The sequence below is a fragment of the Zonotrichia leucophrys genome, chromosome 4, assembly GCF_028769735.1.
Source record: "Zonotrichia leucophrys gambelii isolate GWCS_2022_RI chromosome 4, RI_Zleu_2.0, whole genome shotgun sequence".
Classification (NCBI taxonomy): Eukaryota; Metazoa; Chordata; class Aves; order Passeriformes; family Passerellidae; genus Zonotrichia; species Zonotrichia leucophrys.
In genome coordinates, this window is record NC_088173.1 from 8,282,183 (window position 1) to 8,556,223 (window position 274,041).

Consider the following 274,041-nt stretch of genomic DNA (forward strand, 5'->3'; position numbering starts at 1 on the left):
TCCCTTTCTTTGTGCTATTCTAGCACCAATCTGTTATTTTAACCTTAGGGCATATAGCTTCATGATGCTAGAAAAATATGTAAGTTAATGCCCTTCTTGACTATTTGATTTGAAAAATGAACACTAAGAAAGAATGGGGGATAATTAAAACTGGGCCCCTGAGTTTATAAACAAGTAGAATTATCCGTCTCTCAGACTGAATTACCTCAGAGATTATGTATCTCTGAGTTTTTGCTTTATGGTTGAGTGCCACAGACAAAATCTAGACAAATTATGGCTTGCCCAACAATTTAAAAGGGGTTATTTACCTTTAAAACCATTAAAGAAAAGGGGTGGAGGGGCTGACCTCTTTTAAAAGGTTGAAAGGGTTTTTTTCAGATATTATTGTCAAAACATCAGATGCTTTTTAAAGAAAGCTAATAGTTTTTTACTTTATTAATACTGTATAGATTACAACTAGCCAGTGTTGAAAAAACCAAAAATTACTTGCTGGAAGACAAAATGAAGTTAATCAGTTTAAAGTACAATGGTTAAATTACAGAACAAAATTATCTAAGTAGTTTTTACAGCTTATTTTGTCCCTTGTGCAAGGTGACAACTACTGCGTCAGAAGTACTACTCAAGGGTTCCCATAAATTTGGTATTATTTGTGGGTTTCTGGGGTGTAACATGTGAGTGAAGATGGTGATGCAGCTTGCAAAGATGAGTTCTGTCTTCAACCTTTCAGCTACTCAAAGCCTTAGAAGAAACAGCTTTTACAGGCCACAACTGTTCAAACTGGGTTTTCCATCACCACCAGCTCTCTGTGATTTCTCTTTAAAGGTCTCTACAAGGAAAACTGCTTGGATGATCTGCATCAAAGTATTTGAAAATATTTTTTGTTCTTAGCCTACTCTTCTTGTGGTTTTCTTTCTTTCTTCCTTCCTTCCTTCTGTGTCTGCAGCCAAAGGAAACTATGTGAATTCAGCTGCGTCATTTAATGCCAGCCAGAATTGTGTTAAATGGCAAAGTAAACAAAACAGGAATAAAAATTCAGACACTGATGTCTATGAAGAGGTACTACTTATACACATTTGTCTTATGAGAAACAAGTGACTCAATGGTGGAAAATCATTTGCTGACTCCACAACTATTTGCATAAAAAATAGGAAATAGCAAGATGAAAACCTACCCAATTACACCACTAATTCATTACCTGTACACAATACTCAGACATTTAATTTTAGGTGAAAAAAAATTTTGGTGGTTGGTTGTTCATGTGAAATGTCATGCCGTATATGAAACTTTCTAACAAGCTTCTCTAAGCAGGCAATTCAAATAAGCTCTCCTCACTGAGAGCTGTGTTTATGTTACAGTCAAGGCCTCCAGTCTGATTTTTCCCAAACTGACCTGCTGTGAAAAATCAGGTCCCTGTTTTAGTTTTCACATACATCCTGAAACACCACAAGCTCCATTTGTACACACAACTGGTTGAAACTTATTTGGACAGTTGTTGGTACTTAACCTTTCTAATGCATCTTGCGGTTGTCTAGCATTCACAGATGTAAAGTGAGCAAATTACCAGGAAAAATGGCTCACTACTCCCCATCGCTTTTAAAATAGAATTAATGAAATTTATAGAAACACTTCGAACATAGAAACACGTTGTGACACTCACGGCACACTACAAATATTAAATCCTTATTGTACCTAAAAACAAAGTCAGGAAATTTATGGAGGAAAAAAATATCTATGAAGAGTTGTTAAACCTAAAATCCCACGTCCAGCTGGGACAGTCGCTGAGGCCAGGGACAGTCCTAGCAGAGGCACGGCGTGTTTACCCCGCGGTTACGCGCCCTCAGCAGCTGCCATCAGCCGCCAGCAGATGCACGGCACTGGAGTGTACGTGTGTTTAGCCAAGTCCTGCTTCTGGAGATAGGCAGGGATGTTCTCGAGGAGCTCGCCATGCTGCCGGTGATCCCTGCAGAGGGGACGGACGGCCGTCCAGGGAGGCGGGAGAGAACAAGGACCGCCGAGAGCAAACGGCAGCGAGAGGAAGGGAAGGCGGCTCTCGCAGCGCGCCTCGGGAGAGCGGCGAAAGCACAGGCGCGGTGAGTGGCCGCGCACGGACGGTGCCCGGGCGGCTCGGCGGGGAGGGCAGTGCCGGGGCCGGGCCGACCGGGCCGCCCCCCGCAGCCTGTGCCCGGGGCGCCGCGGGGCCGGGCCGGGCCCGCTTCCTGTGCGTGTCACTCACGCGGGGGGAGGGGAAGCGCCGGGCGGCGGCGGCGGCGGATCCTCCGCGAGAGGCCGGGTTGGGCGTTCGCAGCCGCCCGCCCGTGCAGCGCCTGGCCGCGGTCCGAGGCGCCGGGGGAGCCCGGGGGCGGCGCGGCGGGGCGGCCGGCGGAGGGAGGCGCTGCCGGGGCCGGGCCCGCGCGTCCCGCGGGAGGCGGCCATGTCTACCGGCGAGGCGGAGCGGCTGTCGGCGGACGCCGATGGGGCCGCCGGGGACGAGGAGGAGGAGTGGCTCTATGGCGGTACGGACCTTCCCCGACCCCCGTGCCCAGCCCGCCTCCCCAGCGGGCCGGCCCGGCGCCGCCGCGGCGGGGGGGCCGTGCGGGGGTGCGCAGGCCGCGCCGTGAGCCGCCTCGCCGGGCCGCTAAACAAGGTCCCCCGGTCCCGCCGTCCCCGTGGCTGCTCAGCCCCCTCTCTCCTCCCGGCCAGCCCCTCGGGGGCGACGGCTCCCGGCCCCTTCCCTTCCCCGGTCTCCGGTGCCGGTGCCGCGGGCCCTCAGCCCGGGCCGCGCAGGCCGAGGCGTGCTGGGCCTCAGCGGCGGGAGCCCCGCGTGGTGTCCCTGCCCCACAGGCACCCTGGGGCCGCCGAGCTCTCCCTGCTGCTCTCCTGCCCGAGTTCCCGGCGTTGAAATACTGAAAGAAGCTTAACCTTTTTTGTATTAACTTTTTATACAACTTTAGGGACTATCTTTATGTTCAGATGTTAATGAATCATATAAACTATACCCTGCCCATGTGGTGGACCTGTCAGTGTGGAGCACTGTAATTGCTTAGGGGTCTGCTCGACTGATTTCACAACTGAAATGTTAAGCATATGTCTCAATAGTCAATATGTCTCTAAAGACTTGCCTAATATTCTACATCCCAAGGTAATCTGTCACAGTTGATACCCTAGGGATTTTATTAAATATTGTGTTTCTTTTTTCTTATGGTAGATGAAAATGAAGCAGAGAGACCAGAGGAAGAAAAATCTAGGTGAGTATCCTGACAACTGGAAGCCCTGTAGCCTGGCTGCACAAAACCTGTGTTCACTACGTTCTTCTTTCCAGCTCCTACCAACTTTCAAAGCTGGTAGGACCTGAACCCACTCTGGTGTCTTTGAAAGTGTCCTTAAGATAGTATATTTGGACTTTGCTGTTCTTTGAAATGGCTGTACCTGTGAAATTGGGTCACTTAAGTATGAGAGTTAGTTTAACTGTATGGACAGCAATAACCACTCACAGAATGCCAGCAGGTCTTTTATTTTTGTAATTGTTGTGCTTTGTGGTCTTAATGATGGATCAGGACTTGCTTGGGATAATTTAGCGACAGAAAAACATCCTGTCTCCCAAAGAGTTTGCAGTGCAGTTGCAAAAGCAGCAATACAAGGAAGCAGTGGAAGATTACCAGGTAGTCTGATGTACAGATCACATGTGCTTAGGCTTGCAGGGTTAGCATGGTTAGGTTTTTTTTAACCAGTAAGACAGTATTTCAAAGAAACTTAGAGAAACTTAGGAAAGCTTTGGAAGTATCTGAGGGGAACCTGCTTGAGTTACGAAGAGCTGTATGAGGGCACAAAGATGCTCCCTTGGAAATCTAACAAAGTTAATGGAGATTAGTAATTAGAAATGACTGGAAAAGGGAATCAGTCACTTGTGCTAAATGAAGGAAATCTCATAATTGGTAAAATATGGAAATTATTGATTGTCAAGGTATATTAAACAAATAAAGTGAAAATCAATTTGTGAAAACATACATTGTTGTTTTCTGTAGTTGTTTCCATTTTTTCAGTGAGAGCTCTTGCATTTGGCTACCCTTGGTGGACTGCTTGTTCGTAAGCTTGCTCAGTTGCTCCTTTGAACTCATGTCAGCTTTGACAAGCACAGAGTGACAAAGCAGTAATTACCTCCACCACATGACTATAAATGATATCATTGTGAAGCAGCTAGAGGTGTGATTATTTGATTCCCATTATTTCTGAAGTATAAGAAACAGAGTTGTTTTCTTTGACTTTTTCCATGTCATTTAGCTGGTTTTTAGGGCTCTCTTGCATTTGTCTTGAATCTTGTCTCTTCCAGGACAAAGAGTTCTAGTTATTTATTTGCTCTTTATTTAGAAGCTATTCCATATCAGTTGATTCCTTATGTTCAGTTACCTTCTCTTGACCTGGCATGTTTGTCACTACTATTGTTACTTAGGAAAATTACTTGCATGGAGGCTAAAATGATTTTTAGAAAGTGTACTCCAGTTTCTGGTCAATGGTGTCTAGCTTGGCATTTGGCTGTCACCATGCAGTTTTGGACAAAAAGCATAACAAATACTAACTTACCCATCTTAAAATTTTGTTGGGAGCTGTGAAAGTATGGGGACAGTTCAGCTGTTAAAAGTTTTGGTCTCTGGCCTCTCAGATTTGGCGTTGTTTGTATATACAGAAATTGTGATGTGTTATTCAGGTTCTGTACCTAGTCTGTCATTTTACCAGGTGATGAAGTGAAATGATCAGGCTTGAACCCTGAGGCAAAAGCTGGGCTGTGTTGGGTGCAGCACTCACGGGTGTGTTGCCAACAGAGTATGGGGTTAGATTCATTCTATTCAATGAAAATTGCCAGTTGTACACTGTTTCACAAATACCTTTTCAGTGAAAGAATATTGTTTCTAGATGGCTCCCTACTTACTCTGCTATTTGTGGTGCAGCATCCTAACAGCTAATGGGACTGTGGAAGTTAAAATATCACTGTGTAGGAAACAGCCCTGTGTAGGCTCAGTGAGACAGCTCATGTGCCTGGATGTCACAGTACTCATTCTTTCAGGTGGACCAGTAGTTTTAAAATTTTTACAGTTCTCAGTCTACAGTTAGATATAATTGAATTAGTCATTGCATTGTAACTATTCCATATGGGAGAAGGAAATTTCACAATGCTGATATGGGAATTCTGTTTAGTGACACATTACCTGTGGGTGTTTAAATGCTTTTTTTTCCATTATGTCTTTGAAAAGTGTCAGTCTGCAGGGAAAAAAAAATCAAACAGCTTATTCTCCATTCATAAGTTACAAAGTATTTCAGTTTGATTTCAAAGAAAGATCCAAGTGTAATGCCTCATTGCATCCAACTATTCTATGAACATCCAGTTAGTATGATTTATAATAGCAAAATATTGCTAATATAAAGTTATATTCACCTTGTTTTTTTTAAGAAGTCAGCTTTGTTTTTTAATCAATGCTGAAGACAACTGGAGTTTTGGCTTTTCATCTGGAATGAGGAAGCAAAGCTTTTTTTCATCATTAGCTGATACCTGTGAAATAGCATGTGCATAAATACCTAGTTTCACCTTTTCCTGTTTGTTTTTGTTTAAGCGTTCCACCCCCACCTGGAAGTGAAGAGGAAGCTGCAGAAAATGGCGTTGTGAAAACGGTAGTTTTAAACGTGTTTTTGAAATACTGTTTTAAAATGTTGTGATGTAATGACTTTCTGGGAATCCATAATTTGACTAGGACTTATATTTAAATGAATTAATGCCTAAGTGTGCACTTTTTTTTTCTAAAATGTGTTTGTGAGCTGCAGAAACTGTAGAAATTACTAAATTAGGAAATCAATTTTCCAGTTAAGTCCAATTCTTAAATCTAATTTACAGAAAATAAATAAATAGTACTTGTAGGTTTTTTTGGGGGGGACAGAAAGACGGTGCTTGAAGACACCTCTCTTTTCTCAGAGACATCCTTTTCAAAATGGTGGTTTGTTTTTTCTCAGTGATGTGAAAATAAAGTCCTCTGATGATTTTTCTTATTTTGGATATGATAGACAAGGAGGATTTGCAAAACTATGTGAAAGTGTGAACCAAGAGATGAATTACACATGCCTTTCAGAGGCAATGTAACACTTATTTGGAGTGGTCTTCAATGTTTGGTATGTCTGATAACATCAGTGTTAGTATGATGATGGAAAGGACCAAGAAATTGAATTTGCAGTTGCTGTGTTGGTTAAAGGATTCAGGTTACTGTGAATGGGAAAAATTTAACTATGAGAACTTCTATGTGAAGATTGTAGTTTTACTTCAGTGGGACTTTTTGACTTATGTACTCCAAGAAATAACTTTAAATTATGTAGAAACCATTATTGAGATATTTGTGCAAGTTTCAAGGACTGGCCTCTTAGGGAAGTACTTTTTTTACAGTAACTCTAACACTTTATTTATGAAAGGCATTACAGTTTATTTAAAATTGGGGAAGAAGTTATTAAAATCTTAAAACTTACTTCAGTTGTTTAAACTGAAAAGCTACATAAAGTGCATCAAAAGTGTTTGTATTTCTGGAAATCCTTACAGGCTCCCATTTTCTTCTACTTGCATGTTTTAAATTTTTTAAATCTATATATAGCCTGGCATTGTTAGGTTATCATTAGAATATCTCCACAAAATTGAGGACTTAATGATAAATGGTGTCCATGAATGTTTAGCAGCAGCTTAGAAAAATGGATGTTGTTCAAGGTGATGGAATAGGAGCAGGTGAATATTTCTGTGCAGAGGGAACTAAAAAATCATTGCTTATAAGTGAAGTGGGTTTTGGTTGAAAAGGTACATTGTCCAAACAAAATTTTATTTCCTGTTTGATGCCTTTGTAGTGGCATCTGTGTGGGTTGCCTGATGAGTGGTGAATTTGCACTTTTCAGCCATGTGGAATTGAAAGACTGTCTTCAGCTGTCATTTACAGAATACCCATGCTGATCTAGACTTGCCCCATCTTCCCTACCCCAAGAATAGACGCCTCATTATTATGAAATTATATTAATGTTGTGTAGTGAGGATGAACAGCCCTCCAATATCTTACTTTCTAAGGAGCTGTTGATTTTTGTTGATTTTTTTTTTTTTAATGTACAGGCAACTTGATAGATGGTATAGTAGACAAGGGCTGGAACCCAGCTGTGCATGGATAACTGAAGGCTGCTAGGGCAGAATCAGCTTGGCTTCCACGAGTTCAGCCTTTTGCTGAAGAATTCCAATATGTGAATAAGGGTGATTTGGTTGAAAAGTTCATTTGGATTCCACAAAGTTTTAGAAGAAGTTCCTCGCCAAAGGATTTTTAAAATTTCTCTGTGCAGTTACAGAATGATCCCTATGTGGATAACTGATTTTAGCTGGTTTGTAATAGATAGAAAACACAGGGTAGAGGTCAAGGTTCTATTTTCACAGTAAAGAAAAGCCACTTCCAGGGAGGATTCTCTGGAATTTTATGCTTAACTGGTGCTGTTTAATGTATTTTCTTGGAGAAGAGCTAAGTTGTGAAATTAGGAGTTTTCTGATGATACAAAGTTAATCAAGATAGTGAGATCAAGGTCTAACTGTGAAGAACTGACTGGTTAATATGTGGTTATTGAATTCTGCATAGAAAAAAGAGAGTGATGTTCATTGGGAGAAAAAAAACAGATCTAAAAAAAAAAAAAAAAAAAAAAGTAATGAGTTGCTCATTGCTATGTAGTAGGGACATGTTTAGTGCTTGTCTGGAGCCTAAAACGCTCCGTGTGTCATACAGCATACAGCGTGCTCTCGCATCTGATTTTTCAGTCCGTTTGCTGAAATGTCTCAAGTATTTTATGTAGTGTACTTACATAAGGAACTAAATAGATTTCTCCAATGTTCATCATCAGCTGGGGAAACATTTACTTGAGTTATGCTGAGTATATAATTGATGATGGCAAGAAGCTAGTCTTCCATATCTTTTAGTCCTGTCCTGAATGACAATGTAAGAATAGAACCAGTGTGTATGAGCTAGATAGAGGGAAGGAGGATATTAGATAGTGGAAACTCTTTTATGCTTGAGAAACTGAACCTAGTATTAAAGACACTTCTCTATTTTGATCCAGATGTTTCAGATACTTGTAACCTCCTGAATTTGCTGTTAATGCTACTCAGTTCTAATGTCTAGGAAGAGGAGAATTTTCTTCTTTCAAAGCTTTCTAGAATGGATGGTTTTGTCTGGATTGTATTTCCATTGTGAAGGTAAGTGACTGCTTTTTGTCTAAGAAATGACTTTTTCTTTTATAGAAGGTGGCAGAGGCTGAGGATGACAGTGATAGTGATAGTGATGATGATGAAGATGATGTTCAAGTCACCATAGGGGATATTAAGACAGGAGCTCCACAGTTTAGGTAAGTTATTTGCAAACATTAACTGAGGAAACATTTGAGATGATATTTAATTATAAATGCAGTCTCTTTAATGCTTGTAATTTATTTGCCTTTTTAATATTGATATTTTTAATATTTTTTTAATTCTTTTCCAAATATTTGCCATTTAATACTTGCCAAAAATGGCAGATTGTGTGCACAATTACTGTCAATTAAGAACTTTGTTAGTTCTTTAACAATGTTTTTAATGATACAATGGCTTGAAAACAAGTGAAATGAAACTAGTGGAGTGCAAGGAAGAATTCTATATAAGTTTAAATTGTGTTTTCAGATTTTGAGAAATAATTGTATTAAATTTTTAAATGCGTGAGTTGTTTCTTATTAGGGAATGGCTATGTTATCTAGCATTTTTGGGGTCGTTACTGTGACAGTGACATTTTGGTTGCAAAGGATAGAATGGCAAGAACATGAGAAGTGTTTGTTCCTCATCCTGTTTGTAATGGATACAGTTCTAATTAGACCTTTGTAGTTTCAATCCCAATTGATGTTCTCAAATAAGATTTTAATCTACTTAAGGATGAAACTGTGAGTCTCTGGAGATTATTTCTCAAGATCATTGTTTGTGCATTTATACTGATCTTGCAAAAGGGCTTATTTTTACTGAACACTTTCGTACAGTGCTAATTTTACCCAAAATTATGAAATAATATTTTTCATTGAATGGAAATTTGCTGAGGGACATGGTTTGCTTGTTTTTCTTGGCAATGCCAATATTTTTATGCCTATTAAAACCAGAGTTGCTAGGGTGCCATTTCTTAAATTATGACAGGTCTGCAGGTGGGTCTGACTCATGTGTATCGTGTTTTTAACTTTAGAATGAAGGTGGTATACTCCTGTTTGAAACATAGTTTTTTTAAACTTTCAGTGTTTCATGTTCTAAAATAATGTGCAAATGAATGTAATAGAAGAAGCGCCAATTCTTTCAGTTCTTTATTTTTCTGCTTTCAGTAACTTGCAGTGTTCTTGTGGTCTAGGCAGTGGCTTCCAGCTTTGTGGTACTAAAGCAAAACTAGATTTATATTCTCAGTGATTTGCTGATGCTCTTTCCATGTATGCAGGAACAATGAGCAGGTGATCCTAAGTCTAATTAGAGCAGAAAGTTTTACATAGAAATGCCTGTCTTCTGAAAAATCTTCTTTTCTGGGTGAATTAGACACAAAGTTCACAGAAGAGCAGAAATCTAAAACAAATGGAACATTGTACATTTCAACTGTAGTAGAACAAGTCTGTTTTATAGGATTAAACAGTTTTCCATATAGTAGTCAACTGCAGTTTAAAAATCCTAAGAGATTTGTTTCAGAAAATCATGCACAAATACAGTGTGGCAGATCAGAAGGTTAAATTGTTTTGTGTTGGTTTTTATGCTGTTGTAGCACTTGAAAGAAAACTAGCACTGCATGGAAGTGGATACTGTAAACCATACCCTGACCTTCTGATTATATGCAAATCTCATGATGTATATGGGTCACCTGTGAGGATAAGTTACATTACACACAAATGGTAGGGAGAGCTAGCTCTTAATGTTACAAATGAACAGTACTGTGATTCCTAAGGTAGTTAGATCTATTCAGTAGTTAGGTTTCCAAGTTTTTTTTGAAGAAAGATCTCAAGTATTTTAGAAAGTGAAAAATTGCATACTTTTCTGTTGTTTACAAGGATAGATGATTACTAGAAGTACATTGAAACAGCACTTCAGTCATTTTAGATAAATGCTTGTATTTTTCACTTCTGTACAGATTAAATGGAATGATTATGAAAAGATAAAATGATCCATCTAAACCCTTCCTTTTTTTTAATTTATTTTGTTTTTACTCTAATCCCCAGACTGTCATCTGTATCCCTAAATGAACTGCATTTTTCCTTTCTCTCTCTTCTTCTGGTTCTGTCCATTCTTGTTTCTATCAAGGTCTTTATCCTTTCAACTCAGGAAGAGTGACTGGAACTTGCTTCACTACTGTTTATTAGTTGGAGAAGTTGCTACTGAGCATAGAAAGGTACTCTCTCTTCCTCCTAGGCTGATCTCTTTACCTTTACAGTTACCAGCTTGGAAAGCTAGAGATTCAGGATGGTGATTGAGCCTGGGTCCAATATGTTTCTGGATCTAGCTATCTCTTGTTTTGTGTTTTCTTCTGGTTTAAAACTTTTCTTTGTCTAATTCCGGTTTTTGTTAATTTCTTGAAGTTATGGAGCAGCACCTGTGAATCTCAATATTAAGGCAGGAGGACGAGCTTATGGATCTTCTGGTAAGAAAATTTGCTCAGTAATATTAGTAAAAAAAACCAAAACATATTGGATATTGTTTTGGATTAAGAAAATAATTGTTTCTTTTAAAACTTATTGATAATTTTTTCTAGCTTTTAATTTATTTTTTATTATTCTAAGTGTAATGGTCCTGATAAAATTCCATTTGGTAGAGACAGAAGGCTCTAATTAACTTTTCTTCACAGGTGCAAAAGTTAAGGGACTGGATCTAGATGCACCAGGGAGTATTAATGGTGTGCCACTTCTGGAAGTAGATTTAGATTCCTTTGAAGATAAACCTTGGAGAAAGCCAGGTAATGTCTGGTTTATGTTCACTGATACATAGGTGTTCAGTAGGTTATTTTAATAGCTGTTTCTGTTGAGTGCATGTAGTTGTCATCTTACCTATCCCTCAGAGGTACTGTACAGCATAATTTGGAAAAAGCAACTATGTTACTTGTTGCCTTCCTGCTGTGCCACAGAGTGCATGAGTGTGCCATGTTTGTTAGTATACATCTCCATCACATGTCAAGAGAGATAGGCCATTTTTTAAATACATGTGTATCCTGAGCTCTCCTTGGAAATCTGTGTTCCTGTGGAGATTTCTGCCTTTGCTCTGTGCCATGGAACACTAGACAAAGCAAAATGTACAAAATAGTTCTGGCTGGTTTAAGGATGAAGAATGGTGAAATGTAACTTCCTGTGCTATGTTGTGTTCATGCATAGACATCCATAAGCTTTGAATAAGAAACTGGGACTTGCTGCAAAGACTTTCCATGAGTCTCCTCTGTTTTGTCTCATTGGCTCAAGTGGTTTGTCCAGGCTTGTCTAATTTTACCAGCGTTGATTTGGTTTTTTAGTACCAGTACATCTTGCTGCTGCATATAGTTTTTTTCTTGTGTTTGTGCATTGCTATGGTAGTACAAATAGTGTCTGCAAAATGGAAAATAGAGAAGCCTTTGATGATTATCTGGTGTTTGAAATGTTAGCTGTATTAAATATATTCTATATATTTGAGTTACAACTGTTCTCTCTTACCCTAAAAATACTTCATGGCATCACATGAAACTAGGAGCCAAAACAAAGTGAGAAGTCAAATACAGAACTAGCAAAACAAAAGGGAGTGGTTCTTCACTGAACATAAAGCAAATCTATAGATCTTATATTTATCTTGTTGTAAAGATGTGGGAGATTATAATATCCCATGATATTCTCTACCCTTGGTCCCCACTTCATGATGCTAGGCAAGTTCATGTTTCTGACTAAATTTTAATGGGTTTACAATCTTAGCAATGAGTACTCTGTCTATTGATGAATTGTACATTTCAGTTGTGCTTTTTAGATCAATACCTGATCAGTTTTGATGCTCTAAGTAGAGGTGTGTATATATGTTTAGTGGAGGAAGGATGAACTTTGTAGTGTCCTAAAAAACCTATGCTTCTCTGTTTAAAGGGGCTGATCTCTCAGATTATTTTAACTATGGCTTCAATGAAGATACCTGGAAAGCTTACTGTGAAAAACAAAAGAGAATACGAATGGGTCTTGAAATTTTGCCAGTTACTTCAACCACAAATAAAATCACGGTAAATAGTGATTTTTTTGTATTGTACATGTTTTTTTCCCTGTAAAGCTGCTTGTGAGTCATAAGCTTGTTCTGCCCAGTTCGGTAGATTTGTTAGAGTTTGCGCCTGACTCCCTTCCCTGAACCTTGAGTGTTACTGTGTTGCTTCACTGGCAGTTTGTGTGGATAGTGTGACAGACAGCTACAGCTAGATTGCATCTGTACCTTTATTGAGACTGTGGCCCATCATTTCAGAATTGTATGGTATCTTAATGGGCAATGTGTTATTTAACTTAGGCTGAAGACAAAGCTATGGAACTAAGACCAAGTGCAGAGATTCTCGATGGCAGATACCATCTTTTAAAGGTGAATTTTAGTAAAATTTTGTTGGTTGCTCTCATTTTTCTTGGGTATTGCTTCCCATGCCAGCACAGACTGATAGAAGAACAACTGATATGGACGCAGCCATTATTTCATACTCTCATGCTACATCAGTGACTTTCTGTGTGTGTCACAAAATGTGGATTAAAAAGTGTTGCTTTGTTCATCACTCTTCTGCAAGCATGTGAGTTAGTGGCCTGGTGAACTAACTAATTTCCCAGTGAAATTAATTTTTCTTGATGTGATGGTTTATTTGTAGTTGTAGTATGTTCATTTGTGCAGATTAAAGGATTTGCGCAGATGTGGTGGGGAAGCTTTTGTAGATTATGGCATGTTTTTTTTTTTCCTGTGGCATTGTAGCTCTTACTACAATGTTTGTAACAGTTATCCTTGACAGTTCTGATAAGAAAATCAATCTTCCATATTTTTGTGTTGCTCTTCTGGGGTTAGCTAACAATTAATTGAGTTATGTATAATAATTTTTCCATTCAGAAATCCTGGTTTTCAGAGAAGAGAAAGGCATGACAGCATTTATCTTAAGGATTCAACTTTATTTTTATTTTCTCAGTTTCTCATTTATGTCTTTGATACTAAACTTAAAATTATACCACAAAGGTTATATATTTTACCTATTCTTAATATATAGTCATTTTTGTTCTTGAACTGTCTTTGAAGTGACTTGGAACGGTTTCTTTCTCCTGTGTACTCCTGTCAATTGCAGATACAGAACTGTCAATTGCAGACAGGTGTTTTTCTCTTACTTGCTACTTGAGGATATTAAATTATTTTGATTTTATTCTAGCAAGAATGGATCAGAAGGTTTCTGGGGCTTTATACCTTTCTCAGGTATCATTATAATAGTACTGTGGGACAGTAGAAATAGTGGACAGTAGGAGTTACACTTTGCAACTGACTGTAATCTCAAACTTTTCTGAAATGTTCTGAAGGAAAAAGGATAAGTAGTCCAACCCAAAACTTCCCCTATTTCCAGCTCAGTACTGACTCTGGTGATCAAACAGTACTGGTAATAATGGTGTTGTAAGAGTTTGTCGTGTTTTAAAAGGAGTTTACGTGTAATTATTCATTTCATTAACTTTTTTCCTTCTCTTCTGAAACAGTCTCATGTAATTCCCATTATATTTCCATGTATTTTATATTACTCTCTTGTAACTAGCAAGAATGTCTCCTACATTTTCCAATTGCTCATTAATTTGTAGAAGTCTTTTTCAGATAAATACTTTGACCTTTTCCACTCATATTTCTGGATAGGAAACATTAATTCAATTTTTAATGAATTTTAACTATTTATGCACATTTTTATGGGTTTGGAAAAGATGTGCCCATGTTTAGAAGTGAGGTTTTGCAGAAACATAATAGTTCAATTGCCTACAAGCTGTGAGATCACAGCTTATACAAGGCATGAGTGAACTAGCTACACAGAGTGGTGTAGCTGCTACAGTGGGAGGGACTTTAAAAATTGAATCACTGTATATTTGTCTTTAATACTAACCCATACAGGTTTTTCTTTCACGTGTAGCTGCTGCTGAACAAAACAATACTTGATGTACTTCCACCAAAGGTTTTGTATAGCTTTAATGGTGTCTTGAATAAAAGAAGTGTCTGGAATTTTGCAGTACTTCAGCAACAGCAGGGTGTTTCTGAAGTATTCAGTCTGAACTAATGAAAAGTCTTTTGCAGTTAGCACAACCCAGATATGAGATGACTTCCTGGTATGACTAAGAAATTAAGTGGTTACTAGATCTCACAATCAGTGAGGGAGATGGAGAATCCATTCAAGTTTCTTGTCTCATGGTTTGCTGGTAGTGGATAGCAGGCTTGTTAGATATCTTTGTTTTGATTATGAAAAGTTTTTTTTCAATAAGTGTCTTTCTTTTAAAAATCAAGGTGTAATTTGGTTCATACAGGAAATTCTTCAGGAAGATTAGTTTGGTCTGTTCATGTACAAATGAAGTGCTTGGAAAATAAATATTTATGCTGTCTAATCTTCTATAACAATTCATTCTCTGGCATATTGATTTATATATATATATATATATATCAAACATAGTACTTAAGTAATATCTCACGAAAAGATACATTATTTTGCTTGTTGTGCAGAGGTGAGAGTTTTTGAAATTCTGAATAAAGTTGGACTTACTTTCTTTTGGTATTGACTGTGTTTTTGTTGAATGTTGGAGCTACTGTACTTGCAAGATTAAACTAATGATGAAACATTATTTTGAAGGTACAGCAAGGCAGAACTGGAAATTTGGAGAAAGAGTTGGCAGTGCAGTCGACCAAACCTGATTTCACATCTCCTCCTGCCTTATTTAAATCAGGAATTCCTTCAAACAGGTCAGTTAGCTGTAACTCATGACCAAAAAACTCTTTGTACTGTTACCTCTATGTCTTTGAAGTTTACAATTTTTGTAGAAAAAAAAGGAAAATATATTTCTGTAACAGGTAAAATGAAGGGTAGAGATATCCTTATCACATTTACCATAATCATACAGGAATCCTATACTACCTTCTTGGCTCTTTGGGAGAAAGTAGAAGAAAAGGCGAGAAAAAACAGCAGGACCAAGTAACAAGACAGTTACAAAAATCTACTTATTGATTTATGACACTGTGTTTTCTGTGTGTAATTAAATTTGCCATCATAATACTTCTGGTTAGGGTCCTTATGAGTATTTTAACTAACTTATTTTTTCAGTTCAACAAGATGGAATCTGACAGCTATGACTTTAACAAGTGGAGGAATTCCTGGAACCTAGTCTCTTTCCTGCAAGGCAGCTTTGGTTTCTCCATATTTGAATATTTTATTGTACTTTCTTCGAAAATTAGAGAAAGTATTTCCTTACTGAGTTCCTTCTCCCAGCCCCAGGCTTTAATGAGTTCTGTCTTCTGTATCTAAGCCACTGCTGTTTGTTATCTGGCACTTGGCTTAGGATGACTCCATGCTTCTGCTTTACTTGAGTTATTTAGTGATCCTGTTCAGTTGTTTTAGTTCTGTGCAAATTAAAAGCCCTTATATTACATCATATTACAAACAATGGTAAGAAAGGTAGAACAGGTTGTTCATTGGACACTTTGGTTGTCAGCCATTAAAGATGAGGAGCTATGACCCATCTTTAGCACTGCATCCATAAGTGACTGATTTAGAGGCACTTGTGTTCAGTTATTCCATGCTGTAAGAGTCAGTTCAACACCCAGATGTATTTGTCTTGGAGGGGAGAGTTGGGGGGTGGGGGGCAGGAGGAAGTCAATCATAGCCTTGCTTGCACTTTTTTTTCACTTCTAGAATATTCCTTCTGGTAGCCTAAATTTTTCTCTGAGCTATCAGGTTATGCTGCTCTGTGTTTAGTAGATTTTAGTTCTGTTTATCTGTTTTTCTTAGTCAAAAGAAATTAGTTTTCCAAACTTTGTGCTAACTTTGTAGCTATTTTTAAAATGTTCTTTTCTGAATTGCTTCTAATGTATGATATTCTTGTAACAGAGTTCTCAAACTGGAATGTATTGTTCACAGGGTAAGGATTCCAAATCTATATCTAGCATAGGTTTTGTTACAAGATTTCAATTCTTTGTTCATCTCAGTGGTGGACAGAAAACCTCTAAACTACTTTGGGAAGTAATTGACAACCAGGATATTAAAATGTAGTTAAGTTGAAAGTTGTAGAAAAAATGCATTGTGTAGATTATTTGGTTGTGTGAAATTTGCAGGTGTGATGACTGTGTCACTTCCTGACATTTATTTTGAGGTATCACTTTGTGGCATATCACTTTGACAGTTGTATCACTTGTGCATTCCATTGGTAGAATAGATTGTGTTGTATGTATTTAGTGTGAATACTGTAATTGTAAGTTGTTACAATGACAATACCTGCTATGGATACACTTGCTTAAAATATATTATTCTGTAAAGAAAGGTATTTCTAGCAAGTGGTCAGAAGAGATTTTGAAGGAAAACTGTATGCTCAGAAGTCTGAGTAGGTTAATGAGAATATATATTAGCTGTGTGGATTATATATATTTCTACTTAAATGACTTACCCATAATGCATCTACTATTTTCTGTTTTTAAGTGCCTGTATTATTAACTTCTGTATAACCAGATAGTGTTTTATGGGGTTGGACTAATTTCTTTCTTTAGGTAAGAGTTTATTTTAGATAGACAGAAAATTTTCAGCAATGTAGCCCCTTCAGTAATTTAAAATAATTGCCTTTATGCTGTGTGGCATTTGCAATAGCCTTGTTGAGAAATTGCTGGAAGCATTTCCAGAGAAGTTGCAGAGAAATTAGCTTATCAGTGTAGTGGGATATTTATCAGCTTTATCTGTGCTTATGGCTTTCTGTAAAAAGATATTTTAAAGAAAATGGATTTCTGATCTTTTATTTCCATGAAAAATACCAGTTCAGCCTTGCAAGACTAAGTGATGGAAACTCAGGTGTTATTTTGAAAAAAAGTGTGTTTTCATACAAATTGTTTCTTTAGTAAATCTATTAGGTTCTTATTCATATCAGTAAGTGGTGAGCTCAGCAAAGTTGAGGCTGTCCTCAAGAGGAGGAAAATAAACCATGAAATACATAAGCAAAACAAGAAAGAAGAAATATTGAAGCATATTATAATTCCATACATATTAGACTATACTATGTATAAAGTCTACTGAACAAATGTGGCATCCCGTAGTTAGTCTGATTCTGAACAGTCATATGGGGGTGTTCCAAAAAGCAGCTTATTTATTTTATCTGTGGTAAGGATAGGGATTTTTGAAGCTATGAACTTGGAAAATAACTGGGTTTGCCTTCTTTTTTTCTTCTTTTTTCCCTCTCTTTCTCTTTGCTCTGTAGAATCTAAGCTGAGCTTGCCAAATGAGATTGAGTTATCTTTCTGAATTAATCTCCATGGAAGTGGTATTCTCAGTGCAAATAGCTCATAAATAACCATTCTCTAATTAGAGTGAGATAACTCAGAGTTGCTGGAATGTTCCTTTCAAGCTACACTTTGTATGAACTCTGCTGTGGGTTCATGTGCATCCCACACGTGTGGCTTGCCTTTTTATGTTTCAGAGGATCCTTTGGGAATGCATCTGTATCCCAGGTGCCTCGATCACGTAAGGGACAGACCAAGCCCTTCCCTTTCTTTGCTTACAGCACTGAGACAGAAACTGAGTCTTGCCTGCTACTTATCACAACTCTGTGCAATGTCTAGGGAGTTGTAGAAGTTTCTCCTTGTGCCATCTTGCTGTGACTTAATGTGTGTGTCACTTAGCATGTGGTTGGAGGTGTCATCTGCTGCTTCGTTTGCAACTGAATCTATGCTTTCTCCTGTTCAATTTCAAACTCTTTTAGTGAAATTCTCAATGAAATTGTTATTGCAATCTTGGAAATAGAGAATTTGTCAAGTTCAAGGTATGATGGCAAAATCCATCATTATGAAAAATATCTTGGCAGTTGTTGGGAAGAACAGTGGACAAAACATTATACAGCATTATTTAAATAATAAATATAAAGTATAATCTCATTGAGATTGAGTGAACACAGGTATATGCTTCAGAATCTAAAAAAATTAAGTGAAACTGTTTATTTCAGGAAAATTGATGCATAGGAACCAACTAATTGGTAGTCTGGGTTTGCTTCATTTGATGTTGCAGTGGTGTGTTTGGGCTGCTTCCCAAACCAGAATTAACATTATTGTAATATGATTGAGGCATATATTGCTTTAATGCCCCATACTCTTGCATTGGTGACATTGTGTGTATTTTCAGTGCTGATTCTAAGAGTTGCTGCCAGTGTGCAAACAGGACAAAAGAGGAAGAGTCTTAATTCTGCTGTGTACATCACTCCCAGTGGAAGCCCTGTAAATCAGGCAGGGACTTTGTGCTGTATGAGTGTCATTTGTTATACACAAGGACTGAAGCTAGGTAAAATGAGTTTTCTAGGATATGGTTTAGATAATTAAGAGAAGATAGCAGTGATGGAAGAGAACAAGTATCTTAGAACTCTCAAAACAAATGCACTGTCAGTGAAGACTAAGATGGTGAGAACATAGGTTTTAACAACTGTTTTATAATACCTATGTTCTCAATTCAGTTACTTAAAGCAAAATAATAGTCCAGTGTAGCAGTGCTGGAAGGCCATGCAAGACCACTGGGGAAGTTTAGAAAAGCAGATGTTGATTATTGGAACAATCTCACTTCCAGCATGGGGTATCATAAGTCCAGAGAGTTTCTGACACTTCTGTTATTGTTGTATAGAATATATTGCTGTGACGTATACACTCTTTAATTGAAGGTTTGTTCTCGGACTCTTGTACCATCACACTGGTTTTGTTTGGTTTTTTTAAACTCTCAACTGTTGTGCTTAATAAGCTTACTTTAACATCTAGGAGGGAACTCTAAACCCAGATACTAAAAAGCTCAGAGGACAGGCATTTGTATCATCCTCAGTATGCAATCTGCTATGAAAATTCAGATAATCTCTGAGAGATCTGACTGTTACTTCATGCTCTAGTGTCTGCTGTGTCTTTTTCAGTTGCATTGCAGTCTGGGTATCTGAGCAATTGGAGTCCAAGTTATCAGTCTGGCAGAACTCTGAGCCTATAATTCCAATTTACAGTTGTTCTCCCTAATATTTGTATTTGTGTGGTTAGTAGTACACTAGATGCAAAAAAGACAAGAACTCCTGAAACTAGAAATATTTTTTTCTTTCTATGGATTTGTTTTCTGTGGAAATTTCAGGAGGGTTCTTTCCAGTCTTTTACTGTTCTGTATCATGCTCTTGGTAAAAATTATCAGTTTTATCTACAGTGGTTTCCCTTATAGGTGAAACCACAAATGAAAATCTGAAAAATCCTACAGCTGAGACATGGATTTTGTACCTTTGTTTCTCTCAGCCATGAGCACTGTTGTTTTATTGCTCATTTTCTAACAAAGTTGACCCAGGTGAATCCTACTTTTTAACCTCTTTTAGAAGTCAACAGTGGCCTGCAGAGCAGGTAGAATCATAGAATGTTAAGGGGTTGGAATGGACCTAAAGGATCATTTAGCTCAACCTCCCCTGCCATGTGCAGGGACATCTCCCCCTAGACCAGGTTGCTCAAGGCCTTAGTCCAACCTGGTTTTTATAACTCTTATGCTGACAGATTTTGTTATATCTGCATAAAAATTATACAATTTCTATAAACCTTGGTTTCTGGCATTTTAGGGCTGCAAACAGAAATGGTCACTATACTTTACATTGTTACTCTCTTCAAAACAGTGATTCAAAATAGTGATTCAAAATAGTTGTCACAAACATCAGGCTTTAGTTTTAGTAGATGACATTCATATTTTGTCATATTTTGTCATATTGTCTGGTCTGATACCTGGAGTACTTCATTTGTGTCAGTGTATTCCTCTAAGGTTAATTTACTGAAGATTTTGAGAGATTGATTATACTTCGAATTTTCGTGGTTTTGGTTTATGCTAATGTTTTTTCTTCTGCCTTATCTTTCTTTGATCTTCCATGGAATCCTTCATTATGGTTTCATGCAATTTAGAAATTACTTCTAATTAATAGTTTGTAGCTGGTTTATGTTAGATTTTTGAGAAAGTTCTGCTTGATTTATTCTTTTCTTACTGAAGTTTTGTGATCTTTGTTTGGGGTTTTCTTGTAACAGCAAAGCAGAAGTACTGTCTTTTATGGGGGGGAAGGAGACTGCTGTAGAGTCAGCTTTTGTCTTTGCTTATCAAAGTCTTTTTTGCTGCATTGTTTAGTTCTGTACATAGTTCAGCAAATACATCACCTTTAATGTTCTTCAGAAATAGTCTTTTGTGTTTTCTACAAAAGAAAGAAGAACTTTTGCCATTTAGAATGAGAGAAGTCCATAAGGCTTTTTCTCTCACCTTTTCTTTTTCTTCCCCCTTTTCTGATTCTGTTTGTCCTGTGTTGCAGGCGGATATCTGGCACAATAGATGTGATTGGACAGAGCATCACTATCAGCAGGGTGGAAGGACGACGGCGCGCTAATGAGAACAGCAACATACAGGTTTTACATTGCAGTTTTGCATTCTGTTTTTGACTAAAAGACATTTTTGCTTTCCCCATAGCTTCTGACTAAAGCACCACTGTATGTGAATGAGTAACACATAAGTAACTTTGCATCCAGAAATAAAGTTTTGGCAGTTACCAAAATATATTAAGATGAAGTAATTGATAGATTTCAAAAATGTTTTGGTATACCTCTTACTGAAAAGAAATGAGTGATATTGCAGACTTACAATCCAGGAGACAGCACTGGCTCTGCTAGATCTGTGTGGGATTGTGTTTTGTTTATGGAGTGAAAAGATAAATATTTGAACTCCCCATTTGTCCCCCTATTACTGTCAGACACTAATGCTGGAAGTGAAAGCCTCCTTGTATGCAGTTTGAGAAATGCAGTCTTTTAAAAATAAGGTGTGAAGGAATAAATAGTTGGTAGTAGCTTGTTTTTAATTATATTGTAGTACTTTACCAAAAATTGCAAGATTAGTCTTTATGGTTTTAGTCTAGACTTTTATTATCCTCAGAAAGCATCTAAATCTATACAGACAAAATACACTTCTGAAGAATTAGAGAGAAGGATCAGGGTTGCTTGGTGCTCCATTTGCATTTCCATGCCAACTTAGGTTGAGGTTAAACAGTGAAAATAGTAAAGGATTGTAGTGCTGATATTGAAAACATTACCATGTGTTTTTCATCTGACCTCAGAGTATTTAAGTAATTTATGATCTTGGGTTGTTTTCATGCTTTTCAGATTGATTTTTAAATATTTTCCATTATACAAATTTAAGGTGCTCTTAGACCTTTAAAGGTACTTGGCAAATAAGGGACACTGAACATACGTGTATGCAGGTAGAACTTAACACCATCTGAATATGGGTCTTTAGATGTGAAGTGATACTTTCCTATTTTAGTAACTGAAGGACAGGAAACCTGTCTTGCACTCTTTTCACAAAGCAATTGTAACTAGAGTTTGATATTTTACAGGTTCTTTCAGAACGCTCTAATCCTGAAGTAGACAGTTTTACCAAGCCACCTCCATTTTTCCCTCCAGGAGCTCCACCTACTCACCTTCCACCACCTCCTTTCCTCCCACCCCCTCCAACTGTCAGTACTGCTCCACCTCTGATTCCCCCACCAGGTAAATATCCTGCACTATATAGGATGTGGATAATGAGAGATTTGTTAACATCAAATTCTTGAGGTGCATTGTGCAGAATTTCAGAATTCCATGTTTGCTCTTTTCTTAAGTGTATCTGCAAAGCAAACCCAGAAACTTTTGTTTTTACTTTCTCAGTAAGCATAATCCCAAGTAGTAAATAATTACTTAAGACTAACTGCTGGTTCTTGTGTTCTTGAAAATGTTTGAAGTGAGAAGTTGTTTTCTGTAATTCAGTAACTGTTAATGCCATTGAGAGGTACATGTTAACACATTATTCTACAAAATTTAGAACTACAAGTATGGCATACCATGAATTTGTGTCACAAGTTGGATTCTCTGATGTCTAAGGTCAAGGCAGCAAGAGAAGTTCTAATTACCCTTTTCTCTCACAGCATGTATAAATTCCCACAGGTCTGGTAGTATTGCATTTGCTCCATATCCCTTCTTCCACTTAGAAGTTTTATTAGTCCCTGATGTTTTTTTCCAGTGTTCTGTGTCTGTTCTCAAAGCTCTTTGAGAACTCATCCCATTGTTAATCTGTTTTGAAATTTACTGATATTTACTGAACATTTATTGAAATTTGGCATATATGGAAATTTACTGGGCATTTGCACAAGTGGTACAGTGACCTGTACTTCTCATTTGAAGACAGTAAGTTCAAAAGGATTTGGCAAGATACTAAGAACTGTCAGTGAGAAGTTAAAATAGATGGAGAATCTTTGTGGTGTATTTGAGTAGGAAAGGGAAGCATTTGTCTACAGAAGAGACTGATTTAAGGTGGAACTGCTTTCCTTATTTTCTCCTGGTCCTTGAATTCTTTAGCTTGACTTGTTCTGAAGATCATGCGGGGCAGTTTCTTTGCTATTCTGCTTGCAGAGGAAATATTTTAAAAGTTTCTCTGTTAATATTCTTATGTAGAAGCAAAGAAGTCACATTATTTAAATGCAACTAGTATGAGCTTTTATAGGGTTTAAATCCTTGTAGAAGTTGCTTCTTCAGTTGCCCCTCCTAATTTTAAAACTTAACTCATTTTGCCTGGCAAGCTCTTGCTTTCCTCCATGATGGTCATACACAAAAATCACAGCACAGAGAAAACTGAGGAGTAGAGATTTAAAAATGAAATAATTCTCTGCCCTTTTTTTTCTTTCTTAAAATAAATATAAAAAATAGAGTCTCTGAAGTGAGATTATGGTAATGCTCTGGTGATTTTGTTTCCCCGCTGGGGAGGGGAAAGGACAGAAAGGGGATGGATGTGACAATAATACTTGCTGTGGTTTTAAGCTTCATTTAAACCTTTATGATAAAACAATATATGTAATGCATTGCAACTTTTTAGAAAGTAATTATTTTAATTGTAATTGGTTTCAGAAAAGGTGTTCCAAGTTGTATATTATGAAAAACATGAGAACCCCTCTCACAGACACAGATGCACTTGGTGCAGGGGTGTCACAGGTACTGGGCTGTTCTTATGAAACCCCTCACCTGTTGAGATTTTAAAGGTGAAAGAAATCCACATGTGTTGCTGATCAAGCCAGCAGGTTTGGCTTTAGTCTCATGGTTTACAGGCAGGTTTATGACACAGGCTTGTTCAGAAGGTCTTCTGGAACATCCTTCAGTACTTCAAGTAGATTCGAAAATAATGATTAAGAGCTGTGGATTTAGTTTCCTCAGGCCTGTGTTTTAATTGTGCTGTTGCCAGCTCTTTATCATCAAAGCTGTTCCAAAAATAGGTTCTACCATCCCTCCTTGGTTCACTGGAGTAGGAGTAAAAAAACTACACTTACCCAATATTAAACTGGAACTACTTGCCAGAAAATTTAAGTATTCCAAATATAAAACATCCTCCAAAAGCGCCTTTGAAAAAGGATCTTGCTTTGAAGTTATGTCTCTTGTTCTGTATTCATTCACTCTTGTGATTCAAATCTTTTTGAGGAGCAAGTGCTGGAACAATTTAGAGCACCAAATGTAGAAAATTCTCAAATAGTCCTAGGAGATGAGTGGCTATAGCAAAATATGTGTTAGTTTCTGTTTGCTAGGTTTATTGCTATGTTGGTGTAATTTTCATCTAAAGCAAAATATGTATGCTTGTTAGCAAGGCTTTAAAAGTTTGTTTATGTGTATTGGTTTGTCTGTAGTTAAAAATGTGACATGCATTTGTGATTTAAGAAAAAAGAAATTTCTCTGAAATACTGAACTTCTGTTGCATAACTTTGCAATGTGTGCCAGGCTTTGGTATGACTGCTCAGGCTTGGCCTCCTAAGTGTGTGCTTCTAATCTTTTGATACAGAAAATTTGACCTAATTTAGCCTATGGCAAGAGAACTAAGTTGAAATATATTACATTTCTGAGGGCTAGTGCACAGTTCAGCTAATTTACAGTATGTTGTTAAACTCTGGCTGTGTTGTTCATGTTTGATTCCTTGCTCCACAAGCAGAGCACGTGTGGCATTGCTTTCCTTTAGTAAAACATACTTGATTTTCTGTAAATACTCACCAGCCCTGACCTAGTAGGATGGTATACAATGTTCTGAAGGCAGTTTTGAGCATGGTAGGTAAAATGGTGCACTGATGACATTTGAGTTGCTTTTGGCACACAACTCTGAGTATTTAGGTTTATGCTGGATGTGTCTTTATGGCAGCACAATGATGTTGTAGGGACATGACAAAGTTGATACTAAGCCACATTGTTGCATTTGTACAGTGCAGTCTCTTCATTGCAAGAAATGACAAAATATTTCAGTGTCTTTTCTCAGAAGTAGTAATTGGCTGGTGACACTGCAGGTACATATTCATGCACTTAGAAGGCAAAGGAGTGAAGAGTTAAGAAATTATTTCTTTTCCGTTAACTGAAGCTTATGATGCTTTTCTTGTTTTGTGTCGTATTTGTGTATTAGTGAGGAAAAACATTTATTTAGATATTTTTTTAGATTTTTTGTCAATTTGGCACATAGAATCTTTCATCCTTTTTGATACCATAGAGTAAAATAGCTTCTGTTTTAAAATTATATAAGCATTAATCATGATTCTTTAAGAGTTCTTAAAGGTTTTTGTGGGAAAGTATGCTTATGGGTTTTTTTGTGTAATACCCTAGATTCACCAGTTCATTAAAATTATTTGGACATTTGGTCTCTGGATATTAGGTGAATTCAGTCTGTCTTAATTTTGTTTGAATGCTTGTTAAATGAAATTTTTCATTTGTCTTTTAGTCTTGTGATATTTTTACTTTTAATTCTCTACAAGATAACATTCTTGTAAGTGAGGAATACATTAATTGTTTAATACAAACTTTTTCCTTTTTGTAGAGAGGAGTTAGCTGATGGATTTCCAGGCAGTTGTCTGGATAGTGCTGAGTGCTATTTGCAGTGCTAACAATATACTGTTTTAGGGCAGCAGTTGAAATCTTTTGTGGTGTAAGGTGGAGCTAATAAGTCACTTTGAGAGAATTTCTGGTATTTTTCTAGCTTATGTTCTTATAGCAATTATATATTATTATTTATTATATAATATATACATGCTTAACATTTATTTATTATATATATTTTTTCTATGTGTTAGGCTTATGAAGGATCTATTAATTAGAACAATTAACCAAAAAGATTAATAGTAAACACTTTGGCAACAGTTTGAGTTCTTAATCTTGACTTTCTTTCAGGAATTTTCATCAGGACTGTTTGGTCTTTTAAATGTTACACTGTCAAAAATTTTGTGGTGTGGTACCCATTGTTCTTAACAACTGTAGTGCACATTAGAAAGCTTGCATGCTGGTGGAGAGAAAATGGCTCATGTAGTTCAGAAATTTGGCTGTTGGAGTTCACTGATTTGCATTTTGGCTAAGAGATCTGATTTTAAATCTTCCAGATCGGACAGAAGCCTCAATTATATTCCACCATGTGTTTAATCCTATAGGATTAATGCTGTTAGGAATTACTGTCAGAGAAATTGCCAACAATTAGTGAACTTTGATATTGATCTCTGTTCCTCTGCTTGCATATTCCTTCATTCTGTCCTTCTTTCAAGTCAGTCTGGGAGCAGTTGGCATTTCTAGACATTATTAATACATAGATTTAGTAAAATGTTGCTGCCATACAATAATCTTTTAATTTTAATGTTGAACTAATGAGATATATGTAAATTTTGTCATGTGGCCAGTACTATTCTGTGTGAATGTTTATGCAGTTATGTCAACGCTGATGAAAGCACTTGCCAGAGTTTTCTGTTCACTCCCTTCCCAAAGTTTTGCCATGAGCTGTTAGATTGAACATACATACTTTTTAATGGAAGCAGAATTGTTGATAACTGAAAGTGCTTTGTTCCTGGTGAAGTAGTCTATTTTCTGCCAGTATTGTTTTAGCCCAGTTTATTATATAGCAGTGTAATGTGTTTAGTTCAGGTAAAGCTAGTTCTTTGCAAAGCATGGGAAGATAAGAACCTTTAAAGTTACAAATTATTTTTACCTTGTAATCTTCCTTTCATAATCAGTAAGGTATGGTTATGTGTTGATGCAGTTTATTTTGTTAAGTCAGCTAATTTGGTTGGAAACAATTTTCTCAGCTTTTAGTTAGATTCATAACAGCTTAGCTAGATCTGAAAATCAGGTTAGAGTAATTCTTGCACATGTTTCTGTTAAAGGCTACTCCTTTCTCAGATAGCTACAAGAAAATAGAGAAAAAACCAATCTTTTTCCCTCCACGTAGCAAATGAATGATGAACTGCAGTGTCATAGCATTGACTCAGACATCTGTATTGCTTACTGCTGCCTGAATTCTTTGTTCATGTGGACCTACTGTTTCCTGTGCCAAGCTATTGAAGGTCGGAGGCCAATTGCATTTCCTTCCATGGAATGTAAAACAAAGCAAATGTAGTCTATGGGATGTTGCTTTCCTTCTCTATATTAAGCTTTTTAGAATTATTAATTTAATTTTAACCTTGAGGCCCAGAGTCACTCTACACTGGTTTTGCCTCTTAATAAATAAGATCTTAAAGAATAGGAATTTAAACCAAAAGCTGGATTTCACAAGGCTTGTATAAAATTTTATCAGTATTAATGTGACATCTTGACCTGAGGACACAGAAAATATTTTGACATTCTTCTTGATCATGTATGCAGTGAAAGTTCAGTCTGGTTTCAGATCTACAGATAAGAAACTATTACTATAACTGATATTTGTTGTCTTTTTAGGTATACCAATAACAGTGCCACCACCAGGTAAATTTGCTTAGATTTTTTTTCCACGTTTGGTTAAGAGATGAAAACTTAACTGATGTGCAACTTACCAGCTTTGTTCAACTTTACAGATAAAGAGTTGTGCATACTAAACTATATGTGCATATTTAGGCTCAGTTATTTTGATGCTGAGCAGGAGAGAAATTGTATGAAAATACTGTTGACTAGTGGACCTAATCAGACAGTTTTCTAGATGTATATTTCCTTCTTTTCTTTAAAGTATTTTTTTCTCAGCTATGCAGTAAATAGTTTGGATTGTTGTTTATTATTAAGTGTTGTTAGAATTTGCCCATGCTTTTATATCACCGTATTTTTAAGAATGATAAAGTTTTAACTTGAAGCACTGATAATATATGGTTCATATTTTGCCTTTGTCAAGCTGAAAAGTAGTTCTTAGTCTTACAAAATAAAACCCATTTATGTGGAAACAGTTTTTCATTGTTCTCTCTGGGATTTGTTTGCCATGGTATGCTTAGCCTAGTTCTTTTATGTGTTTATGGGTGATAGATTTTTACTTTTTCCCCTCCTTATCTAATTTATTGTTACAGGTTTTCCACCACCACCTGGCGGTCCTCCACCTTCCCTCATACCCACAATAGACAGGTGATTATCTCTGTGAAACCTTACTAAGCAATCTATCAGTATTCTGTAAATGAAATAAATGAATAATACTCTTGCATTGCCCATTGTTTTATGGATTTACATCTGGGAAAGGGGAGACAGCTTCAGATTTTTGCAGTAATTTCACAGAAATGTTACTAGTCTCACCTTTCAGCATATTCTGAGTAGGTTACTTAGCCACTTATTAGTTTAGTTATGACACAGTATCAAAATACCAAATTCATTACAGTTTTGATAGTAAATCAATGCCAAGACCTAAGGGAATGATAAATAAAGTATTCTTTAGTAGTCTGAAGGCTTGTTTATGTGATCTGTATACTTTTCAGTTATCATAGCCTTTTTAATAGATGTTACACAAAAATTTGAGCACAGATTTAGGCCCTCTTAAACTATAAGAAATGCCAGAGTTCCACAGAATCCAAATTTGTATTTATATTCTGTTCTAAGTGTTCGGTTGTAACAGGCCTAACCTGTTAGGCTAGGGATTTTTCAATACCATATTTATATGCACATATCTGTTATTTTGAAGTTGAAAATTCTGTTAAAATACGTGATACAGGAGGATGATGGAAAATCTCTGAGAAAATCTTTGTATGATTTAATTGAGAACAAATCCTAACTTAATACATCATATGTGCATTTAAGTAAATTTATTACTTTGTACTGACAGTTGCTGTGGATGAGTGATGCTTCTGATTGTATATATTGTATATAATATGTATTATATGTATGTAGCTGTTTATTGAAGGAGGTAGCTTTGTTGCTAAAGCTGAGGTTTAACATGCATCTTTAACATGCTGAAACTGGTTTTGCACATACATTCCACAGTGGGCATTCTTCTGGCTATGATGGTCGTCCTGTTCGTGCATTTTCATATGGCAGTGGTAAGTAAGCAAGCTTGCTGGCTTTGGAAATTTTGACCAGTGTGATACCAAATTGTTTGATACACTTATGAGGATTTTAGCTAGACAACTAAACAGGTCCTATCACTATTTCATTATTAAACCTCATTACTGACCATTGTAAATAGATACATGCTGTTGCAAATTTAAGTACTATTAGTAAATACTATTGTTTTGCTTATTAATTTATACACTGGATATCTTTTCCTGCTGCTTTTGCAGAACTGTGATTTTGAAGCATTATATACCATAATATGGACTGCAAATCAGGGAGAATTTTTCAAGGCTTTAAAACAGGAGAACAAGTACTGTTGACATATCATCAGAATTTTAATTACTAAGAGCAGTCATTCAGAAATCATGATGATGTACATCTTGTTTGAAAAACCATTTGTCCAAGACACTATAACTTTCAGCTATACTATTATAAAGTCTGTCTTTTTTTTTTTTTGTCTTTTTTTTTTAATTACTGTTATTGGGGGGAAATATCTGATGCTGGATTTGACTTCATGTTTTTTTCCATAAAAGTGATACAAGAGTGAACTAAAATGAAAGCTTCATCATGTGCCACCAAATGGGCATCCACAGAATGTATGCTGAGTTTAGAGCTGTTACCTAGCTTCTTGACTCAGAGGAGAAAATAAGAAGATGAAGTAGATAGAATTATGAAATTATTTGGGTTAGAAGAAATCATCAGAGATTATCTATCTCAAGCCTCCCTGCCATGGGCAAGAATACCTTTCACTAGATGAGTTTGCTCAAAGTCCTGTCCAACCTGGCCTTGAACACTTCTTTCTAATGGTTGGGCATCCACAACTTCTCTGGGCAACCCGTGCCCCACCACCATCATCATAAAGAATGTCTCTCTCATGTCCAATCTAAACCTTCCATTTCTCTGAGTAAAACCTTGGCCCCTTGTCCTGTCACTACAGGCCCTGGCCAAAGGTCTCTCTCCATCTTTATTTCTTGTAAGTCCCTTTGCAGTATTGAAAAGCTGCAGTAAGGTGTGCCTGGAGCCTTTCCTCCTCCAGGATGAACAACCTGAACAACCTGAACAACACAGCTCTCTGATAATTTTTCATGGCCCTCCTCTGGACCTGCTATAACATATCTTTGTTGTACTGGGGTCCCAAGAGCTGGATGCAATACTCCAGATGGAACCTCATGAGAGCACACAAAGAACCACCTCCCACCAACCTGCTGGCCACTCCTCCTTTTGATGCAGCTAGGATACAAGTGGCTTCCTGGGCTGCAAACTCACACTGCTGGCTCGTGTGAGTTTTAATTTTTGCCCACCAGTATCCCCAGGCCCTTCCCTGCAGGATTGCTTTGAATCAGTTCATCACCAGTTTGTACCGACATTGAGGACTGCCCTCACCCTAATGCAGGACCTTGCATGTTGACAGTCACTACCTCTGCCTTCAGTACATCTGCCATCCTGCCCCATGCCTGGTGCCTTTTCTTTCAGCTAAATTCTGTTGCCTTGCTCCTTGTTCCCTTGAACCCTAGCTGGTGAGAGGAGAAATTGGAGGGGAAGTTTTGTCTGTTTCTGGGATCTGTGATGTTCAGCACAGATCAAATATTCAGCAAATCTCTTTCCCAAATGTTCTGAAGTTTTAAGCATGGATATACAAAATGACATTTTGTAATGGCTCACAATTTCTTGCAGTTGTAGCAGTTCATGGAGTAACAAGCAGTACTTTTGGCATTGTAAGGATCCTCATCAGTTACCAAATGTTTGCTTTCATGCATTGGAAGCTTGTTGTGTTTTCAAGAATTCTTGGAAAAGAATTCATAAACATCGGCTTTACACACACTTCTTTTTTAGCAGTAATTTAATTGTGTTTTAGCAAAAAGGTAAAACCTGAGATGTACTACTAAAGCCATACAGAGTATCATAAGGAAGGCAGTCTACTAACACATACTAATGTATGTATGTGGCATCTATTACATAGTCTCCAGAGTAGAGTGTTTTTCACTTTGGTGTCTCTTTTGTTAGAATTTTCTATTCTGTCAGATATTGTCAGGGACATAAGAATATTTCCAAGTTTCATGTTGACCTTTAGAGCAGATGGATGGCATGCATGTGTTGTTTCAGCACCAGTCCTAAAGGATGACTGTTACCTTGATCTTGCCAACATTGAATTTTAACTTCATCAGCAGGATTAAAATATTGTTTTCCTTTATATGATTATGGAGACCAAGGAGCACAGTCCACTGCTATCTTCCCAGTGTGCTTCCAGTGTGTCTTGTATCCCTGTTGCAGGAAAAGCTTTCATATTTGCTGCACAAAGCAATTATCTGTCTCAAAGCTGTCTGTGTCATAGGGATTTTTGAATCTGTAGAGACTCAGTGGCATTTTATCACTGTTGCTCATCTCTTAGTGAGAAATGTTTTCCTAGTCAGCATCATCCTGTCACAGTCCCTGTAGTGCAGTGTGATCACTGGTCAGTGTTCAGCAGTGCTCTCTGTGAATCAGAACCTGGGGACATTGAAGCTCCACAGCGCAGCTGGGTGCAGATATCACTGCAATTTACAATCACTAGGTATATTTATTTAATAGTTGCTTTGGATGATAGCACTGAATCTCCAACCTGTTGTCTTCTTGGACAGTCTGTGCATTTCCTAGCTTTGTCAAAATTGCAGGGGAAGATGTGCAAATGGAACACATTGCAAAAAGTAGCAGTCTTGATTAAGATGCTAGCCCTTCTTCTGCCTATCCAAATTCCTCAGCTCAGACTTTGATGTATTTGATGTCTTGCTGTCAGTTGGGTTTCCCATTGCAGACCCTTTAGGAAGGTTACATGGTAAAGTAATAACTTATAACTTCAAGAATGTCTGTTTTGTTTTTGTGCTCTTCCACCATATCAATGTGGTTTAGTCCACTTGCACTTAAATCCTTTCACAATTCAGTGCTACGTCTGCCATCATATCTTTGGCTTTGCTTGAGCTGCCTTTGATCAGCCATGGAAGTGCCTTCTAAGCTTGTTTGCTTTTTCCTCAAGTAGTTCTCTGGTCTGTGCTCTAAATGTTTTTTAAATCTTAGACTTGCAAGACATTTAGCATTACAGAAACAGTTTAAGAGTCAGTATTTTTTGAGGCACAAGCAAGAAGTATTAAATAGTTTGCTTTATGCCGTGAAGCTTTAAGTTTTTAAAGTAGCTCCAAAACTGGGCTCATGTCTCCAAAACTAGTAATTATTCAAAGCTCTCCTTCTGTTTGAAAAATAAAATCAGAGTTAAAATCAGAGTTTTTGAAATGTCTTCCTTCTTGTAGAAGTTATTGGAATAATCCATGTAGAAATAACAGATGTGACAAATTATTTTATTCAATGTAGTAAAAGCAGAACACCAGTTCATACTAGAAAGTAAACTTCTTGTGTGTTGTGAATAATTCCTGGTGAAAATCTAGATATAAAAATGTGTAGTGTGTCAAATAAGTCTTTTATCTCATGTTACTGGGGAGAAATACTTCTGTCTGATGAGAGTTACTCAAGATGTGATGGAGTATCCCAAAATTTACTGTAAAAGTTTGTACTACCATTAATAATTGGTTTGTAGTATACATTTAAAGTCAAGTTTAAGTTTAAACTTTAGATCAGAATACACTGACAGCCAGTGTCTCGTACCATACGTGTGTTGTTGACATAGTGGCAAGTCAAGGAAATTAGCAGTCTTTTAAGTCCAGCTGGATTTTTTGCTATTTCTGGCTGCTTTCCTTCAATGAATTTCAGGTCTTGGCAGCATAATGAGCAGCATAATATTATAATAGGACATTTTTATCTGTTAACCCTTCATTTTGCTTGTAGACCTGAAGTTAAACAGTGTCAAGCATTTTATTAGAGGCAAAACCTTGTATAAATGTTTTTTTTAAGGAATTGTAATACTTTTAATTGTAAATGTATTTTAACAATGAAGTGTTTTTTTCGTGCTACACTGCCTGCTCTAAAGGTCTTTTGTATTCCTCCTCTGGACGCTTGGCAAACTGCTCTCTTAAGCTTCTGCCAAAGCTTTCTGGGGCAGGCATACCCAGACATTACAGGCAAGGCAGTCTGAACTTAGCTGTCAGCAGAAGCCACTGGTTTTATAACCCTACAGTATTAAATACAGCACCAGTAACACATTTTACATTGTTCAGTAGATATTTATGTTAATTGTACTGTTAATCTCTTTGTGACACCATGAAGTCAAGTAAATATTGTTCTCGTGTTATAGATGATGAAGTGGAGCTCAAAACAAACGATTTATTGAAAGTTAGGAAAGCTAGCAAGGCAGATAAGCAGAAAGGGAGAAGTCCTCAGTACTGTAAGTCCGCTAGAGAGTGCTGTTTCCAGCTAAATACTCAGCCCTTGTTTTTCCTTTACAGGGTGCGTTCACGGGACTTCTGGCGAGGGAGGGCAGGACAGAACAATTGGGGCATTAAATACAGCAGTTCTGTATTACACTGACGTTGGCAAAAAGCAGTGGAGAAGCATTCCTTCTCCCCATTGCTAGCTATCTAAAAAAGGTTGGGAGACAGTGTTAAGACTTCCTTCTTAACATCTTAACATGTCACTTCTAGATTAAGACTATGCTTGATTTTCTTAAACTGTACATTTTAGTGGTATTAGTGTTTGTGCTGAGTATTCATAAATGTTATCTTACAGAGCACCAGTGGGAGCATTATTTCTTCTCCCCAGAGTGAATTTATTTCTTAAGCTCCTTTTACATCCATAATCAGAAAAGTATGACAAAGCATAGTATAGAATATAAATTACTGAACGACAACTTCATAGCTAACATTGTATTTTAAATACAATGATTTTAAAGTACAAGAGATAAAAATAATAGCATTTAACTACAAGGCTGGAAGTGTCCTTTTTCTGAACTATATTTTCAGAGCACTTGAATTTCAAAGGCAGTTTTGTTTTCCAGTTGTTTTTGTTTTGTTGTTCCCCAAAAATAAAGCCATTTGACTACATAGAATCAGATTCTTTGAGCAAGTATTTGCACAATTTTTTTCCCCCCCAAAAGTGTTTAGACAGTCTTTGGGGTATGGCTTTGTATATCCTCATAAGAAGTATTTAAATGAGTGCCAGAAGCTTTTGTAATAATCATGGAAAAAATGCAGTGTTTGCTTAGCATTAAGTGAAAGGGGAAGATTAAAAAATGTAATTGGAGGAAACTGACAAATGTGTTTTCATGCATTAGTTTCCATATGATATTTGATTTTACTCTTTCTAATAACTACATCTCTTTCTTTAGTCACCTTTCCACACCCTGCAGGTTCTGCACCCTCGTGGTCCAGTCTTCTGGACACCAGCAAACAGTGGGATTACTATGCACGAAGAGAGAAGGATAGGGAACGTGAGAGAGAGAGATCCCGAGATCGGGATCGCGACCGGGACCGGGACCGAGATAGAGATCGGGACCGTACCAGAGACAGGGAGAGGGACCGAGATCACAGTCCGTCTTCAAGTGCGTTCAACAGGTCAGTGCAGTGTCCTCAGCGTGCTGGAACTCTGTGCAAAACACTTGTCTCTCTTAAGCAGGGTACTTCAACATTCAACTTTAGTGTTCTGCTGCATGCTCCAAAGAGCTGGGTGCTGTGGCTTCCTCACCTTCGCCCTTTTCTCTTGGAAACCCTAATTCTAAATTTCCACATGTAAAACAGAAGCAGGAAAAAAAGGACAGTATACATCCAAATTGGTGATAGTGCTTTACATGTTACAGGTGATTTAAGTCTTGAGAATATCTGAAAAATTAATCTCTTTTTGACATCAGTAGCTTTAGAAAAAATCTACAGAAAAATATATAGAAGTACTAAATTAATTTTAGTTGCCAGTTTGGTACTAAGAGCAATGTGTTGCAACATTTGACCTTAATTAATGGTAATAAATACCTGCTAAAATTATTAATATGGTTGTTAAAAATGGTTGGATAATAATCTCTCCTCTCTTATTTAAAACTATTATTTCAAGGTCAAGAACTTTAATTTTAATTTAGATGATGAAAGTCATGTCAGATAAATTTATTCAGCTTTCTAATTGCTTTTTTAAAAAAGCTGCAACTGTTCTGTGGTTCATGTGCTCAAGCACAAAGCATTTAATGCTGAGCTCACTATGGCTCCATAGAACAGAGGTCTATTGGTTAGCCAGATTTTTCTAAATTTCCTCTGTTTGTTATCTGCTAAGCTTTTTGGGGTAAATGTCTGACGCTTTTTTCTCAGTGTTCATTGTTAAGTTTAAATTTTTGCAGAATATATATGTTAGCTATTAGGCAGATTGTTTTTACTAATGGTTTTAAGCCAAAGGGAGAGCACTGAGAGTCAACATTTCTGCGGTTGAGAGATGACATTTTTGCATGATGACTGTCAGCTGAAGACCCAAACTGGGTGCAGGCTGGGGGATTTTCCATGTATGCTGGTGTGGTGATGTCCTCTCCTGTGGGCATGTGCTTCGTTCCAGGGTCAGTTTCTGAGGGCTGAAGACCTATCTAAACATCTGTTTCTCAGACAGCTTGATTGAAGGCCAGAAAGAGCCCTGGTCATTCAAGGGTGCTTGAAATGAACCTTAATAGCTTCCAGGCCTCAAGAAATCTCTGTGCTGCTGCCAGAGTTATCTGTGAAGGAGGGGGAAGAGCAGGCCTCGACTTTTTTATGTGACTAAATTATCCACCATCTGTAGCAAAGCTGTTGCCACATGGCTGTATAAGAAAATGGGAGGCCCTTAACTGGGATAAGTTAGTTTGGGAATCACAGAAGAGGTGTGAGAGGCTTAAGAAAGAACATGCAGATATAATATTTCTTAAGAAGGTTTATTTTCAATTCTGTGCACTTATGAAAATAAAATTAATGGAACTGTGAGGAAGAGAAGGTGAACTGTTTTAAAGACTGCACAGATTTATATCTTTTATTTATATTGCCTTTGTTTAAACTTTGATCAAGTGGTATTTTGGTGGAGTTTGTAGTAAGCATCAGGTTTATCATTTTACTGCTCAGAAATTACGGCTTTCAATACTTTTAGCAGTTATTTTCCAGAAAAATAGTGTGTGGTTTTGTTACAACATTTCTTAAAATTATTGGAAAATAGGATTATTTTTATTCTATTATAACCAAAATGTGGTTTAAAAATGAACTTTCAGCTGTCTTTATATTCTGTTCTGCTTTTACCCTGCTATCCTCAGAGAAAAGTGTGCATTTTTACAGTGCATCTCACTCTGCCCCCTTGAGAAGATGCCATTATTTTTGGACTGTTTCCCTTCTGCAAAAGTTGGGACTTTGTTTGTTTGGGTTTTTTGTTTTGTTTTTATTTTGGTAGTTTCAAGTCAATTAGTTACCACTAAAAATGTAGACATTGGAATTTGATTGATCTGTTACTGTATTGTGGTTCTTCCTCAACAATTTGAAAAATTAAAAAAAAAAAAAAAAAAACAAAACAGAAAAACCCCAGCAACTGTGTTTCTAAAGTCCTGGAACTTAATAATCTCATGGAGAAGAGCAGATGAGGGTCTGCCTGGCTGAATTGCAGCTTTACAGGATTTGGTGTCCTGGTTGTCAACAAACTGAACAAGACTCCACGATCAGTGTGCAATAAAGGTCAAAAGCATTGAGCAGCATTAGAGTGTTCCTGAAAGCTCCCACTGCACTGGTCTTGGCAAACTGATTTTTTGCTTTACTTAGAGAATTTGTTTATTTTCATCAGACACACTTACAAGCTGTCATGGTTCTTTAGTAATTTGCCAAAATAAGGTTTAAAAGGGAGTGTCAGTAATATTTTTAACCTTTTCTAGAGTGTTTTAAAATAACTGGGTAATGGAACAAATGCAGAGTGTGAGTTACCATTAAGGGCTTTGGATCTCTTTGAAACCAGGCTGTAAGTCTACAAGTAGCCATCCTATTTCTCATGGGAAGCTTATCAGAAGTTAGTGGTAGGCATTCAGATTTTAACTTTTTAATTAGATACTGATCATCAAAATATTAGTTTTGTGAAGCAATATGAGATATGGGAGGGAGCTGCAGTTGCACGGAGAGGTTGGGGAGTCTCCATCTATGGAGATAGCCTGAAGCTGTCTGGACATGGTACTGGTCAGCTGGTCCTGCTGGCCCTGCTTCAGCTGGGGTTTGGTCCTGCTGACCTCCACTCATGCCTTCCGACTTCAGTTTTTGTGCTATTTGAGCACAAATGTGCTTTTCATGATTCGATTAGATTACTCTCCGATCTGTGGTTATAAATGCATTATAAAGTCAGTGAAGTTGTATTACTCAGTGGCAAATCATAATTTTGAGTTCAGTAGTTGTAGCTGTAGTTTTCTTTGTTTTGATGTGTGACTATTTTTCATGTCCCTCAAAAAAGCAGAATTCTCTATTGAGTGGCTAGTGTTTCTCTACAGTGTCTTAAATTACTAATTTCTGACATTTGCTTAATGATGTAATCATACAAGTTTTCATAAAAAGACTAGTGCTGTTGCTTCAGGTGTTCCCCCTTCTCACTGAGTTTTCATGCATAGCTGTAATAATCATTAATGTTATGTCCTCACTTGGGAAATAGCCAGAGGATCCAAGTTGTGGCAGATAAAATGGGGTTGATCTCAGTTCTCAGTGCTCCAGGACATGAGAAATCTCAGTAGGCTTGAGCTGTTGTCTCTATGTCATCTGTCTGATCCCTTCTGCTGCTGCAGGGACCTCAGGAAGATAATTTCTTTCATGGTGTGTGTTGGCAGAGACAGAAACACTTGCCTGTCTTTAGGTCAACAGTATCTAAATTGTTACTGATTTTACTGCTTTAGAAAGACTGGTTACATTGTGCCTTTTTTTAGGACTTGGTGGGGATCTCCCAAACTATGGTTAAAGACTTCATGTGATGTATAAATAATTACACTGAGGTTATTTGTATTGAAGTTGTACTCTTAAATGATGCTGGGTAGGATTTTCTTATAGAAATGATGAAATGATCATACCTTTTTAAGCTATGCTAATGTACCATATGAGTTGTGTTGGCTAACAATGGACTTTGGAGTTTTCTTGGTTTTTTGTTTTTTTTTTTTTAGATTTCAGTAAACTCTTAGAACTGCCCTTTTCATCAAGTCAAAATACAAAAATATGTTTTTAAGTAAAGCCTTTGAATTCTTGTCTAACCTGTGATATTTACGGGTTTTTACCAACATTGTGGCAGGGCAGCATTTCATGGCAATCCTAGAGAGAAGTAGAGACAGCACTAGTGAAAAATTAATTTCAAAAGCAACCCAAGCATTTAATATATTTTACTCTTTGTGCTTAGTGTTTCCTTTTCTTGAAGTGAGTGTAAGGAAGTAGATAACTGTACCAAAATCTAATTTTAATTTACCCAAACTGTGTAATAGTCCAAAAGTGTGCTGATAAGTGTTGAATGTTTCAAAGACTGATCCAAAAAAATTACTGACGTTTATGTAGGATTGTATTTCCTTCACAGTTAGATACAGGTTCAAGCTAACAGCTTGATAACTCCTATATAAACTTAATGGGGCACTGTTGTATTCTTTTTTCTTTCATTTTTAATGAAAAATTTCCTTTCAAAACTGCATTAACTACACAAGTCTAGTGTATAACATTAAGAACTTTATTGTCCTTTAAGCACTGGAACTCATGTAGACACCCAGAAGCAATATTAAGATTTTCCAATATTAAGATTTTTTCCTGATTTAGCTTGTTATTGTTATACTCCTTGGTCTTACTGTCCTGAAAATCTCTTCTTTCTGAATCAGTGATGAAGAACGCTACAGATACAGAGACTATGCAGAGAGGGGCTACGACCGCCATAGGACAAGCAGAGAGAAAGAAGACAGACACAGAGACAGGAGGCACAGAGAGAAAGAAGAGACTCGACACAAGTCATCTCGAAGGTTTGATTTCTCTTTTTTTAATAGGATATGAAAGACTTGTCCAGTTAAAAAAAAAAAAGAAAAAAAAAAGAAGTAAACTTCTAAAATAACCCCAAACAAACAGGAGTTTTGTGGAAAGACTGTAAACACTTGAATGTGCTACTTGGAACAAGTCTGCCGTGTGAAACATGGACAGACAAGAAGCAATACTGACCCTGGGTAACCTCGTATTGAGTGACAGAAAGTAGTGAACAGAAAGTAGGACACTGGGGAAAGAAGGGTAAAAATGGTGAGTCAGAAAGGGGTGGAATGAAGCTGACATTCAGCAGCATGAACAGAACAACTCAATAGTCATTCTCAGTAAGTAAATTAATCCTCGCAGTCACTTGAGAGAAATTGTTCTACCTGACCCATTTTAAGTTAAAAATAAAAGTTAAGTCCAGAAAATGGGGTCAACAAGAATGTCAAATTTTTAAGGAATGCCAATAGGTGCATGATGTTGTTAAAAGTCTTGCTATTAGAATATGGGTTACAAATGGGAAAAATCATTCTATTTTTCCCCCAAAAATTACAGGATGGATAGATGTATGTTCCATTCCAGGAAAAATTCAGTTCTGCACTGACATCCAAAAACTCTGAGTTGGGATCAGATGCAGAAGCTGTTTTTGTGGTACTTTATAATGAAATAGGGCCTGAAGTGTCAAGTGCTTGAGGCATGTTTTCTCTCTATTTAGTAACAGCCGACGTCGTCACGACAGTGAAGAAGGGGATAGCCACAGAAGGCACAAACACAAGAAGTCCAAAAGAAGCAAAGAAGGAAAAGAAGCCAGTGGTGAACCTGCTCCTGAACAGGAAAACACTGAAGCTGCCCCTGTGGAATAGGCTTGTGTGATTTTTTTTGCCTACTTGCATATATATTAGTGCCAGAAATAGATTACTATAAATCTTGTTATTTTTCTGGGAATTATAATAATTTGCTCTTAATCTTGTTCTGTTAGTTTGAAATCAAAGGTTACTTTGGTTTTTTTTTTGAAAATAAAAGAACGAATTTTTCATGTTAAGATTCTTGGACTGACTTTGTCTTTTAAGAAACAGTAAAACAGTGAGAAAACATCTTACATCTAGAGGCTTATGCTCTTACAATATAAGTAGGGCTTAAATTCTTTGTATTAAATTGTCTCCTTTTTTCATAAGCCAATGGGAAGGTCATTCTTTTACTGACTTTATAAACAGTGTGCATTCATTTTATTATATACCCAACATCTGGAACAGTGTGGGTTTAGCATAGCTTTTGGAGACTTATTTTGAAAGGTCATCCCTTACTACAGGGACACACAAGAACTGCAGGCTCTTCAAAAGCCTTGTAATAATGTGAAGCAAAAAAAAAAAAACCAGGGAAAGTGGGAAAGGTGCCGATTGTTCTTAGTTGAATGGAACACTGAGCATGGTGATGATACACGTGGTAATTATGTCTGGTTTGTGTGGGTGCATAAGGATGAATTAAGCTGGATAATCGTCCCTGCTGCCTTTCAGTGGCTTAAGAGAGAGTTCATTTTAGTCTTTGTTCTAGGGGAACAGCTGCCCTTAACATGATAAAGATTAACAAACATATCCTCTTCCCAGTGTAGGCTTGTGAGATAAAAACAAGGCTGTGGAACATGAGTAATTTGCAGAGAAAGACAAAGGACTATTTTAAAAGACATATAGGACCATCATCACTTTCAGATTTACTTCATGCAGAACAGTATCAAGTATGATTGATAAGGCAGTCCCACAAAAATTTTACTGCTATTCAAAAGACTTACTTGATGGCATTAGCAGGGTGCAGTGTATTTCCTTAAAAGTAATAGTCTATATAAAAATCCCAGATTTAATAGAATTAATCAGAACAAACCAGGGAAACGAGGTAATTTGGTTTTGGATGAAAATAATGTCTGTACAAGTACACAGTTACAATTATTTTTAATTATTTTAGAAATTTCATTCACAGTTTTACAGACTAACAAACAGTACTTGAAAGTCTTGAAAATACCAGCTTCATGCTTACCATGAAAAGGTACACATAATCAAAGTGCTATTAATGTGTTGGATAAAAACCTTCACCTGATTATTGCAACTAGAAAAATTGCAAGAAATATTTCCATTAGTTATTCAAGGTTTTCTTTTTGTAAATCAAAATATAGTGGGTGAGCAGAAGCTGCTGCTCCTTAAATTCCATTATTATTATTATAATGCATTAAATAGATATATAGGTATGTATAAAAAAACAACAAAAAACCCTTAAGAACACAGGGAAGGAAGGACTTAAGTCTGTAGCTTGGATCACTCTGAAGTGATTTTCTGACAGGTGTCACTGCTTTGCCTAAACTTGACTTTTCTTGACATGCAGGTTGAAATTTCACAAACCTTTTCTTTATAAATACATACTTTACTCCCCAAAAAAGCAAAGACTGGTGTTCCTTTTTTTTAAAACGTTTTCCCCATGTTAAGATACTTGTCACACTCTCCATGAAGACTTGTTTTATAAAAATGTGCCAGGCCAGGACACAATTGTGAGAGTAATTTTTCCTTTTAGTTCTTTGAGCATCCTTGCCAAGCAGGCATGCATCATTCCTGATGTGTTCCTGCCATTGACAGCAAGGAGGATGTCACCGCATCTGAAAAAATAAATGCAAGACAACAATTAAATCTTAAATGTTTTCAAATGCCAAAGCACATCCTTAAGCTGGGGGAAGGGGTAGAAATGAGTATTATGGCTCCTTCTCTGGCTAACTGCTGTTCATGACTAAGGGGATAAAGCAGGTGAAAATATTTCACTTGTTTGGGTTTCTTACAAATTTATAATTAATTCAACATATTTGAAAGAAAACATGATATAGTTCTTCTGACACCCATTCTGGTAATTCATCATCACAGAATCATAGAAGGGCTCCAGTTGAAAGGAATTCAAAGATAATCCAGTTCCAATCCTTGCTCTGGCCAGGGGCACCTTCTACTAGACCAGGTTGCCCAAAGACCCAGCCAGCCTGTCACTGAATCAGGAGGAGGCATCCACAACTCTGGGCAACCTGTTCCAGTGCCTCACCACCCTCATATTAAATAATTTCTTTTTAATATCTGGTCTAAATCTACTGTATTTCAGTTTAAAGCCATTGTCCCTTGTCCTAGCACTGCATACCCTTGTAAAAAGTCCCTTTCCAGCTTTCTTGTAGGCCCTCTTTAGGTACTAGAATGATCTGTGTTCTGAACAACTGTACCTTTTAAGCCTTGTTAATTGATGTAAGTTTGTGCCATGATTGTGCATTTACTCTCCTCAAGTGTATTGGTGTTTGCAGGGAAGGTGTTTGGTTGGGGTGTTTAGAATGTCTGTGCTGGCATGCTTTGTACCACCCCAGAGATCAAATTGACTCTTCTTTTAACTTAACTTACTCACATACTAGTAGATTGCTAGACATCTGAAAACATTCTGCTATGAAAGCAGATCTGTTAAACTTCAGGATACTTGTGTCCTGTTTCCTTGTCTCCCAGAGTTACTTCTATATCAGTGAGTCCTTCCCCTGTCCCTGCCACTGCCTTAATGAAAACATGTTTTTTAAAACTCCCACAGGTTAACCAGAAGAACTTACATAAATGCTACTTTTTTTAGATATTAATCATTACCTAATTCTGCCATCGTTATATGCTGGTGTTCCCCCAACAATGGATTTGATAAAGAATGGTTTGTTCCCAGTATGTTCTTCATAACCTCCTACGATGCTGAAGCCAAGACTTCCAGATGTATTTCTTCGTAGTACAATTTCTTTGCAGCTGTACAAATATCTGAAATAAACCAGTTTAATTAAATGTTTATAGTTAACTTGAGATTCTGATGAACCACTAATAATGAATCTGTCTTTTCATGGACCCATACACTGTTCTTAAGAGTTAAAGTAGTGCCATATTTCCACTGCATTAAGCACCTACACTTCTCTTCTGTTCCTGTAGTACTGCTTTCCTGTTACAACCAGATAAGCAGTTATCCCAAAAGTAAAATTAGTCTTGGTCTTAAGTATTAAATTAGTTTTTTTTTATAGGGTAGGAATCTATGCAAATGCTCTGGTTGCTGTGATGGAGAAAAGCACTTAAGCCTGGATTTAATGTTTGGAAATCAGCAATTCAAAAAGCTGTATTTCTTCTACCTTGTACACCCCAATGACTTATCTTCCACATATGAGCCCGTATGTGATTAATTAGGTCAAAGTGCCCAGACACTTAATACTGTGGTGCATGTCAAAGTGAAATAATTTTAGGGCCAATGGAATGAACTATAAAAATAACAGATTACACAAAGACAGGTATTGGTGGAATTAGGGATCCTGAGCTTGTTGAGTAATCTGATAAGTCACAGCATGGAAGATGAGAGAAACTTATCCATCTGAGTCAGTGCTTTGGAGTTCTGAGTCTGCTCTCAAGAAGATAGCTTGTCCTTACTGTAATGATTAACACAAGATTTTGTTGTAAGAGAACTGAAATCTGCTTCTCCCTCCATTTGTCTTTTGAACGTATTTTATGATACTGTATGTTATGTTCATCAAAGCTTAGGTTCCAAAAGTAGGAATAGGGGAAAACTAAGAATAGTGTTATTAGACTCTTAAATGTTCCCTAATGCTCTGAGTACATTAATTTGCTTCCTTTTTTTTTTTAACCAAATTAATTCCATTTGTTAGAGAATGAGTGATAAAACTTTCTGTCCATAGTACTTTACCATCTTATCATTAGTGGTGTCCCCAGGAATGACTGAAATTTCCGAATGTCTAAAAATATATTTGCTACTCCAAATCTTAAAATATAGGCTGACCTACAGCAGGCAACTGTTACAAGCTCTATTCAGAGACATTTTAGGTTTCTTAGAAGCACCTGACACTTCTATAGGAAGATAAATAGCCTTTATCTTAAGGACTGATATGCCTAGTGTTTTAAAAATTGTGTTTTAAATAGTGCATTTGCTGTCTTTCACAGCATAATACTAGATTAGTCCCCCAGGGCCTACAAATATTCACCTGCTGCCAGGATGGTAGGTATGCAATATTTGCACAAGAGTTCACTGGTCACTAATGTAAGAAACAGGTGACACTTGCTTCTTGCTGAGCAGCCAGGCATTATTACTTTACCGTCTGTGGACTTCTTCAATGTGCAAAATCACTTAAACCCTCTATGTTTAATGGTACTTATCAAGGTCATGACCAAGCAGTGCCAGGATTCAGCCATTAGTGCTATAATTCAGTGTTGATTTTGGGGCAGAGGTGTCTGCTGCCCAGTGCTACACTCACTAATCTGCAGCTGGTCTGAGGAGAACCATCTCCTTGGAAGAGAGCAGCTCATAGTCTTCAGCCTTTATCACTAAATACTCCAGAAGATGAGGATAAGAAGTAATTTATGTGTGAACCTGCCTCAGATTCAAGATTTGGGACATACAGTATTTACCCACAGGGTCCTATCCTGAGCAATACTACAACAAAGCATCGGTCACTGATACATGAGGACAGTGCCTGTTGTCAAGCAGTTAAATGTACAATTCCCTGCTGATTTTCATAAAGCACAAGTAGCCTTATGCTCTAGGAATGAAAAACAGCCCAACTGCAGGAGGATTTCGGCACTAACAGCTATGAAAAGGGTAACTCCCTCCTCCCTCCCCATTACAGTACACAAATGGCAGCCAAGTAAGTAATATTTGAGAATTGTTTCCACCAGTGTCATACAGGCCAGGTAGAGTTACTTTGGAGGTGTTTCTGTCCTAATTTCACGTTTTACATCTTGTTGTACCCCAGGTTTGCAGAATGACTTTGGCCACCTTGTCTCTTTCTCATCTCACTTTACAGATTAAGAAAAGCACTTGTGTGAAGTACTAATGTTTGTAAATGTTATGACAGGATGATCTAAAAAGTATTCTAAGTACTAGCTGAGGGAAGGAAATGTGAGGAGAGCAAAGAAAGGAGAGCAGGAAAACAAGCAAGGATAGAAGCAGCATCACAGAGCTGGAGAAATGCTCTTTGCCAGCTGTTCCCTGTTATTTCCTTTGTGTATGCTTCACAACAACAAGTCCCTCTACCAATAAAGGAGTTCTGTCTTCCTAAACAACAAACAATTAAATTAGCTACCCTGAAATAAGTCTTGGGGCGAGAATGCTTGAGGTCCTGCATCACTGTTTCCTCCCGCCGCCCAGCCCGCAGCCCCTCCGCTTGCGTGCAGGCCAAGTTTTGACAGATGTCAGATGCACATGTGCACGTATTTTATAACCACCACATATTGGATCGTACTACAGAAAGAACAGAGGAGCTGTTTATGTATTATTAAGCCATACAAAAGTGGGAGAACCCAATTCTAAGAACTCACAAGAAAAGGACAAACTAAGTGAGATCCATAAATGTTAAATTAACAAGATGGCTTTTCCAAGTCTTTGAGTTTTGGTGCAAGGGATCAGATAACTTGTCTGATTCTGCTGATACCAACTTCATCCAGAAAAATGATATCATTCCCTAATTCTCAATATTTGTGTCTCTTGACTGTACCCATCTCTGTAATATGCATGCAGTCCCTGGGAAATGAAGAGTTCTGTTCTAGTATTGAAAATCAGACATTTACAGTTATCTACCTTGAATCTTGTAACTATTATTAATGCTAGCCTGTTTTCTACTTCATTGGACATGGGCAGAAGTTTGTAGGCATGCTCTAGTGTTTAGTTCAACTCAGCACATTTTATGGTACCATTCACGGGATTTTCCTCAAAATTTCATGGATTTGGACAAAGAAGGAAAGATTCTCCCGGCCCCTCAGTTTCTTAAGCCTGAACATCCCACTCGAAATTGTGAGGTCAAGCTGCCTCTGAACACCCCACCTTGCTTGCTTGCTGAACAAATACACACACTGCACTGCCATGGCTTGTCTTGAGCCACATATTTCCCTTCTCAAAAGAATTTAAATAATCTACTATCCAGCTTCCTCTTTTTTAAACCATGCCTGTTCCTGGCCTACCAGTTTTACTGCCTTTTCTATTTTGTTCAATTTGTCTTACATAGGGTTGTCCCTTCTGGCCCATCTTCCCAAGTACTTTGCATGATCCTGCATAATAATGATTTTGACATTTCTACTTTTCCATTAGCTGTACCAAACATTCTTAGACTCAGACATCTTGGAACAGTCCTTCTAGTAAATTGTTTTAATTAAAGTAGGTGATTCTTCAACATTTTACCCCATAACTGCACTTCAGGCACTTTTTTCAAGGTGGACCTGTCAGACATCTATTTAGACAGAGCATAATTTTCTCTAACAGCCTGGAAAATGTCATGAGACTGCTGACAATATCTTGGGACCTAGTGAGATGTGATCCTTGCCAAAAGCAAACTGAAAGCCAGAGAAAGGTTAAATGCTCAACCTGGAGAAAAATGAGTTAACATGATACACATCCTCATAAGAGAACTTGTTGAAGGACTTTCGGACATCTGATGTGGGCCCTGGAGAATCAGAACAGTAAGTGAGCGAGCACAATTATGCAGGGGAAGGCTGAAGGGTCTGCTAATACCTAGTGAGCAATCCCAAACCTGATCCTCTTGTGCCCCTACTCAGCCAATCAGCTGCCAATAAGAAAACAGAGCACCTTTGTTACTGTCACATCTAATGTGCATTGGTCCCTGTCCCAGGCGCTAGTCTGATGTTCAGAGCAGTGTCCCCCACTCAGCATACCAATGTCCCCCTGTCTCTTTGAAGGAGAAGGGCCATGCTGTGCTCTGTGCACGGCCTCACAGCTGGGGATGGAGTTACAATGAGCTCTTGTCTTCAGCCTTGCTGACACTGGGGCTGATTTCCCTTCAGACGAAAAGAGCTGGAATGCCTTCACACATGCAGCCTTCAGAGGAGGAAGGCTAAAGTGAGCTCAGAAACTGTTTCTAAAACAGGAAAACCCATTTTATTGCCAAACTGCGAAGTGGAACTGACTGATGTGAACTCTGAGTGCAAGCCTGCAGTACTGTGGAGCTCTGTCCTTCGTGTCCTGTACCATGCTGAGGTACTGGGAACTTCAGGCAGCTGTGAGTAGAAGATGATGACCAGGCAGCTCAGGTTTTCTACACAGCCCAGTGAAGGTGGCATAGGCAGGGTGTGATTGTTTCAGTCCATCTAGCAATGGATGGTGATAGAAGGCAAGATTCAGCACTGCAGATTGCAGCATCTATAAGGCCTCGGGTCTGTTGCTGTCTCTTCACTGAGAGCATTACCTGTGCTCTAGTACCTTCACCATGGTGCTGGTCAAGCTCAGGAGAGCAGAAGTTAGCAGGAATGAGGATGTCCTTGGGCCTGCCTGTCCTCAGACACTGAGTGAGGAGAATTTACCATTGCCTGGGGTAGCAAGTTAAGGGGTATCCATTTACTGCATTTTCTTTTTGCTGCTTCTCTTTCACAGGTATAAAGATGTAGTCCTCCCCAGTGGAGGAGGAGCATTGTGCCTGTGGGTTACAGACACACAGCCTGCCTCCTGCTCTTGCAGTGCTTCAGCACATGCTATACAGTCACTAGCATCAGACCAAGCCTCAAAAAACATCTGGCCCTCACAGCAGACCTTGCTGCAAGGTGAATGAGGTCAAAATGGCTCCAGCTAGAAACAGGGAAACCTGTTATGCAAGAGTAGGAAATGAAGAGGAGTCCTGAAACTGTGCCTAGAGAAAAGCCCACCTGTTCTGCAGACCATCTTTTCCTGCCCTCCTGTAAAAGAGAGACACTGAACTGCTGCCAGAGTTAGGAGTATAGTCAAGAGGAACTTATAGGATAAATCCTTAATTCCTTAAAACTGAGTGTCAGTTTCAAGTCTGTGATCCCAGCTTTGCATATTCACAGATTGACAGTGTGTCCTCATTTCATTCTGTCTGGAATGTCCTGGAAGTTGTAGGTATTACACCGTGCACACCGAGAGCTCAGCGACAGCCGATGTGGCTCCAGTTATCCTTGCTGAAACGACAACACAGCTGCTTCCTGTGTGTGACAAATGGACTTCTTTCAGGCGGGGGTGGGGTTAAAAGAGGTGATTTGGAGATACTGGCCAACTGCACAAACTTTTCAACATCTGGGTAAAGTCAAACAATTCAGCTGGATTTGGCAAAGGAGAAGGGCTGTGCAGCTTGAGTGTTGCAGGAGGGGTATCTGCCTTCTGCAGGGTGGTTGAGCCTAAACTCCAGTTCAGCAAGCTCCTGTATCCCTGTAAGATTTTCCTTTCACTCCCTAAGTGCCAGATACGTTTACAAGATTGAAACAATTCAGCATCCTATCCTCCCTCATGGGGGAACTGCATGTCTATTTTGCCATGTACACATACCCATTTACAAAAGGGAGGTATTTAGAGTCAAGTCGGTGACAGAGCCTGGATTTAATTAAGATGTCAGTGCAATGAATCAAGCCAAAAGAAAGTATTGCCAGAAAATACAAATCTTTCCTCTCACTCCCCCTCAGCCAGAGGTTGCAATCTGTGCACTTACCGTGGCAGCCCCAGCCACATAACCCAGGACGGCGACCACTCACTGCTCTCAGCAGTCACTTGTGTGTCCTCAGGGGGTGGGAGGTGACCCTGCTCCTCCTGGGCTTCACATGCTCTCATCTCCAGGGCTTTGAGCACCACTGAGGAGTTGGTGTTCTTCAGCAGGGCGACGGCCTCGCCCCGGCTGACTCCCGTCAGATCAATGCCATTCACGTTCAGGAGGATGTCACCTGAGACCAATAAAGCAGATGATAAAAAACTCTGCAAGTGTTTCCAGGATCCCCTCCCCACCTCCACAAACAAGTGAGTCAAATCCATGGCCAAGAACCAGCAGCCTGATGAGGATTTTTGTTATTCCTATCGTTTAACAAAGCATACGCTAGTAAACATGCCACAGGCATGAGGGGAGATTCCTGTACACAGAAACCTTGCGTGGCTGGACAGAGGATTTGTCCTGGTTTCTTTCCACGTCATCTCCTGCATCTGGAGCTGAACAAACAGCTGGGGTCCTGCTGTACCAACAAGCTTTGGTACTGGTGCCTAGTACTGCTCTGGGTCTTGGAGTCCACTTCCAGCTAACAACATTTGTACTCAGCCTAAGCTTGAAACCCCACAACTCAGTGATGTTTTTTCTCCCAGCTCTCCCTTAGTAGAGGACTGCCACTCCAACTGGCTCTTCCTAGTTTGCTTTGTGGAATAACATGTTATTATTTTCATATTAATGCCTGTTTGAATGGCTGCAAGCCAAACCATTTTTCTGTATGCCTTATTTATAATATAGGCACAGCAGCCACAGAGAAAAATGCAAAGATGACCTCAATTACTACAGGAAGAACAATAAAGACATCACGAATGTCATGCAAGCAGCCTCAATGCCAAGTGCTCTGCAATCCTTCAGAGCAGGCTGCCATGCCAGGGCTTTCCTGGGTGCCCTCTATACTTGGTCTGGATGCTTCTCCAGGCAGAGATTTATCACTGGCAGTCCAGGCACTGCAAATGAGCATTAATCTCTTCTTGTTGTCTGTCCCCAATAAGAAGGACAACAGCCTAAGAGCTGCTCTACATCAGAGACCTCTGGTGCTATTATAACATCACATATTCATTTGTTTCTAATTTTATCAAATTAACTAGGCTGAGTTTTCCATGCTGCCTCATGATGAATATATTTTGGAAAGTGTACTCCATTGAGAGGCATTCATCTCCCAGCAGAAGGAAAGGGGAAATCTGCTGTTTTGCTTTGTTGTGTTCTCACATGGGTTTCATTGAGTAGGCACAAAGAGGGAGTTCCCATGTGTGCCAATGCTGGGCACTGAGACCCAGGCTCCTGGGATCTGACTGGGTTGCAGCTATTCTGCCCCATTTTTGGGTGCCTTCACTTCCCTAAAACTCAGGATTTCCCTTCAGTTTCCAGGCAGTGACTGGACTAAGGAAGAATATAGGGGATGAAGGGTAGGTGAGCTGTGTCATTGCTGGATGCAGGCTACTGAGGGATCTGGCTCTTGAGGATGTAACATCCTGAAACCTGAGAGTTTCATCTTTCCTCTGCTGCCCAGCTATTCCCACAAAATCAACTGATAAAATATGGTCCTCATCTGGCTCTAAAAGCTTATTCATGCAGAAGGGGAGAAACTATCAGCCTTATCATCCTGTTACATCAGTAGCTAAATGGGGGTAGGAAGCTAATATTTCCAGACATGAGGCTGAGCCACAAGGCATTAATATGGCTTCATATACAATGGGAATTTTGATCCTGTATATTTAATTCAAATTAATGAATGCAACGACAAATAAGCAAAAAAAATTACTTTGAAAACGCATGAAGGTTGCACAATGAATATATCAAGAGTTAGGAGAATTTTCCTGTGAAAAGCTATTTATATTTTTTTTCCTACTAGAATATTCCTATGTCCTACTTCACAGAGATGATTACTGCTTGCTGCATATTATGCCTTTTCTGGTAGCTGACTTGAGATCCTCTAATCTGACACATCCCAAAATCTATAGGATTGTTGAAGATGTCAGAGTGTGAAGCTCTTTCACTATCCCGCAGTTTTCAAAAGAAGCTCTTGATTTAAGGCAGGCTTTCAAAATCCCCCCTTTTTACCTGTTTTTATCCTGCTGTCTCTGCTGATCACTCCTCCAGGTTCCACACTTATCACATAGATAGGCAGATCCCATTCCCGGTTCGATGCTCCACCTGCCACAGTCATTCCCAGCGATTCCGTGTGATCTTTCCGGACAGCCACCACCTTCTCATGACAGGTGACAGTGTGAAGGGTGCTCTGTGATGGAGAAAATAGCAACAACAAACACAGCTTGTGGGCATGGTGACCTCCCTGACAGTTTTGGCATTTTCTATCAAAACAAATATTCATGGAAGTAACACCAAGACACTTCCCAGCCACATGGCCTGATGGCCGGCAGGACTCCCTCAGGGGCTTAAGCATCTGCAGTCAGAGCTACCACCAAGATAACTGTGCTTTAATAGTTAAAGTCAGGCACTGCTCCCATGAAAACCAGAGTTGTTTTAGTCCTAAGGCCGATAGAATCAGGTCCTTGAAAAGTAAATAAGGAATTTGATTTTAAAAGAAAAAAAAGTTCTTGATAATAATATTGCTACTGGTCATCATATCTTTTACTATCAGGTTATGCATTGTATCTTGCTGCTTGCAGTCTGAGCATCATCTGTAGTTAGTGAGAAATAGTCCTCTTGGATTTGAGGAATGAAACCATTTGGGACATACTAGAAGAGACATATTTCATTTGATCTTCCAGATGTCTGTGTTTCTATGTAAGTTATGGGTGGAAATAGACTTGAAGAATAAGTGTTTCTGTTCAGGAAAAGAGAAGGACATTTACAGTGGAGAGAGAGCAGTTTCCAGGGTGCTCTTAGTGCTTCTGCTTGAAGGGTCAATTTGGGACAGCCATCCCATATATTTCTGCCTCTGAGCAGGAAAAGTTAAATACACACAGCTGGTCATGCAATAACTGGTGCATGAGTGAGGGTGCAACAAACCTGAGGTGCCCTCAGGATGGAGAACCACTGCAATGCAAGCTCCAACAAAATCTCTGAACTGAATGCCATGTTTAGCATGCACTCAGTTCTTACAGAAGAGTTTGAAAGGCAAATAAATCTGGATTTAAATGTTAATTGCTTTGCTCTCCTTAAGTATTTCCTAAGCAGTGCTCCTGACATCAACTCCTGACAATCCCAGCCCTTCTTGCAGGAGCAGCATTATCCACTCCAGGCTCATATATAATAGCATGCTTCTAAATACATTTCAAATGCATATTTAAAGGACTCTTCTCATTCACAAATGTGACCTCACATTCGTAATATGCAAAAATAATCTATAAAACTCATTTAAAGCCACATTAATCTCTTAGTAATCTGACATCTCACAAAGACATTTTACATTGATTCCTGGGCCAGCAGCATGGAAAGTGGAGCAGATGAATCCACAATGCCTCCCTAAGTGACAATGATGGGACAAAGGAAGATGATGGCAAGAATTTTTTTATGGGAGTAGGGCAGACTATGTCTTTGATTTGTGCTTTCTTTTAAAGGTATGTTTGGTGGAACTAACTCCACATCAAGATTTCTGTGATGCAATGTTAACAACAGAACACGGGACCTTCTAGGAGCTTAGCAAGGGATTTCTCTCTGCTTGAGCAGATGAACAGTAGCTGCCACAGAACTTCAGAAACAAAAAGGCAAAGAGCTCGGTGGAAAGAAGAATTCTCTCATTCTCTAAGAGAAAACCACACACAGTTTTTTGGACATATTAGACGTGGTCCACGCAGAACATAGGCACTATGTCACAGGAATTTGTCTTAGTGCTTGCAAACAAACCTATCAATTTCTGAAGGTTTTAAAACCTTCAGAAAATGTTCTCTTCCTGATAAATTTTATGTTCTGATCCAGATAATTTTTAACTTTTCACCTATGTCTTTAAGGTGTAAATATTTTAAACATAGTAGTTCTATCTTTATGCAAATTAAACTTAATGTTTCATCCATGTTTTGCAAAAATATCCTTTTTCCCTTGAAAATGAATGGCTTTCCATCAGGAAAAGTCCACTTTTTGAAATATGTGGGATAGCGGGCTACTAATTTTCCCAAAATTGCGATTTGAAATTTTGCAGCAAAACATGAAATTGGGATTCTATTTTTGGCTCTGAGTGAGAAAGCAGTCCTGTTACTTATGCAGCATACATCTCAGACAATTAAAACATTAGAGCATTAGCCAGTTTATCACTATTTTTTGAGGAATCAGCACAGAGAGGAAAGATTTCAAAGTACTGCTTGGGAATAAATTGTCCTACTACATTTCAATGAAGAATTATAGAAGTACCATTACTTGTATGCTGAACCACAAAGAACCAATTTTCCTTTGAAGCTACTCTTTCCCATGTCATTTTTTATATGGCTGCAGAGAGAAAGGACTTGGGGTGACTTGACTGAGAGGAAGGCAGTGATGAAAGGAAAGTAAAGCCTTTTTTAGTAAACACACGTAGAACTTGCTTGGAGGTACAATCGATAGCAAGCAAACCAGTTAAAAGGCAGTGTTTATCAGTGACTGCATTTCAGTGCATTCTCTTCTAAACAATTGTCCTTCTCTGTCATTTTGAAGCGACCTTGGAGGTCAGGAGAAGAAAAACATAACAGTTCATCTCCTCCTCTTTTTATTTTTTCCTCCTTTTCTGTATATTTACTAGAAAATAAATATTTACAGCAGATTATCACAACATCAAAGCCATGACACGTGTCTTGCAGGCAAAAAACATCGCTGTGTCTGTTTGGAAAATGTACTTTACCTGAAGGTTAACCTGCTCATTTGGTCAGGAAACATTGCCTGCTCCAGCAACATTTTCTTTGCCCTAAGTACTAGACAATTAATTTGAAAGAAATAAGAAAACAGTTCCAATTAAAAGCAAGTGCTATATAATTAATGGCAAAGCTCCCAGTGACTTCAAAGGAATTGAATCAGGCCTGTTTATGTGTTACAGCCTGGCTTCACAACCTCGGCTGCCCAAGAAAGTGTTTGTGACGTCTCTTCTCTGAGTCCAGGCAGCAGCCAGAACAGTTTGGGCTGTGCTTCCCCAGTCTCTGTACAGAGGAAAACAGATCCATGAGACCCCGGGCAGGACCAATCTCTTGGCACACCATACACCTGGCATATACCTCCAGAGAAGGACATGGTCACAAGGGATCATCCTCTTCTTACCCAGAGCCTTGTGGGCAACACGGCAGGTCACCACTGGCCTGAAGGAGAGGCACCTCCCTGTCACCTCCCCATGCTGTACTGATGGAGCTTGGCCCAAAGTGGCTCCTGAGCCACTGCACGAGCCAGGTGGCTGCTGGAAGCTAAGGGTTTATTCTTGATGGAAGCTAGAGCTTATTCTTGATGGAAGCTAGAGCTTATTCTTGATGCTGAATACAGCCACGGGTTGAGAGCAGATTTCAGCCCATGTACACATACATGCTGTACAGTGAGAGCAGTTTCACTCAAAGAGAGCATTCCTGACCATCTAATATCACTTTCCTCAGTAAGCTCAGGGGACAAAAAATGCCTTAAAATTAGCCAGAAATCAAGGCAGCTAGCAATCCTCTATTAATCACATGTAATAAAGCAATCCCACTGATAGCAGTAGGCAGCAGACTCATCAGACCACACACACATGGGAGACTCTCCTGACATTGAGGCCCAACCAACAAGCACTGCCTTGGTTTTTGGGCAGGAGCATGTCATGTGCAGGCCCTAGGTTTGCAAGCATTGCTCCTGCAGTAATGCCTGCTTAAAATAAATAACATTTTTTTTTAATCTTTCAAAGCCAGTTTAAAAATCTTGAATTGCAAATTATGTTCAGTTAAACCTTCAGCAAAATACCATGAAATATTTAAACTGACACAGTCATGCCCTATAAAAGGGCAACTAACACTCCAGTAATGTTTGTATCAGACCAAAAGTCCACAGTGCCTGAAGCTCATTGTGTCTGCTGGCTGTACTGATCTGCTGATCTACTGCCAGAGCATTTTCTCTGATAGAAGCCCTCTACTACCTACACACAAAGCTAAAGGGAGGTAGGAACAGTTCAGAGTTCTCTTTTTTGGCCTGTGATCTTCCCTGGAAAGTGCCCAAATGGTGGCATTGCACAGAAGCCCACAGCAGTACACCCACTCATGTGCTTATGCAGCGCTCATCTCTGGTGGAAAACTGGAAATCCCCCTAAAAGCTGTGGCCTATGCAACAAGAGATGATTCCTTAGTCTTTATAGCACTTGCTCATTAAAGGACTGTTCATTGTGCCTTCAATCTCACAGCTACCCAAAATATTGTGGGACTTACCAAGAGCTCCCATCCAACATCTCTTGGTACAGGAAGAGAAAATGAGGATCTCAGGGCAGAGAGAGACGAGCTCTGTTCCCAAATAATCCCGTGTGGTATCAATTAATTACTCAGAACAACATGGCAGAGTTAGCAGGTGCTTGGATCTTCCCTAGGAAGAATGCAGTACCAACACAAGCTAACTGCTGTCCCACACTTACCTTCTTAAGGAAATCATTGCTTCAGTAGAAGGTCATGCCTTGCAGATGCAGCATTAGTTGGGCACTACTTGCTACTTGCTAGTAGCTACTGAACACTGCCTGCTTTCTGTTTTAACTCCTGCTAATCTGGTCCCACCTAACAAGAGCTGTGATTGCGACTTTGTGGGAAAGGAAAACTAAAAATACGTAAATATACACTAGAGTTTTTAACACATAAAAACACTGAATAATGTCGTTTTAAAAGACCTGCAAAAATGGGTATGTTTTAACATGTGTAAAATCCAGAGCTAGACATGTCTCCTGGCTGACAGCTGTGCACCAGATATTTGGTCCAGAGGTCTCTTTAAGGACACAACTGGCTATCCATCAAGCAGGATGAACTTAAGCCCTGCCTGCACACCTCCCTGATACACCCCTGGCACCCGTGGCCAGGGTCAAGCTTGCATGGGTTTGCATAAGTGGTGACACTCAGGGTGATTAATGTAAATTAGCCAGACATGTGGCTTCAAATTTAGTGAAATTAAAAAAAAAAAAAAAATCAGTTCCTCCAAGGACATGCCTTGTTCTGCCTAAAGTGGAAAGAATAACACTGAGCAAGCTCAGAAACATATTTTCAAAACTCTAACTACATTGGTTCCTACTTAAAACCTCCTATGTTTGAAGATCAGCATTTCTCTGCCTCAGGCAAAGAGAATGTTGTGAGTGTAGGTGCACTAAACACACACTCTGGCCAGGTACACAGGGACAGCTGGGGCACAGTGTGGCAAGCACAGCCTGATCTGGGTGAGATGGCTGCTCTGTGCTGTGTCCCTGGGCTGGGTGCTGCACACCAGCAGCCCTCGCACACCCCACACCTTGCAAGCTCCAGGTGCTGCCAGAGCAGAACAAACACGCTTTGGGTCTAAAGCTCCACAGAAAGTCCTTGTGCTCTCAGCAGCCAGGGCATTTTAATAAATGAGCAACAGCCTAATGATGGCCATAATTCTTGAGTAGGTTATGGGAATTTTTTAGGCCAGCATGTGAAAGCTTTTTGTCTGAAGACTATGCTACAGATGGAAAAACTTCGGAAAAAAATTTCTTTTTGTTGGAGCGCATTGTCATCTGCAGATTCCCACTGCTGGTCAGACCTGTGGCCGTGGCCAGGACGCTGTGTGCACATCAGCACCTGCCCCAGCACTGCCCATTGCCTTCTCTTTCCCTCCCACACCAGGCAGAGTCAGGGCAGAACCAGCGGACAGATAATGAGCGGCACAGCCTTTGTGTTTCCATTGCCAAGCGAGACGTGCTTTTTCTGGTGGCAGAAGCCAGAGCAAACACCCTCAGACACCAAACACTCCCTGCCCCCCCGTTCCCCCGCCCATGGATGGCAGGCACCCCACACAAGAGCCCTCACCTTGCCGGGGCCGCTCCTCTCGGCGGGGCAGGGCTGGGCGCCCCCGGCGCTGGCAGCCCAGCCCGTCTCCTGCAGCAGGTCCGGGGGCTGCTGCCGGCTCTGCCGCGACACCACCAGGTGAACCTGCTTCTCGCTGGCCTGCGGGAGAGCGCACTGTGAGTCCACGGCCCCAGCGCTGCGAACCCCGCACCTCAGCCCCGCAGTGCCTGGGAAACGCGGGAACCACTTAAACGTTGGTTGGATTTCCCATTAATGGGGATGCTGTGACATAAAGCAGTAGCATCAGTTCAGGTCAATGAAGTTCATAAAAGTTTACTGCCAGCTACTTAATGTTTCTCTTGAAAATTTGGTGATAACTAAAAAATCCTTCCTACCTACCCCAAATTTGGCTGAAAGCAGTGATCCACCACAGTGCGTTCTGATCAGCTCTCTTCTACACCTGTGTATACCACTGCAAAGCAATGGTATACACAGGTGTATACCATTGCAATTCTCCTGCCATGGTAGAGAGACAGGCAAACTACCAGAGCTGTTGCTGCTCAATGGATGGGAAAGCTGAAAAAGCTACAATTAACCCTGAAACCAGGGATGTGCTTAGGCCTTGCCCAGTGGAAGTGGAGAATAAACAATGTAATTAAGTCCACCGGCATGCAATGGGAATGACAAATGTAAGGAAGCTTAAAGAAAGGGAGAAAAGGTATTTTCTTTAGTGAAATAAAATCCTACTGCAGCAGAGCACAGAGAAAGAGGGTGGGCATAAGCAAGCACACAGGGTAATGAAGTTTAGGATGGGAAAGCAGCTCACAAACTCACTCTAGGAAGAGCAGTTTCAAAGCAAATAACCCAAGCTCAAAGAACTTCTAGGCCTTTTTTCATAAGGCAGTCAGAATACTTGTGTGCCCAAGAGATGCTGCAATGATACTTCTGAGGTTACGTTGTATGTTATTTTTAAGGGGCTCTGTGTGTGTTTGCCTGATATTAGTGTCAATTCTGTGTACAGGTGGGGATTTTTTCTATCTTATTGAATCATCACTGTTTCCCTGGAAGCAAATGGCTTCATTTGCCCCTCACCGAGGCTCATATGAATCTGTTCAAGACAACAGTGATGCAAAGATATAGCTGAGAGGGAATGGGATTTACACTAAATTATAGATGCCTGCCACAAACAAATATACTAAACTAAAATGAAGAACAGTGTAGCAATAACCTCAGTGCTATAGAAGCGTACTCAGAAGATGTGAAAATTAATCCTCTAATCTCCTTCTCTCTAGGCTAAAGACCTTGCTGTTTTGCCAGGAAGGAGGGGCTCTTAATGACCAGTCTGCAGAGGCACTCCTGCCTGCTTGCTCTCAGCTTATACCAGAGGAACTGCTCAGTATCCAACGAGAAGCCCCCACAAACACATCTGGAGCCTGATGCTCCTGGGGCTGCAGCTGCAATGCTTGGTGGCACCACAGCCCCTGGGGCTGCAGCTGCAATGCTTGGTGGCACCACAGCCTGATGCTCCTGGGGCTGCAGCTGCAATGCTTGGTGGCACCGCAGCCCTGGGGCTGCAGCTGCAATGCTTGGTGGCACCACAGCCCCAGGGGCTGCAGACCTCCTGGCTCGCTTGCTAGCACTGCTCACTGGGGAGATGCTCCAGGGAAAGCTGGCATTGAAAAAGCAGCTGAAAACCAAATACAGATCCGGTTGCACTACTGAAATCAAATCTCCCACAGACAATTAACAGAAGCCAGAGGAAGCTTCTGGGAATTTTGTCTTTATAGCTTTGTTTGTCCTTTCTGGAGTTGAATTCAATAGCTGTAGCTGAGAGCTTAAAAAAGCCTTGGAAAAATGTCATTTTAGTTAAGAAAAAACAACCTAACTCTCCTAAACCTCCAACTTCAAGTTTGAAATATACATGTTCAAGCCGTGCTATTTTCAGTGAAGTAAAAAATGTGCATGTCTTTGTTACTTTCCCAATATCTTGGGGAATGCTATTTTTTTGACTAGAAACTCAAATCTTCACAGCTTCATAATATACAATTTAGTGCATATACATATTTCCAAATAACTTTCTAGGCATTTTTAACAGATCTGGTTTTATGGAATATTAAATTCATGGACTCTGGACTCAACTGGTACCCAAAAGTAGAATTCTGCATATTGGGAGAAAGGAAATCATCCTGGTCCCTAGTTTGTAATATGACTGAGGTGGAACTGAACAACACGAGATTAAACCTCCCAAGGATACGTGGCCCTATGAAAATACTGTTTTCTCTAAAATGAACAGTTTCAACTTAACACAACTTCTTTTTGAAATTTATCTGCTGCCACATGGTAAGCCTCAAAAGTGGTTATTTAGAGAAAGGTTGTAAAACATGATTAATTCTCATAGAACAACTAGCAAAAGTTCAACAAGAGTCTCTGTTGCAATGGCACATTTGTCTACGGGCCAGTCAAGCTGAGTTTCTCAGAAGTCAGAGTGGTTTAGAAAGTTATCCAAACAACAAGAACAGCTTTTGTATTTACATACATATGAAAACCCATTAATGTTTCTACTGATCAGATTATTTATTGCTGATTCATTCTGATCTCTTCCCTCCCTCTTACCAGTGGCTTTTCCCACAATTCTTTCTCTATATTTTATGCTGAAGTGGAAATTAAAGAAAGGAGGCGAGCTTTGATGCCAAGTGCAAGTAAGAGCTGAAACACTCTGCTAGAATTAAAAATCTGTTAGAGCCAAGGCAAATCAAGCAGGAAGGCAGAGACACAATGTCTTGTTACTTAGATTCAAAGGGCCAGTTCTGACACAAGGCCATGGCTTGAGATGATTTGGCAAACAGGAGGCAGCAAATGTGTTATGATGTGTGTACATTCCTAATTAGCACTTATACATTTTCTTCATTTCAGTTCTTGTGACAGAGCTTAGAGTTTATAAACAGCCAGACACTTAATCTACTGATTAGCAACTGCTTCACATATGCTATTGTATAGTTTCTATAGGTCTCAATTGTCTCAATTATTCATTATTTAAAAGTGAAAAATAATCAGATTACACAGAAATCTTACAGTCTTCCTGCTGTGAAAGCTCCTTGGTTTAGCAAGCCACTGCACCTTTTAGTGAATATTCTGTTTTTAAAGAAACTGATGGTGTATTTGCGCTTTCACCACCATAAATTAGAAGACCTCAATGCACTGCAAGTGGCATGCTGAGCTCTCAACAGGCAGGAAGGATGCTGTTGAGAAATCAGAGGACACAGTGAAATAGCCCTTCGTGTAAGAAGAAAATGCAAAACACCTGTGGCTTCAGGATAAAGGTTTTTCTCTGGCATAACATGGAAACAGGAAAGGCAAATGATAATTGATGAAAAACAACAAAAAAGACACAGGTTCCAGGAATTTTGCATTAGATAAATGTGATTTGTAGACCTCACATCAATGCAATATAATCCTGGCTGTTTGGAAACCTGAATTTCCCCTTTGATGGGCTTGTTTAAATTCCCAAGGATTGGTGTGCGTTTCAAGCATTATTATAATTATCATCCACTCTTTGGAGACCAATAAGGGCTTTGGTTGCACTTTTAAACACTTGTATGTGAATACTCTTGTTAGTAATTTTTTCCGTTTCATCTCGTCCATTTTTGCTTATGAAGCACTGATGCCTTGTTTTGTAGCCATAAAGAACTGTTCCAAGAATATTAGTTTTTTAGAAAATTTTTCATTCCAGACTTGTTGCCCTTAGAGAATTTAAAGCTTCCCCCTTCTGCCTTCTGTTCCCAGTTACTGAGCTACATAAGGTAATCCAGAAAGAAGCTGGACCAGAATTTCAACAATTGGCATTATGTAAGGGGATGATATTTTCTTCACCTATGCTATAAACTTCACAATAAAAGCTGTCTACAACAAACGGTAAATCTATGCTAACACAGAAATCCTTTCCACAAAATGCATGGATTTGACTGTTTGCTTCAGTCTGACTGATATTACCCTCATTTATACCGGTCAGAAAGAAGAAGCTGGCCTGATTTGACATCTTGTTACTGAAGCCCATGAATTTCTTCAAAATGTGAACAGTCTACATGCCTCCAAATGAAATTCAAAATTGCACAAGTATAATAACAGCTATAAATATGAGATAAAAGCAACAAAAAAATCTTGGCTTTGCTTTTTATGCTGAAGTTTTATAAAAACATAGTCTGTAAACAAAAAACCCAAATTGGTTCTGGAGGGAAAATTAGGCAGAAGCTGACCAATTTTGCAGCTGAGAAAGGCATAGGGTTTTTTTCATCTGACAGTTCTGTGTTAGCTAGCACCCATTTAGTACTCCATGTGAGTCTAAACAGAGGTGAATAACTACAGATCCATTTTTCCAAAATATTCTGGATTTAGGTAAGAAATACCTACAAGGTGTGGACTACCTTGTAGTGGTGGTCCACAGCCTTAGGCTACTCTGGTTAGCTCCAGGGCTGTGCTCCAGAGAGCACAGTGACTCCTGAGCCAGAGGAGTCAGGATTCTGCTGGAACCAGCGCTGCCAGGGTGGAGGCTGGCATGCCTCCTGGCAGCTGGCAGCACTCTGGTGATGATCAGAGTATACAGATGTTTGCACTGATCTATATTTTCCAAACCCTGCTGGTAGCAGGCTCCTCTGTGGGAGTCCATGCTCATGCTCACACTCATCCCCACAGTAAAACCAAGGAGCTTTCACAGGAGTAAATTCCCCTCCAATCTTGACTCCTTCCCTCTTCCAGATACACAGACTCAGCGTTTGTTTGCTTTGCGGTGGATGGTGAAAAACCGCTGTTGGCTTTTTGCCCGGCTCAAAGGCCGTGGCCAGGGTGGGGAGGACCAACCTGTATGAGCTGCGCGGCGCTCTCGGGGCTGCCGTAGCGGTGGTCGTGCCCGTTGATGGCCAGCACGCGGTCGTTCTCCTGCAGCTGCCCGTCCCGCGCCGCCATGCCGCCCTCCAGCAGGTTGAAGATGAACACGCCCGGCTCGTCGGCCTTGCGGACCAGCTTTATGCCCAGCTGCTCATCCGGACTGCTCTTGTTCAGCACGACGTGGAAGCTGTCGTCCCTGTTGCAGTGAGCATCGAGGGAAAGGCCGCTGTTGCGGCACCGGTACCTCTGCTCTCGCAGCACCGTCAGGCGCAGCACGTGGCACGGCTGCTTCAGGATTGACAGCGCGTAGTTGTGAGGCACATTCTTGATGTCCATGCCGTTTACCTGGAATAGAGAAGTGTAGATCAGCAGCAGAAAGACGGTCTGTTCTGAGTTGGCACTGAGGAGGACAGATCTAGATACACAGATGTCTTCATATGAAGTGATGTGCTATTTCAAACTGTGTCACACACAAGGCCAAGTCTGTGGTGCAGAACACAAACCTGCAAGGAAAGGATGCACTGCACAGACAGTTTCTGTCCTTTTTCTTCCCCTTGCTCCCTGATAGTCTCCAGACATACATGCTAGTTCTCATCTTTCTTATTGCTCTTTCCCAAGCTTCAATATCCTTTCATATATCTTAGTTTTATTCCACAGGCTTCTGATTTCAAATTGCCTTGCCAGCCTTTCCTTTCACTCCCACTGTTTTCCTGCTGTTTCTTTTCTTCTTTATCTCCCAGCTGTTCTAGGTACAGTAAAAAAAAAAAAATCTTCACTAATGAATCTCTAACTACAAAGAAGGAAAGAGCCTCAAGTAGAAGTTTAAATGCCTTGGATATTTACTATCAATTATGCTGATTTACCACACTAGAGAATCAGACTTTCCTTCTTTTCCCTCAGTGTTTTCCAGGTAAGATTTCATTCAGATGAGAATAAAACTGTATAACTACTACTTTTTGAATTTGAATGAGGAAAAGAAAGAGGAAAAAAGAGTTTCCAGTCAATCCCACCATGTTCATATGTGTAAGAGTGACTAGGCATTGCACTTTATATTGCTAAATGAAAACCAGTTGCAAGATTGTATTTCATCGCTGGCTAGAAAACCTGAATCAGACAAGATATTTCCATGTAGCTTTACACTGCACAGGTTGAACCATTTAAGTATTAAGAAACATCTCCAAAATGTAAGAGAAATTATCCCCAGCACAGACAAAGGCATTTGGCTGGTGTTTGCTTTTGCAGATTTCCTATGTGGGAACAATGGAGCTGTTCTGCTGCAGTCTGGTGGGAAGGACTGCACCCAGAGAGACAGCTCAACTAGTTTAAGTTGCTACCTTGGGTACCACAAACAGCACGAGCTGCACCAGGATGGGGCTGAAATTCACAGGAATCCTTGGTAAATCCTGGGCAGTCAGCCATGGCAGGGAAGAGCCAGGCTGGGCCCATCCGTGCCACAGTCACAGCTTCATTGTGCAGTTTGGATGTGCCCTGCAGGAACAGCTTTGTCTTAGTGGTGCCATTAACTCTGCTGCTCTGTGCTGGCACCAGGACAAAAAGGCTTCCTGAAACACATAGCTGGGTGTGCATGCTATGCAGCTGCTGCTGGGAATCACCATCCAGAAGCATTTTTGTTCACTGCTAGAGTGAAGTATGCCCACATTGTGATCCCTTTCCAAAGGGAAATCCCTTTGGCCAAGTCTGTCTGACATAAAGCAGAAAGCATGGCACAACCTTGGCATGCCTCAAGTGTCCTCAGCTACCACTGGGGTCAGCAAAAGCCAGGAGATCATGGTGCCTTATAGGTGGTGCTCTGAACTTCAGAACGGCTTTCTGCATGCAACTTTGCAAATCTCATAGTGATCGACTTCAACCATCTCATTCTTTGTCAGGATATTTTTATCTCCTACCTCCACAGTACTGTACCTTTAGTATCATGTCCCCAGGCAGCAATCTTCCATCTCTGGCAATCACCCCATCTCGATAAATGTGCTGTATAATAATGTGAACCAAAGGGGTCTCACTGCCCCCCACGATCCTGATGGCCAGACTTTCATGGGGATCGCTGCGGCTGATCTTAATGCAGGTAATCTCCCCATCTGGAATCAGGTGGTACAGCCTGGGAAAACCTGGAAATGCATTTGTAAGGTATTTATCTGACAACACACCTTTGCTTTGTTGAAACATGCACTGCACAACCTCAAGTACCTGCTAGTTAGTCAAGCTAGGTTTTATGCAGGTATATGATTCATACCAAGTGGGAAGAAAAGGATAGATAAGCTTGCTGAATGGACTTGAAGGGAACTTTCTACAATTAATATATTCAAACTTCCTCTTTCCCCCACAAAATACAGCCTTAAACCTCTGATGTAATCCAGACAGATGAAATGTACTTACAGTTATACGCAACAATATTTTAAGGAAATCAAGTACATTTTTGATCCCCAGAGACACCTCAGAACCAGGCCACGGTTTCTTGCTGGCCTTAGAACAGATGGGCATGGGCACCTCAGCAAATATCCATCCCTGCTGTGCTGGCTGTAAACCCTATCTCACTGGTAGCATCCCAGGCTGCCCTGTTTTCTCCATTTTTGGTGTCACAGGGGCTCTTGTCTTGTGACATCCAATTTATCTTTAGCTACCAGAAAGGCAACAAACCAAAGGTTTGGACAAATCAAAGCACACAGTAGTTTTCCTGCCAGACCACTCTCATTTCATCACTGCCTGAACTCTAGAAAGTAGGAATGAGTGACTCTTACTGTGATGTGTCAATTAAAACCACAGTATGCTCAAAGCACCTGGAGGGAAAGATCTCTGCTGGCCCTGGCAATCTGGCTGTGAGGAGGAGGGACTAATGGTGGGCCCATTTTGTATTTAAAAGGCACTGGATTAGAGTATCATCTTCCAAACCCTACTTTTCAACTGGCATGTCTGATTTCACAGCATGTCACTAATACTTTCTTTACTTCTAGGTCAATTCAAAGCTTTAATCCATATTCAGCAGTGAGCAAAGTTGAGGTAAAAGCAGCAGTGAATTTTCCAGCACAGGCATAGCAGCCTTCAATTATTTTGAATTCCCCAAAGCTGAGAGAAAGCATTTAAACTTTTTGCATGTGAATCCAATCCAGTGGTTATATGACAAACCTGTAAGTCAAAAAATTAACTGCTAATATTTTTTTCAATAACCTATTTTAGAAATGAAAGTATGAGTGTTAATAAATAGTAGTTAAGTGAAAAATGAAACTTTATAGACCAGAATCTGAGATAGAATTAATATTTGCTCCTACAGAATTAGCAGGCAACAAACCAGCAAGGCACCAAAACCTTTTGAGAGAGCGCAAGGGGAAAAAAAGAACAGGAAAAATATATTGAGAAACACCATGTTGCATCCCTTACCACTTCTTTGATCATATGCTCTTCAGGGTGGGAAGCTGTCCTCCTCCACGTCTGTAAAAAGCACCTACCAGTAGCACAGACTTCGACTTTGTGGTTTTACATAGACTTGACAGGCAATAAAAGTCTGTCTAGATAACTACACAGCCTTCACCAACCTAATACTCAACCATTTATTCTTGTAATAGCAGTTTCTGTGCTAATACAGATTTACTTCAGTTTTGCAGGCAATTTTAACATTTCAGGAATGGAAGGTGCTTCATTTCCCCCATGCTCCTCTATTTTCTAAATGCTATTTGCTCAGCTTGTAATTTGCTCAATTCTCTCTAGCCTGAAGGGTGGATTCACATGATCTAAATCCAGGCCTCAAATGCACAGTTTGGTGATCTACTTGCTCTGACTTCCTTTGCAGTGCACAGGCACCCAAAGAGATATATTCCCATGCTAAATCACCCCTGGAGGTGCCAAATCTCCACTGCAGTGTAAGAAAAGAAGCAATTAACTCTGGCATCTCAGTGGGGTGCTTAAAGTCAGACAACACAAATACTCCTCAAAAATCACCAATGGCCTGATCCCTGCATGCACATTTCAGTGTGGCTATAATGGTTATGTGTTAAGGGTTATGTGTAAAAATACAGATGAAAATCCAGACACCTAGATCTTCCCTGCATGCAAATAAATTAATATACATGTATATATTGAAGATAACAAAACAGTGCTATAATAGACCTATTATGATGACTCAGTTCACATCCTAACAAACTATGCTTTTTGACACTGATGTTCATTTTCCCATAGCTCATTCTGAAAACCCTTCTAAAGGAATTATTCAGTTGTATTTCTTGTCCATGGAGAATTGTAGACTGAGCAAGCTATTGACACTCTCATGTTATTTCAACCTGCAATTATCCCAGACCAAAATCAGGGCAATGTGGCAGTGAAAAAGTCTCTACTCTTGTACAAGACTTACCTACATATTTACATATGTACAAACATAAATAGGTTTCTTTGCATTTTGAACAATGCCTTATCTGGTTTGTTAAGTCTTGCACTAGTACTTGGTTGACTTTCAATATGGCTTTATGCAGATTTTTAAGAGGAATTTTTGATATCTAATTTCCTTCTGAAATGTGCAGTCTACAACAACTGAAATATTTCCAAGATATTTTTCTTTTGCCAGTCTGCAAGTCTCTAATGTCACCCTTTCATAGTTAGCAGGCTGTACTGCCTCACTTCCTGTCTTCATTTGATTTTTCTTTATCAAATATATATAATAAACAGAAATGTTTTCTCCTCAGATGAGCAAAGCAACCAAAACAATTCCTTTATGAACCATTAATTTCTGCTCTCTTAATTGAAGACTTGCCTGTTCTTTTCATCCCAGACATTTGTATTCTCAACAACCTAGACTGTCATAAGTAAAAGGCCAATTTTGATAAACTAACCTATTTACCTAATGCCTATTCTGATAAACTAACAGTAAGTGTGGCAATCTTAATATATAAAGTACACAAATACACTTTTTAAAAATAATATGAATAAGAAAATTCATAATAGCTTTTTCACCAAGAAGTCTGCATACATTGTGTGCAGTTTGATGAAAACTTACCATGCATATTTCATGATGATTCCATGTCTAGAAAGCAATGTCTTCAAATTGAATTATTAATGCATAGACCATACCCAGAAAAGGTGGACCCTGGTTTAGAACATGGTTGCACACAATGACTGGGGGCTTAGGAACCCAATTGAAGGAACTCCAACTGAGTTGAGGGCTTGTACCTTTCAGATATATATATATATTCTGTTGTGAGGCTGGAGTACCACTTTTCACAGACTCCATTTTCCAGCCCTTACACTCTTATTTAAAATTCTCCATTTTCTTTGGTCAGGTTTTCCAGAGCAGGAAAACCCAGGAGTATTGCATACCTTTCTTTACCATTTTATATTTCCAGTCCTTAAATATCGAAGAGCTGCTGAATCTAGAGAGAAGGAAACTTTCTGTCTTGTTTTTGGTGATTCTTCCAGGTTTTCCCACAGAATGTTGTGTTTTTGTCACGGGGGGTTGTATGGAGCATTCTGAATCTGTTAATATAATAAAATGTCACCTGCATTCAGAAAGACTGTGTGGGCTTTTTTCTCAGGCAGTATTCTCTTAATATTAGTGTGCAATGTTATCAATACTTTCACACATTACTTTATGGTAAACAACATAAGAGAGACCAACTTTGCACAGTGAACTCCATTTAGGTGGCACAATGTGGGACACTGAGCATTTGTTTCTTAATGGCCATGACAGAGAATTACAAAATTTTAAGTATGCTTACTATTTTCCCCACAGTTTATAATATTTAATGGTAGCATTCTTCCAGTGCTCAGGTTTCTGCTGACTTCTGTGCACATCATGCTCCTTCCAACAGAGCTGCCACGAGGGTAGCTTCTGCCTTCATTCCCAGGACTCAGTGTGACAATGTTTGCTGTGACTCTTGGGGCCAGATTAATCAAAGGTCACTGTAAACAAAACTTGTATCTGTGGTTGCAAGTCCTCCTTTAGATCAGGCAGCCTGAGTAATGTGCCAGCTCACCCCCACAAACAGGACCATCTGCAGCAGCACACATTCATCCTTCCCAGCATCTGGACACCAGAATTTAAATTAAGCTTGTGTAACCTAGTCTTGGAAAATTAATGTGTCTGTAAGTATTACATGCCCTTGTGCTGGTGGGGAACTTTATTCTGCAAATTTTCCTTCTAAATAGATTTTCATTTATCATGCCATCCTTCCAAAGGTTTGCCATCATTTTGATTTAATGCCTTCCATAAATTCTCCAGTGATGCTTCTCCAATGGAGGGGCAGGTAGAAGGTGAAGCCAGTTCTAATCTCTCTTCTTGCTTCTGGACATTCCTCTCACTAAAGGAGTCCCAAAAGAACACAAATGAAGCTGTTGCTGAGTTGACTGTGTATCTAAAGAGTTGTGACTCTCAAACACAGCAGGGAAATTCATCAGTCTGCAGCAGAGGAAGTGCTACAGAGACAATGTTTCTTCGGGAAATTGCCTGGCTCATCGTTCCAGAGCAGAGTCCTTTGAACCAGTTCTGTAACAGCTGCTTTGGGAAATCAGAATGGCAGCTGAATAAAATCTGAGAAAAATAGGAACAGTGTGGGATTTCTGTGAGGTGCAGCCGTCCTGAGACAGAGGTTGGGCTGCGCTGTCTTGTCCTGGGGCTGGATAAACCACTTTTTTCTGCATACAGGCAGCCTTAATGCCATGAAATGGTTGATACCATCTGTGTTTCACTTACCTTCTTTTTCTTCATGTACTTTTCCAAACACTGAAGTATTTATACTATCTATCTATCTATCTATCTATCTATCTATCTATCTATCTATCTATCTATCTATCTATCTATTATATATATGTATGTATATTTGGATCTCTTAAAAATATAACAGGGTTCACACTGAACAGTGCAAGAGGGGAGCCTGTTCTGTGTTCTGTGGTTCTGCCAGTGCCTGCTGGGGCTGTCTTGGTCTTTGCTGCAAAGCAATGCCAGATGGTAGAACTGCATCCACTATGAGACTGAGTTTGACTTTGAAAAACATTTGCCATCCTCAAGCAATCCTAAATCAAATTTCTTTTACAATGCCTTGACTGCAAAATGAAATCAATGAACGCTTTTGGAAGTCAAAACCAGAGCTCTTTTACTCTAAAACTGTAAGGAAGTGTATAAATTGTACCTGCAAATTCTTTGCTCCTAAAACATTAGCTGGTTCCCAACTTGTATTTGTAGATCAGTTTGAGTAAAGAGTACGTATATATCTATAGACCTTCTTGGAACTGAATTTAAGGTGTGAAGCCAAACTAAGAGCACAGTGATACAAATAAGCATAGCAAAGCTGGACCATGCTTTGTTTGGAGATATTTTATCACTTAAGTAGATTGTCAAGGTCATTTACACTAGTAGATCTAGTCAGAAGATATTACATCTTAAATGCATCCGTGCCTTAAGCATGTCCCTGTCACCTTCCCTCATATCTCAGTGTGAAACTCTTTCTTTTAAACTTTCTAAACTTCTACCTCAGACCTGGAAAGCTATTTGTAGCTGTAAATGCTGTTAATGAAATTGCTCTCAGATAAATATCACAAGCTTGGGTGCTGCCTGCAGACAAATATTTCTTGGCATGGGATTTTACAAATAACAAAGTATTAAAAATAAGAAAATCTTAACAGTTCCTTCCCCTTAAATATTTTCTCATTAGTGTTTGTACTTTTCATTCACCTCTAACATTTTCTTTGGTTTAGTCATTTAACAACTCTCTACTGAAAATGCCACAAAAACAGAAACAAAGAAAGCCTGAATCATTTAAATCCAAAATGAACACATATAGTGTTGTTTAAACAAATGAAACCACAGGATATAAACATAAATCATGAAGTAATCTCTGCAGTTCAGGATGGCTACCAGCTCCAGATATAAGGTAGCATTAGACTGTAACTATTTCTTTGCTGTAATTATAACAGAAACACATTTGATATTATACACCATATTATGCAATGTCCCTGGGCGCCAGTTTTTTCCAAAACCAGTTCTAGATTCAGCTTCAAGTTAAGAAAAATTTGATTTTTTTTTCTCCCTCATCAGAAACCATTATTTTGTCTTGTACCCTCACAGTCATATTGCAGCTGAGCACTGGCTCAACCAACACAGCAGCTTCAGGTTAAATGCACCCACACACCCTTAATGAAGGGTTGCTGAGGGCTAATACATGGCTACTTGTTGTGGTGTTCATTCCCAGAGCTCCTTTGACCAAAATACAGGCAAAACACATTAAACAGAGACATGTGAATTGAGATGGGGGTATACTGAAAACTGGAGTCAGATGAATTATACATTGCGCTTTGCCCGATGATCTTACCTCTCCTTTATCAAGAAGAGGTTATCAGCAAGAAGGGGCTCATTCACTCTGTGAGGCTGGCACAGTCTCAGCTTTATTCTGCTCATGCACTGACTAAACCTGGTGAGGAAAGTGGTCACCAGAGAGTTGGTGAAGCGCTGCCTGATCTCCTGGGACAATGAGTCATGGCTCAGTTCTTTTCACAGATGGTCCCAGACACAAACTTGTGAAACTATGAGAAAGGCAGCAGCACCTTTCCCACTGGCTGTGGGGATCTCTGAAGTGAGGAACCACCTCATTGATCCCCACAGGAGCACCCCCATTCCCAGGAGAGTGGCGTGGCAATGGTGAGACAGAGACACAGGGCTCCCTTTTCTGTGTGACTCTCAGTGAGCACAGGGCAGAGCACACAGCAGCTATCCCTGAAGGCTGACCAACAGCTCTGATCAGAAGTCTAGCTGCAGAGTGCTCAGAGCAGCTGAGGTTTAAAAAAATAAATAAAAGAAGAAAACATACAGAGCTGGAGAAGAAAACCAGCCTCCAGCTGGCAGGATGATGATAACTGCTACAGAAAGAAGTACATTCATTTCCTCCTCCAAGAAGAAACAGAGAAAGCCTTTGAGATGCCATTACACAAAGCACCTGTTGCAAAGGAATGAATTGCAATCTTTGTTCAAGTTGTATTTGTATTTCTTCAAGTTACTTGCTTGCATTTTTTAAAGATCAATTTCCAGAACGGTGTATGAACAGGTATTCTTTGCAAATGTAATTAATAAAGTAATTTAGGTATCCAGCTTCTGTGATCTCATACTTAAGAGAAACTGCTTATTAAGTAATTATATGCCTACCTGGTTTTTCCAGTGCAGCAGAATACATTTGGAAGTTTACAGGTGTGCTAGGTGCAGAGGAATGAAACCACAAGCAGAGCCAAGGAGAGACTGACAATCCTGCCACTGTCAGTGGGGCCCTGGAGTGATTGCCATTACACATCCCTTACAGAGACAGCAATGCTTTTCACTTGCTGGGAATGTAAAGGCCAGTGACATCTTCTCACCTTTCTGCTAACTTCTGCTAACACCTGGACTGTGCTGGGCTACTGGATAGGTGCTGTTGACATCCAGATTATTTGCACACGCTGGACATGAAACCAAGAATTCAGTGGAGCTATTACTAATGTCAGCTATTTGTCTAGGTGGAAAGTGGTCTGTATATCATCCTGAAGGGATGTCTTTTGAAAAATATGAACTTGAGGCATGGAGAATTTCACTCCTAACAAAAAGGCAAGCTTTTGCTCTCAGTGAATTGAAGTGTTACTATGGAACAAGAAATCTATCTGCCTGCTCAAAAAGAGGTATAAACAACTTGTAAAATTTTGCTTGGGAAAAAAAGAATATTATTTTTAATAATAAAAATAATTTTAAGTTATTTTAAAATATAGTAAAATTATTAATGATGTTTCCAGGTCAAGGAGTATATTCCCATCCCTTTTATGGAGAAGGTTCACAATTTTGAATTACCAGGTATGAGTTTGGCTCTGTCAGCAATATGCGAAGTAGGAGAGTAAGTACCACAGTAACATAGTGAAACTCTCCTGAAAGAATGAGCAAACAAAGCAGAAGAATATTGAACATGGTTCTCCAATTCACCACTACTCACAATGGCATCACAATGATGCATGAAACTAGCATTTGGCAGCCTTTTGTGCTTATTTTGTGTGTGTTTCAATGACAACTTGAATACAGAGCAAAAGGAAGCTGGGTATTTTGTATTCTTAAAGCCTGCATTCTGAACATTTGATCTGGGAAGAGACTTGAGGTGCTGAGGCATCAAGCAAAGGAATAATAAGGTGAGTGGAGACCTCGATTAAGACATTGATTCCCACTCTATCATCACTTCCTCTTGATGCATGAATGCCATTGTTGGTTTCATAATTATGGTCCAAACTGATTAGTAACATTTGCTTATTGCTTTGAGAATGCCAAATGTTAAGTGTTATTACCTGCCAGACCCCTCATCCCTGACATACCTCAGACAAACTTGCCTCTCCCTGCTGTTTAAGAGCAGAGCATTCTTACCTCATCACCTGCCTGGCTGAGGTAATAAAGGAGCCCACAGAAATGCAGAATAATTACAGTACTTCGCACTTCCATACCATCCTCCCACTGGGAATTTCCAGTGCTTCATACGCATTAGCCAAAACTCATTAAGTTCTTCTCAAGTATGATTATTGTGATCCATTTGCTTTAGAGGGACAGGCACATGCCGATGGAGGGACTTGCACAAAATTACAGAGCAAATCAATGACAGCTCCAGTAACAGATCCCAGATGCCCAGATCCCACATCCCGTGGGCTAGATCCTGGGCTGGCTATAGCATGCAGGCTGTTACGAGAACAGCCCTACGTGAGGTCCCACACACCCCAGCAATATTCTTGCCTGCCAGTCAGTAACATCTTCTGAAAGAAGAAAATAAGGAAAGATTGTGTTTTCTGGTTTGTTTGTTTTAATCACGCACAGCCCACCACATGAAAGGCACGTCAGTCATGGATATCCATCTCCCACATGGACAGGGCCCCCTACCCCCTTTTGAGTGATACCACAAGATGAACCAAACATTACCTTCCTCTCCAGCAGCAGAGTTTCCAGCAGTCTCCCTTTCCCTGTCAGTCTGGTTGGAAACAGCACTTCCACTTTTTGTCCTTCGAAGAACGCTGAACGCTTTGTTTATTTTTTTAAAAGATCTGCTTCTTATAGTGGAACGTTCAAAGTGTCGAGCTGCAACAGCAGGAAAAAACCCAAATCAGTACAGTTCAGCAGTTCTGCTCTAGAACACAGCATTTCTGTGGCCCCTGGCATATGATGGGATGTAACACCAACATCAGGGCTGCCTGTACTTCACCTTTGCCCCCGAGTCCTGCTGGTACTTCAAGGCTGCACCCACCTGAATCTGGGTACAATCACCCTACCTCAGTCCCACACCCTCGAATTGCCTCCTTCCTGTCTGTTTTGCTAATCACATGGAGAAATCTCCTGTGAGTGTGGCAGCTTTGGAAAGAATAATCCTCCATCAAGACAGAATTAGGAGAAATTCTGTGAAAAATACATATATTTTCTCAGCTATACATGTTTGACCAAAAAAAGCTGGAAGTCATTAAAAACTCTTCTTGACAAAATCCCCACTACTACTTCTGTCTCAAAACCTTGCAATGCTTCTAAAGCCACCAATGATTGCCAACTGTTTCATGTAAAAAAATTCAAATATTATCATCAGGTGGGAGGGATCAAAACCTCACATATTCTGACTGGGATACAGCAATACAAAAGAAAAGTCATAATACTTTCAAAACATGTCACTCTTTTCCATCCTGCTAAAGATATCTTCATAGCTGTGGCTGTTCTGTCTGTTCCAGCTCTGCATGCTAGCCAAATATTGTAATCTAATAATACAACATTCCCTCAAACCAGACTGTGGCCTCTACACTCAATAAAACTGACAGAATTTATTGAGATTCTGGTGCTCTCTTCTTGCACCCTTCCTTTCCTCACCTCTCCAAACCCTGGCACAACAAATGGATAATGCTTCTCATTTCCTAGTCTTTCTTCATCCCTTCATCCATTTTCCCCATATGCAACTGGCAGCGCACAAGGTGGGCTTTTTCCATTTTAGCTTCAGAATCCTCAAACACATGCTTTGAACTCACCATTAACACTTCTGACTCTGCTTGGGCCAGACCCTGTTTTTCAAGCATGACACTCACCAGAGACAGGTGAAGTGTCACAAGGTGAAAGATCAAGGCAAAGTCCCCTGATGCAGCTTGTCCCTGACTGTTGTTATTTCAGCAGGACCAGCTCCTCCAAACTGCACCTTTCCAAGAAGCTGGCAGATGTTTCCCAGGCTCCTAAGGGTATGTTTTCCTGAAAATACTTGGCAAGTGGGAAACACAGTTCCCAATAGGATTTTGGGTAGGTGGCCATGTCTGTGGGCATTACTTGGGCCACCAAGATTTAGTGGAGACACATTACCCAGCTACACCATCTCCCCAGCCCATCACACATAACATTCAATCTTTTAACTGAGCTGACTTACCTAAATAATCTTTTTAAAGATTTGCAGTTTATGTGTACAGCTAGTCCATTTTCAGCTTGATCCTGCCCCTGGCCAAACCATTTTTTTTTCACCTCAAATCTATTGGGTCACTGAGTGCACAATTTGATAAACCATGAAAAATGAAAGCTTTCACTTCCCCCACCCCTTTTTCTTTTTTTTTAAATTATTTTTTTAATCCTCCAGTGACACATATTTAACATAAAAATGGATGTTGCAAGGGGCTAGCAGGCTCTGACGCTGCCATTTTTGGCTCTTACTCCGGTTGCGGTTGCTGCGGTGCAGGTCCCCGGGGCTGCTGCCCAGCTGGCTCTCCTCCGAGGTGGGGCTGAAGGCCGGGTTCACCAGCCCCGGCTCGTCTGTCATTAAGGCGATGGCCGCAGCTGCTGAGAGCTCAGGGCCCAGGGCAGCCACTGCCAAGCTGGAGCCACGGTCTGGAGAGCAGTCCTGGGAACGCCTCTTCCGTTCCTTGGTAAGGCCATAGTGGGATGCTCCTTTACATCTGAGGAGAAGGAGGGAAACAGAGACATGATAGCAAGTTGTGTTTAAATGCTGCACACATAAGGACATTCTCTGGTTCCAAGGAAGCACTTGGAGTGCAACCTGTGATGATCATGGTGATCAGTGAAATATGGATGGAATAAGAGGGAAAAATGCCAGTGTGTGCTTCAACGGAGGAGAGTTACTACTTTACATGGGAAGAGCATTGCTGGTCAAGCAAAAATAGAGAGCCTCAGCCTTGTGTATACTCTTATGTGTATAAATTGTTACTGTGGATACAAGAGGACAAGAATAGCAGGTGGCTAATTAAGCCAGAGGCTACAATCTGTAATTTCCTACTTGCCTGTGACTGATGAAGGAGAGCAGGGTGAGGCCTGACCCTTCTCTGGGTCTGCTAGTGAAATAAAAGGCACCTTACCCAATCCTGCCTGGTGAAAAACCCTCCCAGTCACCAACGTGGTCACATGTGGAGCATGGCACTGTGTCTGTAGAGACCAGAGCAACGCATGAAGGCAGGGCTGCAGGTGGGAGCTGCACACCTGGGGGCTGCAGGAATCCAGGCCCCACGTGGTGCCTGTACAGACCATTTACTACTTGAACTGCATCTGATGAATTGATTTCAAATTCAGCCACAGAGATGAAGTTGCCAACTCTGCTATTCCAGCTCAGCTGAGACATTAAAACAGGCAGGTCATTGCCTTGGCAGAGGAAGAGGTGCAGGTGGGGGTAGGGGGTCCCACTGACCCTGCAGCCTCACCAGGGTCAAGGGGGGACTGCAGAGCACCCACCAAGGGGCTGGGGCCTCATGCCAAGGTCCTTGGGCCAGCCTGAGACTTCACCAGCTCGGGGACCTCAAGGCAGGTTCTAAACTACTTCTGGGGGAAACCCCTCTGTTTCTAGTGGAGTAACACATGTTCCCAAAAGAGCTGAAGATACAGCATTATGAGGGCAAGTTACAAACCTGCTTTGAAACAGCAGGTAGTTATGCTTCCAACTACCTGCTCTAGATTCACCCTAGACCACAAAGGCAGGACCATGCATGGCATTTCTTTTTTAAGACTCATGAAAGAAAGTCACTTGAATAAAATTAAAGGTCACTGTAGTCTTCATGAGTCAATATTCAATTAAAGCTATAAAATAACTGAAAAGATAGAGTGACCAAGGACACAGCAACTGTGACTTCATCAGCACCACTTCTGCCCAGTGCCCACCCACTGGAACCACATTCAGTGCATTAAAAAAAAAATTGCCTTTTAATCATAATCTAATGAGCTTGGCCTACTTTCAGTTACTATTATCCCTTTCTTCATGGTGAAGGCTAACTGATGACTTTCATGAAAGTGCTCTGTAGGACAAACTCACAGAAATAGCTGCAGAAACCCTTAGGGATAGAAAGCTCTTCGTAATATATGGCATGCTCAAAAAGCAATGCATAATACATACAGTACACAACGCTAGTGGGTTAAGTGTCACGAAAAGAAGTAGTACACTGAACAGAAGACTTGGAAGAGAAGTGATTATGGAAGCACTTCCTGAGCTAGAAAGATGATATGAGGCTATGTTATCGAGCTCTCTGTACCAGCTTCAGAGTAGCAGTTTAATTTCTATCATGGTACTGACTTTTGATGAGACAATTAATTAGAACCTTTTTTTGGCACTAGGTTATGGTTTGCCATCATTTACTTCATGCTGCTTCTGACGATTTTTATCTTAAATAAGGAAAAAATACCCAACCCAAAATCTGTCATATTGATGCCACTGTGTAAGGGTTATGTATGTGCTTTAAGGCTTGGATAGGAATGGCTGTAACAGAAGTTATTTCTGAAACTTTTCACAAGCAAAATGAGGCATCTCAGAGGAAAGTACTCTTATGGATGAGAAGACTGGTCAACTACTTCAAAAGACCAATGAACAAGATTGGTCAACTACTTCAAAAGACCAATCTGAGGCACCCATTGCAAGGCAAAACTGCAACAATAGTCATGTAAAGAAAGGAAGAACTCTCCTGCCTCCATTGCAGCAGGTATTTTTCTGTTTCCTTCCAGATTTTCTCACTTCCCCCAGAACTCTAAACTATGGCAGGATGCTCTCCTTTAGATTTCATGGGAAGCAGAAGCACAAAGGCCTTTTCCTCTTGCTACTCACCTAAACATCTTCATCAGAGTGTTTTGGAAACCAATCCTTGACATCTGCCTCTTTTAGTAAAGTCACATCTGCTAATCCAGCCTATGAATGCTTGACAAAATAGTTTAGAAATAGCCTAAAAACCCAGCACAAAGAAGTGGCTTTGGGGAGAACTGGTTGCTGCTCTCAGAAGACAGTCTCTGTAACAATCTTGCAAAGATTCAGAATATGATAAGAGATATTCCTACTCTTGTTTATTTTATTTTATTTAATTTGCCTGTGTTTTTCCTGTGTCAGTAAAGTTTCAGTGGCTGATACTAGAACACCAGCCTTGTGAATGGGTTCTTGGATGCAGATGTTTTTTTTATTTGGAAAGCTCTATGAAGATCAATATGAAGATCAGAAGTGGCTCTGCCCAAAGATTCCCAGCTATTTGGATTCAATCACTGCCTGGTGCCCATCTGCAGCTCACTGCTACAGCCTTCCCTCTCTGTGGAAATCCTCGCTTGCTGCTGCTGGCTGCACTGCAGACACACAGTCAACAGCTTCATTCCAACAGCAATGAACAGAAGACAGCTACTTTGAATGTAGAGAGGACTGACACAGTTTAAGATGTGGCTTATTGGAGAAGACAAGTTGTCATGATACAAAGCACAAAGCATATCTTTCTAGCACTGCCAGAAATAGTTAAAGAAGAACCAGAGCTCTTCAAGTATGATCACTGAAGCTATTTCTTAAATAATTGTGGCAGGCATAAATGAACACAAATCAAGACCTCTTTCTTCAGATTAACACAGTGTCCTTGAAGAGGGGGAAAAAAGTCCCAAGACCTCAAACTTGTAATAAAATTTGCAACAGCATCTCTTCACTTTCATTGTTTTGCTTGTGCTGACACTGCTGTGATAACAGAAAACAGAAGAGATGACTGTCTAAGTGGAATCATATTTACAGTGTTTAAGCTACATTTTTCCATATGGTTGGATTTGGCTCCCAGAAAAGAGAGAAACATAAAACAGCTAAATGCCAGCAGTAATTAGCTCTCTCATTGTGAGTATTAATCACAATGCCTGATTTGCAGCTGGAAGAGTGGGATACCTGATTAACATAGCCAGTCAGAAAGTGAACTCAGCTCTGTCTGCAGGCCAAGGTGAACCACAGATTTATGTTCCTTCCCAGTCCTGCTGGACAGCGAGTACATCCATGCAGCCGTGCGATACTGAAACAGTTTGAAGGCCAAACCCCAGAGAGATAAACAGACATGAATAATGTGTGTTGTACTGTTCGTGACATTAGTGTCACTAGGTGCACAGGAAACTGAGAAAGTAGTTTCTTCTGTTTGCACAGCCTCTTTTATGAAGCAGATATCTACTGTCTGATATTCTGGTATGAGCTAACCACTGGGTGGTATGAGAGCAGTGGTGGCTGCTGAAATTTCACCCAGGGCTGCAATTCTGGCTGGTATCAACACTGGCAGCCACAGGGCAACGTTTGCCCAGCACCCTGTTCCACACTTGAGGGACACTCTGCACTCCAGGCTTCAGGAGCAGCACATCCCAAGAGCCAGAGCAAGGAGATAACAAAACCCTGTGGCAGCCTTAACTTGGTCCTACCATGTGTAAAAACAGCCTTCAGTTAAACTCAAGGCCAACAGAAACATATCCACTTCATTTAAAATTCAAATTAAAACCATGGTTTGAAAAGAGAGTTCTCCTTGCAGCATCCCTGACTTGCACTGCAAAGGAGGAATCAAAAGTAAGATTGACCTCAAGGATTTCAATTACCCAGGCTGACATAAGGAAAAAGAATGTAAAACCAAAACATAAGCAAGGACAACTGCATGGATTTTTTCACCTCACTTCTAGTGATCTAAATAGAACAATTCCACAGGTTAAAAAAAATGTATATGTTTGCCCATGGTAGGGGGACTGTAACTGGATGATCTTTATGGTTCCTTCCAACACAAACCATTCTATGATCCTATGATTTATCATGCATGTATTCTTAAAAATGCTCTGCCTTCTGTGTCACTTCACAGTCTCTGTTTGGGCATGAAACAGGGGGAAAAAAGTGAATCTGAAGAGTCACAGTGGTTGTGACCCAGGCCCGACACAAATAAACAGAGCAGGACCCCTCCCCTGTCCAGTTCCAGTAGTGTTTTCCCAACCTTATTTCCAGTACCCCTCATATTTTGGACTGCTTTTCTTTAGTGCAGAAGCAGCAGACACATTGTCAGAATGCAACTAAGAATAATGTATACAAAGCACTTAAGATTGCCCATCTGAAGAAAATACTGCATAATGGGCTGTCATTGCTGTTCCACAGCTAAACCCTGATCAGGGTAGACAAGTGTGTTTCAGCTATGGTCTCACTGCAAGAAGCCTCATCCCTGTGTAATTTGGGGGTCCAAACAAGCTGGGTCTAAAGCATCAACAATGTGTACCATACCTCTGTTCCACAAACTCCCTGAGTGCTCTAGCACCCATAAACTAATCCAGTGGAAAAACCAAAGCTGATCAACCAGGAGCATCCTGGATAACCTGGTGCTGATAACCTCACTTGTGACACCCTGGTGAGAGGTTCCTGCTGTGCCTGGGAATAAAGGAGGCATGGGGTTTAATTGGAGAGGCTGACTCACAAGAAGGTGTTGACAATTCCTACCCCACAGGAACCATTCACACTGTGTGCATTAGCAGTGACAGCAGTCCAAACATAACCCAAAGCCCAACCACATGGATTTCAGGCCAAACACTTGAACTCTGAAGTTTTCTCTAACTCCATCACAAGGGAGTGACTTGATCAGTTCTTCAGACAGGATTAACACCAACTCTTCTGATCTCACTTTTGCCAACAGTGCACCAAGAAATGGAGTCAAATACGAAAAAGAAGTGAGGCACCTGAACTCCCACTATATCCCATGTTACAGATATAAGCTAAAATGCAGCAAATACATGGTCTCCCATCCAGTCCAACCATACTGGTGCTGAAGAGGTCAGAGACACCAATATCTTTGGCAGTGAAGGTGACCACTACACTGCTGCTCTCTGAACCTCATGACATTGTAACATCCTTGCTTAGAAAACTAGCTTCTGTGAATCCTGGTCCTATGTACAAAATTCCTCTTTTTTTTCTTTTTCCGCTATGTAGGGAAATGAATTCTGGAACAGAGCACTTCACAAAAATTATTTTTCCTTGGTAATTCTGAGTTCCTGCAAGGATTAACTATTGCGTGAAAGTTGCATATGGAAAAAAGCTTCATAAGTACCTGATTTTTTAAAATGCATGTCTCTTTTCCACTTTTTATTAAGAACTGTCTCATGTTCATGAACAATTCTCAAGCTACTGTAATCATGGTATTCAGCTATGGATAGAAGATCCTGCCTACATTAAACCTTACTCAATATTGTTAAAGAAGGGAATGAGCCGCATAAAAAGCAAACCCTAAACTTCTGGATCACAGTTTCCAGTGAACATTTGCTGAAAGACAGGCTGCAAAACCCATATCTAAGCAGGCAACTAGAAATAGGCTGATCTGCACCTGCACCTGAATTTTATAATGCCAGCAGTATTTCCAGGTGCTTGCCACTGCTGTTCTGTGCACTCTGTACCCTGGCATTGATGCACCTGGGTATCCTCTCCCTGAGGATCCCTCAGTGTCAGAGACTTGCCATCTTGTTTGGAGAAAAAAAAGCATATTTTTCACTTAAGTGGGAAATTGTCCCAGTTGCTACTGCTCTTTCTCTCCAATAACCCTGTAAACAAAAGCCTTTAGAGGCAGCTTCCTGACACCTGGGGCATCAGGGCTGGCTGGGAGGGCAGCACGGGCCTGTGGCATGATCCCTGCTGCCTCTGCAGGGCTGGGGATCAGCAATTCCCTCCTACGCTTCCATAAACACTGCTCTTCTCGGTGTCAGCACAGAGATAGCTGTGATAGAAACTAAGATGAGGCAAATGGCTTCTCTGTCTAGCTGTCAGAGAGATTTTCTCATGTTATTTGCTCTCCATTGTCAGCCAGAGGCCTTTGCCATAGTAAAAGCACATCATAGATTTAGTGGTTCTGTATTTCTGCATTACTAGTCTCTAAATATTTATGAAGGTTCTCATAATATTTATTGTATTAAGCTAAAATTATTTAGCTTAAATACTTTCCCACAAGATGGGAAAACCTCTCACATATTTATCTGTTTCTGTTTAATTTCTGTTTAATTTCTGCATATTCCCATTATGGTTTCCTAAGGGTGTTTTCCACAAATTTTGTATTAATGAAGTCATCACAATTCAATACATTCTAGAAAACTACCTTACTAGCAAAGCCTAAAATTGTGCTTTGTCCTATCTGTAAAGATCTGACCCCAGGGAAGGGCTGTCATTTTCACAACGCCTTTGCACTAAGGTGCTGTCAAACAAAATATATTTGTGCATTATATAAGGAACGTGCACAGGAGTATCTGTATACTCATATTTTCATGTCAGCTACTCTGTATGAATTTGGGTCCACTAGTAGAAAAAGGAGTTGTAGTTCTCATGGATTAAAAAGGTAAAGTTTTCTAAGAATATGAGGAAAAAATATTGAGCATTCTTGATAATTCCAATTTAGTCTTCAGCTATAATGACATACTCCCATTTCTGGGATTTGTCTGCTGAGAAGGAGGAGCAAGCGTGGTTCATAATCATGTTTGAGGTCCTTAAAAGTATTTTGGTGAAGTATTGATGAAGAACAGAACTGCAGTTCAGAGTTCAGACCTCACAGCTCCAAAAACTACCAATGGACAAAGACTTGGTGTCAGACAAAAACAACAAGCATTCAGTAAAAACCAAATACCTATTTCATATTTGACTGCTCATACTGAAAGAGGGGGTATCTCCATATTGCCTACTAGTTTTCTGTAGAGTTGAAAGAACTTGGAACACATTTTTAATCTTAAATATAATGTAGAGCTTAAATTTCACGTGCATGCTTGCAAAGTATTATCTAAAATGAGGTCATGTTTAGGATTTTTCCCCCTTCACTTTAAAACTCAGAAAGTTGTATTTCAACCACCATCTTGAGCTTTTAATATGAAATCTTTTAAAAGGCCTATTAGCATCTATCATGGGAACAAGGAATTGGAAGAAATTGGAAAACAACATTAGTTGCCTGCAATTGCAGACAAAAATCATGGCTGGGATTATTGTGCAATGATCCCAGTTATTGTTGGGACTAAGTACAAATTGTTGGTCCAGAACATGTTCTCTTTTTCTCCTGACACTTCTTTCAGACTTTTTTTGTCACTGATGATTTTGAAACCACAGCTGTACTGTTTTTTTTTTTTTTTTTCAAGGTGGGACTATAATTTCAATTTCTAGTCTTAAAGCAATCCAACAAATTTCAACTGTCTCACATATAGGAGAAGGGAGCTGTAAATTGCTAGAGAGAGCTGAGATGGGCAAATTGGCACCCAAGCTTTTCAACTGTTTTTTACAGGTTAGTACACCTAGTTTATTCTTAACATAACTACTTCTTTAGAGAAGCCAATATTCACAATTGACTTTGTGAATATTGCTTTTGCTTCACCTTCTGTGCCCTTTTCCCCCGTGTTTAAGTCACAAATGCTCTGAGAATGCACAAAGGCATCAGCAGACTGTTCCCACTGCTCACATAAGGCATAGCCTTAGGTTGCTTTTAGAGCTTCTACCTTTTCCAATACTGTCTTTAAATCTAATGCTTGGGGAGCACAAGTATACCTGGAGCTACAAAACTGAGGAGTTAAGCAGGGTGGAAGACTGCAGTCAGTCTCTTATTCCTTATTTACTCCTAGATTACAAACAAATTCACCTATGTTATTCCAAAACAAATATTTGTCATCACAGAGAAGATACTGGCCAGACATCCAGTACCAGAGTGATATTGTGTGATACAAAACAGCAGCACTATTTATTTATACTGAGCTTAATTAAAGACTGAAGCTCCCAAAGAGTGATCTACGTATCTCATGCAATCTACTCACACCAGCTGACAACAGCAAGAGAAAAGAAGTAGCACACTATCTCTCATTCCTGGTAGGTGCCCAGGTATTGACACAGCAAGGAACCTGTGAGTACTTGGTTAGGAGATTCAGAGCAAAGTAAGAGCGAAAAACAAGACACATGGGACTAGCAGTTTTGAGCTGGTGAGAGCTTGTAAACCTTGCTGATGGCTTGTAATACTTACAACATTCAACAAATAATACATTATTTAAACCCAGTAATCCTGTCCAAGTGCTGTATTAAAGTACTGAAGTACTAAAACTCCTCTTGACTTCAGCAGAAGTGGAGCTTGATGAAAGCTTTACCAAGAGCTTTCATCACTTTTCAGAATTGTATCCTTACCTATAAAACATACTTATAAGATTCAGCTTTTACTACTTCAAGAGTCAAACCTGAACATTTTTCCAAAGGAAAATGAGAAAACAAAATTAGAAAGAGAGTTTTCTTCATGGAAGATGTAGGTACTTAGCAATATTTGTACATTCCTCTATCTACAGAAGTTGTGGATGAGGGAGCAATCACAAGTAATGTGTATCAGTTGGGTATTTAGAAAGCAACACAAGACCTGCCATGAGCAGCTCTGAGCTTGAAAAGCTCTGCTTTTCAAGTCCATCCAAGACAACTCAAAGAGCTAGCACTCAGCCAGCAATCTTGACCACTGATTTTGCCTCATACTAATAAAATAATGATAACACAACCTTTTCACATTAGAAATTGAGGTCGTACATAACGAAGCTGCAGCAGGATCACTAAAAATATTCGTAATTTAGAGCATTAACTAAGAAATGACCCTAGGGAAAATCACAGCATATATACACAAAGCCTCAAAAGTTGCTGCTAAAATCATGTTATCTGTGACAAAAATAACAAGTGCAAAGACAAAGGAATTCTTGAGGCATTGCAATGCTCCTTCTCATATCCAATACACTCAACCAATACTCATAATCCAATAGTCTCAATCCAATACACTACATTTTTCAAATTATGTGTGTACACATATAATTAATATTAAGAATAGGCATTCAATCTGTTGACTCATATGCTTTTCATGTTTATTGTTCATATGTTTTTCACTTTTATTGTTCGGTCTTTTGATCACTGGATTATTTTCAACAGGTATAACCAGTCTCCTGGAACTTAATATCTCAGCATTGTCTTCCCCTCCTACTATCCCCACCTATGCTATAAAAACTGTATGATGCAGTGAGCAAAATATGTTTGCAATGGGACAAGTGGGGTTGCTTTTTAACAGGGTTGACAGGATCAGCTTAACCCAAATTCTTGCAGCTACAGACAGAAAAGCCTGACAGACAAACTTTGTATTTACACATACTTAGCATGCATTTATTTTAAAAATAAAACTAATTACAATATCTGCTGTGTCACAGACTCAGCAAGCCAGCACTACTGAGAGCAGGTGTGAGGCTTCTGTTGGCAAAGAGAAGTAACACATGCCCATAAGCCTCTAGATATAATAAAAAGAGAACACTGTGTTCAGTTTCAAGATGTTTTCAACCCAAGACTTGGGTTTACTACAGTGTTCTCCACTGGAATCTGAAATTATAGGAAATAATGGCGCTTCATCCAGCAAATCACAAATGCTGTCCTTACAGAATCTTATTCACAGAACATGCTGTGGACAGCCATCCACAGGTCTAGCTCTGGTGGCATTTGTCTCTGACCACTGTGACCCAAGAGTCACATAAGATCCCTTCTAGGTCAGCATGGATTTCTAAATTAATCAGCTAACACATCCTGGTACATATCACACTCTAAACACATCTGTGTTTCCTCATAGGGAAGGCCACAAAAAAAGGAGGTCTCAGCACACCTCAGCAGTTGAAAAACCACAGAGAGCCCTGTCAGATGCCTGGCTGAGTCTTAAGCAAACATCTCTGCCAGTACAACTAAGTAGCTTCTTGAAATGTCACAAATTTTTTCCATATTCTTATAAAATCTGATGTCTAATAGTCAAGAAGGACTCCAAATCAGCCCTATAAGTAAATTACATTGCATTCTTCTCTTTTGCCCATGTGATTGGAAGAGGGAGGATCAGAGGGGCATCACCAGCCAGTTTTCAGAACAAATCCCCCCAGACCCATTTGGCAAGCAAAAATCTTCACTCTTCGTGTTTTATGGGTTCCACCCAGTTGAATATGAGACATTTCAGTGAGATATTTCACCCATCCATTAAAATAAACACACATTGTGAAAACATTTAAGGGCTTCAGAAAGTCCAAATCCAGCCACAGCACAAGCATGGCTGGAATGTTGTTTATAGTCCCCTGAAACCTCACATAGTAGGAAATGCTCACTTGTGCTGTAAAAATTGTGAAAATTTCTCTTTTTTTGGAACACGCTTTTATAGTACATTTATCAGGAATACTTTTTACCTGAATTCCTTTACCCAAATCTGAAAAAAGCCCAGTCCACTCACCCTTCTCCCCAGACAGGCACCTACAGGCAGTGCTGTGCTCAATATGATGGAGAGCACCCGAGAGAGCAGTGGCGTGGCTTCCCTCCTGTTGTATGCAGACCACTGTCAGTGGAGGGTGAGGAGGCTGAAGGAGCTCACAGCCTCCCACCTCAGTTTTCAGGAGTCTCTAACCACTAAAGCTCAGGTTGGGATTAGGCTGAGTTCTGCTCCTCCTGCTGAAGCTTATTCTGAGAGTGAGTTAAGCCAGAGGCAGGCCAATGCTGCATCCAAATTAAAACTGCACAGAGGGAGGGAGAAACTGAGTCCTGCTTCAGAGCCTGATGTGGCTTTTCAGTTGAATTTGAGAGAGGCTCACAGCAAAGGCATTCTCCTTTACGTCCAGCCTGGACTGGCAATACCATCAAGCCACACAAGCTCATCCTTAGTCTGAAGCTGAAGAATTTGCCTTAGAGGCTTCAGATATGGGCTGAGAACCTGTCTGGGAAATTGTTTATTGTTTGCTCAGATCACTGGGATATAACTGGTGAATCAAGGAATAAAATACAAAAATTAGAGTGCAAGCAAGAATTCAACCTTAGGGACAAAAGATGCCTTCAAAAGTGCGTACCATATTACCACCACAAAATGCATACTCCTGACAAAGAAAAGTACCATAAAATCATAGAAGAGACAAGGCTGGAAGAGATCTTAACAGATCATGTTGTCCAACCTTTCATGAGAGAGGAAGCCTAGATGAGATTATCCAGCATCCTCTTCAAAACTTTGAGTGATAAAACTTTTATCTGAGGTTATTAACTTTAAGCATCTTGAAAACTTTAAATGATGGAATCTCTACCACATCCCTGGTGATGTTGTTCCAGTGAACAATTGTACTCACTGGGAAAAAAAAGTAGGAGAAGTAAACAAGTTTTACCCTGTATCTACCTTTAAACCAAATTTTCTCATGCTGTTGCTCCTTCATATTCCTAAGTTTACAGATGTTTTGTGTTTCTTCAGGTTTTCTTAGTCACTTCTAATTGCTCAGATTTCATGCTGTTTTTGCATTGAATAAATAAGAGAAGATCACAAAATGGTTTAGGTTGGAATGAACCTAAAAGACCATCTAGTCCCAGCCCCACCTTCCATGGACAAGGACACATTTCACTAGACCAGGTTGCTCAAGGCCTTATCCAACCTGTCCTTGAACACTGCTAGCATCCACAACTTCCCTGGACAAATCGTTCCAGAGTCTCACCATCCTCACCGTAAAGAATTCTTTCCTTATACCTAACCTAAGTTTTCCTTCTTTCAGTTTGTACCCGTTACTCCTTGTCCTATTACAAGAGTCCCTGGCAGCGTCCCTCTCTGGCTTCCCTGTAGGCCCCATTCAGATACTGGATGTTTTCTCTCTGCTTTTTTTTCCTTAATTATTGAATTTTTAGAAAAGCCTCTTCAGGATAAAAGGCAGTCACTTCATCCTGTCCTATTACAAAACACATTAACTTTTGTATTCATCCAACTAAAGTACTGGAAACAGAATAAAAAAATACAAAATATTCTTCAGGAAGCTGCAGTTTCCTTTCCCTTTTACAACACTGCAGCCTTGGAAATTTCAATAGTCAAGCTCTAATGACGAATCTTGCTTTCAATTTTAAAATATAAACATCATAAAGCTGGGCACCTAGAACATGGTGGGAAAACCTGAGCAGCAGGTTTGGAGTACTGAACCTTGAGCATGGGCAAAAATTACATTTCCCTGGGTAATACAGGGCAGTGGCCTTGCTCTTGCTGTCCTAGAAGGAACATCCTGCCTGACCTTGCTGCTCCCACAAAAGGGGTTGGGGCTGCTGTGCGACAGCCTGTCCTGAAATGAATTCAAACTGTGAATTCTGTGTGACAGTTTGTGGCATCTGGGTGACTCAGACAGCCTCTGTGCCTGAGGCTGTTCCAGCCCAGGCTGTGATTTTGTTAACGTCACAATTTAAGTAGACTTGGGTCTTGTTAGCAGTAATGACGGACTCCCTGAAGGAAAACCAAGGTGGCATTGGAAATGATGTCATTTCATTATCAGCTCTGAGATGGGGATAATTGCATCTGTCTTCTTCAGACTGAGATGACCCTGGTCCTTCAGAAGGCAGCTGGCAATCTAACTTCCAGCAGCATGCTTATGCCATGCCTCATCATCTGCTAATTTTCACATCAAAGGCATCGCTCAAGGTGACCCAAACCATCATCAAAAGACAGGATCTGCAGCTGGACATGCATACTGGTGTCCAGTGGACAGCACCATGCTGGGGGCATTGGACACGTTTGCAGCCCCGACTGGGACATACATAAAACAAATCCTACTTGCTTCATGTAAATATAAACACAGCACGCTGTTAATGCAGATGGCTTGACAAGCCATATAATAGAGAATAGTCTAGCAGATAAAATGAGTAATTTCCCAATGGTTACAAAATATGCACCTCAGCCTGATGTGGACACGGAGGATTTAAAAAAAAAAATGGGTAGACAGACTAAACAAAATTTGTAGTGCATTTAAATATTTATATTAGAAATTGAGACATGGGTTTCTGTAGTAATTTATCACAATCTTAGACCTGTGGTTGGCAGTTTACCTATCTTCAGCTTCTGAGAAACTTCCTTAACTGCCCTGAAGCAAGTTTGCTTCCTGAAGGGCAAAGCCAGATACTCAGCACTGTGTGTTTATAAGAATGCAATGTAGAGAGAAAAGGAGGAAGAAAAGAGGTAAATAAATACCTAACAATTAGTGATTGTAAACAGAAAAGCCTCATGACAAATTATTTTCTTTTTCTTTAAAAGTTAATTGAAGATGCCACAGCACCATGTTGCAGAGTTTTCTGAGAACTTAGATACTGGCATTGAGATGACCTTAAGAATGGAGCACAAAGTATTCTGCAAAGGTTAACCACATTCAGTTTACAGGGGTGGTGCTGCTTCCTAGGGGCTGTCTGCAACAGGGAAGTACATGATCACTGTGGTGCTTGTGGAATGATACCTGAGGCACACTGTGTATATTATATGTACAGACACACACATCTGAGAACAGCTTCCCTGGAGACCTCCCCATTCCAGAGTAAGGGTATTCACCAGAGATGCTATCCTAGAATAAGAACAGTATTGTCACTTCACACCCAACTTTATTAGGGATTAGCTTCCCTGTGTGTTCAAACCACCTTTTTAAGTGGTTGTCCTTTCCTTTCTTCACCACCCTTTCTTCTGGACACCAAATGCCTCATTGGTCAAGCCTCTCTCTCTTTGAGAGACAGGGTCCATCCCTCAGTATGCCACATCTTGAAAACTAGTTGCTAAGTTTGCTTTGTTTAATATGTAATTAAAAGTCCTTTTTGCTTATTATGGTTTTTTTCAATGTCTCCCACAACACAGGCTTTGTCTCTTTAAACTACCATAGCACATAGCACTTTATTCCCTCTGCATCTCTATCAAAAAAGGTAGAGGGTAATGAAAGTAACACCCATTTACCTTCTAAAAGCACAAAAGAATTCAGGACTTTAGTACATGTTACTAAATATGTCACTGCACCCACATGTTGCAGAATCAGGGGTCACCTGAACTTCTGTGCTCAGGCCTGGACCTGAGAACTCAGCAATGGCTTCAAAGGGTGAGGACCACATTTCTCTGCAATGTGACTGTTTCAGAAGACCTGGAAGAAGCACTCTTTGCAAAGCAGCCAGAAGGGAGGGGAGGATTACATCAGCAACTGCTTCCCTGGCACAGGGGACTGTAAGCAGCACAGCTGTTCTTTGTGGAAATGTCAGGGAGGGGGAAGAAAGGTGCCAAGAGAGTTGTTACTGTCATAAAGCACAATAGGTGGTTCCAGAATGATGGTTCACATGGTTTCAAGCTTTTCTTGAAAACTTTGCTCAGGAAGCCCAGGCTGACTAACTTTCCAAATAGTAAACACTACTTGAAAAACAGACACGTAAATTATAAAATTACTTAGCATCCAGTTTCTCTGTTTCTCTCCGACAAAGGAGAGCACAGCTGTGTCTCAGTGTAGATGCTGCAGCTGAGATAACCCTAAATGAGCCCTCTCCTGCTCAGTCATGGCCTAATATACAGAATGTCCCAGGAGGATTTCAGGTAGTACCCATGACACTACCTCTCTTCTTGTGTCTGCCCCCTTGGGCCAGCTGTCCCAGAGAAAGCAGCAAAATTCTGTTTGTTCCTGGGTTCTGCAGGAAGTCACACACCTTCAGAGTCAAAACACCATCTCAAGGTTGCTTTGAAGTACTGCCAGTGTATGCCCATGCAGCAAGCCAAAGCAGGTCTCAGATGGACACGTGCTGTCTCCTGTCCTCCTTTGTGTCCACAGCCTGCCCAGGAGGGAGGACAGACAGAGGAAGGTGTGCCACGTGGTACCACACTTACCTCACTCTCAGACACCACCAGGAGATCAGGAAGAAAATCACACAGAAGATTTTGAACGAAGAAACCATAAGCCCAGACTTTCCCTTCAGTCTACAGAAAAAGAACACCAAACCTGAACTCTCTGCTTCCTTATGTCTGGCACACTGAGGTGAAAAGGATGTGTCAAACTGGTTCCTACTTCATCCCCATCCCCGTGGTCAATGAGAGGTGGTGAGAGGGGACCAGGATTAACCCTTAGTCTATAGCTATGCCATACAGCTTCCTCAGTAATTTGTAAGACAGGCAGCAAGCCTGTTCACCCCTGAACACCTAGAAGCCTTCTGTGGTGGCATGCATGGGCCTTACAAGGACTAACAGACCTCAGAGCTGGAGACAAACAGGGACCTTTCTGTACCCTGGCCCTTCAACAGCAGATCTGACTATTCAGCAGTGGGTCACTGTTTTATCCTAAGTCCTGCTACCCTCCTGAAAACATGCTTCTCCAAAGGGACCTTCTGGTCAGAGTTAAAGTAATGGAATTTGTGTTTGCCAATGCAGGGAGACAAATTTCACTTTAAAAACCATCAAAAAATAAACAAACAAACAAGCAAAAAAACCCCCAAAAAACCCATGAGAAAAGTCACTGTTTTATAAGATCTGTTGTCATACAACTACCATTGTCACAAGGGACAAGAAGAAGTGAAGTCTGAGGTTTTACAAATCTCCCACACAGGGGTGTGTATTTTTTGAGGGAGGAAGAGGTTGTCACAAAGATTGCAGAAGCTGGAGTCCATGACATTTTATTCATATTGTTTCAACTCATTCACCCACATGCCCTCAAGGGATGTTCTGTTTTTTTAAATTACGGTTTCTGCTAAAAACCACGTGGTGTAAATTAGTGTGGTTAGACACTCCTTTCTCAAAAATATTTTTTTGGATCTCTACTATTCTATCTCTCTGCTCTATAGGTGTGAAAAGCAGAAGTTTTCCTGCGTATGCAAAACCCCGTTTTCTTCCAAATAAATTAAAATTAAATTCAAGAGAGTAATTTGTTGAAGTCAGTGGAGTAATACCTGTATAGAACTAAGTTAAGTGAGGCAAAAATCAAGCACATTGATCTGGCTGGTTTTGCAACTTCTTCCATAGCATCCTCTTTTGAGTACTGGAATAGCAGACAGAACAACTAGAGCAAGGTTCTGGAACTAAACAAATCAACTAAGCAAGAGGAATTGAATTACACAGGGAGAGAACTTATGACCCCTATTTTTTTTGGCTTGTTTTATTCTCACCATTCGTAGTGGGTTTTGTAGGACAATTTGCAACTCTTCAGTCCAGATGGTAATTTAACTAGGCAGAGGATCAGTTGATAAAACTCTGATTAGATGTCAGCTCTTCAACTGAGCTATTTCCATGGTCTGCCTTAACCCATGTTTAGTCTAACAGACAAATGTTTAGAATTCACCAAGACTGCTGAAGTGAAAGTAGTATAAAAGCAGTCTTAGCAAATCTGGTCAACCCATAAAGATTTCCTTGCTTTTAGCCTTCAGCTCCACATGTTTTGCTGAAGTTAAGTTCTACAGCTTAAATTCACAATACATTACTCATACATTAATCCATAAATTCAAAGTAAGAAACATAATCAGCTCAGAGTTTTGCAGTGCTGCAACAGTGCAAGGTAATAAAGGACACATGGCTCAGTGTCTTCAGCACCACTGGAGTCAACCACAAGGGTCCCTGCCAGATCAAGTCAGCCAGTTTCTCTTTTCTTCTTCCTCTCCTTCAACAAGACAAGACATTCAAGTGAATCATCCTTTCACTGACTCTTTCACTATTACACAGATGAGAGAAGGATGCAGGCAGGGTCTTGCCATCACCACAACAATGAGGAGATGGCTTGTGCAGCCCCAGCAGAAGTGTCTATCTTCTATTGATTGAACCCACCAACTTCAAGAGGTTTTGAAATTACATTTGGTGATCTCTATTTGCAGTTCAGCCCAAGAGCACCTAATGTTTTTAAACCAGTTCAGTTCTCCTTTACCAGACAGAAGAAACATGTTGCTGTCATGCTGTTCAGTGTTCAAAGCCACACTTCCCTGATAACCTTGATCCTCTGGTATAGCTGAACCTAGTGGGGCAGAAGTGTGGGAGAGGCAAGAGTCAAGATAATAAAATAGGAATTGAGAGGCAGCAAGAGAAAGACAAAGATTTAGTGTAGCCAGCAGCAGTCACACGGAAAATGGCCAAAGAAACCAAAACATAGCCTGCTACTGGTGGTGACAGAGACTAAATGAGCTTTACAAGTTTTGTCAAGAGAACCCACAGAAGAACCTATTTAAAGCTCAAACCTGCATCTTTTCTTAAAAGATAAATAGGGCAGAAGCAGCCAATTTGTACTTGGCAGGTAGCGTCCAGAGAGTTTATGTAGTACTGCAAAAAGATAAGCACCTATTTAAGAGTAAACTGTTATTTTTATCCAACATGCAAACAAATCAAACACTTTCATCACAGGCTAAACCCTTTTTACTGTCAGCTGGGAGTCTTCTTGGTGCTGTAAAGCACCACAGGGCATAAAATCACTATGGTATTTTTTGTGTTGGTTGTCAACCTCTGTTTGCTGGAGATTTGAAAAGCAGAGGAGACATGTAGCACAGGAAGATCTGAGCAACAATTAGCAGCCCTTAACAAAAAGCAAATCTGTGAAATGCATTTTCTCTCTGAGAAGGAGACTATTAACCTCTCTGCAAATACTGAGTTAGCAAAAATGTGAAGGATGCAACTTAGCATCTGCTGGCGAGGAGAGGTGAGAAAAGGAGACGAGAGGACAGGACATTTTGCTGTGAGGTAAATGGAACAGGAGAAAATGTTTTTTTCAAATATCTGGTATGGATTACAGTTCATCATCTCCAGAAGAAGGTTACTTGGTCTTGGCCTCCCCTCACAAATTTCTTTTGTTCACTTGGGTCACTTCACTATTATTTGAACCTAGATTATAGAAAAAGCAGATCTGCAAGGCTAATTTGTTTGCTTTCTCAGCTCAACATATTAAGTGCAAGTTTATATTTATACAATATATCTTATTAGATGCTGTGTCCTGTTTTGGTCTGTTCTCTTCTGATTTATTTTGAGCTCAAAGACCATAACTGTAAGTGCCTTCAAACTTACAGATACTTAGGCTACTGGGGAAAGAGCAGAAAAAACGTGAAATGCAGCAACCATTACTGTCCAACTTCATTACAGTCATGCCCTGGAAGAATAAAAAATGTACTGGAATTTAATCTCCTCTGAGGGAAGAAACTGAAAGCAGCACGTTTGCTAGAAACTGCGCACATTCAATCCACTAAAATTCGTCAAGATATGCAAAATTTAAATGCCATCTAAAAATGGTCAAATGAGAAAATTGACAGACATGGCACCAAGGAAAGTTCATTTGTTTGGCCATATCTGTGACCCATGACAGCACAATGCAGGTAGAAAGCAGATGCTGAGAACACAGCATGCTCCCAGCACTGGGGGCCGTGTGGGATGCACAAGATTTTGCCAATCTAATGGCGGGGTCCACGCTGCAGCAGGGGGGCATGGGCTGCAGTAGATACCATGGGCATCCACAGCAGAACCCTCTTAGCATAGCTAAACTGATTTACTAATATTATTAATATCAACATTTCCATCACAGACTGAGTGGGAGCAAAGTAGCAGCCACTGGCACTTTCAATTCTGCGTCCCCTCAACAGATCCCAATGACAACCTCAGGCACAGTAGCACCAAGAACAAAAAAAGAAACACCAGTATATACACACTGCTTCCGAAAAATAATCTTATGTATCCTTTCCCCAGCAGTGCCATCTTCCCTCTCTAAAAACAAACCAGGTAGTAATGATTGAAGGAGAGATGTGCCAATTGTTTAAATCAGAACCAGAGGTGATGCTCCTTTGGGAGCTGACAAGGGCAAGCCACAACAAACTCCTGGGATTTCTGCTCCCACAGCAAAACCTGCCTGGCAAAGGGCTGAGTTGCAACATGTGCTTTTCATACAGAGCACTTATTTTTGACTGTAATTTAGTCTCTTGGCAGGAGATGTTCATCTATATCAAGCAAAACAGCTTTGCTCATCCATATCAACCTACACATCCTCATATAATAGCAGCAGCACAGTACACTCTCTACTTCCAATGGTCTCCCAAGGATCACAGGACACATTTGATTAATCAGGCCCATCTCCTCTCCATAAAAGCTTGCTCCAAAAGGGATGTTTTCTGACCTTTCATACTGTTGAATTATAAAATCCACAAGTGAAGAGGTCTCTGTGGACGTTCCTGTGAAACCATCCCACTACTCCTTTTCCATGGGAAGGAAAGTTAAAACCAGTGGAATATCACCAGTGCTTACTGGATAAAAATAACATATAACAGTAATGCTTATCACATAAGGGAGAAGAAAAGAAAATACATGAATTACGCTTTCAAAATTAGTACTGCCTGTTCTTAATAGAACACAAAAATCCCAGGCCATGAGTCTACTAATCTTATCCATTCACTAAGTTCTGCAGAGGAGAAAGGAGAATACAACCCTTGGAGCAGATTTCCCCTGCCTTCTATTTAAGAGGTTGCTAAATTATTGAAATTCTACATTAAAAATATATTGTAGACTGTCTAGTGAATGATGGGACTGCAATGCGTAATATAGAGCGTAAGCTTCACAATACATGCACATGAAATGACTTGCTGATCTAAAACACTTGCTTCCTGCCAACATGATTTCAAGAGAGCTGAGGAGAGAAAAACAAGTTACAAAGTAACACACTAATGACTGAATTTTGTAGCTGAAATTTATAGCTCTAAAGGCATTTTATTCACTTATTTTACCTTATTCAGGTAAATAACATGCTGTAAGTTAGTAGAAGAGCAAATAAAAATTAAGACGGCTCCAACAACTGCAAATATCTTGTCTTAGCCTACTTCTTACCATGTGTCACAGCAACCTGATGGAACAAGACAACTCCATTAAAACAGAGGAGTCAATGTTGATTTCTAACTCCTCTCCCACGTGTCCTCTACACTAAGCCCAGTGCCTTGATAAAAAGAGAGAATGGGAACAGATACAGCCAATGGCAATGTGTCATTGTTACAAATCTGGTTGTCTGCCTGCACTGCTGAGAACAACAAGACTTCATCAGTAAAATTTGGGGATGCTGCCAGCAGAAATCCAACCAAAATGACAAAAAAATTTCTGAATGTATGACTTGACTTGCCCACTGTTACAGTCAGCCTACTTTCTTTCATATGGGGAGGAAATATTGTACACCATGTAAAAGTTATGGATGATTTACAGAATTTTTTCTTTGTGCAAAAGTTGTACATCTGTTGAAATCTCCAGCCATTTCACTGGGCTGCTGCTGAACTTGCCTTGCTCAGTATTCAAAATCTGTTGTCAATCAATAAATTAAATGAATGGATAAAGCATGTTCTAGGGAGAGCCCAAGGATTCACTAGTGAAATGCAGCCTTTACCAGCTGCAACTTGGCTGAGGCCAAAGGGTTCCTTCAGCTTTTTAAAACATTGTAAAAACAATTCACTTTCTTAATCCCAAAATAGAGTTCATATCCAAACCAGGAATTCTTTGGTGGAAGTGGGGGTTTAGTCATGACATGTGACATGTCATTGACTAACAGATACCCCCACTGAGGTGCCAGCTCAACACAGAGGGACCAGCCTGGACCCTCTTTTGAAAGGGGAAGGCCCAGGCAGTCACCTGCACGCTGCAACACAGGCAGTTCTTAGTCCAACATTGCTGGCGATGTTATTACAAAACCTCTGGGTTTGTGTCCTGTGCTTCTGGCATCCTTGTGCACCCAGTTACTGCATGGCTCCAGGAGGCAGTTCAGACATGCTGTCACATGCCAAGATGCAGAATATCAGTTCTAGTTCCTGAAAAATAGCTCCCGTCATGGAGAAGATCATGAAATGCAGTTGGCTACTCTGTGGACTGGGGACCTTAAAGGCAGATTTCCCCAAAAGGTCAAGAGTGTTAAAGACATCCAAGAAGACCCTCAGACCTGCTAGTCTGCTTCCCTAGAGTGTAACAAGCTGCGTTGGGGCTGATCTCAGAACCAATATTCAGAGCAGGATTTAAGCTACAACAGGCATAGGAGCTCTGCAAGAGCAGTGCTTATCCTCACGTTGCAGGACAGCCCAGTTCTGGCAGATTTGTCAGAGAAATAGCTCAAGGAAAAATATCCTTGTCATGCTGCCAGTGCCAGTGTTAAACTAGGTTAATTGTCGGAGAGATGCGGAGGTCGGCCAAACTTGCAGCATACGGCCTGTGCAGCTGATTGTCGGGCAAGAAACGAGAGTCTGCTGCTTGTGAGTGAGCACCAGCCTCCTGCGACTCCCACCACCTCATTCCTCCCTCCTTCCCCACCAGACCTTCAGTGCTTTGCCCTCTCTGGTCCCCATTCCAAAGTGGATTGCCTGTTGTGAGGGGGCGTTCAAGTGGGGTAAAGGTTTGACCCCTCCATGCTCCTGTTACATGGGCCATGTAAGCACCTTTCTTTTGCATGTAAGCACCTTTTTTGAGCAACGTACAGAAAATCAAATATAATTGAGATATAAGTCATTCATGGAAAGAAACCTTTCTGCCAACCATAATTGTTGCACTGCCTTTCTGTCTTGGCAGGGTTTTAGTGGTTTTTTGGCTGGCTGAGGTTTTACTTTTGGCAACAGAATGTGTTTGTTGAGATTGACATTGGCCAACGTCAGCCTATTCCAAAGGTGTGAGAAGCCTTGAGAAAACAACCCAGAAGAATAAAAGGTCTAATTCTGATCTCAAGTGTGTGTAGGTAGCTGTGATTGGAGTAAAGGTAACTTTTTTGCATGCATAGAAGGATATGAAGCAGGATCTTTCTCAGTCTATAACTAAAATGCCATTTTCCCTTATACACAAAATTACCAGGCAGAACCAACAAATTCTGAATACTCTCATGGGGTTTTTGGTTTCTGGAGCTGTCCTAGACAAATTTATTTCTGAACCTAGAATCACAGTGCTGGGGAAGAAAATGCTAACCAGTAACACTTAATCATACCACAAAAACTCAGCCCTCTCTAACCTATGCAGAGAAGCCAGGAGGGATGTGCTGGTGGGGAGAGGTACCATCTCTGTGAGAGGGTGGCAGAAGGTGGGGCAGAACCCAGACACCACTGTGCTGCCAAAGGGGTGCAATTAATCTTTGGCTGAAGAGTGACCAGACCCAGACATTTACAGTCAATTAAATGACAGCTTTCTGCTGCACCCCTACACTAACATAAAACACTTTTGAATGCAACACAATATATTTAGAAAATTGTGTTTGGGGGCTTCAAAACTAAGAGTTTAGATTACAATTTTTTTTGTACTTGTACGAAGGAGCACAATAGAGGCAGGACGTAGCCATGGAAGAGGAGGGGAATAAACAAAATAAACAAAGCTAAGGACAAGAAGAGGCATGAGGCAGGGGAGAGAAGTAGAAGGGCAAGGGAGAGAGATGGTGGAGAGGGGCGAGACTAACTGCAGTGAGGGACTAGGCTAAGAAAGGCACACTAGTAGGTCATTGCTGGAGATTTTGAGGGAGAGCTCAGAATTCTGAAGGAAAACCAACTCCATGTTTGGCCCGTTTGTGAAGCTGTAGCATAGGGATGAAGCTAATGGTAGCCCATGACACACTCATGCCTTTCTGTTTTAATTCACCTCAGCTTTGCTTTCCAAGATATATCCACTTCTAACATCTTGGAAAAGACCCTCTGAGTTTTATCTCAGTGTGTTTTGTCCTGGATATTTAATGTAGATATCCTAAACATATCATTTATATTGTTATTAAAGAATGTTTCCATTCAAGCCTTGATTTCCAGCACATTCAGCTTTAATTAACCTCACAGTTTCTCTTTGACACAGATTTCTATAAACACAGCTTTGCACAGAATAAGGAGGCCAACATGTGGTTTTTGCAGTGGACTAACACATGAGCCCAAAAGGTGCTCCAGGCTTATCAATTTTGTCATGAGTATTGCAAGTCCTGCGCTCCCCAGCCTCTCTGTGGGGAGGATATTTTACAAGGATAGACTTGAAGCCAGACACAAGCTGAATAGGAATTAAAGTTGGCTGCAGAGCTCAGTGCTGTAAGGGGGCTGGGAGAGTGCACCTCACTGTTTTTACCACAAAAAAGATGCGCTCAATGGCACTAGAAGACAGCTGGCACCTGCATCTCTTCTTTTTAAATTGAATAAACAGAGAAACTAAATTTTACTGGTTATTCCAGCCCAAAGGGCTGATTTCAAATTTAAGAGAGTAGTTATTGTATAAGTTATATGGGGAAACTGGATCCAGTTAATTTGGTGATATTCCTTTGACGGTTTCATGCAAAACTCAAGAAGGGTAATAAAAAAAACAAACATTTTTCCACACGTGGGAGTAAGTTGTGCATTTCCACCTAACAAACAAAAGATTTTAAAAAACAATGGCTTGATTGAGATTAGTGGGGTAGATGTAGCTGATGTATTACCAGCAGGGAGCAAGGCCAGGAGCTGTTTAATCCTTGGAGGGAAGGAGTGCCAGCAGGAGTGGCTGCCAAGGACTCCCCAGTGCCTGACCTGCGCTGGGCACACGCAATGCCCAGCACCACGCGGGCACTCACTGAGCTTGGATAAGGCTGGACAGCACCCCAGGCTGTCACGTCACTGATGTCCTTAGGGAGACAAAGTGAGGTTATGGACTGCCCAGTCCTGCAACCTCCCTCCCCTCAGTTTTATTGCTAAGCAGCCCTTCGAGCTAAAGGTGCAGAAAGTCCTGCTATTGAGGAATACCCTGCTGCAGAGCTTGTCCTATGAAGTGAGAGGGATAGCAATGGTGTGAGCAGTGCCACCAGGTCATCACACGCAGGAAAGACTACTAAGAGTGACCACAGGTTGCCTCTCCATGCACACACCATGTTTTTAACTGGAGGGAATAACATACCTCAACCCAAAAGAATGCTGGGGCAAGTATTTCCTCTCTAAAGATATGTTAAATAAGAAAGAAAGAGAGCAGATGCCTTTCCAAGTCTTTATAGGTATATGAAGAAGGAGGCATGGATCCTGGGGTAGAGTTTCCTCAGCACTCAAGTATACCCTCACAATGGTGTGAGAGATTGTGTGGCTACACCCCCCCCTCTCCCAGAGATCCCTCAAGGTAGATCCCAATGTTTTCTCTTGTTCTTCTGGCAGAGGTTTCCATGGGCTTCTCCTCAAAAGGAAGAACCCTGGCTTACCACATGCTGCTCTTCATGATTTGGAAAAGAGCAAGGACCAGAACAACATCTGTGTCAAGATCCGTGCTTAGGGAAGAACAACAGACAATAGCCAGGGAAGTGGTTTTAGTGCAGGTGACAACATCAGGGGACATGTATTTGCTTCCTGTGAATACCTGTAATTATCAGACTGCTAACAGAAAATTAAAAATAGTGGCACCTAACATCTATTCCATAAAGTGCCACTACAACACATCCACACACCTCCCTTTTCCCCCTGTGTGGCACCTAGCTGAAATGCAAAGGTCTGGCACAGCCTTTCCCCAAGTTCATTTCTCCTCTTCAAATCTCCTAAAATCTCTTTATTTCTTAGCTGGATTCCAGGGCCTGCCTCTCCAGATGGGTTTCCTGCTATGCTGTAATCCCTATTCTCCAAGTAGCCTATTCCACATTTAGGAACAAAAATGCCCTGGAACTAAAGCAAACCTCAGCAATGCAATACAAATAACATAACCTTTGAACAGAGTAGAAGGAAAGAGATGAATTGTGTGAGAGAGAGGGCAGTGTGAATCCCAGCACTCTTATTCTTCCTCTTGTGCCAGCACCAGTGATGGTAACTGCATCCCCCACTGTCCTCCAGCTCTTTCCTTGTTGCTAGCAAACCCATCATCCCACTCTTCCTCCTCAACTGGTATTTCTGGTGGCTGACAGCCAAGAAAATAATGAGTCCTGACTGACGCCAGTATTTGTACTCGTCAGCAACCAAAGATAGTGTGATAATGAAAAAAATGCTTTCTGCCTACTATGGTCTAGTTTTGAGCCATGGTGCAAGCCATCAGACACAGCACACCGAGCAGGTGTAACCATGGTGAAGGCCATCAGACACCCTACATACAGCAGGTGTAACCATGGTGAAAGTCATCAGACACACTACACAGAGCAGGTGTAACCATGGTGAAGGCCATCAGACACACTACACACAGCAGGGACTCTTTGGTCAGCTGTGGGGAAAAATTTACAAAGCTGCTTGTTTGGGATGCAAAAGTTAACCCATGCCCTTGAGTATCAGGCTGTCCTGGACACCAGGGGCTTTTCTGTTTCACTCATAAAACTGCATTAAAAATGTCTAAGCAGTGCCCAACCAACACAAGAAGCAACCTGTAGGTCATAACACTTGTATAAACGGATTAAACAGGACTGAAAACAGTATTTCTTCTTTTCCTCTCAACTGCTGTTATTAGAAAGGACCTTGAATCCATCCCACTGATTAGTATATCAACGCCTTGTACAGCATCCAGCAGCAGCCAGAGATGATGAGATAACTCCTCCACTACATACACGTGGAGGAGAAGAAGAAATTCCTGAAAGGAGGTCAAACTGCCTGGTGCCCATTTGGATTGTGCCAGCCCCAGTAAATCCCACTTTCTGCTGCCCTGGCCAGAGGCAGAGTGGTGTGGGAGGCCCTGAGCAGTGGCTCCTGGCAGCAGGATGCCAGACAGCATCCCGGGCTGGGTGCTGGAGAGGGGATGTGCACCTCCCATTGCTGACAACTGAAGATGCACGTCCAAGCCCCAGTCCACACCCACTCCATTAGAACAACTGCAGACATTCAGCACAACTAACATCTCTGTGGGTTAGAAGGCTAAATAAATAAGAGATGAATAGCTATGCACATCATAGCCCTTTATCCTGGGAGACTCAGTGAACCTGAATTCCCCAAGAAAAGCAAGTAGGCTGCATCTGTGCCTGTGCTCTGATTAATCTCATTGGTTTGTTTTCCTGGAAACTAGATGCCCCAGATGCCATTGTTTCCATTATAAGTGTTCATCTGCCCTGTTTTGAGCTTGATTGCTCCTGTAGCCTGCTTGGCTTAAGTGTTTTTTGTTTGTGGTTTTTTGTTTTGTTTTTATTTTTTAAAATTAACATTCTTAAACAAAATGCCAGTAAATTAAAATGAGGACATAGCTGCAACCCTCAACACTAGATTTGTTAAATGTTTAAAAACACCTACAGCATACAGAAATCCTAAGCTGTTGTACGCAGTGTGACTAAATTATTAATAGTTGCCATGCACATCACACAAGGATTTCAAAAGGGGACTTTGTGTTTCTGCAAAACACTGCTATTTTTGTCTGACAGTAGAGACAAAATAATTTGAAAATTAGTCTCTTTGGTACTAATCACAACTGTTACTAAAATATTCCCACTGTAGGCATAATACAGTAATTTTTTATTTTTGAGAGAATTAGACATTTCACTCGTTATCTCAATGAAAATCTTGAAAGTTGACAATTTGTTAAAATACAAACAACACGTAATTAATGAAAACATAGTGAAGTAAATAGCTATTTCTAGTCATAAAAGCTCCACTAACTAGAACAATAACATTCAAGCACAAATTAAAGTAGTAACATTTACAGAAGATACCATAGAATATTTGTTTTATGGGTTGGAAAGACCAGCTATGGGGTCGTTTGAGGTGGGATTTTTAAAAGCATGAAGATATATGAACGGATTGCTACAGTTAAATTTGCTTTACAGAAAAAATAACATTCTGCTGTAGGCAAAAACAGAAATATGGGAAAATTCTCTTCTGTCTCAAGTGAATTATTTCTGGTGAAAGGCTTCTCAGCGTTTTGCTACAGGCATGCAGCTTTACACACAGAACATTATGCATGTACACAGACAGTGCTCTACTGGGGGTGTCTATCCTGATGCCCTCCCCTATACCCAGATCCCCACAAGGCTATTTACAGGAATAAAGGAAAAACACGGACTCGGAAATGGAAATAAACCCCAAACCAACGAACACCTAAAACAACAGCACAGAAAAACAAGTTGATAAGGGAGAAAGCAGCTTCACTCAGTACGTCTCAGCTGCTTCCAAGGCAGAAAGCAATGGGGACGTACTGCTATTATTAGCCCTCCGGATGGGAAGCAGCACGGTGTGAAGCTGTTGGCAAGAGGTTGCAGGATTTTCTTCACACGTATGCACAGGCACAGACACACAGGCAGACAGACCCCCGACACTCATGGTGAGCCCCTTCCCGCCACTCGGGTCAGACAGACAGACAGAGAGCACGATGCCAGCGCGACTGTGTGTACTCACAGCTCGGAGTACAAGAAGTGCAGGTTGCCCACATTGTCTATGTAGTTTGCAGGACTTAGCCAAGGTAGGACCAGTAACAGGAGAGCCTTCATTTTCAGTGCAGTGCTGGCACTGCTGCTAGGTTTCCTCCTTCCCACCGTCTCTCTGTGCTGGTGGGACACACCACGAGAAGCTTTCGTGCCAGCCAAGCCCCTTCTAAGCAAGCCTTTCCATTTCAACGCAATGGTAGCACATTACGAATCGAGCTTAAATCCCTTAAACGAAGCTACACTGCAAAAATCATTGACCTGTAAGAGGATTACTCGATCTGACTCTCAGATGGGTAGATGTGAGGGTTTAGGGACAGCACAGCGTGGTTGGCGAGACAGTGACTTATGCTGCAGAGGAGAGCGATGCTCGGGGAAGAGACCTGCCTCCTGCAGGATTCAGAGTGGTTCTTCAGAGGCAGCTGGTATGTTTACATCACTGCCCACAAGCAGATGGGTTACGAGCTAAACTGCATCACAGAAGGGTGTAGCTGTCTGACAAGGAGGGGGAAAAAATGCCCCCTGTGGAGTTTTGTAGCAGGCGATATCAGAAGACCACACCTTTTTAAAGTAAAATGCTGCAAAAGATCACAGCCAACTGCTGGCTGTTTGCATCTCAGTCTGAATTCCCCAAATCCGGTCAGATGTTTTTGTACAAACATAAATCTTGTAATAATCCAAGGACATGTCGCTTCTCAGGGTTTTTTTGAAGGATGCAAGAGCAAACATTTTAAATAAGGATGCTTTCAGTTGACTGCTCCATGGTAACCAGTGTTTAAAAAAAAATGGTAAAGTTCTCTCATCAATTACAAAGCATAAAACAGCAAGCTCACCTTGTCCCATCAGTGACCTCATCTCTGATCAGGGCAAACTTTTGTTTTCTCTCTGAGAACCAGGACTGGTCTGAACCTGAATAATGCAAGTAATGTGCGGACTGCTGACCACCCTGGTGACCCTAGCAGAGTCTACTTTAATTTATTCACTGAGAACACAATAATGTTCTCTGGAGATATCAGGTGGGCTTTGAACTGTTCTTATTGCAGACACCAAATATTTATGATTATTATTGTATTTTTAATTAGCAAAATCACACATTTTCCCTTCCATCTATTGACTCACAAGAGTTAAAGAGAACAGCATCAGCTCAGTCTGTTTAATCTGTCCCTGGGCATGACAGAGCACAACATTCTTTTCCTCGCCATTAATTGGAGATGGGGTGGCAAGAGAGGTTTCTGCATTTCCAACAATTAAATTAGGCAGAGGCATAATATACCTTAGGTGATAATTAATTAATGCTGTGCTTAAAGAAAATAAAGGTACTGTGCAGCATCTGCAAGAACAAGGATGTAGAAGTCTACCTTTAGGGATCACTCAGAATGTTCCCTCTTATTTCTTCCCTCAAGTGGGAATGCTAGTGGTGTTGCAGTACCTGTCCCTTGTAAAGCTGAAACCCCCAACAGCAGAAGTTCCCAGTGGTTTCCTATTCTCCTGACTCTGCCCTTTGGCCTTAAGGTAACTCAGAACTCCCAACCCTTCTGAGGAAAAAAAAGCCATGTCATGAGAAGAAAGACAAAAATTGTCCAGCCTATGTAGCAATGTTTTGTACTTGCCTACATTAGAGGCTTTAGGGTAGGAAGACCCTACTGCATCTCTCCAGCCTTCTGCTCCTGGGGTTTGCAAACCTGGGACTGGCGCAGGGAACCTGACACAGGCAAGAGGCAACTGCAAGACAAGGTGGGAACACATTCCTGAGACAATTCTTTCTATCTCTGCTTGGGCTCAGGCCAAGCAAGCCAGAAGCACAGGATCTTGCAGATCCTGAGGGGAAGATCCAGGCCAAGCCACTGACATTCAACAGGAAGTGCTAGAATAAAACTTGCCTGGCCTTTACAGGACCAAATAATTGTTTATAGCAGTGCAATTCTGTAAGATATGTAGTGAAGGGTACCTTTACTACCACCTTAAGGCAAAGAAACTAAGACACTGGAGTGACTTGCACATATCCACGTAGGAAAATCAACACTAGAAATCAGAAGTTGTGCTAGCTGTATGGCTTCCATGCAAAACCCAGTATTTCAATTTGCTTATTAATGGGGGTTGGCAGTAAATTGGGAATGAGTGACCTGCTAATTTTATGGCCACAACATCATGTCAAAAAAAAATGGAGACAAGCAGGAAGGTCTAAATCACATTAAATTCAGCTATAGGTATAGCAAAGGGAAAGGGCATTTGCAGTAGGGGTTCAAGATTTTGTGGTTGGAATCTGTATAGAAACGTAATTTCAGTGACAGCAGCTCACAGAAGACTGATAGTCCCCTTACCTGCCTTTCTGTTGAAATGAACATTTGAGGCCTGTTAGAGAAGCACTGACCTAAGACATAAAATTATGAGTAACTCTGTTATTTTGTCCCCTTAGCCACACACAGTGGAACTCCCAGAGCACTGCTGGCCTGGGCTGGGGCCTGCTGCCACTGCCTCTTGCACCATGAGCCACAAGTACCCTCACAGGGAAAGCCAGGTCCAGGAATGTGGGGACAAGGGCATCCAAATCCACAAACACCAAACCTCCAGCATGTGAAAATGGTCTCATGACCTTCGCAAGGGATTAATAAACCCATTGCTAAAGTTTGTGGGGTTTTTTTTTGTTTTAGTACTGCAAAATAATCACATTTTTGGTTGGTTAGGATACCATAGCTCAGTGAATATCTTTAAGTGAATAAGTTCCTAGTGACAATCCAGGAAATGAGGTCTCCAGTGCAAATGAGGACAGGTTGAAGGGCAGGCTGCAGAGCCATTTCTGGTTGTGGGCTCACAGGCTGTGAGGGGTGCACTGTGTGAGCACACCTCCACCCTCTGGCTCCCCAGCCATGCTCTGGTCCTCAGTACTGCCATGTCTGTGCAGGACAGCTGGAGCCCTACGCTGGCTGCTCAAGGCTTCCTTCACGTTGCACTTGCAGAAGTACATACCTAGCACCATGATTTACACCTGCAAACTTCTGGGGAATTAATTTCACTGGGTAACAGATACAGCTCACAGAAAAGGGCACATCTTAGACCCCATGTCTCCTCAGGTCTGAGGTGCTGTTATGCAGACTATGCCAAAGTGTTAGTCCGCTATCAGAAATCACAGCCATGAAAGTACCTCTTTACCTTTCTGCCTTCCTTACAAAAGGCAGAACGTGCAAGACAAAAGCAGCAGCCCATGCTTTTACTCTGCAAAACAGAGAATCATTCTGTTCTCCCATTGCAGAGGAACCAAACCGCTCCCTGGAGAGGTCTCTCCCAGAGGCAGGATTGAGAGGCTCCTGGCTACCTCAGGAGGGATAAGGCTGGAGAGGGAGCCCAGCCAGATTTCCAGACTCTGTCTCTCAGTGAGCCCCATGGTGCCCTGAGTAAGTGCTCACCTGGAAAAAGGGAGCACTCAGGTTCAAAGACCAATACCAAACTGGAATATTTTCTGCTCTACTTCTCATATAGGTCATTTGTGATTCAAAAAATGTTTGAAGAAAGGGCAATTATAAAACCTTTAATGTGTTATTAAAATATTTATAATGGCTCAGCTTCCCAAAACATGCAGATCTCTTTGGACTACATACACATTGTCATTGTGCAGCTAACCACAAAGTATTCACTCAGAACTGCTAACAATAGCATGAAGTACCTTACATGCATTGATGCATTTGATTCTAAAAAAAGAGTAAGATATAGCCTACATCTTGGACTATGAATGGACTAAATTCAGCTCAAAATTAATGATGCTGTGTTCATTGGGAGTGAAATAAACAACTCTTTCTTTACATTAACTGTCTATTTTGACCACCATTAATTGAAGATATTTTTTTCTCTGCTCAAAAAAAGGAGTGAAAACCCAACATCTATCAACAACAACTTACTGGGTTTGGAAATGCTGTTCAAGGTGACCACGTTGCACAACCTCTGAGCAGTGTTCTGTGAAAGGGCAGCTAACCATTAGCTTGTCCAGGAGGTTATTCACTAGTATGCTGGACTTCCTGCACGTCTGGAGAATCACAAGCTTGCGGTCCATGGGACAGAAGTCTTTTTCCACAAGGAAGTTTGTAAGGCAGGCTGTGCAGAAGGTGTGACCACAGAGCGTGTCTAATGGCTGAAGCAAAGGTTGCAGGCAAATGTGGCATATCAGATCATCATCCACTTCTTCGGTGTAGCTGTACAAGTGGTTTTCTTCCGGTAAATGCGCTTGGCCGCAGGTGACACAGAGTGGCAGGGAGCTGTCCTCCATTTCTTCTTCTTTCTGGCTCATAATCTGAATTGATGCAATTCAAAAGGGGGCAGTGGGAACACCCAACCCGTTTGCTGTTTGTGAGAGCTGTAGCAAGGCTGGTGTGCAGTCAGATCTGTGGGGAGGAAAGCCAAAGGGTTATGCTCTGGGTTCTGTTTCCTTACCATACTTGCAGTATGTAGCTGGATATGAAGTACATATCAGGTACTAGGAAAGGATTGTGTCTTTGGAATGGGAGAGTGAAGCAAAGAAGGGGGCAGAAAAAAAAAGAGATAATTAACTCCAGGGACATATTTTCTCATAAATCTAACTTAATTTACACAGCTACTTTCATAGTAAAGAAATATATCAAAATAGGGAGAAATACTACATGCATTTAATGGTTGAAAACCTTAAACTGGCATATAATTGCAGTTCCAGTCAGATGACTTTGTGGCCACATTACTTCTGCCAGAAAAGTAGCATTGTGGGTGGGCAAACACTGCAAGACTGTGTGCAGAAATACAGGTAAGAATAAAGGTTGCTGGCCAAATTGCCTGTTCAGCACAGCAAGGGAGAGCAGCAGCTTCACCTAATACACGCAAGCATACAAACACTGTATTGTAGCCAAAGGGAGGATAATCTGGGTCGTGAGAATTTAGAGCTTGGGGCCCTGTAGACCATTCTCATACTACAGCAGCAATGGACCTGGACTCCTGCATTCAAAGTTTGCCTGCCTGCAGCCAAACAGTTATAACCATCTGCAGCAGTATAATCAGTTCAAAACTTCATTTGCTCTGCAAAGAACCAAACATCTTACATACTGAAGTCCACAGCACAATGCTAAGTAGTGTATTGCCTATTCCCTTTATAATTTGTCATACAGAAACCCAGTACGTCCCTAGCTAAAAACCCAATTAGCTCTGGCCACAACACCTGCCTGCTGGTATTTTAAAGATGTAAACTCTGTGGGTGGCAGTAAAACCAAAGAGTAATTTGTAGTTTTTACTTGATGAACCCCAACTGCTTGTTGGAGCACTTATGCCTCATTACTTCTATGCTTATTTTGATACACCACTCTGAAAATAAACATGAAGATATAAAATATGCAATGTCCTAATTACTGCTCTTGCTTGAAAATGTAAATCTTATTTGCTGCTCTGCCTTAACACTGTACCCTTGCTTTCAGCTTGACTTAATTTGCTGAGACAATGTGTCAGCCTCAGACACCCATGTCTGAGGGCAAATGAGGGAAAGAATAATAAGAAAAATCTGACTATGACAGAGCATATTTTCATATAAATAAACCCTCATTTTTATGCAAAGCTCATGGGTTCTAAACCTGAAAAATTAAACCTTAACATGGCAGGTTTTCCTGGCATGAAGGTAAAATAATAGCCCCACTAACACTAACCAGATGTTTAAATGTCAAACATTCTCTTCAATGTTTTGCTAGATCTTATTCTTATGAAGCAATTATGTTAAGTGCCTGTTTTTGCTTGCAAGAGAGAGTTCTGCATAAGCTCTGTCTCCTGATTAGCAGTAGCTTCACTGGAATTAAAATCATTGCCTGGTAGAACCCTTGCAAATATTTAAAATATGCCAAACTGGGTCAAATGTTTCCTTTTGTAAAAATATCCACCAGAACTTTATAAAAAGCTATTTGTAAAGAAACAAACGTCTCTCCATAGTGCAGGTAGCAGCTCCATCTGTTATCTTAATATAGGAACTATTATTTAATTCTACTAAGGTGACACACAGCAAAATAAAATGAGATAAAAAATTATCAGGGGCTGGGGTGGAGATTATCTGGGCATTGTAAGTGGCTCCTGTAGGAAGCTCTTGGATAACTTCTAGATAGAGTGGGGTGGCTGTGGTAGGTGCCCATGCTCTCCACATTCCTCACTCATGGAGGGAGCCTCCAAGTCAACAGGACTGCTTGCAAGAATGGCAACACATGGCTTGGGAACTTTTATGATTCTTAAAATAGATGTAAAATGAATTAGAAACCAATAAAGCATGACAAAAATAGCACTGTGCTATAAGCTTTGTTATCTTTTACATTTTCAGAATGCCTTGCACCTGGGGCAAGCAGGGCTGTGGGCAGCATCATGCTGTTTCTCCACTCCCCCACCATGTCCTCTTGCACCATCACACACAGGGACGTCTCTGTGGGTGCCTGCCCTATGCCCCACACACCAGAATACAGCAAACCCCAGCATTTTTTGCCTTGTGGATGTTTTCAAGGACGGAATTCTTGCTGCTTGCTGGCAGGAGACCCAGCACACAGCTCCCATCAGCTAACCTGAAAGCTAAAGCCAAAGCCCTGCTCTGAGGAAGGAGCAGCGCCCAGCAACATCTGAGCCACCCCCTCCCAGCCTCATGCCCTAACCCTGGAAGTACCTCTCCTCCACTTCCACATGTCCAACACAGCCATTAGCTACCTCTGGAAACAGTACTGCAGCTCCAAAGCTACTGCAATTATTTTTTGCAATGACAACAGAGAAAGAGAGGCACCACTGCCCTAAGGCCATGTTCTGCTGCAGCAAAAATGATGAGAGAAGCCCCAGAGGAGTCAAAGTCTGACTGTCCTGGCCACGTTACAGATATGCTTTATCAATCTGACATACTAATAATGCAATGCTAGTGGAAAAGGGCAGGTATGAGAAGTTGTACCTGAATTTTACAATGTTTACGTAAATTACAAATACTTGCTACAGCACAGGGAAACAAAACTATCCACATTTATTAGTAACAGGCACTGAGTTTTTAGGACATGAAATTCAAGTCAATGAGGTCTATTATTTAGAAAATTTTGACTACATACTAGTATAAACTCTGGAAAAGAAATCTCAGCCCCTTCTGGCTAACTTGGTCCACATTCACCCATGAACCTTCATAAACTGCTGGACATATCAAGCAATGGAATGATTGCCATCTTTGGGAAGTGATTATCCCACCAAAAGTGTTAGCATGGAGGGCGTGTGATGGAACCGTCACATAGATTCACTCAGAGGCAGATGCTCTTTGCAATGTTTGCAGTCACTTGTATTTATAACATTTATGTGCTGTCATATAATAGATACATAATTAGTATCACGTCCTTTTAGGAAGCTTAAAGTCTTAATTCCTCCTGAATATTGTAGAAGAGAGGGGAGAAGGGATTTAAATTTGAGCTATTGGTTGCTAGCGCATCTTTCTACTTCTTCCAGTACCTATGAATAAAAAACAAAAATACACTTTGAGCAAGAAAACCTGCATAGGTAGATGGTAAACCACCGTGAAACAGGAAATGTAATAATTTACATTATTAGAACCTCTAATCTTCAAGCCCTGTCCTTGAGGGAGGAAGAGATGGGAAAACAGAGGGAAGGAATCCTATGTTCCTTTGAGTTGGTGTCAGCCACCACTGGCAGCCTCAGTGGAACATGGATGTCACCTCGTGCTTCTTGTAGTCAGAGCCATACTGACAGAGGGTGGTTCTTGCAGGATCATTGGCAGGAGAGGCTTTTAGAGGAGGTGTGGGCCCATGCCTAAGCAGGCATCACCAGCATTTGCCACTTCCCTGCTGTGCAGGAAGATTTCAACAACTCAGGTCCCAGGTTTAGCACAGTTCTACAGCACCTAGCACATATTGGCTTGGATAAAGAAAATCAAGTACTGATTTGTAAGAATGTCACAGTGCTGTGACACTGTGGTGAACCAAGCTTCAGTCCAAGGCCTGAAGCTCAAGAATACAGTGCAAATGATGAAGGAAGAACATTGTTATCTGGATAACTACATTGCCAAGTTTTCAGCCACAAGCTGTAATGACAATGCTCACATCAGGGCATAAAATAACCCCAGGGCCGTGACCACAGTGAAAAGCACTGTCATGATAACCTATTTTTAAAAAAGTTACCCAACAGGCTGCACTGATTTGAAGAAGTTTGCATCTTAATGGTCTTCACCGCTTAGGAATTTGCAGCCACCAGAAGCACTCACGAGAATGACAGAACAAACCCGCACAAAAAGCCTGGACAGTAAACACAAAGAGTAGGTAGAGAGAATGCCTTTCATCTCCTTGCAATAACAAACCCATAGTTATCCCATCCCAGTGAAGCATTTAACCAATCTTAAGCTAAATTCTGACTTACCACCACAGCTACATTGGCAGCAGTGTAGCAAGAAGAGGGCTGGCATAGCAGAGTGGCAGAACCCCACTGCTTCTGCCCAGCCACTGTCAAATATTAACCCAGCAGGTCAGGAGGCTGCACTTGGAAGCAGCATGGCACAAAATGGGAGAAACTTCAGGTAGCAAAAAATGAGTAACAAAACCTAAGGGAAAAGCAGTTAAGTGATGAAAGATGTTGTGGAAATGGCTATCATAGAAAGAACAAAACAGATGCCTAAAGGTCAGTGACATGGAGCCTGGAGGAGCACCTGCTGGCTTAAATCACAAATGGAGAAAGATAAGGCAGTGAGCAGGCAGCACTGGAAAACAGAGGAGTGAAACAGATGAGCTACAGAGCAGTAAGAGGAATTTAGCTCCAGTAGTTCATTCTGAAGGAGTACAGCTTGGTGGTAATGAAATCTTCAGTCAATGGTAAGTCTGGCCAGCATGTATAAAGGAAATGGATTCTAAAGAGCATAGCAAGATTGACAAAAGTTTGTTTGGTAGCTTGGTTTTCTCTCTGTGTTTAAGTGACACTTTTTATTAATGTTACTATTTTATGCACACTCAGAGCATGTGTATAACAAATCCTGTATCTGCAGATTCAAACAGATGCCTTTTCACACCCTGTTTCTCTGCTGTACAACCCATGGGACATAGAGGTTCTACTGACAGAGCTGTTGTACTCTTCTTAGCTAAATTGTGACAGCAAAGTCATTCTGCATCCTTCCCCCAGTCCCAGCATGGGCTCTTATCTCCTACAAATGTGTATCTCTGAGTGACTCACAGCCATCCATTTATGTGGGCCAGTAAGGCAGTGCATGGCCAAAGGGGCCGGCCCACAGGCATGTAAGGAAACTGCCCTGCCACAGCAGCATTCACAGCTGCCAGGTAAGGGTAGGAGCTCCTTATTCTTCCAGAGAGGCTTTTACCTGGCCTTCCTTTCACCACACTAGCTGTGAGCATGCTGCAGCAATGCCTGCCTTCCTTGACAATCAGCTTCTTTGCAGAGGGCTTGGAGACTGCCATCTTGTCTGTGTTAAAAAATATGCACAGCAAATTGCTAGGAGGCTGAACAGCTTTCACAGTTACAGAATTAGCTCTTTAATGAAGCCCCAGCCCAGCTGCCACTGGCTAGATGTGGGCAGGTTAGATGTGGGCATTGTCCCCATCTAGTGGCTTGCCCTCACTGGGGAGGGGAGTGGCTCATGGCTAGGAGGGAGCAGAGGAGAGGTTCTCCCTCACCCTCCCAAGCAAAAGCACAACAGTCCCTCAGTTAGGCAGGGTTAGCTGTGACCTTACTGCTCCTGCCAGAATCTGGGTTGCCAGATCACATCACTTATTTAATATTCATGGTTTTATAATGAAGTATGAGGTTGAATGCTTTTAGAAAACTCTTTGCCATTAGTAAAATGGGAACTGTTTTGAGTTCCTACCTTTCATCAAAGTGTCTTCCCTTGTAACAGCCTCCCAGGTTTACCATTACCATGGCTTGTACCAATTGCTTTGCTCAAACTGAAGTTTTTTATAGATTACACTGACTTTACTTTTCAAGGTGGTACTATACAACAGTTGTGGAAAACATTATAGAGTGATCCACACTTCAATAATATGTATTACACAGGATTTTAGATTAAAAAAAAAGACAGTGATTATTCACATTTCAAAGACCTGGTTATAAAATATCATGGAATAATTTGCACCAATCTTGGCACAGCTGCACTAAAGGCCAAAGGGGTGAATCAGTTTGCCTAGACTTGAAACCTTATTTGAAAGAAGTTTATAAAACATTAAGGTGCCCAAAATCTTATCATCATGACTTCTGACCAGAATTCCTCCTGTGTATAGTCTACTCTCTCTTTTTCCCCTGCTTTTCCACTTATTTTTAAATCTAGTCCGACTAAAGAAGAATCACAACACTTTTTTTCTGCCTGATGTGTAATTAGATGGAGATTTGTTATGGGCAGAGGCAAGACACGTACCTTCAGGTAAAAAGCCAGTAGCTGGAGGAGAGTTGTGAATCCTGGAGATATCATTTTAGCAGGTAAGAATTCATCTTGACTTTTAAGATGATAGGAAAGACTGTTATAACTGGCTCTTAGAGGAAAAGAATTGTATTTAAAAGTTCAGCACATCAGTACAGAATGTGTCTGAGACCACAAACAGGAGCTCCAAAACCTCTCCTCTGCCTGGCCCCAGTTTTAAGACAGCTGTTCTTCCAAAGTTATTAATAGTCAAAAAGTCTTTCTCAGAGCTTATAACAATCAAAGTACTTTGCAGAGCCTTTAGTGATGAAAGGCATTTCCAACTGAATAGAAAAATCCATTGCTACAGTACAGTAGGTGAATAACCCCAACTTTTTAAGTTGTAGCTCAAGCTGTGAGACCCAACAGCAATGTCATACTGCTCCTGCACGCAAAGTAACTTCTAAAACCAGAACCAGACTGTTTGAAAAGAATTTTTTTTCTCTGTGGCTCATGCTGGAATTTACGGAATTAACCAATGTTGGAAAAAGTTTTGTGTTGTGGAATTATGTAGCTGAAATGCCTGTTAGGAATGTATGGAAATATATTTGGCTGTTTTGTCTGTCTCTCACATGCCCACGCAAACCTGGATTGCTCTTTCTGATGATTTCATGGATACAAAACTTTACTCAGCATGTTAAAATGAAAAAAAAAAAAAAATCAGCCCAGAAGTACTGACAATATTAGGAACAGCTGGACAAGATCTGAGTGAAGAGAAGATCTGAGTAAGACAGTACATATCTGTCAGGTTAAGTATTCCTTAGTATAAGGAAAATGTCCTAGGAATGAACTCACCTCAGTAGAAAGCAGTACTTCCAAGAAGACTTGTTGCTGGCATGCCTCTAGTTGTCAAATACTGATGGTTAAGGTAGTAACTTCTGTTTCTTGCTCTTTTCAAAGCTCAGTAAGCCCAGACTTATGCCAGAACTAAAAGCTCAGACTCCAAGAGCGAAGATGAGTTGTAGCAAAATGGGCAGGCTGTGGGTAACTGCTTCCCAAAGGCACACAGTCTACCTGCTCAAAGGAAGTCAATCATGTGGTGGAAGCAAGGCTATGTGAGCAATTATGATTGACTCCTCAAGGGCTTCCTAAACATATGCTCATCCTAATTGACATAATAAATGCCATTGGCATTTCACATAGTAAATTACAAAATGACATGGCTAGTTATGTAACAAAAGGTGCACCTCCACTCCGATTTGGCTGATTGCTCCGGCTGGCTTTGCCAACACTGGCAGCCTCACAAATACCTCAAGCTGCTTTCAGCCATTTGAGCAGATGACAGAACTGTATTTTTGTGGCTGGACAACCACGTGTCCCAGCTGCCTTCTAAGATGCCAGTAAGCCAGGAACAGGTACAGCATGCAAGCTGCAAGGGGGAGAGCGTCCCTGGTCCCTGCTGCAGGTGTGTCTGCTGTGTCTCTGTGATGGGCACTGCAGACCACGTGTGCTCTGAGCAGGCTGCCCTACTTAACTTTAAAATAAAAATACAATAGGCAGAGTAAATTGCATGGGATTGTGAAAATCTTAACTTAATACAGCTTCACAGTAAATCTTAATCTGTTTTTGCAATCCTCTCCCAGGGCCCCAAGTGGGTCAGCAAGGAAGGTGGGTGATGCTACTACCCTCCCAGAGAGGGGAGAGAAGAGGGAGCGGATGAAGAAGGAGCAGATGAAGAGGGCACAAAAGAGAAGTGGAAGACTTCTTCCCCTCAGGACACTGAAACCTTACACCTCAGCCTGGCTCCCACGCCATGGTACCTGCCACCCTCAGACCACACAGCATCTCCTCACATGTGACCACGAGATAACATTTAATAGCTACAAAGCACGGAGCATGTGATGGATAACCCTGCTAATAACACATAATAAAGTAAACTGTGCTTTAATTACACTGTGCCTTTACAACTGCTTCTCTGATGCAGGAGTTTCTTAATACTTGGCAAACTGCTTAATGAGTTCTCACAACACCCTGTGGGGACCTTTTTTTAGAAGCAGCCCACATGGTTAGAAGCACCTACTTGGGTAGGTGAGCAGGGGAAGGGGAGTTGGCTGTCCCCATGCCAGTGGGGCCAGTGCCCAGATTCTGTCACAGGAATCCTTGTGCAGCAAGGTGGCCACAGAGATGCTCTTAGACCTGATCTGAGGGAAAGCCCCCACAAACTCCTGACTTCTAGGATTGCATTCTCTGCTTTATGGACATGCACCTGCAGGGGAGACAGCAGAAACTTGCAGCAGTTGGCTCCCTAGAGTAACTTGTCTAAATAATAGAAGCAAATGCCTGGGTTAAAACCTCTGGCTCGTTGCACTCAAAGGAAAAATTAGGCAAATTCAGTGGAACAAGGATTTAATCATCTGTATCTCAAGTTTATTTATGTTTCACCTAACTCCTGTACTATGATTTAGATGTAATTATTATATTATACCTTATTAAATAATGAAAATTATTGTTAAATATTATATACTATATACAATTAAAATTATAGGTCTGTAATTGTCTATAACTTAAATTATACTTGAATCTTATTCTTTCCTCCTCCTGCTACTTGGGTCCACAAAAATGACTAAATAAACAAATCTTAAGCAGAAAAAACGGTCCCTATTGAAGAACTGCATGGCACAGTGACACTCTGCTGTTTAAAACAACACAATCTGAAAGCATTCCTTGCCACTCAGTCCCAGGGTCACAACTGCTGGGGCCCAGTCCCACTCAGGACTCTGGATAAAGGAGGGCACAAGCCCTGGTCAGGTAGTCAGCAGGTAAACTTGAACAACTTAGGGGAGTGGTACAGCCTAGGGGAAGCCTTCAAAAAGATGGGAAAACACACAGTATGCAGCCATAAATAGAAATTTTTGGTGGACAAGGGAAAGAAACTTTGATGACCTTACAATTTTGTGCACTGCTGAGTACTGAATATCACATTTAAGAAAAATGTACTCTTGGGAAGAGGGAGATAAACTGGACACTGAAGAGGCTGAACCCAGCAGCCCAGTTACTGTGGTCTGACTGTCAGTTTTATGGGGCTGACACAAGTTACATTTTGGCTCTTGAACAGACCTCTCTTACAAAGTATGCTGACAGTGCCCATTTTGTCTGCTGGTAGTCCTATTGCTCATTTGGGAGTCAGGTGTGCAGTAGAGCTTATAGATCTGTTTAAAATGGAAAGGACTGGGTAAACCTAAAGTATTCAAGCAGGAGTGGAAGCAGATCTCTCTAGATGAGGCTGTGCAATAGTTTCTGTTCCAGGGCATCTTTTTTTTTAGCAGGATAATGACTAAGCTCCCTGCCCAACAAAAGTCTCAGCAAGTAAATTTTGTTTATTATAGTGACCAAACCCTCAGACACCAAAACACATCCTGTAAAGCCTGGTTCTGTCTTCATCTGCTCAGTGCTGGGAAACAACATCCCTGAGTGTGGTACTACTCACTGGACTTGATTAATCACTGCTTTAATTGGGGCCTCATGGGAACTCCCCCAAAGCCCATTGCTAATTAACATGCATGTGTGGCTGATGGCCTTGTAATATTCCCCTTAACAACAAGAGGCTTACTAAGGTTTTGTCAGCCAGGACACAATAGTGACACCAGCCTGGGAAATATAGTTAGGTCTGTGGTTGAGTTAATATCTGCTTCCAGAACCGGTTCTGTGGGTATGGAGACCAATTGTGTGCTGTCTAGTCCCGTGATGAGAAACCAATTAGGAATTACATGCTCAAATTGTCCTGCTTCCTGTATCCTTTCTCACAATCAGATGTTATCTGCTGTGTGCAGGCAGGCAAGGGGATTTTTTAATTCTTTGAAATTCCTCCTACAAGTCATATTTATTTCGGTGCCTCAGACCCTTTTTGACTGGATCTAAACTGAGATATTCTTTTAAATAGCAGTAGTGTGATTAGATGAGTTCTCAGAAACTATGAGAACCCAAAGCTACACTTTCCAGCACTGGGTTCTACCTGTAAAGTCCTGTGAGAACTGATACTATGAAATATATAGTACTAAATCAGATTTGTAGTAGGAAACAAAATAAGATAATAGCATCACCTATACTTTTTTTAACATCAGCATTTTAACACAATCTATACCATGTAGCTGTAAGCATGGAAAGCAAAAGGTTGGGGAAAGGATAAGCAAAAAGTTGCCAGGAATTATATCTAAAATCAATCAAAATTTATCTGCTTTCAAACAAGCCATTTTCTGAAAGATATACCAATCCAGACAGAGAAATTGGAAGCATTCCTTAATAACAAATTTCTGGCAGATAAAACCTATTTATTTTATCAAGAATCTTTGTTTCAGTAAGAATGTTGTGGGTGTATTAAAGTCAAATTGGAGGACTAATGAGAGGATTCCATGAACAGATAGGTAGGAAGTTTGAGTGTTTAGCTCCTTATAAAGGAGGAATTGATTTTTACTCAGTGGGATGAGAACAGTACACAATGGGAAGCAGTTGTACACAACAGGAACTGCCAACCAGCCATTCCCTGAACATGTTTTGAAGGTGAAAGTTTGTCTTCTGTGCTGAATCCTTTTGAATCCCATGATTCAGATAATGATTGCTTTTGCAGATTCACGTTGAGCCTTTAGGGAAAGCCTTGGAAAGATCAACTGCATATATGCCCATCCCAGCTTCTAATTTCTGTGAAAGAGCTGCAAACAAGTGCTCAGTCAGACTGCATTGCAGGACACCAGTGTCCCCCTTTAACAGGAGTGGGGTCTCATTACCCCCTCAAAAGGCTCTGGCCACAGAGTCCCTCCAAATGAGCCACAGGCCTCCCTGTGCCCCGACAGAAGGAGGAGCCAGGTGGCAGCACCCAGCCCTGCACACAAGGCTGACATCTCCAGAAACACCAGACTGCTTCCCTCCAGCAGCCAGCCTTGAGGAGACCCTCTACATTTGAAAGCCTGTATTAATTTACTTTCCTTCTGGAAACAATGCTGCTTGATTTCCTGGTTTGCAGTGAAATGGAGCTAATCTATCATCTCATCCTGCGTGCAAAATTTATTTCCATTTTACTACAGAAAAGCTATGCTAGGGAAGATGCCAGCACATTCAAACCTCTTCCAAAAGACAATTCAATTTTCTTTTCTAGAAGATGATCACAACTCAGAGCCAGGAACATTCCTCTTTCCAACTCTGTGCTACAACGAAGTCCTGGTGCAGTTAATGTTCAAACACATGGGCTTGGAACACCCTTACAAAAGCAGAGCCCACATGAGCAAAGGGGAGGACACTTCTACAGGACCACAAACAAGGAAGAGAAATTAGCAGTGGGAGAGTATTTTCAGGGGGCAAGGATAAGACAACAGTGAGACAAGATTTCCCAGATTGAATCAATTTATATCTTTGGAAAATACACGTAGGCTCTGAGGTTTGGGGTGGAAGAATAAAATAGCAAATTAGTAACAGATCACTTCCTTAGGAAGAATTTTCAGTCTTAGGAAAGTAGATGGGAGTATTGAGGATACAACTCCTCACACATCAGCAGCTTTCCAAATTCCTGACAGGGATTTCTGGCTTTTATTTGCAGATCAGCATTTGTGCTTTTCCAGCAACAGCAGATAAGAGACACTGCTGTTTCAATGAAGTGATGGAACTGCCTTGATGTTGTTCTGTGTGAATCTGAGTGAGCAAATGAAAATTGTTTTGGGCGGTGGGAGCTCCATTTCTACAAAAGTTTGTGGGAAAGCAAGTGCCTTGCATGGTGCCCAGAACAGTCACCTATGGTTATCCTGCCTTTCCTGCTGTTGAAGGAAGCCTTTCCTAGTTATCAGGCACCATAGAAGAACAAGACATACAAGTCTAATATGCACCTTTTCTGGTTTTGTGTTTTTCTTTGGCAGATGTAAAAGTGGCTAAGAGCTTGATGCAAGCAGTCCATCCCTGGTCATTAAAAACAACCCAAAACATTAGGAAGTTTAAACATGTGAGTACTCTAAGTATACATTCTGCTGAGTGAGGATGTCCACATATCTTCATTGCTGTTCTGGGTTCTGAGTTGGCACTGTGAATTTACATGTTCTCACATGAACAATCAGTCTTATGGATAGAAATAAAACTTATGAGAAGTTATGCCTATTCATATATATTCACAGGTTTGCAACCGCTGCATATACTGGTACTGAATTACAAGATGTTTTGAATAAAGAACTGAGTGTAAGCTTAAGTGTGAAGAGCATAAGTTAAAGATAAAAACGAAATCAAGTTCTCTTGTTTTTCTCACCTCAGCTGCAGTTCTATGCATAAAATCAAGCAGGAAGATACAGCAGTGGTGAATGTAGCCTCAATTTACCTCCTGCAGCTGCAGCGAGACTTTGTGGGTTTTAACCTGGGGGAGGGGAAGAAATGGGTTTCCAGAGGATTAATAAAGCGATGGGCTAAAGCAGCTGCACTACAAATGGCACCTCTCCACAAATAATTGTTTTGATTTCAACACACTTTACTGAAGAAATTGACCTTCTTAGCAACAGGGAGGACAGAAACCCAAGCACATCTAGCTAACAAAAAGGCTCTGAACTAAGCAGTGGTTTTGCCTACCAGCATGTATGTATGTAAGTGGTATTTTAACACTGCCTACCAAGACGAACAGCAACCTACGGGTATGTTACATAAAACAAACTCTGCATTAGGCTGTGGGGAAGCTGAATCATTAATGACAGACACAGTAGATATTTATCACTGCCTGGCTGCATGGCACTCTAGAGTGTGCAGGCTGAGGTTTGGACCCACTCCCCCACCACTAAACAGGGCTGGATTGTTTACCAGAGCATTTTTGGCACCTTTGCTCCTCTGGAAGAACCCACAGCAAGCTCGAGGGGAAAAGCAGGAGCAGGGCAAAGGAAGATGCAAGCTTTGAACTCACGTGTGTGGCCCTGCCGTGTCTCCCACGCGCCGCAGGGCGAGGGGCAGGTGCAGAATCAGCAGGCAGGGGCTGGCATGGCTGGGCAGGGCCGGGGCTCAGCCCCCTCTGTGGGCACACAGCGCTGCTGCCCCCGTCACACGGCGAGGCCTGTGGCATGACAGAAGGCACAGAAAAGCTGAATTGCATAAACCTGAGCAATTTAAGGTTTAAAAGGCCACACCCTCCCGGTCATGTCTCCCGCAGGCAGATAAGCGTCTGCAGGTTGCTCATACAACAGTGTAACTTGAAGCTTTTACTTTTCTTTCCGGCATATACCAAAGTTCATTTTCAGTCAGGTTCTTCCTTGCATTTCTTTTCTTCTTTTAACCTGACAATCAACCTGGCTCAAATCTAACAAATACAAGTGGACCATCCTAAAAATTGCTTCAAGACAGAAGATTCACTTTGGCTTTCCCCTTCGAAAAGGAAGATGGGGTCCACAAGTACTAATCCAGAATCTGTAGTTTGGAATCTGATTCTTCAGCTTGTTCCTGTATTGTTCCTGTTCTGTTACTTGGTGGTGAACACTTGAACCATGTAAGAGCAATTTGTAAACTCCAGAATCAGCTGTCTGTTAACAAGCTCTGTTAATTTTCTGAACATTGCAAAATTAAGGCTGCATTAAACCCTCTTACCCTGTAATTTTCAGTTTAAAAAGCACCCAAGAAGGGGATAAAATATTGTACTGTAGATGAGGTGTCATGCTGCTACACTGTGATGCAACAGCTGAATGAAAAAACAGCACCAGCAAAAAAGATCTTCTTTTCAAAAAAAATTTTCAATACATGAAAAGAAACCCTGATCTTACAACTACATGAATCACTAATAAATGCAATGATTTCAGCCATCTTAAGCATTTGTTCCTAAGGAAGGAAGTATTATTCAGGAAGCAAAGCAGCTTTGGAGATGGACTTGAATCAAGCAACTGCAGTGTACCATGAAAACAGGCAGGAGGAAATCCCCAGCCTTCAATATAAACATCTATGGCCACCAGGTCTTGGCCTCCAATTTATTCTTACACAAGTTTGTTTCCCTTCAAACATTTTAAAAGCATTATTTGTGACTATATAATCTCTTGATAAATATTTATTTAAAGAAACCATCAAGGGACACGTCAAGTCCTACCAGCAAGTGTGACAGCCATACCCTTAGCTGGATGGATGCTTCCTTGCAGTAGTATTTGCCTTTTCTGCCCTGACAGCACAGCAGCTCAGCTCCAAGTTGCTCAAGAAAACCTGGGATGGGCTCCTGCCAAGCCAGCCTACCACTGTACAGTTGTTCCAAAGCCAGGCAGCGCTGTGCTGGATCTGGGGCACTGTGGGGCTGCTGCTCTTCCCCCAGGATGGGTGCAGGATGGAGAGACACAGCCCGCACGGGACCAGATGTCCGTGGCAGTCACAAGGCCAGATATGCAAGCCTCATGCGTCAGCCGTCTGCAAAAATGAACTATGCATATGAAATGTACTTTAAAAACATGCTTAAGCTACAGAAGCTTAAACATTAGCAAATACATCCCCACAGAGCAAAGCCTGTGTTTAAATCCTTCCTCACATGGGAGGTCTCTCTGAGGCTGCTTGCCCCAGATTAGGAAGCCCAGAGCCCTGTTGTCACAAGTGACCACATCAGATGCTCAGTTACAGACCTAATTTCCACCCTAGCAACTAGCCAAGTTTGCCCTCCCTCCCACTGCTGGGAGGCTTTTCTAAGTTTCCAGACTAAGGGCCAGCTCAAACTCATTTGTTCTCACGCTAATGTTACTGAATTGCTTAAATTGCCTTTCCTATCTCATGATATGCTTTCCTGTTTTCCTTTCCACTCAAATTCTCTACATCTCTGCTCAGACAAAAGGCTCTCTGCTCTCCTGCTCACACAAACAGCCCCCTTGGGCACTCATTCCTGTCCAAATTCTTCACTCTGGAATGGCATTTATACTTCTTTATGTATACCAGGCAAATTATTTTCCTAGAAGGTGAGTTATTTATTGGCTCTGAACCAAATTGCTGGTGAGCTCTTTGACACCTGTTGATGGAAGATCCTAGCTAAACCTGTCTTTCATCTGCTGGGAAGGAACATAGAAGAACCTCCTTTAAACTACAGCGTGTGCACTGTATTATTTATCAGTTCCCTCCTTTGCCTACAGCAGATTTTCTTCACCAACATCACAAAAAGAGAGAACATTTTCCTGCTACAATTCATTAATTTGCACCAAAATGACAGGGTATCATAGATCTGACTGGTGCATTGACACCTGTTTGATAAACTTCTAATTTCCTGGTATAGATTCATACATTGGAGGCAGGAAAAAGTTACGTATTTAGCTGTTTAATTTTAAAATAAATCTGTACACGTATCTCAAGCTGTGCAGATACAGGGATAAGGACAGACATTTCAAGTTGAAGATATTCCATACTTCACTACCACTGAAATTATTTCCAGGAGGACAATATGCCATAAACTCTATTGTATTAGACTTATTTATTTACTTCATCTAAATGATTTCAGCATACATTGAAAGTATTGGCAGTACACCGTGTGCAAGCTACATTAGAAGATTAGTCATGTCACATTAGGGGAAACTGTAGCAATCAATGCTATTTGATAAAATTGTAATGGATGCCATCTGTGTTGGGTTGAAAAGATCACTGTGTCCTGCAGACACACAGGCCTGTGCATCCTCCTGTGGAGCTCCATGAAACCAGGGCAGAAGAGGCAGGGGACAGGTCAGCTCTTTGCCTGCCACTGACCACTCTCTCCCAGTCCCTGGTCCAGGCCAGGCAGCACACTGCTCACAAAGGAGGAAATAAAAGAGCTTTCTCCAGTGCATGTTACATTCCTGCCCACACAGCTCTGCCAGGGGCCTGAGCCACACTGTCTCTATCAAGTACTCAACAGCACTAGAGATTCCTTGGGGATTTCTATGATGTACCCACCATTGTAAAATACACCCTTGTCCCTGACCCCCGTGGATGGACAGTGGGATGGGGACCAGGACAAAGGGGACAGGTGGACCTGGCTGGAACTGTGACTCAGTGGAGCAGCAGTGAGAAGGAATGATGCCAGGAAAGGAGCAGCAAGAGCTGTGGGTCACACCTCAGAGTGGTGGGGATGATGAGACAGGAGGAGTTTGGAGTCCCCCAAATGAAACTGTCTCTCCTGACCTCCAAATGGCAGGACACATGCACATCCAATGTTCTCCCATGGGATTGCGCCTCAGCTCGTAGAAGCATACAGAAGAATGGGAAAAAACCCTAGGAGGGGAATAATCAAGTGTAGACACAGCTCCAGCATTCAGGCCAGCATTTTCATATCAGTTCCCTCTCTTGTTTCCTCTCTGTGGAAAATGAGCAACCTGAATTGGATCACAAAGCATAAAAGGATTGCCAAGCACTTGTACTCTGGACTCTGCTGATTACTGAGTGCCACTGACAGTCTGCTTGGAAATTAGACTGGACTCTGCAGTCATTAATCACCAATATTAAATAGCAATTCTGTACTGTGTGACAGTTTAACTAGGAAGTTGACTTCCAAAATTGACCCACTTGGTATAATTTACAGTTGGCAAAGCTCTTACAAAATGTATGTTACTCTTAGAAGTCATGTTTCATTTGTCATAAGCATTTACTGGATCTTCTGTATCCAGTATCTTTACATTTTCTAGATGGCTCCTGCGAAGGATAACAAGAGCATAAGGAGGAAATTAAAATATCAAGATTAAAATAATCTCTTGACATCAACTAATGAACCAACAATAGTACCAGACTACTATTTTTCTGAAATGGACTGCTTTCAGAGACTAAGGGAGCACAGGATGAAATATGGCCCTACTGGAAAAAATCCCAAACCAGCAACTTGTACCATACCAGCAACTAAAATCATCCCACCAAATGGCCTTGACTTGGAAAGCCCACAGACCCAGCTGTAAAACCTCAAGGAATCTTGAGGTCCTTCCCCCTCTTCCAGAGAAAAATCTGTGAACACATGAGCTTTACATACATAAGCAAAACAAACATTCAAGTGGCCAAATCACTCTGGCTGTAGGAAGAGGATAATGTCACAGATAGGCAGGGCCTATATGTTTCCCATTGGGAGAAATTTTTGAAGTCAGAAGATTAATCTGACTCCACACATTCATTAGTTAAATTGCAAAGCAAGCTCGTTACATAACCAGCCCGAGGACAATTATATTTATCTCATCAAGGTTCACAGTACAGATGGATTGCTGACCAAGGTAACATGAGTACCTTCTGCAGGGTGAAAGCTCTCTGATCTATTTGAAACATCAGTCCTGTGGTGCCTTACCCGAGTTTTCAGATTATTTGCGCCTTTTTGGAAGAATACATTTATGCAGTTCCTCCCAGAGGTCTCTCCAGCATGAAGAGAGGAATTGAGGAAAGCTGGGATTCATTCTCTAGAAGTGGGTAAATCAAGGCACAGAAATTAAGTGACTTGCTCCTAATTATCAAAGAAGTCTCTGGAATAAAGAGCATCTCACAAATTCTCCCATACTTTGTTAGACCCAGTAAAGGAAATGTTTTATGGTGGAGTGAAATTTCTGTACTTTAAGCATGTGCAAATATACAGTGTGCCCAGTATATTTTTCCACTTTTGAATTAATTTTCCAGGTTTATACCTGAAGAGTTCAATATTTGTTGAGAGATGGAGGTCATCTTGTCTGACCCCTTGCATGTCACCAGCTGCACATACCCTGCTCTATCCCTTTGTGGAACACACTGCTGGGTTTAATCCTTTAGGGAATCTTTCTAGAAAGGCAGTCTACTCTGCTGAGAAGAACCAAAAGGTGGGGAGTCCACTGGTCTCTTTGGTATCTTATTCTGGGAATTAATTGTGCATACATGTAAAAACATGTGGATAATTTATTGCTAATTTGATGACGTTACCTCAGATTATTGCCATCAATTGGCAATAATGTTATGCATTTCCTGGGAAGATGAAGGAGCTGGTATCTGAATTATGTACCTCTACGTGTGTTATATTTGTACTAACATCCTCATCTATTTTTCACATGGAACAAAAAGGCTGTGGTAGAGACCTGCCAATATAGCAGGTGTATTAGCTAGCCCTCATGTAAGATTTTTGCTATTCTCTGCATTCTCATCTAATTTAAAATCCTTTTTTAAAATGCTGCCTGTGATGGGATTGATGTTATTCCATGAGCCTGTCCATATGCATACATACAATAAACACAGACAAAATCAGACCTTTGCACATGTACTCAAGGAACACACCAGATACTTTGCCCTCCTATTGAGCTATGATTATATTCTAAGGCTGTCCATTAAGGTCTACAAAGTCTTTCCAAAGTCTCTATTTTTTTTCTGAAACTGTTTCCCCCATATGATACATGTTCTCAGTTTCCAGGTTTATAATTTTACACTTGACCATGTTAAAGCACACTTCTTTCTGTCTGAAGTCCACTTTTGAGACAACTCAGATTCCCTTTTCTCTAGTGCCATGCATAATCAGTGAGTAATTCCATGTTTTTCCTGAAAGACTAAGTAGTGAACATTGCCAAAAGAGGTCTGAGTCTGGATCTGGCTATGGAATCTCACTAAAAAATTTCTTTTCAGAGTGATTTTGCAACAATTCCTTTGATCCACCAGCCCTTAGCCACCTGATATGTTCTTAAACAAGAATGCAAAATGCTACATTTTTGATCAAATTATGGTAGATAACAAACTGAAGACTTTTAGTTTCCATTAGGTTTATAGTTACTTTTTTAACCAACTGGGTAATCTTACATTAAAGAAGCAAGCCAAGCTTACCTGACAAGACCTGAATTCAGTGAAAACATCATTGGCTGCCATTAACAACAGTCCTGTTTTTTATACTTGAATTCCCATATCAGCTTCTCTATTATTTTGCTGGAAGAGAGGTCAGGCTGGCTGCCATGCTGTTATCAGAATTATCCTGTTTGTGCCGTTGGGGCACTGGCAAAAGAAAAAATGAGCATGCCTTCAGTCTTGGTAGATTGCTCCAATGTTCCCAAATTTATCAAAAGCTCTTATCAGTGAGCCAGAAAATTTCTCAGCCAATTTAAGAAAGAAAAATAGAATGCATAGCTGCTCACAAAACAGGGGCTGCTGCCTTAAAGCTGATTCCTCAAAGTAGGAGTTGTCTAACATTTTTTTAGTTGCAGATGGGCTGGAAAAGAATTTGTCTTCCTCACATGATATATACAAACCATATTCTTTCTTTCAAAACATAAACCAGAAATATTTTCTGAACATTTCAGCCATCTATACATTTCTTGTTAACAGTTTCAGTACCTACAACCCTTGCCTGGCCCACATCATTGCTACTTTGTTTTTCCTTATGTAAATTTAAGACTCTTCAGAACACAATTTGCTTGCCAAGAGTAGATTTTGGTTTAAGTGTTACTAGTAATTTCCATACTTAATAACATATATATCAATGGATATTCATCTCCCTTTTATAGCCTATTTTCCCAATACACAGCCACAGAGTTTATTTAAATATGTAAGCACCGTGTTTGCATGCCCACACAAGTGTCTGTAGATATGTATACCTATGCAATCCTATATACACATAAATGTGGACAAACTGATACCTGTTCAAACACATCTATACAGAACAATAAGTCCATTTCTACTTTCTGTCCTCTTTTGCTATACATAATGTCTTAGTAATGTTTTGTCCATTTATTAAGCTCTTGAAAAACTTTCAGTTTTGTTTATGCCTCCATGCCTCTGCTTATTCAGTTTTATTAAGGGCAGTCCTTAGCTTTGGGAAACTGGCCTTTTCAAATCAGCATGTGTGTAGATTCTGGTTTGGGACTATATTCTCTTCATGCATATTAGATGTAACCAGGTCATGATCAGTTTTTCCTGAGACAGCACTTGATTTCCAGTCTAGTGGATCAATTAACTTTTATCTATCAGGCTACCTAAAAGGAGATTTTTTCCACTCTAGATCTAACAACTTTTTTTTTTGCAGAAGAATCATCCAGTATTTAAAGCTATTCTATTGATGTTTCACCAGTACCTAAAAGAAACTTTCAGCAGGTGTGCCAAATCAAGTTCCCCATAATTACACAATTGCCTCCCCACATGCAATAGTAGCTCAAACTGTCTTCAGATTCATTTCAGTGATTTATGTTACCTTTGCCCACCTCTGCTCACTGCTGAACCTTGATTATCAGCACATTTATTGTGCTGCATTTCCTAAGATCCTGCACTTCCCAGTTCTAAGGCAGATATATGTCACCAGGTCATAGACAGAGTCGTTGCCCTCACACAATTTCTTTTGTCACCCTTGGTCTGTTGTTTAAACAACTTATACAATATTCTAACATATTGAGCCCTCTAGCATTGTAACCTGATGAGACAATTAATTTTAATCTATCTTGATAATTAATAAATTCTACTTGCTCTTACTTATTACCCAGATTCCTAGCTTCAGCATATAAGCATTTCCAAATGTATTTCTCTTTGGATCCTCTACCATGCTGATTTAATTTGTTCCTGACAAAGAAAATCTGGACCACATTTACTTCTTAACCCCCGTCTGCATGCAGTTGCTTTAAATACAGTTGTGGCAGTTCCCAAGAGCCAGAATGTTTTGTCCCAGCCACACCTATTCAATCTCTCCATCTTTTAGTACTGTATATATTACAAGCCAGTACAGGGTTTAGCTCCATGGTATGTAGTCAGTCCAAAACCAACATGGATATTTTGTGCTGACCTGTGGAATGCTGACACGGGCTGGCTGGAATACAATCTCTGCAGCACTGTTTTAAAAATGGCACTCAGCATCATTCTTTCTGCATCAGTGTCATGTTTTTGCAGGTGGCCTTGCAAAATAATTCAGCAAGTAAAATTTTTAATATCAATGTAAGTACTCCATGTAGGCCACACAGGCACAACTTATCAAGGAACTGCAGTCTTCTGCAATTCTTGCAACACCTTGCAGCCAAAAGGCTCAGTGCTGGCTTGAGCCAGTCATGGAAATTCTGAAGAGACCCAGATGTGTTCCATACAGGAGAAAAAAATGCCTTAATAGCTGTGCATGTCTCACAGTTACCCACTCATATGTCTTTTTTTTCCACACAGCACAAACTGAAATGTTCTGCAGAAATCTTCTGACAACAGGCAGGGGGCCCACAGACCTCTGGGATCTGCCTGGTTACTGCACTGGTGCCTGCCTTCTCATCAGAGGACAAAACCCAGCACTGAACCCTGGATTGTCCCTTGAAGAGTTTGAAGCTTGTGCAATCCAGCTAATTAAAACAGGGCATGCTTTACAAAGTGTGTCGCTTCCATCAATACAGCAAGAACTTGCAAAGACATAAATTTGAGTCAGGATGCTATGGGCACTCTGCTCTTGCCTCAAAGAGGCAAGGCATCTTCTCTGCATGTGGAAAGGTTGTGTCTTTTACTGGACTAATTGGTACAACTGGAGGAATGGTGTGCCTTCAGGAATGCAAGAGTTCCTTTGATCACACACACTGCAAGTTTTATTATACCAACACAGCAAACCATGAAAGGGGGCTGCTGGGAAAGAGCACACAGAAAGGGGGTACCTCAAAGGCAGTGAGAATTTTTCAACCACTTGCTCCTGAGCAGCCCAGCACGTTGAATCTGAACACGTTGTTGCCTGGAGATTGGGGCACTGTGTACTGATCCAGCAAGCTCGGCAAACAGGGAATAGTGCGCATCTCACAGATAACTCTCTTTCACTAAGTGAGCTAAGCATCAGTCTAAGCACACTCCTCTAACATGCTAACTGCTGCATTGCTAATTTATTTAATGAATGGAGAGTGCAATCCATACAGTACAGATTATACCAGAAACAAAAGTTGGAAGGAACACGGCCACAGAGGACACCCAGGCCAATGAAGAATATAACATATTATACATGTACAGAGAACTTTGTTAGCAATGCGTGTTGCAAACGGAGAGGGTGATAATTGAAGGTCTTTATCTCAGAAATGTAACCTAAAACTGAAATGAGCAAGTGCTACTCTGTCCTTAACTGTTCTACTTACAAAGACAAAGGCCTGAAAATAGTGGATAGAGGAGCAACTGGGTTGTTGACCTTTCCCATGTAGAGCAAGGCCTCCCTTCTTTCATGCACTTCTGCTTCCCATGAGACAGAAAATATATTTTAAGCAGCTCATGCAATGGTGCTTGTGTACCTGTCAGTCCCAAGAACCCACAATGACTTTTGGATGTGAGGAACAATTTCAACCACTTCTGACGGATGACAGGGGCTTTCAACAGCAGTTAAACAAGTTTGGTGAAAGCAGGTAAGCTTTCACATGGAGATGAAAGACTGATAGCATTACACTGGGAGAAAACTCTCTCTGAGAATGTCTAACTAAAATGCAGGCTCTTGCTCCTATAATGGTAAAGTGGTCTTAAATATCCAAAAAGCAAGAAAATCTTCTGAAGCTCACAGCAGCCATGAATCTAGAGTAAGATTCCTTGACTTTGGTAGTCATCTGTTTGTTTAACACCAGTTGTTTTCTATGCTGCAGTAAAGGATCTGATTGCTTAACTATTGTTGTCTTCTGCACTGTGTATTCAGATGATGTCTATTTTAAAAAATCATAACAAATGAATGTGTAACTGTATAACACATTATATATAAAGCATACATATATAAAATTCAACAGAAGATTGAGTGACATTTCAGCAATTCATAAAGGAAATAGTAGTACTAGTAGCAGTAGTATTGAATTTGTTTGTGGTCTACAATGTGAATGCTTAGTATAATTTCAAATTATGTTAGTATAATTTCAAATATCATTTCTCCTTGAGAAAACATTTGTTTTTATACATTGGAAACACTTTAGAAGTGGCAACTCCATCGAAGCTATTTAAAAGAAATTCAGAAGTCCATTTAGCTGACTTATTAGCTCAGGTCCGAGCACGGTGTTAATAACACCAAGATTGTGAGTTTGATACCTGTGTGGGCCATTCACTTAAGGGTTGGACTTGATAATCCTTGTGGGTCCCTTCCAACTCAGAATATTCTGTGATTCTAGAAATCTCCTGTTCTTGGGTCATTGTTGTAGTGCACTTCCCCTTTCAGTGTATTCTGGTCTGCAGCAAAACCACAGAAAGCTCTTAAAAAATAGAGAAAATAAGAATTATTTCTGAACTCATTACAAAACTATAAACTCAGCTTTCAGTATCTGGTGATGTTCTGAATATTTTGTGTGGGTTTTTTTTGGATAATTATTTCTGAAGAATATCTATTGAGTGTGTTTAACTTCTGAAAATGTGAAAATCAAGGTCTAACCCAGGCACACACTTGTACTACAGCTCATCTATTGGAATCTCTGTTGATAATGTTGATGCAACGTCTTCTGTTGTAGTTTTCGGCCTCTGAAGACCAGATATGCTGAAATATTCCAGATGTGGGACAGCAAAGGCATCAAACTATTCCTATGTATGGTGTGATGGCAGGAGCTGAACCCAAACCACCACAGGACAGTGATGACATACCTGTGCTTCCTGCTACTGACCTCTTGTGCTGCTTTGCTAGGAGCTGGTGCTGACACTGTACATTGGATGAGATACCACTAAGGGTAAATGAAGGGCATTACTATTATCTTCCAAAGGCTTCAGACTGCAGCAGTTGTTCAGAGCATCCCTGGGGCTGACAGAACAAGTCTATATTCATGCCCTGCGGACAGAATCGCCATTCCTATTTAGATGTGCACCACGTTCACAAAGTTCCTTGGAAGATCTGTTCGCTTTCTATGTGGGGAAATGGATCAGAAAATACGGACAATTTTCAAAATGCTTGCCTTGAATTTCAATGTCTGCTTCTTGTACTGGCTAACAGTGAGCTACTGTTGGTACACACTAAGTCCCTCACACTGCACGTAAAGTAAGTTGACTTGACGAGTGTGTAGAGACTGCAAACTCCCTTGCCTACCCCTCCCTTCCCAAAACACCAGCAATGGACCATTATCTTTGATTTTGACATCTGAAGAGAGAATGCAAATGCCAGGAAGGAAGTTTTCAGAGTCTGTAAAAAAATACTCTCTAAAAGACCTTCCAAAGGGACTATTACAACAGGATACAGTAAAGAAAACAGGAGAAGAATTTGAGGGGGAGATGCTCATACTATAAATGAAAAATACTTCTGAGAATAAACACAAACAAAAGCACATCCAAACTCACCTCTGCTTAACAGAAAATTACTGACTTTTCTGCTGAAAATAGACTCAGTACATTAGTCAAATACTTGAATATGTCTAATTTATACCTTCCAGACTGTGCAGTGTAGTACAAGGAAGATGAAAGTACACTCAGAATTGATGTTGGGGCTGCCCCCCCAGACCACCAAGGCAGAAGGTGAAATCCAGAGGTTACAAGATGAGTAGGATGCAAATTCACTGAAAAATTTCCTTTATAGCGCCAATGTATCTCCTCAAGAATCAGGAAAAAAATATCTTTAACATCACTGAACTGAAGATTAGGAAACTCCAGCCTTTCTGAGCATCTTGGCAATAGATGGTCACTATAAAAATTGCCATTACTTATTATGTTTTGGGGCCAGTTACTAGATTAGGGCTATCTATACTCTACACTACAACAACATGCAATATAATGGCATTACCCTAATTGCAGCCCTTCTCTGCCAGTTTCTCCTACTAAAAACTGTCAGAGTAGACTGTGCTGTGAAAACCACACAGACAGTCTGCACATCAAAGAGTTTGCAAGCTAAGCAGCTGAGATCAGGAGCCTAGATCTGCACAAGAAATTCCAGAACAACTCAGCATTACATGGATCTGTACAGGATTCCATGCACAACATGAAAGACATTCTTAAAAGATGAACTTTCAAAAAAAGATAGGGGATGGTGACTTACAGAAAAAAGGTTAAAAGTTCTGAACAGTTGCGAAGCATGGCTGACTTTCAAAAAAATTCCTGAGCAGCTGAGAAGCTGTTTTAGCAAAGAACAGAACAGAGCACAACAAGGCAGCAGCACTGACTTGGTTTATGGCTACTCTTGTGTTACCAAGCAGAAGGTTTTTATCAGAATGCTTTCCAGGCCTGAGGACTTTATGAAAAAACCTAAGCAGATTCTTAGTGGTCTACATGCGAACATGCAGTTTCATTGCAAAATAAAATCTGCTGGTTTGAACTGAAATTGCAATGAATGATCATGGTGGAGTAAATGAAAGGAAAAGTATTAAACTTACAGCTGAAGTGATGCTGCAGTCTGAAAGGAAAAATGTAGAGCATCCTTTGCAAGTGTTTTCATAAGCTACTGACCTGTAGGTGCTGAGCACAGGGTGCAGAGCTTGAGTGGCCCTCACAAGGCTCTGGATGAGTGACAGGACTGCTCTGCAACCCAATCAGTCAAAAGTTATCTTGGAAAGAAAAAGGGGTCAAGACAAGGGGAAAGAGTATAGAGAACAATTCTTGCAAGAGGAAATTTTCTGTGTCTACCTTTAATTAAGAAAGTAGAAAATGCTCAGAATCACAGCTTTAAATTCATCATCTCCCTAATTAAGAATTTATCCTTAACCCAATTTCTTAGGGAAACAAAGATGAGGCAATCACATCTTTGCCTGTCTGTGTCTGTCTACACATCCTCCCTCTACATCTTCCGAGTCCAGTGGCCTTTTCCACTACCTTAACTTGGACAAAAGATAGTGATTTCAAAGATATTATGTGCCATAGATGTAAAGAAAGTAAGGTAGAGTCATAGAGGAAAGAGACCCCACTAAGCATTCTTATGGAGAGAAAGACTGAAGCATAAGTACACTGAGGAATCAACAAAAGGCTTGAAATTCCTGAATGCTTCATGGGAAACACTTCAATTAAACTCACACCTTTCTAAACATCGGGAAATACAGCTACCAAATACAAAACTGTAAGTTACGAGGCTGCACTGGCTCTCAGCTGCTCACCCAGCAACTCCACTTCAGCAAGCAAACCCACTACTACAATTGGAAAATACCTGTATTTCGTCGAATGGCAAGCGCAGCAAACAGGCTCTTGGTGAATAATCTAGGCATGAACAAAGTCAAGGAAGCCGTTTCCAATTAGCAGTCCTCACCAGAAGAAAGTTTCCCCTGTACCCCCCTCCAGGGCAGCATTTTCGGGAGCCCATGGGAAGGGGCCCCCATGGCCGGGGGCACGCAGGGCTGGGGCTGCTGTGCGGGGAGGGCTCCCTCGCTCAAGGGGAAGCGCCGTCGCCAGCCCAAGAACAACAAAACAGCATTACACTTAATCCACTGCCATCTGGCTTCGTTTTGACAATCCACAAAATCAGACACAACATTCTTCCACAAAATCCCTGAAAAACAGCACAGAACTAGTGTCAAAGCGTGTCCCCTCCCCCCCGGCCCCTCTGAGGGCTTGGAAGAGAGGTTTCTCGTAAAATGAAGAGCCATTTCCCCAGGTGACATTTCTGCAGGAGCATTCAAGCTGCAGATGTTTCCACTGTGGAAGAAGAGTTTGTATAATGCAGCACTGCTTGTCATGTTTATGGAGGTAGGGAGGGGGCAGGGGTGAGAAGCAGCAAGAGGAGAGGCTGCAGGCAGTGGTGTTGATCCACAGGCGATGAACTGCCCGAGGCCATCAGCTCCGTGTGTTTGCTCAGCTCTCGACCTGACCAAGGGACAACAAGGACCATCCATCTTCCCCGGCAGAAACCAAGCAGCTGTTCCTGAAAGGACAAGGCAAACCACACAGCCTTCAAGCTAGATGGGAACACAGTATTTCTGCAACACAGCAAGACAAATCCCATTACTCTTATTCTTGTGATTTCAAAAATGTGCTGCAGGAAGCCTTGATTTGCAACATTTGCCTTGTTACTGAGGCATTAAGGTAGTCTGCATGGCCTGCTAACAGAGCTCAAATATCACTTCATAGCCTACAGCTTTCAAAACTTCTTAATGGAGGTGTTTCTTTCCACAACAGAAGGCAGAAACACAAACAAAAACATTGAAATAAAGCCTGTTTCATGCTGAATTGTGTTCCCAAACACTGAATTGTGTTGACAAACACTGATTATCCACAAAAAACCAGTTGCTAAGAACTGAAATGTGTTTTTATTGACACCTCATGACTTAGGGTTGTACTCAACTGTTGGGCTTCTCATGCCCTTTCAGACAATCAAATGCTGAGGATGCCTGACCTCCATTGTGACATGGACCTTCTGTAACTCCTGTGACATCGCCTCCAACTCTATGTGGATATCTCAGATATTCTGGGGTCTCTCATCTAACACTAGATGCCTAAATTCAGGCATCTGCATGAGATTTCAAGAGTTACCCCCAAAAGACTATATCCTCCCTTAGAGCATCCTCCTGTAGTCCATGTTGTGATACATCTCCTTGCATTTTCTGGTACCTATGACAGGAGCAAGTGTGTGTGCCCTCTCAGTTACCAAAATAAGTGGACTAGGAAGCAAAGCGTCCACTCACTAAAATAGTAATTTTTTTAATGATACTTTGCTGAGTTCCCATAAAAAAGCTGTCAGGACAGTAAACAAGGCAGACTCCATTTGCACATCTGTCTTAGGGCTGAACACCACAGGAATGTCCCCAGGCATGGCCTGTGCTCTGTTTCTTAGCATGGCTGAGCATCCTGTCTTTCAGAAAGCACATTACTGACAGCAGCATTAACGTTAACAGGCACATCTCTGTGGAGTGCTGCATGTGCACATGCATTAATCAGGCATCTTTCTTAATGCTCAAGATGGTGCCAGGGAACAGCCTTGTCAGGCCTTCACACAGGAATTAGAAGATTTGAGGGTAAATGGAAAGAGTAAGTTCCCTGAGCAACAGCAGTGTCACCTGCAAGGGACACGTAATGTCATAAAAGTTTATCCTGCTGAAACTCCCAAATGTTTCCAGTTGTAGCATACAAAAACCCACATTCATATCACAGCCTGAGAGGAGGAAATGGCACACTTGTGCTAAACACTGGAGGATTGTCTTTACAGCACAGACAGTATCTGCAGGAGCTGCAGCATTGTGGTTAGAAAAGCTGTGTGATCACACACCAGCAGCTCCACCAAGTACACACCTGGAAGGAGGGGAAGGGAGAACATAATCTCCTGCAAAACCAGAATTGTAAGCAATACAAAAGAAATACTTATACTGATGAAGGCAGTAAAGGAACAACAAGCAAATAAGATATTTGTATCCCTAATATTAAAAAAAAAGTAGCAAAAAAACTTGCGTATTACCCAGACTAAAATAACTGAGGAACCTGCACTATGATAAATAATGGTGATCCATGATTTCTGATGTTAACAGATTTTTAGAGAGGTTAGGGAAATAGTATGACCAGCTTCATGCTGAAATTAGGCTTCTAGCTGCTGAGATGTTGCTGTTTACTTATAGCTGTACATATAGCTATACTTATATGTAGTTTATATGCTGTTTACTTATAGCTAAACATGTAGTTGTAGCTCATAGCTTTACATATAGCTATATATTTTGTGAAACAGTTTATTTTGCAGGTTCACTTTGTGGGTTTGATCATTTCAAGCTGTAGGCTTCTGTCCCTTCTCACAGTGCTCACCCTCTGACTATGCTACAGTAGCACAAGAGATGGAAGGTTACAAGTGCAGCTCCACAGCCAACAAAACTCTAAAAGGACAGTGGAATTTGAATGGCAGGTTTTTACTGATAGCAGCAGACTCCAGGTTAGAGTTCCTTTTTGCACAGATGTGCCTGGTACCTCCCCCTTTCTCTCTGTCCTTTAAGTCCTTCCTATACACCATGACTAAGCAGTCACTCACCTTACAGGTAGGTGGAGTTCCTGATGGCATTACTAAGGTTTTTCTCAGAGACTGAGAGCAAACATCTATAAGGTCAGGATGACGGAATTGATGGATTTTTAAAGGGTATTTCTGTTTGTTTTTTTGAAAGAATAAACTCCATTTTGCTCTGCTTTCATACAAGGTCTGTGCAAATCTTCATAGTGATCACAAGAGGATTTGACTTGGTTCTTTGCCAAAGCTATGTTCTCTGTATAATCAAGAGAGAGATCTGCTTGTCAAATGTTTACAGGGCCTTATTTTACATAAAAGTAGAAAAGTTCTGCACCATCCCTTCCAAAGAAGCCCCTTTTTCTGCTCCAGGGAGTTATGAAGACTTAAAAAAACAGGTTCACATCCTCTTATGCTCATACAGCAACACCTGGGGCAGCAGCTACATGTTCAACATCACTGTTAAAATGAAAACAGCAGAAATCTGACAATCTTTCATATGCCTGCAGTGGGAAGGAACTTTTTTCTCTATGTTTTTTTGAGCATCTTAACTGTATCTGTGGTGGAAATAAAGGCTGAATACAACAACAATTCAATAACTTTTTAAAATAGAAAAAAATGCATGCCCCTGAAGCATTCCCCTCTATATTCAGGTCACCACTATATGATCTATTTACACCTTTCCTTCATCTAATTAGACATACACAGTTATGAGTTTCCCTGTGCCACTGGTATTACGACAAGCCTACTAGTGGTTTGTCAAAAGCGGTTGGAATGTGAGTCTGGAGCTACTAAACTTACATATTCAGAATGTGGTACTTTGAGTACATTCTGCTTCCCATTGCTCTTGCTGTTCTCTGCCTTCTCATTTACTGAACTAGAGCTTCTCCAGGCAATTGGAACCAAGAAGTGTTTTCAGTTGATGCTAACTGATACCTGACAGGAGTCTGCAGCATTAATCAGGCCCAAATCTATACAATTTCAAAATTGTCTCACTGTACCCTAACTTCATTCCTTTACTGGGGTACTGTCAGAATATTAAGTGAAAAGAGGGGCTTTGTTTTAAAGATGTTGCTTTTGCTTAAATATTATCATTCCCTGTATTGCAAATTGGCAATATTCATGGAAATCTTTGCTGAGAGAGGGTATCCTGTAGCAATTAAGGTGTCTCACAAAGCTGCATAAAACATTCGAGGAAAATGGAGTTAAAATTGTGAAGGACTGAAATAGTAATTTCTTGTCATCTGCTACACAGGATATATGCTATTTTAATTTGTTTCAATGCCTGTAATCTCTCTATGTAGAGCAGTTTAAAGCTTTGCTCTGTTTTAAAATAGAAAGGTAAAGCTTTTTGTCACACTTCATTTACTGGCCAGCTGGAACTGCACTGCCTGTTCCTGCTCATTTATGAGAGTTCAGAACTGAGTGTTGTGGGCAGCACCCCAGTTTAGCTTCTCTAGGAAAAAAAAAATGACAGGAAACAAGGGGAAAACTGACTATAAAGGTCTTCCTTAAAAGGCAAGAGAGGTCTTATGAACGAGAATTGCACTCCTTAACTTCATCTCACAAATAACATTCTCAAGGCCAAAAGCGCTCATTCAGAAAGGATATCAGAGACCAACCAGAATATGCTGCATGGCCTCAAGTGTCTGTTGTTGTAGACTCAAAACCTGTGCCAAAATATTAGAATGCAATTGTAGGTCACAGCACAACAATTGTGGAAAAGGAAAGTGCGTAACAGCAGAAAATAAATCATAGCTAATTGAAACATCATTTTAGAAACTTTTGTGGCTCTCATATTAAAATTATTGTTGCTCTTTTTCAATGGAAAGTTTTTTTTTCATTTTTTTCATTTTAAAAGAGTACACTTTCACAGTGCTTTATACTGTGCAGTGTTTTATCATCTGTTTGTTTCATCTTCCTTCCACCACTCTCTTTCAGTCATTTCACGGAGTGCTAGGTCAATACCAACAGTGAATTGAGTGGATATTAAATGTTTCTGTCAGATTATCATTAGCATTGCCAAAATCCTGTTCAAAATAGTCCCTCTCAAGTCCCTCCAGGTTTCTAACCCACAGCCTTAGCAGCAGGCATCTGCTTTTTGGCTCATTTGTCAGTCATAATAATATCTTAGCAGACTCTCTTATCTGGATAGCAATTTATATAGCCAACCTTCTGCTTTAGGTCTTTTTACCGCTCTCTCTCAGATCATGGGAAGACTTGTTCTAGTTTGATGTATGTAACAACCTGTTTTAAAAAAGAAAAGGTTCTCCTCAGGTCTTTTCCAGCCTACATTGCAGTGAGCATGGCTGCAGTTGACAAAAGAGGTTTCACACTGGGGACTTGGTCCTGGAGCTGCTCAAACAGGACTGCTGGCCTGTGTTACTACAACAGAGAATACATCTTCCCGTGGGAGAGGCTCAGCAGTAACCCTGTCATCCTTTCTCTCTTCCAGCTGGGTGAACTTCAGCTGTGCCTTGGTTGAACCAGGGCCAGAGGCTTTGCTCCCTGCTGCTCTCTGCATGTTGAGAGGGAGAACTACCTCCACCTCAGCAACTTGCATTCATGACAATGTAGGTACACGTAAACCATTGATGAAATATTGCTGACTGTGAAATCCATGGCACCTCAAATTGTTCTAGACGAGATATCAGAGAGAAAAAAATATACTAAACTGAAACATCCCAATGAAAAATCTTTTATAAAAGAGCAGGAAGTTGCTTTACATTTACTTTGTAGAGAGGGGAAGGATCGGATTTGCCACAGTGCTCTCCCATCTGCTCTGCAGCTTTGGTGAGCTGGAGCACTCAAGGCAGTGGTACCATTCTTCAGAGAGGAAAGTCTATAAAGTGACAGTCCTCTCCTCTAAGAGGTGTCTGATGTGCTTCAAGCCCAGTGTTTTGATTTTCCTGGTCACTGCTGTCATGAAACATAGCTAAAATCCTCTTCAGAATACCTTGGCATGCTGAGGATAATAATTTAAAACCAAGTTACTACATGTCCAGAAGGAAAAGGAAAGTACTTGTGGAACATGTTCCACAAGCTCATAAAAATATAGCTTTTAACAAAGATAAAATAAGAGTTAAAGTGTGACAGTTACAACAGGAAAGAAAACACAGCACCTGCTCAAATCTGGAAAACAAGAAAAGAACATGTAAGGGTAGAAAGAAAATTAAGACTATTTCTTTCATCTTTCTGTAGAAAAATCCTAAAATATCTATTACTTGAAAACTCTGTATTTAATAAAAGACTAGGAGGATTCCTGAAAGCAGCTGCAAATTATGTATCTACTGTACTCCTGCGAGGTGGTGTGGAGCAGCCTCCTTTGTAAGCCCCCAGCACACAGAGCTTCAGAGAAGAGTACAAATGAGTCACAGTTGTATCTTACTAATTGCATGTCAATTATTGAAAGGGAAGGCTTGACTCTGACCTATGCATGAAAAACATCAGCTTCGCCACTGGATGTTGTTGTTTGGGGTTTTTTTGAAAACCCATATTCTAAGTCTCTAACGAAAAATGGAGATTTGGTGCCCTGATGGCAGCATAATCATTTCAGCTTGCCTGGATCTGTTAGGGTCCACAGGGAGACAGTATTATTGGGGAGAGAGAGGACAAGGCCTCTGTACAGACACAAAAGGCAGCAGAGTTCTGGCGGAGGCAGCGACACTTCATGAGTTAAATCAGTTGGAAGCTGCAGGCTGAACAGCCCAACTCCACCACTGGAAAGGGACCTGCACTCCAACTCCACATCCAAACCTCCAGCTGCATCACACACAGAGGCATGCTGTGAGAGCAGCGGCGGGACACAGCCTGTGCTCGCTGCTCCCAGTGCACTCCCAAGGCAGCCAAGCAGCGGTAGGGACCAGATGTGCAAACCTGCAGGTGGGCTGTGTTTTGCACAGACCAAACGAAGGCCAGCAAGGCAGTAGAGCAGGGGTTTACATGAGAAAATCACCAGAGCTTGTTTCAGTTTGGTCACTTTGTCCGTGCTTCTCTCCAACAAGGGTGATGCAGCTGAGATATCTTTCCCTGGCTGGGGCTACTGTGCTGTAATTTCCCTGTCCCAAGGTGGCATTGCTTGGCCATTCTCACAGCATAATCTTTGAACAATCACCACACCTAAGAGAGTCTTAATCCACCCTTGCAATAAAAGCTCCCGGGATCCTCAGTGTCTTTGGCACCCTTACAAAGCAACTAATAAAAGCATTGGAAAACAAGGCAAAGAGCAGCTGGCAAGTTTAGGAGGGAACATTGCCTATGGTTTTCAAAAGTGGAATGACTTTTCCTCATTACTGCGTTTCCTGTGAGATTCTGCCCTTTAACCTGCCCCTAAATCTCAGTGTAATTACATCATTAATTTTCTCTCCCTACCAGGACAAAACTTGGCCTAAAGTGATTTGGATAGCATAACCCAAATTCATTCTGCATTGCCCAAGTTAGCTCAAATGCTATTTGGGGTAAGAAAAAGCCATGTGCAATAGTGGACACCATGATAAGGCATTGCAGATTTTCCTGTAAGAGGGAGTTTATTCAGACAACCAAGGTGTGGGGTGGACACATCAATGTAAGCAGAGAAAACATCTTAAGAACACAATGATTTTCTTCTAAAAAATTACAGAAATCTAGAGTTGAGGTCAATTTGCAAAGCTATACATGTTTTGATTCACAAAATCAACTTGCTCCACATGAAGAATAGTAGATATCATTAAAACCCTTTTACCAAGTTGAATCAAAGCAGGTGGTGCAACTGATCTGAAATTTGAGTGTAGGTGCTGGTGTCACTCACATTCCTTTCCCAAAGTGGGCAACTGGAATTTATAATTTACAACTAGCAAACATGTTCTCTCAATATGTTAACTGTTGTCTTGATTTGTGTTGTTTATTCTTAACATCACAACTCCTTCACTAGGCTTTGTTGTGGACAAGGTTATGTACATGGCATGGTATGTACATATGTGTGTACATGGTATGTACCACATGGAATGGTTTAATGCCTCTGGGATATCAGTGCAAGTCCTGTGGTTTGCAACAGCTGGGGCTTGGTTAGCCAAGCAGCCAGTGACCATGGGAGTTTCTACAATTGTTTTATGCAGGTCTCCTATCACCACTTGGGGGTAAAGCAGACAAGAGACATTTTCAGGAGAGAGAAGCTAGAAGAGACATGTTGGCCAAAAGGCAGAAGGAACCAAGGAAAGGTCAATGCATAATGTTCATGGCTGCATTGGCAGTGCAATTTGTTAGCAGCCCTGTAAGTGCCACTTAGCCACTGATCTTCTTATCAGCCATGAAGTGGTCATTGATTCTCCTCTGGGTTGTGACTGATCCAACCAGTCAGGCCAACAGCCAGTGCAGACACAACAACCTCATCTCCTTCAGCTGTTTCACCCCTACTTTCACTTTCTCCATTCACCTCCACCCCCCTGAGAACAGGACCTGTTGTGCAACAGCACACACATTAATGTCACCATGTGGGCAGAGAAATGTATCTACAAGCTCAGCACAAAATCCTGAGCTGAAATGTCACATCACAGTCCTGAAAGCAGATGTTTTTCATGTGAACCCAAGTTAGGTTCAAGTTCAGGCTGGGACTATATGCCACAGAATAAAGGTGATGTATATGTCCTCAGCTCGGGATTTCCCTCTGGGTTTCTCTGCTGGCAAAGCAACGCAGCATGACCCCACTGCTTGCACATGCTGGTTACCACTTGTAGTTTGTATTTCCTCCTTCAAAACCACCCTAAGAGAGGCAGAAGGTGGTGAAAATGAGTCTGACAAGGACTGAATGCAACCTTGCACATTTGCTAATTTCTGAAACAGGCTGCTGAGAAGTGCCAAGTTTATCAAGGGCACGTGGAGCAGGTGAGGGGCAACATGCTCCGAATGACTTGGAGGACAGTGTGGAGATGGGAAAACTTTAGCCCTTCTCAGCTTGTTGCAGAGACAAAACTACCTTTGGCCCTTTCACAGACTCAGCTGATCTCAAATATAATGGAGGCACAGATCTCCTTCTCTCAGGGTCAAGGAGCAAAGTAGACGGCACTGTCTGAGCAAGTAACTAAACAAAAATCAACTGAAACAAAGACAGGCATTTAGATGAGAAGAAGAAGAAAGAGTTGTGTAAAAGCAATGACATTTCTAATGGAACAAAAAGCATATTAGCTGAAAGCCAAGTATTGGATCCAGGGATAAGATTTGAATCATCCCCTTGGAACTGTTCCACCCTTAATAAAACATTAACTATTCATTGAGAGAGAGCACACGTGTGTGATGAATCAGTAGCCTGGCGGGTCTTCTTGTGAGAGGTTAGACTTCCTGAGCACCAGTCATTCTTCTAGTAAATGTTAATTGTTTATCCAAAGTGGAACAACTTCAAAAGGAGAGGTTGAGGTCCTCCTGACTGCCTCCACCTTGGGCAAGGCAGTGATAGAAGAAGTGGACCAATTCCTTAACTGCTCCACCATTCAGTAAAGGTGACACTCAAAAACCTCTTAATTTGTTTCCCAAAAACCGGAACTATTTTGGGGTTTGGTCAGAAAAAAGCCCAGAAACCAGAATCTCTCTCAGTACCATCTGACTTGGATTTAGCCTTGCATTTTTCAGCTGCAGAGCAGCCCCAGTGTTGACCCAGGGGAAAGAGCCCTTTCCAGGCCCAACTCTCACTGATCACCCCAGCCTTGTAACTGCAACCACAGACCTGCCAGAGGAGTTGTGCTCTTATTCAAAAATAAGCTGACTAGATACCACACAGAGACAATGTGATTTCTACATGCACTGCCAAAAGCAGCCCCTCTGACAGTAGCCAGGAATGGCTCCTCTGTAACAGCCAGCCACCTGTCTTGGGCTTTGTCATGCTCAAGAACAGTAGTAAGTCTGTTTTAATGAAACAGTATTTAAAACCATAAATCAGCTAGTCGCACTTACCTATATTTACTGGTCACAATCAGCTCTTAGCCAGTATGTTTCCAAATCTTATTTATGCTTGACATCAACTATTTCCCAGAGGATCAATTCCTGCTAGCAGGCTGAATGCTTGAAAGCAGTGTTTTCCAGTCATTTTGAAATCAAGGAGTAATCTACCACTGTGGGGGAAGAGAAGCCACTATCCTAGTATTATTTTTTTTGTTTTAAGTTGCACACTTTCTCTTGAGCATTGCCAGTGAGAAAAGCCATTTTCCCATTGCTATGACCAGAAGCCAGGGTGTTTTTTAGCCATCATGTCTCCTTTCCTCTTCCTATGTGTTATGAATCAATCAGGGGCTGCAAATCACAGGCTGCACAAGACTGCTGTATGGCAAATATTGCCTGTCATTGTTTACTTGCCCTTCTGTCTGGGGAAAGCAGATGTTTTGCTCAGTCTGCAATGGGACTGCACTGCTGATCCTTATTTACACCTCAAGATGCAATGTACTCACATGGAAAGAGGGATCTGCCTTGTCATGCACATAGTGGGTGGCAGAAGCCCCAGTGCTGAGGCATTTTCAAGACAGAGGAAATGCAGCTGAGCAGAGGGACAAGAAGGAAGCAAGAGTGACAGCCCCAGGAGCAAAGGACCTGGACCTGAGAGACACAGGCTACTGCCGGAGATCCCACAAGATGCTTGGCTTCCAACGCATAGGATGGTCTTGGAGTCCTGTTTTCTCCTACAGAGGTCCCTTGTTGCCTCCTGCTACTGGGATGAGAAGGAAACTGGTTCTCTTAGCACACCAAGAAAATTCCTTTACACTTGGACATTACTTCTTGGTTTGTAACTCAAACTTATAAATAGAGCTCAAAGGGGAAAACTGCACTGAAACAGTTGGGATAAGAGTGTGAGGATCGCAGGTTCTAAGGAGCAAGCATGGGCAATATAACCATGCAAACTGTTGGCAGATCAAGATGAAAAGCACTAGATGGATTGTTTTCCTGACACTGTGGAGCTCTTCCCTTTTCACTGAGCAGTGCCAATGTCAGCTGGGTGCTTTTCATTCCTTTCCAATTCAGACAACTTGTGTGAGCCATCCAAGTGGATGGCTGAGCTAGATCAAATACAGGGCATGCTTTGCTAAATTAAATAAGAAGTTAGTAGAAAAAAAGATTACACCAAGCCCTAGGAATTGCCTGGCACATCTCTGCTAGACAGAAAGCAGCAGGAACTTCCACATGAATAATCCTCATGTTAGAAGGCCTGCCACTAGTTCTGAGTGAATTAAATCTGGGCAGCAGAAGCAGAGAAGATACACCAGATTGAAGTATCTTGAGACTTCATGTCTTCCTAGAAAAAAAATTCATTCCTTTAGTTATTTCTTCTTAAGGGAAAGATAGATGGGCTTAAAATGAAGGGGGTGTTTTTAAAATCTTGCTGGACATGAACAGGCACAAAACAGCTCCAATGTGGAGCAGAACCACAGAATACTTGAGGTTGAAAGGGGCCTCTGGAACCCTCCTGCTCAAGCAGAGCCACATGGGGCTAGCTGCCCATGACCATGTACACATGACTTTTGAGCATCTCCAAAGATGGAGATCCACATCTCTAAGCACCCTGTGCCAGTGTTTGTGAGCAAGAAAAAAAAAAAAGCGCCAAAACAAAAACAACCTAAAAACCCTTTTTTCTTGATGTTCAAGGAACATTCTGCTGAGGTTTATTTGAGAACTAAAAATGCTAGCAGTAAGAATGACGTACCATTGTGAATTTCCTTGAATATCCCTGGATTTCAGAGCTAATCTTGGAACACTTGCACAAGTTGCCTAGAAACCACCAGTCCAGCCACACCACCAAGTGTAGGCTGGGCCTGTATGGTACAGCAGATATTTTAATTTATCTATTATAAACGCATACTACCTGTCACCAAATCATATGAATGAGAACAGAAATTATACCCATACCCCAAATATACGTCATTATAGCCATGTCCTATTATCATGTATGCAGAAAACCACATTTTACATATAGTCATATGTATATGAGACATACAGACATTGACATGCATCCTCCCCTACCTCTCTCAACCACATTGGAAACCATGGCAGTTAGTTCCACCAAAGCAAGAAACCTCTCTTACAGGAAATGGAGCAGACTTAGTAGTCTGGCTTTCAGGCCCTTCTATAAAATTACACATAAATTACACAAAAAAAAAAAAATCTCTTAATGGTTGAGGAAAAGAGTTATATTTGTAATTAAGAAAGAGATTGCACTGGTGTAAAAAAAAAAAAAAAAAGAAAGATCAAATCAAATCTAAAGCATCATAGTAAAGTGAAGATAATGTATTTATGACGCCCCAGGAAACCTGTTATTACAGTGAAGAAAAATAAAAACATTCCGGGTTCCTTGCAAGCCAACTGCTAAAATCATTAAAGCTTCCTGGAATAATAGTCTATTCCCTCATGCCTTAGCTAGACCTGTCAACAACAGGAGCCCTGAGAAATCTGCCATGTTTGCTGGTTACTGCTCTCCTCCTTGTGGTTGTTCAGTCATGTCATGATGCTCACCTCAAGGGCAGAGCACAGCTGTCTGACTTCCTCTGGAGCCTACCAGGACCATTCCTGGAATGATCCACAGCTGCAGAGGGGCAAACCAGCCAATGTGCTATGGGAGATGGCTACCTGGGACATCTGGGACTCTCCACAGGACTTGGTCATCCCACCCTGCCTCCTCCTTCTCCTGAGACATACCCATTTCTTCTCTTCCTCAATATCCCCTCCTCCCTCTTCTGGAGCACCCTTTGCATTTATTTATTGTCACTGCATTTCCTGCACAGCCTGCATCTCCTTTATCTCCTGTTCATTCATAGCAACCCAATCACCTCCCCCAGAGAGGAGCAGCCCTGCTCAGAGGGAATGGAGCAGCACAAGCAAACTGGGCACAGCTGGCTCATCTTCAGCTGCTGTCAATCAGCACTCCCAGGCCCTTCTCAGCTGCTCACCTTTCCACCCACTCTGCCCCAGCCTGTAGTACTGCCTGGGGTTGTTGGGACCCAAGGGCAGGATGCAGCACTTGACGTTTTCGAACCTCATAAAATTGTCCTCATTGATCCAGCCTGTCCAGTTCCCTCTGCAGAGCCTTCCTGCCCTCCCAGCAGATCAGCACACCTGCTCAACTTTGGGTCATCTGTGAACTGACTGAAGGGACACTTGATCCCCTCTTCTCTCAACCAGTCTCCTAAACAGGCCAAAGTCTGCCCTCTAGAAGTCCAGGACAGAATTTCTGCTGAGGCCCTTCTTGCTTCTCTGTGGATCAAAACTCTATCATTTTGTTATTGCTGTGCTCAAGAGGCCTCCAAACACTACAAGTTCTTCACTATTCACAAACATCAAGTCCAGTGAGTACCCCCCCTAGCTGGCTCCTTCACCAGCTGTGTCAGGAGTTGTCAGCCACACACTCCAGGAACCTTCCTAGGCTGTGTCCTCTGCTGTGTTGTATTTCCAGCAGACTTCTGGTCAGCTGAAGTCCCCCCCAGGGACCGGTGACTGGGAGACTTCTCCCAGCTGCTTGTGAAATATTTCAGCTACCTCTTTGCCACACAGACTCCCACCAGGATACCTGCCTTGTTGCCTTCTGATTCTAACCCATAAACACTCAACTCTATCCTCACCATCATTAAGCTCTAGACAATCAACTCTCCCTAACTGGAGAGGGCTACCCTGTTGTCATTACATTGCAAGAGTTCTACATTGAGAGAGTTTTGTACCTCCCTGATGTTTATTGTAGGCAGCTCCTCCAGGCACTAAGTCATCCTCACAGCAGCCAACTGACTCCAGTTCCCCTCACACAACCAATCCACTCTTTTATAACACTCTCCTTATTTGCTACAGCTGTGGCCTGTTAACATCAGGCCTGCTCCTAATCCTTAATGATTGGCTCAGCTGCAACTCTTTAGGGGGTAAGATTACCTTCCATACTACCTTTGTTTACTTATGTTCTATCCCCCTACACTACCCCATCATCTCCCCTTCTTTACCTGCCCCTTCTGAAGTGTTTCTAGCTATCCATTGCAGCATTCCACTTGGAAGAGCCTTCCCCTAATGTCTCTGTGATGGTAACTGAATTAGTTTTCCTGCTCCTTCTGTGTGCTGCCCTCTGTGTGCACTGGTGTAGATCTACCTCAGCTGGGCTTTTGATCCCACCCACCATCTTTTTGGAAGGAAGCAGCCCTAATTCCCAATGACCTACATTACAGTTGTTAGTAAACAATCAATCACAGGGATAGTGCATTGCTTTTGGGGTAAAGCTACTCCCTGTATTACTTTTTTTCTCTGCTTAGGGGGGAAAAGCAATCATAACTAGCCTTTCCATAGGCCTCATGGTTATTTAACTGATACTAAGTGGATGAGGACACAGTGGTGATGCATTATCATTCTGAAGCACAAGCCATGGATGAAGCTATGAAAGAACAGTGATTCCAACATTGCAAACACCATTTGGAATAGCTTGGATCCATGGCTAAATTTAAGCTTAAAAGACAACTCTTACCTCTACTGTGAGCTAAGCCACATGAAGACAAGGGAATCTTTATTCTTGGAACAACAACTGCTGAACCAGACTAAGACACTCAGAGGTAAAATACTGTCATCTGCATAATTTTTTGCTTTTCAGACTTCCTTCCAGATCATCTGGTTCTAGAGAATAAAAAAGGCTGCATACAGCTTTGCCTGTCCACAGAGGAACAATGAAAAGGTCCTAGAAATGAGGGCTCTTGTCCAATGGTTTGAAAACCTAGCAGCAATGCCTGAGCAAATTTGCCTTGTAATCCATTTCAATTGTTTGGCTTTGCTCAAATAATTTTGAAGGATAAGAACCAAATTTTTGGTTACATTTTTGTAATATTACAAATCAAGTAGTTACATAAGTGTAGAGTGAAAAAACACTAGAAATTATGTGCCATTTGCGAATTTACAGATCTTTAGTTTTTCTGTCAGGATAGGATCATATTTTTATGAAAGCTCTTCACAGTCTAAGCACTTAGATTATATACATAATTAAAGCTGTAGTACATCTGTATTGACCGTAAGCAACCACAGCGTGCAAGCAAAGTGCAAACATATGGTAAGAGACAGAATAGAAAAAGAAAGAAAATCTTCTGCTACAAATAAGAAACTTGTTGCAGGAAAACACTTAACCTGTCCACCAACAAAGCCCTTTAGAATGTGCTACATACAGAACCATATCAAACCAGAGCTACAGACACACACCTCCTTTCACAGGCAGATATAAAATTCTTTACCTATTACTTCCAGGCAGGTTTTAGACACCGACAGGCAAAGCACCACTGGGTTGTTTGAACATCTAAAAGAAGAGCACGTTGCTGTCACCTGAGTGGCTCAGTTCAGCTCTGCTCACCCACGCAGCCCAGGAAAAAGCAGCTCTTTCTTTCTCTCATTCAGAAATCTCTACTCAAAATTTCTGCAACACAAAGAACTAAGATCCAACCTGCAAAAACAGGAGCAAAAAGAAACTGTTTCCATGAAGCCTTAGCAGGATCTACAGTCACAGCTGGTAAAGACTTTTGCTAATGGGAAACAGCAGAGGGAACTGATTTAACAAGTAAATTAAGTATTTTCTACACCTTGTATATGCAGGTCTCTTACCCTCAGGCATACTGTCAATGAATGCAACTGCAGCTCCCTCATCACAGCCCTGCATTCAATACCACTTTTGTCAGGGGAAAAGTGTCAGGGCTTTCAGGCAAACTGTAATAGCAGGCCATTGCTTGCAGGCCCTGAGTCTAATTATTGGCAAAACAGCACTTGAAGATTTAGCTTTAGTTTGCACTGTGCTTGTTCTCTGGCCATTAGCAAGTATTTAAATAGAATTAATTGGCTACTTGCAAGGTCATCTCAATAATTTTTGAGACAAAGCCTAGCGAGTTCTCACACATGCAGGGTAAGTGGTACACAGAGCCCAAGCTGCCAGCAATGAAGTATGCAGTACACAGCCTCAGTGACACAGCTAACTATTTCAGTCCTCAGATTAGTGACCCTTTTTCTATGCAGAACTACACATAGGCAGAACCTGTGTATAGTTATCCCAACCCCTCTATATTTAGGGCTCAAACCATTGAGAGAAATGGTAACAAGAATGAGCAAGGTGAGGGAAGGTTGGAGAGAAAGGAATTTAATTTTGCCAATAGCGACAAACTGATCTCTTTTCCCCCTCCACCCAAACCCACGCATTTACCTTTGAAGGGAAGCATGGTTCAGCGACATAGCCATATCCTAAGAGATTCCCTTTTAAAATCACTCGAATAGTCCCATTCTAAGGGCAGCATTTCCCTCAGGTACATGCTTCTTTGTCAGGAGAGAGCTTAAACTCCATGTTTCTTTTGTGGTTAGCAGCTGCATTAAACAATTAAATTAGCAATGTATATTTTACAATTAGGAATCTATTGTGCTTCAGCCAGTTCTTAATTAAGAGCCAATGTGTAGTTTGATTGTACAGTTTGCATAATTAACACAGCACAGATTTAAATCCTATCTTTGCTCAGGAAGTTGCAACAGCCTGCAAATCAACAGCTATCTACTGTAGATCATGAGCTTCTCAAACCATTTATTAAATTGTTGGCAGAAAATTTACCAAAAAAAGACAGGGAAAAAAATCATGAAAAAACCCCCAAGAATAGGCATGGAAGTCTTATAAATGTTCATACAGTTCTAATAATACTGCAGCAAAATGACAGATGTGACATATTTAAACTGAATTCTGAACACCAAATTGTTTGTGTGTGTCCTAGGAGATAAGCTGTAGCTTGAAGTAGCTGACTCAAAATGGATAATCAGAGTTATGATATATTGACAATTAGAACTAAGAAAAAAAGCCATGCCTTATTGCTGACTGATGCTTTTTTTTCAGAACTAGAATAGGCATAAGAGTTTCATGTTAAAACTGGATTGGTACATTAAAAGTAGTGTACTATGGAAAAATTGCTCTAACTGTACCTGTAGTAGGCTCTGAAATAGCCATTACCATGCAGAAAACAGATGTCAGTATCACTGGGAAAATGTCAACATGCTGCTCTGGAGACACTGTATGAAATATCAGAAATGATTTAAAGAAGAAAATGTTTTCTCACTGCATCCATCTGTGGATACATTCAGATATTTTTTTTTCCCTGAAGGCAATAATAGAACTGCAGAAGATCAAGACAACACAGGACATGCAATGAAGATCTATCAAATCATTAAATACACAGAGAAAATAAACAGGGAATGATCATTCCCTTTTCCTTGATACAGAAGAAACAGGCAGTTAATCAGGTTATCAAGCAGCAGGCTTAAAACCAACAAAAGAAAATACATTTTCAACCTTTGCTAAAGGTCCAAAGTACATCTTGATCAAAACCTAAACTGATCAGAGCTACAGAGCATTATTCTTGTATCTATTCTAAACATAGTAGCTTATATTCAAATTATGGTTCACAATTTCCAAACCTGTAAAGGTTCTTAAAGGTGCCTTCAGGCACTCTGCAAAATTTCTTTTATCTCTTCCCCTGATTTTTATTACTGCCCATTTCTGAATATGAGGTATCTGGCTATATGGACCACTATGGAGAGCTCTTGTGCACTAATTAGCCCTGGTGTAGGCATAGCTCAGCTATAAACAACATTCTTAGCAGTAGAACTTACCCTGGGGTGGAGAAGAAAAAGAAGCCAGGTTAATGTAAGGACCCTGAAGCTGCATCTTCAGCAGAGTGCCTCTCATAACAGTGCTGGTGAAAGTATTTTGTAAGCTATTTCATAAGCTTTGTCGATGTTTCCATGATCATGGAGAATATGAGGAAGATACAAGTTGATTTGTGCTGGCACCAGGACATTCAGAGACCTACAAGTCTGTACTTGGCTTAATACAGAGTTCACCCAAAATCAGAACAGAGACAGCATTATGTATTTCTAATTGGTCATAAGCAACATTTCGTATGTGGAACTCAGCATTCCCAAACTATTTGATCAGACTTTAAAAGAGATGAGGCTGAAATAAAAGTCCACTGAATCCATTTGTTCTGCAGAAAAAGGCAGTAAATTATCTTAATTAATGTTGTCATTGTGAGTTCTTTGCCGAAGTCCCTTAAATAAGTAAGCAATTTAGCTAGTTCCCAAAATCAGGGACGATTTCACACAGGAATCAGAACTGAAAAGTTCCATCACCAAAATCTGTGTTGTCATAACCTGCTGTCACAACAGTCTGGTTTTGTCTGCAAGCTCCCTGTGCAACTGGGTGTTTGCACATGCATGTGTGAGAGAAATGACTGATCTGGAGCTTGCACGTGTGCCTTGTTCTCCAGGAAATTTACTTCAAAATAGGAGACTTCCGTGGGGAACTCTCCAGGATTATTTGAAAGGAAAACTAAAGAGCCTCTCTCGAGACCTTTTATGAAGTCCTTCATTTAAAATATCTTATTTGGTTATCAGTAGATAACCAAAAGATCTTTTAAGATGACATGGCTTCATCTGAAAGAGCTTGGTAATCAAAGGAATAAAACACAGTTTTTTCATTTAATTAGTTCTGTCAGCTGCAAACAGATTCCACATCTGGTTGGTTTTCAAAAACAAGCACAGCAACAAAATGCGAAAAACAATGTATCAATTTAAAAATACCAAGAAACAAGGTAAGGAGCACTTGAGTGCTAAGCACTGCCATATGCAATATGGTGTGGGGGTTTACAGAGATTTACATGGCATCTGCTGGTCTCAGGAGTGCAATATCAAGGAAAGGTTGTCTGAGTGCTGCCTGGTACAGAAGGCAGCAGTCAGAGGCTGTGTTCTCAGGCATTCTCATGACTACTGTCCTGACCTCATTCTTTTGGCTTTCTTAATTTTACAAGTTTTTGCATTTGGTGGGCTAGCAGAAAGCAAATATCATTGGAAATCCTTGTGAAAAGTTGTACCAGAGGTGCTTCCCCATCCTAGAGAGCAAGACCTAGGCTCTGAAGGAGAAAGGAAGCAGCTTTGAGATAAATTAGAGCCCAAGAAGGAAAAATATATGGGGTTTTTTAGGTAAGCCTTTCTTTTTGAAATGTTTTATTTCTTAAAAAAAAAAAATCTTCCCACCTTCCTCCTTATAGAGGAGGAAATAAAAAATGGCAGTACAATTTCCACATAGACAATGAGAAAAATGCAGTAATGCTGCTGTATTTGGAGTGAGTGGAGGAGATAGCCCACACTTCAAGTACAACAGAGGAAGGCACCACCACATGCACCAGAGAGAGATGGTAAATACAGTAATGGTGAGGTGGAATTGGATACAGGCCAGTGCCTCCTACAGGTGTCACTCAGACATCCCCTCTCCCAGCATGACTCCTGGCCTGGCCTAGCCCTCACTGGGGACTTTTCCCCTGGGATCCATGGGTTTCATCCACCTGCTGCTGCTGCACTGCAAAGGAGACTTTGCTGCTTGTGCCATGCCAGGGCCTTTCATTTCCTGACCTCTTGGTTCATAGAACTGTTCCCACCAACCTTAAACAAGACTGGTTCTGTATTCAGTGCATAGCTATGAAAAGCAAAACTTCCATATCTTGGGAATTACCACAATTATATGGTGAGCAGGAGATCTTGGCTGCTGGCTAGAATTCCCAGCCTATGCAGAGTTCCTTTTGAGTATGAATTACTTGCAATGAGCACCAGAAAAGTGCCATAGCAAGCAGCAGAATGACTGTGTCATTGAGCCTGACAGGTACTGTTTATTCCTAAACTAGTTTTATTTTTCAGACTCCAGGCTGGATTTCTGCCCTGTATTTTTTCCCATCCAGCAGGATGTACTGCTCCTGCTGACAGTGGTTATGCCCACGCATGGAAAAACAGTTGCACCAAGCTGAAAAGCGGCAGCACTTCTCCAGCACTTGCTTACATAGACTTTGCTTGTGTTTTTGGCCAGAACTATCACTTTAAATGGTGCACATTTTAATTCTTTACTAGAAAGGACAGGATGAAGTGGAAACTCAGTCTGACTATTCTACCACAAAGCAACTGATGGAAGCTTCCTACTTTCTTGGTTTAGCTCATGCAGTAACAACCTCTACAACCACCACCTCATCCCTTTCACAGACTCTCACAGTAGGCTTCCAGACACCTCAAATAATGTTTTTTCATGTTTTCTAAACTCCTTTTTTGAAGGTTAATAATTTGTTCACTTCAGAATGTCATGCTTACTTACCCTCCAACTGCTCAGCAGAGACCTGAGAGCCTCAGCAGAGTGCAGCTCTCTGCTGGGACTCTCCTTGCTACTGCAACTCAGCTGGGACAGTTTTAAAAGAAAGATAGAAAGGACCAAAAAAATGCTCCAGAAGCCAGTAAAATTATCAGGCCCTAAAAGAAAGTATCCTGTAAAGAGGAGAACCCGTTTCTGTGTGGGTAATGGCATGGGAAAGTTAGGGGGGAGTTTCTGAAGGAAGGAGGAGCTTGATGGTACAGGTAAATGGCAGGCTGAGTATTTAGAAGTGTGTGGTTTCTGTCCTCAGCTTTTGGTGTCTTCATCTAATCTTAAAATGTGGCTATCACCTCAAGGAACAGTAAAGCAGGAGTCAAAATCAAGCTCCAGCCGTAACAAGATGGCAAATGTGGCTGCCATCAGCCTGAAAGGCAGGTCCTCCTGTTATTTTAGCTAATAATCCATGGCTGGTTGATATAAACCAATAAATAAATAAATCAGTAGGCTTTTCCAGCAGCGGTGGTTAGGGTGGGCTGCCCTGCCTTTGGGACCATGTGAGCAGTGATGCTGCTGCTGCACCAGGGTCTGGGTATCTCCCCTGCTGCAGCTGTCACTGGCTCTGTCCTCACCATGCCTGGCTGGTGGCAGCAGCTCTGCCAGGGTCCAGGAGCCAGGCAGGGCCAGTGCCTGTGGATTTGCCACGGGAACCTGCCTGTGGGCTCCTGGGAGGCTGCACAGAGGAGGGGGCTATATTTAATTACACACACTGGCTGAAGCTAAGGTTCAGTTACCTGTGTGTGCAGGGGTTTAAGTTAGCTCACAGCCATCCCAGCACGTGGGCAAACCCAGGCAGAGAGCCTCCAACGTGGTGCTGTCCTGCCACTTGCAGACTGCTGCAGCTGGAGCTGCAGTTCTGCAATTTTTCTTGCATATGACTTCTTCCATGAGTTAGGCAAGGCTGAATCAATACAACTTTTTTCTTTTGTATTTCAAGGATTATTTACACAACCAAAAGAAAATAAATCTCATCAAGAGGAATCTTATTGCAAAGGGTGAAATCTTTGACTTGTTCAGAGCAGTAAATTCCATGGAACTAAGCCAATGTAGGCCAGCTGAGTTTCTGTCCCTTCATATTTAAAGATGCAGGTAAAGACCTGGTCCAGAGCTTTATGATACAAGGATGCCTTATAATAAAAACAGACCAACTCCATACAAATGTTCCCAATATTGAACTTATTTTCATAGTAGACATTAAGGAGAGAGTAGCACAATATTGGGATATGAGAAACCTTTATGAGAATTAGACCAAGGAAAAAAAAAATCAGCAAACAACCATTAATGTCCAGGGCTATTTTCAAAACCTCTTTTTCAGTTTTCTCTTCCCTCCTTTTTACAAATGTGAGAACAGTTAACCACTCAGGAAGAACACTTTATAAATTTGGAAACTTAAAGAATTCCCCTTTTAGACTCAGCCCACATTAAAACAAAGAGTTAGATTTTTTTTTTTTAATCTAGTGAAGAATAAACATAATATTTTGTGTGACAAAATACAAAACAGGCTTTCCACCCCACATTTCAGTCAGCTGAGATTTTAAATAGCTCTTAAAAAGCGTCATGTAACAACCAGGCTGGCAGTACTGCCGTGCAAAAGGGAAGTCTTTCTGACTTTTTACACAGCATAGCAAGTAAAGAAACCCAGCCCACCAGAGACCAGATCTTACATCCCTTCTGTGGGATGAAAGGACTTTGTTACAGCTACAAGCAGTCTGCACAGTAGTGATCCTGTCAGACAGGGTAAGCCTAATCAGAAATGTCTTCTCCCGTCCAGCCAGCAAGGCTCCCCATCCAGCCAGGGAGACTTTGCCTCATGAGAAAGAATGTCTATGAAACTTGGCATCAGCCTGGTCAGAAGCTTGTGACTCAGCTCCATTTCTCAGCTCTCCTAGCAGCTTGGATAATGCCCTGCCTCCTTCTCCATATTCCTGTGGTACCACCTCCAGACTTCTGATGCTGAGCCCTTCTGGTCTGAGTTTTTTGTGCATTCATTTCAAAACCCATCTACTTTTTGATGGAGTGACACACTCGCCATCATAATATCTTCAGGGGATAAAGCAAGCCTGAGTTCAAACAGCCCAGCCTTGACCATTAATAGCTGCACCAAATGCAGTAAGAGCACAGATACTGTGCAGTCTCCAAGTATTTTTAAATGTGCCTAGAAAAGCAGAAGAGACCAGCATCTCCTTCCTACAAAAAGGCATCTGGTAGCTCAGACAGCAAGTGTCTTAGGCTTTTGTCTAAATGTGTTCATGGATAAAGAAGCAACAAGGTGCCTGCCATGCTACAGACACTATCCATAGTGTTGTCCATGCCTGAGAAGCTCTTCAGGCTCAAAAATCTCTGCAAGGTTGGAGAAATGCTTCTCAAACCAACAGACATTTTGCCTAGTATAGTGTTTGCCCAGGGCAGTGTTAATAACAGCAGGGGTTTTGTGACTGTTATTTGTTGTGTTAGAATGTGTTGGGTTGATGAAGAGCAGAGGAACAAAAAGAAGTTTTAAAATTACGAAAACAAACAAACCAACAAAAACTGAAAAGTATCTCCACGTCTCTGATCTGCACAAATTTTTTTCTGCCTAAGCACAGCATGGAGTGATTTTTTGTTCGCATGTCTGAATATCTTCTTAACAACCAGAAGAATGTTGTGGTTGGATGAAAACATCTTTTTTTGACCAGTTAATTCCATGAGTAACATAATCACAAATGTCCTGTATCCACACATAAACTAGTTTGCTCTTACCTGTACATCTGTTGTATGTTGGGAAGCTGAAAAAACCAGACCCATGGTCTGGATGTAAATCAAACATCTTTACAAATCTAAGCACTCTGTCCCTATTAAAATTCAACAGGAGTGATATATCAAAAACTTTGCAGATTGCTGTGAAAATTTAGCTTCAGGGAAGTTGACCTCTTTTATAGACACAAGGAGGATTTTTCACTAAAACCTCACTTGAATGTTATTATTACAACTGAAAATCTTCCCATATTCCCAGGAGATGACTGCATTGCATGTTATCCCAGAGAAAAAATTGCACGACAAACTTGACAAATCCAGACAACATTAAAAGTAAGCGGATGACGATTTTTCTGCTGGGAGAAATCCAGCAAGTTCTAGACTTGTTTACTAGCCCCAGACCAGAACAGCTCATCAAACTGCAGTACTTAAAACCAGAGCTGAAGCTCTAATATTTAAAAGTGTTTTGGAAACAGTCTGTGTACACTGAAAACATTGGACTGGATTCAAAAGTAGCATTTGAGACTGCCATCTCCTAATTAAAACAATGTACTCCTAGATGCTTGCTTCAATTGATACCTTAAGCATATCTTGAATTTGTTTAGAGAGATAGAAAACTTTCCTCGTAATTAATTTTCACTTATTTGAATGTCTAAACAATTTCACAGGCTCTTGTTTCCTCCTGATTAATTTGACTTATAAATGCTGAAGATTGGGGTACAGTTTATGTTAATGTCTTCCAGATTTTTGGCTGCATGATTTTATAAATTCTGTGCTGATACCGAATGGAAATTTCAGTGTTTGAATCACTTTAATTTGGTGAAATTTTTAATAGAAGCTTGTGGAGAGGAAAAGAAATATCCCCACCTTATTTAAAGGTGTTGAAGATTTTTACAATGACTTTCCTTTAAAAGCCAACATCCCAGTTTCCTATAGAAAATGCAGAGTTTCAAAACTTTTAAAGGAAATTCATAAAGGAATATCCAATGGCTTTCATTGAACCTAAACTTTTAAAGAATATTCTACTGGTAAGAAAAATATAATTGAAAATAAAATTAATGTGAAATTATATATTCATAAAGTTTGTATGCAATGGCTTTAGAGACACTGATGACCATCTGACACCATGTGTGTAGGACCTCAGGCAAGCCACCATGTTTTCCACTGTTGCAGAGTAACTCAGTGTATTATGAAAAGTAAACAGATTTATTCTAAAAGATTCTTATATTGTCCTTGGTGCTGTCTTAGAAGCGGCTCATCAGTGATGTAATTTTTACCTCTCATGTGTGATACAATATTGTTTGTTCATTTCTTTTCTATTTCAGGGTCTTTTTGGGCACTATTGAAAAGAAGTACTATGGCATTTTTCTACAGTAGAAGTAAAGAAAAAATAATTATAATTTAAAACTAATTTGACTAAGGCCTTCTTGCTGTTCTGAGACTATCACAGTGGCTGAATAGAGTGATCTGGAAAAATCCTGACATTATTCTAGAGACTGTGTCCAGAGCCAGGGATAGCCATGCTTTCAGAAACAGCCTCTGTCTGCAGAACTGGGTAGACACCACACTGGAAATCATCAGCTACAAGGTCTAGCTGGGGTTCATGACAGATAAGCAACATTCACCTTTCAAATCTACAGCAAGAAAAGCTGGAGAGCTTTGAAGAAAGGCTATGAATGAGACATTGTTAAAATCAGTAGCAGTTTTCTACCTACATTCTGGTAATTTAGGTTTTGAAAAATCTTGAGAGGGTAAAAGGGAAAGGCAAGAAGACACAGGACTTGAGAGCAGAAGAGAATGTAATTTACTAAAAAGCTTAATAAAGTGAAAAAAAAATTATTTAAAAAAGAGAAAATGTTCTATGAACTGCAAAATTCCTGATCCATAAATTCATATCAATATTTGGTGTAAAGGGGTTTGATGTAAACAAAACTTGAGGAAAACTCTCCCCAGTTTGGTGTCTCTTCTGACTCCACTGAAGTGTGCTGCAGGTGCCCTGTAAATACCTTCCCACAGCCATGTGCTGCCCATAGTGTGTGGCAGTTGAGGTCTCCCTTCTCTGAGTCTCTCCTCTGCTCAGGCCAATTTTTCATCAAGCCTACAAGAAGTCTCTTCTTTGAGATTTCTACATTCTTTCAGACTTGTTTGAAATCAGGAAACAATTCCAAATGTGTTGGATAAGAGAAGGTAGTGGGCAAAAGAAGATCACAAATCTTATCACTGCAGGATCCAGACACAAAGCAAGGCTTACTTGATGACCATGTGAACATGTGTCAACCTTCACTAAGAACAGGTACTAAGAGTGCTCTTTAATCTGAAAAAAGCATGACATCTTTTTAACCTGAAAACTTGGCCAAATTCAAGGCAGAAAGGTTAACAAGTGAATACAATAATTTGTCATGTGAGCAAGTCACTGTAGAGGTTATTCTACATCTCTCTCATATTCAACACTAGATGCTGATTTGAAAAAGACTTATTTTACCCAAAGTGGATGAAATATGATGGTATAATAAAGATGGGGCAGCCAGTGGACCCTAAGGTCTTAACATCTGTGAACCATTCTGCATTAGTTATGGATGCTGTCATGCAGTAGGTTGGTGTTAGCAAGAACTCTGTGAGTAGTCCCAAAAGCTGGGTTGGGTGGGCATGCTGTGAGCATGGGCCACCAAACAGCAGAGACTGCAAACTCTCCAAAACAATTTTCTTTGCAGCAGCAGACGAAGCACCACCCTGCTTGGGCTCTTTACTAAAAATCACTATAATCCATCAATTACATGTGTAAGCACAGCTCACAGTATGCCACTGGAAGTGATTGCTATTCCTATCCATAAATGCTGCCTTCCACTTTTTGTTCTGGAGTGCTGTGGCCCTTCACAAGTGCTCAGCAGTGTGGTGAGGCAGGTGAGAGCTGCAAGCACCAGACACAGCAAAGCTCTGTGTGGCAGCCTGTGCCAGGCATGGTGCAGGATCACCCTGTGTCCTCAAACAAGTGCTGCCTTAGCAGGAACTCTGGGAAAGTAAGCACATTTGCAGTGATCTGGCTATTTCAGACAACACTTGCCCCTTTTTAAGAAGCTGTGAGTCTCCAAAGTGTTCAAGACCTCATTCTGTGCTGTTGCTAGACATGGTGCCTGATTCCCATTGCCCACTCTGCCTGGGAACACTTCTGAGATTCCAACTCAGATGGACAAGTTCCAGCCTCCAAGGCTCCATCTTCTCCACCACATGCCTTCTCAAGGATCCAATGAATCCTGACCTTACTTGGCTTGGGAGCATTTACTGCAGCAGACACAAACAGAGCTGCTGTAAGTGGAACACTTCCTCTGGGAGTGTGTCCTCCCTCCATGCTGAGTCTCAGGGGCCAGGCTCAGTCACTGCTGGCTTGGGCAGGCTGACAGCAAGGAGTGTCCCACCACAGCCATCCACACAGCAAGGCTGGGGGGGAACCTCGTGCTCTGTAGTGACAGCACTGCAGCAAAATGCATCTGGCAGAAGGAGACAACTTGCAAAAAACTAAGGTGAGAAGAATTGAGTGTTGGCAACCTTAACAAGCTGGATTTCCAAAATGAACTGGAAGGATTTGGCAGAACTCAAATTACATTTTTAAACAGTTACTGTAAGTGTAAATGTTATTTTATCCGCCCCCTTGAACTGATCATCCTGGCCAGCCACCAGGCAACCACACCCAAGCTGTTACTTTTACAGCTGCAGAGATGGGGGTCAAGATTGTCTATATTCTGTGTAACTCAAAACTTACTATTAAAGTAATTCATTTGCAAATAAATCATCCTTGTTATGAAGCTCCAAGTAAAAGGAATAAAATAAGAGCTTGTGAGCTTGAGATCGTTTGCTGAATGCAAATCCTCCTCCCTTTCCTGAACACATTTAAACCCTTAACAAGAATTTGGTCACCAAGGGAGCTCCTTATTTCATTAAAATCCGGGGAAGTTGACACAAGAATCATTAAAGAAAAAAAAAAAAAAACCATAACAAAAATACCCCAAAACAAATCACAAGGTTTATCAGGTAATGGCTCTTCACAGGAGAACATAAAAGGTATTGCATCACTCAAAGGTCTAACACTGAGCCAGAACATCACTGAGAACGTGATTTTTAATTAATTCAGCATTACTTCAATCAGAACATGAGAATGTGAGCCTGGTCCCAGGTGAGCCAGTATAAAGCCTCACTAACTTCAATGGAGGCAGATTCTCACTGCTGTGGAAAGTTTGAGAACAATCACATGATGCCTGAGAGGAAACAAGTGCCTGTTGTCTGTAGCCCTTTACATGATCCAGCTCTAAACACTTAGGGCTCCAGTTCAGCACTTGTTCAGCACCTCACACCAGCCTGTTCAAAAGTTTTCTTTTTCTGGTGATGCTTTTCGGGTTTTTTTAATTGTACCCTTTTTTCTTCTTACAGGGTCAGGTGTGAAAGCTGTTTCTGTATTTTTATGTATAACATACTTTTGCATGTTTTGGTATAACACATTTTCTTTTTGTTTTAAGGTAAAAATTTTAGGTTTGTTTACTTCTGCAAGTCTGCACTTGGTTATTCTTCCAGTACTTTCTTCCATGATTCTGTAAGATACTGGATATTCATGAGAACCACAAACAGATTTAATGTTAATCAAACCTGGCCTTCAAGATTCATGACATCTTTAAACAAAACAAATAAAGGAATAAGTTGTTATTAAGCATAATGTTATTTTGTGCTTGCTAAAATATCCACAAATATACATAAAGATTAGTCAGCTTTCATGTGATGAATTAAAGCCACAGGATGGGCTTTAAAGTGATACCACATCCATAAAAATATTATGCTGAAGTGGAAACAGCCAGAGACAGGCTTTTGTCTTTAGGGTATAGAGAATTCTGAAAGAAATTTCCACAGGAAATTTCCACATATTTCCCTGATTTTAAATAAGCATTCCTTATGTAGTGTGCCTTCTCTGGCTCTGTATTTTAGGGCCTCTAGCACTGAAATACAGGGCCAGAGGTCCAGCCACCTACTTGCTGCTGTGGCTACAGACCACACCTTGACCAGTATCTAAGCTGAAATATTTTGTATATTTTGTTTTTATTTTCACAACTATTATATACTTAGACACACTTTTTATAATAACTACTAGAAAATAATTTATTAAGTTTGCTTACATTCTTTACTGCCTACAAAAGCATAAAGTTCTTTATGGATGTTTCTAAAAATGCTGTGATTCTTCTCAATATGTAGTTATATGGCCTGTAAAATTAAATTGATTTTTTCTACAGGAAGATTATATTTTCAGTACTTTTTTCATTCCTTTCTACTAACATTTTAACACCAAAAAATTATATTTTTATATATTTATGTTGTCAATATCTTGAAGTCATTATGTTTTCTGAATCCTAAACTAAAGAGGATTGAGTGCAAGCAGCCAATGTATTTTTGAATGCTACACATTAAGCCCCACCACTTTTTTCCTGCCTGTGGTCTACATGAGTTAGATCTTGGGTCCCTTGAGACAGCACCCAGATCTTGCAAATGCCTTTCCCAAAGGAACACTGTAAGTTCCTGCTCAGAAATCTTTTAGTAGCTTACAGGAGAGAAACAATAAGCCATCTGTCACGCAAAGTCTGTGCTGTTACAGCCAAAGGGAGAACTGAATGAAAAAAACCATTGTCACACAGAGCGAACGGTCAGTAATGTACAATGTGATTTTCCTCCACCTTCCCTTCTCCTTCCCTCTGTGGGACCTACCTCAGCCATCTACGGAGCACAACTGTGGCAACCACCTGTGAGGAGACCATTCCCACCACCAGCTGTCCTGCCACTGAAACTCTTGCAGCACTGTCCACCCTTCATCTGGAAATTACCTCATCCTTCACCAACACGGGTCTAGCTGTGAGAGGCTTGGGATCCCGGCAGTGATGCTCCATGGTTGGGCCAGGAAATCACCTCCTTCTATGAGTCTTGGGATAAAATAATCCAGTAGTACCTGCAGAGTTGGTACTCACTGCTCCTCCCCCATTTTTAGGTCTTCAAATATGTAAAAATCAAAGTGACACAGTAATTTTGCACTTCAGAGAGTGACATGCCAGGCAAAGAACACACATGAGATTTTGTGGGGGGAAAAGTATCAATGGTCTCTTATTCACGCATCTTCCAAAAAACAGCACCACCAAAACAAAGGCACAACTGTTCCCACAGGATAAAGGGAGCATTGATAGTGCTCCTAAAAACAAGCTAGTGCACTCTTGACATTCCTGTCTTGTTGAATCTTCACTAAACTGCACAACTGCTCGATTTCAATTTGTCATGATCACCAACTAAAATTGCCATTAGAGCAAAGGAAGTGAATGCTTGGGAAACGCATGTCTCCATGCACAACCAAGAGTACCTGAGGAGGTATTAGAAGAACAGCAGGGCAAATATAAAGCAGAGATTCCAAGAAAATTATCTATTGCATCTGACTAATACTTTTTCAATAATATTACTCTTTTGGTCTTAACAGAAGTCCATAGCACTCTGCCCGACATTTAAGTTACTGATGCACACAAAAGGCAGTATCACAAGAAGTCACATGGGAACAAGCACCAGACAGGACAAATCCTGCTGCCCAGGCAAAGTTAGAAACACAAGTGAAAAAATATTTAAACAATATTTGTTATTATATTCCTTCCTGTAATTTTGACAGGGCTCTAAATATGACGCCAAGGGGCGACACATGTGAGTGAATATCTGGGTGGTTACAGTTCTGCTAAAAAAAAATTATAGTTACTTTTCTAAGTTTTCAGTAAACCAAAAGAAATCATTTCATTGAGGAAGATGAAATATTTGTGGTCAAATTTGCAAAGCATTTGGAACCAAAGTAATATTTAGTTTTAAAGATTATATAAATCTTTAGTTATATTTTATGATATTTTTAAGGTGATACAGAGGCTTCTAAAACTATTACCTGTCTTCCCCCAATAGAAATAATTTGCTGTGATAAACCCTTTTTTCTAAAGCATATTAAGTTTCTGCCTAGGTTCACTAAAGGATTCTGAACTAAAACATTTCACTCAACCCTTACTCTCTCAATCTTGTTTAGACTGGGATTTGTTAATCTAAAGGAAGAGCACTGGTATAGTCTTGTTGTGTTATCAGCCAACATTGTACAGAAAAATGCATGTTGTTTTCCAAAAAAATAACTGTAACAAGCACTCAGGGAAAGCACCATCACTATATGAAATATGAAGGGTGAAAAAAGAGAGATAGCTTTTTCCTAATCTACTGGAATGCTGCAAACTGAGATGTATAGGGCTGCTTTCCAAGTACTCAGAGCAAGAACACTGCCAAGTTTATCCCATGGAGGTGAAACACCCCAGCATGATAAATATGACAGTAATTTTGTTGTCTTTATTGAGAGGACTGCCTGTGAGCTTATAGAAAAATTTGTATCGAGCAACATCTATGAAGCTGTTCATCCTGCCTGCAGTTCTTAAAGCAAAATGAATTGGGTTTTCTTTACACTAAACTACAAGTAGTATATTTCCAATTTTAGCTTTCAGGGCCAGGAACAGTTTTCCATACAGTTACACTGAAGCTGCTCGGCATGAAAAATGTGAACAGAAGAAAGGATGTGTCCCTCTGAACAGATACAGTGCCAAAGAAGGGTCCAAAGAACAACACAGCAATAAAACATTTTGAAAGAAAAAATAATTTCTAAAACATGGAATTGGAGTTACTATTTAAAAATACAGCAGCAAGCTTCAACAAAGGTGAAAAATTGCAACTGATTTCAGATCCTGAAAGCTGATAAAAACATTCTGCATAGACACAGGTCATGGTCACAAGACAAATAGTGGTGACTCCTAAAGAGATGCAGAATATTAAACATCAATATTTATTAGTAGTAAATAATGTTTTGTGATTTGCCTTTATTTTAATAAACTCCAGAATATGCCTCCAAGTGGCTCTTTTTATTTAACTTGTGCATCACCTTGTACTACCTAGTATAGTTTGTACTTATAACATTTCTTTTCAATGAATGCAAAAAAAAGGGACAGATGTTTCTTATTTTGCTCTATATGCATGACAACATAGAAATCTGGCACTGACTCATTCTTGAAGTAGATTTACCACATGTCCCAGTCACAAAACAGCAACACATAGTATAATGTTTCTGGAAAGAATCTTGCTGCAATAAAGTGGATCACAGAAAGTTTGCAATCTCTGAATTCTACCCAGAATATAAAACACCAGAAATTCCCATGATTAAGTATTCGAAACTGGAAACAATTCACAAGCCAGGATGGAGGTGAAGAGGAGGGGGTGGAAGTTAGTTGTAGCTTACAGGAAAATGCATCCCTGTTCAAAAATCACTACACACTGCTGACCACAACAAATTTTTACAATCATGCAGAACATCTTTCGCAATCTGTGAAATATATCCAGTGAACTTACTATTTGGAGAAGATGTTAATAAATTCATAAATCAAAAGGACTAGCACAAATATCCAATTTGATATGCCTTACTACACAGCTGAGAAGGCTTCCCTGCATTAATGCCACTTTAAACTAAACACATCCATTTTAGTTAAAAATCAACTGGTGGTTTCAAAAACTCCCAGTGATGAGGAATGTACTATAAAACTCGTTAGGTCACCTAGTTAACAGCCTGCTATATGCCACAGGGTGTGTGTCAAGGCCTGAGGGTTTTGTTTTCCAGAGAAGTGCTTATAATCTTCATGTTCCTTTCATCCCCCATTTCAAAAGCTGAGCAGCTTGGTCAGAATCTTTCTGGACACACACACACCTTCACTCCTGGACTAAAATTTCTCTCACACCAATGACATCCTTGCCCTGGACAGAAACCCCCAGAGCATTCCCTGAATCCACATTCCAAAAGCCCCATTAGTGCTTCTGGCCACACTGCCACTGTGGGAGTGCATGAGTAAATAAATAAAACAGAAGTATCCCTTGTCCTTTTCCCAGTTGTTGTTCATAAGCTCCAGCATGTTTCCTGCACATTCACAGACCACTTTTCCCAAGAGACAAGGAGCTGAGGAGCACACCAGCATGTCCAGGGCAGCATGTGTGCTGACAAAACATCTGCTCCCACCTTGCTTGACCATATGGCCCTGGAAAAGTCACCCTAAGCCTTGGCAACCCATTTTGTCCCACTTTAAAGACAAAACCTGGGGATTCACAGCAGGAACAAGGAGAGTGGAGTGACTTGTGCTGTCCAGGTAAGTGAGCGAGTCAGGGCAGGGTGAAGTGCTCAGGATGGCACTGCCTGGAGGGGTGCCTGGCCAACCGCTGGCACTGACTCACAGGGTGCTGCCCCACCTGTAAGGCTTCAAGGAGATGCTTCTGGTTCTTCCTTCAGGGGAAAGATCTAGCAATTCAGGAGCAGGGCACTACCTGCTGTGGCTGCTCCAAGCACAGCTCTGCCCAGGAAGGAAGCTTCACCAGGTTTCACAGGCTACTGGGAAGTTTCACGTGCTGTGTCACTAAATATAAATTTTCTTCTGAACCTGATTTTGCTCTCAACCTTTCAGGAAACTCGTGTTAGGAATAGGAAAGAAATTATCAAACAGTTGAAAAAAATGAGAAATATAGACAAACAGAATAGTGATAGAGGGAGAGAAAACCAGCATTTTTACATGGTTTCTGGATGATGGATCTACCACAGGGAAGTTGCCAGGCATGTTTAATTTTTCCTCTTCTTTGACACATCTTCCCTTTTGTCTTTCCCATGTAGGGTGACATCTTTTTTGTAATTTGTAATGATACCTATCTACATATTCTGTAATAATTTGTACTTTTGTAGTTTGTTTTATATAAAGCTATTTTGCATATTACAGCCAAAGTCCACCAAGATACAAATGAATAGAAGCCCTTTAGACACACTTAAAATCCTCCAGACTTCCTACTACAGAAATAAAGGAAACCAGTGGTATCAACAACCAGAACAAAGCTGCAACAGGATGTAGGATGACATTTCCTAAAAGTCAACAGCCATCCTCAGGATCAGTGCAACACTTTGTCCATTCCTCATCTGTGGCAGGTTCCAGAGGAGATGGTGAGAGCAAATGCATGTCCTTGGGGCTGTTCATTATCAAACATCTGGAATGCTAATGTGAACACTTTGCATTTATTCATGCTTTGTCTTTAAAGACTTTTGCCAGCATTGCTAATAATGCTACTGCTCACAGAGCTTTTGTAAGGATTAATCTGCTGTGGTCACTAGAGTCCACTGCTCTTTACCACAGTCATGTAATAACATACTTGCTGTACTCACCAAAACAAACAAACAAAACAACAAATCATGAAAAAGAAGACAGCTTCAGTACATTAACATCTGCTTACAGAAATCCAGTGATTTTTTCCTCCCTGTGTTCTGGTGATGACATGTAGCCACATGCTACAGAGTCCTAAATACCACATCTGCTCTAATCTTCGTATGCCCATCATCACATTTGCCAATCTACCATTTCTTCTCTATCATGAGGGCACTTTCCGTGTAAGCTGATGTACCAAGCAGTACCTCTTCTGGCAACCCTGTGAGCACTTCTTTCCCCTGAGTATGGTTCCCCCCGTCCTCTGAGCCTCTTCCAGAGGTCTATGGAAAGACAGCAGCTTGCTGTCACTTTGTTTTCTAATTGTAACAGAGAATCCAAGCTTTGGCCTGACAAGTCCATAAGGAAAGGCTAGCTTTTTCAAATCCTCATGAGTTACTTGGTGTGCAGCACTGGTGCATAAAGAAACAGGTTGGGATTGATCTCTAAATTAAAGTTCCCTGCCCTTCTCCCCATTTCTGTCTCATCAACATCCCTCACTACACTCCACGTATTCCTCCTCCTCACCCTTTTTTTGGCATAAAGACCATTTCTCCTCCTTCAGGGATGAAAATTGATGGCTTTTACCTGAGAGTTAGTCCTTCACTTCAGTACTTGGTGGTAGTCCCTCTTCTTTTCCAGTCTCTTTCCCAGCCCTTCCCCAATGCCTTCAGCCCCCTCCCCAGCTTCTAAGAAACACAAGGGATAGAGAGACCACAGCCCAGCATCATCCCTGGCTCCTCTGGAAAGGAAGCAAAGCTCCTACTTCATGCAGTTCCTAAATTTAGCTGGGATGAATCTGGGATTAGACCATCAAAGAAGGGAATAAAACCAAGGCGTCTCAAGTATTAGGCTGGAGTCTTAACACCATCCGCTACACCGTGACAGGGATCACTGCTACTCAGTGTGCAACACTAAAAATGACACTGATAAACACCAGCACTGAAATCAAAGCAAGTAGAGATCAGGCCTTTGAAAAGGACAGTACTTAGCATACATTATCACTTCCACTCTACTTCTTAGTTCTCTATTTTTTTAAAATTTTTTTTTAGGGACAGTAATATTTTTATTTAAGCCTGATGCTGTCAGTATAGTGCTGGAGCAATATCTAGCTTCCCATGTGTATATGCAGGAAGGTGCCACCCCCTGCCCCTCATGGTCCTGACCTGGCACCTTTACAAGGTAACTTCATGCACCAGGCTGCCATGGCATGCTGCAGTGCAATTGGACCCTGTGTTTTGCTCCATGACGGTGTTTAATTGAGTCTGTGAGCAGCTGGGCAGGTAGACAGCCCTCCATGAGTCATGGATGCTTGTGCTCAGGCAGCTATGCCTAATGGTGGTAATTGCATAACTCTGGAAAGAGCAGAGGAGCCAAGGCACACCCCTGGGTAAATGGTGCCTGATGGTATGCTTAATTATAGGTAACATGCCTGGCATGTTGTGCATGATCTCAGAAAGAGAGATGGAAAAGACCTGCTATATAACCTGACCACTACCATGGTGAAGAATGTCTCCCTTCCTGTTGGAGGCAGTGAGCCTTTCACTGCTTTCCTTTGCAGGAATAGTCCACATTATTTACCACACTCCTGCTTCTTGCTGTCTCTTATTATCTGTCATTGTTTCCTGAGTCAGCCCATTTCCAGCAGCAAGGGCTCCTTACAGACCCCACCTCCCACCTGCTTGGTGCTTTCCTGAGCACACTGACCTATACCCATCCTTCAAAACAGGGAGTGGAGGCAGCTGTGGAGAGCCCTGACACCACAAACATTCAAATTCTTTCCCTCCTTCTACTGCCTGTGCCACTCATATCTACCCCTCTAAAGCACCTTTCACTTGTTTGCTGATTTCTTTCTGCTCTGCTCTCTGTGTGACAGATATCTTGAAGGAAAAGAATAGGAAATATAAAAGGATTGCTTTCTGTCTATTTTTTTCTTTTTCTTCTCACTGATGTTTACAAATTTTGGTGGTGCCTGCTCTGGGCTCCATAAATTTTTGCAGCATCACTGGTGCAGGAAGTCCCAAACAGGACCCTGCATGCATTAGCAACAGTGCTAATCCCAATCACAGCCTTGTTCCCTGTTATTATCTGCTGAGCGCTGATGTGAGGTGCGTCACCACAGGAAGTTCTTCCAAAATTTTCTGTCTGGTAAGTGAGGAAACACCTCATGCATACAACAGGGAGTTCAGATGTGCATTTCTCCACTCCAGAGTCAACAGATTCTGCTATTTATTTATTTATTTTGTTTTTAACCCTGAGATGGCTTCTGTGCACTTTTGACCTGCTCTCAGTTTGAGCAGCAATCATTTTTTCACAAAATGGAAGTAAATACAGAATCAGTGATGTATTTATATAAGTATGACATACCAGCAACTGCAGTGATTTATGTCCCCTTCTATGCATTCAGCACTGGAGATAAACAACAGTGAAGAGAAAGGAATGGGTCTGAAACTCAGAAAAGAGCCTCCTGTGTTCTGTTGACAGGTTCCTAAGCAAGCTGAGGCTGCCAGCCACCTCAGGAGCAATGCAAGTGCTCAGACTTGTAGCCATAGTCTTTTAGTGGAGGTCTTGGGCCATTTTTCAGGACTGCAACATTTTTACAAAGAGGTTAAAAAAAAAAAGGCACTTTTTTTTTTTTTTTTTTGTTAAATACATAAAAACTCCAGATAAGAACCTATATGAATGAAGCCTAAACTTTTGTACAACACTGCAGAAACACCTTGGTGCTGTGATTTGGGACCACCCCATTGCTCTCTGACAGGGTTCCTTGGAAGTGATGCCTGTGTCACCCCATCACATTTGCTCATTACTTATTGCTATTTTGTGGTTGTTGGCACAAGATACACTGAGAGGTGCCTGGTTTCCCAAAGAAGAGCTTGGTGTACCCTGGTGGAGCACACCAATGGCTGCCAGCCTGGAGGCAGCAACACAGAAAAGGGTCTGGGGAGCTCCAGGGATGGTAACAGGATGTTAATGGACTAAATGAGAGCCTGATTTTCTCAGAAATCCTGATATCTAAAAGATAACACTTAAAGCTGTGAACCAAATGAAAACAACCTTTTCCCCCCAAAAAATTGCTCAGGGAAATAAAAAAAAAGGAAGACCCATAATCCAGAACAAATCAGAGACATCAAAAGATGCAAAGTAAAGCTTTAAAAAAAAAATGAAGAATCACTGCATAATTTAGACCAATTAGTCTCTTTGCATTGTTATTCTGCAGCCCAAAACAAGTTCCTGGCTGCCTAACAAGAAATAACTATTTTGCTTCTGAAATTCATCATCCTAGCAGAATTTAATAGAAACTGAAATTTTATAAATCAAACAAAGGCATATTTGGTTAAAATTATCTGACAATCTTCTAAGTCACTGGGATTTGACTGTTCATTCCAAGGGGCAAAAGGTAATACCAAAAAAACTCCTAATGAGTTTTAAAAACTTTTGAGTGAGTTTTGAATGGTGTTTTAAAAAGGCAGTAAGAAGCAAACTTGTGAGCATCTGCTCTGGACTGACACCAAAGAAGCAGCAGCAGCTAAATAAAATATTTATTAAATGTGGTTCAAAAATTTATTTCAGAACTCAACAGGAAAAGGTTATTCATCCCTTCTGCTCTTGAAATTTTTTCACCTAAAATGGCCAAAGTTTTTGCAGATGAAGAAATAAGAAATATTTTTAATCTGAACTGAATGAGAAGAGGGATGCTGTCATTCTTGCACATCATTTAGGTTTCAGAGGAAAGTCACATTCCTCACACAAGAGAGTTTTCTTTTCTTTGTGAAGGAGAGATGGTAATTCCTCATGGCAGTTATGTGCTTGCAGTGCACCACATAAACCAAAGATCTGCTGGAGATCATCTTTTCCAGGGAAGCACAGATCTCAGATACCCAAAGAGAAATTTCCATTAATGTTGGTGGTATCTTTACAACCAAAATATTTATGCTTCTGTCAAATGCTTTAGCCTTTGGACAGATGAATAAATAAACAGCTCTTCTGAATGTGAGATGAACATTCACTCTTTTTTAAAGGAAAAAAAATCCACACAAATAACATACTTTTACAAAGTAAGCAAAGCCTTAAACTAGCAACCTCGCAAAGATATTTATCAAAGAAGAGTGTGTGTGAAAATACATTTTCTAGAAAAACACATCTCTGAGCAGCAGACAAGTTCCTTCTAAAATGTAACCCAGACTACAGGAATCTGTGCTTGGAAGGGCTGCTCTGATTTAGGACTTCACAAAACAAAGGGGCTTCCACTGCAGGGAAGAGAAGTTCCTCAGAGGGAGCTTCAGCAAACTGAGGTGAGATTTCTGCCATCCTCTGTGTCCCCAGATTGCTGGAAGGTGCAGACAGCAGCCTGTGCATTATTCTGATAAACACCTCAGAGACTCATTTCCCAGTATTGAACTTCTGGGGATTGCTATTTAATTAAATCCCATTCATGTGGATACGAAAAGCCACTGCAGCTGCTCTTCAACTTCACAGGGGTATCTAAAATTTCCATGTAAAACGTTTTGTCTCCAAAGCCATGGAATTCCCATCATGAGTTATCCAATGCCAGAGTCAGTCTGAACGGAAACTGTAACTATCAAATACAGTTGAAAAAAAAAATGATAAAAGGAAAATGTTTTCTGCTGATGCTCTTTCCAGGATCCTCAAAAAGAATGAATGAAATTCATAGGCTTCTGGCACTAGCAGCTGGTCTAACCTGAAACCATCATGCTTATTAAAACCTTGCCAGGAATATTTTCAGGTTTTGACTATTTCATCTGAAAAAAATGCTGAATTCTACTGGACATTGACTCCAATGCTTTATCATTTCTATGTGCTGTGAATGCATACATTATATTCTGACCCAGGGCTGCATCTTGACATATGGAAACTCTTAACTTCCCAAGCTCTAAAGTAGATGAACATAGTTTATGCTTCTGCAAAATTCCTTTAAATGACACATTTTAACATTTTTGTGTTTCTGAACAAAAACCAAAACACACTGAGCAAAAATTGGGTGATTAACTGGAGCCATTAGAATGCCAGGCATAATACACCTCAAAGGAGAAAAAGAAACAATCTGGAGTTGCAACACTGACATTAATTTGTTTTGAACCTTTGTAGTGTTCAGCATTGCCCAAGAATAAATCTGAAAAGAAATTGTAAGAATTTTCCCTTTTAGATAAAATGTAACGCATAATTCCTTCAGGAAGAACAAAATCTGCACTGAGAAGTTGAGGTCAGTACAGATAAAAGTCAAATGGCTGCATTCGGTCAGGGGGTTGGTGCTGCCTTAGGTGGGCAGGAAGGTGCCTGGCAAGCATCCTGTGCCCTGGGAAAGGGGAGGGCAGGGAAGAGTGACCAGGCTCCCTGTTGCTCCCCTGTCCCCCCAAGATGGACACCAGCGTTGACACTCAGCCTGTGACTTTGCAGATTTGTCACAGAATTTATACCCGGGAGCTATTTCCCTCCTCCCCAAAGAGAAAGTTTTACTCAGCATTTAACCTGGATTTTATTGGCTGAAATGAAAGTCATTAATTTATATCCTTTCTACAGATGCCAAGGAGAGCAGAGTAGCTCCAGCCTGGTCCTGTACCACGGCCCCTTTTAGAACAACAGTAGCAGTTTAATTCTTCCATCCTCCCTCCCTCCCTTCAATGATCACAGGCCTCAGAAACACAACCTCTCCCACTACTACCCTCTGGACTAGCTCCGCTTTCTCCAGACCCTCTGGAAATGGGTCATCTGCCATACTCCAGCTGAGGCATGATCCATGTGGAGCTGGACAGAAGGATTATTTCACATTTCTTGCAGACTATGTGCCTGTTTATAAAGGCTGTTTGCTTTTTTTGTGGCAATGCCACTCTGCTGAATCACAGGCAGCTTGTGGCCCCTCCAGAGCCTACTCTCTGGGTGCACCACCTCTCACACAGCCACCCCACACCTGAGTGTGCCTCTACTGACTGCTGCCATGGGCTCTTCTGTCCTCATCACGATCACACTAAATGAAAGAGCCTTGGGGTCCCCCTGAAAATCTATTCAACAGCACTTCATAAAATTATTTTTCTTTAAAGACATAATTGTCAGCAGATGGCAGCCCAGCAGATGGCATGGGCATGGTTCAGAGCCCATGCCACCAAGGTGTCCATCTTCTCTGTCTGCTTTTTAGGGAGGGAGGAATGTTGATCCAGAGATGGTTTTCTGGGTGAGCTGCTGCAAAGCAGAGGACAACTCTGGGACAGAGCTTTACAGAGCAGCTCACCAGCTGACACATCTTCTGCCCTGATTCCAGGGGGAAACTGGGCTCAGCATGCCTGCAGCAAGGCTACCCAAGCAGAAAGCCCATTCCAAGCATCACCCCCTTTGCAAACAGTCTTTCCTCTGTAGCTGTCTCTGCTCATCTGGAATCAATCTAAGGCAGTGATGAAATACATGCCCTCCACACGGGGAGGTGGGAATTTTGCTTGGGGGTCTCTGCACACACACAGACACACACACACCCACCCCCTCAGCCCTGGGAGCCTCTGGCTGGGGTCAGGCTCACAGCTGACCCCAGGACCATGGTGCAGAGAGGGCAGCAGCACAGCCACCCCCACAGGCTTGCCATCCTTTCCAGCCTTATGGGGATGATGGGATTTGGGGTGCAATAAACCTCCTTTCTCCAAGTGGTGTTGCTCAAACAAACACCACACAAGATGGGACTTTCTGTTCTTATTTGCTAAGACCTTTCACAGTACAGGGGAGATGCTTGAGCAGTGAATCTAATTCAATCATGTATTTGTTTATCATACACTCCAGAAGGAGCCTAGACTCCTGAATAAACATGTATTGGTCTAAGTGGGGCTGTTTTTTCCAAATGCCTCTATATCTTTTCTTTCCCTGTGATCTGTGCAAAAAGGCATGTTTCTAAACAAATTGCTATATCTATTTATACTATAGCTCAAGACATTTAGACAGTAGCATCTCAGAGACTTTTGATGGAGGCAGTAAATGGGGCTGGAAGTTGATCTGACAGGAAATAAAAGCTAAAATTGTTTCTCTAAAAACCAGCAGATAACATTAACAAGCTGGAATGAATAAGAGCATGGAATCCAGACCAAGCCATGGGATGCAGCAATCTATGTGCTAAAAAATCCTCTGTCAACTGAAAGAGATTCACATTTATAGAAGAAAAACAACAGCATATTTCAATCATACAAGAACAGAAGTGGAGCAGAGCTACCAAAATCCCCAGCAGGATCTCATGTTTAGCAAGAGAAAATTTCATGGTGAGCAATATACAAAATAATAAAATAAGAGCCAAGACTAATAAATTACTTGAATCCATAGACATATTTTCTGGATGACTGGTTGGGAAGGCCAGCATGATCTCCATAGTTTGTTCTAGAAGAAATCTTGATTAGATCCGTTCATACAGATCTTTATCACACTTGTGAACTTCAAGTTTTACCATGACTCTCAAAGTAAATAGCAGATGCAGGATGGAAATCATCCAAATTAAAGATGGAAACAAATACTCTTGCAGCAGTACAGTTGTTAATGCCTCTGGAGGGGTACAGCTACATTGAAATACAAAAAAAATAAAAGCAACTGTAGCAACTTTTTATCCTGGTAATGTAAGTGTCAGATAAACAGCTCCTAACAAGCTCATGCAACCAGGACAACTGGGGGAGGGAAAGCCCCCAGCACCTGGATGAGCAGTATTAGACGTAATGAGAAGGAAAAAACAGCCATAAAATGTGAGCATGCTGCAGCTCCTGCGCTGCCTGAGTACACAGTGCTGAGCTTACAGCCCAAGCAGCTCTGGAGGAAGCAGTGCTCAGCAGACGGCTTTGCAGCGCCAGCTCCAGGAAGTCATCAATCAGCCTGGGGAGAGTTATGCTGAGATTCTGCCCAGATGAGAGGTTATCAGCAGAAATAATGCTCCTGCCGACAAAAATGGAACCAAAAATAGAAGTTTGAATACCTAATCAAACCACAACCTTGTTGTGCTCAGCAGGCAATCTCAACACCCTGTGCAAGCTGGATGTCCCTGACCTCCTTCCAAAGGTCCTGTGGAGACAGAGCAGTGCTGGTGGCAGCATTTCAGCATGTCAGGATGACACACCAGAAAGAAATAAGTGAGCTCTTACATGAGCAGGGCAGTTTTGACTGGAAATGAAGTGGCTCACACCCAAGTAATAAGCGAAGACAGCCCCGTGGAGTCAGAGTGAGGATCCTGCTCTGGCCCCACAGGAGGTGTCTCGGGATGAGCAAGAGAGCAAAACACCTGCAGAGAGATGCTTTGCTGCTTCCTTCTCCACATCACCTGTGAATGAGGAACCTTGACCAAAGATTCCCATCCCCCTCAATAAAGAATCCATGCAACTGAGCTGTCAATTCAAAGAAATGGAGGCACTGTGGTAATACCATCTCAGTGAGGGAGAACGCAACTGGATACAGGGGAGCAAATAAAATAATAGACAGCTGAGGTGTGAAGTAAAAACGTGTGAACCCCTCCAGTCCACCTCAAGCCATAGGGGAGTTATAAAGCACATGGATAATGGAGCTCCAGGCTCCTGCTGCCTACAGTATCTGACAGCCAGGAATGTTGGCAAGAAAATGGAAGATTTTATTTTCTGGCATAATTACAGCGTCTGGATCAGGGTTTCAAAGTTAAATACAGTTTCATATGACAAGGTCAATATTTTCTCCAGCCATGAGCGTCACACTCATTGTTTTCATGCATGTCAAGTCCAGGGACGAACTGTGGGGATCATACCTAGCTGGCAGCAGCTACTAAGATGTTGTGAGGTGCCCAGCTAGGAAGAGTCCTCAGAATGGCTAGCTGCCACCTAACAAATCTATGGTTAGAAAAACAGCCCCCTGTGGGGTTGAGGTAAGGGGAATATTTTTCCTTTTGACACAATCAACTGTTACATGCACAAACTGACAACCTTTGGAACCATAAAACTATACATGGAAATCTGTACTTCAGCAAATAAACCAGTAGAAGATGTGCATTTACAACAACAAAAAAGAAGTCTACATCACATTTCTATTAATTTAGAACAATTAAAAACATAAAAATCCATTAGCATTTACTATTACCCAAATCTTTTTAAAAGAGATATTTCTCATTCTCATGTATGTAATAATCTTCAGGAATGTTGCCATATAGTGAAATTTTATTTTTCATATATTCTTAATATAGGCTTCATTACTAAACAAGGAGACATCTATTAAGTTTCCATGTGGAAAAAATATGCAGCTCCTCTGATGACAAAGACTTCTTTCTACTTCCATAGTCTGAAAGGTGAATGATAAAACACTTTTTTTCCCAAAATAACAATAGTAGCTTAAGGTAGCTCTTTTGCTGGTCCTAGCAAATCATAAAAACACACTATAGCGCCTTTTACACCTCTACCATCCCTCAAGAGCTGAGTATATTCTAGCTGTGATGGATAAGAACACAAAATGAGCAGTTCTGTTGGAAATCTATCTTCAAGATGAGCACAGGTGCTGCACATCTGGTTGTGCACCTAGTGGTAAATATTTGAAAGTGCTCAGGAAAATAAAGGAAGCTAAGATCTTAAACAGGAAGGGAAAATATAAAAGGGGTCAACAAGGGGTTAGCAAGGAATCCTGCTTGCAATGTGAACATGAAAACCCCACAAAAAAAAAATCCACAGTGAGAAATGGAAATTCATCAAACTTATTCCACTGAAAGGATATCAGAAGTCTATGCCATCCCAGGAAGCATGAAGTTCTGTGGCTTCAAGTCACAATGTCTCATTAGATAAGTTTTTCTAATTCTTACCTCTGTTTCAGTGTTCTCACCACTTCTCCTACATGTACTGTGATGTATGATACCATCTGCAAGGTCATTGACCAGACATTATGGACCAATTTCCTTACAAGCTGACTTCAGATCAGTTGCAGATGACTAGTTTGTTTGTGCCAATGATGCTGAGCATTTGAAATTGTTTTATCATGCAGACAATATCTTCATTTCTAGGGAAGGAAAAACTTAATCTTCTCCTTTTCATCAGATATCAGGAATACATTATAATATTTTGGTCAATATAAGCATTGTAAATTTATATATCTATGGAAATTTCAATACACTATTCATTTCTAGGCCATTTATGGAGATTGACAACTTTGAAAAAATATTAATGTTAACTGTAATATATAATCCCAGAGAGAGATCATAAAATCATCTCTCTGTTGTAATAATAGTTTGATAAAATATCAAATTTATTTCACTGCTGATCAGCTGTTTTCAGTGCTAAGAGGTTACCCAGCTGATTCTTACACCACCACTACAGCAAGGCTGGAGGATGCTCTCTTTTCTCTTCTTAGACCTGGGCTGCAGGTTGTGTGTCTTCTGTAGGAAACCTGCTCCCAGAAAAATGCTGTACAAGCATACAGTTTCTTTTCAATGTCTTTATAGTGCTTGGAATTGTTTTTTCCTTATCTCCTTATCTGTTGCCTATTTCCATTTTGTGGAGTTTCACTGAATGCCACGATCTTTAGTGTTTTTAGTAGGGACTGTTATACTCTTAACTTGATTGCTCAACATAAATCTTTTCAGATTGATTGTATTTGAGACTAAATTTTAACAGCAATACTAGAACTGTTTTCACCTCAGGTAGACTAGCTATTCAGCATAGAAAAATCTCACCTTCTTTCTTTTTTTTTCTTTTTATTTTCTTTTATTTACTTTTTTTTTTTTTTTGTGAAAAGAAAGAAATATATTTCTACTCTAAGTACATAGCCAAGATTTGCCTTTATCCAGGACACTATTTCTTAAAACGAGTCATCCATGAAAACAGATAGGTTTAAATTACAGAGAAAATGCTCTGCAAACTAATCAGCATTGCACAAGCAGAAATAGCTCAGGAGACCTGGAAAGACTCCAGTTCCACAGCATTCATCCATTCCCCCAGTCCTCAGCCATTCAGTCTTCCTGTCATCCTCCCTCCTTTTGGGATATTGTTACGGTTTGGTTTAATGCAAGACTAAAAATCTGTCCAGAAATGGACGTGTTAATAGGGAGTAAGAAACAAGCCATTCTTTAATGATTTCCAGTAGGAGAATCACATTGTAGAGGCTGTACTGAATTTTTTATCATGAATTTTGTTACACACATGAATTTGGGACAGCATTTTTAAGTAACAGATAACCACAGAGCATATAATCCAATGCATTCCCTTGCCTGTTCATGAAGAGAGTTGGCAACACAGCACAGTGTTTCTGTCTGTCATTTTCATGAGCTGAATCCAAACCCAACCATTCTCTGCTCCATCTGGGGCCATAAAACTCAGGGCCTGTCCTGGAAGTACAGGCATTTCAGACGCAAAAGGAAACTTCTTCAGCAATTGTGGAAGAGCCTGGATTACTCTGCAGCACATTCGTTTTTCAAAACCTTTCCTGCTATGAAACATTGCAACACGGACTTGTTTCAAGCACAGATTTCCGTGTCCTGTTTGCAGAGGTCTGCTCAGGGACAGGAGACGAGGCAGAGCTAAATTCCTGCCCCTTCCCTCCTCACCAGCCAATGCAGCCAGCCAGGGCCACAGGGGACAGCTCATCTCAGCCACCACCCAGGCCCAATACTTCATGTCAGGCTGCATATAATTATTTGGAGGAGTGGTTTTCATAAAATAGGTAGTCCTGTGACCTCAGAAATATTTGCAGGGAAAGCTCTGTGCTGTGTACTTCTTGTAGAACAGTGAAACCTGAATCTCTTTTGTCATGAGTCAATATCACTAACACTGCTGATGGCCTGAAGATTGTGCAGGAGGGAGTGCTACCTTGGGCAGGTCCTGATCCACCTGCCCCTGAAAAGTTTCTTCTGGCTACCATTTAATCATAGAATCATGGAATGGTTTGGGTTGGAAAGAACCTGAAAAATCATCTAGTTCCCAAGCCCCTGCTGTGGGGAGGGACGCCTTTCACTAGACCGAGTAACTCAGAAGTTCAACCTGGTCTTGAAGACCTCCATGGATAGGGAGTCCACAACCTCTCTGGGCAACCTGTTCCAGTATCTTACCACTCTTTCAGTAAAGAATTTATTTCTAATATCTAATCTACACCTACCCCCCTTCAGCTTAAGGCCATTCCTCTTTGTTATACCACTATATGCCTTTGTGAAAAGCTCCTCTACAGCCTTATTGCAATCCCTCTTAAGTACTAGAAGGTGTTATAAGGTCTTACTGGAGCCTGCTCATCTTGCTCATCTGAAAAGCCCTGATTGTCTTAGCCTGTCTTTATAGCACAGTGGCCCTCCTCTGTACTCATTCCAACAGCAGGCCAGTGGCTTCCTTGTGCTGGAGCCCCAGAGCTGCATGCACTGCCCCAGGTGGGGTCTCACAAGCACAGAGGAGAGGGGAGAATTGCCTCCCTCAGCCTGTTGGTTTCCCTATCCCTCTCCTTACTCACAGGTCTCAGGCCAGGGGTACCTGAAGTGCACTGCTGGGAAGGGTAAGGCAGAAAACAAGGGAAAGCCAGGATAACAATTAAAAGCAGATCAGACGGTGACTTCCCTTCCAACCTCCTAGGTCAGAAGGAAGCTCTGTGTTGTGGTCAAGGCTGGCAGAACTGCACAGGACCTCATCTTCTGAGGCTTCTCTTGCCTTCCTCTCCTAGTAACATTAAAGCAGATCTATCTCAACAGCTCCTCCCCTCTCCCCTCTGTGGCTGTTTGGCAGCAAGGCTCAGTACAGAGGCGTTCAGTACAGTCCTGTCTTGCAATCTATTACGAAGGATTGCTGTGCTGCAGGTGGGCATGGAGAGCCACACAACACTTCCGAATTTCAGCTTTTACAGATGAATGTCTGTGTGTCTTTCAGACACCCTCACGAGTGTCTAGCATTTCAAAATGCTGAAAGCATCTGGTGTTGACATTCATATTTTGTGGGAATTTTGCAGAAGGATGTAAATAGTAATAATATGAAGTATACAGGTAGGTTTGGGAGGACATTTTTAACATCTTCAAGATAAACCTGATAAATATTTTCAAGTATTTTAATGAATCAAGTACACATTTAAAAATATTTTGTCCATCTTGCTTTCTTCAACTCATGAAACTCCCACAAAAATTGCAAGGTTTTATTTCAACAGAATTAGAGGATACAGGGGAAGAAAATCTGTAAATATTTTTATGTCAAACTAAGTCAGACATTTATATTTGCATTTCTGTTCTCCTAACACAGTTTCTTAACACCTACACAAATTCACACTATTTCTCCATGCCATTGAATACTGATTCATTGTTTACATTTACCACCTCTTCTTCCTCTCTCCCTTTCTCCTTCCTTCTACCTGTCTCCAAAGAGGTTTGACCAAAAAACTGCACCCAGCTCAACTACTCTCAGCTTTTCAGGCATTTGGGTACCTGTGTGCAAAGGCTGAGGACAGACCCCCAACTCTGAAATCAGACTGTACACCAATACTTGCAGTTTCCAGTGCAAACATCTTACTTCTGTTCTTCTCTCTCATTATTACTTTGCCTTTCTTCTTTCCATGCTCTCATGCTCATGGTTGAGGGAGGTTTAAACAGAGTCTCACCATAGCCCAAAATACATAGCAGCACTTTGGGAAGTTTGACAAACTGCAATACATGTTTAGATTTCCTGGCTCAGAGACAATGCAGAGAAGAGGGTTCTGGCAAGCTTCCTGGAGATGGGATGCAATTGCTCTGCTCTGCAATATACAGTATGGGTTACAGGCACTTTGAACATTTACAGAGCACCAGTTCAAGAGGAACAAATCATTTTTTAATCTTTGGGTTGTAATTAAATGCAACTTAGTAGATTTTCTGCATATGAGAAAGCAGACTGGAAAGAAATCAGATTGCTGCAAGCTAAAAAGAAATTATACGTGACAGTGCACAGAATGTAAGTGTGGCACAGTTCCTTTCAAAGTGCCTCTCAAATTTTGTCATCTCTTCCTTCTCTGACTTCTTTAGGAAATATGTATCCCTTCATCACTTTCTTATCTGTATGACTACTCATTTCCTGCACACATGGCATTTGGGACAATTCACAAAATCTCTCCAGATCCATGGAGCCTGGGGAAAACAGACTGGAATTTGCAGGTGATATTTGTGCACATTGCTATAAGAAAGATCTGATCTAACTTCACAGCCATACAAATAACCTGATTTGTATTTCCAATCTTGATAACAGATACTTAAATATATTTGAATCTTTCCCATCTTGGTTGGTCCTTAGCTTCCCTTCTTTACGGTATGCTCTCTTTAGAGCATCTTCCTTGCCCACAGCTTTTTCCAAACTCCTTCTCCTCCATTACTGAACTGCCTTCTCTTCCCCTTCAGTGCCCACAAATCCCCTGACATGCAGAACCCATCATCCCCAGATCTCTGGGTCAGCTCCTTCCATTCTCCTGTGTTGCTGTCCCCAGGGAAAGAAGCAGTTGAAAGTTATGCAAAGAAATTCCAAATCCTTCCCATATTTTTAAATTGGATTTTTCATTTCAAAATTTGGATAATTTTTTTTTCCTGCAGTGAATTTATGCTTGTTGAAAGCATCATCATTTATAATGCACTTAAACTCCAGTGATCAGTTTTAGTCTTCATCAATTTGCATTTTTATTAGTGTGATTCAACAGGCCCAGATTTTTAGAACCAGGAATCTAATGTTTTTTGAAAAGCTGAACAAGTAGTACAAGAGGTCAAGCTCACTGAAACTGATCTCTCAAATTCAAAGCAATGCTTTCTTGCTTTCTTTAAAAAGAAAAAAAAGCAGATCACAGAAACTTTAAATGAAGCTGGGGAAACACTTCATAAAGATATTTTTATCTCACTGCAGTTATCAATAGTTTGTATAGAAAACTCAATGCACACAACACACTCCTGCCACTAAGGCGCTCAACTCCCCCTTTCTCTGTGGGGACATTGCTTAGAAGCACACATGATTCACTCTTGGAATATCAGTATAATAATCATAATCACATAAAAATATTCCGGCTGGTCTTTGCTTTTTTGGCTCACAGACAAAAGAAAACAACCATAAACTGCTTCAAGTATACTGAAGGGGTTTCTTTCCCTTCCATGAAAAATCACAGATATTTTTCCTAACACAAATGACAAAAAGTTTGGTAACGGATAAAATCTTAAGGAAAGATATACCTCAAAAGATATACCTGTTTCAGATATATCTCAGCTAAAGAAAAGACAGCCTCAAAACCAAGGTCCACCATACTGCAGTGGCACTGAGATTTTTATTATTTAAAGGCAGTCTTTCTCAGTATAAGAAACCTTCAAGGGAATAATGAGGCAATTGAAATGTATGTAAGAGGAAAACAGGACATGCAGAACTTGAGACAACTTACTGCATTGTTCTGAAATTATCTGTTCAAGCAGGCATGTTTTAACTCACATCACAGGCACTTTTAAGTGATCTTGCTGCAATCTGCCAGATTGCATTATCTGTACAAATACAGGTAGACAAATATTTTAATTCATAAAGTCACAGCATTGGTTAGGCTCATGAGGGATGTGCAAATAAAATTCACAGAAAAAAAAAATCAAGCTCTTCTGAAATGCAACAACAACCAGAAAAAAAAAAGGGAGGACCTTTAGGGAATAGGTTTTAGGAAGCAGTAATTACATCTGAGAGGCAAGGTTATCTGGGATTTATAAATTTTTCCAAATATTTATGCCAGGTGCTAAAAAGCAGCATTGCCCTTGCTTAAAACTATTTGGACAAGCAGACTTACGGCTTTCCTCTCTGTGTAAACAGTAAAGCAGCATTCTAAACAGATTAATAGCAGTATCAGTTCAAGTCAAATATTTGTGTAAGCTAGATGAGTGGAAAAGGTAGTCTGTGGGGAATATTTTAACCACAAATTCTAGAAGGTACAGAAGTGTCCTGCCTGCATGCAAACAGCCCACCTTGGCCAAATAATTCTGTTTAAAATTAAAAGGTTTCATGACCTAATCCATTACTTCTGGTGACCTAAGAAAGATTTTTCTCTCCCTTCCAGCACTATCAGAGACATTTATGTTTGGGCTAACCATCACAGCAGAGAGGTACCAGTACAGGACCCTTCAAAAACAAGATTCTATGTCCATGCTCTATATTGAGAAGGGATAACAGATTCTCTCTGATCTTACTGTTGGTTTATGCTACAATTATGAATGAATAACTAATGCTCAAATTGTCACCTCTGCACCCAGACAGAAAGGAAAGCAGTGGAGGGGAGATGGGGACCCCACTGCTGTGCCATGTCACAGCACAGCAGAGCCATTGAGCCTCAGGGCAGGCTGCCTGGGCACGAGCTGCTCCCACACAGAGTTATTGCTGCAGTTTTTTGAGCAGTAAGGGTCTCATCCTACTGTCAGTCTGTAACAGAGGGAGTCTGGAATACCTCCTGTGTAGCTGCTATAATCCATAAAACCTATTGGAGAAACACAGATTTTATGGTGGTGTTCTGAGTCAGCCAAAATTGACAGACACTAACCCGGTCGAATTTATGAAGATTAAAAAGCTGAAGTGATGTTTGTCTCTCTCATACCCATCATCAATGGGTTTGAAGAAAAACTTAGACACCCCCTTGCATATGAATCAACATCACTTGTTCATTTCTGTCTTAATGTTTTTATTTTTCGAATTCAAGTAAGAATTCACTTCAAACAATGAACAGCTATGGAAGTAGAGCAGCACATCACAGAGGCAGAACTATTTTATAGCTTCAACCTGATGGGTCATATTTCACCATTGTTTTCAACATCTGCAGTTTTCTCTTGTATTGTGGAAGACAGAAGTAGAGGTCTTGCAGGAGATTTAAGTGGCACAGCTGTACTGCCTCAAGAGCTGGAGGGAAAGCTCTCCCTGAGAGGAGGCAGAGGGAGGAAGCCTGACACAGCTACAGGAATTCACTGCTGCTTTGTTAAACTGGGCGCTGGACTTCTGCTTGCATGTGAAGCCAAACAGCAATAGTAAATTGACCCACATCATGGACAGCCTGGAGGGAGCATCAATGAAAGGGGAAATCTCCTTCCCCTAAAGTCCAGTCTCTAAACAGCAGCACCTACTCGGCTCTGCTCTGGGGAGGCTACAAGTCCAGCAACGCCCCCACCTCCAGGACTTGTCCATTTCTGCACCTCAGTGCACAGCATTACAGCCCTAAATCTGTTCTTTTGGGAGCCTCAAGCACAGCCTGAAAGAGCAGAAGGGGAAGAGGCACTGCTGGGTGCATCAGCAGCAAGAAAGGGATACACTGCAAGGCAGACAGCTCCAGTGAAAGTAAGCAGGGATCCCGTTAAGTCAGTGGTCAGTGACTTTTTCTGCTTGGCACACTAAGGGGCATTTGTGTGGCCCAAGCACTATATGGGAGGTGATGCACCTGGTGTGCAGCTCTACCGGGTCATCATCTGCTCTCCAGCCTCCATGTGTGGTCTGATTTTGTCTGTGTTAAGCTGGAGATCCAAACCATGACAGCAGAGACCTATTAATATAGGGGAGAAAAGGAAACTAAATCCTCTGTATACAAGAGCTGCAAACAAACAAACAAACAAAGGTTTCTGCAGAGGAGCAGCAGTGTGTCTGGGCACAGTAGTTTTTTCCCCCATCATTTTTCTAACTTCATGCAGAGGTGTACAAGCAGGTGAGAAAGGCTTTTGAGACACACACTGCCTTACCAAGGATGCAGGAGCACCTTGACTTGCTGCAGGTGACTGCCCTGGGAGGAGGGAGATGATTCCACAGCCAGAGGGATGAGGAGGAAGGAGGAGATGAGTCCTCCTCATGAGGGTGCAGGAGCATCAGGTGCTCCCAGAGGAGAAGGCTGTGAGCTTCAATGCTGCCGCACCCAGGAGTCCCAACTCTGAGTGCAAGAGTTTCTGACCCAAGGGCAGCCAGCACAGCACTTCCCAAATCGTGGCACATCCTTACCAAGAGCCAGGGGCTTTTGCAGAGCCACCTCAGGTACATGTTGGGGAAAAATCTTACTCCCTTGCTTCATTTGCAGGGACAAGGGAGTCAGCTCACACGTAAGTGTTGCATGAGGTCCTTGCCAAAGCCCCTTGTGCCCTCTCCGGTTTAGAAAAGCCTGCAGGGTCAGCAGCTCACACTGCTGAACTCCCTCCGAGTTCTCTTTGCCGCACAGGCTCCAGGGAAGAAGGCTTGTGTAGGACCTGGTTTTCCAGCTGGTTTTCAGCATTCCCAGCTGAGCTTTCTTGCAGGAAATGTGCACCTTGGAGCACAGCCATCTGCATGGGCTGTAATCCCAGAGGCCTTCCTGTCTCACTGGGGCTGAGGCTAGGAGCTGTGGAGCCTGGCACAGGAATTGTTCTGTCCTGTCCCAGCCTCAGAAAGGCAAAAAGTTAAAAAGAAAACACAAAACAGCCCAAAATACATGACCACAATCCACTGTTGCTCAGCAGTTGCACTGGTCTGATTGCTGCTGTTCACATGAAGTTTAGAAAGGTTTTGTGCAGCCTCAAAACTGTCCTCCCATCTGAGCCTCAGCTTGCAAGAAACGCTCACAGTAAGAAAACTCACAATGTCAAATATTAACTTTTGTGTGATTACAGACAGGGGCTATAAATCCTGGGCTCAAATCTGAGATAAATGGGTTTGGATTAAATACTTCCTCTTCATAGGCTTGAGTGCTGAATTTCATCTATTTTGTTCAAGTACAGAGGTGATGCTCTAAGCTGCTATACATATTTCCTGGAGATGTCACTGCCAAAGAAAAATTGCTGAGGACAAGGGGGACTAGATTAGAGTTTATTCTAGAAGATCAGGAAATGGAAATTATGTTTTAACTTAGATTTAGATATCTGGTTTTCAGAGGATTCTCCTCAAAAGCAATGCTCCCACTGAGTTAGATTTGTAAATGAGTGAATCCCTCTTTCAGAGGATGATGACTGCTGGTAGTCACGGCCTTGTCTCTCATGCCACAAATATTTTCTTTCAAAGGTTTCTAGTCATAATTAGTCTTCCAGGCACATTTCTTCAGAATGTTGGATTGTTTCCAGAGCACAGGCGAGGATCTTTTTCTTGGATGATGATGCCTCTTTCCTTTCAGGAGTTCCTGGGCTGGCAATTCAGCTGGAGTCATCTAACTGGTCAGACAAACGGAATCATGCAAAATCTGGTCTCACTCATCAGAGGGAATTTCACATTCTTGTACACACAGCAACACAGGAAAGACTCCCACATTTTCTAATGACTAATCAAAGATAGCTATTTGTGAAAGAGATTTAAAATATGGCTGTGTCCTTACACTGGTGTCAGAAGTGCTATAGACACAGCCCACACTTCTGCTTTGTACCAATGGATTAGTACAAATCCACCAAACATGTTATCACCTATTCTAACTTACAAAGACATTTATCTTGCAGAGAGTTGAGAGAAAACATTTTTCCATCTCAACTAAAAATAAGAATAATAGCTCAATTGCATGCAGGAAGTATGAAATGCTCTTCAAAACAGGAAGGAGAGGATGCTTTCTGGATGAACAACACATCTAGATGCACATTATTTTCTAGTCCAAGTGGATTTTGTTCCAGATGAGCATCTTTTTTAAACTGCTGCTTGTGTAGGTGGGATACATTACATGTTTGTCTTTCATTAGTCGACTTTAGTTTACTCAGTTGATAAATATTTAAAATAAAAAAGCTCACAGAAGTCTGGTCTTTTAGATATAGCTCTTGAATATAAAGCACTGCATAGAAAAATAGTCACTTGAAATGTGGTTTGTGTTCCAGTAACTTTTTTTTAAACATCTTGATGCTGTACAGTAATATTATACCATAAGAGGGGGGAAAGTCCATCTTTGGGGGGTGCGGGGGAGTCTAAAACAAGGATTTTGAGACTGAAACAGTTTTTAGAAAAGTTACAGGAAACCCAGTTAAATGGATGCCAAAAATTTTCCAGCAAGACAAGCCAAATTCAAAGTAATCTAAGGAACATCAGAGGAACACTCAGAGCCTTGCTATGATTATCTGTGTCTGTGCCTCAACATAGTCCAATTTTCAGTGCAGTGTGACTTAGCAGGGTGTTCATGGACCTAACCTTCCACTTAAGACACATTAAAACTTAATTAACCATCCCACTGAAGTGCCATACCATATGCACAAGTACCATGCAAGGCATTGATTAAAGGGGAAGTGCAATTATTCCAAACTCCAAAATACCTAAAGCATTCTTGCCTTCCAGCAAATCACGTGCTACAGTTGAGCTGGCAATGGCTTTCATCCAGTTAACAACACAATAATTTCTTATACTCTATGGAGATGGGATTATCTCATTTCCTCCCTCTCTTCCATCCTTCTCAAAATTTAATGGCAATTAATATGCAAACACACTAAAGAGGTTTATTCTTAAATGCACTGTCTTGTAATTTAATCCACAGAAGATCCAGAGCCAGTCCATTGCCACATCAGCAGAGATTCACCACTCTGGATGGGTGCAATCTCTCCCACAGCACCCTCTGCATTCAGAGACTGGCAGAAACCAGACCTTGCTGAGCTCTCACAATGAATCAGTTACACTTGGGAGTCTCACACACCTCCACTGGGACAGAAATAAACTGCACTTAAAATAGGGTTTTTCTTTTCTCTGTCCTCCCCCTGCTTTCTCATCTTTTACATAGATGTATTCTTTGGCTTATCCCTACTCACAGAAGGAAAACAGAGGATGCATTGGGCTGGTAGTTCAATGTACAAAGATGAAAGACTAAAAATCAAGCCAAAGAATCATAAAACTTTCAAGGCTAACTGATGAAACCTTCTGGATGCTGTCTGAGCATATATATTTGTGTGCCTTTACAGATTATTCTGCAGATAAGAAAGGTCCCTTCATATTTTTTTTCTACCACCAGCCAGTCTAAGCAAAAGAGCAAGCCTTGGTGGCACATGCTTGCACCTCCCAGCCCTGCAGTGCAGGATGTCAAAGGACCCCTCTTGCTGAGGATGGACATGGAAAACATTGACTTTCAGTCTAGGCTGCCCTACTACAAGATATCAAAGTAAAAACCAAGTAGACCTGTGGCTGTGCAGAGGTCAATGCAATAAGCAGAGTGCTGTGGTGATCTTCCCTCAGTAATCCAGATTGCTGGAGGCCAAATGAGAGTCTGGGACAGTCACAGCCAAATTTAGGTCTGGAAGAAAAATTCTTGATTGGACACAACATCTGTTGTCCAGCCCAGAAATTGCAGATGTGGATCTCAGTGGTTTATCCAACAACTGACGGTGGGGAATACAAATTGTAGCTTGCTGCAAGTCAAGGAGCTGGAGGAGCTGCTTGACTCTCCAGAAGCAGCAAGGCGCCTGGAGGGGCCCTGTGCACCTCATGGGATGCCTTGCCAACACCAGCACTACAGAACCTGAAAAACTCATTAAAACATCTCTGGTAGATATATGGCTTCATAGTCAAGAGCTATATCTAAAACACAAGACTAACAGGCAACCCCCACTCAGGCCAAGGGGACAGTCACTCACTATGCAGAAAGAGCAGTACAAAGTGCTTTATGTCCATTGTGCACATCATGAACATCAATCCTTCCATGGCACCAAGTAAAGCTGTCACAGTGTTGTTCTTTCTATCTCTACTTTTTCATCATCAAACAGTGATGAGCTGTGATCACTGCCATCCTAACCAAGGACAAGCCTCACACACTCAATCACAAGCAGTTTGGGTCTTTGAAACAGGTGGGGAAAGAAATATCCTGTATAAATCAGAAAATTCTGCTGACAACTTACAGGCAAAAAAAAAAAAAGTTCCCTTTCTCTCAACAAAATACTTTTCTGAACTCAGAAAAGCTGTACTTTTCACAAGCAGAGACTTCTATGATGCTGGCTATTTTCCAGTTTATTCCCTGGTATTACAGGAGTGCTCTGGCTGGAGGATTTCCTTGGCCAGAACAACAGCTGAATTTGAATTTCAAATCTCACAGTCTACTCAGTGCAGACTTCCCTTTCAGGAAGCACTTTAGTCTTCTAAATTTCAAATTCCAGATTTTTGCAGACTTGGCAAAAGACTAGGATCTGTAATTGTAAGTGCAAAACATTGAAAGTATGAGTGGATGCCAGCAATTCCATCCTGAGCAGGCAAGGCAGCTATGTTTGCAAAAAATCCTCTCCTGAGAAGGACTTCTGATCCAGAAAGGAATTATTACCATTGCAGTTTTTGCTTCTATAGTACAATCAATGCAATTAAGGTCTGAAATAAGAATGACTGCTGGTCTGGTACAGGAAAATAGTGGCAGGGAAGAGACCATAAAATCTACGTATTTCTCCCGTTTCCTTTGCTTAGGTATCCACAGCTGGGCAGCAGGCAGTGTCAAAGCAGTAGGAGGGTGACCAAAGGAGCCTGGCTTGCCCAGGGACCTCTTCACTGCAGAAGGCACCAACCATTTGCCATCCCATGGCAGCAGCTGAGCAGCAGGTTCTCCCAGAGCCTTTGATCTGGGCCAGCATACAGCCTGTTCCCTTCTCTGCAGGACCATTGCCTTCTACAGAGAAGGATACAGTCTCTTGAATTCATTGTGGCTCAGCATGACACCCAAACCACCCCAGATTTTGGTGCCCTGTATAGCTTAGCCTATAGATGTAGGTATATAGCTTAGTCTAAAATATCTCAAGAGATGCAGCTGCATGATTTCAGGAAAATGGATTTTAGCTGCTGCTTTTTTCTCATGTACTGAGTGCTTATCTTGATGCTCTGTTACAGTTCCCTCGCCACACAATGAATCAGGAAGAGTAAATACACATGGGCTTGAGGCAGTAGCCTGCTGATAAGTCTGTTCTTTGGTACAATCTAATGCTGTGCGTGACAAAATCAAACCAACCACCTTCCACAACACACGGTCTGCTGTAGTTGTTGTTTTTTATTTTATACACTGACAACAAAGCAAGTTTGTAAAAAAAATGTGCACCTCATTTACATACATATATAAACATATACATACCTATAAATTCCAGTACTGTGAGTAGCCATGAATGGAAACAAGTCAACTTGACAATTACCCAATATAAAGAGAGCTAAAAGAAATTTTAGCTCATACACCTATCCCTACTTTCCCTGCCAAAATGTGGTTTAACCATCACTTTTTCCTATTAAAAAAAAAAAAAAAAGTAAATGTTTCCTCTACTCCTGTGTTAAAACATGTAGAAATAGGAAAAGTTACTAACATAGTGACTGTATGGACAAAACTTCCTTACTTCTATACTCAAAGGGTAACATTGTGGTATCTATTGCAGTTGACAATACTCAGAAATCACCAGAGCCAAGATTCCTCCCCCAAGCAATCCAAATGCAAAATTAAATAAAACATAGAAAAAGAGAAAGACCATAACATGTTTGAACTCATGCAGTCATTAACCTCAAGTATGGCTGCCTTTAGCACAACGCCTCTAGAGTCCTGTAGTTCCTCATTCTTAGAAATTTCAGTCTCAGGAGAGAAGGCTCGTAATCTGAAAAAAGTTTTAAGTCATGCAGCAGTGAAGCTGCAGAATGGTTTAAGTAACTTGGTGAAACTTAAGAGAGAAGAGACAGTCAGCACCAGAGCTGAGAGCAGCACAGCCTGATCCTGTTGTAAACCCTTTCAGACACTCTGCAGCCTTGATCCTTCAAAAACTCAAGATGCTGCTCAGGTTAGGAGCATCTTTTTCAGAAACCTACCATTTGCTGCTTAAATTCCTTGCAAAAAAAAAAAAAAAAATAGGTAGACCAAAGAGTAACAAATAAAAAAGGAGCCTAGCTCAGAAAGCAGTTCCATACCTTTAAGTGCTATGACAGTTCTAAGTGTTTTCTTCCTTCTCAGGAGGTTTGTTGGCAGCCCTGGCCGACCTGCAGCCTGCTATGTCTTTAATCATGGGCTTCTGGCCATGCTTCATCTGGGAGCTGCTTCCACGTTCCTGGTTAATTTTAGCCTTGCCCATTAGGGGAGATGTGATGTCTGGCATGGAAGTAGAGGGAGCCCTGGCTTTCAGGCTTGGGGGTAGCACAGAAATCTTACTGTGGTTGTGACAGGCCTCAGCTTATGCAGAGAGAGGGGCAGTTCTTTCCCCAGCACACAGAGCCAGGTGACACAGACCAAGGACCCACTGCCAGGGGGCAAGGGCTGCCTTGCTGCTCACTCCCCCCTCCTCAATGGCATATAAAGATGAGAGCAAAGGGAAGAGCTTTGCTGCACCTTTTGGGGCTGCCTGCTTGCTGCGGCCCAAGGAGAGAGGTGAACATGGGCATATGTTCCTCACAAATGTCCCCAAACAAATCACACAGCCCAAAGAGCTGCCTGCAGCTCTCTTCTTGCCCCAGGCAGAAAGCTGGGCAGTCTCTGGCCAAGAATCAAGGGAAGAAAAGTCAGAAGGACTTTAACTTTTGAAACCTTGCATAAATGGCAAAGGCAAGAGACACCATAAAGGAAAAAGTTCTGTATGTCTCTGTGGTTACTTTAAGATGACACTTATATCTTCACAGGTTTTTTCCCTCTGGACATCATACTTCAAGAGACATGGCCCATATTTATGAGCAGCAAAAGCATGAACTGTTTCCCAGGACCATCATAGTAGGAGCAGGATCTTTATGGGGCACTAATTACAATGGTGAGGATGAACAAAGTGCACTCCAAAACTCCTTGTAGACGCATTAAAGATGACATCTCTGCTCAGAGGCTCTCCCAGAGCATCCTGTCAGACTCCACTAGTCATGTCACTTCATATTATTTGATGTTATGCCACACAGGGCTGATAAAACCAGACAGACACACACAACAATAACGTAATCGTGCCTCCAGAAAATGGCAAAATTAGTCCCCTGTGACATTGTGACCAAGTAAATTACAGCCAGAGTGGAAAAAATATGTTTCACATGTATTTTTTTGTGAATTAGTATGAAATTATTCATTTAGTTTTACTCTCCAAAACTTCTTGCAAGCAGCTGGCCCTGTAAAATAGGGACAGTCCTACAGAGGGAATATAAACTGCCCTTTTGTATGTGTAAACGAAGAGCAGCCACAAAATACATCCTGTTGACAAAAAGATACAAAAACCACTGGAGGGAAGGAGTAAGTCAGGTATGCTGCAACAAAGCATTCGTTACTTCATCACATCTTTCTGAAAAAGTGATGATGGCTGCTCAAATTAGAAGGCACCTTCCTTTCAATTTAACACTGTGCTCCCAGTCCAGGCCTCTGGCCTCCAGGATTTTAGGTCCTGAGCTGTGAGTCAGCAGAGCTTCTGCATTGCTGAACTGATTCAAGCCTCACTCATCCAGCCTTTATCAAAAGGACTGTAGTGCCATGACCTCCCTCCTTGGCTATTGCCCCACCTTCAAGGAGCTGAAGCTTTCTGACTATCCTTGTTTGCTTCATCAAAATCTCTCTTTTGTTCAGGCTGCCATACTGGATCAGACAAAAAGTCCATTTCTTCAGCAATTCTGGGGTCTAACAGCACTCCATGGCCAGTATGCTTGCAAGGGAAACACCATCCTAACTTCTCTCACCCCCCTGTACTTTCTCTGCTATCCTTGATTAATGCATAGGTTGTAGCAATCACAGTGTATAAATATTTTTGGCATGAAATGGAACTATTATTGATGTTAAATCATCCTATAAAAGCACTTATGGTAGATTTCACAGATACTGGATAGCATATAAATGCTTTCTGCTGTCAGGCACTGTTTGGGGAAATATAAACACCTTAAGTTCTTTACGTCTATAGAACACACACTGCATGGTTAGCCTGACCTGTCTGTAGTGCTTCTCAATCCTTTCCCAACTCTACTACAGTTGCCCATTTTCCCCTCTAAGACAGTAACAACAAACACCAGAAGCAGGATTGAAGGAAACCAAGCCTGAATTCTTCTTCAAACATTTTTTTTTACAGTTTGGGCCCAAATATTTGTCATTTCTGAGAACAAAGCCTGAGGAAAACACTATTTTTTAGCTCACATTAAAAAAAACACTGTACACTTAGAAGAAAAACACTCAAGCCTTCTTGCTCTGAGGGTGGGACTTGGAATTTTCTGCAGGAGCACAGAGAGTGTGACACCCAAGTCATGACTGCAAGAGTGGGAAGCCTCAGAGGGGAGAGAGCAGAGGGACAGCAAAGAATGCAGCAAATGGGCAGAAGTGGCAGGAATCAGTGGGCAGAGGTGAGAAACAGCCACATACAAAGGCATTGCTTACCAGAGCATCTCCCCATCCCGAGGCCAAGACTGAGCCCAGCTCGCCTGATGCTCACCATCCCGCTGTGCAAGGGGATGGTGACCAGTGGCCTCTCTCTCTGCCCTTTCCTAGGTCCCTATGGATAAGCAGCAATTATGGATGGCCAGTAACCACATTATTTAAAGTGCCAGAGGTCTGTGTAATAGTTTTTAAGGCCTCGGGTGCAGTTCAGGTGACAAATGCATGCCTTAACAATGTTGTGTTGCAAAGTATTTGGGGGCAGAAATAGTCTTTTGAAAGCAAACTGGGAAGATATACACAGGGAAAGAGCAAAGACCAGTACTTATAAAACTAAGTTTGGTAATATCAGCTAAAGCCTGAAGCAAGGCTGTCTCTACAAGCTTAAAGCAGTTCCTTTTATGCTTGTCTGTTGAGATACTGTTTTGCAATTCCACAAGTACTTAGCATTTTTTCCATACAATCCCTCACCAGAGTTAACGGAAAGGGAAGAGAAGCTTCAGAAACACAATAGACTTAGATACAATATAAAACTGTTGATATAATCCAGATTCTGTGGAAAACAACTAACTTTAGGAGATGAGGCTGGAGACCGCAGATGAAAAAAGTTGGTTTCACACATAATGCAGGAGAATGTGGGTCAGCAAACAAGACTTACTATTCATTTCCTTCTAGATAATACTGGAGTAGATGAACTAAACTCTTCACTGGCTTTCTGCATATTCCTCTTTTTTAGGAAGCTGAGCTTATCTGCCTTGAGTTGTTTGCTGAATTCCATGAGCACTCACAGAGTGGACCCATCTACCAGAAGACTCCCAAATACCAGATTTTCTCTTTTACCTTTTTTTGGCTCACTTCCCATGCACAATGTCATCATAATGTGCACTTATTTCAACGAAGCACCAGAAAAATAACTGTGGTAATGTTTGTAAAACACCAAGTTACTATAATGATAAGCATCAGACTAAGCCAGGAACAAACAGATCGATCTTAAATATCACACGTAAATAAGACAGAATGTTAAGCTGAATAAGAAAAAGCTGTAATATGGCTTGAGAAACAGTCATCCACTCTGAACAAGCAGGAGGAGAGACTGCATTCATGTGGTTAAACACTACCATTAAGGCAATGGAGATGAGTCAACAGTGCACTGCAGTTTGACTCTGGTATTTCTTGAGTGTCTAATTTTACAAGCTTTATGACATTCTTCTAATGTTTCTCCTGGGTAAGCATTTGATACAAATTTCATGGCTTTTAAAACAAAACCAAAACAAAGCAAAACTCAAACAGGCAAATTCTTTGGTGTTAGGAATAATAGCCCATCACCTGATAAACTTCTGTCTTTGAAAAAATGCCTGGTAGAGTTTTTAAGTAGTTCAGTGAACCAGCCCAAATACCTTCCTGTAAGTAAGCACTGCTTAACACTGAACTAGCACATTGCTCTTGCAGTGCTTTCTCAAACTGCTGGGCTGCAATGCCTGCTTGGACCTGATCAGACACAACCATGCAGCAAGTCTTGGGCAGGAAGAACAGACTGCTTCTTTTTGCTTCTAGAGGATGCAGCACAGCCCTGAGACATGCTGATAGGAAAGTGGCTGGCTCGGAGCACAGCTGTGTAACATATGCATTTTACTAGGGGTGATGATTCATGATTTCTATCTAGCAGTTTCATCTGGTTATTGTATCAGGCAGAGTAAGGAGATTCCATAATGTGTGCTCTGGCCAAGGCAGCAGCCACTCATTTCTTCCCAGCACCCTCAAGTGGGAATACACCAACATCAAGCTCACTCACCGGCACAACTCACCACAGAGTTGGCATTTTTCTCTCCTCTTTTCTGGAAGCAGCCTCTATAAACATGGATGTGTGTGGGGGATTTACTCTACAGGACTCCCACTTTAGATGAGCCAGACTATGCCCACACTTAATTTCCTTGAGTGCTGCTCTGCTGAGAGTTGGCTGATTGCCATTCACTCCCAACGCCAGTGGGAGCCCACCTTGCCCCTGCATGTCCTGTCCTGAGCCAGGAGCCCAGCCCCAGAGCCAGAGCCACCTCCTTCCTCCCTGCTGCCACGGGGCGGGCAGGATGGTGGGAAATGCTGCCTGCATCTCTTCTCCTTCCTCTTTGGGAGCTGGTTCCTCTGCACTGGTTGACTTAGAGAATAGGGCAGCTTCTTGTGTATATGTATAACCAGTTTGTACCAGGGCACATAAGTCCCCTCTGGCAAGCATTTGCTCCCCTGCCTGTAGGAAACCTAGCAGAAAAAGCAGAAACTGTAAGATTTTTCCAAAAAAAGCTACCTAAATCTCTTCCACCTATTGAGAGGGTCCTTATCTGGGCTGTGAGAGCAATTCACAGTCTCTCTGGTTCCTCGGTGGCACTGGATTGTCAAATATCTGAGCTGCAGAAATGCCTTCTTCCTTTTGTGTGTGGCCATGAAAAGAGCCCTACTCTGACAGAGGCTGGGATCCCATCAGATACAGGTTTGGCAATGGTCATCCAAGCAGTGGAAGCACCCTGCCCTTCCCTTCCTGCGTGGAGGCAGCCACAGCACCAACACATGAGGATTTATTAACTGTGCCTGTTCAGCAGCACTGGTCTAGTACAAAACTACAGCAGGGTAAACACAACACTTGAGAGTCAGACTAGCAGTGCAAAGATTCTTTCTTGTCTTCGACCACCCAATTTCCAAACACTGGTCAAGGAACATTCAGCCATTTAGGAGCTTCTAGATTTGAGAGAATTGCTTACACTACTCTGTATGCATTTTGTCTCTGTAAATACAAAGAAAATTTGACTTGGCAATAGTTTAATAAAGGCTGTTACTTGAAAATACAAATGGAAATAATACTTCTATTCTTTGTTTGTTTGAATGATCTTCCATTTCATAGCTTAAGGGAAACCATCATTTAGAAGACATACTCATCAGTTATGAAGAATTCACAACCTCCTTTGTGGTAACAAAGCTAAGCATGAACCATGACTGCACATGTATCAGTCTCGCATGGACTTTTTACTTTTGGATGCTAGTACTCTTTAAAGTACTGTGTCAATAAAATGTTTTGAGAAAAGTCACAGATGATAAGCCTAACATACTTTGTGATGCAGGCTACCAGCCAGCAGACTTGTAACCCTGGAATGGGCCTCAAGTTTAGTCCATCCTACTAAACTGCATGCAGAGAAAGGATGATCCAACCATTCTCAACAGACCTAGGCTAACCTGTTTTTAAAAAAATACTCCAGAGAAGGTGATTCTTCTCAACAGGCAATTATGCTGAGAACACACTAATCTTTGCAAAACTATAATCAGGAGAAATTTAATGTTTTCCTGAAGGTCATTAAAGACCTCAGTAGGCAGCAGTGTATTTAATTAACACTGGTCCCTATGACACCACGGAACAATCCCTGGTCTATTTAGTTACATCTCTTTTTTGATCACCTCACTTGGAGATACCAGCTGTTATCATCTTATTGCAAATCTCCCATACCTTCTCAGTGATTTCTCATGAACATGTCCTTGCAGTATTGACTCCTTCTTCTTCTTCTTTCCAGTACAACCAACAAACTTGATCCCTCATCTCAACTCGCTAACCCACTCTTTTGTAGCACTTGTCTTCTTATTGGACACAGCTGTGGCCTATTAAGGGCAGGCCTTTTCCTAATCTTTGGTGACTGGTACAGCTGCAACTCCTCAGGTATGAGGCTACCTTCTGCACTATCTTTAATTTCTTACATTCTATCCCTCCACAGTCAGCTGGCCATACCTTAAGTCACTTGTTAAGTGTCTTGCTAGATACATAAAGGCACTGCTTTATAATCAGGATGCTACAAGTTGTTAGTGCACCACAGAAGTCACCACTTGTGCCAGCTACCTGCCCCCTTCACCTTTGCCTCTAGAGCTCTGACATCAGGAGCATTTAGCAAGTCCCATTTATTTTCTGAAACCACATTGACTTAGTTCTAAGTATAGTCCTTTTGTTGCCTTCTTCTCTTACTTAAGGTCATAGATAGGCAGCTGACACAAGTGATATCTAAATAACCAATCTATGATTAGTTAGCAAGCATGCCAGAACTCCACTTCTGTGATGGGATTTCCAAAACACAGTAGAAATTGCAGTCAGTGGGATTTAAATCCCTACAGACATTTGTTTATGCAAGTGAAACAAGACAATAGCAGTGGAAGGGATGAAACCAAATTTGTGTCCTGCTTCACCCTTCCGCCCCAGGCTCCTTTTTCTGGAGCACAAGTGTGTGAATCTGGCTGGCCATGTGAAAACCTGAGGCCATGGGCATCTGGCCAAGATATACCTGGCAGGCTTGGCAACAGCTGTGTGCAGTCAAACAGCATGGAGAGCAGTTTTCCTTCATGGACTGAAGCGTTAATGGGGCCTTTCTCCTCTGCCCAGATGTTGATTTTCACAAAGTTTGCGGGGGCTGATATCTATGAAATATCTCCTCTGCTGAATTGGTAAGAATTAGTCTGTGGGTTTGGAATTATTTGGACAGGATCTTGCAGACTGAGGTCCTTTTTGCCTCATTTCTGTAGGAAACCAAACTGAAAACTCTTCTTCTGCCTAAATGGTCTATTTTTTGTATCCGCTCAGGCACTGAGAAAATGGAAAGTGCTTCATTCTCATGGGTCCAGACAGAGCCTGTCACTACTTTTAAAATAAGGCAAATACTTATTGAATCCCTTTTTGTATCATTAGCACTTAACCATCATGAGTGATTCTGGACAAAAATAATATCTTGGTATTTCTTCAATTCAACATCCCTTTATGCCCAGGCTCTCATTAAGTGATTGTCCTCTGTGGCTTATCTCTTGAGGAGAGCTTGGGATTGATAAATTTGAAGACAAGTGAAGCACTCAGATCACTCAGAGGTAAGAGCTTAAGCCCTGCTCCTCTCAGCTCTGCCAGGTGCTCAGCCCCCAGCTCCATGTGCTTGTCTCTGTCTCTCCACATCAGCATCAGCTTTCCCATTCCCTTTGTGGGCAGCCCAGCCAGCACACTTGGAGATCCAGGGAGATGCCTTAAAGAGGGGCACACCAGAGCCCCTGCCCTTTGTAGATTTGTTGTGATACATCTTAGAAAAATTGGCCCCAAATACAAACAATGGCAAGCAGTTTATTGCAAAAAAAAATGCTTTTTAATGAGTCATGATGGAGCTTCGGGGGAGTGAGGAATACAAAAGACATTTGCTGATGGCATAAATATGTGAAATCCTGGCGATAAATGAAGATTTCCTTTCTTGTGCAATAGAATTAGTCTTTTAAATTTTAACAAGGCCTTTCAAAATATTGTGAACTCCCTTCCCAACCTGCGGTGCTGCCACAATCACAGCAGAATATAACTGGGGAGAAAATTACTGGGACATTGCTGATACTGCTAATTTCTTAGCATGTTTTTCTGCCTTAGTTTCCCTATTAGCAGCACCAGCTAAAAATGTTAGCTACATGACCTTGAAGGCTCTTTTCCTTTTAAATTAAAGACATTAGTAAATTAAGGACATTCTCACATTAAATGTGTGTAGACATGTAACTGTCAGACCTTGGTGTGGCAGCACCTAAAGATTTTTTCTGAAAAAGTTGTGGTTTCCACAAAGAAACCCCTTAAGGAAAATAGGTGAATTAATGTATTTTTGGTAGGGAGAAAAGGCATTACATTGTTGACTTTGCAGATAGGTAAACATGTATAGATCCATATTGTCCCTTCATGGTAGACTGCCTGCCTGAAAGAGCGCTGAACCAAAGCACACCTCAGCTCTGAAAACCATCTTTTTAACCTTTTTATTTAGAAAGGTGTTTTAGACCCCAAAGTCTGAAAGCCTAGGATTGAGGGAATGAGGAACATGCTACATGAAGGTTTAAGACACTGGCAGAAACCTGCACTTTGCCAAGTGTGTGTTGTGTGTTACCTGTGAATTTCCAGCCCTTTTGAATAGTGAGATGGAGGGAGGACTTGTACTACATTTAAACATTAAAAGTTTAAAAGTCTTTAAAAGTCACATGATGCAGAGACATAATGGCCTATTTGCTAAGCAACTGTGAAAATCCCTCTTACATATCTTCTGATTGTACCAAAAGTGCACATTGACATTTTAGTGATGTAAAACATGTGCTCTTGAAGTGTTCCAGATATCACCACACATGAAATTACAGGAGCATTATATTTAAACACTGGTCATGAATGTTAAGCTTCTAAATTAATGTTTATGTTCCTAGATATGAATTACAGAAAGATCAATTTATAATCCTAATTTCATGTACCTACTCTGCACTCAACAAAATTATTTGTACTCATTATTAAATCCTAAAACCAATTATTTTTTAGATAACAAAATGGAAAGTTCTTTACTAGTATTAATGACCATAGCACCCTTCACAGTGAGAAGGGCCAGCCAAATACCAAGGAACTTCTTTCTGCATTTGCAGAGGAAGAAATTAATGTACTATCCAACTCAGCTGATAGAATTCATTACACCCATTTCCCAGCCCCTAGGAGCTCTGTGACATGGAGATCAGAGCTGTGCTGGGAAAGATGTGGATAACTGACCATTAAAATATGCATCCTGAGCCCATTCTTGAAACCCACTTCAGGAAGTACTGCTGCTCCTTCCCCTGGGAACCTGCTGGCCTGTTCTCAGGTCATCAAAAGAGGGTCCTTCTCTATCCCTGCTTGCTTAGGCTTTGATCCCGTAAACTACAGTCCCCAATCCCTCTTTCAAAGCACCACTGATTCAATTTCATATTTTCCAAAAATAAAAATATTAAATTGAGGAGGTACGAAGCAAAAAGATTAATCTGAAGGAACATGCAATCTTTGTGATGGTCTCAGCACTGAATTAAAGGGCAGAGACCCTCCTGTCACAATGTCCTAGCAGGCACAGTTAAAATAAATGTTGCTGCTTGATGTAAAAATGAGAAAAATTTTACAAACATTTGGATTATTAGAAATCTGTTTTAGTGGAGTCCAAATCAGAGCTTGGAGGCTGTTTCTTTTACAGAGAGATATCAGAAAATGCAAAACATTTTAAAAGAAGAGGCAATGTCCATTCTTTCCATCTCCAAATATGAACACAAATATGAATGGTGATGGTTGTCTACCACCCCAGGGGCACAGCTGAAGGAGAAGGAGCAGGGCCCACACCAGCTGCCCCTCTGACACACTTGACCACTGGGCTGAGGGAGAAGAAGTCTGTGGGAGGTTTGGGATATGACTAGAGGAAGCAGTTTAGCATGTTCAGAAAAATAAGATCAGAGCTTTATTAAAGATAAGTGGCACTTTGAAACCTTTAAGTCAAAATACATATTAAACTGACTAATTGATTAGTGTTGGAGCTGGTAAGGATTGTTCTTTACTAAAAGATTGTAACATCTGATCAAAGTGGAGTGTGAGGAAAAGGCAATGACTGGTTTCTGCTCCCTTCACTGGTCTGATGCACAGCAACTTCTCTTCTAATCCAGACTCAGGAGAGAAAGAGAAAGGAGAAAGAACCCCCTGATTTGAGATACCAAACCCCATCCCATTGACCTGGGACCTCCATCCCATGCCAGCAAGTTGGAGGGCATAAATTTTTTGTCAGGATTAATCAAGGCAGGCCATCATGTGAGTGTTTTATGCTGTGACACAACCACTTACAGATACATACAGACCCTTCTCGTTCCCCTGGAGTATTTTCTGCACACACATAATGGTAGTAATAATAGTAAAAATCTCCAGGATCTGTTGGGTCCAAAAGAAATCACTTCTAACCCTCCCAGTCTTCAATTATCCTCTTATTCCTAGGCATAAACTGCTCTGTGCTGGTGGGAAAGACAGGACATTTCAATAACAGTGTGCCCTGCCAAGGCTGATATAAATTCTCATTCACAGATCAGCTTGTTTCTGTGTAAACCCATGGGCTTTTTTCCATGATGGGCTGCCTTCCAACATCAGGCTGTTGCACTAGTTAGCAAGGAGCTGAATTCCTAAAAATACTGGCAAGGAACATGTCAATGCCCATGTGTACTGATGCCAAGCAGATCTCATTCCAGAGGCATAACCCTTTTGAGCAGAACATACTTGCTGGAAAGCCTGCTGGAACAGATGGGGCAATTTGCTATCCGATGCTGGGCATGGTGGCAAAGGACCTGAACCCCTTCATCCCCAAGCTAATCATCCAAAAATCTAATGGCTTCAGCAGATACAAAATGGTTCCAGAGGCCATATATCTACTCTTGGACACACATAAGCAATCCCTGATGATTTCCATGGCATATTGCTATTTTATACATCCTCTTCATTTTTCAAGTGTGAAAAGAAGTTATCTAAGAGGCCAACAAACTGTGACTAAAAGATCAATTTCACACAGATTTTTGTGGCATGAGATGTATTTGTACGAAGACCTGGCTCTATATCCTGACATCTCTCTGGAGGCTCATCTACAAATGCTCCTGAGCAACACCTTTTCCTAAAACATTTTGTACAGCTTTCTTGTACAGTTAAAAACTGCCTGGAACAAATCATATTCTGTCCCTTCTCTATAGCTGTGGCTGGACTCAGCAGCCTATAGAACCACCCCAGAATTTCTGTCTCACTTTTGGACCTTTTGAATCTACACCAACCCACCCCTCTTTTGCTGGCCCTGACAGCTTAAATATCCCTGGATTCTTTTCTGTCCCCTTTCTCAATTTCTTGTCTGCCCTTCGTGCATGAGTGCTCCTCTCACACACCCTGTGGCTACAGCTGCATTCGCCCGTGTCACCCCTCACCAAGTACCCTCAGGATACAGCTATTATTAATTGTTTGCCATGCCTTGGACAAGGAACCCTTCTTTGAGGACAAACCCCATACTGAACCTGGACAAGACAAAGGAGGACACCAACTCCTCCCTGAGTTAGTGTCTTAAAGATAAAGAGTGGGCTTCTGCGAAGAGGTTCCCCAGTACACCGCTCAAAGAGAGAAAATGTCTAGGAGGGTTTTGCAAGATGTGAAGGAATTTGGAATGCCTCAAACAATGAAATGGAAATGCAGTTAGTATTTTGGATTCAGTCCTTGTGTTTGAATTACTTCATATTTTCATCTATCATATAATGACTTTGTTAAAACATGAAAAAATATATAAGTGAAACATCCATGGTAGAAAAACAGAATATATTTTAATGTGGTCTAATGCCAAGGGGGGAATTTACCAACAAGCAAAAAGTTATGCTGTTGCCAAATGGCTGGTCCAATTAAGTTGACCCAATTAAACTAACATGAAAGGCTCTTTTTACACTCTTTTCTCCAATGTAAAAATAACTTCTTATAGTTTGAAATACATTTGTTCCAAATGTTTCTGGAAGGTTGAATGTATGGCAGGATCCACAGCATTTACTGGCAGCAAGAGTGATAACTGCAAAAAGCTGTGTAACCACCTTTTACTTCCTGAGCTTTGAGGCCAAACTCTACCACAAAATGAAGTGCAATGGCATGCCAGACACAAGAGAATCAAACAGTATTTGCACTGACATAGGCATCATACTCTGCAGGAAAACCTCAAAACAACTCCCCTAGCTCAGCGTCCTACATTGTTCCTAAGCTGTAATTCATACAATTAACAATTCTGCTGTGACTGCTTCAAAAAAAAACCCAAACTGCTCTTCTGAGAGGATATATTTATCGTACCTGGGGCTTGGCAAAATAAAGTATTATTCACTCTTAGGTTTATAAATTCTCTGAGATAATTTCAATGTGCAAAAGCAAAACCTTTTTCCAATATAGACATTTATTCTATTTGCATTTCTGTCAGCCATAGAATTCTGCAAAGCAGAATACAGTTCTCCCTGGAGTACAGCCCAGTGAAGAATTGGTGAATAGTTTATATTTTATAACAGAGCCTTAATTCTCTGTTATTAGCTATGCATTTGGAATAGGACATTTCCTGAGTCCTCATTTACTGCCATGATATTACAACATTAAACCAAGATTTAGGTTTTTGTTTGCTTGTTGCTTTGGGAATTTTACTCATTTAAAGGTATATCGCTTTGCTACATGTAGAGAAGGAAAGAACAAAAGACTCTTGTTTTGAAGAAGGAATTATGGAATTAGATGTTGCATTACATCTACGTGTGTAATAGAAAAATGCATATAATATGTACCACCTAGCATGTGTAATTTAATTTGCATGAGGATTTTCCATTCTCAAAAATTATTAATATTATTCTCTTTAGTGTTCTATTAAAGAATCAACAGTCATTTAAAATCATTAAAATCGCTATTACTGTAGATATGCATGCAGAAATAGTGTTGTACAGGACCTTTTTAGCAGAAATAAATACTGTGTCAATCAAAGTAAATTTCTCCCTTGATATTTTAATTTAAACACAACATTTGGGAGGGTCTGGATTTAAGCATGTTGGATTTCTTTTATTTTGGATGCATTCATTTTTTTTCTTCCTTTTTCTGTAGCCTGCATTCTTTTGGAGTGTCAGGAGCTGCAATTTGTTTCACTAATGCCAAAAATGTGGCTTTGCTTTGTATACTTAGCACTAGTTTCTATGTAAGATACACACTGGACAAATCTCAAGTAAAGGTCTCTTCCAGCAGAGGGTCAGACGCTTGGTGCCTTTTCCATATGTTCTGAACTGTGTTGTTGGCTGGCTGTCTGCTGAAAAGGAGCTTTGAGAAAGAAATCAGTCCTCCTTGCACATCTGGAAATGTTGATGGCCAGTGAGATTTTAAAGCATTATGGTCATTCTCCACAGCAAAGATTCAACATACCTTCAAGGCAAAAGCAGCGATTTCCAAATGCTCATGACATTCCGGTGGTCATTTGAAAGGAAGAGAGAATGGATTTCAGAAACCTAACAAGTGACCTTACACCCCTCAGTGTGCTCCTGCCAGCGTCTAAACTTTTACACTGCTATTGCAGTAAGACAAAACACTTCTGTTGTTGTTTTTTAGGGTGAATTCAAATTGTCAGTATTATTTACATCACAAGGCTCATCCTGAAAAAGATTAAGGAAAAAACAAGGCAGGAAAACACTTGTCAGGCAAGAAGTAAGCTCTGTTTCCCTTAAGAAAAGAAACAAACAAATTGTGCTCTGTGTTCCTAGCTAAATAAAAAGATACCATGCTTTTAAAAATAAGACTATCTATAGAGACAAAACAATTCTTATTCATGAGTTTTATGTATATGGCTCTTATAAAATCCCTCTTCTCAGAAAGCATTGTATGTCTCCTGGAATACAGAGAAGGGACATGTGGTGAGCATTTTTGGACCATCAATCAGATTGTAGTTCATCAGTCAGATTTGTGCAATAGAAACACCTAAAACACAAGGTTGTTTTGTTATATTTTATAAATGTAATTTGTAATATTATTTATAATATTATTTACTTACTAATATTTACTTTTTACTACTACACTGGAAGTACTTTAAATTTCCCAGAGTGAGAGTTTTACCATCTGACATCCCTGCAAGAATCATTTTCCTGAAAAGAATGGATAAACACCTCTAAAAATCAAGCTCCCCTACATCTGAATGCATAATTGCAGAGATAGTCAAAATAACTTGTCACCTTTGTTAAATGTTGGTTGACTTAAGACTGTCTGTACTTTTCCAAAGACTTTGTATTTCACATCAGGATTGTTGATTCTCACTTCTTTTTGTTTGGCCTGCTTGTTGGGTTCTTTTGTGTTTGACATCCTGAAAAGATTTTATCTTAGTCTGAATCTATTTGCAGAAAATTTGTTCATCTGATTTTTCAGTGTCAAGAGACTTACAAATGAGTATAGAGCTGTCATGTCACAGGAGATCAATGGCTATAATTTGCAGTCAAATGAAGTGAGATAACTGCAACACAACCAGGTGGCTTGGGAGTGGGCTGGACCCCACACCCTGAGAGGTGTGAGGTGTTTGCTCACTCTGCCTCTACTTGGCACCAGTATTATATTCCCTGTATCTACGATAAACTCTCTTAAACCCTTACAATTCAGATATTGCCCGGTCTTGCTGGCTTGAGGTCAAATTCAGAATTAGACTTGTGAAAATTTTGATGTATTGGATTAAGTGCTGCTGACTTGCCACGCTGTGGCGAATTTTACAACCCTCTTTATAAGGTTTATGTTCAACTGTAAGTTTAACAGGTAGCATGAAACTGGAGACATGGAGGCGCTGCTACCTGCCCATAGCTGCAAACAGTGGAGCAGAACCTACTGTGTAGGCAATCTCTTTGGCTTCAGCATTAACATATGAAAAGTTGACTTGAAAAGCATCAGAACTCTGCAGTTTTCCATTTGTGCCACTTGCAATGGACATAAATTCCAGGTGCAGGTTTCCTAAGGCACAGTGTTTGCTTTGGATCTTGGAGCAGAAAGGTAATGCCAGCTCCAGACTTGAAAGAGTAACTCCCTCCTCTTTTTTAAACACCCTGGTGTAAGGGTCAGGCTTCCTTGCTCCTCTCTCCATTTCCATTTTTATATATGAAATAAATTACCTGTTAAAAAAAGGTTTACAGAATGTTTAAAAATCTCTAAAGGTAACCCTTAAATGATGAAATAAACTGTTCAAACACTGCGTAAACTATATTTTGAAGTTACCAGTCGTGGTAAATAATTTGGAAAATAGATAAACAAGATGGGTATTTTTTCAGCATCCTAGGCCAATTGTTTGTGCAACATTCTTCAAAACCTCTTGAGAAAATGCTGAGAGGCATCATGGAGCAGCAAGGAAGCATGAGGCTCCACAGGGCAGGCAGAGTGGAAGAAGACACCAGCAAGATTCTCTGGAGCAGTGGCTTTGGGGTCTGAGCCCAGACCACAGATTGCAAAAGAAACCTCTGGGAAGTTATGGGAAAAAAGCCTAGTAAGTTCATCTGAGAGCAGATCTTTCCCAATGCTAAAACTAGCTGTGTAGGGTATGGCTTGGGTGGTGTTGGGGTAGCAAGAAGCTCACTCTGAGGCCAGTGACCAGCTTTGGCCTGTGTGACACTCAGAGCTGGTGTGTCCAGTCTAGATGTGCCTACCACAGAAACCATGGGTAGGGATGGTCATGGCACCCTGTAGATATTCCCAGACGCTTGTACTTCAGGTGATCTCTTCCTTTACAAGCTATGGATTGATTTTAAGGGGCTTTAGTGTAATAGGCTTAGCTCTGGCCATGTTTAATCCATTAATCTTTTCAACATGCATTAGTTTGCTAAGAGGCAAGGCAAATTCAGGACGACAGTGAAAAGGAGACCACATTCAAGTAATAATTGTTTCCATGTCAAAGACTGACCATGAAGTTAATCTGCATAAAGCTAAGGGATTCCTTTCCTTTTAATTCCTTTTAAGTTTAGCATAACCAGGAACACTGTTAATATCTCAGGCACTACTTTATTTCAGACATGGCACATAGATCTGAGCTAATTAAAAGCAATTAATTTTGAGCTCTGATTCACCTCTGGGATTTACTGAGCATCCAGCATCTCCAGCCAGACTATCCCTGTCACTGGCCACCCTGGTGCCAAAGCCATTGCTACTGCCACACAAGGTGAAGGGCCAGCAGGTAAATTCTTGAGAGAGGGATGGGATTTCCAAATACAACTCTGGGAAATTTCCTATTATCAAGGATCTAGCCATTTAACAAAGAGCAGCTGACTGATATTAATCACACCGAAGTAAACAGGCGATGTTCTTGGTTGCAGCGCAGCGCCTGTGCTGACTCAGGGCTTGTAAATGTGTTTTGCTCAGACCTCGTTCCTTCAGCTGTGCTTTACACTTCTCCTGCTGCCAGTAAAGCCCAGTTCCCTTGAGTGACATCAGCATTTATGCTAGTAAAATTGATTTTAAATTAAATTTTGTGACACAGACAAAAGCAAAAGCATGAGAAGACAGAGGGCAATACTGTGAATTCTTTATCCTGGAGGTGACTGTTGGGCACTTGTGACTTCTAGTCCCATGCCTCCAGAGCAGGGATTGTGTGTAGGACAGGTTGGCATCTTCATCAGGCTGTGCTGCCCAGGACATGCCTGTTACACCACCATGAACTCCATCCCATGCACAAGCTCTCATCAGAGCCTTGGTCACTTTGGTGCTTGCACACCAGTGTGACAAGGTGGGTACGAGCTGACGAGTGAGACAGGAGTCAGGTTTCTCAGTACAGCAGATTGAGGGTAGGACTCTGTTCAGCTGACAAGTCCAGAGGATTTGAGTTCCTTCAAATTGAGGAGAGAGCCAACTCTTGAGGGAAAGGGGGAACAGAAACTGGCAGGGCTTTTGCTTCTTTGTCTCTTGCCATCCTTGAGAAGAAGGAAGCAGCTTTGCAAACAGTTGTCATGCCCATGGCTGTGCACAATGTGAGCCTCAGCACACTTGGTATCCCAGGGGACTTCAGCAGAGGAATTCTAGTTTTGGGTCTAAGTTCAGAGAAAGCCCTGGGCACTACCGGGAAGCACAGTAGCCCTAAGTACAAGGAGAACCTAAAGAAAAGACCTGTGTCATTTGGGTGCTTCTAGGTTGGGAGACTAGCTGAGCAGGATCTTTGTCATGTTGGACTTGGGCTTCCCATAAATGTCCACATCCTACTCAAGTTGTAAGAGCTCCTCCACTGATCTGATCATAAGAGACTTGTCTAAGACAGAACAAGCAACTCTTGCCCTAACTGTTCCTGTGACACTCAACACAGCTGATGGCTCTTTCTCTCTGGCCTGAGTGGGACAAGTTGCTGTGGCTGGGTACTGTAAAGGCACACAACTCACTTGTGGAGGCATTGCACAACAATCCCCAGCACCACACTGAGGGGCAGAAAAAGCTAACTTACACATCTCAGTCCAGCTCAAGTACTGGCCACAATGTCCCAGCAAGCCAATGGAGAGGAGCATTATCACCTCATACCTGAGGCCTGTTCCTGTATCCTGGCTATAGTACAGTCCATCCTTGCAGAAACCACCTCTGCATTCCAGTGTGTAAGAAAAAGGCACTACTTGGCTAACATTGTTGTGTTTCTGCTCTGCCAGGAGAACAAGCACCTCTAAATTATGGTAAAAACTCCAGGATCAGCACTGCTTCTTTCTGTGAGCTGCAAAGAAGACTGCATGCCTCACGCTCAATCCTTGTCAAACAAAACTTGATGATATGCAACGTCAATTTCTTGTTTCTCCCAGTGCAAGAAGGGTCCTATTTGCTTTATTATCAGACATTATTTCTTGGCTTTGATACTGTTCCCAGTTAAGTCAAAAGGATTTTTGTCTTTAATTCTGATGCAGCAGCATAACACCCATTTCACACTTGCACTCCTCAAGAGAGATTTCTTATAACTCTTAGGGCATAATGCACCTGGAGAATTGAGGCTGCTCCGATTTTTGGTTTGTCAGTGCTGTATATCCATTTAGTTTAGCTATGTTTCAGACACCTCATACAAAACCCACAGGCCTTTGATTATTGAAACACATACAGAATTCAAAAGTTGTAATACCTTCTTGAAAAAATGCACCACTGAATTTTGTCAGAGCTTGACTATTTGCCATGACTTTCCAGCTGGACGCCAAAAATTTTAAAGACCATATTATATCAACAAATTAATCTGGCAGTTATTTTTAATAGTCATTAATTCAATGTTTCATAGACAAAGCACTGAAAAAATGATGAGACATTCCATCAGTAGTTGCAAAAACATTCATCCTTTAACAAGGACACATTAGTTAGCCAGCCAGCTTTGAAAATAGATTGACTGTAGCTAGTTTTTAAAACAGTTCTGAAAAGACTGTGAGCACATCTGCAGCATGTTAAACTGGAAAAATCTGGCACCTGAAGAACTGTTACACACAACGTAAGGACTGTCAGACCTGCAATATGTCCCACACCAAGAACTCTGCGAGATGTAAAGCAGGTTATGTCAGACCCAAGAAGCAATGCTGGGCTCTGGATACAGCACACAGTAGAGATTTGACATGCTGTTTAGGGGCAGCACAGGCAAAGCAGCTTTCTCAAGCTGTGGCGTCTGATGCAGGAATTAAGATTTAGAAACAATCTGTGACCCATTAACTTACGCCAGTGGGGAAAAGGGCCGACTGTCCCCTGTTCCTGCTTTGCACTGGCTGCTGTCTAAGCCTCTGCGGGCAGTGTGGGTGGGGAGCTGGCTCCCGGGTGGGGAGCAGGACCAGCGAGCCGGCAGGTCCTCCTGCAAGTCGTGCAGGGAGCTGGCAGGGCTGCCTTCCCCCAGAGGAGGGGTCCGGGAAGCAGATATGATTCAGCTGCTAAGGATTGAGCTGTACCTAAAACAGAGCTGGTAGTAGAGCTGCACTTTAACCCTTGGGTTGCTGGTCTCCTAAAACGTTCATGTATATCACCTGCTTCTCCCTGTAAGGGGAAAACAAAAACAGCCTCTGCTGTCCCCTGGGACACTGGAAGCAGGAAGGAGTCTGACAAAAGCAGGGAGCATTTTAGCCTGATCAGAGCAGGAGCAGCCCAGAGCAGCTCCAGATGCCTGCCTCTGCACCCCAGGGACAGAGCTTCGCCTCTGATATCTGGGCAGCTGGTGTCTAGCAAACCCTAACTCTTGCTGGCTTCTCACCCAGTGCACACACTTTGGGATGCTGTAGATGACAGCCCTGAGCATCTCAGGCTGTGCCTGTCCCCTCCAGCAGGCAGGCAGGCAGCAGAGGAGCAGAGCGCTGTCTCTGGATGGCACAGAAGGAACAAAGGGTGTGCATGGCCAGGGGTGAGCCTCAGGTTGCAATAGTGGGACAGGAGCAGGGGGAGAGAAACAGGACGGAGGTCTGGGTGTTTCCCAGAATGGGTGCCAGAAAATCCAGGTTTCCCTTGCTGATTTCCTTGCTGCAGCTGCTCATCACCAACAAATCCTGCAGCATTCAATAAAATAGGCTTTTGAGTTCCCATAATAAATTTAGGAGGGAGAGAAGAAAGAGAATGGAGTCTTCTGAGGGTAGCCCAGCTTTGTTCTGAGTTTGCTGAAGTGCATTTTGGGACAAGTAGGCAAGAACAGGGGACAGAGCCTTGACCACAAAATAGCTAAAAGCCCTTTCACAGATTTTACAGAGGGAGTGGTCTGGGAAAGTTTTAGAAAATGAGAAAATTATGCAACTTTTCTTAGAACTGGAAAATACTAAAATATATGTATAATGTGTATTGACTATAATGATTGTTGGTTGTGACTCATCAGCCACATAAACTTCTGTTACCTCGAATCTTCCATGAAATGGGGGGAAAGAGAAACAGGGAAAGTCATCCACAAAGACTTGTTTTCTGTGTATTTTGTTTCTTTTGCCTTTTCCAGCCTTTCTGCTCTAGGTTCTGTACACAGAACCGTATAATTAAATGGAAATACTTATCATGGAAGTACTACAGGGGCTAGAAGCCATCTACTGCAATGTCTAAAGACATCTTAGAGGATTAAAGGTAGGGTAGGGAAGCACAGCTTTGTTTAGCTCTGTTTTCATTGTGTGCAAATTATAATTTGTGTCTGTATTTTTTTTCTTGATTGCTTTATTTGGGTGGTTTGTTCCTACTGCATCCTGGGGCTTTTTGCTCCCCTAAGTAACACCTGCTGTTGAGAAATCTCTGTAACATACATGCCACACTCCTGTGTTTAAGTACTTATTAAGTCTAATGGAAATCATTTGCTCTGGGTGGTCCTCACTGCTTCCACTCATTTCCATACAGTACTCTACAAGAAGCCAAGACTAGAGCAGACCCTACAAAATGTGCTCTGCCAAGTGAGCCTGTTAACAGGGTTTTGAACAAGCCAATGCTCTGTTAAGATCAATGGTTTGGTTCACAGGGATATCCTATGCTCGTTCCTGTCAGTCACAGACTGCTATGTGTAGATCTTAACCCAGTAAGAAGGAGTGCAGCCTGCCAGGATATTGGATGCAAAAAGCCATGGTGGGGCTGTGCTGCTCTGGCACCAGGACGTAGTGAGGAGCCACAGCGAGCCAAGTGGGTTGGAACATGCCGATAGCACAAGTGCCAAATCTTGTAACAGAGAGAAACTCTGGGGAAGCTAAGCCTCTCCAACATAGCTTTCTTCCCTCCCCAGTGCTACTCTCAGTCTTATCTGGCTCAGATTCAGGGACTGGTTTTCATTCAGTCAGTATTTCAAGTAGGCCTGAGAGAGCTCCTCAGGCATCTCAGCCATGTGTAAGTGAGCGCCCTGGGAAGGCTGTGCAGCACCAAAGCACCACGGGCACAGCTCTGTGCAGAACCCCCAGCTCAGGAGCCATCCTGGAGCACTCCTGCACCACAGGAGCTGGGTCAGGCAGGGGAGGAGCTGGCTGCCCCTGCAAACGTGCTGAGTGTCAGCAAAGCCCTTCCCATCAGGGGGCTGAGGGAAAGGGCTGACACTGCCTCAACATTATCTCACTGATCAGCCGGCCCACGAGCTGCGTGGGATTCACCAGCACACAGAGCTGAGCAAAATCAGACCGTGCTTAGCCAACTCAGCAAGAACACAGGAAGTTTTCAAGAGCAGAAGCCTTTTCTAAAATAGTATTGAAGTATGAAATAATAAAAATTGGAAATTACTATACATAATAGTGATGGGGACTACACTGTTGCCCCTAAACTTTCCTGTCTAATTCAGCTTCACCAAGGACATGAAAACCTGTCCTGTTTGGTGATTTGTGCTGAACTGAAGCACTCCCCCTTGACAATGCCCTGTGGATTTGATGTAGGTATTTGCATTTTCTCAACAGGCTGCCTGTCACTAGTGCTATCCTGCTGTCATCTCCCAGCCAGAACAGGGAAGCCATGGTCTCTTTGTGGCCACACTGTCTCACCAGTAAGGCCAGTGAAGTAGATGTGACCTTGTAATTTCCTTCTGCTCTTGTCATTGTGGAAAGAATTGTACCAAAATTGTGGTACACTTCTGAATTGTGGACACACTGAACCACTCCTCATTTCTGATTTCTCTTCTCTGAGCAGATAAGAATGACCTAGGGCCTCTTAGTGTGTTTTACATCAAAGACTGATGAAGAGTCCTGACAGCCTTGATGTCACTGCTGTAAATAAACCATTAATCACACTGTCATTCCAGGGAACAGCCTTCTCCCAGAGGGCATGAACCTCCTTCAGGTCACTAATATAAACCACATCTCCACTAATCCTGTGGGGTGGAGGTAATGTCAGGGCTTTCAAGGTGGGCTGGCTCTGTGTCAGGGGGACACTCCATTACTCTCATTGCAGTGCACAGGTCATTGTTATGGTTCCAGTGAATTGTAAATGGTCAATTAATGGAGAAAAAGCTATAATGAATTGAATCATGTGCATTGCAGAAGGAGTTACACTAAGAAGTGGGAAGAATAGAAGGCTTGGTGTACTATTAAAATTTCAGTACTGCATAAAAACTTAATATAGAGGTGCAAGAGAAGCAATAGGGTCAGTAATCTAGCAGACAACCAGAATAGTGTGGGTCTAGTACATACTGCAGAGCCTAATCCCATAAATAACAAAAATTATTAAAAATTGATCTAATTTCAAAATCCATGCCAGGCCATGTCTTGTCAGCATTACTCTTCAGTAAGATTGCCAGTGGAAATAACATATTTTATACATATAAAGGTATATAAAGGTACATAAAATGCATGTTACTATATATAATATGTTATAGGTATTATATATTTGCACACACACTTATGCATATATATCAAAATAGCATATTAGTGAGGTTTAAAAATACAACTAAAACCAAAGTCAGTCAAACCTGTACTCTGCAGCTGAATTGTTCAGCTATCATGGGTGAGCTGCAAACAGAAATTTGGCCTCCTGACAGAGCAGCTTTTGCAATGGGAACTGCCTCATTAAGCATGGCCATCTACATGTCCCAGTGGAAAAGCAGCATAAAAATAATGACACAACAGAGCTGATTGCTGCCTCCCTGCTTTAGAGACTCCTGAGGGCAGTCTGTAATTCCCAGAAGTTATTCAAAGTAGCCCTAAATCAGAGAGCTCAGGGCTACTTTAAACTACAGTAATACATTTTTTTATACAATAAATTATATTTCTAAAAAGTGGTCCCGAGGGCATGTGAGCCAGATAGCACTGGCCACTTTCACACACTTCCTCCACACCACAGCCTGGCACAGAGACTGCTAACACAGCTTTCTGTGGCCAGAAGAAACCCCCACGCTTTCCCTCTGGAGGCTGAGCCTAAGCTTTAGGGCTGTGCCCTGTGGTTTACGTGTTCAGCCCAGCCAGCACGGCTTTGAAGCCACACTCAAGAAACCTCTGCAAAGCAGTGATGGCAGTGAGGGGCTGCAGGGAGTGCAGGCACATCACATCCCTCCTGGAAGGAGCTCTCTGGTATGGCCAAGATGGGGTTCACACCATCCCCCAGGCCTCTCCCCGCTTCACCAGCAGTGCTGGATTTGGGACTCCCAATTGAAGTGCAATATCTCACAACTTGACTTCTCTACACACTTTAAAACCTGACACCCAGGTGGACCTAAAGCTGGATCTTCACAATGCAGGCGACTCTCCAAAGGCAGATTCCTTACAAGGAAACCACCCCCTGGTCTGCTCTACATGGCAGACAAGGTGCCACAAAGGCCCAAGCTCTCATCAGCAACACAAATACAGCTAATAAACTACTAAAACCTCAGGCAATTAAATCACAGCTCTGCTGAGCTCCATCTATTTAAAACAGGTCCAGGAATAAAATTGTGAACTTCCCCTGCTAAAAATTTGGGTGACCCTCACTTGCCTTCTAACAAAACAAACCAGAGTGTGTGGGGGTGTCTGTGTTAGCATAAGCCTGACTGTAAAAGCCTGACTCCCTTGCTTGATGCCTTAACCAGGACCAGAAGATGAGATTGCTGACTTGGAGTGGAGTTTCTTAGGAGAAAAATGAACTAAAGAAAAGTTTTACTCTGCCGAAGCACGGACTGTCTTTGGAGTCCAAAACACTGCTATTGAAAAATGTCTTTTGCAAACCAAGGGTCACGAGTTTCCAAGCTGTCAAAAGAATCCCTCTCATTATAACCATACGTAGGTCAGGATTCAGCACTGTCCAGCACGGAGATTCATGAGCTGGGCCTCCCACAAGCATCCCTGGGGAGATGAGCACAAGGTAAGCTGCCTTCCACTGCTGTCAACAGAAGCTCAGCTGTGTTCTCCCAAGCCTCATGCCACAGTCTGTACATGTAGTTTTTCAATACAATATTCATTTCAATTTTAATTTGTAAGTTTATTTACATACCTACTTCAAGTTCTTTCTATGCACCTCCAGCGTAATCTTCTGTACTTAAACTCAAGTTACAGGCCTGAACCCCTCTTCAGCAACATTTTTTAAGTAGGATAAAGGTATAAAATTTTGAATTTTGTCTTTTTGCACTTTCTTAAGGAACATTTGTTTTGAAGGATATAGTTTATAAAATAAGGAACAAAAATATGTATTTAAACCATGTTTCATGTAATTAAGAAGACTTTAGAAGTCAATTTGTTATAAATAAAACCACATAGCTGATCTGCCCAATACGTAGACTTAAAGCCATTCCGACAGCCTGGGACAATAAAAGAGTATTAGCTTTATTGCCACCTACATTAGATTGAAATAAAGTTTCAGGATGTACCTGTGAGCTGGGCAGAAGATACCCATGAAGTCTTGAGAAGCAGACATAAGCACATATTAGTGCTTCTTCTGACAGGGACTGACATTTATGTGTGCATTTCTGGAGTTGCCAATGAGCACTTTGGTAAAAATGAACCTAGAAGATACACACATGGTGCATGCACAAAAGCCCTCAACTCACCCTCTGTGTCTCACCACACCTATCAGTGCAGGCTTGCCACTGCCCCTCCTATCATGCCTGCTCCCCTGCACCCTGCCACAGCCTGGAGAGAGGCACCAGGAGGGTCTGCAGCTGAGGGAGGCTGTGCAAGCTCTCCTCCTTCCTTATCCTTATTGCTGGGCCTGGCCACAAGTGGCTGCATCCCTTTTACCTCTTCTCTTTCCTGCAGAAAATGCAGCAGCTCAGCATGGAAAAACAGGCAGCAGGACCTACTGGTGATCCTAAGCTGCTGCCAGCAGCCTGATGCCCTCCACACCCTGGCTGATCTTTCATGGTGCCTGAACTGGTCCCAGCACACTTGGCTTTTCTCTCCAAGCTGCCAAATAGAGCTTACAGCCCTGAAGTAGCCCGAAAGTTAAGGGGCTGTTTCAGATGATGTGGCCATCCATGGTCACTGGGAAGGCTCCACAGTTCCCTTCCAGTCCAGGGAAGAGAAATTGCTTGTAAACAAATGAATAGTGTTTAGCATTAACTAAGAATGCCTCAGTCTGATGTGTATACTACAGTGTATCAGAAAAAATCTTTCATCTAAACAAAAGGAAACTACGTATAGCCAATAAATTTCAATACCTTTAAAATGTAACACTGTTTTGCAAAGGCTAGTTGAAGTACTCAGCATTAAAGATTAACATTACCTTTTGAGCAGGACTTCTTATGTGATATGCAAGGAAATATGTATTTCTCAAAATTATAATTTACTTCCAATCTACATTCTACATAATGTGGGAAAATGCTGCATTTAAAGCATAGGGGTAAGGGGAAACCCCATGTGGAAGTACACAGGACTGAAACCTAAGTCTGCAAAATTTCAGAGACACAAAAGCAGCACGTGTTGACATAAATTTTTTTTCTGATGCTTGCAAGTGTAATAGATCTTTTGCTTTACTGATGAGCAAAACTGTGCACAGAAACTTGAAACTGTTTCAGAATTAATGTTAATCACAAAGACCTTGAAACTGCTTGTGAGCAAACTGGGTCCTTTTATTTATTTTTCTTTTGTCTTACAATGTGTGTTATCAGGAACCGGAACTGTTCCCCTAAAACAGAATTTCTGCTAGTTGAAATACACAGCCTCTCTTTCCACCCTACAATTTGTATTAAAGAACAGACATATTTAAAATTAATCAGGCCACTTTTTGCATCTATTTCTGTAAGTGCTGCTGGCTATTGCATTGCTGTAGCACATCATCAAGGAAATGGCCAGTGGGAACAAGAGTTCTGCAGATTGACAAGACAAGCAACTTTCATTAAATGCAAACTGTCAACTTTTGTACTTTAGATAAATGCTTTGATTTAGGAGGGTCAGAGACAGGCAGAAGGTGTCAGCAGACAGATTGGAAGGTCTCTGGGACTTTTCAAGAGATTTATAAGTTGACTTTTTTTAAGTGCTTGGTTTTTAAGCATTTTGGTTTCTTTGAGGTATTCAAACCCAAGCTGACATACCTTCTAATTTTGCTGTGTGCTGACTATGAAAGTTTAATAAAAACACTGCAAATTTTCACTGTTCTCAGTGATTTAGCAGGAAATCTCAATAATCCTATTGGTAAAATGACCTAGAAATAGCCTTTGATCTGCAGTCTATGTATGCATCATAAAAACACAGAAAACAGCACAAAATGCTGCAATAAAGCATTTTGTGGGGTTTTTGAGTCAGCAGGCTGCAGTACATTTTGTGTGTAATGAAAAGGCCATTGCTCTTTCACAGTAATAAAGCAGTTGGATCAACCTTCTCCTCACCTGTGGGTAGGGGGAGAGGCTGCTGTTCTCTACTCAAACACATTTACACTCTTGGTCCCAGATCTGGTTTTAGCTCTAGGGAGAGCCTGTGACAACAAAGCGGTTCTTACTCTGTCACCTGTGTGAGAGATGTGGTCAGCCAAGAGCTGCTGAGGGAAAGGAGGTGCCTGGGGTGCAGAAACACCATCTCTGCCTACCCACACTCAGCTTTTCTTGTCCTTCCTCCTGCAGTGTCTCCTGTGCAAGGGGATGGGTGCCAGGGCTCATCCTGAGGCAGGGAAAGTCATCTCTCCTGGTGGTGCTCAGAAGGCTTAGGGCAATGTGGGACCTCTGCTGCCAAACAGCCTCCTTACAAATGGAACTGGTGGCCAAAGCCCCCAGGCTCCAGCCTTTCATGTACTCCATGGAGGATCTGCTGGCAGGGAAGGAGCCCGGCTCCCAAGGGCACCATCAGCATTTCTGATCTGGGCTCTGTGCATATCCCCACCACTGCCATTAGACCACTTGTGGTGGAAAATTCATGGTGGCATTTTCTCTCAAAAGCTCACTTTTAAAAAGAGCAGCAGGCAGGGTAGTTCTTTGCTTTGACTTATTATGGAAAATGCACACGAGTAGAAGGTAGTGGGACCCACCTCCTAGAATATCATGCCCAGTGCAATAGTCTATTCTTTGCTGTTGGACATCACTTAAAAGAACGTTTCAACTTTTCCTAACTGCTAGCCAGCTTAAAAAGGAGATTGCTAGTGGTGTTATAATAGCTGTTTGCTTTTATTCATGATATCCGCTTTGCTGTATGTGTTTTCCTGCTGTTTTTGTAGAAGAGGTTATTTCCTTGACCTTCACATGGTTTGGGGAAAAGGTTTTCATTTAGATTTTCATTTTAATTTCATCTAGTGTTTAAAGAACAAAAATGAGACCGTAAGCTCCCTGGAGGACGTTTAAGGTACGAGCTGTGAGCCAGATGCAAGCTATAAACCTCCTCAGCTGAGACTCCTTGTAGGCAGCTGTAGTCACCAATCCTTGGAGAATTCAGGTCCCAGGGTGCATTGAAGCCAAGCCCCTGGGATCAAGGAAGAATATTTAATGCTCTGACCCAGGGCCTTGGTGGCCATGCTTATCTTTAAAGCACAGATTGTTATCCATTTATTTTTATGCAAAATAATTATGATTAAGTCTTTCTTCAAATAAATGCAACACAGAGATGAATATGCAGATTTACTAATATTGCTGCTTTCCATCTTGCATGGACTGAAACTATGGGGTTTTTACTGCATTAATCCCATGATCCATGGAAGAGATAAAGCGGCTGCAATATTTCTGGAAAGTTCCCAGCCGTCCCAGTATATCCAAACCACAGACAAGTCCAGCAAGCTCCCCATTGCAAAGTTAACATTGCAAATGCTTTAAGTACCCAACTCTGTGTCAGGAGCAATAAACAAAGTCCTTGGCCCAAAATGTAAATCTGAACTGGGCTCACACATATCATCAACTGTGCGACACATACTAAAAGAATTATAATCTGGGTATGCTCACTGCTGTAAACCAGTTTGACAGAGAGCCTCCCTGGGTTACAAACAGCCACATCCAGAGCCCTCAAGCTGCAGGAATTCATCACCACCACAATCAGTGGTGAGTTACACATCTCACATCTGCCCAGGAATGGAGGAGAGGCATGATGGGGCCCTGATATGTTTTGTGCGAGGGTAGGTGTTTAAGTAAACAAGAAAAAGAAGTAGCAGGAAATGTAAAGAGGAACACAAAGAGAGACTGAAGACTCTCAGATACAGAAAAGTATTGATAGGACCGCTCTTGGGTTTTGGGTCAGGTGCTGGGTCAATAAAGTTTGGGTTGTTTCATCCCATGTGTCTGCAGGACTTCTCTGAATGCTTCAGAAATCAAAAAGACTGTGGTTAAGAATCCATATCCATCATCACCATTATGACCCACAACCTGGAATACCCTGCAGTTTTGGTTACTAACTGAGACTGAAAGCAACTCCATGTCAAGAGACAAAGTTAATTTATGATGGGTCCTTGTCATAGTTCCAGAAGTCTGCAAAAACTACTGAATATATTTAAAAATTATTTCTTCATTCAGGATACTGTTGTACATGTTATAGATGTGTAACTGAAGTGTCACAAGGAGTCATGACTTGCATTTTAAATTGAAGCACTCAAGCCATCTCAGCTCACAATTGTTTTCAGAGATAATTGACATAAAATAACATCTTAAGTTAGTTCATAGGTCATTTCAAAACACTGTGCTATATAGAAATAGAAATGAGTGGGCTTTGGATGCCTAATTCATTTAAGTGCTTTTCTTGCAAGTCTGTTGGTGTCAGTCCTATTGCTGAGGAAAAATTATCTGTGCTCATTTAAACGTTAAGAGAGGCTCAGTGCTGAAAACTTTATAATTACATTAGACAGATGATACCAATTAGAATTTATATATAAACCAGAGACAGAGTTAAATTCAAAAATTAACAGATTTTGTTTAGATGGCTGTGACCATGTTTTTGCTTATTACAAGAGGAGGGTTTTTTCCCTTAAATAATTTTATTTGTTTGTACTAGCACAATGTGTTCAGCACAGGATCTATCACTATATCCAAGTCATCTGTTAACTTCATCCACTTTCTCAAATGTTTATAGTTCCCTATCCTATACTGAGTGAAAAATGGACACCAAAGCCACAGGGTGACCTGAGCAGACCTAATGTTTGATTGCCTCCATCCCAATTCGTGGGTGAGAGATGGTGTTGACTTCCAAAGTCTTATGCACAGCTTGTAATTGATTTCCATTTGACCTGCAGTGTTTAATTTTGTTCATCAACGAGTTCCTGGATGATCTCTGTTGTTTGTTTGTTAGTGGGTGAGGTCAGTGCACCATATGTAGTCCTGGGTCCACAGGAGGTCACTGGCCACTGTCACCTACTGGGGGACCACCAAGGTCCATTTTAGATGCAGAAACAACCCTTTCATCCACAGGCACTGGGAAACACCACAAAATTCAAAAGATGCCAAAATTAAAAAAAAAATCCTAATAAAAACTAACAAATTTGTCTTCACTGTTTTATTTGACAAGTATTTTTGAACATGCAGAGACTTTGGTTTTCAGAGGGAAATCTGGGAAGAGTTCATGCTGGTGATATAGCAGCTCTGGTGTCCATATGAGTCTTTAAGTAGTGGCACAAACATAGTATTAACAACAGATATGATTATGCCTTTAGTAAGTACCCTAGGAATAAAAGATTTCTGAGAAAGCACAGCAGTGTGCTGGCAGGAGCCTGTCCTATCACCTACATTGTCCTCCCCTGTGCAGTGTTGAAGGTTCATTCATATGGTCAAGACAAATAATATCAAGGTGAAATTATCTCAGTCCATCAGGCAAAGCAGTGATCAACTCTCATAAAGGCATGACAGTGTCAGTAACCCAGAGAAATTCCCTATGCTCCCCTTCAGAACTCACCTTTTTGTGTGTGTGGGCAAACATGGCCATCTCATATGTTGCTTAATCCTGTTAATAGAAGAAATACTTCTATTTCCAAACAAGCATCTCAAAACTGGTTGCATCCTGCAGGAAGATATAGTTACTGGATGCTGCAGAGCATCACCATTATTTACATGAAGGTGCTTCCTGTTAGCATGGTATCCTCCATTCCCTGGCCTCATATTTTGTCTGGTGCATGTGGCTAATCACTCTATAAACAGGAAGGACACTTGAAAGATCATCTAAATAAACCCTGGTGTGTATAATTCTCTGGTAGGTTAATGAGGAATAAGTTGGGCAAAAAAAGAAAATTGTTATATGCAAGACAGCAGTTCTTAACGAAAGTAAAAATGTCCTTGCATACGAGACCTCCATACTGCCTAAAGCCACTCTATGAGTAAAAGTCTGAACAAAAGGAAAACCTAAACTTGGCTGTTATGCATGTTTTCTGACAAGTAAAAGCACAGACATGTCCAGTCCCCGTGTGGCCCCAGGTGAAGCCAGAGGAGTCACACAGAAGGGATTATCTGGCCACCTCTGCTCCCTTGTCAGCCGGCTTTGTGACTCCTCCTGTGGACTTTTCACCTCAAAGCTGACAGACAGTGTGGTCTGGCACTGGGCACATCATAAGAAAATGCTAAAAAACTATCTAGCTTAAGATGGACAGTAAAGCAGCTGAAAACTCTGCATCATTTGTCAACTTTTTGTCCCTCTTCCAAAAACTCCAAGACTCTTGTTCTTCATATTAACTTCTATTTTCTAACACTGAAATTGTTCAAATAAGCAACTCTATTTTACTTTAGGTCTCAGATTGGTCTTTATTCCATCCAGATGTTACTGCTCATACTCCTGTCTTCATTTAGAGCAACACTTGGTGGAATACCTAATCTTTAAGTCACTTTTACTTTAATTCACCGCTGTGTTTTTTAAATGACTGTGTTTGACATAAACCACTGGCTGGTTTCACAACTGTGGTGTCTCCACCTTTGGCAAACTGTTCACTTAGTTGTTCCATCTATGTTTAATGGAATTGCTGGAACCCCTTAAAATCCATTAATACGCTACAAATTACAAGAACAAATCGTATCTGGTGAATTAGTGCAGTTGAGAAGAATGAATAATAACTTTTACTCATAAGAAATCAAGTCCATTGCAAATGTGTAACTATAGTTTTCAAAAATGTTAAAGATTTTCCACAAATATTCAGAATTAAACCTATATTTTGAAATATTTATCCACTTTTGAGTCTCTCTTTTTTTCTTTTTAGTTTTCATTTGCCAACACATTCTATGGGCTTTATGCAGCAAATTTGTTGTCACTAACTCTCAGCTACAAATGCATCTTTACACACTATATTAAGCAATCATAATGCTTTTTTTGTGTATCCTTGCCTGTGTATTATTTCCATCCATTCCCCATAATAAAACATTCCTCAGGGCCTAGGTCGTCTGTTTGCTGATGCCCCTTATTGAGTTCCATGTTGATGTGCCAGACAAGAACATTTTCTTGGCTTTAGCCAGCCAAAGAAAAACTAACATCACCTCACAGCCAGTGCCAAAAGTTCAGCTGCACAAAATGAAACTAACTTGAAAAAACCTCAAAGCTTTCAGTTAGTGTCTTCAAATGCTTTTTTTTTTTTGAGAACTTAAAAGATGTAAGAATGTAGATTCTTGAATTAGACTAAGTCAACAAATTTAAGTAGTGAGGAAGGTTTGGACTAAAATGCTTTGGAAGCCAATTTTAAATTTATAGAACTTGTAATCTTATCATGAAAACACATCATAATTTTCAAAAATAACACAAGCACTTGAAGGAAGCAAATATTTGGTAGCCCTGCTTATGGAGCCAAGTCACAGTAGGGTTTATACCCATGCTAAGCAAGGGGGAGTGTCTTGGTGTGGCATTAAATGGACTGATCCACTGCCTGTCAGGACTCTTGCAGCAGTCTCCTAATGCATTCCACAGCTCTGGCCAAAATCTGACCCTGATTTACTAGAAGGGCTGTTCTGGAGTTTCTCCCAAGTAGCCAAGACAGAAATTTATTCTGGTGTATTCAGTTCTCTCAGTCTTATTGCTGGTTTTGGGGGAGGTGAAGGGAAAAGCAATATGGTCTGCCTCAACCATAAAACCACCCTGCATCACTGAGACTTTCCACCCCCTCCTAACACCCTTAACATATTTGCACATCTTCCACTCACCCTTTTTTCCCCAAGATAACAAGCAATGCTGAAACCAAACATGACAGCTGTAGCTACCTCAAAAATACACCCTGCCTTGAATGTTCCAATTCTTTCCTCCTCCCAAAACATAGCCTGCAGAGCATTTTCCTGTTGAAACATTTTGTGGTTGCATTATCTTTTCTCATTTTCTTCTCCATTTTCCCTTTTCTTGTGCCTCTTTCCTAGGAGAAAGTTACTTGCTGGAAAGCTGAACGCCTTTGGACTTGTGCTGGAAAGAAGTCAATTGCTGCAGGTGTCCAAACTTGCCAGAACCTGATACTTCCTTTCAAGCCAGGGTGGAGAAGCAGTTTCATATTTCACCTTTTCTGCTATTGCAATGGACTCGTGCAAAGAGTGCCTGTTTGCAGCACAGAAAGGATCCAGAGAACTCCCAGTACCTCTTGGTGCTGTTTGGTTTGTGCTAAGGAGCACTGATGCCTCAGACCCCTTGAATCAGCTGCAGCTGCAGCATAAAGAGAGAGTAACACTACTTTTTATTTCCTCCCTCCAGAAGCAGCACAAACTCCTTCTAGGAGCTTACTCCCTGCTCCTCTCAGCCACCAATGCAGAGCCACACCATGCAGCTCTCACATCCCAAGTCATAAAAGTCCATGCAGATCTTACCCTGCTCCAATTAATTGTACTGCTCAGTCTCTCAATCAGTCTTTGAGACTTTTTCTCTCTTTGGAGACTTATGGGACCAGAAAGAAGCCAAATATTCAGATCTCAGGACTCCCCTAAGAGGGATCTGGTTTCCAGAGAGGAATATTGATTACAAGCAGCATTCAGGCAACAATGTGCTTTAGGTGTCTGCTCTCAGGCCAGCACGGAACAGAAACAACAGTCCCAGCGTTGTCCCAGCAGCTTTATACTGTCTTGGCTTTTCCAGTGAGCTTTCCTGATTGATGCTGATATGAAAGAGAGAGAGGAGAAAAAGAGAGATGTGTAAGGGATCCAGAGTTTTGTAGTAGAAATAGCCAAGAAGCAAGAAGGAAGAAATCCTTCAAAAATCTTCAAAATGCAGTGTAAGACTGAGTAAGGGATTTGATGGCACTGATTTATTGTCAGGGAAAGAGACAAGCATGCACCAGTAGAAACATCTATTTTCACTGCTGTTCTGATAGACAAGATTCAGTTTTAATGACTGGCCCAGACCTTCAACAGTTCTGGTTTGTCCCATGTCGTGTTCAGCTCATCTATCAGAGAGTGGCAGGCAGTGTTGTCTTCATCAAAAGAAAGAAAAATCACGCCAAGAATTCAAACTGAAAGATGTGATCTGCCATAATAAGAAAACAATTAATTTTTTTCCTCTGACTTTTCCCAAAAATGTGAAAGCTCTGCTGTCTCCAAATAAAAAAGATAAATGAGACTCAAATCTGCATTATGTTAGCAAAAACCACCTGGAGTTAATTACAACTAGATAAAGGGATGACTTGTCTTTTGGTCCAAATCTTCTGTCTTTGAGGCCCACGTCTGTTCCAAACCACACAAAAGAAAGATTTCAGCTCTGATTTATTCTGTGATAGGTGATGGAGGGCACTCATGCCCCTTCCACTCCTCACTCCTCCTGTGTGCTCCCATAGCTGCACCCCTTGGTACTACATGATTCTCCTTACCTCCATGAATTAATGAATTTTGGCAGGGGTGAACTGCAAGACTTAATTAAAATGTTTCCCCCAACAAATAAAGTGGGTATAACCATTTGTACTGGTTTTCATTCTTCAAGGGCTTCTTGCCTGCAGGAAATAAATTTTTTAAATCAAAGTAAAGAACACAATTTTTCCCTCGGCCAATAGTGTCAGTATTCGTTGCATATTAAATTGTTATAGAAGTCCAGAAATTATATTTTTTAATATCAAACTCATCCTTGGAGATTTTTCCTTTCAGACAAATCTACTGTTCTGATTCACATTAGAGATTGGACAACACAAAGAATGGTCTGACAGCATATTTTGAAAGGAAACTCTTTTTTTAAGGTGGCAGAAATCTTTGGGGTTTTACATCTGATGTACCCTTGCTTGTTGGCAATTTTTGTGTGTGCACACCAGACCTGATGGCTGCATTACTTGCCAGAAATGTGTTACCCAGCTAAAGCAAAGTACATCACATCCACTGTAGCTATCTCCTAATGGTTCCTAAGCAGTGACTTCATCAGGGCTCTGACACACAGTTAGCGGTTCATGCAGACTAAATAACATTATGCAGAACTTCCTTTGTTCTAAAGCCTGCTTTTCATGTAGAGAAGGGATCCAAGGCTTATCCCAGACTAGGTCCCTTTGATTAAACACAATGTAATTCTATTTTTCTGCTGTGTGCCAGCAACAATCACCATATCTATCAGTTCAGCCGCATAGCTGTCAAATTTAGATGCTGCATTTACTTTTCTAAAGCCATTATCAACCAGATTTGTTCACCTAATTTCAGGGTAGTTACAAGACAGGGCCATACTATGGACTTCTTGAGCTACTGTCACATCTAATTTAATCATTTTCTGCTAAGTTAAAGTCTAACCTGCCAGACTTTTCACAAATCAGAAAACCATTTCACTCTTTCTTTAACGTCTCATCTCACACAAGGGTTTGTGAACAGACAGGTTCTCCGAGTGATCCACTCCATTACTGCTGTAACAGAGAGGGAACAAAGATATGAGCCTGTGTCCTCCAGACAGCAGTGTGAGAGCTGTGATCACATGCAAAGAGCCAAAAAACTGCATCCAAATGCTACCAAATCACCTAAATATTTGAACATGCTGGTTTTATTCATAATCAAGTTCTTTCCTTGTCACTGGGTGAGTCTCCACAGCCTGAGGCAGAGAGCTGCCAGCAAGTTTTCTTGGGGGGCACAGCCCCCCACAGAAGAGCTTTGCTGAAACAACAGTTTCTTTATTTTACTGTTTAATTGTTGTTTAACAGTTTTCTGCTAATGTGCCTGAGAGTTTGAAACTGGCTTTTACCCAGCCATATAGCCATAGAGTTTAAATTAACAAACTCCAAAGCTCTGTTCTCCCCGTTTTCCACCATTTGTCCCTTGCCCCTACACCCCCTTTGCTGCAGTTTCCTGGCCAGCACAGCAGTGAGCAGCAGCAAGGTCATGGTGTGGCTCCAGGGTCCCTGCAGCCACAATGAAAAGAGCCAGAGCAGCATCCCTGTAGCATATTTTGGTAATCCACTGCTGCTCCTAAGGGCATGGGAGCCAGGTGAGTTCCAGCCACTTCTCAGGGTACCCGAGCAGAGGATAGGAAGAGGTGGCAGCCATGGGTTTGACAGGAGGGTTTGAGTGTATTGAATGTCAGCATGAGAACTGTGCTTGGCTGTGGAGGAAGAATTCAAAATGCAGAGTTGTGCAAGTTGTGCAGAGACATGCTGGGAAAATACTCTGAGCATCAGCCCTGAGTGGATGTGAAACCCAGCAATCTTCACAGCATGATGAATATCTGCCACTTTGACAGGAAATGCCACATGCCTTGACTTAATTATGTCTCTAACCTTTTCCTGCTGGAGAGAGTGCATTGGCCCATTTGAAATAATGAAGCCTGGACAAACAAACAAGAACTGAAAAGGGTAAAGTCATTGCTGTTAATCAACCTTCAGTGAAATTAATGGATATTTCCACTCTTTCTGCACCTTTACCCCTGCTCCAGTTTACTTCCATAGAGCAGAGCCCATATTTCAAGTGATTTTGCAGTAGCCTCACCACATAAAAGCCCCAGAAATTGAAAGGATTGGAAATCAACAGCAATAGCTAATATTGCTGAATATTGTGAAGTGGCAGGTGTGAGGTTCCTTAGAAAACCACACCAGATAAGGAAGCAAGGCTGCTGCTGGGGAAGTGCTGTCACAGTGGTACCACACAGGGACAAGCACATCATGGTGGTAATCCCAAACTGGCCTCTAAGGACCAGTAATGTTGGAACAAATCACAGCAGACAAATGGAAAATTAATAAATAAATAAATTTTTAAGCAGAGAGAGAGGCTTACATGGGAGAGCCATGAAAGGCCAGAAAGAGCACAGAGGGAAACTAGTAGCAAACATCCAAATGGTTCCTTGCCATTCAGAAACACTGGAAAACATTCAGCGGAAATTACTGTCCTCAGGTTCCCTGAAGGGAAAGAATATCTAGATTAGACACGCTTCATGAAGGAATTATCACATGGACCTTCAAATCAAGTGCTGATATGTTCTTTACAGGCAAAACTTCCAGTTCAAAGACTGTGTTGGGTTTGTCTCTTCTATAGACAGCAGGGAGAAAATAGCATTTCTGAAATCCTCAACTGTTATTTTAAAAAACTGAGCTTAGCTGTGCAGAATGGTCAAGTAAAGCTTGAAAAGATTTAGAAATTTGGTGAGAGAATGAGCTAATGCCAAGACCACTGAGACATATTACTCCCTGCCAAATTGCAGCTGATTTATAGAAGTTTGTTATAAGAAGTAATTTTGTCTGAGAAAAAGTACCTACCCTACGCTACTGGGCAGACTAGAAGAGTTTTAAAGGATTACCCTTTGAGAAGGATCTCTATCCAGATATAAATCAAATTCTAGACTGAATATATCAAGTCTTCCGTTGAGGTGATTATTTGAAGCACAATTTTGGCTGTGTTCTTGACACCTGTATTTTCGCTTTTTAAATTTTTTTTTCCAGAATCTTTTTCAAAGTTTGGCTTGGACTAAGTTTTGTATTTAAAAGAGCCTGTTTACATGACTGCATGTAAATATGAAGAATGTCTTACATTTAACAGTTATTTGCACTGAACCACAAATTCCAGGGAAATGCAGCTCTTCATTTAAGTAGGATATATATTCCCAGATTCAAATTTCTTTGCAAGCTTCCAGTCAATATTCACTTTTCCAGAGAAGGGAAAAGTAACATAGAATAAAGGATCAACTGGTAAATTCCCTTTCTTTTATCTGTCCCCAGCTTCATAGCAGAATCTGAGGAAATTGTATTCAAACTGGGAGCTGTTGGAGCAGTGAAGAAAAGTAGAGTGATGTCTGGCTGTGCTGAAAATTACATTGCGATATAGGAAAGATTCCTGTGATGTTTCCCAGAAAATCTAAGCCAAATTGCTTTTCTGAAAGACGTTTGCAGCACACAAACTGGCATTTGGGCAAAGCCAGCTTTGCCCAGGAGACTCTCTGTCCTTGTTCTGTCAAAATAGCAGGTAGGATTTCAGAATGTGTATTGTATAAGCACAGACATATGTTTAAACATGCTTAGTTTGTTTATTCATCGGTATCCACAGATGCCACCAGACAGGCAACCACTAGGCTTATGGCTAGTGTTGCTCCCTGATTTAAAAAAGCTGATCACCAACTCGCACAGGACACAGGCACACTGAGACAGGGCCACAGCATGGACTTCATTTTGATATCTGACAAGTATGCTAATGTTCATTAATTAATGGCAGAGTTCAGAGGAAATGTTATTCAGTGAAGATATTTACTTTAAGGTTGTTTCTTAGAACTAAATATCAGAATAGAAGAAGGAAAATGAAAAGTCCAAAGTCAAAAAGAAGTCCAAAGTCCAAATAGTAACTTTTTCCCAGGAATAAAACTGACCATATCTTTGGGATATTGAACAGTTGTTTGTACAACCAGTGAAGAAATAGTTATCAATATTCACCCGTAGGAATGTCCTTACAGTTCAGGTCTAACACTCCTAAACTAGCTGATTTCTAGACTTTGGAGAATCCTTTATGAGTGACATCAATTCATTGACTCAAGATTTATTTTTCAATTAGATTTATACTTCTACTTTGGAGAAAGAAAGCTGGGATCTTTCAGAAACAGAGGGCTGACTAACTGTATTAATTATACTAGTGAGTCGCTCAGATCAAGCCCTGCCAAAGGCCAACAAAGTGGGTAAAATACTCCAGAAGCATAAAATAACATTTTCTGCAACAAGTCACTCCCTGTCATCATAAATCTCAAAGATCTTTTAACCTTTTGGATATATTACTTTCACAAAAAATGGAAATAGAGTCGCTTACTTAACTTCTCAGAGAATGAAGGGTGAGTATGGAGACAATTTTTTTCAAGAACTTCACACAAAATATTTTATGGATTATTTTCCTAATTCCTATTGCTGAATTATTGCAAATGCAGCAGCCTGTCAATTGCAATTACTGAGAGTGAGAGATGACCAGTAGGTCATGTTGCCAGATATCCTAAACATGTCAGCTTTTATTATTGTATCTTAATATAATCCCTTCTCCAATTGCTGTTTGCATTCTTCCACAAACTGGTGCCTGTTGCATTTTTGGGTGAAATTCCCAGTTATTGAGCAGGACTAATTTATAGCTAGGCATGAAAACACATTCTTGAAAGCAGTGGGGTGATTGCTAAAAGATATTGTTTGGGTCAAAGCATCACTGAATGTCTAAGCTACGTTAGACTTGTCTCTGATTTCCCAAAGCCTTGATCTGCCCAGTCCCTCCCAGTACTTCTGTGATTTGTGATCCAGCACCAAAGCCTGATGTTACATTGCTGCGTTCTTACAAACTGGTGCAGAAAGCAGAAGCCCTCTGGCCCTCGATTTTGGTGCAGTTTTCACAAAGAGATTATTCTTTCAGGAGGTGTGAATCCATGTGCCCAGCGGTGACCCCTCGCTGCAGCTGCCGTGTGTCTCAGGGACAAGGGGAGGCAAAGGAGGCAGACTCCTGTCCTTCCTCCTCTCCCTGCAGAGCTCCCTGCCTGGGCACACTGCCAGCATGCACAGCTGGGGTCACACAGGGAGAGCAGCTGAGGTCCAGGGTCACACTGCAGGGCTGGTGGGAGATGTTTGCTGGGGCCTGCAGGGGAGAGGAGATGGGGAATGTAATGAGCTCAGAGAATGGGGATCTTGACAGAAAAATGCACCAAGGGCAACGAGATGAATGAACATGGGGTCTCAAAGAACAGGGGAGGTTTTTTCTGCAGAAGCCAGACCCCATTTTACTATCAATCTATACAAACATCAGCTAGAAGTAGAGTGAAAATACATTTACCTAGTGCAAGCAATTGAATTAGAGAATACAATGGAAATTAATTCACCAGCAGCTGTCCTAAAATCACCAGTTTATCTTTGCCACAGGCCATCACATGGGAAAACTTCCTGTCTGGTTTTTAAAATATTGTACTACGGAAAAAAAAAAAAAGATGCAACCACTGGGTTTTTGGAGTTTCTGATGTTTTATACCAGACCAAGCTGTGACTACATCCAGTGTCCCCATTTCCCATTAGTCAGCTTTGAGGGAATGCAGATAAGTTGTTCCTTTTCTATCTCAGGATGGCCAAAGAAGGCTCTGAACTGGAGAGAAAACTTCAGATATCTTCTGTGGCAGGAAAAATATCAAGCAAGCATGGGTAAGAGGTATTTCTAATAAAAAATGTACCAGGAAGCGTAAACAGAAAGGTTCTTTGGATTACTGCAAAACCTTAATTGATAACACAGTTAACAAAGAGACAACTCCACAGGGATGCTCAGATGCAGTCAAGATGGGCTTCTTACAGAGTTAAGTCAACATGGCACAGAAAAAAGCAGTCCCCAAGCCCTGGGGCCGAGGCCATTCCAGGCCACCGCACTCTCCACAGGGAATCCTTTTGCTGTGGCATTTTGCCATGTGTCAGCCCTTTGTTTCACCATCTTCCAGCAGCCCCTGTGCTCCTCAGTTCTCTGCCTGGACATCTACCTACAGCAGTGCTTGCTAAGCAAAGGCAGTGCTGAGAATGGCAGCCAGGATGTGGACAAGGAGAAAGAAAAAGCTTGGATACAGGGAAAGAGTTTGGGAGCTAAGGGAGGTGCTGTGATCAAAAACCAGAGAAACCAAAGGAAGGGCAGGCTCACTGCAAGAAAAAACTTGTAATACAAGGTGGCATCCCTAAGTGGGACCTGCCCCTTGCTGGGAGAGGCCCAAGGACCTGACCAAGAGAAGAGAGAAGACTGAAAGACAGAAAGCAGGAAAAGGGACATGTGAGCACAAGACTCAGCAGCACACACTAGGCAAGGCATCACCTCTGGCACCTCTACCTAATAAATGGAAGTAGCTGCCCAGAGCAGGGTGCTGTGTTGTGGAGGGCACCACTGCTTGCAGTCTCTCAGCACACAGCACAGTGGCTGCCTGCACCTTGATTGCCTGAGGGAGCCAGGAGGGGACAACTGCACCTTAGACACATTCCTGGGAAGTGCATTTGCTCTTATGGAATACAGCAGCTCTTCTTGAAAAGCAGTATAACCCTTTATTTGCTACAGGGCATGAGAAGAACTGGGCTTAGCACCACTCCCTGCTTAGCTTTGAGCTAACAGTGAAAAAGAAGGAATTCTCAAAAAGCAGCTTTGAAGCCTGGATTTTTCCCACCTCTGGCCCCATATGGAGCAGTTCTGCATGTGCTGGGCAGTTGCAAGCGTGCCCTCGGTTTGCACAGCTGTGAGCCCTGCAGTTTAGTGCTCCCACAGAAAGATTGGCCTCACACAAACAAACAACATACCTTTGGTGTGTTATTAAGGAAGAAAGGCACTTTTGTTTGGTGTAAAGAAGTGAGTCAGGTTTCTTTACTACTTTCTTCTTATGTGATCAGATAGAGAGGCTGACAAAAGTCATTTTCAAGAAAAAAAAAATCCCAGTTTCTCCAATTATTTTGCAATTATTTTCTTTCAGGCAATCTCTCCCATATTAACAGTTCTCCTTTTGTGTCTACAGCTGCTGCCCCCAGCCCACACCTCCTTCTTTGAGATTTGTAATGACTCAGCCCCAGGAGGTGGCTCGGGCATGGCCATAAGCTCAGTTGATATCTGAGCCGTGTTACTGAAAGCTGCTCCAGAAAGAGGAGGCTCAGAAGAGCAGATCCTCTGAGCCCTTACGTCACAAGGGAAATTACACATTCTGCACTCCTGAAAGCACAGGGGAGATGAGACTTTCAGATGTGTCAAAACAACCAACCTAGCCATCAATCTTTTCCTGCAAGGCTTGTACAACAGCCCGTTTGCCACGCATCCCTGAAGTGTGACTCTCCTGACATTGTAAAACCATCTGAGCTAAAATATGGGCAAGTCAGACAAAATGTTGCAGACAATAACATTCCTTATTTTTGCAAAATAAACATGTTTTATGAATATGGATGTTTTACAGTGCAAGGGAAGCTGCAACTCACTTTCTGCACTAGGCACTTGGAGCTTCTGGAATGCTTTCCCAGCAAAAGCAAGCTAATAGCACACTATGATGGAAAAAACAGTGGTTGCGTAAGAAAATGCTTTGAATTTGGAATTAAATGTAACCTGAGGCAAAACCAGCATTCAAGACACATCCTGAATCATTCACTCTGCTGTCTTTATGACTGAGGAGATCAGCACAGAGCCAGGCCCATGAGTGGCTTCACCAAGTCCTTTGTACAGCCCACATGCACTAGGCCAGCTCTGTTGCTCAGTGTGGGGAGAGAAGGTCACAGCCCCCCTGCCTGTCCCTGCAGAGGTCCTGGTGTTGTTCTTAGCTGAGGCCTTCCAGGAGGCTGTTAGTCTGTTCAGCCTTTTTGTCTGAGCCTCGAAACTCCTTGTGTCCTCTTTTCCCTGTATAATGCTGCCTTACTCCATCTGAACTGGGCTGGCTCCTTGGCAACCCTCTTCTACCAGTACACACCATGGGCATTCAGTAAACCTTTGTGCACTGACAGCTCCTTTCCTTTGATAGACTGAGCTTTACAATGTCAAAAAGCTCAGCACAGATCTTCCTGCACTGTGCAACCAGTCACATGGACAAACTTGGGCAGAGGATGGAAAATGCATAAAGCAAAGACCTGTCCCCCTTGAATGAAAAGAGCACCACATGTGCTCTCTTCTATTTCCTATTGACAGGTAAGAACTGCAAATGGCAGCACAGGTCCTTGTCTGCAGCTCTGCATCCCTCCTAGTGCAAAATCACCTGGAAAACTCCAGGAGCCTGAGAACTGACAAAGCCTGAAGGAATGGGAAGAGGAATACTTCCCATCAGGTGTTCTGGTTGGTGTTTGCTCAGTGGAAAACTCAGAAGTAGAAAATCTCCATTTACACCACATGGGACTGACCTAGTGAATGCCAGCCCAAGCACTGCCTGCTCTCCCTCCTGCTGGGTGCTTTGGGGCCTGGTTGACCAGTGCACCCCTGAGCAGGTCTTGGACCCATGGATGAAGGCACCAGGAGAGCCCCGGGCAGTGAGGCCCCTGCACAAGCAGGTCCTGCACATGCCCTGGGGATGTGGGAAGGGGACTGGGGTGCCCCTATTCCCCACTGCACCCCCCATGTCCCATGGGACCACCACACCACACTTGACTCTCTTCCTGTGGAAAAGGGATGTCATTGGCAATGCTAAGCCTTACAAGATGGTGCAGGATTTGATATTTGCCAAAACCAACCATGGCAGAGCCTTGTCAGTTCTATTTCTTTGCTGGCACCCCAGGACATCAGACACACGACCTTGGTGCATCATCCTGTAGGTGAGAACACCCCAAGATAACAGTTGTCTCTACTGTGGGATTTGCTGGCATGTGTGAGGGCTAGCACCAGGCTTTCACAGGGAATGCATGCAGGAAGCAGAGCAGCCCTCAGACTGGGGGGGAAAACGGGGCCTGTTTTTAACAGGATGCTGGGAAGCATGACAAATCACTAAGTGTGGTTTTATGGGCTTGTGTGCTTTATTGTGCTATTTTTCCCTAAGCTCCTGTCTTCAGATGTTGGCAGCAGGTGACAAGCTCTCTAGCCAGTTATAAAGAGACAACTGTGTCAGCACCACCATGCAGGGTGGAACTAACCTCTTGCTCATCTTTAAACTGAAATGACAAGGAAGATGAGACATGGGGCAGAAAGCTCCAAGGTGGAAGGGCCAACATAAGAAATGGCAGTGGTTCAGTGGAGGATGCTAACAATTTGGAGTGTTTTCCTTTGGAAGCAGTGAAATGAAGAAGTGATGACAAACAGAGATAAGGGTAACCTATCAACATTCCTTGTAAAGCATATGGCCCTGTAAATGAGAGTTCACTGCCTGATAGCATCCATTATTGTACACTCTGTATGCTGTGGGACTTTTCAGCAGATGCTGCTGAATCGGCCTCTCCTACTCTGGGTTTTATTATATGGATTACAGCCTTCAAAGTTGTGAGCTGGCTTTCTTTAGATTAAAAAAAAAAAAAAAAAGGAAAAAAAGCAGTTGTCTGAGCTGTTTTCAAGTTGACTTACAACTAGCGTGACCCTGAGATTTTCAGACAAAGCATCCTGCCATTTATTTACTTCTGAACTTCTCCCCAAGTTATTTAAAACCAAACAAGTTTGGAAAAACTGAAAAAGCACCACACTGGAAATGAACATCATGATAGTTTGAAACCTGTGTAACACTTTCAGAAAATTCCTGTGCCATTAGCCATGGTTAGCTGGAAAACACACAGCAAAGCCTGGCAGGGGCTGGGGGTCTCCACCTCACAGAGCCCTTTCCCCAGCCTTTCTGCCTGCTGACATTGAGTTGAAAGGCAGGGCTCTGGAGACCTGCTCCGTCAGATGGGCTGGGTGTCAGCTGGGTGTGTACTGGCCCCATGCACAGCATCATGGAATGCTCTGGAAAGGGACAGCACAGACTTCTACTCCTTATTTATTTACACAGTAGCCCGTGGAGATTTAAATGAAAAAAGAAAGCTTCAGGTGCCAAGAGCACAATGCCACCAAAAGTGTTCTGGTGCCAAAAAAGGCTGAGTTGTTAAACCTGTCAGATTCTGGATTTCTGTGCGCAGGTCAGCTAAAAGTGTTTCTTTTTTTTTTTTTTTCCAGTTTGTAAAGTAGGCATCTGTTCTAGTTTTGTTATTATTTTTCACTTGATTTACCAGCAAGCTACCCAAGTGCCAGAGCCTATACAAAACAGTAGCCAGCAGTCTGCCAAAGCCACCTTCAACATGCTAGGTGTCACTTTCAAAATAAATACCATACTTTTGAAGTAAAACTGAGTTCCCTGGTACTAAGCCGCATTTCCCAGCCATATCTTGCTGCTCCCAGGAGGCAGTAATTGAGGTTTGGAGCAGCCATGCCCTGCTGGGGCTGAGATGCAGCAAAACAGTCACAGAGGGGAAGATGGGGTAGAGAGGACAGGCAGAAGGGGTCCAGGAAGGATCCATCTCCCCTTATCATCCCTGGTAGGGATGGCTCACAGCAGCACATGCCATCACTGAGGGGAGGGAAACCTATCCCATTTCAGCTGAAGATTTGCTTCCTCCTTGGGGGACCAAGCTCATTAAATTAACTAGGCTGTTGTCTGTAATTTATTCCTAGTCTGCTACAGAAAATATTTCCATTATGTTGCATACCACTTAAGATATACAACAAAATTTTGAGGCCTTAATTAGGAAAAAATCAAATCAACTTGCTTTTAAGAACTTTTGAAAACAAGCATTTCAAGAGGTTCCCACTATTTTCTTTGCAAGGCTAAAGTGTCTTCCTTTCCGAGAAAGACTTGCTTTTGCTACCTCTGCATACTCTGTGTTTGCTAAAGTAAGAATTTTTCTCTTAGCATACATACAGTTTCCCAAGTTGTACTTCTCTGTCTCCAATCAGTAGAAGAGTCTGCAGAACACTTAAAATCAAGGTAACAATACTCACCAAGTTATTTGAAAACACTGTGAAAGTGCCATCAAAAAATGTGTAATTATTTGATGAAAAGACTGAATGAAATATATAATATGCATGGAAAAAATCCCATTGAAGTAACAAGAAATCTGAAATTGCTAAAGTAACTTTTTCAAATAAGGCAATGAAATTAGTTTTCTGTAGAATCATGAGCTTTTTTGTTTAAGTGAAATATTTATTTAAGAAGAGTGAGAAGCCAAGCTGGGTGGAAGATCTGTTTTGCCTCTTTAATTAATCCCTGTCTCAAACTTTGAAGACCTTTCTGCCCACTGTTTTAAAGCAACATAATTTATCTTGAGTATTAGGGATCCATTTAGTGGTGTCCACAGCCATTCAGCTCTTTCTGCAGAGTCAGTATCCCCCCAGCCTTGATAAGACTGGCAGATTTCTGTGCAAACTATCACTGTTAAATGTCTTCACAAACATCAGCCTGGCCTTGAGTGAAGGGAAATCTGTAGGAGCTTTTGGGTAGAACAGCATGGAGCTTAAGAAAATACTGTAGGCAGATTTAAATGCTGCCTGGTTTCTATCTTCTTGCAGGGCAGAATTTGCAAAGCTGTTGCAATGCTGCAATTGCTTTGTCATCTCATATGAATTATAAAAAGCACTTGGCTACTCCTAAGGCATAAGAGTGATTTTCTGCAAAGTCTTCAGATATAAGCTTGTAAGAAAGTTATCTATTTATTTCAAGAGGAAATAATATTGACTGGAGTCATAAAACTGGTAATGCAGTTAATAATTATATTAAATCTCAAGGGAGAATGTATTTCATAAAAGAAAACGTATTCCAAATACAGCAAAATTTACAGTTTAGAAGAAGCACTGTATCATTAAGAAGACTTCTTAGTATAGCTATTTTCCCATTAAAGATTTTGATTAGAAAACCAAGCAAACAAATGCAGTAACTTGACTTTACAAGGTATGGCATAAATTAAATGGAGCATTTAACTCTGAACATGCAATTTTTATTATAGTGGTGCCCAGAAAGTCACATTTCATATATACAGGATTGTTAGAACTATCTTGGAAAAGTGACACTTCACAAGTTATTTGCTTCTAGCTTTCCACAGTAATTAACAATTAACAGCTCAACGACTGCTGTTAAAACATCTTTTCTTTGGGATTACTCTACTACTGGATTAAGCCCAGCTGACCTGACTCTGAGAGTGAGGGTTAAAAAGATTTTTATTTTTACCCAGTATAATGAAGTCTTACTGGGAACTAAAACTGATGAGAAAAATATAATCAGAACCAAGTTTAGATGAATATTTTATAGATAGCATGAGAGACACATCTCCCACTGTGTTTTTAAGGACTTATTTCAGGGGTAGCGTTTCAGTGCTTTATCAAAAACAGTTGGATGTTTCACTGGTTTTGGTTTCATTTTTTTCATCTGGGTGTTGAATGCCAGCACTTGCTACTCAGCTTTTTCCAAACGTTTGAATTAAATTTATATAAAGCAGAAAACTGCAGATAAACCCTCAGTTCAATGTAATTTAACAGGGTTTCTCTCTGCTTTTACTGATACTTTTACGTTGCAGCAAACTGGCCAAAACCAGCAATGGACAAGAGAGGGAGCTCTTTTGCTGCGTCTTCCCTGAAGAAGTGTGCTTGCTTTCCTTTAAAATTCAAAACTGTTTCCAGGATTTCATAACACAGGAAGCAGAAGTTATTTGTTCTGCAGAAGATTAAATATTGAGCAATGCTGTTACAAAAAAAAAAAAAAAAAAAAAAAAGTCTAATAAAAAATCCTCACAACAACCCAAACCTAAACAAAAGCAAACAAACGAGTTCCATTTCCCTTTGCTTCCAAACTGTTACTCTTTTTAAAAGTCACCTTTTCATATCGAGCTGGAGGTTCTTCCCTCCCCCTTTCTAAAGTGTGGAGACTGGAGAAAAAAAATATTTTTTAAGGCTTCATTACAAAAAATGAAGAAACCTGAAGGCTCTTTTCCCTGAACATCCCTGGACTGCCCAGCTGAAAGGTTAACATGTTCCTGCTGCTCCGCATTGCTGCCAAGCTTCACCTTCCCTGCTCTCAGAGCAGCCTGTCTGCTGCCGATAAAGATCTCAGTGTGAGCGGGGCAGCTTGGTGTGCCAGAGCCGAGGCGCTTCAGCAGCGCCGTTACCGGCACTGGGATGCTCCATGTGCTCCCAAACGAGCCACGTCAGCACATCTTCTCCGGACAGACAGCACGTCCCCTGCCCGGACAGACAGCCGGGACCGCGGCTCAGGCATCCGAGCATCCCACGGGGGTAGGGCGAGTTCAGGCACTGCTCAGCATCGCTGGTGTGCCAGACCTTGGTTAAAGCACTCCTGGCAAGTTAAAACACTTCTGGTTAAACCCCTTCTGCTGCTGCCTGCCCTTGGGAAGGCACAGCACCGCTGCTGCTACCCAAGAGAGGGCAGAGCGGGAGCAGCCATGCCTCACACCTCCCCGCGGTGCCTCCTCGGTTCTGGGAAAGATGGCAATAAATATAAAGAGCACAACAAACAACCAAAGGATAGGCAGGGTTGGTCAGCAAGCAGAGGGCTCGGGAGGGTCTGAGGGATCACACACTAGGCTTTCCCAAAGCCAGCCACATCTCCCAATCGCAAACACAGAGCCCCCTCACTCCCAGCAACAGACTTCAGGCTGGATTGTGGTGAGGAAAGGACCAGGCTCTTGAAGGGACAGATGCAAGGTCCAAACCAGCATTTTTATTTTGCTGATGTTCAGTACAGCCAGCAGGCCATATGAACATGAACTTCGTGCTAGGTTTTAAGTTGGGACGTTCTTGCCTAACAGAGACAGACAGCAAATCCCAAGTGCCAAGGGTGGTTAGGAATTTTAAAAACATCATTCCACTTTCAGGAAAACTGCAGCAGTTTCCTCACTCGTGTCCATGCCTACTTGAGCTCCCTCCTCCAAAACAACCCCACCCAGAGATGGCTGCTGTCCCGGGAAGTGTTTTACCTCAGCACAGCTTGAATTGGAAGAGGCAGATTGCAAGCAGTTGTCACATTGTCTGTTTTTCAGCTTTTTCTTTTCTTTCCTAAGTGTACCATTTGACTCAAAACCAAGAGACACCTATTCCCCAGGAATGAAAAACATCCAGCTATGCTGTAAACAAACTAGGTCTTTGCTGGACTCAAACTCTAATGATGCTTCTTGTGTGTCTGTGCCACACAAATGGACCGGTGACCATAATCTACCCTATTCTTCTTCCTGTGGCATAAATAATGCTCAGATCCCATAAATACTGATCTGTCTCTGCTCTCTGACTACAGCTTGGCAGCTCCATTCCTGTGGAGCAAAGCCAGAGCCAGGAGAACCCTGAGTAACTCATGCTTGCTGGGTTACTTTGTTCACCTGGGGACTGCTCAGTGGCCCAGACCCAGGCTCACCCTTCTGGGGCGTCTCTGCAGCACCAAGAGATAGAGCAAGAGAGCGGCACTGAGTTTAGCATTTAACCACCCTTTTGCATCAGGATTCTTGCAGGGTGGCAAGGGGCAAGAAGGTAGGGGTTTCCTCAGCTGTAAGGAGACCACGGGGTGAAGAATTAGAAAGGCGGAACTACAATAAAAGCAAGTTTTTTAAGGTGTTGGAATAATGAAGCTGCTGCTTTCATTTAACCCAGATGCAATGCATACATTCACCATGGCCCTGGTCTGCCCAGTACTAAAGCCCCAGTTCCAGCAATTTTAAGTGAACAATTCACGTACCAGTACGTGTGTAATGCTATTTGGACAGAGCGCAGATATGGGCGCATCCAAAATTCACTGCTCAAGAAAGGCAGCCTCTCCTTAAGGGTTGCTTTGGGCAAAATGGAAGAAAATTCCAGAGGCCTGGCAAAACCAAATATGTGTACGGAGAGGTGGGCCCAAACCAAACAAGCAGGGATCATGAGCACCTATACAAAGGATATGTACCTCATCACAGCTATTCCCAAAGAGAGATTTCCCTGTTCCTATTTGAGGTCAGTGTGTGCACAAAAACAAACTGACAGATGTAACCGATTACAACAAACACAAGGGAAGGGTGTGGGCAGCTACCAAAAGCCAAGAAGTGTAGTATGTCACAAGCAAATGTACAGCCTGGTGGACCCACAGCGCTCTTCCAAGCAGAGGTAAAAATGTTCCTGCACAGAGACAATGGTAATCTTGGACCATTTCTTAATGAGAGTCAAAGAATTTGGCGTTGCACGAAACACAAGGGAAGTTCCTGCTCCCACAGGCTGAACTCCTAAGTCTTGTGACATGCTTAGGAGGTTAATACAATACAGCACAGATTGGTTATTTATCCAGAATTCCATGACTAGCTCGGAGCAAAGCTAAATGCAGAGCTGAATCCAATAAAATTCTTGACTGACTGCAAACTTGGCCCAACCGACTTTGTTATGCAGATTTTAATCACAGTAGTGCAAAATGGTTCCATTCAGACACAAATGCTCAACGGCACTGTCCAGGGGACATCAGGAAGTAGGAGGTGAGGGATCCTGGGCACTTCAGGCTGAGGACATACCTGGATTCTGCACCCCTGGGCAAACTCTGATCATTAGATCTGTATATAACAACTGCCACCTCCTCCTCAGGCTTAGTTCTCAAAGACAAATGGCTAGGTGGACAGGATTCGTACACTGAATACAGAAAAGGAATTTTGAATTCTTGCCTCTTCTGGCAAGTCCCTCCCATCACCATTCTTTACCACTTCTTATTCTCCAGCTGTTTTATTTTCAGCTAAGTTGTTCTTATTCCCCACAAAGACAAGCCCTAAGGAACGCCAAAGAGCATTTGAGCCCCAAGAAGTGCATAGGCTGGTAATTAACACATTATCCTTCCTTTGTCCCATCAGTTGGTGCAAGCCAAAGCAGGTCAAAGGGCAAAGTTTTTTCCACCTCCTTTTTGGACTGCTGCTCTGTAGAAGGGACCATCTTCCACTGCCACAGAGGGAGGGAGAAAGATGAAGAGACCCAGTCCTATACGTTCCTGTCTGCAAAGCTCCTTTCAGTACAGGACACAGCACGTGTTGTTCTTCAGAATGTTTGGAGTCTGTAGGTGCTTTATTTTCAATTCTTCTCATCAATGTTGAAACTGAAAGCCTGGTGTATTTACTTGTGTTCTGTGACTAGTTGAAGCTTATTTAATTTTCATATTCTTTGCAAATTCTTTCTGCATAGATTTTCTGATGCCTAGCAATGTAGTGCTGCAGTCAGAGCACTTGGAGAAAAGGGTCCTTTTCCTCTTCCACTAGCATACTTTAGTGAAACTTCAAGAACACTGTTATCTTCAAGACCCCTGTGTCTGTCAGGCACAGGAGGAGTTGGCACAGGGTCAAAAACACAGAGAGGCAGACTCAGGCAGATGCTACTCTGCATCTCCCTGAAAGGACTACAGGGGTGCACGACATGCCCCTGTAAAGCAAAACTTTTCATAAAAACCGCTTCTCCCATCTCTGCTTCTCTCTCTCTGTGTCTTCAAAATCAGTTGCAGCAAAGGCACTCACTATTGCCCATGAGGTTTCTCATAATCAGGTTTCTGTCTCTGGAAGGCATCAGTTTTCCACAGAGCACTGGAAGAAATCCAAAGCACAAATTATGAGATCCATATGAGGGAAACAGATGTTTCCAGGCAATGTTTATGGGGAGCAGCAAATCTTTGGGGAGACATTGAATTACATTTTCTTTAAAGCAAATACTTAAACTCTACAATAAATACCCAAAATGTAAAGTGTAAGAATAGGGAGATAGACACAAAGGTGTAGGTATCTTTGTCCAAAAAAAAAGAGAAAGATTAAAAAGTGCTTGCATAGATCATGTACATTTTAGTGACTCAATACATTGGACACATGGAGATCAGGAAAGCCCTTAGGTCAGTGAGACTGCAGGGGGAAACACAGAGCCTGCAGCCATCCTGAGCTGCACAAGGCTGTCCCAAGTCCTCAGCTGGTCATACAGCCCTCACTACTCGTCCCTTCAGCCTCTCATTCCCAGGCCAGAAGGGAAGAAACCTCTTACAAGCAGAGCAGCTAATTTCCATTCCAGGGAAAGATTCCTTTCTTTACAGCACTGGTTTGGTGCAATCACAGACAGCCTTTGGTACATCTCAGACACTCTTTGAAAAACCCCCAGGCAGGGTATCTCCTGAACTCTATCAGAATGGTTTTTTTCTTGCAGTGCAATGCCTGAGGACAGGAACAGAGCCAAGTGAAAAAAATAGAGTTCCTTGGACCGTTTTGTAGTTCCCATTATTCTTCTCATTGTTTAAAATCATACTCTACATCAGCATCCTCTGCCAGGGAAGAAATTAACTGCATGGGAAGAACATTCAGCTTCTGAAACACAGTCAGCCTTTGCCAGCTGAGTAGCAGATGGATGGCACCCATTTGCACAGTAGCCCTGCAATCTCATTTGAGAGGTCATGTTGGCTTATGAAGCCATTTCTGCCTTGGAGAACTTAACTCCTGTATGTAGATACATTTCAAATCATATATTCATCATTCTCCACTCAAAAAGATCATGTGGAGCACTGGCACAGCTTAATGGAAGCAAAGTCTTTGATGTGTTGCACTTGAGTCTTCATTTTCTACTCTATTAACTGAATGCTACTTGTACTGACCTCAGTCTCCTCCTAAGCCTTCTCAAAATAAATAGATGTCATTGCAGAAGTGGTTGACTTCACAAATGATAGAGAAGAAATCACTCAGAAATTATCAACTTTTCTGCTCCACATACTAGAAAATATCTGTGTAATATGGGTATTGGAAAGAGACTCGACTGCCAGCTGACAGCACAGGGCACTCTCTAGACCATCCAGCCTTAGAAGCCCAAAAGCAGGGTTGGTCATGCTGGACATGTGTTGCTCTCTTGCACAACTACTTCAGTGTCTCACTATCATTTTTGTCTGTGCAAAGAGATGTGATAGTGCCTGAGGCCAGCTCTGAGGCAACTGTGTCCAGACCAGGCCCAACAGAGCAAACCCCCAGCCAGGATAAAATGCTGACAGTCACATCTATGCTGAGTGGTTCTTAAATAAAGTGAGGGGATGACAGACCTTCAAAGTGGTTTGCTTGTTTTCCAGAGTCAAAATGCTTCTTTTAGTAATTAGTGTGTTCCAAAACCATTCATAGCTGTTGCAAAATGAAAGTGCAGAGGTGTTTATGGCATCTCAGATAGAAGAATAGTTAATAGGTCAGTGTGTCAGGTAATGTATTACAGGTTGATGAGTCAAGACTGACAAAATCAGGAAAATTGTTAATCAGAAATGATTCAGAACTCAACCAACCTAGATATTCCCAGAGACTATGGTAAAAATATTTCACAGAATAAATGAAAGATTTTCACTCTCTTCTATAAGCCCAGGTCAGAAGTCTTATTGCCAGACATCTGTAATGAAACAGGATCCTCCTGTGTTCCCAGCATTATTTGATTTCTTATAACTATTTATAACTGATCTAATATATGGTCTTTCTACTCTAGTTAAGGAGAGCTTCACCTTTGCCTGTTGAGGTCTTGCTGGTGAAATATTCTGACACTGTCCAGGGTCAGCACATTCTTCACAAGCAGCTTTTATACTAATGTTGCCTGAGACTCAGCTGACACAGGTGGGTAGTACCTATTTTGTACAGAGAGTTGTAAATGCAAGGGCAATATAAGGCATGAGGGAAACAAATTATTTTGTAATGTACTATTTCACTGTACAAAGTAGCTATCTTTATTGTATTTAAGGCTAGAAATATCTTCAAAGGCGTGTACAAATTCTGCTGATTTATTTGATAAACAGTTTCTGAAAGAGGAAGATGTCACCCACTGCCTTTTCACTTGCCTTCTTCACCCACCACTGCTCCATCTGCCTTTACACACAGCATTAGGAAGCAATCAATTTGTTCCCAGCATTACAAAAGCAAATAATCTTTTCCCTACCATCACAAAAGTTGCCCATTAACTCAGAGTGCTACGTCTTTCCATTCCTTATTGCCATGCCTTCCTTAACCCTCTGATTCAGCCCTGCTTGGACAGCAGCACCCCTACACCCCCTTCCTCCCCTGCTTCTCTTCACTATTCTTTAGAGTGCCACCAATCTGCTTATAAAATTATTCAGAGGGATTTAGCTTCAGATCTCCAGGCTTAGATTCTTACTCTGGGCACCATCTCAAGGGAGTGCTGTGAAATTTAATTTATCCATCACACCTGCAAAACTGCAGCACACAGACACAAAGTCCACTAAAACTCCTGGGCTAGGATTGCATTTTGTACTCTGGTAGCAATCAGCTACCAAGGAAGCTGCTGTAAACCCATGCTATCCCAGTAAATACTGCATTTCTAGTAAGCATAGTTCCTCCAACTGGTAAAGAATTATTATAAAAATTAAAGCTTTATATGGTTTTTTTGGGAAATTTTTTTGACAGCATGATTTTTTAGTTCGTGCATGTTAGGGATTCTCTTTAATCTAAAAATAAAAAAATAAATTCAAAAAATAAAAAAATAAAATCCAATTTTCATAGGGAAGATCCAGTCTTCTTGGATGCAGAGACCACCTTAAAAGTATGAATCAGGACAGCTGAGATTCAAGGAATACCATCAACAAGACATGGTGTCCTTTACATTGAGGAGTAGAAAAGGGTTAAACCACAGTTTTTAGATAAATTCACTCCACCTGGTAGTTTTGAGAACAGTAAAAATTATGAAACATTTTTCTCCTTGTCTGCCTGCTATGTTTAGGAAGGGCTTTCAGCGAGGTCCAACAGCAAGAGCAAGTGGGCCAAGGCAAAGAGAACACACAAACAAAAGTCCACTGAACAAAAATGAACTGCAGAGCCACTAACTGAGAAACAAATACAAAGGTGTGGGAAGAAATATGTTATTGCTGGAGTGGAACTGGGAGCTGCAGCAGGAGATGGAGTTAACCAGTGGGCATCACCCTTTTCTCCAGGCCCCTAGTAGCAGAGGATTATTTCCACCGTCAGCAATCCTCCCTTTGAACAAAGGCTGGCTTTCATGCACCAAGAGAGGTCAGGAAGCACACATGTGCATTCAGGTGTCATACACTTCATGGCCAAGATCTGCTCACCAGCACCTCAGAGCACAGGACAAGGGGCACTGAAAGCTCTGTCAGCAATGGCTCCAGCTTACAGAGAACTGGAACAGCTTCAGCATCAGAGGATCACACACGGGCAGAGACACACACTGCTGAGCTGGAGAGCAGCTCCTGTGGGCTGGCAGCAGGGAGAGGCAGTAGCGCACTGCTGACAGTCACCCTGGGGGCCTGCTCTGCTCCCGCCTCACCAGGCACTGCCTGCAAAGGTTTTGTTTTCTGTTCTCGGAGAAAATGACTCCTGCAAGACTGCTGTAAACCTATCCTGCTCAAGGACATCTTGTTTGTGTTAATCCTGTAGATTAAGCACACGGCTTTTCAGTTGTGGCTTTGTGGCTATTGTTACCAGTAAAGCCCTTACAAGGCTTGTGGGCCAACTTCAAGGCTGTCACTGAGATAGCTTGAACAAGGAGGAGCCCCCAAGAATCATGAGAACTGACTCTCACACCAAATACTCTATGTTTTAAAAAAAGGTTTGGAAGAGAGCTGCCTCCTGTGATCTCTGTGCTGAAGGGTCTCAGCTGTTTCTGGCAGTAGGAGACACCAAAGCTGACGATTGCAGGCTTGTGCGAGTACAATGACCCAGCACACACTGCAAGAGCAGCTCAGCCAGAGCTGGAGCCTCCAGGGACTCTGAGCCAAGTCTGTTGTTTGGGCTGAAGCCCACAGAGGAGTCCAAATGGGGTGGTCACACCAGCTGACATAGAAAAAAAATCAGGATTTCCAATATCATGCAGAGGCACTCTTGCACAACTTCCCCTCCTGCATTTGGCTCGCTCACACCAGGCCTTGGCTAAGCCTGCAAGTGTACATTAAATCATCACTCAAGCACCAGGCATTTGTTGGCTTATTGTTAATTATGAATGGTGTTACCTGTAAAATATTCACAGAAAATTCCAGGTGGGCAGAAAAGCATAAATAACTATGTATTAAGGGCTAATTTTATTTTTACAAATATACAGGAAATTAAGAACAGCTGGACCATAAAATACTTCTTTGTATACACTGTTTTTAATATGAGTTCCATCAGTTGCCCGGACTTCTCTGGTACTGAGGCTTTGCTGAACAAAGAACTGACTTTTAGGTGGTGTTTTCTTGGAATCAAAGCTAGTTAAGTATTCCGCAGGATTTTTGCAAGCTTTGCTCATTTTACTTTTCTTAGACAGGTAATTCACTTTACAAATTGCATGTTATATTTTCAAAAGAACAATAAATTGTGCAACAAATGCATGCAGGAACTTGATTTTTATCCTTGATGTTTATCCTGTAGCTTGGGCTTTTGTTGAGGAAGGTGCAGAAGGTCTCACTTTAAATACATTTAGTCTCGGGCTAACAAATAGAACCTGAAATACTGTTAGCTCAGAACATCACATTTACTGATCTCAGTGGAACTGAGCATCTTTAACACATCAGAGCACCCTACCAGTTGGATGCACCTTTAGCAAACACTGCACAGAAACATGCAAAATTGCAGTTATGGTACTGGGACATTTGCAGTTTCAGCAAGATCACACTGTGCACTTGGAGAGAACTTCCTTTGTCTGTGCGTTTCAGATTAAAAAGTCTCCTGCAAATATTTCTGGACTTTAAGACAGAGAAGTCCATGTTTTCCTCACAGAAAAAGACAAACTACCCCTAAAGAGGACTTAATAGTACAGCTGTCATTCCAGGATCTTCAAACCAAGATCTGGCCATACTCCAAAAAATTTTGGGGAAAAAATGTTTGGATGCCATCAACCCAGGGATGTTTTTGATTGTGCTAATATTTCCCAGCAGAAAGTGGCCAGGTTTGGCTACTAGTGACTAATGAAGCTGTCATACACCATTCCTTCCTGCTGTTTAATAATGCTTTCAAAAAAGCTCTTTATGGAGATGAATAGTATAGTAGTGTTGCAGCTGAGAAACTGGCGTGCTGTCAAAGAAAACAGAGGCCAGTTTACTATGCATGGCACTGTATTTTTCATTATACTTCACAAAGACTTGCTATTAACTGAAAATGAATTCTTCATTAGGGAATAGATATTATTTAGTACATAGTTCAGTGTAATTTTGAGACTTGATTCCAATAGTCAGATTTCATTGTAGGAGCAAAATTACCTGTTACTCTAAATGTTGGTACAATATTCACTGTTTTTCAGATCCTGGATTTCAGGAGATTATATCAGTCCTACCAGAAAAATTAATTGCAATGGAAATGTAGTTCATTCTTTCCCCTTTCTCCTCAGTAACATATACATGCACACAAGCCATATATCACATACACTTAATAAAGGTGGCAATTCAGCCAAGTCAGTGGTGTAACCAACACTGACGAGACAGTTCCTACATCCAGATCCAGATCTCAGCTTCTGCTCTGTTGGTGGAGTGATATTATCAAGACACACATGTGATATTTATACTCCTCAATTGACTTGTCAGTAACATCAGTAATCAATATTATTGCTGTGCAGAACACTCATCTGAAACATGAATCCCAACCTGTAAAAGCCTACACAAATCCACAAGATTTCTACCTCAGTGCTGTGTCCAGGGCTGTCTCAGGCAAGTTCACCTATTTATGGCCTCTTGGGGGCCTTTGGCAGCAGAGCTGAGAGGGTGTGAAACACCTCTACAGCCTTTTACTCTTGCTGTGAAGCATCAGGGAGAATCAAATGCTCTCCCATAGCCACACAAGACTCTTCACCACATGTTTCTTTCAGATATAAAGCAGGGAGATAAGAGACTGACATATCTTATCAACTCTCCACACAGAGCTCCATCAACATCATCCAGATGAGCCCAAACTGATTTGCAGAGCGTTTGTTTGAACACAGTTGGCTTTCAGAAGCTGCAATCAGAGATCACAAACCTTATCTGCACAGGGAAGTTCAGATAAATAGTGCAGCCAGCTTGCTATAGAGCACCTTGGGTTTGCACAAAATCTACTTTTAACCATTTTGAACATTTGCAAGTATCAGATGTAGTACTGCATAGATCTAGCTTGTCCTTTGTTTTGTGGTGGAGGAGAACACCTCTGACCATTTCCAACCATAAAATCCATGTATTTGGAGAGTTAATTATGGAGCAATGCAGAGAATAAATCCATCCTGCACAAAGCTTCACTCGACAATATTTCTTATTATGCATTCCCTTGTCCTCATTGAAAAGTGCAGAGGTACAGGACTTAAAGTCAGTTAGAAGGCCCATTATTCTCTTGCAACATACTCATTTTGCCACTGCCATTTTTAAACTGCTGGCTTTGAGGTCCCAGTGTCAAATACCAGACAGCTGTATGTACTTGGAGTCACACAGGCAGATAAATCAGGCTAGGCATCTCCATACTTCTTTTGATACTGAAACCAGCGAATTGCAGAGGAATAGCAGGAGAACTGAAATCAGTCAGTTACTTCTGTGAAGCATCTTTCCAGCAACTTCACTCAGCACAGTGTTATTTCTGGCTTCCATCAACTGGCAAATGGCAATTTAGATAGTGGCAACTTAAACGACCTGGTCAACCATTCTAAAAACTGTAGAGTGCTCACACTAGAACTAAGACATTAAAAAAACCTTCAAAGGCTACACCTCTTCTTCCAAAAGCAGAAACCTAAATCCAGGCATAAGGGATCTCTGAATCTGTTAGAAAGGGACAGGCCTGGGGTTTTTTTCCTTCTTTTAAGTGGGCTTGAATCAAAACACAGGAAAATTTTGCAACTTCCAACATGTGCTGCAGTCTTCATGATTTGCAAAAGCCCAGAAAACAGAAAAATCCAAGTGTATTGTTTATTGTGAAAAGGCAAAATGCATTGTGCATTGGGGAAAACATTGGTAGAAGTAGCATTTCTAATTGAGAAGGCATTTGAGCAGTTCTGTAACTGGGTAATCCACAGAGTGGATCATAAAAATCAGTGAGAACCAGTAACAGCAAGCACTGATGGCCAACCAACTGAATCTAGATAAAATTCACCACCATTCCTGCACTACAGTCCATTAAGCCCAGTTTATGTTATAATATGGCTATTCCCCAACATTACATACTGTTTAAACAACATCTTCATTAAAAAACCTGTTTCATGGAATTCTCACATCCCATTTGCACATCTCTATTTATTCATGATCCCAGTACATCGTTTTGGCAACCAGAACCATGTCTTACATGGATAAGCAGTATTTGGAAGGCATCCGTGAATTTTCAATAGTTTCTAATACAACAAACATCTGGAAACATGCAGAGGAGCCGGTTCAAGAGAGACCACCAGCAAGTGCTGCCCACCACAATTTCAGGGCTGTAGACACAATGATCTCAGCACCCACAAACTGAGCAGGCTGCAGCAGGCTTTGGGCACTGCCAAACACCACATTTCCCTGGATAAGCATCCTTCCCTGGGTACTAGCACCAAGTCACCCTGTGCAATGGCTCATGGCACTGCTCTTGGAGGTGCTGCCTTTGGACTGAAAGTAACCCTTTGATTGCTGGAGGCCGTGGTCCACTGGTCTTCAGGGCACTGAGCTAGGCTCTGTTCTGGCTCAGTTTCAATTTCAATAGTATGATTTAAAGGGAAAACTTTATGTTAGCAGCATCACAACTGTTCACAACGCTCATGCAATATTCTGATACACTACAGAAAGCTCTATTCTGTAGCAAACCTTCAAAGTAGGTGCAACCATTTATTTTTATCTCAGCTTTCTCTTATGGCAGTCACACTCAACTGATATCAAAATATTTGAATTTCATCTTGGGAAAGCACACTGAGGAATCACAGCATTCCACATGTTTTAAGGGGATAGTCTGGAAAACATAATGGATAAAAGAAAATTTCTTATAATGAAGCTTGGCTGGGATATTTGAAACAAGGTCCATGAACTTCAGAGCATTTGGATTTTCAGTAATCTAACAATTCCACTAGTAGTTGTGCAAACAAAACTTTTTTTTCATTAATTTTTAAGAGCCACACAATATGGTATCAACAAATTAACAACCACAATCTTGAAGGTGAGTTGAAGAAAATAAAAAAATCCAAGGTAGATTTTGACCAGCATCTCTGCATGAATAGCCACAAGGAATTAAGAAGCTAAGAACTCCTTATTCTGTATTTCTGTCTCAAACTCACTGCCACCACTGCTGTCAGTTACTCTCCTGAGAAAAAGACCCAAGAATTCCACCCAAACTGCTCCCCCACTTGCCTTACAAAGTATTGGAGCTGCAAACAAGCATCACACATTTCACTGTGAGGTTTCCAAGAAACTTGAACTGTAAATTTGAAGACCAGAGAACCCAGATTCATGCAGGAGCAAGACTGAAGCACTGGAAGGTTTCAGCCCATGTTATTAAGGGAGTTTTTTACATGCAAGTTTGAGGTAAATAGAACCTTCTTGGCCTCATTTCATACAGAGACCAAATTTCTGAAACTTTCAGGTAAATTTTTCCCTAAGTTGTTTTTCAGTTCCTCCAAGAGCTTGATAAAACAAAATGGAAATAAGCACTCAAAAAAAGTGAATTTCAACTTCACATTGAGCCAATTTGTTCAGAATTACAAGCACAGCTCAAAAGTTATCTGCATAATGTGAGGAGGAATTATACATCCCTTGCTTCAGGAGCAATGAGAAGTCACTACTCCCTTTCCTGTCCAAGAATGGGTTATGTTGCCTTTCAGTCTCTCATCAAATGGGGATGCTGTTAGCAAGGGCGGTGCAGTGCTGTTAGAAAGATGAAACCTGCCCCCAGGCCATGCCAGACCCACATTCATTAGCAGGCTGTGGAGGCATGACTTGCAGTGCAGCATGGAAGCCCAGGGAGCCCTGTTACAGCCCAGGGTGACTCGCTCAGTGCGCGGGCAGCGCTCAGCGGAGCAGCCAGACGCACGCTCTGCCCACAGGAGGCTTGTGCTGCTTTCCTAGAAGATCATTGCTTTCAACTCTAGACCTTCCTAATCCCCTGACAGATGCTTTAACCACAAGTTTGCTCTCATGCCTCAAGACATGCAAGTGACCACCAAATTCAGTCTCATCCCCAGAGTTTACATTATGGGCTGTTTGCCCATGTTGGAAAGAGTGCCTGACATCAGGATTAAATCAGCTTCAAGAACTTCAGTAGCTGGGAAGTCAGCTATGCATCCCTTCTCCACCACTTTTCAGAAACTGAAAATTTCTGGCTGAAATCACTCCCTCTTCCCTCTAGGAATCATATGCTGACCATAGGTGTGCTTACAAGGTGTCTGTTTTTTAAAACTTGAACACCAATTCATTTTATATCAAGATAGTTCTTCATTTCCAAAGGACAGAAGTGTGTTCCTACTGAACAGCCACAGGGCTAACACCAGGGCTTTACTGATTTCAGGTACCCCACAACAAAAGGTTACAGCAACACTGCACACCACCCTACCCATCACACTTAGAGAAGAGCAGTAAATGGATAAAAGTGCAAGCATCAAAGAGCTGATGAAAGAATAAACACTAAGCAGCAGTTCATCACATGGTTCCCATCCCAGTGATCCAAGATTACTTAAAGAAACAGTTTACCCATGTACAGACCTAAGAATGCAGCTGCTGTGCTGCAGCTCTGGAGATAAACTGGATTCACATAAAACTTTCCAAAGGTTACCAGCCCAGGGGATAATGCAACTTCAGTGCAAAAGAGTATAGTTTGATTTAGAGAGAAACATAAAAGCTAGATGGACTGGGATGTGGGATGTGGAAATATGTTTTGCAAATGAATCGTAATTACTTCACTTAGAAGAATTGTTCGTGTCTGCAAGTGAAAATAAAAATAGGAAGACTTTTTTTAATGAAAAGGTTTACCTGGGAAGAAATTTTGTGGTCAGGATTAGCCACTTAGCACCCATAAACTGAAGGACTGATTCCATGGAACGTCAATCCCAGAATGGCTAACTTCAGAGTATTGAGCCTTTCTAAAAAATATCTCCCCATAACACATTGTCTAGACATATCAAAGCATTAAACTGTTCTAATTAGCTAATTATCCTTAGGCACCTCTTGCTTCCCACGGGTGCTTCAAGCAGGGACATTCAAGCCAGAATGCTGGCACGTGAAACATGTCCCAGCACAGAGTGCTCAGTGCCACTGTGGGCATGAGCATTAACTCCCACTGCAGACTCAAAAAGGTGAATTCTCTCAGGGGCGGCTGAGGATGTTCAGCCTCTCAGAGGAGAGACCAAAGACTTCAGTAAGACACTAAGTCAAATGTTACCCAGAAAACTCAACGCCTCATTAGATATGCTCTTTAGTTTAAATCCCCAGGTTGACAAGACAACTGGGGCAGAGATGAAAATCCAGAAGGGGCTGTTCATCACTGCATGGAGCCTTCTTGCAGATTAAAGTCTGTGGGAATATTCAGCTGTATTGAAATAGTCACTCCTCCATACAAACATATCAACTCCTTACAAGTATTTTGATGTTTTGACTGGAAACTACTTCTTAATGCCTTCTCTGCAGCAGATAGAAAGAAATCCATCCTTGTTCTACACAGACTACATCATCAACTAAGAGCAGTTACTTGAATCAGTTTAGGGAACTGTAAGAAATGGGTCTGGGAAAAAGCAAATGCTGTCTGCCATATTATCTCCTCTTTCAGTGGAGCTGACAGGACAGCTGCCTGTTATTACAGTGCACCCCAGGAAATGTTTAGCTGCCAAAAAAGTGCAGAGCCAGCAAGGGATTAGCAGACAAACAGAATTCGTGCACCTGGAAGTCATGCAGCTAGAAATGCCATCTTTGTAAGGTATACTTCAATCTCATTTGCAAAGAAACAAGAACAAACAGAAATGACTCAATGTCATCATAATTATGATAAATCTAAGAATTACTATACAGTTTTGTGACTAGATTAAGTGGCAGTAGCTTTCATTTAACTGCAGTAATCTGTTGAAGGACTTATATAACTGCCATAAATATAATGCTCTTTCTTTTATGTTTAAGCTGTTCCTTATTAATGCAGCATTATTACCATGGTAAGTGACCAGAACCCCAATGGCTCTAGAGATGAATAATGCAGATGGTGCATAGGACTTAACGATTTCATGCAACCTGTGTAATACAAAACTTTCATTTCCTTCACCAATATATTTCTAACAGCCAAAGTTCTGCTAGACAGCCCTTTCCTCCTCCCAGCACTGCATTTGTCCTCCACAGGCACGCTCTCCCAAGCACTGGATCTGTGTGTGCTGGGTTCAGGTGATGCCTAGTGCCATCCCCAGCCTGTGTGGGAAGGGCTGGACTGCAGCTGCCACATGAAGCTGAGCTGTGTTCTGAGCAACTCCTTCACTGCATCCCCATGGACCCTCATGCTCACTGCCAGCAGTTCTAAGTGAAATCAGCTTGCACCCTTACCTACACTAAAACAGCAACACCAGTACTGACAGCCTAAAGTGTCCTTTCTGACATCAAGATGGACAACACATATCCAGCACAGTGTCAATGAACTTCTAACAAAGCTGCTGCACAGTCCACTGAGGAGTATTATACAAGCCTTAGAGTGCTCTGTGCTCAGACAGCCCAGGAGAGTTCAGATGGGGCCTTTTCCTTACAGTTATGCACATATTTATCATACCAACTGAAACAAGTTAGTATAAGAGTCACTGAAATATTTAAGAAGTCAATAAATTCATTCTGCCCTTATTTTAGAAATACTTTCTCAGCAGGCTTATGGACAGAAGTGAGAAATTATTTAAGAAGTTTCAGGAATCAAAATTCATAAGAGCAGTCACACTCTAGGATACAGTAGCAGAAAATAGCTGGAGAGCACCAGAGTTATTCCAGCTGTGTCTGGAGAGTGGCTTTCAAAAATGAGCCACCACCAACCTGTCAAGGTAGTAGCTAAATCACCAGTATTGAGATTATGCATTACAGAAATTCCTGGGAACAAACCTGTAGGAGTAAGCACAGTGCATTTCAACAAAATACAAGCTTTTTCTAACACAGGCTACCAATGTCTTCAGTCACTGACTTGAACATCAGGAGCAGAAAACAGACTCTGATGGATCTACTATAATTGTTTATTGGATTGTTTTGAGAACAGTGCCTGTGCATGTGCAGTAATAGCTCAAGGTTTGGAAAACGAAGTTAACAATTCTTTCCTCTGTTTTTCTCTATAAATTAGCTGTAAAAGTTTTCTTGTATTGGTAAAATTTCAAGCTTACTGTTGTTATAAACTAAGAACTGTATATACTAGATCTAATTTCTCACTGCACTACTGAAAAGCTGAGGTTAGAAATAAAGGTCTGTACTTTCCTGTATTCTGCCATCTCCTCTCTCAACCTCTTCTTAATCCCTAACCTGAAAGATGCCCCATCTGCTCCTGTCTATTTATATGATAGTTGAAAAGAGAAATCTGCCAGGGAACACTGTTCTGGGGTTGCATGGATCAGCTAGCTCAGAGGGAACCAGCTCCCTGCTACAGGGGTGGGAGACCTTCAGGTCATGTGTGCAGAGGGGCAACAGCAGTGGAGAGCTGCAACCAATTAAAAGCGCCTTCACATCTATTGACCTTCCCTGGAAACTCAAACAAGTAAAATGAGTGGCAGCGATTTACAAACTTCATCAGTCCCATGAGGACGTTACAGGCAGCCTCTTCTCTTCATGAATCCCCAGTGTTCAATTTGTTTCCAGTTTTCTTGCCCAGACAAAATACTGAAAAAACAGAAAACTTGAGTCTAAAAATAACTTTCCCAGTTCCTTAATTCCACTAAGCAATCTCCCAATTGCAACTTCCTCTTCCTTATGCAGCAGCATGACTAATGCAAATGCACTCCTATCTTCACAGATAAAACAAAAAGACCCCCAGTTTTATTCCTAAATCAAACTTTGTTTCAATGTAACACAGTTGCAATAAACAACTTTCTCAAGGTACCTATTGCTCCACTCTTTAAAACCAGAAACTACCACAAATCAGTGAAAATAATAAATCTGTGAATGTTCTATATAAGCAATTTTTTTTTCCTATCAAAATAATAGTAAAAAGTCAAAGTAGATGACCATTCTGGATGTAGACCATGTAACACAATCACTGTATCAGTTTCTCTTGTCACCATTTTCAAAGTGCAATCACAAGCCATGCCATTAATCAGTAGATAAAAGCCCTCACACATGGAGGGTTTCGGTGGTGACTTCTGCCCTGCCCCCTCCCCTGGCTTCACTTTGTAAAGTCTCTGGAGACCTTGTGGAAGCAGTAGATTGAAATTCATCATAATTCATCATAAATTAGCTCAAACAGTGATTATAGGGTGCTGATCTGCCCACTATCTTTCCACTCATTATTCCAGCAACCAGCCTCCTGCATGATGCCTTCAGGAAAGAGTTCCAGACTGTATCAGTCACTTTGTTTGCATACAGAGTGCTGATGAAGCAAAGATTTACCTCTTCTGAACCCATCACTCCTCTGCAGTGTTCTGACACAGAAATAATGTGGAGTAAAAACTCCCTCTGTGACAAAAAAACCCCACAACCTACATAGGCTTCTTTGTTTAAGTAGTAAATCCAATGGTAAATAAAAGATAAATAAAAGATCACTTTTCTCAAATTATTCATGTAACAAAATACAGAAATAGTCATAAAAGTAGGCATGAAACACAAGCCTTTTGACATTCCAGGACAAATGTGTGGCTCCATGTCTTGTTGCCTCATGAACTTTACCCGTATTGCCTGGGGAAACCTGAACAGTCTAAAATGTGAATAAATAGGGGTGGCATATAGACAGGTATCTGTAGCCCTCTGTGCAAGTGGGATACCCTGATTTCAACCCATACTATGCATACAAGGTTTGAACTTCGGTTTCCAGACACTTATTCTAGCTTGTAAAATGAAATTGGAAAAGTGAGATGTTAACAGCAGTCCACAAGAAGCAAAAGTGGCCCTGGGGGGAAAAAAAGTAATCTACAAAGGGGAGCCATTATCCACAAGAAAAACATGTAGCCACAGAAGAAGCCACAGCTGCCTTGCATTTTGGAGAAACAGGAGGCCTTTGCATTATTTACATACACACTCTCCCCCTCCACCCCACTCCCTTATCTTCTTTTATTGTTTCTGTGGCCATAAAATGCCTTGGTCTGGATTTTCGAGGACTCTCAGCATGCCTCCAATCAGGGAGAGGTGTGCAAGGCACCTACAGTAACTTCCCTTGGGTACTGGCAGCTGATGAACGACCACAAGGGGTGGTTTAGTCTGAGCCACTGTGTTGAAGCTTTGGTGCCACCTAAGAGCCCGCCCCAGTGTGTGGTGAGGTGGGCACCCAGGGACTGACACTGAGACCAAAACCTCCCTGTACCCAGTCACTCACTGCTGATTCCTCACCTAGTAATCATTGTCTCCCCTCCCACGTTCTGCTCTGCCAATTGCATCCACAGTGGATGCTGGCCCCCACTAAAGCTGCTGAAAATCAAAATCTTTAGTGCTGAAGCTGCTTGGAGAGAATATCATAGCAACTGCAATCCTGGATGTTTGTCCAACACACTAATGCACTTCATGCTACTAGGCAGGAAACATCTGTTTCTCTTTGCTCAACCAAGTTTTCCTTATAAAGTGGTCCTGAATGTGCAATTCTGGGTCAGTTTGGACATATACTAGCAGATGAGATATTTTTACTCTATTATATAAGTTGGAAGTGAATTATACTGGAATAGCTTCAGGAGGTCCACCTAGAAATGGTAGAACACACATGGAAGCAATTTATTTCAAAAATAGGAGAGGCTGAGTAAATTTACACAGTTCATAGGGGGGTTTTTCTGAAAGGCCTTTTTCTGCACTATTCCCAAGTAGGCATTTACCTAAAAATTACTCTGTAGACAGATGTACATTGTGCTTGAGAGTACATCTACTGAGGTTTTGGTATTGGAGTTTAATTCCCTCTTCTCCCCAGTGGTGAATTTGCATGTGTCTAGAGAAAGAAAGCCTCTGACTTCAAGCAGAGTGGTTCACACAGACGCGTGGACACTAGGTGACAAGTTCCATTAAATAACCCTATGAATTTACTTTACCCTGTGCTTATAAGTAAGAGTAATACATGATCACTAGTTTTTTCTCCTATTGACACTCATTAGGTCAAGTTTCAAACAGTATAAAACTAGACTGCTGAAGCATTGTTTGAAAAGTAACTTTTAAGACCTGAAAGTAGTTGGAGTCTTTAATCAAATAGAAGGGGAACTTGAGCACTAAATTATACTGTGACATAGATTGTTTACATAAGTATAAAGTGAAATGACCATTTTTTGCACCAAATTTTACACATAAACTGCTAAGTTTTGTTTAAATTACCTGGAATTGAAAGTAATTTTTCATAGATTTACTTCATAGAGGACACCCATTCACCTACTGTAGAATTCCATTATCTGTTAAAGTATCTAAAAGCAGCAAGCTCACAGTGACTAAGACACTGCCAGATTATGTTCCCAGCTACCACAGGGAAAAAAAAAAGAAAAAAAGAAAAAAAAAAGAGGGATGTGAAAGTTAAAAAGATGTTATTCTATAACCAGACATTACATAAAGTCCTTTTTATCCTCAAATAATAGAGGATAAGGTGCCAGCCCACAATGCTAGTCAGACCATTTCTGGATCAATTAAAAAAATCAGGTAGTTGCTATTATTTCCAGAAATGCTTAAGCTGACACAAGCATAGTTCCTGGAAAACTTTCCAGTACAAAAAGGTACCAATGAGTCAGTGCAATAAATATCAGGAGTTCAATATCAATTTCATGTTCTATTGTGAAAAGACAACAAAATTGCACAGTCACAAGCCCCTGAGAAGTAAAGGATCTGCAGAAAATATTGCTTTCCAAGGCCACAGAAGTCCATGCATAGAAAATTGATAATAGTAACCTAAAGTCAATAGAAGCATTTAAGGAAAATTACATTTACAAACATGCATTTTACCCTTCCGTTTTTCAAAGCAGACAAACCAATACGCAGAACTATTAAGAAGGGGAAAGAGATCACAAGGCAAAAGACTTAGGTATTTTAAAAGAGGGAAAAAAAACTCCAAAAACACCTTCTCTTATCTTCTTCTTTCTCATTAAACTCACTGCACTTCTCTGTCAGGGTTTACTTCTCAGACTGGTAGAATCAGCAGTCTGATGTTCCTGTTGTGATATTTAAACTCATGCCCACATTCATCCTGCCAGTGCCAAAAAGACTGAATATATCAAACACCTTTCTGTTAAGAGACAAAAGGGGACAAGCAGGTCTTCAATGCACCTTTCTGACTTCCTCTGAGCCTTTGCATTTGTGACTGAGAGTGGCCTATCAATTTTCCCTAAAACCATCCATGGTAACTCTTTATTTTAGTATTCAACCTCAAACCATTTCTCAGGGCATGCTTCCCTTACAGTTAACACCAACAATCAAATACGCCCTGCTATTTTTTTTTTTTTTTTTTTTTTTTTTTTTTTGTAATAACAAGGACAGAAGAATGTGAGAACTGAAATAACAAAGGTACACAGTTGGTTCTCCCTGTGTCAAACAAGTGAACCACAGGAGCATTGCTCTTCATGGTTCTCCCCCTTCCCAGTCCCAAGGCAGGCAGACACCAGCCTGTATCTAAGACCGGGCATACTTGTACTTTCCTCAAGTGTGCAAAAACTTGACAAAAGTTTTTTCTGACTGTGGTTCTTACACTCTGACATCTCTGGCATCTAGACTTCAAGAATGAAAGACTAAGGGAAGGTCTTTCACATCTCTGCAGATGAAGGTTAACTTATCTTTATTTTTACAAAGCTAAACAGACAGAACCCGCAGCAGCAGCAGATGTACATGCAGTTCTGAGTAAGCAAAGCTTTTTCGCACAGCCTGGCCTGCAGCAGCCTTTGTCCTAGCCAAGATTTCTGCTGAGCAAGGATAGAGAGGCATACAACAGATCTGCCCATATTCTACATCAGCAGAGCACAAGCCATTTCTAATACAGAGTCATTTAGAAGCTTTAATCTTCTGTCGCAGTAAATCCATATTTGCAGTCTTTATTTTTAATCCACAGGACCCTGCCCTTCCTCTAGTGCATGGGATGCACTTTCTAGCAGTGCCAGAGTCCCAAGGTAAAGTAGCTCTTAGAAGCATGAAAAGTGCAAGAGCAAAGACAGTTGTACAGTTGAAGTTACGGAATATTTCTGGGAACACCAGATTTTCTCTAAAGTTCTGACATGAAACAAGATTTTACGCTAAACAGACTAAAGTATTTTTCAGAGTATTCTGAGCAAAGATGAAGAAAAAAATGAACAATATCGAGCAATAAATCACTAGAGACCACCAGAACAAGCATGCACTTAGAAGCCCTATTATGCAATTTTAAGTCAATCTTTGGATTGCTTGGCTTTGCAGTTTTGATGTAATTCTTTCCATGTATTTTGTGCAACTTAAACCACACAGTATACATTTATAATCAGGGTGCAATTTTCCCAGTGTTATTCAGGTAAAGTTTGATTGCTTTTTCCGTTTCCAGATGGTGACCAAAAGCCTGCTGAAATGCTTGCAAGTTAACCTGCTGAAGAAACATGGCATGTGTGTCTGATTACAAGTCAGCATATACACCTCACAATAAAACTTTACCCTGTACTTTTTCTTCTGCAGATGTGATGAATCCTTTCCTGCTTTGTGAAAAATCTTGCTTAGGACCAAGGCACTTTCACATCAGTGAGGTGCTCATCTCTTTGCCAGTAGAAATCAGTGTACAAGGTCAGAAACTAAGCACAAGGGAAAAAGAAAAACCACCCCAGCCACTTAAAACCTCAACCCATCCCTGAAGCAGCTGTGGAAATGCTGGCAATTACCTCAGAAACAAGAAGCAGCTGGGTTCAGTTCCTGATCTTTACAAAGCAAACAAGGAGAGGGAGGGTCTTATACAATGAAGTGGGTTGGGGGTGGTGGAAGAACAAGTGATACTTGGGGAAAGTGTAGGGTTAACAGCCTGTTAGTGTGCAGTTGGACAAGCTGTCTGAAGGGCCTTGTGGTTAGTTACTGGCGGTGTGGGGGAGAGAATAGCCTCAATTAAAAAGAGAAGTGTGTTATCCAAGTAGAGATAGTGAATGTGGGTGTGTGGGTTAATCAGAGTTTCTTTAGGAAGCATCAGTAAGAGCCTGGTGGTAGTCATGACTGAGGAAGGACAATCTGGAGGTGGATCTGTGTACTTTATTTCATCTGCTTCTTCCAGGGCACCCTGCAGATGGAGGGGGAAAAAAAAGATCAGAGGAATTTTTTCTACCTGCCCTTTATCTTCCAAGCACACGGTCGTATATCTGTAGCTGCCATGTGTAAGGCTAAAAATGGAGCTTTGAAAAAAAGGAAGGGGTTAAGATGAAAAGAATCACTTATCGTAGTATTATCTGTGTTCTTCTTGTTTTTCTTGGTTATTTGCAGGGACTGAGCTTGCCTGTATAATGACACATTTGTAAGTTTGTCACTGGAAATACCATTTGTACAGAGAACACATATATTTACAAGTACAGGGTTCTGTAGGGAGGCTGACAAGGTGGTTGTAAAACCACTGTGAGCTCACAGCACTATGAGCTATTCAGGATTCACTCATATGATACTGCAGCCACACACGTGCAGGTAAATGGGATTCCCCTTTAAAAGAGAAGCATTTTTACTTTTGTTTCCAATATGACTATTCCTTAGTGATCCTTATTCTCTGTGACTGGTAGTTATGCATTCAGCATCTCTATACCTTACATCTTCATGAGGAGAATCGTGGCATGCTGGGGTGCATCAGGAAGAACGTTGCCAGCAGGTCAGTTCCTTGTGGGAATTCAGATGCTCAAATAACTCTATTCTTTCTGGTATACATTAGTTTCACAACAGGTAAGCAGGAAGCAATGTAATGCTTCTCACTGCTGGATGGGCTACATGGTACTTGAAATACAAATATTCTATCCCACGGTCTGAATTTTTATAAAATGTTTTAAAAGTACACTTGCAAGAGGTTAAGGAGACAACTCCAATATGAGTTTCAAACAGCTTGCAGTAGTATTTCCTAGGAATAGAATGCTAAAGATGATGAGAATTGTTGTGGATAATTTTCCCATTTTTTTATATCTACAGAGTGTTCCTCATTTCCACTAAGCAAGTTAAAAATATTAACCTGCTAATATATACTGGAGATTCACACCATAGTTGATGCTCTTTAACTATAATCAGCTGTACAGCACATTTTACAAAGAAACAGGGAATGTATAGGCAAATCTGACCAAGAGTCCTCACTTAAAACAACACTGTCAACCCCAGGTCATTTGGTCTTTTGTGGAAAAAGAGGGACTTGGGAGATGTATATTCCATTCTCTGGCTTGATCCAGCTGTTCGTGCTGTGGCTGAAAGCTGGCATTGATGTCTGAAGATAAGCTGCCCACATGTGTCTCTGGGGTTAGCCAGATGGTCAGAACATGCTGCTGGTGCACAACTGCAGTGTTAGCACAGCCTGGCTGGAACTAACGGGCAGGAGCGTGGGTGGGATGCTCAATGACTTCAACATTTGTTTCTTTTTCCTCTTTAGATGATGCTGGTGGTCCATGCAGGCTAGCAAACCTTAGCTTCAATTAAGATTGTAGGTGTAGGTTTCGCACTTTTTTTTGTGATGTGTGACAGAGAGCTTGCCCTATTGCACATCACCATCAGATATGCTGTACTCTCAACTACCAAAACCACATGCAAATTTACATTTTGTACTTCCCACAAACATAAAATGGGGCTAAGCTTTCTCCTACAGTTAATGTGTTTATAATGCACCCTTTAGAGGGTACATATGCAAAACATCATTTAACAAGGATATACTGAATATTGATTAAAACAGCCCTGCATTTAAAAATAAAATAATATTTTATATCTTATTGGTTAGCTTGACCATGCAGTTAGACAGGAACCCTGCACTGCACACTACAAAATCATATGTGATTTTTTTCTGCAATTGGTGCTTCACTGCTCTTTTGTCTAAACCATGTTGGAGCATTTGAGGATGATACCAATATTCTAAGAGACAGGAATAAGGAAATGAACAAGAAATCTCCCAGGAGGACAAGAGTTCAGAAACCCAGAACTGAAGTAAGCAAACAAGAGCCCAAACAATCTGGAGATTTTCTGTTGGAAGAAGGCTCAAGCTGACTTCCGAAGAAAACAAACCAAACCTTTCTGTTCCTCCAGCATTCTGCCTCATCTATACAGAATCTGTTCACATTATACAAAGCTTCTTGAAGAGAAAGAAAGCTTTCTTTATCACAAAACAAAGTCCATTAATTCTAGGGGAAAAAAGCTCTCCTTCTGGGTGGTGTTTAGATTTCTATAAATCACTACTTTAAGCACTTTACAACTTAGCACTTCAAAATGGCATCCTACAAACTATCAGCTTAAATACAGGAATACTTACTTAGGAGATACTTTACAGACATTCCAATTTAATTTATTATACTAAAAATTAACATATAACTAAAATCATATGCCCCTCACTTTCCTAGATATTTTTATATTTTTCCTCAATTTTTCTTTTCAACACTAAGGAAACATGAAAAGAGTTAGATAGATTTCTTAGGCAAATGAACTGTCTGCAGTCACAGCAGATCTACATCAGCTTATAGCCTGAACCACAAAATTTACATTCTTCATTGTCACTCATAACTTTCAGTTTATGTTTTCCAGAGTTAAATTCTTGAGTTAGACACTGTAGTCCCAGCAGAAAATAATGTAATACATTGTATAGGGAGAATTAGGAGTACCTGAATGGGACTTGCAACTTTGAGCAGACTGACTTGAGAGAAGCTGAACTCAACACCCTGGGAACACAGAGAGAGAAATATGGTTGTAATTCAGCCATCTCTGAGACATTGACTCTTCCTTGCAGCTTGAGTTAATCTCCTCTCTCTGAGGCTGAGTTTCACAGCCCAGAAACTCTCCCCAAGACACTGGCCCCTGGGCAACATTTCTCATTTCAAATTTGGCAGAAGAGCAGCAGTGGATTGTGGTTCTTCTTTCCTTCCCAAGATACAGTCTCACAGCTTAAGCCAACTTCTGAAAAGTAATTTTCTACTTTGATTCCACTCTTTCAGCATACATGCCTGCCTCCTGCATACAAAACCTGATTTACCACATTTGAGATTGTCTCCTAGCCCTCCTTTTTGCCTTGCCACTACCCAAATACATGGAGCACAGAATGAACATATTTGCTTCGGTTACTTTTTCTTTTCTAGGGCCCCAAAAAGAAACCCCATAAGCGTATTGTCATCTTTGACTGTAGCAAAGGGAGCATTCATTTTCTGTACTATTCATAAGTAAACCTCCAGTAATGTTAGTCTTCTGTCTGTTCTCACATTCTTTTATTAAACATGAAGAATGGGGCAAAAGCCTGTCATAATTACATGAGTTGCGATAACTTTTCACTCTTTGTTTTTCTATCACAGACAAAATATCTTCCAAAGCATTCCTAACATTGACAGGAGGAGAAAAGTAACTCTTCAAATATTCAAACTCCAGTATTTTTCTGTCCATATTATATGTTTTTGTCTTAGTTTGGATGATGAAAATGACCACAGGTCATTGCAGGGAAGCACTGATTTTTCAAATTCTCTGTAGGATGCCAATCTGGTGGAACACAAAAATCAAGGTGTCACTATAAGGCAGGAAGCCATCTGCCCCTGCTTCCTACTGGTAGAAAGTTTTCCAATCACCAAGAAGGGTGGCAGGCCTGCTCCTGAAGGAGATGGCCTCAGAAGATATAGACCCTGTGGTCATCAAAAAACCTGAGATACAGCTGTAGCTTTTTACATAGTTTCATACGATATCATTAGAATTTTCCAAATTTTAGGAGAAAACTTTCAGCTAACTCATCCTGCTGAGGTCATGCTGATGTCAGAGGTGATACAGCATCTCATATCTAAGTAGCATTGGATCTTAGTTATTCTAGGTACAGACAGTATTTATTATTTCCCTGACATACAGCTAGGTTAGAGTCTTACTCATAATTATATCTGTAACCAACAGATATAATTATATGAGGCTTATCTGTAGTCTGTTAAGCAAAATTTGATGCCCATAAAAACCCACTGACATTAGATGATGATTCCAAGATAAATTACTTATGATAAACAGCAGCTGTGAAAGTGAAGTCCCTCCAAGTAAATGCAGAAGGCATCTTTCTTGGCAATTTGTCAGACTGGACTCTGGAGTCAGCAGAGGCTTGGATGTGAATGACGAACTGCACAGCAGCCCACTGTGTGTCTGCAGCCTCAGGAAGGGCAGGCACAGCCCTGACTTTTAAACAAGGACACATAAACAGAGCCAAAATGCTGAAAGCCATCATTATAAAGCCTGAGACAAAATGTAACAACAACAACAAACAGTTGGGTAACCTTTTTGAAGTGGATATACTCCTCTTTCTGTGCTTTCTGAATCTCCTTAAATTTTGATTGGCTTCAGATTTGAAAGCAGTTGGCAGACAGTCAAAATTTAAAATTGATGAAGTACAATTGGTCTGTTCATGGGATGCTTGGAAAAGAAAATAATGATCCTTCAGACAAAAATGTTCTGAGGAAGCTAAGCCTCCATGTCAACAGATAAGAAAGCAAACAGTGGTACTGAAATGACTGGAACAAACAGTATTTAAAGAAGGTTTTGTCCTGGAGGAATTATAGAAAATTCAGAGGGCTCTGTACTTGGTGATCTTTAGGATATCCTTTTATGCTTACAGGACATGCTGGCAGTACAACGAAGTCCAGGGGTCGTACCTAATTTGTATAAATTGCATTAGTCCAGAGGAAAGACCTAAAAATCTGCAGCTCATAGCATAGAATAATTATATGCCCTGTATTGATCCAAAAATTTTTAAATGTCAGACCTAGTTAGCATAGTCTTTTAGATGTCACCAGTCTGAGGCGGCTTTGACTTTTGAACAAATTCAAGAAGGCATATAAAATACATGTAAGTTAGCCTTGGCAAGATGTAGAGCAGTGCTGAATCACTCTGTCTATCATTTACTGTCCTCCCTGAAAGAAAAGCAGTGAACTTAATGGGATGGCTGCTGTGTTCTGGCTCAGCAAAGTGCTTGGCTTCCTAATCTCCCCTGTGTCCTGAGGGCAACCTGTGAGATGCCAGGAGATTGAGGAAGCTCATGGCTTCTGCAGTTCTGGAGCTTGAATCTGTATATCAAATTTGGTCTACTTTCGGATCTGGATGACATGTCATTGTTGATGTTAGAGCAGAGAAAAGTCAGAGACAGAAAAACTAGAAGTGTGTAACAACACCGCTCAAGCTCTCAGCTATCTGCGGATTCAGAGGATTTGTTCTGCCTGCAGTAACTAGATTTGGTGATCAGTGGGACCAGTGTGAAAGAAGGTAAATATAAGGAAGAATTTGTTTTGTGAGAGTGGTGAGACCCTGGAACATGCTGCCCAAAGAAACTGTGGATGCCCCATCACTGGAAGGGTTCAATGTCATTTCACAGGGCTTTGAGCAATCTGATCTAGTGAAACATGATCACCCTGTCCATCCTGTAGAAGGGACGGATTTTTGGAGGTCCCTTACAACCCAAAGCATTCTGTGATTTTTCTGTGTTGGAGGGTGAACTCTGTGGTACCTTATGGTGAAGGGTTTGTGACATAGGGATACACCCCTTTGGCAAATCCAAGCCATTTATTGTCATCTGTCAGACAATAAAGGACTAATTCCTAGAGTAAAAGTGGCACTTTTACTGTAGGAGAAGCTTCCTTTCCCTTTCCTGACAATGCATGCCGTTAAAAAAAGAAGATTCAATTTATAAGCCTAGTCCAGGGGAATCAGTGTCCCTTTTGAACAGCCAAGTAACAGCTCACAGGGGCACCAGTCAGTATGCTGTGCCAAAGGCTGGCTTTCCTTCAGCAGGAATGGAGGAGCAGGGACAGGATTCAGTGAAGGATCTATTTTTATGGATTTATTAGTTGTCTGCTGGAATCATTTGGACAGGTTGGGCAGTAAAGGGAAGGCAGCCGGCAGTGTGTGTCGTGTGTGGGGAGCTGGGGAGCAGATGGAAAATCTGCAACTAATAGGCATCTTCATCTTTCTCACTCTGTTTTCTTTCCAGTGGTGCCCAGACAGGGGACAAATCTTCCCATAAACAGTAATCCTTTAGAAAGTGCTCAAGTATGGCTATTACTTAACTTCCTGATTAGTAGCAATCACCACCTGCTACTTCTGCTCCACATTGTCCAGCATAATGGAAGTGTTCATTTCCCTGGCTGTGAAAAAGTAATGGGAGGGGAGTCCCTCTTCCCTGTTTAGGAAAAAAGAGCAACAGTCCCTCCTTTTCTCCTGTAACTAATCCGAGACCATTTATCCAAGAAAATAAAATTTTATTTCTGATGACAAATAGCTGGATAAGGCAGATTATGTTCACTAAAAAAAACCAAACAAACCAAAACCAAAACAACAAAAAAACCCAAATCACAAAAGCAATCATTCTGATTTCTTTGAACTAATTAAGAGTTCCTACTGCAGGGCTTTTTTATTGCCTGACTATGGCTCTGAGATCCCACAAAGCACCAAGCAAGACAATATATTCAATATTTTTGACAATTCAAACATGCAAAGACTTTGCAAATACTTCTGCTTTCTTCGAACCTTACAAACTGAAGCTGCCAAGAGAGTTGCACATGTTGCCTTGAAACACAGCTGTTGAAACAGTCTCTTTTGATCAGAATTCTTCCATGTTTATAGCTAGAGCAAGAGAAAGTATTATAGGATTTTCTTAGCACAGGCTGAAAATCATAAAAAGAATGCAAAACCTGAAAAGTGCATTTGTCATGAGCGGGCATAACTTTTGAAATGTCAGTTAAAAGGAGACAACCCATGAATAGACTATGAGGATTTTCAGACTTTCTATTTCCCTAAAGTCCTCTTTTGTTTTACACTGGGAGTGGTGGTGTCCCTTCCTAGAGAAGCACCGGCAGGCAGTAGATTAGTCCTTATTTAGATGGTAAGTTCCAGCCTATTTGAATTGTATTAAGCATTCTCCTTACTTCTGTGGGATTTGTCATAAATCTTGAGTAAATATACTTAGCACAATCTCAAAGACTGAAGTTTTGATTTCTCAGAGGGCTCAAATCTTTCAGCCTTAAAACTTCTCTTGTTTAAGAGAGATAAAGCAAAAGAATCTACTTGTCAAAACAAACATGGGCTAAAAAACCCTCAGTACAAGCCTAGACTTTATCTCAATGGGAAGTGGCACTCATTCCATAGCATTCTTTGCCCAGGAGTGAAATCTATTATAGGAATTAGTAGTGCCCCTTAAAATGGTAGCATCACTAAGAAGCAAATGAATCCTACTCTCTTTCCCTCTCTTTTCCTATCCATTCTCCTTCTTCTAAACAGCATTCAAAGATTTGTTCAAAGGTCTTCATCCTATCTTTGTTGCCATGGTCTCTCACAGAGTTGAAACAACATTTTCAAAACTAATGCCTGCTCTAAATGCATTGTTGTTGGGATGCTGAGTCAGTTCTCCGCTGAAAGAAAGAGAATCTTTGAAAATCAGTTTTAACATTCAACTAACCTGAATGTGAAAAAGCAAGACATCTATATGCTACTACACAGAAGTAAAACTTTTCAGGGGTGAGATACCTTGTATTTTGGAAAGAAACCCAAACTGTGTCTAGGTGGAGTAGGGGTTTTTTTGTTGTTTTATTCTGTCAGCTATGCTGATTTTACTCCTTTTTATTCATACCAGACCTGAGAAAGACAATTGCTCCTCAGAAGGGGAAAAAACCCAGAAGAATCCTGTTGATTAACACACACCTCCCCCCCAACTAAACCCTTGCTGTGGGGGTGACAGAGGATGCTTGGTATGCAGTTGTGACAGGCAGGGCACGTTTTGGCAAGGCTGAAATGAGTAGGGGGAAATGATGAAGAAGCACCATTATTTCTAAGGGAACTAACAAGATAGTTTGCTTGTATTCAGCTTCTCTGTTTGACTCTCTTGTTTAACTACTTGCACATTCTTTGAAATAAGGTCCATCTTTAGCACACATATTTGTACAGCCCAAAGGGAAACAAGCTTGCTTTTCTAATTCAAACTTTTAAGCTTTATTATATAAACGAGACCATCTATTTGCTATGTAAATTAAAGCACTGCACACTCTGTACACACATTTCAAGGAAAGAAAATCTTTGTCAGAGACTTGCTTACATCAACTTTAAATTGTTTTTATATGCCTGGCTTCAATTTTTTTGAGATCCTTTGAACATCTGTCCTTAGCCCGTGGTCTGGCATGGCATTCTGTATATTTGTTCATTGTTCCCAGGGGAGGAATTTACATGAAAATTCTGTTGGTCTAATTATATGCCTCAGCTAGAAAAACAATTCATCTGTCCGCAGCAAATTTCACCTTTATGAAACAGATGATGGTTTTGCCAGAAACTTTCTGGACATTGTAACAACTGAAGGTTTTACAGCCCACATTTGTAATATGGGTCATAAACTGAATTGAAGTGGGAAAAAAGAAAAAACCTTAGATCATTACAGTGCTTCTGAAAACAACCCTTCATCTTCAGGAAAAAAATCCCAGTTTAATGGGGGAAGATGTTTGCAGCAGCTTATTAGGGGTAAAATGTAGCTTCCCCTGCTACTTGTATCTCCTGGAGTCAGGAAATTCAGGTTGTGAATGAGATAATGCTCAATAAAGATCTGAAAATAGCATGTTGTGGGTCTCAGTCTTGGAAATACATGTGGGACTGAACACTGGAAGTATTTCAGGGTGACAGGTTGCAGAAAGAAGAATAAATGGGGTGCGAGTGCTTCCTATAACTTAAAAATCATGAGTGGGAAAGTGCATTCACAAAATGGGAATGGTAAAGATCTTCCCAATTTTTCATCCTATAGGATGAAGATGGATACACCAAAGCAGAGCTGGTGATCCTGGGGTTTGCAGTTTCCAAAGGTGTCCACATATTGGAAGGTTTAAAGGTATTTCTAAAGAGATGAACACAGACTGTGCATTGTGTGTACACTTCTCCCACTCTTTTCCCCCACTTTTCTCTGTTACCAAGTCACTTTTTCCCCCCTCCATGATTTTAATTCACATAACTCTCCCCTTTTCACTTCTAAAATCTTTCTTTTCTGGCCTTTCAAATTTATTTTTTTTCTTTCAGTGCTCCTTGCTCATAATTTTATAATTCTCACTAAACTTTACTTTTCCATGTCCTCCTAAATTCCACACTCCCAAAACTTTCATATTCCCCTTTTCTAGTCTGCTATTGCTTTACAGTCTATTTAAACACTGTTTATATACTGTTGCTGGGGATTCCATTGCCTTTTTAAGGCTTCCTCTATATATTTTAATTTTCCAATCAGCCATATCAACCCATCAGTCCTATTGCTTAATTTACCAAGCACTCTTCTTTGTAGTCAATATCATAAACCTGAAATCCATTTCTCCAATTAATTTCCATTTTGGATACCAGTGCTATACATCTGCATTAATTTTTTCACTTTCTGTGGCTTGCATCCTTCCAGGTTCATCTACCTACTGCCCAATAAGCCCCTCTTCTAATGAGTACCTTCTCTGAGCTCCTTAGCATGTATTTCATTATCTTTTTTTCCCACATGGACTGCTCTTTTTTTCCCTCCCAATTTACCTAAAATATTCCCCCCTTTTAGTACCCATCACAGTGGCATCAGAGAGCCTAATGACAAGCACTAAAGAGAGAGCACTCTCTGCTTGCCAGCCTGGGCCTCTCCTGCCATGTTACTTCCTCACAGCTTGTGGACTTCCTATGGAAATTGTATTTTCCCTAGCGATCCATCGGGCAGAGGAGGGCAGTGTCTCTTGCACTGCCCGCCCAATGTTCTTCAGCTGTGGGCTTCCACTCCTGATGGGCTGTCCCGGAAGAGGAAGAGTTATCCTCATCCCCATCCTAACAGCACAGCTGGCTCTGTCCTCTCCTCCTCCTCGGGGAGATTCACCGACTGCCGCGCACAATCTTTGGCACAAAGCGAGGCAGGATTTGGCCCCACATCAGAGACCTCACCAATGTGTCCTACGAGTTAGCATGAGTGTCTGTCTGGGCTGGGGAAGGGCTAAGAGCTAGAATAGCAAGGGTATTTCAGGTCAGGCCTGAGGCGAATTAGCAGACAAGTTGTGAAGCTTACACAACATGTGGCCACATTATGTGTGGCTCCAGTCAGCGCTAATAGCCTGTCATTGAGCTCCACGTTTAAACAATTTGAGCAAACAGCAAACAGAGGATGGGAGGAGGGAAAAAGACCTTCGAGGAATAAGCAAGATCAGGCTACTTAGTACACTTGACAAGCAAATATTGCAGCGGTGAGGACAATGGCGTATCTATCAGGTAGTTAGAGACACGACCCAGTTCCTACCATACAAAAGTAACATGATACAAAACCAAAAATATACAATTTGTCCAGTTTTAAAATTCACTTGGCCAGCAGTTTTTTAAGCTACATTGGAAACCAGTTATTGGTTTAGGTTGTATCTGATAATGTGCATTATAAAAGAGTAAAAAAAAAAAAAACATATATAGTTTTGGTTTAGCAGCAAGGAAACCAAAAATGGGGGGAACAGAAGGAAAAAGAAAAAAACAGTTTTAGTAACAACAAAGAGTAAAGTTCAACCGCATCCATATAAATAACATTGATATTAGTGTTGGGAAGTAAATATAAAACATTTAATAACAGAATTTAGAAACCATACTGCACTGTTTAATATGAAAATAATAGCCTTTCGAGCCAGTACTGTTAGAGTACTTATTTCATCCAGTGCAGAATTGGCTAAGAAACCATCCACTCTACCATGGGAATGCTTAGCTCAGTATCTGGTAGACTGCCAGCCATTTAAAATGTTTTTGTGTTGGTTTAATGATTGTTCCCATGAGCACTGACGGTAAGGGTTGACATTAATTAAAATACTAAGTCATCAGAGCTTGCATTGTGGGGAGAGAAAGAATGGGCTGGATCCAATTGTCTTCAAGTTTTCCTTAGCCTTCCACATTTCTCTCTTAGCTCTATCATACACGCCAAATATCCTTTTAGCTGAAGTGTAACAATGTAAACAGGCTGTCTCCATAAATATAATCTTTTTGAGTTTTCCACATAGTTCCATTTAACTGATTAGAGGACAGTCATTAAAATCAGCTAATCATGTAATGTGGCTGTGTTCTGAATGCTAAACAAAATGCCTAAATGAAAGAGGATTTTAAAACAGTGTCTGCTTCTCAATTTGTTTCTACTGTATATTCAATGGCACACAATACAGTACGAATTCTGGACCTTATCCTCATTAACCTCAAAACTCATTATCTCATGTAAAAACAGGGCCTTTCCATACTGTATGTTGCAAAAACTATGAAAAAAACAAACTAGAGATGCATTTTCGCACACACTCTGGAAACATGATGAAGTATTTCACTTACAACTGTGAAATTAAACCACAATGTTGTAAGACTCAATGATAAAATTATTTTTGCACCATCCAGACAGAATAGTTATGTTATTTATTTCTCTCATTTTATTAAAAATTACTCAAGATCCAGATCTTCAAAGGCACACAAACAGGAAGAAGTCACTTAACACCTGGAGTCTGCAAAAGGTCCCCTCAAAAATGAGTAAAGAGGCTGAGCTCTACTCCCATCTATTCCGCAAGTCTCTGTTTTCATCCTCCAGGCAGGAGCTTAATACTGCAGAGAGCAAAAACGCAAGACAAAGTTTATTCTACATGCAACATGATCAATACACTACGAATAAAGACCTCTGGCTTGACCAATGTGAAAAAGCAAGCTGATCCTTCACAAACACAATGGGGCATTTTCACAGTAAGCAATATATATCATAAAGGAGACTGCTGGTCCTGACACAAAAGACAGAGCAATCTTTTCTATATATAAATCACTTTTGCTCCTCTGGATTAGAAGCCATGTGAATCTGCAACTTTGGGTCACCTCTATCTTGGCAAAGACCAAAATCTAAATGAGGCATAACACCAGTTACCATCCCAGCTCATCCACAGTGCTCACACTGCCTCCCATCTCACCAGGGAGCTGCGTAAGAGAAATCCTCATCTCTGAATACGTGCAATCACCATTGTGCTCACTGTGCACACTGCTCCTTTACCTTGTTTATGCACAGACACAGACCTTCCCTGCTCTCCTGGCATCAAACAGGGAAGGAGTTTTACACCACCAGATTTCTCTGATGGCAAACCCTGGAATATGGGAATGCTCTTTGGCTTTTTGGTGTAAATGTTCTCTGAATAATCTTCCCATATAAATAAGCTATCTGGAGTTTGAGTCATTCAGGAACTAATCTATGCAATGCAGAAGAGCCAGAGCAGGCAACGGAGGTCCTTGTCCTTGTACATGAGGGCAGGAGACCTAAAGTCCTCCTGAGGCGTCAGTGGAGCCATCTATAGACACGAGGTTAAAGGGCTTTGGGTGGTTTAAAGTTAATCTTTTTTTTTTTTTAAACTCTTGGGCCTAGTTTGGGGCATTTGTTATTTGTTTCTTTTTCTGGTGGAGTTGCTTTTTCAGGGCGGCGGTGTTCTTCTGTTTGTTTCCTTTTAAAGGACAGGCAGGCTCGCAGGGATGAGGCAGTGCCCAAAAAGCGCCACCAGCCCTTCGCCAAGGGCGCCACAAAGCCAGAGTGCCCGAGCGCAGGCTCCCAGCTCAGCCTGTCCGTGGCGGCGCACGGATAGAGCGGTGCCGCCGCTTCTCTGTGCCCCATCCGGGAGCCGCGGGGAGCCGGGGCACAGGGCGCGGCCGGAGGGCACGGGGAAGACGGGCGGTGCGGACACGGCTGCGGAGGCCGAGCTCGCCGTGCCGCCGGTGCCCGCCGTGCCCCGGGGAGCCGGGAGGACCCGCCGTGCCCGCCGGGCGGTCGGAAGCAGCAGCAGCGGCAGCCGCGGGTAATCCGCGGGCCGGGGCGCGGCGAGTGGGTGGTCCGGGCGGCCGGAGGCGCGGGCTGTCCCCCTGCCCCGGCGCCGGGCCCGGCCCGCTCCCGCTCCCGCAGCTGGGCCGGAGGCGGCCCGCAGACCGCTCTCGGCACATTTCTTCATTTCTCACTTGAGTGCCCTTCTTTAGTTCCCTTTCAACTGCCCACTTTATATCGGCTTCATTACACCACCGCTCCATTTGTGATGTAAATCGGGAAACTCAGGGAAGTTTTTCTTTTGGCCTTGTCTACGGAAGAATACCGAGAGGTATTCAAAACGTATTAACACAAATCAATGGCACCAATAAAAGCAAAATCTCCTTAGCAACATAATCTTGATTGCAAAAGGAGAACTGAGAGCATTTAGCAGAACAGTGGCCCACATGGAATACGCATTTGTCTAGAAGAATGCAGCACAAAGCCTAAAAGAGAGATGCTGAAAAAATCCAAAATTAACTCACACTGAACAGTTACTCTTTTTTTCAAAAGTACACAATTGGCTACATTAAATCTATCGTGCGCTTTTCTGCTCAGCAACATTGTATCTACCGCTTTGCAAGCCCACATTACAACACCCGGAATGCTTCACAGCGCCGGGCAGGAGCACCCCTCCCCACCCGCACGTTGGGACATGAGCATGTCTAACACACCTCTCATACATGCTAGGGACATTATACACATGCACTTTGTAAAGGGACTGCCAAGACTGCCATACTAGAGTAACCAACGAGCTCAAAACGTTTCATGCAAGGAAAAGCTGCCGGCTGATGAGATCCAAGGCCATCCTCGGCACGGCGGAGAGCACAGACTTCATTTTTGTTCATAAGGTTCAGGTTAACCAGCATTTCATATTGAATAGCCTGAAAAACACGTGAATTGCATGGATGGGAATGATTCCTTCCTGAATAGGTGGTGTCTGCCCCAACTAGATGGAAACCCTATCTTGAGAGGACACGTGAATAAAACATAAAAGCTTCAAAAAAAGACACAGCTTCAAAATCACCATTCAACCATAATGATAGCACATTTAATAAATCCTACTATCATTAGGGCTTGAAAAGCTTAAAGAACTCCAAATGTGGACCTAATGAAAAACCAGTTTGAAACACTTACAGCAGGCAATGCCTGTAATTTGGTAACTCCAGTCCTAGAGCCACCTAAATTACCAAAATCATTTTCTCTCCCTTCTCACCCACCCCCCCCCCATTTAGAGTAAAAGTATCAGCTGAAAGTAAGATGAGACCATTGCACAATACAGCAGTTTCTCAAGTTCTTCCTTTTCTTCCTCTCCCTACCACACCCTCCCCCCAACACAGATGAAAAACTGTAAGGCTTAGAAGGTATGTTAAACAATTATTTTATTAATTTATAATACATACAACTTAAGAAATGCTTTAAAAAAAGTTATATTGGAGTCCTTTCCAATTCTGGGTCAGGTCAGGAAAAACCAATGTTGATGTATTAAATATTATTCTATAAGTCAACAATAGATTAGCCTCAGTAATTTAGCAGACACGGTTAAATATTCTTAAATATGCATATATACAATTGTGCAGCCTTAAAGAAGTCCTTTAATTCCTATCTTCTCCTCCCAAAGCTGTGCACCCTGTAAACACAGTGCTGGCTTCTAAGCTTTGTGTCTCTCATCTGGACTTAGGATACTTGAAGAGGAATGTTACAATAGTGGAAATCACAGCAATTCTATCTGAACTCTGTGAGAGGAGAGATGCTCAACTGGCAAAATTAACATCAAGTCTCTCTAGAAGTAGCAGCTCCTTTAATTTCCAGTTTTAGGTTAAATTATTGCTTACACGTTTTCTGCTTGAAATGGATTTTTAACATACTACAAAATATTGGGGTTTAAGTTTCCCTCTTGATGGTAACATCTTTTCAGTGACTTATTCACCATAACTGCTTCATACATTTAACAGGTCTTTCCTAAGCACATGCAGTCCAATGCCAGTCTCTGCAAATTCTTTTCAATTCTCTGCAACATGAGTTACACATGGTCTAGTTTAGCACACAACATTTAGGCACTGTTTTGTAGTTTACTATTCTCTTTCAAATTTATGTCTGCAATGAGTTCATATTCTGATTGCCAGACTCCATCCTTTATGAAAAAAAGAGTCTGGGTTAGACTTTTCAAATCAGGAACTACTTTCACATTCCCTGTTATCTCACTGAACCAAACTGTTCACTGACAATATTATCCAGTAGGAACACTGCATATCCTAACAAGTTAGAAAGCCTATTGCTAGCATAAAAGGATCAGAGATACACACTTGGAGTGGATGAGTTAGATATTTATATCAGCACAATGAAACCAGTTTAAACATACAGCCACTAAAAATATCAGTTACATTGTATCAGAATATGACTTCTTGAAACATTTCTAAACATGACTTAAAAAATGTATTCATAAGCCTAAAATACTGTAATAAAAAGTCTTCAGCTGACTACTAAGTCTAGTTTTCAACATGAAGCAAAGTAACTTTCATTTATTAAACTATAAATGAGGAGCAAACAACAAGAAAAAAGCATGTTTCAATAAACATTATAAAAATCTATTTGTTCTCTCAAAGTGAGCATTTGTCAATGGTTCCCTTCTCCATAAAAACTACAATTAACTACAAAAGTCTTACTTACCTGAACATAAATTGTTCTAACTGGATCCTACTTGTGGGCCTTAGATATACTGTCACATGACAGGAGCTGTCTGGACAGGTCAAGAATTTTCTTTGGAAACAATTAGTCATGCATTACAGGCTCCAGCTTAGGAAAAGACTGTTCTGCACTCAGCGCAGCTCTCATCAGCAATTCCATTTTGGTCTGGCTATTTTAAATGAAGAGATGCTGAGTTTAGAGGGAAGCTTACCTTCTGCATTATTATTCTACATGATAGCAGAATGGTCTATCAACTAGAGCATAACCAAAACAAATCAATCACACACCAAAACAAAAAAGAGAACAGAAGTTAATACACAGTCTACATAACTACTGAAATGGACTGCTAGCTTTTGTTTAACTTGCACCATTCAATATAATTTCATTCAGTACAAAACTATTTTCTGCCATACTCAGAACTCTAAACCTAATCTTCAAGTCCAATCTTTTCAGGGCTGCTTCTCCTAATTCCTATGTTTCATCTCTAAGTTGTTCCTACCGGTCTGTTGTATTTTGAAGAGCCAAGCATTTATGAACCCCTTTTCAAGAATATAAATCTTAATGAAATATTAATGAGCTAAACAAACCAGAAGACTTCTTTTAAAGGACAACTTCCATGAAACCAGTAAAATGTAGTTTCATAAAAATGTATATTACCCAGGTGTTATGTGGTAGGGACACATATATACATCAGCACAAGTGTCAACATATGACCTTTCATGCAAGGAATCAGGGGGTTTTAATCTTTCAAACACGGTTTCTAATTCAGCCTACAGTGACTGACATATCAGAAAGATGAAAGTTCAAAAAGTAATGAACTGCAAAGTACTGTTACCAACAAAACAGTCCAAATGGATATCTAATTAACAATAAATGTATGGTTTAAGCAGTGACTTTTTTTCAATTCTAGAGTACTTTGCCCCTTGAAATTATTCTACTTTCTTAAGAATAAGACTGTTTTCTTAGTACACCAGTATCCCCTGATTCACCCAGCCTACAGAGAAAACTTTACAAAGAATAAACACAGGAGTTAAGAGGGTAGCACCATTAGAAAGAATCACTCCATCCAGAAAAAAACCCCTTCATTTTTCCTTATCCAACTTTGACATTTAGCAGCCTAGTAATACAGGGTAAAAGAAGCTCTCATAACTTTATATTGATAACATTCATAATGGTCATGCATATTACAATCAAGTTTCTAGGGTGACATTTGCAAGTAAGCCTTCATGCAGATAGGCATTCAGCTCATTAATTCCAAGTTCGTATTTCCTATTAGTCCCTGAGAAGTTAATATTTCTACCTACAATATGGCTATTAAAGGCATTATAATGATCATACACTTAGCTGTTTGTCATGGAAATGCAACATGGCTATAGGGAGAAGCACAGAAATTACAGCAAATTAGCAGTGATGAATATAGATTTCTGAAATGCTTTCTTTTCATAAGCAAGGTTGCTGAAGAGCAACATAAATGATTTTAGTCACAGGTACAAAAGTAGCCAGCGCCACTTATCCTTAATAAGTCACTACTGTGAATCCAAGACATTTGAGGCTCTGAGATCTCTCTGAGTGTTTCTTTTACACAAAATCATCTGGATTTTTACCTAATGTAGGGTCATCATGAACCTTATTTTAATTACTCAACAGCAGTGCTGGGAGAACTTAAAAGAACCACGGATTTTCTTTGCTTAACAAGTCTTTCACCTCTTCAATTAAAGTGATCTCTTTAAACTGTTCAGAATTCAAATGGGGGTTTTGGTGGACAATTTGCATTATTGCCAGCTGCTCAAAACCCATAAACTAGGGCTACAAAACAAGGGGACCAATTTAAAATTAAGACTTTAGGGTAGGGGGTGGAGGGAAGGGAAAAAAGACAAGTTCTTTTTCCTTGGCTCCTGGCTTCTAAGCAGGTACAGATTGCATTTTAAAGCTCTTCCCACAGTCTTTGGGGCTAAATAATGACTTTCAGGAAAAAAAAAATTAAAACTGACTTTTAAGTAAGCCTGTGTCTGAGAGACAGTGTATTACATTTAAACATCATGATTTTGAGAATTACAAAAACATATAATTTAACAAATTGAATCAGAAATTATAATTTACATCTAAGTACTGTAAAAAGTTTTTACAAACTATTTTTCTTGGGTTTAAGTATCATGGGAAAAATTTTGGATTTGCATAAATAGTTTATTAAAATTACTCTTACTGACCTATTACAAAAAATGTACTGACTTCCTGTATCTCCATAAACATTTTCATTTCTGGTCAAGTTTGTCAATCCCAATATAAACTTCGAGTCACAACTATTTAACAGCAGATGAGCTCTTCAGAATTCTTCGTGTAGGGTCAGAGAGAAAGTCCTTCTCCCTCAGAACT

At 41.2% G+C, this 274,041-nt stretch overlaps 2 protein-coding genes across 9 annotated transcripts; one reads left to right on the plus strand and one right to left on the minus strand.

Moving 5' to 3' along the window:
• Positions 1–2,290: 2,290 nt before the first annotated feature.
• FIP1L1 (factor interacting with PAPOLA and CPSF1) lies at positions 2,291–39,257 on the plus strand. Of its 2 annotated transcripts, XM_064710401.1 has the most exons (17): positions 2,291–2,513; positions 3,206–3,245; positions 5,604–5,661; positions 8,288–8,391; positions 10,612–10,673; positions 10,878–10,985; positions 12,124–12,254; positions 12,530–12,598; positions 14,859–14,968; positions 20,545–20,638; positions 21,619–21,772; positions 26,972–26,998; positions 27,565–27,619; positions 28,466–28,521; positions 33,783–34,008; positions 38,259–38,396; positions 39,110–39,257. In XM_064710401.1, the coding sequence occupies exons 1-17, from the start codon at positions 2,432–2,434 to the stop codon at positions 39,255–39,257; spliced, it is 1,662 nt and encodes a 553-aa protein (XP_064566471.1). In that variant the 5' UTR covers positions 2,291–2,431. The 2 variants fall into 2 exon arrangements, with proteins under 2 accessions (XP_064566471.1, XP_064566472.1); XM_064710402.1 differs by lacking the exon at positions 12,530–12,598 and having other exon boundaries at positions 2,292–2,513.
• On the minus strand, positions 38,100–159,929 carry LNX1 (ligand of numb-protein X 1). Of its 7 annotated transcripts, XM_064710393.1 has the most exons (15): positions 144,597–144,667; positions 128,714–128,948; positions 128,151–128,311; positions 118,165–118,311; positions 117,526–117,630; positions 104,785–105,264; positions 73,325–73,566; positions 71,579–71,734; positions 62,599–62,801; positions 60,649–61,020; positions 55,816–55,953; positions 49,979–50,156; positions 47,876–48,104; positions 42,036–42,194; positions 38,100–41,032 (listed from the first exon to the last, which is right to left on the minus strand). In XM_064710393.1, exons 6-15 carry the CDS (start codon positions 105,168–105,170, stop codon positions 40,897–40,899), a joined length of 2,199 nt encoding a protein of 732 aa, XP_064566463.1. In that variant the 5' UTR covers positions 105,171–105,264; positions 117,526–117,630; positions 118,165–118,311; positions 128,151–128,311; positions 128,714–128,948; positions 144,597–144,667; the 3' UTR covers positions 38,100–40,896. The 7 variants fall into 7 exon arrangements, with proteins under 7 accessions (XP_064566463.1, XP_064566467.1, XP_064566464.1 ...); XM_064710397.1 differs by lacking the exons at positions 117,526–117,630; positions 128,151–128,311; positions 128,714–128,948; positions 144,597–144,667 and adding an exon at positions 159,691–159,929; XM_064710394.1 differs by lacking the exons at positions 117,526–117,630; positions 128,151–128,311; positions 128,714–128,948; positions 144,597–144,667 and adding an exon at positions 159,575–159,929.
• Positions 159,930–274,041: the final 114,112 nt, after the last annotated feature.

What these genes read in the sequence shown, in the direction of transcription:
- FIP1L1 (XM_064710401.1), top strand. Translation starts at nt 2,432, where the DNA reads ATGTCTACCGGCGAGGCGGAGCGGCTGTCGGCGGACGCCGATGGGGCC. An exon ending in CCAGAGGAAGAAAAATCTAG is followed by an intron (nt 3,246 to 5,603) that starts GTGAGTATCCTG and finishes TTTTTGTTTAAG; the next exon opens with CGTTCCACCCCCACCTGGAA. An exon ending in AAAATGGCGTTGTGAAAACG is followed by an intron (nt 5,662 to 8,287) that starts GTAGTTTTAAAC and finishes TTTCTTTTATAG; the next exon opens with AAGGTGGCAGAGGCTGAGGA.
- LNX1 (XM_064710399.1), bottom strand. Translation starts at nt 105,170, where the DNA reads ATGAGCCAGAAAGAAGAAGAAATGGAGGACAGCTCCCTGCCACTCTGT. An exon ending in GAACAGCATTTCCAAACCCA is followed by an intron (nt 73,567 to 104,784) that starts GTAAGTTGTTGT and finishes CCTTCTCCTCAG; the next exon opens with ATGTAAAGGAGCATCCCACT. An exon ending in CTCTGCTGCTGGAGAGGAAG is followed by an intron (nt 62,802 to 71,578) that starts GTAATGTTTGGT and finishes ATGCATTTCCAG; the next exon opens with GTTTTCCCAGGCTGTACCAC.